General features: G+C 45.5%; 1 long non-coding RNA gene across 1 annotated transcript; it reads right to left on the minus strand.

The window, feature by feature from the left end:
* Positions 1–24,506: 24,506 nt before the first annotated feature.
* LOC135050080 (uncharacterized) lies at positions 24,507–218,918 on the minus strand. Its single transcript, XR_010241540.1, has 3 exons — positions 218,748–218,918; positions 216,182–216,364; positions 24,507–24,679 (listed from the first exon to the last, which is right to left on the minus strand). It is a non-coding gene; the product is annotated as an uncharacterized LOC135050080 (long non-coding RNA).
* Between the last annotated feature and the right edge of the window lie 69,440 nt (positions 218,919–288,358).

Consider the following 288,358-nt stretch of genomic DNA (forward strand, 5'->3'; position numbering starts at 1 on the left):
ACCACCACCTCTTCTCCCATCCTCATTGTCTGCTCTTGACTTTGCCACTTATTTTACATCCAAGATTGACTCCATACGTCAGGACATCACATCCCACCAGACCATCAGCAACCAGCCACCACCAATCCCTTACCACCCCTCCCCTTCCCTCTCACCAACTCTGACATCATTCTCCCATGTATCTGTGGAGGAAGTCATGGCCCTCATCCATTTCACCCCTCCCCCACTTGACCATACCCCCTCCCACCTCCTCCGTTACCTCTCTCCTTCTGCCTGTTCCCATCTTGCCCACCTTCTCAATCTCTCCCTCTCATCAGGCACTGTCCCCTCTGCCTTCAAGCATGCTCTTGTCCCCTCTATTCTTAAAAAACCTACCCTTGATCCAAACACCCTCTCCAACTACCGACCCATCTCTCTCCTCCCTTTTGCCTCAAAACTCTTTGAGCGTATTGTCTTTAACTGCCTCACTGCCTTTCTGTCCTCCCACTCACTGATTGACCCATTCCAGTCTGGTTTCTATTCTCTCCACTCCACTGAAACTGCCCTCACAAAAGCCTGCAATGACTTCCATGCAGCAAAATCTAAGGCCACTACTCTCTGTTTATTCTTTTTGACCTGTCTGCTGATTTTGACACTGTGGACCACTCTCCTTCTGCAAATCCTTCACTCTCTTGGTCTGCATGATACTGCCCTCTCCTGGCTGTCCTCCTACCTCTCTGATCATTTCTTCTCTGACTCCTCTCATGATGCTACCCCCTTCCCCACTTCCACTAACTGTTGGTGTCCTCCAAGGATGTGTTCTTGGTCCTCTCCTTTTCTCTCTCTATACATCCTCTTTAGGAGAGTTGATTACCTCTTTTGACTTCCATTATCATCTCTTTGCTGATGACACAGATCTACCTTTTCTCCCCTGACCTCATCACGGCTCTCCTCACTCGACTCACACTACCTCCATCTGTCTCTCTGCTATCTCTTCCTGGATGTCCCAGCACTTTATTAAACTCAACATGTCCAAGACTGAGCTGATCATCTTCCCACCCTCCCGCACATCCTCACCTCCCACAATCTCATTATCTATTGATGGCACAACTATCCCCTCTAGCCCCCAAGTATGCTGTATTGGTGTAATCCTTGACTTCTCCCTCTCCTTCAAACCACACATTCAGCACCTCTCACAAACCTGTCATTTTCATCTCAATAACATTTCCAAGATCAGACCCTTTCTCACCCTGGAGGCCACCAAGATCATTATCCACTCACTGATCATTTCCAGACTGGACTACTGCAATCTCCTCCTATCTGGCAATCCTGAAAATTACCTCTCTCTACTACAATCTATCCTCAATGCTGCTGCACGGCTCATCTTTCTCACCAAATGCACTATGTACACCTCCACTCTCCTACAAGCCCTTCACTGGCTTTCCTTCCCTTTCAGAATCCTATTCAAACTTCTCACACTCACAAAGCACTCACCCATTCCTCTCCCATTTACATTTCTGACCTTATCTCCCTTTACACTCCCACCCGTCCTCTTCACTCTGCTAATGCACGTCGACTCTCCTGTCTTCTGATTTCTTTCTCCCACTCCTGTCTCCAAGATTTTTCACGTGCTGCTCCCTTACTTTGGAATTCTCTACCTCTCCCCCTTAGACTCTCCACCTCTCTACAGAATTTCAAACAGGCTCTTAAGACCCACTTTTTTACCAAACCCAGCCAAATCTCATCCTAACCCTTTGTTCCATGCTCGGTCTACCCCATCTGTGTCACCCCTGTCTGTCTGCCCTACCCTTTGGAATGTAAACTCTCACCAGTAGTGCCCTCTTCCCTCATGTGCGGATCCTTTTTTTACTTTAATAATTCTCAACTGCCCCAAATCCTGCAGTTTTCGGCCACCCTGATACTTATCTCAGTGTCATCTGCTGATGTAGTTATGTTTAGTTACCATGTACTTGACCTATATTGTCTACAACTGTAAGTCATTGTTTTCCTGTTTTGATTATTTGCTTATGTACTCTGTAATTGGGCGCTGCGGAACCCTTGTGGTGTCATATAAAGGATAATAATAATAATAATAATAATAATAATAACAATAATAATAAATTCTGATGAAATTTTGAGAATGTCCTGAAACTATTTCACATGTACTATATTTGTAAATATTATTGGTACCGCTGTTTTCTACCCAGCTTATATTTATTGTGTGTAACAAACCTCTAAAGCTTGGGCCTACTACAAAATTGTTAAGCTTGTGCTGTAGATATGACCACATAACGTATTATAAAATCCTTCTATTAAAACTTATTGAAAAAACAAGATATTCTATTCTGTTATTTGGCCAAATATTTTGACTATAGAGTGCAGGTTCGGATTCACCAACAGAGATACAGGGTAAATTCCACTGCCTAAGAGCCCCACCCCTTCCCCTAATGTCAGGTTCTAGTGAGTGCACTGAAGTGATACATTGTTACTCCGTTAGAGGGTCAGTTACATGGTCTCGAATAGCTGTCCAAGCCACTGTGGGGGCTGGGCTAAACTAGGGTGACCATATTATCCAGTTTACCTGGGACGCTCGTGTATTACACAGGTTCTTTGGCTGGCAGATTTTCAAGCCTACATTTCAGCTGGTTTAATCAGCCACAGAACCTGTGTAATCCATGAGCTTCACAGGTAAAAGGGATAATATGGTCACCCTAGAAACCTGAGGTAACTGACCACACCCTTAAGTATGGGTCCCTACCACTGCATACCTAGGTGGGCCCTTCATGCCCCAGTCCGATACTGATAGAGTACATCATATAGTGTATGAATGATTCTTTGTTTATTTAAATCAAGTTTTTTAACTGAAGGTATCCATACACCTTCAGGTATTGGAACCAAATAATGGAGGTAACGAGACGCTATCTCTTAACATTTAAAAACACTTGTTTTTAGATTAAAATAAAGTTGCATGCGAGGAGGAATGGTAGAAAATAAGTCAGTGTTAAACTCTGCAACTCCTTGCCTATCCCTGCATGTTCTCACAGGAGCATTTGTATTGCTATGCATTCCAGTTCTGCATACAGGACTTTCATTCATGTGGCTAGTGTTCACCTGGCTTGATCATTAGACAAGATGTGGGTATGTGACTGTACTCCTTGAAAAGGTAAGTGGTTGTTCATTATTGTAAATTTAAAATGGTAACCAGCCTCTTGCGCTCCCAGGTCTGTTATATAATAAAAGGAAGTAAACTTACATCAAATTCCTTTCTCGAGTGCACATCAAGGTTTCTTTCACTCCCTCCAGGTATAGAAGTCTTCACAGTATTAAGTGAAAGAAACCTTGATGTGCATTTGAGAAAGGAATTTGATGTGTTTACTTCCTTTTATTGGCTGCAGTAGAAAAGTTTAAAGAAACTGTTACGTGCATGCGGGCCTGAACTGATATGTAAGTTCGTCTCTATAGTGTTCTCACGCGGGTCCATATTGGTGATTCAGGGTTATACTACATGCTGACCGGTGTGTGGAATTGATATAACGGACCTGGGAGCGCAAGAGGCTGGTTACCATTTTAAATTCAGTGTAAACTTTTGGAAGTGGGTTCTCCTTCTGTTTTACAGCCACCTGCCTGCATCCAGGTTGAGCGCGAAGGGAGATTATTCTGTGTTCTTGTTGGATGTTGTTCATTATTGTACCTGAAATCAAAATGGAGAAATCAACTTCATGTGTCAGATGAGTAACATCATCAGTAACTACTGTATACCACCATTCCATGTTGTGATTGCAAAAAAAAACAGAAAAAATCTCACTAGTTATAGCTAGTGTAGCTTGTGTATTGTACCATTTTCTATAGATAAATGTTATAAAATCCTTATGATTTTCTTTCAACTGTTCTGTTCCTAGCTATCCATATGTAAAGCAAAACCAAGCTGCTGACATCTTTTGATGTTATACTGGTACCTAAAAGGTTTGGTGGTGGTGATGATGATGATGATGATGATGATGATGATGATTCTGACCATCTGGCAAAGATGGTTGGGGGCATACTGGGCAAGCCATTGGGAGGTGTATATCCGTAAAAATGTTAAGGACCCATCATTTAAATTGATGCTAGAAACTAGAGGATGTTCCAGTTTAATAATCTGATTGCCTAAGAGGGACATTTGGTCTTTTTTCTATTGAAGTATTTTTCTATGGTGTATCTTTATTTACTATTATTTTGCTATTGATTCCTGCAAGCACTAGCTGCCAGGAAATGGTGATGCTTGTCAATATCAAGCCAGTCGCAAATATGGCTATACTGGCACGTGTAGTTCTAAAAGCATCTGATTACAATGCCTGCTAGGGTTTTCTTATAATATTACATGGCAAAGGTTTTTTTTGGTTATGTTGTTACTCCACCCCCCCAGTCTGGAGTGGGAAGTACCCAGTGCTGTCAAAAAGGGGCTGCTCTTCCCTGGGAGGGACCACCTTGTGTATACAGTATTTAACCTGTAGCTATATCAGGACAAGTGTAGCATGCTTCTTGACGCAGTCACCCTCTTACACAGTATTATGATTCACATATCTTATACCTGCTAGCTTTTCCCATTTGGGTGCCCCAAAGCCCCATGGTTCAAGATATTTTTTCAATTCAGGGTGGTTGGGAGTTAAGCCACTGACAGACGCTCAGGACACAAAGAGATGTCTGTAAATGAGGCCATTAATGAGAAAACATGCATAAGAAGTTCTAGTTACAGAGAAGAGTGAGTCAGAGAGAAGTAATAGAATGAGGAATAGACAGAGTGCCAGCCTGTCAGAAAAAGACATGACAGAGAGAAAGGAACAGAATTAAGGGAGAGAAAACAGCGAACGATAGTTAAAAAGTAATAACAAAAGTAACAAAGTGTGACAGAAAGAAATCTGTATGAAGTGAGAAACATTAGATTGGGACCAGATGTACTAAGCCATAAAAAGTGATAAAGTGAAGAGTGATAAAGTACCAACCAGTAGGCTCCTAACTGCCATGCCACATGCCCTGTTTGAAAAAATTACAGTTAGGATAGAGAGAGAGAGAGAGAGAGAGATACAGCTGTAATACTTTTTAATAAATGGAGACAGAGGGGGACATGTACTAAGCAGTGATAAAAGTGGAGAAGTGAGCCAGTGGAGAAGTTGCCCAAGGCAACCAATCAGCATTGATGTAACATTTCTAATTTGCATGCTTTAAAAGTATACAGAGCAGCTGATTGGTTGCCATGGGCAACATTCTCCACTGGCTCCCTTCTCCACTTGTATTACTGCTTACATGTCCCCCATATTCTCCTACTTATGTTCAGTCCCTAATAAATGGTAATCTTTGACTGTCCTGCTTTCCTGTGAGTCTTGTTTCGTCTTGTGTCTCACTTCTTCCATGTTGGTTTGCTAACATTGCTTCAGTAAATACTATAAGGGCCTATTAGAGCCGGAACCCATTCTATGGAACATATTTCTATGTCCTGTCTTTTACCCACATGATAAAATATCACTACTCTGTCACTTCAGGAGAACAAAACTTTAGGAAGTAAATTATTTTAGCTTTGTTTAGCATCACACACAAAAAAATCTTTCAATCAACTGGAATCTGCAGGAAAATATAATATCTTGAGCAAAAGGTTATTTTTTTTTTATTTTTATAAAGGGCCATCAGGTTTTTCCATTCTCATTCAATTATATTAGCCTATATTCTTTTTAGATACAACGCCAGCAATAAACGTAGCTCTTTCCACTCTTATTGAACACACATATGTGGCCTTTTGATATTCTTGTGAAATGTGCAATGTGTTCTGCAAAATAAATCAAAAGCCTACAACATCCAGAACATAGATGATGATTTTTGGCAAATCACTTCCTAGACCACCTATGCTGTAAAGTGCAATGGTGAGGGGTTTTAAACCAAACTAAGTTTGAAATATTATTAAAAGCAGCATATTTCACAAAAGTTATATCTCTTAATGGAAACAGTATGACCTATTTAAATCTCACACCATGATGTAATTAGAATATTCCAATAATAAAACCGTAATGGAAGGGAAAGACTCAAATCTCTGGCATGATATTTCTAAAATAAATGCTTATAATAAAAATGAAACTTCAATGAGGGTCATTTAAATAGCAAAAACATCTAGCTCAGCAAATAAATACCCTGACGCCCCAAAAGCAACGCCAGGGTCAAGAATAAAATTGTGGCCATTGTACATTTCTTACAGTGATTTAAATGCACATGGATAATAAAATGTTCAGCTAGAACACTGCCTGCTGCCACACTTATATCCTAACTCATTTTTCCTCATTGTATTCCAATGCACTGTTATTTGATCATTATTTAGCTATTTTGTAAACCATGAATATTAGGGGACATCACATCTACCCTAGTTATTTCATGTGATGTTTTATAGGTTGGCTAAATGATATCCCTTTAAAAGTAGTTAGTAGTGGATGAAATCATTTTTAAAAGTGTTGTAGGAATAGGAGCCTTCTGCATGGGTAAGAGGTACTCTGACTGTAAAATCTGGATGTCCCTTATATACTTTACAGTATGTAGTGTCTGCATCTCTTACCGATCATGTTAATATATCCTCTGCAAGAAACAAGAAATCTCATTTTAGCAGATCTGGCACTTAATTAAAATAATAGCAAATAACTCAATATGCAAGGCAAAATTTCCTTCCGTTTGATCCACTCATCACACAGAGCAAAACTCCTTCGTATAAAAGTGAAGTTACTGTGCAAACCTACAGTGTGTCATACTGTAGGTACACAATGGGAAATTTTGTTAGAATTTGTCATGAAGCTATCGATTAGTAAAGTACCCCACAAATGTCATATAATTATTAAAATAAATAATAGCTAATAATATACAAAAGAACATTATCATTGGGAAGTTTTGAGATATGGATTTACCAATTAGGATATTTCATTGCATGTTAACCCATTAAATTGTAGGATCTCACACGGTGGCCCCCTGGCAGCTCCTGTGCTGACCCCAGTGAAAAAAATTTTTTTCATTGATGGCAGAATCCATAATTTGTTCCCCTTGGTGTTGTAGGATAGTGAGAAGAGGAATAGACAGTGAAAACTTGTGCTAGAGGGAAGCCTCACAGCTGATGACAGAACATAGGGATGGCACTGGGTGTAGAGACTACACTTCTCTGGCAGGGCTTTTGACTGCGCAGTCAGACGAGTAGGTATCAGGTGGATCATTTCAGGAAGGGTGCATTTATTATAAATGAATAATACTGATTTAGGATTCAAAGGTCTTTAATATTGCTGTATGCTGTACCTGACTATGTCATTAGGCCTGGTCCTGCTGGAATCTTTCCATTCAGATCTTACTAAAGAAATATGCAAAGAAGACGTATCCATATTATATGAAGGGGAAAGGACAATAATAAAATCATTATTCCTCCTGTTACTGTAACAGGCCATAGACCTCATGCATACAATTGTTATACAGTTGCTCCAGATGGGGAGATACCTGTTTTAGAAAGTTGGTAGGTATTTGAGTTCACCTAGGCGTGGTGGATGGGCCAACATTTTTGGCCAAATTTGTGCTAGGGACGTCACTTATACTCCATGTTAACAGTAAAAGTGTATCAAAATAATTTTAACTATCAATATTCTTTATGCTGAGAATGTCCGGTGCATTTTTTTTTTCTCTGTATGGTACTAGAATCTTCAGCATGGTACCACCTCTTAATATGTTTAAAATTAGGGTGTGCAGTCCAAGTTCCCCATTTTTTTCCAGGTATTTGAGATAAGCCAGTGAAGGGAAATAGTCCATTTACATGGAATAGCAACATTCTAATATAATAAAAGGCTAACTGCTCCTCACCTCTGTTATGTGCGCCAGTGACCACTGGAGGCGGCCACACAAACCAAATGAAAATGAAAGTGATCATGCAGGGAGATGTTACAGACTACTGCTAATTATGTAAAAAACACTGCTCTGACTGTTTCACACTTGCTGAATGTGGAGAGAGGGAGCTGAATAGAGAGAGAGTGGGGGTAGGGGTAGGTTTTGGGTGTAGCAGTTGCCATTTATAACAACCTTTCATATTCAATATTGACTGGATTTTGTATCTTTTTGTTTGATTTCCACCTACTGTTATATTAATCTAACGCTGCTCCTGCTCCTCACCTCTGTGGTGCAGCCGGCAGCCACTGGAGGGACAAGGACAAACACATAAACCGTATGTACACTGCACCCACCCACCATATACTGCTCTATATACACACTGTACCCAAATACCCCTCCATATAGGGCCCCCTATATACAGGGCACATCTCTCCTCCATATACTGCTTCTGTCATATACAGCATACTCTGCATCTCCTCCTCTATATACTTTGCTGCAACCCCAGGTTACTTGCCATCTTGGGACTCGGAAACAAGAAGCAGCAGAAACCATGAAACTGACGTAAGAAGCACCAGATGGTCCTGCAGCACTCAGAGTGGAGGCGCCGGGGACACGTGTGGCCAGTCACCAGCAGGGCGAGAAGGTGAATCAGTCTGGCAGGAAGGGGTGAGACCCTGTGTGGGGAGAGTGGTGCGGTGACCGGGAGAAGGAGGCTTCGGTGATGGGGCTGCAGATGATGTGGGTGAAGAGGAAGATAAGCGCTCAACTGCCTTATATATACTGCGCACTGGTGGAGGGGCGGGGTCCTATGCTTGCCCCCTCCACACCCCACACAGGCCATACCCAGACTCCTCTGGCCAGCTGCTGGTGGCTACTGGTGTTCTCTACCCCCAGACTGGGCAAGAGCTATGCGGGGACCAGTTAGCTATGCGGGTGCCAGTACTGGTGTATATAGTGCAACATCATTATAGGCTGCCCCTTACAGATATACAGTGTGTGTGCATATATATATATATACAATCCATAGCAGCTGGCACTCTAATCCAATGAGACAACTGCGCTCCGTGCCTGAATCCAAAAACACATAACCATCCACAAATAACGGCACTGGAAGCTGATTTCAAATGTAGAAAGTGTATTACAAGGTAGATGTTTCGGGGCTCACGCCCCGTCCTAATACAAACAACATGTGTAGATACATACAGACATTTAAATACCTGACAGGGTCAGCGCCGTCCCCGCCGCCGCACACCGGGTCCTCACCTCCGGGAATCACCGCTCACTTCCCCCCTTCCTCTGACGCTGCGGTTGCCATAGTTACGCACAGCGTGCGTTTCACTGACTCCACAGCCCGGAAATCCAGGGGGTTGGAATAGAAGCCGTCAGGAGGAATCCTCTGTACCAGCTGACTGGGGCAGACAAGACCCTGTAAAATACCAATTAACAGACATTAAAAAACATAAAACAAATCACAAAACATAAATACAAAAATACATAAACCCATACATAAATACAGCAACAGGGAATATGGGTTGCAAAGGAGTGTCTGTGTACGGAATGACCACATCGCTAGGAAGTGTGTCGCCCCATACGTATGCAAATATTATCACATATTTAAATAAAGTCTATAAAGGCTAGATTGCCTTGAACTACATAGCAATGATAATCTGTTTAACTATCCAATATGGTATAGCTACAGACAGGAATTATAATGCATTCCAATTAATCTTATCATTGAGGCCCCCAGGTGCAAATGTATTGAGACTCATGATCCACCTGGATTCCCTCTCCAAAAGTGCCTTAGCTCTATCACCTCCTCTGAGGGTCAAGGGCACATGATCTATCCCAAAGTATCGAAGGTCCTCTAACATATGGTTTGCCAACTTAAAGTGGCGGGGCACCGGTTGGTCAATAGATTTGCCTTCCAGAGTCAACTTGATGGCAGATCAATGCGCTGCCATCCTTTCACTCAATTTACGCGTGGTTTGGCCAACGTAGAACAAGCCACATGGACAAACCACAACGTAAACAACAAACAAAGTACTACACGTGATCACATATCTAATGGTGTATCGTTTATCGATGTGTGGATGTTTAAATTCCTTACATACCACCATATATTTACATGTGGCACATTTAGGGCATCTATAACACCCCGGTGCTTTGTAATGTACATTCGGAATAGCGGTACCTCCCATTCCTGTGATATCAGTCTTCACCAGGAGGTCTCTCAAATTACTCCCACGCCTAAATGCTGCTATAGGCCTGGTTTCCTTAAACACTAGTAAATCGGAGTCAGATGCAACTATAGGCCAAAGAGCCTTTGAGGCACTACGGACTATCGGACTAGCCGTTGTATAGTCACAAGCCCAAGGCAGAATATTCTGATTCTTATTATGTCCTGAATGTAATAATTCCGATCTGGACATTTGGAGGACGCGCTGTTTTTGCTCCTCTAAAAACTGCCTATCATAACCCCGACACACAAACTTAGCAATCATGTTGTCAAGTAATTCTGGTACTCTAGTACTATCGCTAGTAATACGCGCCACCCGCATCATTTGTGATGCTGGTAGCCCCCTCTTTAAGGGCTCTGGATGATGACTTGAGGCTAATAAAAGCGTATTCCTGTCTGTGGGCTTGGAGTAAATCTCTGTGTGAAGTATACCATTCTTAAGACTAATCTTAACATCCAAGTAATCAATTTCAAGATTACTACATATGTATGTAAATTTGATGGGAGATGCCAGAGCATTAATCTCCGACACGAGAGCCTCAAAAGACTCTTGCCCCCCAGTCCACATCAGGAATACATCGTCGATGTACCTCGTGTACATTAAGATGTTATCCTGAACAACTGTATTGCTAAAAAACATCCTATTCTCCTGTTCAAACATATATACATTCGCATACGAGGGTGCGACGGATGACCCCATTGCGCACCCCCGCATCTGTAAAAAGAATTCACCGTCAAACAGGAAATAGTTTCTATACAGTGTTAATTCAAGCAATGTGAGAAACAGCCTATGATCAAACAATTCAGCCGGTAAATACAATTCAAGGAAGGTTTTCATCGCCCACAGACCCTCCTCATGTGGTATCGACGTGTACAAACTGCACACGTCTAGACAACAGAGGAGGGTATGCGTCGGTACCTCCCCATATTGCTGTAATTTCAACAGAAATGAGGTGGTGTCCTTGAGAAAAGTCCTTTGAGAGGTCAACAAAGGTTGTAATACACTATCAAGGAACTGGGCCACTGGTCGGTAGAGAGAATCTCTCGCGGAGATGATGGGTCTCCCTGGTGGACGCGTTTCATGCTTGTGAAGCTTAGGTAGCGTGTATAGAATTGGGGGTTTTGGGTTGCTCACACACAGAATCTTGGAAACTTTCTCAGGTATCAGATTCTTATCCGTTGCCTGTTTAAGAATGCCAAAAAGTTATATTGGGATACAATTGGGATCTAATTTCATCACGGTAATATTCAAGATCAAGTATAACGATGGCAGTGAACGGGAGGCTTTAGATCAACTTTCCACATATCAGAACATTGTATTCAGGCCCGCAAATAAAGGCGGTGCCATCATTATACTTGATCTTGAATATTACCGTGATGAAAATAGATCCCAATTGTCTGAGGTGGGGGTCTATAAGAAGTTAAGAACAAACCCTGTGTTGGAATACCAGAAGGAACTTTTTGGCATTCTTAAACAGGCAACGGATAAGAATCTGATACCTGAGAAAGTTTCCAAGATTCTGTGTGTGAGCAACCCAAAACCCCCAATTCTATACACGCTACCTAAGCTTCACAAGCATGAAACGCGTCCACCAGGGAGACCCATCATCTCCGCGAGAGATTCTCTCTACCAACCAGTGGCCCAGTTCCTTGATAGTGTATTACAACCTTTGTTGACCTCTCAAAGGACTTTTCTCAAGGACACCACCTCATTTCTGTTGAAATTACAGCAATATGGGGAGGTCCCGACGTATACCCTCCTCTGTTGTCTAGACGTGTGCAGTTTGTACACGTCGACACCACATGAGGAGGGTCTGCGGGCGATGAAAACCTTCCTTGAATTGTATTTACCGGCTGAATTGTTTGATCATAGGCTGTTTCTCACATTGCTTGAATTAACACTGTATAGAAACTATTTCCTGTTTGACGGTGAATTCTTTTTACAGCTTCGGGGGTGCGCAATGGGGTCGTCCGTCGCACCCTCGTATGCGAATGTATATATGTTTGAACAGGAGAATAGGATGTTTTTTAGCAATACAGTTGTTCAGGATAACATCTTAATGTACACGAGGTACATCGACGATGTATTCCTGATGTGGACTGGGGGGCAAGAGTCTTTTGAGGCTCTCATGTCGGAGATTAATGCTCTGGCATCTCCCATCAAATTTACATACAAATGTAGTAATCTTGAAATTGATTACTTGGATGTTAAGATTAGTCTTAAGAATGGTATACTTCACACAGAGATTTACTCCAAGCCCACAGACAGGAATACGCTTTTATTAGCCTCAAGTCATCATCCAGAGCCCTTAAAGAGGGGGCTACCAGCATAACAAATGATGCGGGTGGCGCGTATTACTAGCGATAGTACTAGAGTACCAGAATTACTTGACAACATGATTGCTAAGTTTGTGTGTCGGGGTTATGATGGGCAGTTTTTAGAGGAGCAAAAACAGCGCGTCCTCCAAATGTCCAGATCGGAATTATTACATTCCGGACATAATAAGAATCAGAATATTCTGCCTTGGGCTTGTGACTATACAACGGCTAGTCCGATAGTCCATAGAGCCTCAAAGGCTCTTTGGCCTATAGTTGCATCTGACCCCGATTTACCAGTGTTTAAGGAAACCAGGCCTATAGCAGCATTTAGCCGTGGGAGTAATTTGAGAGACTGCCTGGTGAAGACTGATATCACAGGAATGGGAGGTACCGCTATTCCGAATGTACATTACAAAGCACCGGGGTGTTATAGATGCCCTAAATGTGCCACATGTAAATATATGGTGGTATGTAAGGAATTTAAACATCCACACATCGATAAACGATACACCATTAGACATGTGATCACGTGTAGTACTTTGTTTGTTGTTTACGTTGTGGTTTGTCCGTGTGGCTTGTTCTACGTCGGCCAAACCACGCGTAAATTGAGTGAAAGGATGGCAGTGCATCGATCTGCCATCAAGTTGACTCTGGAAGGCAAATCTATTGACCAACCGGTGCCCCGCCACTTTAAGTTGGCAAACCATACGTTAGAGGACCTTCGGTACTTTGGGATAGATCATGTGCCCTTGACCCTCAGAGGAGGTGATAGAGCTAAGGCACTTTTGGAGAGGGAATCCAGGTGGATCATGAGGCTCAATACATTTGCACCTGGGGGCCTCAATGATAAGATTAATTGGAATGCATTATAATTCCTGTCTGTAGCTATACCGTATTGGATAGTTAAACAGATTATCATTGCTATGTAGTTCAAGGCAATCTAGCCTTTATAGACTTTATTTAAATATGTGATAATATTTGCATACGTATGGGGCGACACACTTCCTAGCGATGTGGTCATTCCGTACACAGACACTCCTTTGCAACCCATATTTCCTGTTGCTGTATTTATGTATGGGTTTATGTATTTTTGTATTTATGTTTTGTGATTTGTTTTATGTTTTTTAATGTCTGTTAATTGGTATTTTACAGGGTCTTGTCTGCCCCGGTCAGCTGGTACAGAGGATTCCTCCTGACGGCTTCTATTCCAACCCCCTGGATTTCCGGGCTGTGGAGTCAGTGACACGCACGCTGTGCGTAACTATGGCAACCGCAGCGTCAGAGGAAGGGGGGAAGTGAGCGGTGATTGCCGGAGGTGAGGACCCGGTGTGCGGCGGCGGGGACGGCGCTGACCCTGTCAGGTATTTAACTGTCTGTATGTAGCTACACATGTTGTTTGTATTTGGTACTGAGGACGGGGCGTGAGCCCCGAAACGTCTACCTTGTAATATACTTTCTACATTTGAAATCAGCTTCCAGTGCCGTTATTTGTGGATGGTTTTATATATATATATATATATATATATATATATAGGTTAATGCTACACCCTTAGCGTGACAGAGCCCCAGCTCCCAGCAGCAGGACTTTCAGAAACCCGGCAGCTCCTGTGTGAGTAGCGTCCTCCCCCCTATAATCCGGCCCTTATAAATATTTGTTTTGTTCTGTGTAGGGAAATGTCCTTTAGAGAACTCTAGAACCTGTGGAGTCCATGTACTAAAGGCTTTTTTACGGTAAGGACGATACGTGTTTGGAATTCCCTGCCTGAGGGAGTTGTAATGGCCGACTCAGTCAACACCTTTTAAGAATGGGTTAGATAAATTCCTAATGGATAATGATATCCACGGTTACGGGGCATAGTCACGCACTATAGTTATTATAAAAAAGAGGGGTAAAATGTAACGGCAGTCATCAACTTCAGTCAAAATTTTATACAAAATAATCGTGCATAGGAGACCACAAATAGGTTGAACTCGATGGACAATTGTCTTTTTTCAACCTTAGATACTATATTACTATGTTACTACAAATCTACTTATAGTGGAGAAAAAGCCACTCCTGCTTTGCCTGTTACCACTGCAAAGCAAGAGGCAGCTATCCCAATTTATACTAAAAATAGCCCAGCCAGGGAGAGTGAACATCATGTCAACCCTCAGCGGTGACAGCAGAGACACATTGTGCGTCCTGACTCTGTGGTCTCCATAGTCCTGTGCAGCTTCAGCGTTGAGAATTTTATTAATTCTTTTTTTACAAACTGCATTAAAAATGGACAAATGAGACAGATAGTTCACTCCTGCTTGTTCAATGAGGAGAGGAAGAGAATGGCAGATAGAGATGAGGAAGCCGGTGCTGGAGAAGACAGCTTGCGGTAAGTGACTTATCAGTTAGAAACACCTGGGTCCCTTAGCACTGCCATAGAAACCTATGGCAGCATTGATATTCTAGCCTGAAATTAGCACTAGTGGGCAGAAGGCAGAGAAATCTCTTTAGTACATAGACAGAAGCGTATGTTCTAAAGGGACTTTCTCTGCCTTTTTAATTTGGCCCCCTTATCTCCCCTTACTACATGGACCCCTGTATCACTACCAATCTGAAACTATTTTGCCTATAGCAGTCTTTCTTGTATACTTCTTAAATTGAAGATATACTTTAGTGTTGAACCAACTTCAGCAGTATATGATGAGGGATTTTGTGCAGAGGCCATAGTTACCTACAGATAGTGCTGCCCATGTGGGTGGGGGGGGGACACGTCTGGGGGACTAGCAGGTTTGGGGGCCCCACTCAGCCTGAAGACACCTGAACCATCTGCCTGGCATCTATTCATAGCACAGCCCTTGTGACTCAGACTGAACTGAGGCCTTGCAGAGTGAGGGGGTAGCTCAGTGGTTGCTTCCTGTGTGAGTCATGGCCTGGAAGGGTAATGTACACAAGTGCCCATCAATGTCTATGGTAAGGATATAACTACTTCTGTATTAGGCCATGTAGTGTTTAGAACTTCCTTCTGATTGATATTCATGTATACTGGAGTTATTGGGTGTATCTAAATCTGTTAAAGAGGTGGGACTCCGGGGATGGGGATGAAGTCCCATATTTCTAGTCCTCCTGGCATGTCTCATTTTCACAGCAGGGATCCCTTTTCGAATAAGCAGAGCAGAGGGAAATGGAGCAAAGTTTGCCTCAACTATTGATATCTTGCAACCAAAATATGGCTAACTTTGCAGTCACAATTACCAGGGATTCGCCAATGCCAAGCAAAGCATACTCATAATTTAAATTGTTGTGTGGGCATATAGCATATATGTCAAATAAAACTTTGTGTCTATTGTATAACTGAGAATGAGGAGACAGTTTAGAAAATACGTACATACTGTATTTACACTGGTCCATTAACCACTTACCTGGTATGGTCAGATCACATGTGACAGTGCCGACCCAATGTGTCCCCCAGTTTTTGACAAGGAAATCTGTTCTGGAAATGTGTATGATATAATATTTACATATTTAAAAAAAAAAAATTCAACTATATTAAATAAAATTTGAAAAAAAAAATGTTATGAAAGCTTTTGAAGTAAAAATCGTTAGTTAAGTGGTTAAAATTCACCTTCCATTTACAGTTACATTAATTAGGTCACTATTAAAACTACAGATGTGCGGGTTCAGATTTACCCGGATCTCAACACGGCATCTTATTGTTTCTTAGATGTCACGTGTTTTGGATAGCCAATAAGAAAAATTTGGATAAATCTGAACTCACGTTAATTGAGGCATTGAGAACTGAGTAAATGCAAACCCGTACTTCTCTAATTAAGACATATTTTATCTTGAAGTAAACTATCCTCCTATGTCTAACTTTTCCTCTCCTTTCTTTCTAAGTTCACCCTTGCCTTCAGTTCCAGACATGATCCAAACATTAATTTTAAAAAAGATCTGTTATGGAGAGAAATATAAAACTGATGTTTTGCACAGGTCAACAACAAAAAGAAGACAGTGAATAATGGCCTTTCTGCCTATGGAAATAGCCAATCATATACACACACAAGTTGAACTCACCTTTAAGTTATTTTGTCTAAGAGAAACATGAACAACATGTCTGCCAAGAAGGATTTTAAGCAAAATAGAAATAGCCGTTAGCAATTGTTAATGGCCATTTACTTGAGTGCCTGTTAACGACCGGTAACATCTCTAATAATTTCGTGAGCAACCCTGAAGTGTCAATTTTCTAGCAAAAGCCATTTGATACTCAACCCCCACAGAGAAAGCTACATTTGAAAAGCTTTTAAGAGTAATGAGCTTTCATAGCATAGTGGTCGACAGAAGTGTGGCGCAAAACAGTATCCTACTTGATTTGGTAATGCCCTTCAATTTATTAGGCACTTACATTCACTAATTCATCCAATTTAAAACTTCAAGTACTGACAAAGTCATTATCATTTTAAATAAGACATAACATGAGAAATCTGGATAACTACATTTTATGCTGTGTTTTGTATTAATTAGTTATGATCTCTTGAGGAAACAAATGTAAATGAGACAACATGTCTCAGTCATTGTATATTTCATTTGTATCGGATCCTCTGCTGCGCCTGCTGTTCGCGTTCTAATTCCCTTCTGGATTCTGATGAACCATGTAGCATTCCCTAATTTATTTGCATACTTTTGAAACATTTTATTTCTTTACTCTGGCATGTTAGCTACAAAAACAGACAATATGCCTTGTTAGAAAAAAAAAAAATAATTTGAATGTTTAAGCGTACTACGAGCCTTCTGAGATCCTGAGAACAGACATGAAAAATATATTTAAAAATGTATGTTCATTCAAAAAACACGCTATAATAAATAACTTTTGATTAATACAACAAATAAAGCAATATGCATGGATGTGAGAAATGAATCCCTACAGATAAGGACAGTACTAAATGGTAGAAATTAAATACCCAGTGGAAGTTGATTATGAGGAGCGTGAGTTTTGGTAGCACAAAAATACAGACACAAGTATATATTAATTCATGGGTCATCCGTTGTTGACAGTCATTACAATTTTAAATGTGAGACGCAAATGTACAGTAGTCATCTCATTCATTATTTTTTTTACAGCTTTCTCCCAATATATATTACTGCTCATCTGGCCTGCATTATATTCATACTAGCGGTTCTGCCAGTTCTTCCACGGGAGTTTGATTTTCACGGTTGGACATATAAATGAGTGTTAAAAATTTGGTAAATCTATAGAGCTGTCTATCTGAGACGTCATCATATAAGTAAATATTAATCCATGGTTCTTGGCATTACCCGAGGAGCACCTGTAGCAGATATGGAAAACCATGACAGGACCATTTTTGTAGATTTATTAATTCTACACACTGAAGGTGCAATCCAAATTTTGATCCAAATGTCCATTTGGACGTTATCGTTCTCGTAACGCAAGCCACGCATCCGTAATGACATCATTATGTCAACCCCCTTTTCATCTCCTTAGGGGAGGTTTATTAAAGTTCTAACTACGTACTTTTCCTATTTCTCGCCTGAAGAATACCTATGTTAAATTTCATCTTCCTAACATATTGGGAAGTACAGTAAGAGAATTAGTGATGAGTCAGTCAGTGAGTGAATGAGGGCTTTGGGTCGGGTCACCATACCGATGCTCAGATCCCGGCATAGAGATGCCCAGCGTGGGGGACCATAATGAAGACACCTTGCGAGCTCACTGCGCTCGCCATGCTGCGGGCTCGGGGGCCAGCTGCGCTAGCCACAGGTTCTACTCCTACTCTATAAGTGTCGTGGGGGAGGTTTATTAAAATTCTAATTATGTAACTTTCCTATTTCCCACCTGAAGAATACCTATGTTAAATTTCAGCTTCCTAACATATCAGGAAGTAAGGGAATTAGTGATAAGTCACTCAGTGAGTGAGGGCTTTCGCATATATATATATATATATATCGATGTATACATCCGGCACTCAGGATAAAACAAAAATATGCCTGGGTGCCTTCCTTAAATTAATGCAGGTAGCATGCCTTTCCCACCTGTGGCTCAGGTATATCAGGAAGGGACAAAGGCGGCACTCCAAGGACTTAAAAATATTTTATGTGCAAAACATGGCAAATACAGAAAAAAACTGTGCAAGCAATCAAACCATGGAAACCTTACGACGTTTCAAGGCAGAGCCTTTTCATCAGGTAAGTTGACCCATGTAGAAGCGTGTAGTGAGGAACAGCAAGAACCAAAAAGGTTCTTGCTGTTCCTCACTACACGCTTCTACATGGGTCAACTTACCTGATGAAAAGGCTCTGCCTTGAAACGTCGTAAGGTTTCCATGGTTTGATTGCTTGCACAGTTTTTTTCTGTATTTGCCATGTTTTGCACATAAAATATTTTTAAGTCCTTGGAGTGCCGCCTTTGTCCCTTCCTGATATACCTGAGCCACAGGTGGGAAAGGCATGCTACCTATATATATATATATATATATATATATATATATTCTCTGAAAGTAAGCCAATACTTGCAGTAGGACCACTTCTGGGGGGGTCGAGCTATTAGCTATGTGGCTCCAACTCTATGGAACTCGCTTACCAGCACAGTTCCAGGGGCCCCAACTCTAGAATCCTTCAAAGGCTGACTCCAGACTTTCCTGTTTACTCAAGCATTTCCTTAATGTTCCTTTAGAGTCTCCATGCTCTCTGTATTTTATGAAAAGCTTTTCTGTACTTCATTGTTTCTGTACTGTATTATGGTCATTCTGTCTGTTAAGCGCCTGCAGTCCTATGGGATAGAGTGCTATAAAAATAAAATAATTATTATTGTTGTTATAATTATTATTATATACTTTTTTAGATTCAATCGTTAACTGACTGTTTTTACAACTATAGATCTACACAAGGGCGAGAGAGGACCAACAAGCTATCACATTTAAAACATCAATATGCAACAAACTCAGCAAGAAAAATAGTGGACATAATCAAGCAAAAGGTCAGGACAAGCAGCAACAACAATTTACAGAAACAAAGTAAAGGTTAGCAACAAGAAATACAATATACAGTAGGCATTATCAAGCTTAGGAACAATAAACCTTCCTTGGATGCTTAAATGATACCAGGCCAGAAATTACATGAGTGCAGAATGCCCTGTTTAAAGTATAAGAACATGAGTCTTCCCATACTTCCACTTTGCATAGTTCAGTTAACAGGGTTGGGGGTGAAATGCCAGCGGGCAGGATGCTGGTAGTCAGAATACCGACCACATCATCTCGCTGTTTAGAATCCTGACAGGGGTCAGGAAGGAAGCTACCCATCACCCCCTTACCCTATCCCTCCCTTACTGCAACCTAATCCTAACCCCCCCCCCCCCTCACGATAGCCTAACCCTAACCCCTTCTCCCCTAAGCCTAAACCTAAACGGCCACACACACTCACACACACACAGCCTAACCCCAACCGTGTGTCTAACTCTAACCCCCCTTCTCGCAGCCTAAAACTAACCCACCCACCCTTTCCACAGCCTAACCCTCGCCCAGCAGCATAAACCTTACCTCGCCCCTAGCGACTTACCTCTCTTTTGTTTCGGCAGTCATTGATCGGGATCACGGCTGTTGGAATTCTGGTGTCGGCATTGTGATCCTATTTGGGATTCCGGCGTCTGTCTTTTGATAGGCGGGATCCCAACCGCCGGGATCCTGACTGGATCCCTGTTAACAAACTAGAAGAAGCTCTACACATTAAGAGCGGGATGTACTAACCTCTCCCGCTGCGGCATTAGGGTTATCTCTGCGGTCCCGGTGTTTACTCCTGGTTAGTTGTTTTCCTCCTGCTGCCCGGCACTCCCCAACGCTCCCTGTGGTTTCCGCATCACACTGGTCATCCCTGCGGTCTGCCATAATCACCGCCGCGGCCACTGATCCCTCCACAGCGGTTGTTCAGCGCTGCGCTCCCCTTGTCAATGAGTCGCGCAGTAGTCGCAGTAGTAGGAAGCAGAAACTACTGCGCATGCACGACTCACATACAGGGGGAGCGCAGAGCTGAACAACCACTGTGGAGGGATCAGTGGCCGCGGCGGTGATTAAGGCAGACCGCAGTGACGACCAGTGTGACGCGGAAACTACAGGGAGCATTGGGGAGCGCCGGACAGCAGGAGGAAAACAACATGGAGTAAACACCGGGAGCGCAGAGATAACCCTAATACCACAGCGGGAGAGGTTAGTACATTCCGCCTTAACATACTAGTATATAGCACGAAACAGGCTGAAGATTCTTTTTAAATCTTTCTTTAAATACTGATGCAACACCTGCATGTCATCTGATACATGTGATCTGCAAGTTCATTGTATGTGGTTCACAGGAGGCAGAGCCATCTTAATGTGGGCAGTTGCCAAGTTCCCCACAATTATAGGGGCCTTCGAGCAGGGGCAGTCTGGGCCCTGGGGGGCATTTTCTTGGGAGACAGGTAGAGAATTCTGCCCACTCGCCGTGATTGAGTCTCTACCTCCCTCCCAGCCTGCAGCCAGACAATTTACTGACTGGAGCTATCCACATACAGTAACAGAGTGCTGACAGCCATTCACTGTATGGAAGCATGTGGAGAGACAGCGAGGGACCACAGGAGGAAGAAGTTTTTTTGTTTTTACTTATTCCCAGGAATGGGTGGGTAGGTGTTACCTCAGTGCATTGCTTTGCCCTGGGCCTACAATTTTGGTAAAATTGCCCTGACACATACCTCCCAACATTGGGGGTGATTCCGAGTTGTTCGCTCGCTAGCTGCTTTTAGCAGCATTGCACACGCTAAGCCGCCGCCCTCTGGGAGTGTATCTTAGCTTAGCAGAATTGCGAACGAAAGATTAGCAGAATTGCGAATAGAAATTTCTTAGCAGTTTCTGAGTAGCTCCAGACTTACTCAGCCATTGCGACCAGCTCAGTCCTTTTCGTTCCTGGTTTGACGTCACAAACACACCCAGCGTTTGCCCAACCACTCCCCCGTTTCTTCAGCCACTCCTGCGTTTTGCAACTCGAACGCCTGCGTTTTTCCGCACACTCCCATAAAACGGCCAGTTTCCGCCCAGAAACACCCACTTCCTGTCAATCACACTACGATCAGCACAGCGATGAAAAAGCTTTGTTATGCCGTGAGTAAAATACCTAACTTTTGTGTAAAATAACTAAGCACATGCGCTCTGCGAACCTTGCGCATGCGCAGTAAGCGACTAATCGCAGTATAGCGAAAATCGGCAATGAGCGAACAACTCGGAATGACCCCCTTTGGGAGAAATAGAAGAGGGACACTCCGATGCAGCACAGCTGCACACGCCCAAAAATGGGTGTGGCCTACATAAAAGGGGGCATAGCTTCATGGGAGTGCTGCAAATGCGAGCCACGCCCCTGTTTCATCACTACGGGGACATATCCAGCGCTCTATGAGCTGCTGGCATGCCCCCTGTCCCTCCGTCTCTAGTGAATAGACGCTGTGCGCATGCACACAGTGTCTATTCCCCGCTACTCTGCTAGGCAGAGCAGTGACTGACAGGAGCCTCCCAATTGCGCCCCCCACCGCGGGACACTGCGGCCCGCGGGTGGGGCAGAGGGACAGTCCCAAATAAATGGGACTGTCCTGTGAAAATCGGGACAGTTGGGATGTATGCTGACAGGAGGCAGGATATATACAGGAAGACCCAGGACAGAAATACTGCTGTAGTATTTCAGAAATGGTTTCAGGGATCCCCTTGTATTGGCTAAGACATAGCCACACACTCCTTCAAGGCTAACAGGTGCAAATAGTGTCCTTTCAAATAAGTACAATTTGCTAAGATGTATCAATGTTGTACACCCCTGTAATAACAGAACATGTCATTAAAACACTGTTGCTCTCCTGGGGGTAAATTTACTAAGGTGGGAGATTTTTAGAACTGGTGATGTTGCCCATAGCAACCAATCAGATTATATCTATTATTTGCTAGAAGCAGCTAGATAAATGGTAAGTAGAATCTGATTGGTTGCCATGGGCAACATCACTAGTTCTAAAAATCTCCTACCTTAGTAAATTTACCCTCTGGTGTCTTCTGTTTCCTCCTCTAACCTAGGGCTTCCTTTTCTGTATGCTTTTTTTTTACCAATTAAATTTATCAACTGAGCATTTCAGCTACAGCGAATAGTTAAATGGGCACACTAGAAATGTCTGTGCACTAGTGCCCTAATCATATAATTGCATTTTAATTAATAACCTTGGAGTATTCTTAAACCACTAATTAGCCACTATGATTTGCAAACACTGCTAAAACATGTCAATTTAATGATTCTGATTAGCAACAAGTAAGTACATATATTTTTAAATAACTTTTTTTATCTTTAGGCTCTGAAGTTATTAAAGAATGAATATAATAAAGAAACATTGTTTATATTAGAGCACTGAGGAAAACAGCGCAGAAAATAAACTGCCACTGCTAGGCCAATCCAACATTATGCCGTACTGAATGCAGGGCTGCCATCGTAAATTGTGGGGTCCAGGACAAATGAAACAGCTTGAACCCCCTCTTTCCTTTTCTCACTCCACCTTTGAAGTTTTTTCCTAATATCTGGCCCTTCCTCTAACTCTGTCTCTCTAAACTACAGCTGTAAGTTGTCATTATAATACAGTGAAGCTTACTAAACACAAGTCAAACAATGAAAATACCAAAGAGATGTAATAATGTTCTATTACAGCAGAGTAAACATAAATGGAATTCTGTAGCGCACCATTAGGCAATGCATGGGTGTTGTTATGGGTACCGCCACAGTAGTCAAAACCAGCATGAAAAGAAAGGTCTGCTGCAAGCTCTGGTGACGACCCCAAAATCTAAAAGCAGCGCTCTTCGCCCTATTTCTTACCTTATAGTAAAATTATGCTAATTGGCTGTTACCAAGGGTGTAGCTACCATAGGTGCAGGGAGTGCAGCTGCTATGGGGCCCAGAGCTGAGAGAGGCCACCTTCCCTGTCCCATTTACATGTGTTATATACAGGGGAGTAGCTACCATAGGTGCAGAGAGTGCAGCTGCTATGGGGCCCAGAGCTGAGAGGAGCCCACCTTCCCTGTCACAGTTATATGTGTTATATACAAGGGAGTAGCTACCATAGGTGCAGGGAGTGCAGCTGCTATGGGGCCCAGAGCTGAGAGGGGCCCACCTTGCCTGTCACAGTTATATGTGTTATATACAAGGGAGTAGCTACCATAGGTGCAGGGAGTGCAGATGGGGTCCAGAGCTGAGAAGGACCACTTTGCCTGTCACAATTACATGTGTTATATACAAGGGAGTAGCTACCATAAGTGCAGGGAGTGCAGCTGCTATGGGGCCCAGAGCTGAGAGGGGCCACCTTCCCTGTCACAGTTACATGTGTTATATACAAGGGAGTAGCTACCATAGGTGCAGGGAGTGCAGCTGCTATGGGGCCCAGAGCTGATAGAGGCCACCTTCCCTGTCACAGTCATTTGGGTTATATACAAGGGAGTAGCTACCATAGGTGCAGGGAGTGCAGCTGATATGGGGCCCAGAGCTGAGAGGGGCCACCTTCCCTGTCACAGTTATACGTGTTATATACAAGGGAGTAGCTACCATAGGACTAGGGCACTATTATGGGGCATAATATTAACTAAAGCACTACTAGGGTTTAGAAAATGAACTAAGGCCCTATTATGAGTCAACTGCTGTGGAGAAATGTCTCTGTAAAAGCATTGGTACAGAGACACTTTCAAAATATTGCTATGGGACCCACAAAGTTCTGGCTACGACCCTGACTGTGATATCATAACCTAGTACAACACAGCAAAAATGGACATGAAGGAACAGCCAGCAGTTTTATATGTAAGAAGCTGCTTCTCCTTCATGTCAGGGTCACTTGGGGGTACCACATGGCCCTTCTAATTATTGGTACCCTAGTGACCCACCTAGACTCATAGCAATGTTGGCCCTATGCAAGGGGCATGGATCCTGCTTTATACAGAGCTAGGCCACCCCGAGCTCTATGCCATCATTCCCATCACCTTCAAATAACAGCACTGCTGAGCACACTATTGTTAGATGCACACAACTACCCCATCGCAAGCAAAGTGTGACGTGAGACATACCTCATAACTCTTCCTGTAGTCAGGACAAAGTCTTCACTGTGTGTTATAGTCCATCAAAACTGGAACTGCCCCACCGTAATCGTTGTCAGACTGTGTGGCTCTATCATACCTCTTCTTGCACCTTTAACTAATTGTTGTTGCTGGCTTCTTGTTCTCAGTTGCTGATTGTCTGAATTAAGGAATATTGTGGTCCTATTTAGATAGAGAGATGATAGATGTATGAAATATGAAAAACTGAGCAAAAAGTGAACTTTTAGAACTTACCTACGAGTACCATACCCAACATTTAATCAATAGCACCCATTTTAAACAAGTCAACCTCCTTCCATGCATTCAAACCCGACATCATATTGAAAGTATTAACATTCAATAAATACCCACCCAACCAGCCCCCACATGAAATGTAACATATTAGCAGTTAACAAATAAGATTATTTGCTTCCCAAAGGGCCCTGACATTATATAGATATAATTTACATGTAAAAAATAATCAATTCTCCCCATCTCAGTCTCATAGTCAATTATTAGCTCCCAAATCACCCCAGATTCAAATTAGTTTTACCCTAAACCTAATATAGAAAGTGTGGTATTACAAGATTTTTGTTTCATCTGATATTTTTGTTTGTGATGTAAAATAAACCAAATACCAAATCAGTAACAAATACACAAATAAAAACCAAGATAAAAACATCTCTTACGAGCATTGTAATCCAAGTTTCAAAGTCCAGCAGAAAAGTTTTGAGACCATTAAAGAGGTACACTCGATCCACTAAGTGCAACTGGAAAGTGTTCTATTAAAAGTATAGGACGAGGCACGAAAGATCCACTTATAAAATATGCAGCCGCGCTGCCTGGTGTCATTCCCAATGAATAAATTAAGTTAAATAATCAGTATTCTTTTCAGAAGACAAAAAGTTTTATTTACTGAAAGAAGTGGTATTACATTTTTTAAGAGGTTGAACTATGATGTGATGTTTGTTTACACATTTGTCCAGAATGTGATGCGTCACCGACACATTCTAGTACACTTCTAGTGTACTACAATCTATGTACACTTCTAGTTTATGAAGGTTTCTAACTTTATTAGAGAGTAGGCACACTTTATTATTGGCCATGCAGACTATCTAAGTGCACTGGTTTGAAACCAAGACATCAGTGCAGGAAATTTACAGTGATGTGAGTGCCTCTGATTATAGCTATTCTGCATGTTAATCACATAGCTAGACAGTTTGTGAGATTCTTTTGATATCATTTACATTAACTGATGGTTGTAAACTCTGTTAAACTGTATGAATCGAGGTTGGGAAACAGCAAAATGTGGGTGGGGGGATTTTATCATCTTCTTCCTTACATCTAAGGTTTTCCCTCTTCTCATGTGAATTTTGATCTCAAAGAAGACATGTCACATCCAGTAGCAGATCTTGCTACGGGCACGCAGGATTTTTGCCTGGGGCGCCGCCTTCTAGAGGGTGCCGCCGCCGTGGCAAGATCCGCTACTGGTGCAACCTGGTGCTCAGTAGATGTGATGCACAATGAAGTCACCGCGCACCGCATTGCATTGTGGGAGCGGCACATAGACACTAGGGGTCATAATTGACCTCTAGAGTCTATGCGGTGCTATGGGAGAGATGTCATGACATCTCTCCCATAGAACAGAGGAGTGGCACCAGCGGCCGGAGACGGAGGGCAGCAGGGATCAGGAAGCAGGAGCAGGGATTGTAAGTATTAATTTCTTTTTATTTTTTTATTTTTTAAGCGGCGCAACTAGGGGTCACAAGTCTACAGGGGGCACGGCGAAACTAAGGGGCACAACTCTACAGGGGGCACAGTACAACTAGGGGGCACAACTCTACAGTGGGCACAGTACAACTAGGGGGCACAACTCTACTGAGGGCACAACTCTACAGGGGGCATAACTGACCACGCCTTCTCTGTGAAGCCACGCCCCTATGTTTCACCCAGGGTGCCACAAAGTCTAGATCCGACCCTGGTCACATCTAGCCTTGCATATTTTGCTTTACTACATAGTTCTTTGTATACATTCAAAGAGAATGAAATGTACACTAGAGGACTTGAAGACAGGCCCACTTTAAAGTAATACCCCATTTTACATGTAGGACTTTCACCATTGGCATAATTGAGCAGGTTTTTGTTTCTTAACTAGTAATTAACAGAATTATCGCTGTGAACTATATTTCTAGAAAGGTTCTGCTAAATGTTTTCAACCCCGCCGCTGTCAAAATGGGACGTTTTCGACCATTAATTTTCGCCCATAAGAGAGGGCAGAAATGAATAGTCAGAATGGGAGGGGAAACGGCCCGCTATTGAATACTGACGTGTCAGATCCAGGGCTGTCTTTTCGTATGAGCTCATTGGGCACTTGCCCAAGGGCCCCAAGAGTATAAGGGCTGATAGATGTGCGTCCCCTTTTTCCAGGGGTACCAGTTTTTTTTAAATCAGCCTTGGGGAACCAGAGATATCCGACTTCAAAGCAGTGGTCCCCATCTGAGCCTGTTAATTGCTCTTTCCAGCCAGATATCTCAGGTCCTGTCTGACTTAGAGTTTTTTCTGAGGCTATACTGCAAAAGCTGGGACTCTCCCCTTTTGGTGGACACTGGCAGCTTGTAGAGACACCCAGAACCAGACATATTAGCCTTCCAGCAGCCAATCCCTGCTTCAGCTCCACACGCCTGGTATGCAGTTTTATATGTTCAGTGGTGGATTGCCCTGGCTCCTGAACTCTGATTACCAAGTCCCCAGTACCTCCTAAAAGGTGGGACTCTCTAGTGTTTTATCCACTTAAAAACTAATAAATCTATATCCATGAACTGGCGATATCTTCAGTCAAGCAAGATGCCCCCCAACCGGTAAATTATGAATATTAAACCCCCGTGGAAGTCATATACCGAGGCCCCTTCATTCCCAATGCCCCCTTTTACAGTTTAGAGTTCTCCCTCCCGCCCTATGTCCCACCATCTGTGCAGTAAAGGATTAATTAGCAGAAACTACTGCTCCAGGTCCTACATGTTGAGCGGAAGATAGAACTCCACCTACCGCCCACGGGACATTAAGGCTGCTGCTGATAGCACCCCCCGCCCGTACCTGGAGGATGGGTAGAGGCCCCAGTGCTTTGCTGTACCCAGGGGACTACACTGCTGTTGCGATGACCCTGCTCGGATTGAATATGCCCCAGATTCTTCTTTCTCTGTGCATGTTGTATAAGCTTTATCTTAAATTACAGATACAGTATGACTTGTTTGTGAAAAGCAGTTAATATTACAGAGCTCTTTACATCAGTGATTGCTGCTGTTCTTTATTTTCTTCCACACAAGATATGTCTTTATAGGCTGGTGTTGCTGATCTATCCACAGTGTCGGTGGGGAGTGTTATGTTATTTTGTCTGTCTTCCAAATCACTAACACTTACAGCATCTGCAATCAGCAATAAAGGAACTTAAATAATCTGCTGTCTTGCACGTTTACAAATTGCTGACTCTTAAAGAAAGTATGACTTTGTATATTAAGCACAATAGTCTATACTATAATAAAGGGGATAGTTCTTTTAAACACACATATATACATTCATGCTGTATATAGGTATATCTACTGTATATAGAGTACATACCTCCCAACTGTCCCGTTTTTTGGGGACTGTCCCGCTGTCCCACTCGCGGGCCGCAGTGTCCCGCAGTGGGGGAGGGGCAGTTGAGAGGCTCAGGCACTCGCTGCCCTGCTTAGCAGAGCAGCGGTGAATAGACAGCGTCTATTCAGTGCAGACAGAGGGAGAGGGGGCATGCCAGCGGCTCACAGAGCGCTGGGCATGCCCCCTCAGTGACGAAAACGGGGGTGTGGCCCGCGATTGCGGGTCCTCAGCGAAGCCACGCCCTTTTATGAGGCCACACCTCCTTTTCGGGAGCGCGCGCGGCTTCACCGCACGTGTGTCCCTCTTTCAACAAATCAAAAGTTGGGAGGAATGAGAGTATATACCTCTGCAATTGGCTTACTTGTGCATACAGCATATGCCATGCTGATGCAAGAAAACACAGTCGGCACTCCACAGACTTTCTCAAACGTTTATTAGTGAAGAAACAACATAGGGACCAACGTTTCAACACCACGCAGGGTGATTTTGTCAAGGACAAGTGCTGTAGAAGTACTATATATATATATATATATATATATATATATATATATATATATATATATATACATACACTGCTCAAAAAAATAAAGGGAACACTAAAATAACATATCCTAGATCTGAATGAATGAAATATTCTTATTAAATACTTTGTTCTTTACACAGTTGAATGTGCTGACAACAAAATCACACATAAATTATCAATGGAAATCAAATTTATTAACCCATGGAGGTCTGGATTTGGAGTCACACTCAAAATTAAAATGGAAAAACACACTACAGGCTAATCCAGCTTTGATGTAATGTCCTTAAAACAAGTCAAAATGAGGCTCAGTAGTGTGTGTGGCCTCCACGTGCCTGTATGACCTCCCTACAATGCCTGGGCATGCTCCTGATGAGGTGGCGGATGGTCTCCAGAGGGATCTCCTCCCAGACCTGGACTAAAGCATCCGCCAACTCCTGGACAGTCTGTGGTGCAACGTGGCATTGGTGGATGGAGCGAGACATGATGTCCCAGATGTGCTCAATTGGATTCAGGTCTGGGGAACGGGCGGGCCAGTCCATAGCATCAATGCCTTCGTCTTGCAGGAAGTCAGGAACTGCTGACACACTCCAGCCACATGAGGTCTAGCATTGTCTTGCATTAGGAGGAACCCAGGGCCAACCGCACCAGCATATGGTCTCACAAGGGGTCTGAGGATCTCATCTTGGTACCTAATGGCAGTCAGGCTACCTCTGGCGAGCACATGGAGGGCTGTGCGACCTTCCTCTCCCCCAAGAAATGCCACCCCACACCATTACTGACCCACTGCCAAACCGGTCATGCTGGAGGATTTTGCAGGCAGCAGAACGTTCTCCTTGGCATCTCCAGAATCTGTCACATGTGCTCAGTGAGAACCTGCTTTCATCTGTGAAGAGCACAGGGCCCCAGTGGCGAATTTGCCAATCTTGGTGTTCTCTGGCAAATGCCAAACATCCTGCATGGTGTTGGGCAGTAAGCACAACCCCCACCTGTGGACGTTGGGCCCTCATACCACCCTCATGGAGTCTGTTTCTGATTGTTTGAGTAGACACATGCACATTTGTGGCTTGCTGGAGGTCATTTTGCAGGGTTTTGGCAGTGTTCCTCCTGTTCCTCCTTGCACAAAGGCGGAGGTAGTGATCCTGCTCCTGGGTTGTTGCCCTCCTACGGCCTCCTCCACGTCTCCTGATGTATTGGCCTGTCTCCTGGTAGCGCCTCCATGCTCTGGACACTACGCTGACAGACACAGCAAACCTTCTTGCCACAGCTCGCATTGATGTGCCATCCTGGATGAGCTGCACTACCTGAGCCACTTGTGTGGGTTGTAGACTCCGTCTCATGCTACCACTAGAGTGAAAGCACTGCCAGCTTTCAAAAGTGACCACAACATCAGCCAGAAAGCATAGGAGCTGAGAAGTGGTCTGTGGTCACCACCTGCAGAACAACTCCTTTATTGGGGGTGACTTGCTACTTGCCTATAATTTCCACCTGTTGTCTATTCCATTTGCACAACAGCATGTGAAATTGATTGTCAATCAGTGTTGCTTCCTAAGTGGACAGTTTGATTTCACAGAAGTGTGATTGACTTGGAGTTACATTGTGTTGTTTAAGTGTTCACTTTATTTTTTTGAGCAGTGTTTAAATATATATATATATATATATATATAAAAGGGTTGGGTATGGGTGACCGCCGTTTGGGATCCCATCGGTCAACATACCGGGGTTTAGAAAGCCGGTGGGGGGGGGGCACAATGAAGCCCCTTGCGGGCTTGGTGGTGTGCTGCACTCACCACAGGTTCTAGTCCCACTGTATGGGTGTCGTGGACACCTGCGAGTGGGAATAGTCACTGTTAGTCGGCATGCTGACTGTCAGGATTTTGAGGGGTTGGGATGCAGGCATCGGTATTGTACTCCTGACCGCCGGTCACATAACTACATCCCACTATATATATATATATATATATATATATATAAGTATATATATGTGCAGTGTGTGAAGGGCAGCACTCATAGGACTTCAATCAAAAGAATAAAAGACTACCGAGTCTGTTTACGTCAGTTCAACATTTCGGTGTTGCCACCTTTATCAAGAACTCCATTACAACAATGTAAAGACACGTACCTTATATACACCCATACCACCGATTTCCCGTGTTCTCTCGCCCATGTAGTGACATCATCCGGACACGCCAGTTGCCATAGCAACCGGCGGCATCCTGCAACGAGCACTCGCATCTAACGTGATGACATCAATGGCGCTGGACCCAGTGTGCCCGATCACTCACACAGATTGGGAGCCGGAAGCATAGAGAATGTGCAAGGGCTGTGTTGCTGAGCAAGCAAATACAACAAAGATCGTCTATACTGCTATAATACTGCTGTGTATAATCAAAAAGCATTAGTGATTTATACATATTAAGTGATAATTCCATAAAACAATAAAAGAGGAAAAAGGAAAATAATCCCGCAACCAATGTTGTTACTAAATCAAATAAAGTGCATCAGATCCACATATATTAAAAGCTATAAGTGAAAAACAAAAATAGAGAAAAGAAAAAAAGACAAAAATATATAAAAGAAAAAAGAAAAATCAGATCAAAGAGAAAAAAACTGCAATTTTGCGGAATTAATATGCATCGTTAGTAAGAAGGTGCTGTTTCAACAGCCTTGACGTGTTCTTTTTTATATACAGTATATTAAAAAAATGCCAATATAATTGCTTGATGGTCATGGAAATAAACATGATGCTGTCACTAGTGAATATGAGATCAGAATAAGGATTAAATCGAATACACCCAACCAGATATATTCTTATCTAAATCAGACAAGCATCATTACTAGGATGAAATATCTACATCAACAAAATCGCTCTAAAAAAACACGATAGGGATAAAGTTTTATTAAGTCCCAAGGGAGACAGAGTTCAGTGTATGCATCCAAAAGGACTCAATCTGAAGTAATTTCTTCTCACGGCCACCGCATCGTCTACCCGCTGGGACATGATCGATGATCTTATAGGAAAGTGCTGCTACTGAGTATTTTTTCTCTCTGAAGTGGCGGGCAACCGGTTGATCAATGTCTTGTCCCTGCAGGGATTTCCTAATAGTGGAACGATGCTGGGTCATGCAGTCACTAAAAGTGCACACAGATTTTCCAACATAAAGGAGACTGCACGGGCATTTTATATAGTACACCACATATTTACTCATGCAGGACAATATATGACAAATAGGCATCTTCTTGGCCGAGTGTGGATGCATGACATAGCTCTCAGTCTCTAAATAGCTGCAAGTGGTGTAGCCTGTGCACCGATAGCAACCTGGCTTCCTTCGTATTAAGTGCTAAGTTGTTGAGGGACTGCCACTAATATCATTATAAACCAGCCAATCTTTTAAATTCTTGTCCCTCTTGTAGTACATCATCATCTTTGGCCCCAACAGGGGAGGAATTTGTTGATCCAATACAATGGGCCATAGTCTCCTAGCAGTGGTATTAACAAAATTACTGGAAGTGTTGAAATTAGTAATAAATTGAATGACCTTAGTATTTCTTTTGGTCTTTGTTACTGTAAGTTGCACACAAGGGCAATCCATTACTTTTTTCTTTGCACACTCCAGACATGTAAGGGAATATACCCTTTTTTCAAGAATTTCTCACACATGCTATCAATTTCGGCTGCGGCACATTGGTCATCATGGGTAATCCTGTGTATCCGAAGAAATTGGTAACATGGAAGTCCCTTTTTGAGGGAAATGGGGGGATGGCTATGGGCGTGTAATATGGTATTAGAGTCTGTAGGTTTATAATAGACTTGGGTATCAAAGTTACTGTCATTCCACTTGACTAAGACATCCAGGAAACCAATCTTTTCCATATTATGGGTGTATGTGAATTTGATTGTCTGATGCATCAGGTTAATTTCATTCATCGCTATTTCGAATTGTTCCACAGTCTGAGACCACACTACAAAAATGTTGTCTATGTAGCGACAGAAAAGGCGTGTGGGGGGGGGGGAGGGGGGAATCAGGATTGTCAAAAATACCTCCCTCTCTATTTGGAACATAAAAATATTTGCAAACAAAGGGGACACATGGGAACCCATAGCGTAGCCCCTCATCTGTACAAAAAAATTGTCATCAAATAGAAAGTAATTGCTAGCGTCTTCTCCAACAATTCAATAAAAAATTCAATGTTGGGACCCTTGTATTCCGCTGACATCTCAATAAAGGATGTAACACTGTTCATCCCCTCCCTTTGGGGTATACTTGTGTACAAAGACACAACATCTATCGTGTATCTATCTAACATTAAATCTTGAGGCAACTGCTCCAAACAGTAGATTTTGTTGAGAAACATATTAGAGTCCTGTAAAAATGATGGTTCCATTGCAATCAGTAATTGAAGGAAAAAATCCAAGTATTTCAAAATCGGGCTGTATAGTGAAGACCTCACAAAAATGATGGGGCAACCCGGGGGCATCGACAGGGACTTGTGTAATTTGGGAAGTGTGTACAGGACAGGCACAATGGGTTTACATAGTATATATTACAGGTCAGGTATCCGTTATCCGGACATCCGTTAACTGAAATATTCAGAAAACCGGAATATTTCAGTCCTGTAGTGACGTCATGACGTGGCCGGCGTCATGATGTCACTGGAGTCTGCGGCCAATCACAGACAGGTGGGGTAGTGGGTTTGCAGCCATTCCCTCTCCGCCGCTGACTCCCAGTACCCGCTGCTGACCCCTCGGACTCCCCCACTGATGCGCCAGATCCTCGGGACCCCTCACCATCGTGCTGGACCCATAGCGGTCCCCCCTGACGACTCGCTGAACACCCAGAACCCATCTAGATAACAGGTAATCGGTTATCCGGAAAAAATCCCATATCCGGAATGTTCCTGGTCCCGAGCATTCCGGATATGGGATACTCATCCTGTAGTATTATTATTATTATTATTACTATTTTATATTTTTCCTCATTATTCATGTCCAGGTTCCCGATTCCCAGTAATTCATATCTCATCTATTGCTTTTACCCAGCTATTGATCCCACCAGCTCCATGTAGATTATTTTACCTGTATTCCAGCCTGTGGTGTGACAGGTGAGAATGACTCTATAGTTTATTATTGACATTACAGAAACTGCAGTTCAACGTATACTCTATTTAAACGTGTTTATTATGACTGAAGACAGATTATGAATAAAGATGAGTCTGTGTATTAAAAGTAATTATACAGTAAATATAGATATCTAACACTATTGTCCTGCACATGAATATATGTATACGGTAAGAGCTTACTACTGTTGCTAACAACCTACAGGCACCTTTATCTTGTAATTGTTCATCTAATCTAATTGAAAAGCAGTTACGCATACAAGCAACAATATTTCTGTGTCTGCAGTGTCCCTCTGAGAACTGCTATCAATGCCTGAATTCAATCAGCATCAACTACATTGACTGTAATAAGTAATGTAATGGGTATCTGTAATTAATAAATGTGTAAGAAGGATGTTGTGGAACTAGCCAAGCCTTATTGGGGGTGATTTATAGACTGGCAAAATGTGAAACCACAACACATTTAGGCCCAGATTTATCAAGCATTGGAGAGTGATAAATCCCTCTTCCCTCATGTGCTTACCCTTTTCTTACTTTAATAATCTTCAGCTGCACCAAATCCAGCAGTCTTCTGCCACCTGATACTTATTCCAGTGTCATCTGCTGATGTAGCTATGTTTATTTACCCTGTACTTGTCCTATATTGTCGTCAACTGTAAGTTGCTGTTTTCCTGTTTGATTATTTGTTTATGTACTCTGTAATTGGGCGCTGCGGAACCCTTGTGGCGCCATATAAATAAAGGATAATAATAATAATAATAATAATAAATACCATGGTGATAAAGTACCAGCCAATCAGCTCTTAACTGTCATTTTCAAACACAGCCTGTGACATGGAAGTTAGAAGCTTATTAGCTATCACTGTGCTATTTACAGTATCACTCTCCAAGGCTTGATAAATGGGGGCCTTTGAGGTATATATATATATATATATATATATATATATATACATACAGCTATGGGGATTCCACAGTATGTTTTTGGGAATATATCAGCAGAGCCTTAGGCAGGATTCCTCATGGTGGAAAGCGTTAAGGCTGATGGAAATAAGCTTCTATATTGCCTCAGCACAAGTCTGTTGATTTAAAATTATTAAAAACTTATTATAAAGTCGTTTCTTCTTCAAGACTTCTCTCTTCATTAATTGTGACTTCTATCTGCTCTACAAGAACTGTACTTCTCTGTTAATCTTCATTTACTGTATGTATTAAATTATGACAGTGAGGGGCTATGCTATGTTATATGTTATTACTACATACTGTATTTGAATGTTTGTATAAAATGTTCCCTATAAATGTATTAGTGTATATTAAATCTGCCTCTAGCGCAAAAAACGCATCTCAGTGAAAGTGTAAAGTGAAAGTCTAATCCATATCTGTAAAAAAAACTATTTCAGTTGTTCAAAGAAAGACTTTAGGGTACCTGCTAACTAGGGACGTTTTAAGAGAGGGGGAACCCGCGTGCAGCCTCCGTCTCGGGCCCCCTCCTCTCCGGCAGCTTGTAGAACCTGGCTTAAAGCCAGAGCCTACTGTGCATGCGCAGGTCTCCGGAAACATGGCACCCGCGCTTTGTTCCCAGGGACAACTCCAGTGCACGTAGCGCAAATCACTCGGAAATAGCCATGGTGGCCATTTTCCAAGTGATTTGTGCCCACACTGCAGAGCCACCACCACGGGACTCAGAAGGGATAAGTATACTGTAAAGGTGCAGTGTGTGCGATGTGGGCCCCCCAGACCTAGGGGCCCATGTGCACCGCACACACTGCAGCCATTATAGAAACGCATGTGCTGCTATCCCAGGAAAGCCACTAGGAATATATTCGGGTAGATTCTCTTTACATGGACACATTGGCCCTCATTCCGAGTTGTTCGCTCGCTAGCTGCTTTTAGCAGCATTGCACACGGTAGGCCGCTGCCCTCTGGGAGTGTATCTTAGCTTAGCAGAATAGCGAATGAAAGATTAGCAGAACTGCTACTAAATAATTTGCTGCAGTTTCTGAGTAGCTCCAGACCTACTCCTAGATTGCGATCACCTCTGTCCGTTTAGTACCTGGTTTGACGTCACAAACACGCCCTGCGTTCAGCCAGCCACTCCCCCGTTTCTCCAGCCACTCCTGTGTTTTTACCTGGCACGCCTGTGTTTTTTAGCACACACCCTGAAAACGGTCAGTTTCTGCCCAGAAACACCTCTTTCCTGTCAATCACACTCCAATCACTCGAGCGAAGAAAAAACGTTGCTCGAGCTTGGGTAAATCTACAAAGTTTTGTGTGAAAGTACTTAGCGTACCATGCGCATGCGCAGAATTGCCGTTTTTTCACTTGATCGCTGCGCTGCAAAAATCGTCAACGAGCGATCAACTCGGAATGACCACCAATATGTACATAAATAATATACTTTAGCACATGTGCGGTAGTGATTAATGTATGTTGCGTATTTCCTTCATATTCTAAATCAATCGGATCTCACTTTGCGTGAAATTGGCATTTCAGAACGAGAACTTGGCATGGAACTCTTCTGTCTGTGGGTATCTCAAGGGAATGTCATGGGAGAGTCATGGGCATATAGCTATTCTGAGTGATACTTACAGGGAATGGAGTCCTGTTTCAGTTGGATATCTTGAACCTACCTGATGGTTGCGGCTGTGGAAGGAAAATGATTTGGTGGAGCGGCTTCCTTCTTGGAAGTCGCACACATCCTCATAATAGCCCTATGGAAACTCACACTAACATGGGGTAGTAAAACAAGCATGCGCGGCATCACGCAAACACAGACACTATGCCTCAACCCCATTATCTCTACCCATTGAAACTTATTTACATATCAGATATCTCATTCTTCAAAATTGAATACTGTTTTTGCTAGTGATGAGCGGGTTCGGTTTCTCGGAAACCGAACCCCCCCGAACTTCACGCTTTTTACACGGATCCGAGGCAGGTTCGAACCTTCCCGCCTTGCTCGGCTAACCCGAGCGCGCCCGAACGTCATCATCCCACTGTCGGATTCTCGCGAGATTCGGATTCTATATAAGCAGCCGCGCGTCGCCGCCATTTTCACTCGTGCATTGGAGATGATAGGGAGAGGACGTGGCTGGCGTCCTCTCCGTTTATTGTTGAAGTTGATTGGTTTATTGCTTAATTGTGGGGAGGACTGGGAAGCAGCTGTTAGGAGGAGTACAGTGCAGAGTTTTGCTGATAAGTGACCACGAGTTTTTATCCGTTCCCTGCCTGAAAAAAACGCTCCATACCATATCTGTGCTCAGTGTGCTGCATAATATATCTGTGCTGAGTGCTCACACTGCTTAATTGTGGGGACTGGGGAGCAGCTATAGCAGGAGTACAGTGCAGAGTTTTGCTGACAGTGACCACCAGTATACGTTGTCTGCCTGAAAAACACTCCATATCTGTGCTCAGTGTGCTGCTTTATTGTGGGGACTGGGGATTACCAGTATAATTAATATTATATAGGAGGAGTACAGTGCAGAGTGCACTGCTGTACCTACCTCTGTGTCGTCATCCATTAAGTACCTGTGGTGCATTTTAGTTTTGCAGTTTGCTGACAGTGTCCACCAGTATACTATATATAGCAGTACGGTAGGCCACTGCTGTACCTACCTCTGTGTCGTCATCCATTAAGTATACTATCCATCTACATTCTATACCTGTGGTGCATTTTAGTTTTGCAGTTTGCTGACAGTGTCCACCAGTATACTATATATAGCAGTACGGTAGGCCACTGCTGTACCTACCTCTGTGTCGTCATCCATTAAGTATACTATCCATCTACATTCTATACCTGTGGTGCATTTTAGTTTTGCAGTTTGCTGACAGTGTCCACCAGTATACTATATATAGCAGTACGGTAGGCCACAGCTGTACCTACCTCTGTGTCGTCATCCATTAAGTATACTATCCATCAACATTCTATACCTGTGGTGCATTTTAGTTTTGCAGTTTGCTGACACAGTGACCACCAGTATACTATATATAGCAGTACGGTAGGCCACTGCTGTACCTACCTCTGTGTCGTCATCCATTAAGTATACTATCCATCTACATTCTATACCTGTGGTGCATTTTAGTTTTGCAGTTTGCTGACAGTGTCCACCAGTATACTATATATAGCAGTACGTTAGGCCACTGCTGTACCTACCCTGTGTCGTCATCCATTAAGTATACTATCCATCTACATTCTATACATGTGGTGCATTTTTAGTTTTGCAGTTTGCTGACAGTGTCCACCAGTATACTATATATAGCAGTACGGTAGGCCACTGCTGTACCTACCTCTGTGTCGTCATCCATTAGGTATACTATCCATCTACATTCTATACCTGTGGTGCATTTTAGGTTTGCAGTTTGCTGACAGTGTCCACCAGTATACTATATATAGCAGTACGGTAGGCCACTGCTGTACCTACCTCTGTGTCGTCATCCATTAAGTATACTATCCAATATCCATCTACACTCTGACAATGCTAAATTCCTTTGTCGTATAACAACCCTTTATGAAGCTAAGAACACTGTACGCTGTTTGCTTAAGAAGTACCGTAATGGTACGCTATTGGCGTAGCGATCGCTCAGCCGTAGGCGAGACGCTCAAGCGTCACGTTCGCTCACGGCCCAGTGATCACAGGACACGTTATTGGCTATGACTAGAGTAATGATTCGCTATGGCGTAGCGGACGCTCGAGACCACGAGGAGATCACCAGCGGCGCAGACGCTCACAACGCTATACCTTAATGTTAAAACCTTATACCAATGAAATACACTGAATACCTTAATGTGAGTACAGGGTGTAAATGCAACCTTGTGTAACCTGACTAACTACAAAGCTGCTTGAGCGTCACCGACGCTCAAGTGAACACTTAACACTATAGAAAATACACAGATACTGGTTTAGGTTCCAAAGCCTATTAACTGTATTATATCTAATATACTTGTAAAAGGGGATAACAGTACAAATGATACACTACAATATAACAGAGACTTCCTAACCACAGAACTAAACAATAAATACAAAAAGACAATACTACACTGACCTAAATGCAATACAATACTATCTAATACAATACAATACTAGCCTAGTCTAGGGGAGATATGAGAGAACAGAACAGGGAGAGAGAGAGAGAGATAGAGATGAGAGAAATTGGCTCACAGAAAGACAATGATTACGGAGAGAAACTTACGCACAAAGGGTATGATCGCCTGCGCCTCGATATCCAGCTCCCGGCTATCAGCAGATAACCGTTGATGAGAGAGTGAGAGCTGGATGTGGTCGGCCTGCCTATTTATGCCCCACACACAATGCAATCTCATGGTCCTACAATCCCATTGTCCATTGGCCGAAGGAATTCGGCCCTGCATCATAACAAAAGGTCATAGGGTGATTCATACAGGTGGGCTGTGACGATTTCCAACAGCTCAGGTGGGTGGGAAACTGGGTTTCCCGCCGCATACCTGAGTATGAGTAAATAATAGAAATGGACATAAACTTCTTATGTCCATAACTATTCGCACGAGCGATTAATACGCTCCAAACCAACACCGGAATATTGCTAATTAAATACTCTTCCGATGGGTACCAAACACTGCTGTATGATTCCTGTTAGACCCTTCGTACGATATAAAGAGGGATTCCTCAGCTCTGGGACATTGTATTTTAACCAAACTTTCAGAATCTATCAAAGGGACCATGATCTATAAACTACATTAATTGTGAAAATATGTAACGAATGAGTCGCACGCTACGACCACATAAACTCTACCGTAAATACGCATACCGCGCCTGCGAGTGCACGCTATTGCGGGTATGCGTCTCCACGGGAGAGCCCACGCACGCGCAGCGCGGACCAGTGTGCGGTGCAAATATGGCAACGTGCATTGAGACATTTTTCTGACTTTGACAGTCCACCCTTTGGCAGTCAATAATAACTGCCACAAAACATTTAAGGAGAAAAATGTAAGTCAGGGGTTAATTGATTTCCATGGTTGGGTAGGGGAGAAGAGTGGAGTAGGTGTGAAGAGGGTATGACCTAGTGAGAAAGTAGAAGCATGTGTGTATGAGTCCATGTTTGGAGGGTCATGTATCATCGTGCCGTACGTGTGGTAAATCTAGCTTCGAGGTATTGCGAAGTATACATTTGAATTCCTTCTTATCCTGTGGTACAGGTCTGTGGATGGGCTGTCAAACTCTACCGAGCTCATTTCGGCTGTGGTTGTAACAAAATGGGGATGCACATTTTAGTTGATGATACATGAATGGGGGAGGTATGTGGTTGCTGATATCTGTGCCTGTATTCCCTATCGTCTATGTGTGTCGTTACCTGAGGGTTGTAGAGATGAAGATAAAGAACACTTACGAAAAATGCAATGATATTCTATGTCAGGGAAATGTACATCTGTTGTTGAAGTTGTGTTCGGTATCTGTTGAGAGTCGTCTTCTTTGCGCTGTTTTGCTCCTTAGGCATGAGCAACAAGCTTTGTCAGTGCCATCAGATTTACAAAAATGTTGGGCTAGCGTGAGTTTAAAGATACTAGGGAAACTGGGGATCCATGGCAAAGTTCATCAAGTGTCCATATTTAAAGTTGTCAAATCTTCTTCTTTGGTGCTTGTCTGTTGTCTGTATAGCGTCTCGTCAACTTCCTCGTCCAAGGGGGTCTTTGTATCTTGGAGAAAAGCAGAAAAACAGGTGAAAGAAACGGACCGTATAATCGCATTTTCATCACATTCTGGTTTCTATCATTGGGTCATAAATCAAATCCAGGTTAATTACAGTTTCCTCGCTCCTCAAGCTCATCACTTTTGTACTTTGTTTGCACCTCATTAAAGCCTGCCCGCATCTAAATATCAATCCAATCGATATAACAACACCCAAGATACATAGGAGAAACTTTCCAACATCCATTATGACTCCTTGAGCCCAGTCTCCCAAACCGGAGAACCAATTTCGCGGGTTCAACCATGACACCCAACCAGTCAGCTCATTACCTACAGCAGCAAGGGTGAGATTGTGTTTTCGACGAAATTCCCACTTCAATTGGAGAATATCGTCCATCTTTTGGTCTATGACCTCTACCGGGTCCTCGGTGCTATTTGTGATATACGTGCAACACTTTATGCCGTACTGTGTTGCCAATGTAACACAATATCCGCCTGTTACTGCTGTAAGATAATTAAGAACCATCCTATGCTGAACTAGTTCTGTTTTGTAAGCTTGAAGTTCTCTTCCAGTGTATCTAAACGTGTCATCATACATTTCAGTGATATTATCTAACAAATTGGCGAGTGCGGAAATGTATTTATAATTCATCACTCCCCGAGCGGTACGAGTGAAATCTAACGCTACCAGAACCTGAATCCCGGTGGATTCATGGATAAGATCAGAGGCCGGATGCTCTAACCTTTCTGACAGTTGTCTTTTAACTCGGTGCTCGTAATGAGTGTGAGTATAAGGAGCTTGGGCACCACGGTGTATGTCCTTCATTTTGTCATGTGTAACAGTCATCACTTCAGGCAATACTTTTCCAATATAACACAATCCTTCAGAGTTTGGGGCAAGCCACTTGTACGCCTTTCTCCCGCATATGAAATATGCATCATCGGGGAGAACATATGGGACGGAGAAGGACATGACCATGTTACAAACCTTCCAGGTGAAATCTCCTGACCCTAATTCTTCCATCTGCCTAATGCACGTATCGGTTTGTACGATATGTGCACAGTATCCTGGTGATACCTCTCCAACTCTAGTAATCCTATTTCCTAGGGTATATCGATATCGGAAAGATTTTCCTCTACTGGCTATGTGGCGTACGAGTTCTGTATCTGTAGGCATTCTATCTGCTCTGTGTGAAAAGGTCATGGTAAGGTTGGTCCATGACACTTCCCAATTTCCCGGTTTTCTGGGATTGGAGATGTTAAAACATAAGAGGGACCTATCCACATGGTATTGGTGGAGCTTCAAACTAGGAGGGCTGGAGATGTTAAACCTCCGGTCCACCGGTCTCCCACCACTTAGCTCAAGTACCTCCCCTAACGTTAAAGGAAATGGTACTAGTCCTGATTTACTGTGACCCTGAGGTACTTGAGAGCATACCCAACAATCGGTCTTGTTTAACACATTACCCACTAGAGAGTGATAGTCACTCAATGGATGCCGGTCCATATGGATATTAAAACTAGATTGGCATTTCTTTATGCATCCATCTTCAACCAGATTATCACAGAGCCTACAGATACAATTTTCTTCAGCTAACAATCCATCACAATTTCTTCTATCGGATCGTTTTCTGATACTCGCCTTTGCTTGTTGGTTTGGTTGATCTTGGAAAACTACGCCTCCATCATCATAATCGGAACCCATTCCAGAACCTCTCTCGACCTCTATGGTACTCTCGCCGGAACAGACTGCTCTGGTCAACATCATGGTTAACATCAAAATCCGGATCACAGTCTCTTGGGGCAAGTCCATCTTTGAGGAGGAAATAGAGAAGAATGAGAAGGGGGAAAAAGAAATCTTAAGGGAGAGGGGCTGGGAAGTGGAGAAAAACAATAAAAGGGAGAAGGGAGTCGACAACTGCTTTCGGTCTTCAAGGCTCAGGTGCCGCCTCAGTCCTCCTGGAACAGACACTCCAGTGATACAACCTCTACCGTCTGTTCCTTATCACGGGACTTCTCTGGATCGGCAACCTTTTTGCAGTGGGATGAATGGACCCAAGTCTCTCTCTCAGCAACCTTCAATGCTGTGGTGCTAGTCAATAAGACCTGGTATGGTCCTTCCCATCTATCAATAAGACAACCTGAGCGTAGAAAATTTCGTATCATTACATAATCCCCAGGTTCAATGTCATGACAATTACTACCTGGTAGATCAGGAATTACCAACTTCAGATTATCATTTTGACTCCTCAACTGTTTACTCATGTTAATCAAGTATTTTACAGTTACTTCATTGTTACATTTCAAATCATCCTGAGGGTTAATCATGACATGCGGTTGTCGACCAAACAAGATTTCAAAAGGAGACAGATTAAGGGGGGACCTGGGAGTGGTTCTGATGCTATACAAAACAATGGGTAAAGCTTCTGGCCACGTCAATCCTGTCTCTGCCATTACTTTACTCAATTTATTTTTAATAGTGCTGTTCACTCTTTCGACCTTCGCACTCGCCTGTGGACGGTACGGAGTGTGCAGCTTGCTATCAATACCCATCAACTTACACATTCCTTGAAAGACATCACCTGTAAAATGGGTACCCCTATCACTTTCAATGATTCTAGGGATACCATATCTACATACAAATTCCTGCACAATTTTCTTAGCTGTAAACATAGCGGTATTTGTAGCTGCTGGGAAAGCTTCGACCCAATTCGAGAAAACATCTATACAAACAAGTACATATTTCAAATTTCTACATGGGGGTAATTGAATGAAGTCAATTTGTATTACCTGGAAAGGGCCGCCGGCAGGTGGGATATGGGATGGTTCTGTAGGTATTGCTTTTCCAATATTCTTTCTCAGACAGGTAAGGCATGACATTGCTCTTTTACCCGCATGAGAGGAGAATCCTGGGGCGCATCAGTATGCTCTTACCAATTTGCACATCCCCTCCTTGCCTAGATGAGTCAGCCCGTGAGCTGCTTCAGCCAGACATGGAAGGTATGCCCTGGGGGCCACTGGTTTACCATGTCCATCCGTCCAGAGCCCTGAGGACTCCTGGCCTTATCCCTTTGCCTTCCAGACTGCTCTTTCCTGTGTGGAACACAAATTCTGCATCTCACACAACTTCTGTGTGTTGATGGTATTAAATACCATCAACTGTGTGGTGTCTGTCCGTGTGGGGGTAGCAGCTGCAAGCTTTGCGGCTTCGTCTGCTCGGCTGTTACCAAGGGATACTGGGTCTTGGCTATATGTATGTGCTTTACATTTGATAACAGCCACTCTGTCGGGTTCCTGTATCGCTGTTAGAAGCCTTTTTATGTGAGCTGCATGCGCTATCGGTGTACCAGCTGCCGTCATGAAATTTCTGAGACGCCATAGCGCTCCGAAATCATGTACTACCCCGAACGCGTATCTAGAATCGGTGTAGATATTGGCAGACTTACCCTTAGCCAATTCACATGCTCTGTTTAGGGCGACCAGTTCAGCAACCTGGGCTGAGTGAGGTGGGCCTAGCGGTTCCGCTTCTATGGTGTCTTGGTCATCTACGACTGCGTATCCAGTACACAAGTCTCCCGAGTCTGACTGTCTGTGACAACTACCGTCCGTGTAGAACGTGAGTTCTGCATCTTCCAGTGGATTGTCACTGATGTCAGGCCTTGCGGTAAAATTTTGGGTCAAATATTCCATACAATCATGTGTATCTTCCTTTGCATTAAATCCTCCTTCCCCATCACTCTCACCTTCCACCCTTTGTGTCTGACCAGGCACACCTGGGAGAAATGTTGCAGGGTTTAATGCACTGCATCTTCTTATGGTGATGTTTACTGGGGCCATTAATGCCAATTCCCATCTCGTAAACCTTGCTGATGAGACGTGTCTGGTTTGGGCAGAATTCAATAAGGCAGATACCGCATGCGGTGTATGGATTGTGAGGTTGTGGCCTAGCACAACATCTTCGCTTTTCGTCACTAGCAATGCTATCGCCGCAACACTACGCAAGCATGTGGGGAGGGATCGCGCTACCGTATCTAGCTGAGCGCTGTAGTATGCAATTGGCCTGCTGGCATCACCGTGTTTTTGTGTTAGTACACCTGCTGCGCACCCAGCACTTTCTGTTCCGTATAGTTCAAAGGGTTTCCCATAGTCTGGCATACCTAGTGCTGGTGCCTGCGTTAGGCACTGTTTGAGTCTCTCAAATGCTGTTTCAGATTCGTCTGTATGCGAAATCCGATCAGGTTTGTTTGAAGAGACCATTTCCTGCAAAGGTAGCGCCAATATGGAAAACCCTGGGATCCAATTACGGCAATACCCACACATTCCTAGAAACGTCCTGATCTGTTGTTGGGTTTGTGGCAGTGTCATGTCTCTAATGGCTTGGATTCTATCAGCGGTCAGGTGTCTCAGTCCTTGTGTTAGACAGTGTCCCAAATATTTTACCTTAGCTTGGCATAATTGCAACTTGTCTTTGGAAACCTTGTGACCTGTGTCTGAAAGATGAAACAGGAGCTGTTTCGTATCCTTCAGAGATGCTTCCAGTGAATCTGAACACAGTAATAAATCGTCCACATACTGTATCAATACTGATCCACTGTCTGGTTGGAAAGACTGTAAACAATCATGCAAAGCCTGAGAAAATATACTTGGACTGTCTATGAAACCTTGGGGTAACCGAGTCCACGTGTATTGGACTCCTCTGTATGTGAATGCAAACAAATATTGGCTGTCAGGGTGCAGAGGTACCGAAAAGAAAGCGGAGCAGAGGTCAATAACAGTGAAAAATTTGGCAGTGGGAGGAATTTGCATTAGGATGACAGCTGGATTAGGCACTACGGGGAACTGACTCTCAACTATTTTGTTAATCCCCCTTAGATCCTGCACTAGCCTGTAACCCCTCCCCCCACTCTTTTTAACAGGGAAGATGGGACTATTTGCTGTGCTGGACGTTCTTACTAGAATGCCCTGTTGTAGCAAGCGCTCTATTACTGGGAAAACTCCTAACTCCACCTCTGGCTTCAGAGGATACTGTGGGATTTTTGGAGCTATCCTACCATCTTTTACTTGTACTACTACTGGAGCTACGTTTGCCATTAATCCAGTGTCCTGTCCATCTTTTGTCCAAAGCGACTCTGGTATCTGAGATGTCATCTCTTCTACTTGGGATGGATTCCTATTTGTCATAATGGAATGTGACATTAATTTTGATGGGGAGTCTAGCATGTCTCGTACTTCCTGAGCGTGATTCTCAGGAATGTCCAAGAATACACCTTCAGGAGTACAATAAATGACGCAACCCATTTTACATAGTAAGTCTCTTCCCAGGAGATTAGTTGGTGCAGATGCAGCCAGCAAAAAGGAATGCTTGGTATGCAAAGGCCCTATTGTAATCTCGGCTGGTTTGCTAACAGGGTAGTGCTGGACTACTCCTGTTACTCCCATGGCTGGAATTGTCCTACCAGTGGTTCTCATGCCCACTGTCGAATTTATCACTGACTTGGCCGCCCCTGTGTCTACAAGAAAGTTTAAAGTTTTACCAGCCACATTGATTGCAATCTCTGGTTCGCTTCCAAGACTGGCAATCAACTTAACTGGCTGCAGATTACAGGTATGGCCACACCCCTATTGGGTATGCTGACCTCCCTGAATCCCATTGGCAGCAACTACTTGTGGGGGAGTTAGCTGGGAACTACCAGAGGCATGCCAATCTCTGTTCGGGGGATATCTTTTTGTTTCCCCTGTATGTGGCTCAAAACTCCGCCTCTGTGGACCCTGCTCCCAATGTCGTGTGTTGTGTTGTTGTCTAGGGGGTTGAAAAGATCTTTGTACATTCTTTGTTCTACATTCTCGTGCATAGTGTCCCGGTCTGTTACAAGAAAAACATGTTATTACACTTGCCTTACCCACAGGATTCGGTGGTACATACGCAGGCTGCCTTGTGGTCAGCGCCTGTATACTTACGGACATCAACTTATCACTTTGCGACTCTCTGTGCCTAGTGATGTTTCTGTCGTGATCAATAGCAGCCTCTCTCAAGCCGGACACTGACAGACCTCGCCAGCATGGTTGCGTGGTCTGAACCCTAGTCTTTAATGTTTCCTTTAAACCATCCATCAGTACAGATACTGCTACTTCTCGATGGTTTGGGTTGGTCTTAATGTCTTCTATACCAGTGTACTTTGCCATTTCTAATAGTGCCCGGTGAAAATATTCTATTGCCGTTTCGGACTCCTTTTGCTTAATGGAAAATATTTTATTCCATTTAACAACGGCTGGGAAATACTCTTTTAGCTGTAAATTTATCCTTTTTACATTATCCTTGTTGTACACGTCTGTAAGCGGTACATCTTTATCCAATGCACAATCAGCTAAAAACTGAGTTGCATCAACATTGGAAGGTAAACAAGCTCTTAGCAGTATCTGCCAATCCTTGTTGTTGGGTTCTACAGTGTTACCTAGATCCCTGATGTATTTTTGGCTAGCAACTAAATCCTTCCTGGGGTCAGGAAATTCGGACACTATTGTTCTTAATTCCATTCGGGAAAATGGAGTGTACATGGCAATGTTCCTTATGGGAGTGGCTCCAGACACATCTGTTTTTCCATTGGGAACTGCTATTACCCTTACAGGAGCAATTCTAACAGCCTCTTCCTGTGTAGATTCTACAACTTGTTGTGGTACAATTGTTTCAGTGTAGTGCATGGTGCCATACTTACCCGTTGACACGACCTCACCTATCCCTCCGCTAGGGGCTTTCACTAATCTCGTGGGTGTCGCTGTGCCTACTGTGGTCTCTGCTATGGTGGCTGCAAGAGAGAGAGCTGAAATTGTTGCTGAATCGTCTTCTTGATCACACTCCTGAGGAAGGTTCAAAACAGGGTACAACTTGCACGGGTTAATACTTGCATGAGTTATTTGGTTAACATCATTAACATTTACAGTGTTACTAAGAGTTTGTGTTTTACAACCCAGTGCGTTTCTCTCCGCAATCAACTTCTCTCCTGCAATGTATGGTGGAGGAGGAGCTGTGGCAATCAACTTCCTGACTGCCCCAGATCCCGCCGCCAGAGCCAACCCTCTCTGTATCTCACCTTCCTGGTGCCATAACTGTAAACAATCATGATGTTGAATTCGTCTCTTTGTTGATTTTACGAGACATATCCTCCTCCTTAAATTTTGTAACACTTCTGGACTGAAGCTACCTATTCTTGGGAATTTGTCCCTGTCTTGTACAGTCATTCTCTCCCATTCATCACATAAAACCTCTGTGTGACTACCGTATTTTTCACACATTACATATCGTGCCGACCCAACTGGTCGGTTCTCTGAATCAACCCGAACCGAGGTTGATCGCCCCCTACCTGAACAAATGGCCCCCATAATCTGCAGGCGTTGCTTATTCCTCCTTGGATCTTTATCTCAAGGTTTTCAGCGAACCCTTACAAACAAACCAAGATGTCCTTGGGCAGGCCGGCGGTGGTGGTTTATCAAGTACCCCACTTACTTCTCGCCCACGTTGGCCAGTACTGCAATCACTGTAACCAGAGCTGCTGTACCCAACCTAGGGCCCCTGTGAACCTTTATTTACTGGGGCGCGTTCCCCAGCAAGTATCGGTTGTTGGATAGTTCCTGAGTGACCAGCGAACTTCCCTTCCAAAAATAAAAAATTACACAAATCACGTCAGAATGTACAAATAGCGTTTGTGACCACTTTACTCTAATGGTATTAGGTCAGATTACTAACTACTGCACACAATTACGTGCGGTCCAATCGTTCAGTACACGAGCACTACTTGTCATGTACTGAAAGATCAATGGAATCGATGTTTCCGGCCGCGATTCCTTCAGCAAGAGCTTGTATGGCCTATATGGGTTCTGCACCAACACCCCAGGCGTTGTGCCACTGGACTTTTATAGCGGACCTCTTTGTCTATTTTACCTGTTACCTTATGACCTCCTGGTCTGTTACCTTATGACCTCCTGGTCTTGTTACCTTATGACCTCCTGGTCTTGTTACCTTACGGTCCGCTATACTCTAATGCTCAAATATTATTTAACCAGGGATGCCTCCCTAGCCACCGTATATGTCACTTACACGTATGTCCCTTGACGAGTACCCGGCTTTCCTTTTGGTTCCACCTTAAAGTTGTATAAACTTATGTATACAAAACACACTCACTCAACACATGTACACTTTTGTTTCTATATCTATTTCTGCGCAGAAATTGTCTTTAGGCCAAAAGTGTTACCAATTAGGAGCAGGATCTGTTAAACTAAATTTCAGATTTTTCCAAAAATAGATTTGCGTTATTTACCGCGTCGCGTTATCTACCGCTGTGCGTTATTTATCGCCTTTGCGTTACTTCACTTTGCGCTAATTCAACTTTTCGTGACGAGCTACGTGGGCGTAACCAGACGCTACGTTGCGTAATGAACGCTGCGTGCGTCTGCCTTTGGATTGCGTACGCTAGTCTTTGTTAGCGACACGTGTACGCAATATAAAGATCCACCGTAACACAATTTCTATTTTTATCAATGTAAATGATCCCTGATCATCTACCGCAATCCACACTGACTGCCTTGTATCTCAGACAAACCGTGTGTTTGTTCTATACTTTAACTATCACCTCTACTATGAAATAACAGCAAATCTCTTTTTAGCACTTTCTATCAACTATAAAATTTGGCAAACAGGAATAGTGATATACGAAAATGAAACAGAAAATGCAGATATATGTATGCGTGCGTACGCAAGACAAGAGAAAAATAAACAGTTTTAAAAGACACAAGCGTTTTGTTCTTACTTCCGGTTCCCGGATTCCTTCAGCACTCTTTATCTAAGCGAAGCAGACGCTTATCCCGCCAGCACTATGAGACAATCTCCCACCCTTTGCTGGGGGATAATGTCTGCTGATCTACCTAGTGCAGATGTGAGAAGTATAGGACGAGTCCCCAATTGACAATGCTAAATTCCTTTGTCGTATAACAACCCTTTATGAAGCTAAGAACACTGTACGCTGTTTGCTTAAGAAGTACCGTAATGGTACGCTATTGGCGTAGCGATCGCTCAGCCGTAGGCGAGACGCTCAAGCGTCACGTTCGCTCACGGCCCAGTGATCACAGGACACGTTATTGGCTATGACTAGAGTAATGATTCGCTATGGCGTAGCGGACGCTCGAGACCACGAGGAGATCACCAGCGGCGCAGACGCTCACAACGCTATACCTTAATGTTAAAACCTTATACCAATGAAATACACTGAATACCTTAATGTGAGTACAGGGTGTAAATGCAACCTTGTGTAACCTGACTAACTACAAAGCTGCTTGAGCGTCACCGACGCTCAAGTGAACACTTAACACTATAGAAAATACACAGATACTGGTTTAGGTTCCAAAGCCTATTAACTGTATTATATCTAATATACTTGTAAAAGGGGATAACAGTACAAATGATACACTACAATATAACAGAGACTTCCTAACCACAGAACTAAACAATAAATACAAAAAGACAATACTACACTGACCTAAATGCAATACAATACTATCTAATACAATACAATACTAGCCTAGTCTAGGGGAGATATGAGAGAACAGAACAGGGAGAGAGAGAGAGAGATAGAGATGAGAGAAATTGGCTCACAGAAAGACAATGATTACGGAGAGAAACTTACGCACAAAGGGTATGATCGCCTGCGCCTCGATATCCAGCTCCCGGCTATCAGCAGATAACCGTTGATGAGAGAGTGAGAGCTGGATGTGGTCGGCCTGCCTATTTATGCCCCACACACAATGCAATCTCATGGTCCTACAATCCCATTGTCCATTGGCCGAAGGAATTCGGCCCTGCATCATAACAAAAGGTCATAGGGTGATTCATACAGGTGGGCTGTGACGATTTCCAACAGCTCAGGTGGGTGGGAAACTGGGTTTCCCGCCGCATACCTGAGTATGAGTAAATAATAGAAATGGACATAAACTTCTTATGTCCATAACTATTCGCACGAGCGATTAATACGCTCCAAACCAACACCGGAATATTGCTAATTAAATACTCTTCCGATGGGTACCAAACACTGCTGTATGATTCCTGTTAGACCCTTCGTACGATATGAAGAGGGATTCCTCAGCTCTGGGACATTGTATTTTAACCAAACTTTCAGAATCTATCAAAGGGACCATGATCTATAAACTACATTAATTGTGAAAATATGTAACGAATGAGTCGCACGCTACGACCACATAAACTCTACCGTAAATACGCATACCGCGCCTGCGAGTGCACGCTATTGCGGGTATGCATCTCCACGGGAGAGCCCACGCACGCGCAGCGCGGACCAGTGTGCGGTGCAAATATGGCAACGTGCATTGAGACATTCCCAATTGACAATGCTAAATTCCTTTGTCGTATAACAACCCTTTATGAAGCTAAGAACACTGTACGCTGTTTGCTTAAGAAGTACCGTAATGGTACGCTATTGGCGTAGCGATCGCTCAGCCGTAGGCGAGACGCTCAAGCGTCACGTTCGCTCACGGCCCAGTGATCACAGGACACGTTATTGGCTATGACTAGAGTAATGATTCGCTATGGCGTAGCGGACGCTCGAGACCACGAGGAGATCACCAGCGGCGCAGACGCTCACAACGCTATACCTTAATGTTAAAACCTTATACCAATGAAATACACTGAATACCTTAATGTGAGTACAGGGTGTAAATGCAACCTTGTGTAACCTGACTAACTACAAAGCTGCTTGAGCGTCACCGACGCTCAAGTGAACACTTAACACTATAGAAAATACACAGATACTGGTTTAGGTTCCAAAGCCTATTAACTGTATTATATCTAATATACTTGTAAAAGGGGATAACAGTACAAATGATACACTACAATATAACAGAGACTTCCTAACCACAGAACTAAACAATAAATACAAAAAGACAATACTACACTGACCTAAATGCAATACAATACTATCTAATACAATACAATACTAGCCTAGTCTAGGGGAGATATGAGAGAACAGAACAGGGAGAGAGAGAGAGAGATAGAGATGAGAGAAATTGGCTCACAGAAAGACAATGATTACGGAGAGAAACTTACGCACAAAGGGTATGATCGCCTGCGCCTCGATATCCAGCTCCCGGCTATCAGCAGATAACCGTTGATGAGAGAGTGAGAGCTGGATGTGGTCGGCCTGCCTATTTATGCCCCACACACAATGAAATCTCATGGTCCTACAATCCCATTGTCCATTGGCCGAAGGAATTCGGCCCTGCATCATAACAAAAGGTCATAGGGTGATTCATACAGGTGGGCTGTGACGATTTCCAACAGCTCAGGTGGGTGGGAAACTGGGTTTCCCGCCGCATACCTGAGTATGAGTAAATAATAGAAATGGACATAAACTTCTTATGTCCATAACTATTCGCACGAGCGATTAATACGCTCCAAACCAACACCGGAATATTGCTAATTAAATACTCTTCCGATGGGTACCAAACACTGCTGTATGATTCCTGTTAGACCCTTCGTACGATATAAAGAGGGATTCCTCAGCTCTGGGACATTGTATTTTAACCAAACTTTCAGAATCTATCAAAGGGACCATGATCTATAAACTACATTAATTGTGAAAATATGTAACGAATGAGTCGCACGCTACGACCACATAAACTCTACCGTAAATACGCATACCGCGCCTGCGAGTGCACGCTATTGCGGGTATGCGTCTCCACGGGAGAGCCCACGCACGCGCAGCGCGGACCAGTGTGCGGTGCAAATATGGCAACGTGCATTGAGACATTTTTCTGACTTTGACAACTCTATTCCTGTGGTGCATTTTAGTTTTGCAGTTTGCTGACACAGTGTCCACCAGTATACTATATATAGCAGTACGGTAGGCCACTGCTGTACCTACCTCTGTGTCGTCATCCATTAAGTATACTATCCAATATCCATCTACATTCTATACCTGTGGTGCATTTTAGTTTTGCAGTTTGCTGACAGTGTCCACCAGTATACTATATATAGCAGTACGGTAGGCCACTGCTGTACCTACCTCTGTGTCGTCATCCATTAAGTATACTATCCATCTACATTCTATACCTGTGGTGCATTTTAGTTTTGCAGTTTGCTGACACAGTGACCACCAGTATACTATATATAGCAGTACGGTAGGCCACTGCTGTACCTACCTCTGTGTCGTCATCCATTAAGTATACTATCCATCTACATTCTATACCTGTGGTGCATTTTAGTTTTGCAGTTTGCTGACAGTGTCCACCAGTATACTATATATAGCAGTACGGTAGGCCACTGCTGTACCTACCTCTGTGTCGTCATCCATTAAGTATACTATCCAATATCCATCTACATTCTATACCTGTGGTGCATTTTAGTTTTGCAGTTTGCTGACAGGGTCCACCAGTATACTATATATAGCAGTACGGTAGGCCACTGCTGTACCTGCCTCTGTGTCGTCATCCATTAAGTATACTATCCATCTACATTCTATACCTGTGGTGCATTTCAGTTGTGCGCAGTAAATATAGTAGTAGGCCATTGCTATTGATACTGGCATATAATTCCACACATTAAAAAATGGAGAACAAAAATGTGGAGGTTAAAATAGGGAAAGATCAAGATACACTTCCACCTCGTGCTGAAGCTGCTGCCACTAGTCATGGCCGAGACGATGAAATGCCATCAACGTCGTCTGCCAAGGCCGATGCCCAATGTCATAGTAGAGAGCATGTAAAATCCAAAACACAAAAGTTCAGTAAAATGACCCAAAAAGCAAAATTAAAAGCGTCTGAGGAGAAGCGTAAACTTGCCAATATGCCATTTACGACACGGAGTGGCAAGGAACGGAGGCCCTGGCCTATGTTCATGGCTAGTGGTTCAGATTCACATGAGGATGGAAGCACTCATCCTCTCGCTAGAAAAAAGAAAAGACTTAAGCTGGCAAAAGCACAGCAAATAACTGTGCGTTCTTCTAAATCACAAATCCCCAAGGAGAGTCCAATTGTGTCGGTTGCGATGCCTGACCTTCCCAACACTGGACGGGAAGAGCTTGCGCCTTCCTCCATTTGCACGCCCCCTGCAAGTACTGGAAGGAGCACCCGCAGTCCAGTTCCTGATAGTCAAATTGAAGATGTCACTGTTGAAGTACACCAGGATGAGGAGGATATGGGTGTTGCTGGCGCTGGGGAGGAAATTGACAAGGAGGATTCTGATGGTGAGGTGGTTTGTTTAAGTCAGGCACCCGGGGAGACACCTGTTGTCCGTGGGAGGAATATGGCCATTGACATGCCTGGTCAAAATACAAAAAAAATCAGCTCTTCGGTGTGGAATTATTTCAACACAAATGCGGACAACAGGTGTCAAGCCGTGTGTTGCCTTTGTCAAGCTGTAATAAGTAGGGGTAAGGACGTTAACCACCTCGGAACATCCTCCCTTATACGTCACCTGCAGCGCATTCATCATAAGTCAGTGACAAGTTCAAAAACTTTGGGTGACAGCGGAAGCAGTCCACTGACCACTAAATCCCTTCCTCTTGTAACCAAGCTCCTGCAAACCACACCACCAACTCCCTCAGTGTCAATTTCCTCCTTACCCAGGAAAGCCAATAGTCCTGCAGGCCATGTCACTGTCAAGTCTGACGAGTCCTCTCCTGCCTGGGATTTCTCCGATGCATCCTTGAGTGTAACGCCTACTGCTGCTGGCGCTGCTGTTGTTGCTGCTGGGAGTCGATCGTCATCCAAGAGGGGAAGTCGGAAGACCACTTGTACTACTTCCGGTAAGCAAATGACTGTCCAACAGTCCTTTGCGAGGAAGATGAAATATCACAGCAGTCATCCTGCTGCAAAGCAGATAACTCAGGCCTTGGCAGCCTGGGCGGTGAGAAACGTGGTTCCGGTATCCATCGTTAATTCAGAGGCAACTATAGACTTGATTGAGGTACTGTGTCCCCGGTACCAAATACCATCTAGGTTCCATTTCTCTAGGCAGGCGATACCGAAAATGTACACAGACCTCAGAAAAAGACTCACCAGTGTCCTAAAAAATGCAGTTGTACCCAATGTCCACTTAACCACGGACATGTGGAGCAGGGCAGACTCAGGACTATATGACTGTGACAGCCCACTGGATAGATGTATTGCCTCCCGCAGCAAGAACAGCAGCGGCGGCACCAGTAGCAGCATCTCGTAAACGCCAACTCGTTCCTAGGCAGGCTACGCTTTGTATCACCGCTTTCCAGAATAGGCACACAGCTGACAACCTCTTACGGCAACTGAGGAACATCATCGCAGAATGGCTTACACCAATTGGACTCTCCTGGGGATTTGTGACATCGGACAACGCCAGCAATACTGTGCGTGCATTACATCTGGGCAAATTCCAGCACGTCCCATGTTTTGCACATACATTGAATTTGGTGGTGCAGAATTATTTAAAAAACGACAGGGGCGTGCAAGAGATGCTGTCGGTGGCCCGAAGAATTGCGGGCCACTTTCGACATTCAGGCACCGCGTACAGAAGACTGGAGCACCACCAAACATTCCTGAACCTGCCCTGCCATCATCTGAAGCAAGAGGTGGTAACGAGGTGGAATTCAACCCTCTATATGCTTCAGAGGATGGAGGAGCAGCAAAAGGCCATTCAAGCCTATACATCTGCCCACGATATAGGCAAAGGAGGGGGAATGCACCTGACTCAAGCGCAGTGGAGAATGATTTCAACGTTGTGCAAGGTTCTGCAACCCTTTGAACTTGCCACACGTGAAGTCAGTTCAGACACTGCCAGCCTGAGTCAGGTCATTCCCCTCATCAGGCTTTTGCAGAAAAAGCTGGAGAGATTGAAGGAGGAGCTAAAACAGATCGATTCCGCTAGGCATGTGGGACTTGTGGATGGAGCCCTTAATTCGCTTAACCAGGATTCACGGGTGGTCAATCTGTTGAAATCAGAGCACTACATTTTGGCCACCGTGCTCGATCCTAGATTTAAAACCCTACATTGTATCTCTCTTTCTGGCAGACACAAGTCTGCAGAGGTTCAAAGACCTGCTGGTGAGAAAATTGTCAAGTCAAGCGGAACGTGACCCGTCAACATCTCCTCCTTCACATTCTCCCGCAACTGGGGGTGCGAGGAAAAGGCTAAGAATTCCTAGCCAACCCGCTGGCGGTGATGCAGGGCAGTCTGGAGCGAGTGCTGACATCTGGTCCGGACTGAAGGACCTGCCAATGATTACTGACATGTCGTCTACTGTCACTGCATATGATTCTCTCACCATGGAAAGAATGGTGGAGGATTATATGAGTGACCGCATCCAAGTAGGCACGTCAGACAGTCCGTACGTATACTGGCAGGAAAAAGAGGCAATTTGGAGGCCCTTGCACAAACTGGCTTTATTCTACCTAAGTTGCCCTCCCTCCAGTGTGTACTCCGAAAGAGTGTTTAGTGCAGCCGCTCACCTTGTCAGCAATCGGCGTACGAGGTTACATCCAGAAAATGTGGAGAAGATGATGTTCATTAAAATGAATTATAATCAATTCCTCCGTGGAGACATTGACCAGCAGCAATTGCCTCCACAAAGTACACAGGGAGCTGAGATGGTGGATTCCAGTGGGGACGAATTGATAATCTGTGAGGAGGGGGATGTACACGGTGATATATCGGAGGATGATGATGAGGTGGACATCTTGCCTCTGTAGAGCCAGTTTGTGCAAGGAGAGATTAATTGCTTCTTTTTTGGTGGGGGTCCAAACCAACCCGTCATTTCAGTCACAGTCGTGTGGCAGACCCTGTTACTGAAATGATGGGTTGGTTAAAGTGTGCATGTCCTGTTTATACAACATAAGGGTGGGTGGGAGGGCCCAAGGACAATTCCATCTTGCACCTCTTTTTTCTTTCATTTTTCTTTGCGTCATGTGCTGTTTGGGGGGTGTTTTTTGGAAGGGCCATCCTGCGTGACACTGCAGTGCCACTCCTAGATGGGCCAGGTGTTTGTGTCGGCCACTAGGGTCGCTTAGCTTACTCACACAGCTACCTCATTGCGCCTCCTTTTTTCTTTGCGTCATGTGCTGTTTGGGGAGTGTTTTTTGGAAGGGCCATCCTGCGTGACACTGCAGTGCCACTCCTAGATGGGCCAGGTGTTTGTGTCGGCCACTAAGGTCGCTTAGCTTACTCACACAGCTACCTCATTGCGCCTCTTTTTTTCTTTGCGTCATGTGCTGTTTGGGGAGTGTTTTTTGGAAGGGCCATCCTGCGTGACACTGCAGTGCCACTCCTAGATGGGCCAGGTGTTTGTGTCGGCCACTAGGGTCGCTTAGCTTACTCACACAGCTACCTCATTGCGCCTCTTTTTTTCTTTGCGTCATGTGCTGTTTGGGGAGTGTTTTTTGGAAGGGCCATCCTGCGTGACACTGCAGTGCCACTCCTAGATGGGCCAGGTGTTTGTGTCGGCCACTTGGGTCGCTTAGCTTAGCCATCCAGCGACCTCGGTGCAAATTTTAGGACTAAAAATAATATTGTGAGGTGTGAGGTGTTCAGAATAGACTGAAAATGAGTGGAAATTATGGTTATTGAGGTTAATAATACTTTGGGATCAAAATGACCCCCAAATTCTATGATTTAAGCTGTTTTTTAGGGTTTTTTGAAAAAAAAACACCCGAATCCAAAACACACCCGAATCCGACAAAAAAAATTCGGTGAGGTTTTGCCAAAACGCGTTCGAACCCAAAACACGGCCACGGAACCGAACCCAAAACCAAAACACAAAACCCGAAAAATTTCCGGTGCTCATCACTAGCAAACACCTCTCTTAATTACAAAACCAAAACAATCTGTTTGTAGTCTAGCTCTCTAATTAGTTGTCTTACTGACAATTCGGAGTTACACAGAATATTAATTACCATATAAGTGTAGAGACACATTAACAGTCAGTCCTTTAAAATGACTACATTCTATTATAATCTGGATGAACAGGGTTGTCTTATAAGGGTTGTTCAAAAGGGTTAAGAAATATTACGTAATAGACTTATCCAGGATTTACATAGTGGCTGTATCTGCACCATATATTGAAGAGCTGTGCTGGAATGTGACGATTGCTCTCCTTTCTTTACAGGTAACTACACTCATCCCTTGCAGTTTGGGTCTGCTTAGAAAATACATACTGCAGTGATACTGCAGTGATATTTTATTATATTGGTAACCAGGGCCGACGTTTTGTATGGGCTCAATGGACACTTTCCCAAGGGCCCCAGGAGTATAAACGCCCTAGGCTGATTGCTGAGGGTCCCCTTTTTCCAGGGGTACCAAATTTTAAAATTGGCCCTGGGGAACCAGATATATTTGACTTCAAAGCAGTGGTCCCCGTCTGAGCCTGTTAATTGCTCTTCCCAGCCAGATATCCCGGGTTCTATCTGATTTAGAGTTTTTGTGAGAGTACACTCCAAAAGCTGTGACTCTCCCCTTTCGGTGGACACTGACTGCTTGTCTCTACTATGCCCAGAACCAGAGATATCAGCCTTCCAGCAACTGGTCCCTGCTCCAGCTCCACATGCCTGGTATGCAGTTTTATATATTCGTCGGTGGATTGCTCTGGCTCCTGGACTCTGATCCCCAGGTCCCCAGCACCTTCTGCAAGGTGGGACTCTCTAGTGTTTTTATCCCATTCACAGCTAGGAAATCTATTTCCTGGAACTGGAGATATCTGCAGTCAAACAAGCTGCCCTCCCACCGGAAAATGCTGAATATTAAGCCCACTCCACTATCCACACCTCCCCTGCGTATTAAATAGTGTTCACGCTAGGCAGTTTTAGCAGGGCGCTGCACCCTGCCCGATTTTTTAAGGGAAAAACCTGCCCTGCCCTTTCTGCGGCACCCTGCTAAAACTGCCGCCCGCTTCCTGCCCTCACAGCGTGTAAAGATGCCGCGTGCATGCGCGCGGCATCCTCTCACGCTGAGAGAACACTTGGGGGAAGCCCAGCACCTCTGTAAGTGCTGGGCACGCCCCCAACAGTGACGCCGCCGGCCACCCACGCCCCCTTTTTTTACGTCTGCGGGCTGAACCACCCACTTTTATTACCAGCAATGCATGGCCTCGCCCCCTTTTCGGCGCGTGTCCCTCTAGATCCGGCGCCCCTGCCCTGCCCGGATTCTAGAGTGAACACTATTAAACACTTCCTACCACCCTGGAAGTCATGTACCAGGGCACCTTCATTCAGCATAATGACCATTTCTACAGTTTAGTGTTCTCCTCCCCGCCCCATCTCCCACCATCTGTGCAGTAAAGGAGTAATTAGCAGAAATTACTGCTCCAGGTCCTACATGCTGGGTGGAAGATAGAAAACCCCCTACCACCCACAGTACATCAAAGCTGCTGCTGATAGCACACACACACACACACACACACACACACACACACACACACACACTCACCCCTACCGCTACAGGATAGGTAGAGGCCCCAGTACATTGTTTTGCACAGGGGGCTTCACTGCTGTTAAGACAGCCCAGTTGGTAACTACACTCATACCTTGCAGTTTGAGTCTGCTTAGAAAATACATGCTTCAGTGATATTTTATTATATTGGTAACTACACTCATCCCTTGCAGTTTGGGTCTGCTTAGGAAATACATGCTGTAGTGATATTTTATTATATTGGTAACTACACTCATCAGTTGCAGTTTATGTATGCTCAGAAAATACATGCTACAGTGATATTTTATTATATTGGTAACCACACTGTCAATATTTTTTTCATAAGTTATATTGTATTCTAGGATGATACTTTATTTCAACTTTTTAATAGTTGGTCAACTTTTAAATAGTTGGTAACCTCCTATATCAGTGTTTGTTTTAGTTGAGTTTTATTGCATGCTCTGTAACTGGCGGTGCGGTGTTCTTCTTCTTAAGGAAAGATGCTCGGCTGAACAGCCTGGCTGAACAGGGTTGTCTTAGATGGGTTGTTTAAAAGGGTTAAGAAATATTATGTAATAGACTTATCCAGGACTTAAACAGGATGAAAACAAATAGAAACATCCAACCAACTTTGAAACAACCACCCTTCCTTTCATCTTCAAACAAAATCATTTGTGCATTTAAACGTATGTGTATATCTTTCAAACTATAATCCTCATGACCTCTAAGAACAGAATGCAACCAATTTTGTATAAGAAACCGGTTGTATTATAATTTGCATGTGACTGTACATACCTGTGTTTGCCATTTTGCTCTGTCATACTTAGTTAACATACAACAGAACAACACCAGTAAACAGGCACCTGAACTTTAAACTTTAACAAGTGAAACCTTACACTATAAGCCTAGATAACTTTGCTCTAATCTCAAAAGAACCATGTACCACAAATTGATTTTCTGCATTGCACTTCATGGAATTTTCATAAAAGCCATTACATCATTCAATGTCCCAGCAACTCGCCCCTCTGTACAAGTTGCTCCCTCAATTATTCACTCCCCTCTTATGAGCTTTTTACCTCCCTATATTCATTGACAATAACGTCTACAACTTCTCACCATAATAAACTTTCACAAACCTCTGACACCCACACTTATCTCTCACTTCTAATAGCTAGTGACATTTCACCAAATCCAGGACCCAACCACTTGCATCGCTCACATTCACCTGATTAACAGCAACATAGAAATCCAGCTAACCTCATAAACATCACATGTTTTCCATGTAACCCCACCGCTACCCGCAAAGTTCCCACCATTGAAACTAATGGAGGGAGCTGTGCGATGCGCTGTCTGACAGCAAACGCGCATACAGCCAATCAGGTGAGTGCCACGAAGTAGCGCTTCCTGATTGGCTGAAGGGACCTTCTGTGACAGCAGTCACGTGGGGTCCCGGCATTCGTGGAAAGGGGTCCCATGTGTAAACATGGGACCCCTTTCAGTCCGTTTGGTCCGGGTTGCCGTTTTGTTGTTTTGCCAAGTACGTGGATATAACCTGGACACTGGATTGAGGTGAGTATAATTTTTTTCACAGGTACCCCGGATTCTTCAGTGATGAGGGGGGCGGGGCAGTTGGCGGGTCAACATAGGTAAGTATGTATGTGTCGGCATGTATGAAATAAAGTTTTACTTTCACAGTGTGTGTCTCCTGTTTTTATTTGGGTATTTTTGTTCCAGTAGAACTACAGGTACCAGCTGGCCCGTTTTTCTCCCGCATGCTGGTACTTGTGGTTCTCCAAGTACCAGCTTGCGGGGGAGGCTTGCTGGGACTTGTAGTACTACTGGAAAAAACAATATTCTTTCATTTTTCCAAAGGCTATCAGCCCCCCATCCGCAGCCCTTGGATGGGGGGGACAGCCTCGGGCTTCACCCCTGGCCTTGGGTGGCTGGGGGGGGACCCCTTGATTGAAGGGGTCCCCACTCCCCCAGGGTACCCTGGCCAGGGGTGACTAGTTGGATATTTAATGCCACGGCCACAGGGCGCTGTATAAAAGTGACCCCCGGCTGTGGCATTATCTGGCCAGCTAGTGGAGCCCGATGCTGGTGTAAAAAATACGGGGGACCCCTACTCTTTTTGTCCCCCGTATTTTTTGCACCAGCACCAGGCGCAGAGCCCGGTGCTGGTTTTAAAAATACGGGGGATCCCATTACATTTTTTCCCCCGGATTTTTAGAACCAGGACCGGCTCGAAGAGCCCAAGGCTGGTTATGCTTTGGAGGGGGGACCCCACGCATTGTTTTTTCAGGTTTTTTCCCGTTTTTTAAAAATCGGAACAAAATCCGTCAAATCGGCCGTTTTTCGTCAGCGGGACTGTCGAATCCGTTTTTTTATTGAATATGGTCAATTTCGGCACCCACTTGCCGAAATTAGACGGTCGAATTGTGTCGAATTAAAAAACGGCCGAAAAATTGCCGCGATTCGCCGCTAATTGCATATACCCCTAAGTGAGAGTACGTAATACTCGCAGGAGTTCACCCGTGGATTAAAATCCCTTTTGCATCTATGTGCCACATAGGTTTGGGAAATCCCCCCACCACCCTTTTTTTTTCCAGAAAAATGTTGCTAGCATACCAAAGATATCTGATTGATACAATTAATTTAAGGAATTATAGGTATTATCACATTGTTGTATAGAATTTAGCCAGTGCTACTGCATATGTATGTTGTTCATAAATATACCACTTCAGATACAGCAGATGTCATACTTCTTATTAGGCTCATTCAGCTATCCACAAAATGAAAGGGATAAAGTGAAGTACTGTTTAATAATTGTAAATTTCAGCCAAACCTGAGCCTGCACCAGTGGGAGAACCCAGGACTTGCACTGTTTCAGGTGCATTCTGAACTGCTTAAAAACAGTTCATGTCTAGCTGGTAATTGTCAAAATTTGGCCACTTGGAAATACCTGTAATCTGTGTGGAGTTTATATGTTTTTGTTTTTCTCTTATTAAATCTTACAATTATTAAACAGTATTTCACTATAAATTGCTTATCTCTTACATTTTGGGTATATCTGAATGAGCCTAATAAGAAGTATACTGTGAGATATGACATCTGCTGTATCTGAAGTGGTATATTTATGAATGACCTACATACTGTATGCAGTAGCGCTGGATAACTTCTATTCAACCTTTTTTGGCACATATTTGGTGAAGATGTGAGGATACCTTTAAGTAAAATATTGAGTTCACCGAGCTGCTTTTTTTCTGCTTGTGCGCACTGCTAGGATTGTCTATTTTATATCTCTATTATCAGATTGTTAATGTTTCTCATGTTAATATGAGGTGCTGATATAGAATAAGTCAATCATAATTAATCCAGGCATTCTGCTTTAATTTAATATATTTTTGCTATACCCCAATATTAGGGAATTACAACTTTGTATACTGTAGGTATCACAACTGTACATGACGTGTCATAAATTATGATGAACATATGGATGGTATAATAGAGGGCCATCAAAATATGGCATTTGTGGCAACAACAGTGACAAGACATTGGGCATAATTCAAACTTGATCTTAGCCATGCAAAATTTTGCACGGCTACGATCAGTTACTCAGACATGCGGGGGGGGGGGGACCCAGCACAGGGCTAGTCCGCCCCGCATGTCTGGCTCTGCCCCACTGTACAAGTTCAAAAGCATCGCACAGCGGCAATGCTTTTGTACTTGATGAGTAGTTCCATACCAGCGCAGCTCCTGCGCACAGGCAGGTAGCTACTAGTCACTGACCGGGTCATAGCGGCTGTGTGTGATGTCACGCAGCAGCCGCAGCCTGCCCCCCACACGGTCCGGGCACACCTGCGTTGCCCGGACCGCACCCCTAAAAAGGCGGCCAAATGCCACCGGCCCGCACCCTCCTGCCCAGCGACCGCCTCTGCCTGGCAGGGCTGAGATGGCCGTCGGCTGTCTGGCATGTGCCAGCGCATGCGCAGTTCAGACCTGATCGGCTGCTGTGCGAAAATGCACAGCAGTGATCAGGTCTGAATTAGGCCCCTTGTCTGTAATGACATCAGTTATAAGAGAGTGAGGCTCCCGAGGACACACCATATCAAGGAATTGAAATATTTTTAGGGATTTGGATAGATGTCATATTGGGGGACTTTGATTTGATGTGTTGTAGAAGTGATTATTATACCAAACACCCACTAACAAATCCTTTACTTGTTTATCTTGCAATATATCTCTACCAGCTATTAGGGTGCCATTTATAATCAACGGATCTCTCCCACTGATATATAAACTGTTTGATGCACATTATAGGACCAATGCTATACAGCAGGCCTGGCCAAACCGGTCCTCGAGATCTACCAACAGTTCACATTTTCCAGACCACCTAGCTGGTGCACAGGTGTGTCATTACTAATTAAGATGTGCTGCATTCATTCCTAACTGACAATTCTACAGATCTCTAGGAGGCCTGGAAAACATGAACTGTTGGTAGATCTCGAGGACCGATTTGGCCAGCCCTGCTATACAGGAACTTGAAGACAGTTGTAACTAATACTCATTTGTGAGGCTACTGTGAGGCCACCTTGTAGGTGAATTATACGGTGAGGACAATTCCAAGTTGATACCTCATAAAAGGAGTATGGTGTTATTTATGAGAAATTAACCAAATAGAGGACAGATTAGCATACACCATATTTTTTGTATAGCATTTTTATGCACACTTTCCTTCTGTAGTTTTACACGCATCTCTCTATAATTTTAGTATTTTTACTGACAGGACGTGATATGTAATGTTTAATATTATGAAATACAAGGAATGTTTTAAAACCTATACACTACTACAGACATCCTCTGTTCTACTGTGTTGCACATATGGGAGACTCAACCTGTAATACCCTGCCTAGGGAATATAGCACTAAGATCTCTTACTGGCTGGTTCCTCTGCAACAGGCTGGTAGGATGGTCCCTCTTCCACAGGCTGGTCAATGGTACAGGTTGGCAGGAAAGTCCCTCTGGCAGCTGGCTGGCCTCTGGGTGCAGGAATCCAGCATGCTCTCACTGTGCAGAAAAGTCAACACACTATACTGTTTCTATTAGCCCACTAGCCACTCATGTAATTGAAGCCACGCCCCCAACACACAGCCACTTCCTGGATCTGTTATCAGCACAGACTGAGAGCTGGGGAGATAAAGCAGTCTCAATCAACAAATTATGTTGATTGATTAACTGCTGTGCAGGCCAAAAGGGTGAGTGGGGAGGAAGGGGCACCCGCTGTGAGCTGCTGCGACTCACACCACTCACTATAGCTGACAGCCAGCTGAGATAGGAAGGGGTTAAGAAGCAGGACTTCACAGACAGTTTGTCCGTAGGCAGGAGTGTGCTAGGGGGGGCGACCGCCCCCACCACCCCCCTCTGTATCCGTGCCTGCTCACACAATCATACACGGCCTCCCCTGGAGCACCGTCACATGGTGGTCTCCACTTCATACACTCCTCCAAGCCTAGTAACCAAAAAGGAGGTGGTGTTGGATTATTACTTTACCAATCTTTCGCATACACTGTTCTACCACTGGTTCCATCACTAACATTTACATAATTTGAAGTACATTCCATCAGGGTTTACTCTCCTTTCTTTCTGCATGTTGCAGCTATCTATCGTCCACCTGGGCATCCCAAACAATTTCTGGAAGACTTTTCTTCCTGGCTCCCTTATTTCCTATCCTCTGACATTTCCATCATCATCATGGGTGATTTCAATATTGCTATTGATTGTCCAAAATCTGCTGCTCATGCCTCCAAACTACTCTCTCGACCTCTCCCAATGGACTGACTCCTTTACTCATCAGGAGGGCCACTGCCTTGATCTAGTATTCTCCAGACTATGCTCCATTTCTGAACTCAATAACACTCCTTTCCCTCACTCAGATCACAACCTTATCACCTGCATGCTCTCCTCCATTAATTCAAACTCCATGTTGCTGAAGTCCTCCAATACTCCACAAACCCGCAGAAATATTAATACAATTAATCTTCCAAGAACTTTCCACCTCATTCCAACAACTGCTTTCACCTATTTCTACATTTACCTCTCCTGAGATGGCTGTATCACACCTGAACCAGACTCTAGAAATGGCCCTTGATGAAGTGGCGCAAGCTACCCATCACATGCCATGTAGGCCTAGATGTCAACCATGGCACTCTAAATTAACAAGACAACTACAAAAACTTACACGTAAACTTGAACGTCAGTGGCGTAATTCTCGTATTTCAAGCAACTTCCTCACATATAAAACTGTCTACCACTCTTATCGAAATGCCATGGACACTGACAAACAAACATATTTCCATATTTCTCATCTCTGCTCAAACCTCTAATCCCAAATGACTTCTTAATACATTTAAATCACTTTAATACATTTAAATCACTTCTGCAACCTCGCTCACCTACCCCACCAGCCAGAGCCGGCCTTAGGCATAGGCAAACTAGGCAATTGCCTAGGGCATCTGGTATGCATAGGGGCACAAGCAGCTTCTGCTGATTAAAATGATATGCAGCATGCCTATATTCTGTGTGTAGCATTTTGTATGCATATACAGTCACAGTCGCACACAGTATATAGGCATGCCGCATATCATTTTAATCAGCGGAAGCTTCTTGTGCATGCTTGCCACATAGCAATACAAATAAGATGCATTTTCATAAAAAAATAGGCACCCGGCATTAGCAAAGCTGCCAGATGACTCACGCCAGGAACTATATGTGTCATTATGTGTAAAAGGGCATTAATAATGTGTAATATATGTGTGTGGGGCACTATGTGTGTCATTATGTGTATAAGGGCACTAATAATGTGCGGCATATGTGTAAGGGACATTATGTATGTCATTATGTGTATAAATGCATTACCGATGTGTGGCATTATGTGTATAAGGTGCTCTACTGTGTGGCGTAACGTATAGAAAGGGCACTACTGTGTGGTCTGATGTGAATATAGAGCAATATAGGGGGTAATTCTGAGTTGATCGCAGCAGGAACTTTGTTAGCAGTTGGTCAAAACCATGTGCACTGCAGGGGAGGCAGATATAACATGTGCAGAGAGAGTTAGATTTGGGTGTGGTGTGTTCAATCTGCAATCTAAATTGCAGAGTAAAAATAAAGCAGCCAGTATTTACCCTGCACAGAAACAAAATAACCCACCCAAATCTAACGCTCTCTGCACATGTTATATCTGCCTCCCCTGCAGTGCACATGGTTTTGCCCAACTTCTAACAAAGTTCCTGCTGTGATCAACTCAGAATTACCCCCATAGTGTGGTATAATGAGAATAAAGAGCAATATGGTGTGGTGTAATGTGAATAAGTAGCAATTCAGTATGATGTTATGTGAATGAGGGGCACTACTGTGAGGAGTAACGTATATAGGGGGTGATTCCGAGTTGTTCGCTCGCTAGCTGCTTTTAGCAGCATTGCACACGCTAAGCCGCCGCCCTCTGGGAGTGTATCTTAGCTTAGCAGAATTGCGAACGAAAGATTAGCAGAATTGCGAATAGAAATTTCTTAGCAGTTTCTGAGTGGCTCCAGACTTACTCAGCCATTGCGACCAGCTCAGTCCTTTTCGTTCCTGGGTTGACGTCGCAAACACACCCAGCGTTTGCCCAACCACTCCCCCGTTTCTCCAGCCACTCCTGCGTTTTGCAACTCGAACGCCTGCATTTTTCCACACACTCCCATAAAACGGCCAGTTTCCGCCCAGAAACACCCACTTCCTGTCAATCACACTACGATCAGCACAGCGATGAAAAAGCTTCGTTATGCCGTGAGTAAAATACCTAACTTTTGTGTAAAATAACAAAGCGCATGCGCTGTGCGAACCTTGCGCATGCGCAGTAAGCGACTAATCGCAGTATAGCGAAAATCGGCAACGAGCGAACAACTCGGAATGACCCCCATAAGGTAAAGTGGTACTACTGTGTGATGTAATGTGAATAAGGGACACTATCGTATGATAAATTGTGAATAAAGTTGCACTACTGTGAGGCACAAGTTGAATTGGGGGTACTATTGTGTGGCCATGGCCCTTGCCAGCAAAAACACATACCTTTTTGGCCTGGTGCTGGAAAAGGGGTGCAGGATCAGAGGCGGAACTATTGGTGGTGCTAGGGGGCACCAGCCAAAATCTTGCCTAGGGCATCATATTGGTTAGGGCCGGCTCTGCCACCAGCCACTATCAAGGCACAAGATCTTTCTTCATACTTCAAGGAGAAGATTGATAACATCCGAGATTAAATGGTATGCTCTTTGTCAGCCAGTGACCTGCTCAGTTCTTTACCTGAACCCTCTGGCACTCTCTCTTCCTTTGATCACACAAATGAAGATGAAGTATCATCACTCTTCTCATCCTGCTTCTCTACTACCTCTCCTCTTGATCCTTTACCCTCACAAATAAGTAAAGCTCTGTCTCTGGTGCTCATCCCTACCTTAACTAACATCTATAATCTCTCTCTCTCTCTCTCTCTCTACTGGTATTTTCACTGTTCAAGCATGCAGTGATTAATCCCATTTTGAGAAAACTAAATTATTACCCTAACTCTCTCTCAAACTAGCGCCCCATCTCTCAGCTCCCTTGTCTCTCTAAGCTACTTAAGAGACTTGCCTACAGTCGACTCACACACTTTCTTAACTCACAGAACTTATTGGACCCACTTCAGTCAGGCTTCTGTTCCCAACACTTCACAGAGACAGCACTGACAAAAGTGGTTAATGATTTGGTCACCGCGAAGTCTAAAGGCCATTACTCACTTCTTATTCTTCTAGATCTATCTGCTGCTTTTGAGACTGTAGACCACTCTCTTCTCATACAGACACTACAATCCCTAGGTCTTAAAGACACAGCCCTTTCTTGGTTCCTATCGTACCTATCTAATCGCTCCTTCAGTGTTCGCTTCTCGGAATCTACCTCCTCTTCGCTACCTCTTTCAGTTGGAGTACTGCAAGGCTCAGTCTTGGGTCCTCTGCTTTTCTCAATCTATACCTCATCTCTTGGTAAACTAATCAGCTCTTTTGGATTTCAGTATCATCTGTATGCAGATGATATTCAAATCTACCTATCCTGCCCTGATTTGTCCCTATCTGTACTGGACCGTGTCACTGAATGCCTTTCTGCCATTTCATCTTGGATGACATCTCGCTACCTCAAACTGAATATTTAAAAAACAGAGTTAACTATATTTCCATCGGCCAATAGTAGTTACCAACCTGATGTCTCTATCACTGTTGAAAACTCGACAATGTACCCTACCCCACAAGTTCGCTGCCTAGGTGTCATCCTTGACTCTGCTCTGTCCTTTGTGTCCCACATTCAATCTGTCTCAAAATCATGTTACATGCATCTAAAAAACATATCCAAAATACGACCATTCCTTACACAAGACACTGCTAAACCCTAATCCAGCTCTCATTATCTCCCGCATTGATTATTGCAATAGTCTCCTAACTGGTCTTCCCAAATCGAGACTCTCATCACTACAATCCATTCTGAATGCATCTGTGAGGCTAATCTTCCTCGCTTGATGTTCATCATCTGTAGATTCCACTCTGTCAGTCCCTCCATTGGTTACCTGTATTCTACCGTATTCAATATAAAATACTTTTACTCACACACAAGGCCATTAACCAAACAACACCACCGTACATCGCTTTGCTTATCTCAAAATATCTCTCATCCCATCCTCTTCGCTCTTCACAAGATCTGCGTCTCTCACCCATACTCGTTACTCGCTCCCACTCACTATTGCAGGACTTCTCTTCAGGTTGCACCCACTCTGTGGAACGCCCTACCACGCACAATAAGACTCTCCTCTAGTCTCCAAACCTTCAAGTGTACCCTGAAATCTCACCTCTTCAGGCAAGCGTACCGCCAATAAACTTTCCTATCAAATTGCACAGTCCACACATATCCTCACATGTCTTCTCATTCTTCACTTTCCCTTCCTCCCAACCCCAGTTCATCATTGCTGTGTGACCATATCATACAGCCCACCAAAACCCTTTGCAATCTGGTGGACAACTATGCAATAGATAGCACCTATCTTTGGGTATACATGCCTATTTCCCTATATATTGTAAACGAGCAGGGCCTTCCTACCTCTATGACTGTTGTTATTACCCAGTTTTGTTATATCATTGTTATTTCCAATTGTAAAGTGCAACGGAATTTGTTACGCTATATAAGAAACTGATAATAAGTAAATAAAATATAATATTGAATGTGCTGAATAAATCAATAATTGTAAAATGTGTGAGGATCAGCGTAAAAGGGGAAGAAGGAACCAGCAGAGGCACATACAAAGTAACCCCTAACCTCCTAACTTTCCTATTAAATAAATGAGTAAGTGATAGGCTCTGTGGCTGGGACATATTTAGAAACTCACTAAGGAGGATATTTAGTTAGTTCCGAGTTTTCAGACAGTCAGAAAATCGCCACTAATTTGACCGTTGGGTCTTCAATAGCGAATGTTTTCGACAGGTTTTTGCTCCATTTTCGACATGCCTTTTGGATTTATTTTTTTCAAATCTGCATGGGCGAAAACAAACCAAAAAACTGTCAATAACACCCACCAATTAGACAAAACACGTAGATCGGTGGCAAATTCGCTAATCCAAGTGGTTTTTGCCCAGGCAGATTTTTCGACAAGTCAAAAAATCGGAACGGGCTTTAAATAGGTTGAACGTGAATTCGACCTACAAACAGGCGTAAAGTGCCATTTTTTACTAGACGAAAAAACGGCACTAATTGAATACCCCCCTTAATATACAGTAGGTGAGTCCTTTATTCAGGTAAGGGAAATCTACAATAGAATGATCCATAACAGGAATGAAAGTGCAGAGCAGGAAAGTTGTATACTATTGATTCTGGCTATTGTTAGCTGTATAGTAACTAACACCAGAGCAAACCATGTTTTGGGGCCAAACAGTGCTGGATGTTGGGGCCAGAACATTGCTTCCACACATGCTCAGAAGATCAGTGCAGGGACCACAACAGTGGATAGTGCAAATCACCAGACCACCCCACAAATCTTGCTATGGGTCCTCACAGGGCTTAAAGTGGTCCTGGTGAGGTGGTGGAACTCATTTACCCCACCACCTACCCCCACCCCTCACATTAAGCGGAGCCAGGGCCAGTGCTAGTGTTTTCGGCACCCCCCTGCAAACTATAAATTAGTGCCCTACTTCCCATACTTTATTAAAGGACATTGATCTCACAAAGAAGCAGTGTGGTCACACTATTGTACTTCCAGTTCAAATTACACCACACAGTAGCACAATCTTTTACACATCACAATGTGTGTAGTGCCCCTGATTCATATTACACCGCATAGTAATGCCACTTATGGTTACATCACTCAGTAGTGCCCTTTATTCATGTTGGACTATTTATTCATGTTGGACTACACAATGGTACCCTTTATACACATTATGTCACACAGTAGAGTAGTGTCCCTTATATACAATGTCCACAGTAGTGCCCCTTATACACAATTCTCACAGTAGTTGTGTCCGTTACACATAGTGCTAACAGCAGTGCCGCTTATACACATAATGCCCAAAGAAGTGGTGCTTATACCCCGCCGACTCTCCTGCCTACGGATTACTTCCTCCCACTCCTACCTCCAAGATTTTTCACGTGCTGCACCACTTCTCTGGAATTCCCTACCTCTCCCCCTCATACTCTCCACTTCTCTACAAAACTTAAAACGGGCTCTCAAGACCCACTTCTTCACCAAACCCAGCCAAATCTCATCCTAACCCTCTGTTCTACGCTCTCTATGTACCCCATCTGTGTCACCCCTGTCTGTCTACCCCTCCCCTTTAGAATGTAAGCTCTCACGAGCAGGGCCCACTTCCCTCATGTGCTTATCCTTTCTTACTTTAATAATCTTCAACTGCACCAAATCCATCAGTCTTCTGCCACCTGATACTTTTTCCAGTGTCATCTGCTAATGTAGCTATGTTTATTTACCCTGTACTTGTCCTATACTGTCATCAACTGTAAGTTGCTGTTTTCATGTTTGATTATTTGTTTATGTACTCTGTAATTGGGCGCTGCGGAACACTTGTGGCGCCATATAAATAAAGGATAATAATAAATAATAATATACACATCTCTGCATCATGTGTCCCTCCAGCTGCTCAATGCCCCATATCCCTCCTGCAGCTTCCCCACCTCTCTTGTCCCTCCAGCCACCTTTCATTTTGTCTTCAAGATGCTCAGAGTCTGCTCCTTTTCATGGCTCTTCTTCACTTCAGCAGTGGTGACAGCATGACATCACATATGCCGTGCCAGAATATGAAGCTACTTTGACATGAGGAGGTGATGAATGTTGTCCAACAGACACAGTGTGTGTGAGTACCAGGAGGGGTGGGCTGTAAATTGTGGAGGACCATGGAGCGACCAAGACCTGAGGAAGGGGAAGGTGGCTGCAGCTCATCAGTAACACTGGCACCGCCTGCATCATTGATTGACGCAAGTGATGAGGCGGACTTTTCTGTTGGAATTACTGTGCAGGGCAATGGAGGTGGTGGAACTAGTTGCCATTACCATTACAGGTGGTGGAACTCAGTTCCATCTCGCCCCCCCCCCCCCCCACACACACACACACACACACACACACACTTTAACCCCTGGGTCCTCATGATTGCATCTTACAACTCTGACAGAATCCTATTTCTAGTTTATGTTCACGTTCCAGTGGATCATTTTCATTGCTTACACAGACTAGTAAAAGAGCCTAATTCGACAAGAACTTTATGTGACTAAAGGAGCTTGTTCCAAATTAAATGAACTTGGCAAACAATTCCTAGCTCTGACACAGGTATTAATATGGATAATTATGCACTCATAAGACAAATGGTGCTAATAAAATCAGCCTCATGATTCATTTTGAGGCCTTTGTGATTCAGTAACTCAGATATCTTCCCACATATAAGGTTCATTAATCACTTTGCATCACTGATTTAGTTCTTTTTGCTTATGTTACAGTTCCTGCTTCTGTACAGGAAAGAGTAGATGTAAGAGAGTATTACTTTAGTCAAATAGAAAGATTATATTAATGTAACATTGTTTAGGGCATTTCTCTCCTGTCATGGTCATTTACTCTGTAAAAAGAATATTTCTTTTGAACATTATTTATTAAGATTAGTGTTTTAGCCGATATCAGCCGAGATCAATCTCGGCTGATATCGGCCATTTGAGATTGCAACTTTTTGAGAGAAAAAAAACACAGTAATTCACTAAACTACCGTGTTTTTTTTAATTCGAGTTCACCGATGACAATGTAATTCGTGTTGCCGGCAGTGTTGGCCGGGGTTCCCAGGGGGAGTGGGGACCCCTCAAATCAAGGGGTCCCCCCCTCCAGGCACCCAAGAGCCAGGGGGGAAGCCCGAGGCTGTCCACAGCACCCCTGGGCGGTGGGTAATGGGGTGATAGCCAAAAATGTGTAAAAAAAGAATATTGTCTTTTGATGTGGAACTTCAAGTCCCAGCAAGCCTCCCCCGCATGCTGGTACATAGAGAATTACATGTACCAGCATGCGGGGAGTTAACGGGCCCGCTGGTACCTGTACTTCCACAACAAAGAAATATGGGGGGGAAAAAACACCCACACACCGTGATAGTAAAAGTTACGAATAACCCCAACACTGTCGAGATTTGTGTTTAGTAAATTACTCTGATGACACTTAGAAAAAAAAGACAAACTGGAATGGATTCGGGACCTTAGTAAATTTCCACCCTTGTGTTTACCTGTAAATCATATGCAAAAATGCGTAATGCTGAATTCTATAACACAAATGGCATATGCATACATTTAGATATATTGCCATAGGAAGAAGCATGTTTATTTGTCCTGAGATAGCTAGATACAGGTCCAATGACCAACATTCATATTTAAAATGTATAACACACATCGGGCCTAATTCAGCATGGATCGCTATTGTGAGAAATTGTAGTTGTCTGCGAGTAGAAAGGAGATACCCCGACAGAAAGAAAAAACGCCCCGTGCAAGTTTGCAAATTCATCGCAGATCGCTATCCATTCCCAGATGCATATGCAATTTCCGGAACATCGCAGATTTTTTGGCATCTCAGCAAATGTGAATAGGTCTGAGGCTGCCACTAATCTGCAACTGAGATGGGCTGGAAGTGGTCTGCGCTGATGTCAGAGACCCTCCCCAAAAATGCCTGGGAACACCTGCGTTTTTCTGATACATCCAGAAAATGTCAGGTTTCCGCCCAGAAACGCCGACTTACTGTCAGTCAAACAGCGGCTACATTGCGGTTATGATCTGTACACAATTTCTGTCGCTATTACCCCTCACACACACGTGTGCAATGCAAATGCTACACATGCGCAGTCGTTTCATAATCGCTCAATTTTTGATTTCTCTAAATAGCGATCCATGTTGAACCAGGCCCATTATTTTTTATACTTTTTATAAATTTTTGGAAATCATTGCATACAGGTCAATTGCACTTTCCCCCCCCCCCCCCCCAGAAATCAATTATGTTTTCATAGAATACGTTAATCCAGTGCACAATCAGGGGGGAGTCTGAGTACAGAGGAAACACGCCATTCCCACCTGAGTAAAGATGGAGACAGCTCTGTCTGAGTTACCATGGACAGACTGGGCCAGGTGGCAGCATGGAATATGGACCCCCCCCTCTCCCCCAGGCAAGACCACTTTGAGACTTTGGTTCACCTGTTTCTTTCCTGATGTCCAGCATGCTACTCTAATGCTGCTATTACCCCTAGCATTCACCTGTATCCCTTCTTCTAATACTACACATTAGCTGTCATCTGTGTCCCTGTTAATAATACTAACCTCAGTTATCATGTATGCTTGATAATACCCCCAGCTGTCATCTGTGCCCCTGTTACTACTACTACCTCAACCCCCACTGTCAATTGTATCGCTACTACAACCCAGCAGCTGTCATCTATGTCCCTGCTACTACACCCTAGCTAATTGGTTATGGATTATTGTTCCAGATCATAGCTTGTATCCAGGGACCCAGGAAGCAGGACATAGATGGGAAAGGAGAAGGAGCATGGAGGAAGAGGAAAAGCAGACAAGCAGCAACTTTATGAATGTAGAATAGACTGAAGTGGGGAGAAGCAAGGGAGAGGGAGGCTAGATCAGAGGAGGTTACAGTAATCTATGATGGATATAAAGAGTGTGAATAAAGGCCAAATGCAAGGAAGGGACAGATTCTGGTGATGTTCCAGAGATGACGCGGAAAGACAGAGATGGCCTGAATGTGGAGAGTGAATGAGAGCGCAAGTCAAGGATAACACCAAGGCAGCAGACTTGGAGGACAGAGGAAAGGTTTTTGTCAACAGAGAGAGGGGAGGGGGAAGGTGGAGGGACCATGAGACATCCAGGAGGAGATGGCTGGCTGACAGACAATTGGAAGAAGAGACGTCAAGGGAAGAGAGGTAGATTACAGTGCCAAATGAGTGTTGTTTGAGTGTTGTCCATTTAGCTAACGAGATTTCCAAGTTAGAAAGGGGGCCAAGAATGGACCTATTGGGTATGCCTAAAGGTAGAGCAATTTAGGGGGAGGTTGAGTCAGAACTAGGCACAGAAATGGAGTGTTTGGTGGGTTAGGAGGGGAACCAAGATAGGACAGAGTCCTGGAATCCAACAGAGTAGAGATTGAGGAGGAGGAGGAGGAGGAGGAGGAGGAGAGGAGGGTTGACAATGTCTAAGGTGGCAGACAAATCAAGTGACCTTTGGAGAAGTGACCTTTGTATTTGAAAAGATCATTGGTGAACTTTATGCAGGCAGTTTCAGTAGATGGGAAGGGGATGAAAACCATCTTGAAATGGGTGGAGTAGTGAGTGGGTGGAAAGGAATAAGGTGAGGGGAAGATAGACAATCCTCTCAAGGTACAGTACTTGGAGGCATAGCTGTAGAGAGGGTAGGCATTAGAGAGAGTGTCAGATTATTTTTTTATTTATTTTTTTTAAATTGCAGCAATAAAATATTTTTTGCCAATGTATGGCCAGAATCCTATCGATTCCTTTACAAATGTAGGTATCTGAATAGTAACTAACTAATTTGTTAATTAAATCTCTAAATCTCTAAAACTGAGTCTGAATAATGGCAAATGGAAAAAGATATTTAATCCCATTAAACTTAAGAATGAGGCTTTTTTTATAATACTTATTATACTTATAATACTTATTATATGACAACGGGAGCCATGCTGGAGAAATATGCAACATCATATCATAACCTACTACAAATAGAAACATAGAACTTTATGGCAGATAAGAACGTCTTGGCCAATCTACACACACAAACTTACACACTAGGGTTAATATTTGTCGGGAGTCAATTAACCTATCAGTATATTTTTAGATTGTGGAGAAAACCGAGGTACCGACAGGAAACCAACGCAAGTATGGGGAGTATATACAAACTCCACTCAGTTAGGGCTTTGGTTGGATTCAGCCCCATGACTTCAGTGCTGTGAAGCAGTAATGCTAACCATTACACCACACCCATACTGCCCCAAATATCATTGTATTTTATTTCCCATTCTACTGCTTTCACCCTTCTTCCAATTTTAAAGTTTAGGTAGACTGTCAACTTAACTTGTATTGTGATCATATTGATTTAAATATCATTGTATTTTATTTCCCATTCTACTGCTTTCACCCTTCTTCCAATTTTAAAGTTTAGGTAGACTGTCAACTTAACTTGTATTGTGATCATATTGATTTTATTATTTGTTAAGAGGTTATAGTTTAATGGAATCATTACAGTTTATAGTCTCCAGCCTTTACTTCATTCTTTCTGTACTGCTAACTTGATTTCAATTAAAAAAAAATGTTGGGTAAAAAAATAAAGATGCAAGTTAATGTTAATTTGTGGCCTATTCATAATCACTTAATGGCCCATTACAATGCGTGATTCATCAAAATCTCCCCTCACAGAATATTACTGTACCCACCTGTATATGTGGTAGTCTAACTCACATGGGACTCAGAATGGTGGCACATACATGCATCTCAGCTGTGCAGCAATATACAGTACATTTACTGTCCTTTGTAAGGTGCCCTGTGCTCGTCCCTCTCTTTGTTTTATGTGATTTCATGGGAATAAAAAATGCTGTAGTTATTATTATTTAAACTATTGGTTTAACTTTTCTCTAGATGTTAAGAACTTTCAACCCTGATCTAATGAAACTTTTCCTCTGATCTTCAATCAGTTACATATAAGACAACTAATTATTATTCCTTGCTTGACAGACCAATTTTCTTGTACAGAAGAGCACTCAATTTATGCATTTTAAAGTAAAGTTCACCTGTCCAAAACTGTAATTTGACTTAGAGCATTTTTCTCTGTCTCTTATAATGGACAGATCGATGTGTGACCCTAGTCGCAAACTTAATACAAACTTTAATATGTCTATACTTGCGTCAAAGCAGATGTGGTTAATTCCACATACTAAGATATGTGATGAATTGGCCAGCCTCCGTAAACTCATTCCTATTCCGGACATTCCTTAAACTTGTCAAAATTTTATCAGTATTCAGAATCTTTGTTCATAAGCTGAACTTTATAGATATATTTTTATGAATTCTCAAGCAATATTCCCTTTAACCTGAACATTGCAGAAAAAGAGTTAAAAAATTAAACCAATCAGGATTGCACCCAGAAGGGATGCATGACAATTTACAGCATTTTCCCTATCAATATTATTTTTTAACTCTAACATTTAACAATGTTGGTAAGCCTCACATATAGTAGGCATTATAGGACTCGTACAGTTTGTCTTTGTTGTGTGCAAAATACGCATTACCATATTAAAAAAGACTTCTGCTCCCGAACATATGCAGATCCAGTTGCATATTGCACTTACAACTCTGCACACTTAGGGGACAATGTATCAAACCTTGGAGAAAGATAAACTACTCTATCTCTCTCCTCTTTATCTCTCTCCAAAGTTTGATACATCTCACCCTTAGATATGGTGGAATTGGGGATGGAACAAGGGCATGATAGAGTCTGTCAAGTGAAGTGAACTCATGTTCACTTAACCATTTAACTGATGATTTTTTTTCCCTAAATGTTATAAAAATGTTAATTTGTACAGTAGGTTGTTTAAATAAGTCAAAAACATTTTTATTTTTTTACATTTTTTAGTACAAAAATATTACTAAAGGTGTCTAGCCAACACTTTCCTGGACTTGTGGGAAGGTGCATTATCGTGATGGAGAAGGACACCCTGAATGCGAGTTCTTGGACAGCACCTAGAAATGGCTTCCAGCACTTGCTGCAGGCAGTGGTTGGTGTACCAGTCCAGAGGGACAGTGTGCTGCTGCATGAGTGGTACTGTGGCTTCATGACCAGTCTTGTTCACAAAAACAGCTACCACCTGCTTGGCCACACTGCACTGTTGTTGGAACTTCTGTGGTGGCATACCTCCAACTAGGGATCACTGGGCAGACTGTTGTTTGGTCTCGGGGTTGAAACTTTAGATCTAGGATTCATTGCTACTGATGATCTCCCAGACAGAGTTTAAACAACCGCAATCAAACCTGGCCAGCATGTTGCAGCACCAAGTCACCCAAGCCTCCTTCTGCTCTCAAGTCAGCTGATGGGGCACTCAGCATGCAGAAACCTTGCTCAAGGCAAAGCTTTTCATGAATCCCAATAAGATGCCTATCTCCTTCTCTAACTGGGCCACGGTCACCTTGGCATCCAACTCAACTATGGCCGCTGTCAGGATCTTGACAGCCGGCATCCTGGCCGCCGGGAATACGTATGTAAACCACACACACACTTGTGGCTGTATATCCTCCTTATGGCTATAGATGCAACCCCCCAGTGGCGCCTCTGCTCCTCATGCAGATCAGAGCAAAGCAGCAATGTTGTCCTCAGTTATGGTGGCCGAAGCGCTCCTCGTCTTTCAGGGACCATATCACGCACTGTTCTACACCCCAATCAAACACAATGGTTCAGGACGTTGCTTCCTACCCAAAAGCAGTTGGTCAAGATTCTCCTACTATCGCAGACCACTCTTGTAGATGTAGAACAGTGATCTCCAACCCGTAGCTCGCGAGCTACCCGTAGCTTGCCGTAGTATTTTCGGTAGCTCACAGAGTGCACGGGCTTGAGCGGTCACTGGCACTCCTCCTCCCTTTATTTTTAATATGGTGCCAGCTGTCAGCCAATCAGAGTTCGTGGACCGGCAGTGGCGGCACCTGATTGGCTGCCGCACCATGAGTTTTGATTGGCTCACTTACTGGCATCATATTTGAAATGCCCACCACCGCCGGAGACTCTGTCACCCTCACCGCAGCCGCTCTCCGGACTTCACAGGAGAGGTGCGCGCTGCGCTCTCCTCCCCTTCCATCCCTCATACAGGAGGAGCAGCACCGGCGGCAGTAGAAGAAGCCAGCAAGGGTTAGCACTGTGTGGGGCTGCGGGGGGCATTTTAAATGGCACTGCAGGGGGAATTGTATCTGGCACTGCTGGGGGACATTATTTGTGTATCTGGCACTGCTGGGGGGGGGCATTATTTGTGTATCTGGCACTGTTGGGGGGCATTATTTGTGTATCTGGCACTGCTCGGGGCATTATTTGTGTATCTGGCACTGCTGGGGGCAGTGGCGGAACTAGCGAGCGGTGGGCCCAGGTGCGACAAAATGCTTTGCTCCCCCCCCATCCCATCCAAGTCCACCCCCTCACCCCTGGAGAGGATCTGGCGAGGGGGACCTGCTCAGGGCCAGAGAAATGGATACCTAGCAACAGTGCCGTAACTAGTCATTTTAACACTGTGTGCAAGAAACGGCATCGGAGCCCCACCCCTGCATCCAAAAAAGGGGCAGTGCGCGCCGCAGGCACGCGCAAAAATACATTGTGGCGTGGCTTCGTGGGGAAGGGGTGTGGCCACAAAATAATACCAATTCATAAAACGGTGCACAGTAGTCTCCATTATACAAATTACGCAGCACAGTAGCACCACTACACCAGGTAGAGACCCTTTTACACCCTACGGCGGACAAATTCCCATTTTTACACATTACGGCAGACAGCGTACCCCTTTTTACACATTACGGCAGACAGCGTGCACTTTTTACACATAACGGCAGACAGCGTCCCCTTTTTACACATAACGGCAGACAGCGTGCCCTTGTTACACATAGCGGCAGACAGCATACACTTTTTACACATAACGGCAGACAGCGTGCCCTTGTTAAACATAGCGGCAGACAGCGTACACTTTTTATACATAACGGCAGACAGCATGCCCTTTTTACACATAATGGCAGACAGCGCCCCCTTTTTACACATTACGGCAGACAGCATGCCCTTGTTACACATTACGGCAGACAGCGTCCCCCTTTTTACACATTACGGCAGGCAGATTCCCCCTTTTTACACCACGTCAGGCAGATTCCCCCTTTTTACACATTGCGCCAAAGATTCCCCCTTTTTACACATTACGGCAAAGATTCCCCCTTTTTACACATTGCGGCAGGCAGATTCCCCTTTTTACACATTGCGGCAGGCAGATTCCCACTTTTTACACATTGCGGCAGGCAGATTCCCACTTTTTACACATTGCGGCAGGCAGATTCCCCCTTTTTACACATTGCGGCAGGCAGATTCCCCATTTTTACACATTGCGGCAGGCAGATTCACCCTTTTTACACATTGCGGAAGGCAGATTCACCATTTTTACACATTGCGGCAGGCAGATTCCCCCTTTTTACACATTGCGGCAGGCAGATTCCCCCTTTTTACACATTGCGGCAGGCAGATTCACCCTTTTTACACATTGCGGTAGGCAGATTCCCATTTTTAACATTGCGGCAGGCAGATTCCCCCTTTTTACACATTGCGGCAGGCAGATTCCCCCTTTTTACACATTGCGGCAGGCAGATTCCCCCTTTTTACACATTGCGGCAGGCAGATTCACCATTTTTACACATTGCGGCAGGCAGATTCCCCCTTTTTACACATTGCGGCAGACAGTCACAAGAAAGAAAGAAAGAAAGAAAGAAAGAAAGAAAGAAAGAAAGAAAGAAAGAAAGAAAGAAAGAAAGAAAGAAGAATTATACTTACCCTCTCCGCTGGCTCAGGCTCCTCGGTGCAGCTTCTGACGATTCCCGGGCTGGAGAGAAGGAGTAGGAGGGAGCCGCAGCAGCGCTGTGTTATTGGTGGAGGCGCTGCTGCTGCTGCCCCTCTGGCTTCACTATAGGCTGTTCTCGGAAGACAGCCTATAGTGAAGCAGAGGGACAGCAGCAGCAGCGCCTCCACCAGTAACAAAGCGCTGCTGCTGCTCCCTCCTCCACCTCCCTCCTCCTCCTCCCCCGTGGCCGCTGCAGTGCGCTCCTCTCCGGGCGGCTGTGTGCCGTGGGCAGCGGTTGCCCGCAGCACACAGCGGCATGTAATGAGTCAGTTTTGGCTCATTACATGCTTTGGGCCCCTGGACAGAGGCGGGCCCCAGTGCAACGCACTGGTTGCACTGGCGGTAGTTCCGCATCTGGCTGGGGGGCATTATTTGTGTATCTGGCACTGCTACGGCATTATTTGTGTATCTGGCACTGCTGGGAGGCATTATTTGTGTATCTGGCACTGCTGAGGGGCATTATTTGTGTATCTGGCACTGCTGGGGGGCATTATTTGTGTATTTGGCACTGCTGGAGGCATTATTTGTGTATCTGGCACTGCTGGGGGGCATTATTTGTGTATCTGGCACTGCTGGGAGGCATTATTTGTGTATTTGGCACTGCTGGGGACATTATTTGTGTATCTGGCACAGCTGGGGGCATTATTTGTGTATCTGGCACTGCTGGGGCATTATTTGTGTATCTGGCACTGCTGGGGACATTATTTGTGTATCTGGCACTGCTGGGGACATTATTTGTGTATCTGGCACTGCTGGGGCATTATTTGTGTATCTGGCACTGCTGGGAGGCATTATTTGTGTATCTGGCACTGCTGAGGGACATTATTTGTGTACCTGGCACTGCTGAGGGGCATTATTTGTGTATCTGGCACTACGCGGGGTGGGCATTACTTGTAGTTGTGAGGCCACACCCACTTTTGTGAGGCCACACCCACTTTCACAGGAATGCACGCGCATTGTGGGAGGGGGTAGCTCCTTCAGAGGTTTTATTTTCCGAAAGTAGCTCACACCCCAATTAAGGTAGGAGATCACTGATGTAGGAGATCATGCCTCTTCAGTGACCTCTATTAAGCTTTATAATGAATTTGTGAAGGAAGTGAACATCCTGACTTCTTCGATGTGCAGTGCTGCTTATATACAGTTCTGTGCTTTCCCATTTCACAAGAACTTTAGTCGGATATTACAGTTTAAATCCAGACAGTCAGATTGCATCTTCTCTACCTATGCACTGCACATCTGGAATTTTTTTACACATATATCCCTCAGTAGTATTACCCTCCTTGTGGTTTTAGATCTCCCACAAACCCATGTCAATTGCAGAAAGTATTAAACTATTGTCTACAGATCCCCCTACCCTGTCACTAGCAGTAAATCCCCCACTTACCCACACACACTTGGGATGCAGTTAATTTGCTGGCTGACGGGATCCTGGCAATCAGGATCCTGGCGGTCAGGAAACCTATGCCAGAATCTCGACAGCCGACAATGCCGACAGCCGGAATCCCGGCGCACAGGGGCTATTCCCACTCGTGTGTATCCATGACACCCATAGACTGGGAATAGAACCTGTGGAAAGCGCAGCGAGCCACTGGGCCTGCAAAGGGACTCTTTGTGCTCGCCCTGCTGCCAGCTTTCTGGCAGGCGGGATGCCGCTGTCAGGATCTTGACAGCTGGCATCCTGCCCGTGGGGAATATGTATGTAAATCACACACACACTTGTGGCTGTATATCCTCCTTATGGCTACAGATGCAACCCCCCAGTGGCGCCTTTACCCCTCATGCAGATCAGAGCAGAGAGTGTAATAGTGCTCAGAGGGGAATCGAACTTACTTCCTTGCACTTTTGTTACTGGTGCACAGGGGCGGATCGGGATGGAAAACCAGCCTGGGAAATTTATGAAAGCAGCCTTAATGGGGGTACGGTCTGATGAGGGAGTGAGGTCTGTTAAGGGAGTCGGGATCCCTCCTCATAGGGCCTGATTGTAAGCAGTTGTCGCCTTCCTTGTGTCTCTTGCTGCAGACCAGGGGCAGATTGGGAACTAAAATTTGCCCTGTAAAATATTGTAGAAGTGGCCCGACATAGGCAGCACAAGAGGTATAACATGCCGTGTAGCCATGGCAGCATCACTGGATGGCAGAGTTGCTGTACTGCAGAGACAGAATGAATTGGGACAATGCAGCATAATAAGTGCCTGTCATGTGGGGGATGGGGCCACATGATAACTCATAAAACAGGCCCTGCAGGAACGTCGGCCTACCAGGAATCTTTCCAGTGAGCCCTATGGCCAATCCGCCCCTGCTGGTGCATGTGCTCAAGTGTGCATGGCATTCTGTGGCACAAAATGGCAATGATGCCACCAATCATAGATTGCTACTGTACATCAAGGCTGAACAAGGCGGAATGGGTTTCCTCCTTAAACCACTAGGAACACATTCGGGGCAACAGAGTCATATGTGATGCAATGATAGATAGATAGATAGATAGATAGATAGATAGATAGATAGATAGATAGATAGATAGATAGATAGATAGATACATAGATACTGAATATGAACAAATACAGCCTTAACTACATACATTTGATATCTATGTGACTTTATGTACAGTAATGTCAAGCAAAAGTATACAGAGTGTTATAATGAGTAGCGTCCAGGCTGAAAATTACAATTCTGGGAAACTCCAACCAACTGAAAATATTTCCTTTAAAAAAAAAAAAAATAGCCACCAGCATCTCTTGTCAAAGTGTATTATAGTAGATTAACATAAATGCTTTCTTTATGTAATTGTCACATCTAAAGCAGAAGTAACTGGGAAATGAATCATTTCTGTATTTGTCGGAGCTACAGTAGCTGTAGGCAACAAAAAATTATTCTGCAAATGTATCCACCAGAAAAACATTATAACAGTCTTGACAATAATAAACCATATCTGATTTTAGAGAACCTTTTATAATGACTGGAGAAAGAAACCCAGAACGCACAAGTTTTCATCTTGTTGGCGTTATTACGTTTAATAGTAAATTGTGGCATTTAAAAGGACATTTGCGGTGTTGCCAAGAATATTTAATACAGGGAAAGTATATATTATTATCTTGAGGATTGTATTGTTTGAGCAGTTATATAGCAATAGATCATTTATACTATGCTCACCAGTCCACTTGAGAATTTATTCCATTGGCAGATACCATATTAATGAAGTGTTGGTTCCTAGTGTGATCTAATTAAGATGCATAGTTAGTTAGACATAGGTCCATCAAGATGAGACTTTAATACATTTTAATTGCAATGATCCAGTGGAATGCAAAACAAAATTTGAATAAATACAATTACAAACTACAGAATGATATCTTACATATAGGAACCTGAAATTTGCAGTTCCTGTAGCAGTAAAGACGCAGTGTGGGTACTTTCAATGTATCTGGGAAGGAAATGACTACATGCTTGGTACTACATGTAAAATAAAAAAATAACCAGGCATATCCAAAGCCGTATGTTTTGTCCCACTAAAATGTGGATTCCTATAACTGTGCAAAAGCTTCAACCTATCTAAATTAATCACTTTATCCCGCTCTTTAAAATTTTATTTTGTTCCTGCATTTGTGACCATGATTAAAATTACTGAGAAAATACAGTGTTCCATTAATTTCTGGCCAGATCCATATGTAATATAGTGCAAATCATTTCTCTTATTATGAAAGACATCCTGCTGAGCTAATCAATGTGTGTTTTTCATAAAAACTGAGCATATCCACCAAGGTCGCCCCATTACAATGAGCAAGGTGCCTGATTAAGATGTGGTTGGAGTTGCTATCACTTCTGCTTTATTGGAAGCAGCAGTGATAGCACTGTGTGTGGTGATGCAGTGGGAGGTGTCTATTACAAGCAACAACAAAAAGAAAAGGCTCCCATAAACCTGATTTCTCAGGGAAAACCTTAATGCAGCTCTCCTTCAGGTTCGGGGGAATTGCCAACCCCCAATATTAGACAAAAAAAGGGGAAAAAAGTAAGGGGAGCGCAAGAGGACACCAATAAACATAAATTTATTCAATAGATAATCGATCTATCATCAGTGGATAGATGTATTAAATATGGATAAAAGAAATATCAAGATTTTAAAAAGATAACTATTCAATGAACAGAAATTGAAATGTATATTACATATACAACATATGGTATGGATAATAAACCCCTTTAATCCCTGAAAAACCTAATTTTAAGAAGCTTTGTCTGTGACCCCATTCTCCCTGCACACACTTCTCTGCCGCATTGCTGAGCCGATTCTTTGACACAATTATGAGAGGAATACTGTGTGTCAACCCACACCACCTAATCTCACTGTGAAGTTCCGTGGTACATAGTGAGCGGACATATCGGGAGAAACACCCAGTCAGCAGAAGGGAACATTGCGGCTGCACCGATACCTGACTGTAGAAACGGCTTTCAAAGTTAGTGAGCCACCGCACGAACGGACCTTTCAGGGAATCACCCGGACAACCTAAACACAGCCTCATGGCCATGCACGGATAAGGCTACAATATCCACCGGTGAGAAACATTAAAGATCCTAATAATCTCACGAAGGCTGGCCAGCTAGCAGAAGACTGCTTGTCACAGTAAGCCACAGACTGGTGTTCACAAAATATATTTGACACTATTTAACATCAATTCCGATCAAGGATAAGTCCATTTCAAACATTTACTCCATACTGCAGACGGATTAAAATTAGGTTTTTCAGGGATTAAAGGGGTTTATTATCCATACCATATATATGTAATATACATTTCGATTTCTGTTCATTGAATAGTTATCTTTTTAAAATCTTGATATTTCATTTATCCATTTTTAATACATCTATACACTGATTATAGATCGATTATCTATTGAATAAATTGATGTTTATTGGTAACCTCTTGCGCTCCCCTTACTTTTTCCCCCTTTTTTTCTATTACAAGCAGATGCCTCCTGCTGCTGTAGTGATCAGAGCTGCTTCCTGGAATGCATCATCGGATCACTGACTCACCATTGGGTGGCTTGCGGCACCCATGGGAAGGCACAAGCTGCCCGTCACAGAGGTCAGGAAATCTCTGTCCTACAGCAGAAATCCCTGGCCTCGTTCCTCCCCCTAAATGGTGGTCACATGCCTCCATTTTCACAGACTGTTACCACCCCCTCCCCACCCCCAAATGCCTTAAGACTGTCAATTACTGGTAGTCTGATGCCGGATTACGTCCAGTGTCACAGGACCCATTTGCACACGAACAGACTGGTTCCTGTGCATGCTGAAAGTGGCATTAATCAGTACTCTGCGCCTCCAACCACATCTGTATCAGGCCCCATAATTGCTCATCCCAGTATAGGCCCAATACAACTTTATCCCTGGGCTGCAATTATTATTTATTTTAGGAGTCTATGTACTGAGCCTTGGAGAGAGATAAAGTGGATGGAGATAAAGTACTAGCCAATCAGCTCCTAACTGTCATTTTTCAAACACAGCCTGGAACATGGCACTTAGAAGTTGAATGGCTGGTACTTCATCTCTCAAATACGAAAAACAAAGGAGTAGTCCACAAGCGCCTCTAGATGAGCAAACGAAAACACCCTCCAGAAGATTTCCTCCCAGATTTAAACACTATGTCCGGACATAGAGTCTCCAATATTCGGCAATATTTCTATCCCTCCACAATTGGGGTTCGCACCTCAAACTGACCTCCACTCAGTATGGGATACACATTAAAAGGTATCTTTGGTTCTTCCAGATTACTTCCCAATATGTCAACTGGACATCATCCCATCCCTTGTAATTCACACTCACCTCTGGTCTGTTCCCTATGTTCCTTGAACGGTTTCTTTATCACCACCCCGGTCTCATCCGGATTCCAATTAACGGTCTCGATAACAGCTATTACAGTGAGTGCAATGACTCAGAGGTGAGGGAAAGAATTTTGCAAAAAAATCTCTCACATCAAGGTGATGTTTTTATTCCATGAATTAAAAAATATACAAGACTAAAATTTGAAAGCACAATGATAAAAATCTCCACTATGTTAAGTTTGTTCTGCTCTATCCCCTCAGGAACCAAATTAATTCTAAATGTGAATTCACGGACCATACATAGGATTTAAGCAATCTTGGAACAACTTACATAAATGGAGTCATTAAGACAAGTTCCAACGCGTTTCAGATATGGCTATCCTTCCTCAGATGCCCTGCATATTTTTTAATTCACTGAATTCACTTAATTCCCTGTCACTGAGGCACTTATGCTAGTGCCGCTTATACTGCTTTTTTAATGGGCTTTTACAGCCCTCTCCTTGGCCCCGCCCCCCGCTTCCTGCACTTTATCATTAGCCGCGGGAGGCACCGCTCTCTGTGCCTCCAAAACACATTTAAACCTCTTGTATAATGTAAAAATTATTACAATAATATAAAGCATATACTTATGACACAGAATATATGTCATAAGTATCTTCTTTGTATTATTGTAATCATTAATGACAGGGGAGGCACTGCCTCCCCTGACTGCACGTCCCTGCCACATGCCCATGCACACACATTCATGCTAAAGTTAATTTTGTTGGGAGCCAATTAATTGACCAGTATATTTTTGGATTGTAGGAGGAACCCACGCAAGTATTGGGAGGATATACAAACTCCACACGGTTAGGGCCTTGGTGGGAATCCAACCCATGACCTCATTGCTGTGTGGTAGTAATATTAACCAATACAGCCTCCGTACTTAAGTTAACAGAAGAACTTAGTGGTTAACATTAAATAAGTTATATTGGTTGTCACATCTAGACATAAGGTAGCATTTTCTTTTTTCCATTGGGATTGAAAGTGGATGAAAATATAATTCTTAAATCCCATTTTTTTGGACCTGACACCCCCAATATTAAAACACATTTTAAAGATAGTATACGAACCTCTCATTACTTATAGCTTAAATTATCTCAATAAGATTCCCTGCAATACCAGTTAAAAAGCGCAATTTCCATCCTGAGTTAATGAGAAGAAATCATGTTGGCCAATTACAGGTGATAATAAAAATCCATAAAAAATAATAATAATCTTCACACATGCTACGGTCTCACATAGCAAATAAATGAAAACCTGACAGGCAGTGAATAGCAATGGTGAGCCTAAGAAAGGAAATAGGGAGAACTTTATAGCTATAATTATCATTTACTGCTGTAAATGTTTTACAGCTTAAAAAAATATAAATAAAATCATATATTTTTGGCAGCAGTTTATAAATCATCAAAACTGTAAAACTTTTTTATAAGCACATACAGTATTAGTTCAGAGTGTGCATTTCGTTCTGAAAAAGCTTTGTTTCCATTATTGTTTCAAGATTACACTTTTTAATTAGTAACAATGACCTCCAATGACACATAACACAGTTTGCTTTTGCAAAACCAAATTCTATTCTTTCTGCACAAGTTCAAACTTATTTCCTTGCCCAGTTTTCATCATTGTTCAGAACTGTTAACACATTTCTGTTTTAGTGTGTGAATGTTACTATACCAATAAGGATGTGTTAATGACTATCAGTTATTTAAATTAAGGAGAAACTATCATGATGTTTTACGCTTTAAGCTTTTAAATATAAGATGCTATTTGATATCAGTGATATACCATTACCATTTCCCATTAATACTATTAATTCAGAATGAATAAGTGTGCTTGTCTACTGTGTTTTCTATGGCTAAATTTATGACATCTCACTTAAAGGGCCAACAAATCTGCATACAATGGCTGTAAGTCACCGTTCTTCCACTGCCTCGGGAGATCAGGAAAATTCTCGATCTGCCAATTTCGACCCAAAAATGATCCAAATCGGTGAGTCTGAGTTTTTTAACATGTAGGATTTTTACGATCCCCCGACAAATAACTGATAGGGGAATTGCTGGGTAGATGTATGGCTTGCATAATGTAGTTGGAGTCAGGCTACATAGATTTTGCCAACACAATCAGCTACTTAGCAATAAGTACTTTTCCAGGGCAAAAATCAAATTAGTGGTCACCTGATTACTTTGGTAAAACATGGGAAAACTTGCAACTCTATCCCAAAAGTAGTATATAGCAAGCACAGCTCCTATTTTTTATAAGAGGAGGAGGCCCCTGTGCAAACTCCAAGTGGACCCCATCCTCTGTACGGCACAGTAGTCTCCGGCATCATGCAAGCGCAGGTCTCCGGAAATATGGCGCCCGCCATGTCCGGGGACCAAAATTACTACTGCGCATGTGTGGCGGCCACTTTGGCTGCGATTTTCATGCGGCTGCAACGCCCGACACTGGACTCTGGAGAGGTAAGTATTAAAATATGTGTGCAATGTGTACGGTGAGTGCCTCTCCTGGACCCAGTGGCCCATGTGCTCGGCACACATTGAACGCATTATAGAAACGCCAATGATTGCGAGATTGATATTTTCAATTGAGTATGGTCACACTCCCCTGTAACAGACAGAGATGCTCGCAGACCTAATAGACATACACAGAATTGAATCAATCACTTTATTGGCCCATCACGTATGTGCAAGGGAGGGCTTAATCTATCCAACAAAAAATAAAACAAATTCCCCCAGCACACTGCAAAGGGCCATCAAAAGAGACTTGCATCCTACATAATAATTAAATGCAGAGGACTCAGTTACATACATATGCAAATATATGGTAAGTCACCAGCCACAGCAAGGACTGAGATGGTCTTAGACTTTTTTAACATCCTATTGAAGCCTAATAGCAAATGTATATTTTGTTAGCAAAACAAATGGGTAAAAAAACATATCTGTATGTACTGTACATGTTGAATCTCCCATATCTGAAAATCCAATATCCAAAATATTTCAAAATCCACACATTTTTGAGCATGACTGAGATAGTGACACGTTTGCTTTCTGATGGTTTAATGTGCACAAACTTTGTTTCTTGCCCAAAATGATTTAAAATATTGTATAAAATTGCCTTCCGGCTATGTGTATAAGTATGCTTACCATACCAAACCGGGACGCTCTTGGATTACACAGGTTCTGTGGCTGACTAAAAGCAGGCATCTTCAATAATAATTTCCATTCACAAAAACAGGTGACCCTACAAACTGTAGAGACTACAGAGGTATAAGTTTAACAACATCCAGCAAAATATTAACATCAATTATACACTGAAGGCTACTGAAAACACAAGAAAGCAACCGCAGAGAACAACAAGCTGGATTTAAGTCCAGTAGAGGCAGTGCCAGATTAAGGTCCACATGGGCCTGGAGCTGAAATTTCTGAAGGGCCTATTGTGTTCTGCCGCAGGGGGTGTGACTAGTGATGTGGTCTGAAAAGGGACTGTGGTCTGAGTTATAGACTGTGGCTAGTACCTTTCTATAATCACCTCAATTGCCTTCCCCATAGAGATGTGCACCGGAAATTTTTCGGGTTTTGTGTTTTGGTTTTGATTTTGGATTCGGTTCCGCGGCCGTGTTTTGGATTCAGACACGTTTTGCCAAAACCTCCCTGAAATTTTTTTGTCGGATTCGGGTGTGTTTTGGATTCGGGTGTTTTTTTTACAAAAAACCCTCAAAAACAGCTTAAATCATAGAATTTGGGGGTCATTTTGATCCCATAGTATTATTAACCTCAATAACCATAATTTCCACTCATTTTCAGTCTATTCTGAACACCTCACAATATTATTTTTAGTCCTAAAATTTGCACCGAGGTCGCTGGATGGCTAAGCTAAGCGACACAAGTGGCCGACACAAACACCTGGCCAATTTAGGAGTGGCACTGCATTGTCAGGCAGGATGGCACTTCAAAAAAATAGTCCCCAAACAGCACATGATGCTAAGAAAAAAAGAGGCGCACCAAGGTCGCTGTGTGACTAAGCTAAGCGACACAAGTGGCCGACACAAACACCTGGCCCATCTAGGAGTGGCACTGCAGTGTCAGGCAGGATGGCACTTCAAAAAAATAGTCCCCAAACAGCACATGATGCAAAGAAAAAAAGAGGTGCATCAAGGTCGCTGTGTGACTAAGCTAAGCGACACAAGTGGCCGACACAAACACCTGGCCCATCTAGGAGTGGCACTGCAGTGTCAGACAGGATGGCACTTAAAAAAATAGTCCCCAAACCGCACATGATGCAAAGAAAAATGAAAGAAAAAAGAGGTGCAAGATAGAATTGTCCTTGGGCCCTCCCACCCACCCTTATGTTGTATAAACAGGACATGCACACTTTAAGGAACCCATCATTTCAGCGACAGGGTCTGCCACACGACTGTGACTGAAATGACTGGTTGGTTTGGGCCCCCACCAAAAAAGAAGCAATCAATCTCTCCTTGCACAAACTGGCTCTACAGAGGCAAGATGTCCACCTCATCATCATCCTCCGATTCCTCACCCCTTTCACTCCTCACAGATTATTAATTCGTCCCCACTGGAATCCACCATCTCAGATCCCTGTGTACTTTCTGGAGGCAATTGCTGCTGGTGAATATCTCCACGGAGGAATTGATTATAATTCATTTTGATGAACATCATCTTCTCCACATTTTCTGGAAGTAACCTCGTACGCCGATTGCTGACAAGGTGAGCGGCTGCACTAAACACTCTTTCGGAGTACACACTGGAGGGAGGGCAACTTAGGTAGAATAAAGCCAGTTTGTGCAAGGGGCTCCAAATTGCCTCTTTTTCCTGTCAGTATACGTACGGACTGTCTGACGTGCCTACTTGGATGCAGTCACTCATATAATCCTCCACCATTCTTTCAATGGTGACAGAATCATATGCAGTGACAGTAGACGACATGTCAGTAATCGTTGGCGGGTCCTTCAGTCCGGACCAGATGTCAGCACTCGCTCCAGACTGCTCTGCATCACCGCCAGCGGGTGGGCTCGGAATTCTTAGCCTTTTCCTCGCACCCCCAGTTGCGGGAGAATGTGAAGGAGGAGCTGTTGACGTGTCACGTTCCGCTTGACTTGACAATTTTCTCACCAGCAGGTCTTTGAACCTCTGCAGACTTGTGTCTGCTGGAAAGAGAGATACAACGTAGGTTTTAAATCTAGGATCGAGCACGGTGGCCAAAATGTAGTGCTCTGATTTCAACAGATTGACCACCCGTGAATCCTTGTTAAGCGAATTAAGGGCTCCATCCACAAGTCCCACATGCCTAGCGGAATCGCTCTGTTTTAGCTCCTCCTTCAATGTCTCCAGCTTCTTCTGCAAAATCCTGATGAGGGGAATGACCTGACTCAGGCTGGCAGTGTCTGAACTGACTTCACATGTGGCAAGTTCAAAGGGTTGCAGAACCTTGCACAACATTGAAATCATTCTTCACTGCGCTTGAGTCAGGTGCATTCCCCCTCCTTTGCCTATATCGTGGGCAGATGTATAGGCTTGAATGGCCTTTTGCTGCTCCTCCATCCTCTGAAGCATATAGAGGGTTGAATTCCACCTCGTTACCACCTCTTGCTTCAGATGATGGCAGGGCAGGTTCAGGACTGTTTGCTGGTGCTCCAGCCTTCGGCACGCGGTGGCTGAATGCAGAAAGTGGCCCGCAATTCTTCGGGCCACCGACAGCATCTCTTGCACGTCCCTGTCGTTTTTTAAATAATTCTGCACCACCAAATTCAATGTATGTGCAAAACATGGGACGTGCTGGAATTTGCCCAGATGTAATGCACGCACAATATTGCTGGCGTTGTCCGATGTCACAAATCCCCAGGAGAGTCCAATTGGGGTAAGCCATTATGCGATGATGTTCCTCAGTTTTCGTAAGAGGTTGTCAGCTGTGTGCCTCTTCTGGAAAGCTGTGATACAAAGCGTAGCCTGCCTAGGAACGAGTTGGCGTTTGCGAGATGCTGCTACTGGTGCCGCCGCTGCTGTTCTTGCTGCGGGAGGCAATACATCTACCCAGTGGGCTGTCACAGTCATATAGTCCTGAGTCTGCCCTGCTCCACTTGTCCACATGTCCGTGGTTAAGTGGACATTGGGTACAACTGCATTTTTTAGGACACTGGTGACTCTTTTTCTGACGTCTGTGTACATTTTCGGTATCGCCTGCCTAGAGAAATGGAACCTAGATGGTGTTTGGTACCGGGGACACAGTACCTCCAACAAGTCTCTAGTTGCCTGTGAATTAACGGTGGATACCGGACACACGTTTCTCACCACCCAGGCTGACAAGACCTGAGTTATCCGCTTTGCAGCAGGATGACTGCTGTGATATTTCATCTTCCTCGCAAAGGACTGTTGGACAGTCAATTGCTTACTGGAAGTAGTACAAGTGGTCTTCCGACTTCCCCTCTGGGATGACGATCGACTCACAGCAGCGCCAGCAGCAGTAGGCGTTACACTCAAGGATGCATCGGAGGAATCCCAGGCAGGAGAGGACTCGTCATACTTGCCAGTGACATGGCCTGCAGGACTATTGGCTTTCGTGTGTAAGGTGGAAATTGACACTGAGGGAGTTGGTGGTGTGGTTTGCAGGAGCTTGGTTACAAGAGGAAGGGATTTAGTGGTCAGTGGACTGCTTCCGCTGTCATCCAAAGTTTTTGAACTTGTCACTGACTTCTGATGAATGCGGACCAGGTGACGTATAAGGGAGGATGTTCCGAGGTGGTTAACGTCCTTACCCCTACTTATTACAGCTTGACAAAGGCAACACACGGAAAAAGTAAATAGCGGAAAAGGGATATTCTCTCAGGCGCTCATCATAATAAAAACCATATATTCAATAAGAATAAAAAGAATAATACATTCCTCGGTTCACAGATAGGATCCAGATGTCAAGTGAGGGCTGTCTTTCCTCATTAATTTCTCACAAATGCAAAGCGATATGGAAGAGAAAATCAATTCATGTGTAGTAAAGTCACAATTTAATGATTTACATTAACACATGTTACATAAATACATAAAATTCCCCCAAAGAACTGTTGAAAGTGGATAGCCAGAATAATTACCAGCATGTAAGAGAACTGGTATTAGACAGTTCTCAAAAACAGCAGTTGGTATATCAGTTACCAAATCTGTCCTTTGTATACCGACGCGTTTCTACCCGCGATGCTGCGGGTCTTTCTCAAGGTCGGTATACAAAGGACAGATTACGGATCCCAAAGTGCCTGTTGGAGAAACATCTGGATAGCTGAGATTGTTTGCCCATCACTTCAGTTCCAGTCAGTCTTTTCCGGAGAGACGTCTTTGGTAACTGATATACCAACTGCTGTTTTTGAGAACTGTCTAATACCAGTTCTCTTACATGCTGGTAATTATTCTGGCTATCCACTTTCAACAGTTCTTTGGGGGAATTTTATGTATTTATGTAACATGTGTTAATGTACATCATTAAATTGTGACTTTACTACACATGAATTGATTTTCTCTTCCATATCGCTTTGCATTTGTGAGAAATTAATGAGGAAAGACGGCCCTCACTTGACATCTGGATCCTATCTGTGAACCGAGGAATGTATTATTCTTTTTATTCTTATTGAATATATGGTTTTTATTATGATGAGCGCCTGAGAGAATATCCCTTTTCCGCTATTTATTTTTTCCTTGTTCTAAGTTTTGGGTACTTTTGGAGGGGTACCTCTGGAAATTGTGATTGTTTTCAGGCTGCCTTTTGTTAATTGCGCAATTTGAAGGTCCCACAAGAAATTCATTTTACAAAAGCAACACACGGTTTGACACCTGTTGTTTGCATTTGTGTTGAAATAATTCCACACCAAAGAGGTGATTTTTTTTGTATTTTGACCAGGCATGTCAATGGCCATATTCGTCCCACGGACAACAGGTGTCTCCCCGGGTGCCTGACTTAAACAAACCACCTCACCATCAGAATCCTCCTGGTCAATTTCCTCCCCAGCGCCAGCAACACCCATATCCTCATCCTGGTGAACTTCAACAGTGACATCTTCAATTTGACTATCAGGAACTGGACTGTGGGTGCTCCTTCCAGCACTTGCAGGGGGCGTGCAAATGGTGGAAGGTGCAAGCTCTTCCCGTCCAGTGTTGGGAAGGTCAGGCATCGCAACCGACACAATTGGACTCTCCCTGGGGATTTGTGATTTAGAAGAACGCACAGTTCTTTGCTGTGCTTTTGCCAGCTTAAGTCTTTTCATTTTTCTAGCGAGAGGATGAGTGCTTCCATCCTCATGTGAATCTGAACCACTAGCCATGAACATAGGCCAGGGCCTCAGCCGTTCCTTGCCACTCCGTGTCGTAAATGGCATATTGGCAAGTTTACGCTTCTCATCAGACGCTTTCAATTTTGATTTTTGGGTCATTTTACTGAACTTTTGTTTTTTTGGATTTTACATGCTCTCTACTATGACATTGGGCATCGGCCTTGGCAGACGACGTTGATGGCATTTCATCGTCTCGGCCATGACTAGTGGCAGCAGCTTCAGCACGAGGTGGAAGTGGATCTTGATCTTTCCCTATTTTAACCACCACATTTTTGTTCTCCATTTTTTAATGTGTGGAATTATATGCCAGTATCAATAGCAATGGCCTACTACTATATATACTGCGCACAACTGAAATGCACCACAGGTATGGATGGATAGTATACTTGATGACACAGAGGTAGGTAGAGCAGTGGCCTTCTGTACCGTACTGCTATATATACTGGTGGTCACTGTCAGCAAACTGCAAAACTAAAATGCACCACAGGTATAGAATCTAGATGGATAGTATACTTGACGACACAGAGGTAGGTAGAGCAGTGGCCTTCCGTACCGTACTGCTATGTATACTGGTGGTCACTGTCAGCAAACTGCAATACTAAAATGCACCACAGGTATAGAATCTAGATGGATAGTATACTTGATGACACAGAGGTAGGTCTAGCAGTGGCCTTCTGTACAGTACTGCTATATATACTGGTGGTCACTGTCAGCAAACTGCAAAACTAAAATGCACCACAGGTATAGAATCTAGATGGATAGTATACTTGACGACACAGAGGTAGGTAGAGCAGTGGCCTTCTGTACCGTACTGCTATATATACTGGTGGTCACTGTCAGCAAACTGCAAAACTAAAATGCATCACAGGTATAGAATCTAGATGGATAGTATACTTGACGACACAGAGGTAGGTAGAGCAGTGGCCTTCCGTACCATACTGCTATATATACTGGTGGTCACTGTCAGCAAACTGCAAAACTAAAATGCACCACAGGTATAGGCTCTAGATGGATAGTATACTTGACGACACAGAGGTAAGTAGAGCAGTGGCCTACCGTACCATACTGCTATATATACTGGTGGTCACTGTCAGCAAACTGCAAAACTAAAATGCACCACAGGTATAGAATCTAGATGGATAGTATACTTGACGACACAGAGGTAGGTAGAGCAGTGGCCTTCCGTACCGTACTGCTATATATACTGGTGGTCACTGTCAGCAAACTGCAAAACTAAAATGCACCACAGGTATAGAATCTAGATGGATAGTATACTTGACGACACAGAGGTAGGTAGAGCAGTGGCCTTCCGTACCGTACTGCTATATATACTGGTGGTCACTGTCAGCAAACTGCAAAACTAAAATGCACCACAGGTATAGAATCTAGATGGATAGTATACTTGACGACACAGAGGTAGGTAAAGCAGTGGCCTTCCGTACCGTACTGCTATATATACTGGTGGTCACTGGTCAGCAAAACTCTGCACTGTACTCCTCCTATATAATATACTGGTGGTCCCCAGTACCCACAATAAAGCAGTGTGAGCACAGATATATGCAGCACACTGAGCACAGATATGGAGCGTTTTTCAGGCAGACAACGTATACTGGTGGTCACTGGTCAGCAAAACTCTGCACTGTACTCCTCCTATATAATATACTGGTGGTCCCCAGTACCCACAATAAAGCAGTGTGAGCACAGATATATGCAGCACACTGAGCACAGATATGGAGCGTTTTTCAGGCAGACAACGTATACTGGTGGTCACTGGTCAGCAAAACTCTGCACTGTACTCCTCCTATATAATACCGCTGGTCCCCAGTCCCCACAATAAAGCAGTGTGAGCACAGATATATGCAGCACACTGAGCACAGATATGGAGCGTTTTTCAGGCAGAGAACGGATAAAACTGGTGGTCACTGATCAGCAAAACTCTGCACTGTACTCCTCCTATATAATACAGCTGCTCCCCAGTCCCCACAATTAAGCAATAAGCACAAATATTTGCAGTAACATTAATAAACGGAGAGGACGCCAGCCACGTCCTCTCCCTAACATTTCCAATGCACGAGTGAAAATGCGGCGACGCGCGGCTTCTTATATAGAATCCGAATCTCGCGAGAATCCCACAGCGGGATGATGACGTTCGGGCGCGCTCGAGTTAACCGAGCCATACGGGAGAATCCGAGTATGCCTCGGACCCGTGTAAAATGGGTGAAGCTCGGGGAGGGTTCGGATTCCGAGGAACCGAACCCGCTCAGCACTACTTCCCCACTATGCTTAAATTAACAGTCTACATGTGAAAGTCTACAAATGAACAAAAGGAAATGCCGCTTGTTAACGTGACAAAAAAATTAAAAATGTCTGATACAGTAATCTGAGTAGAACTCAAGATATGTATGTTTATAAAATTTTACAATTATGTAAACAGTAATAACAAATATATGACATCATAGTGCATTGAACAAATAAAATAAAATAAAATTTGGTCATAAAAGTGGTAATGAATTTATATTTTAACCTAAAAAAAGTCAGCAATCTTAAGCAATGAATATAGGGTCCTGGCATGTTTTATGGCATACAAAAGCACCTACAGTAATCTGCATTTATACTTTCTATCCAAAGGTGTTCAAATGGACTATTCTAGGGTTGAAACATTTACCCAAAATAGATCGCTGCAGTTTCCTGAAGCAAACTGCAGTAGTGCAGTAGTCAGGACAGCAGCTTTAACTCATCGGCAGCTGTAAGTGCTGCTCCTACAGGGTAACAAAGTAGAAAGCAGCGTGAACAAACCAGTCAAGTGTTCTATCTGCTCTATGGAGTCCCATTCGTGGCTGGTAGGAGAAACTCTCTTATTGCCATTGTTCCTAAACTACTGTATTGGCATTGCGGCAGTCATGTGTAGCTGGACGGGATCCGGTCTGAAGATCGGCACTGTCTAGGTCGACAATATTTAGGTCGACCACTATAGGTCGACAGGCACTAGGTCGACAGGGTTGGAAGGTCGACAGGGTTTCTAGGTCAACATGTGCAAGGTCAAAAGGTCGACATGAGTTGTTTTAAAAATATATTTTTTTGAACTTTTTCATACTTAACGATCCACGTGGACTACGATTGGAACGGTAATCTGTGATGGAACAGTAATCTGTGCTGAGCGAAGCGGTAGCGGAGCGAGGCACCTTGCCCGAAGCATGGCGAGCCATGCGAGGGGACACGGTGCACTAATTCGGCTTCCCGGTCACTGTTCGCAGAAAACGACACAAACCCCCCCTCCCCCCAAAAAAACCCTCATGTCGACCTTTTGACCTGTCGACCCAGCACATGTCGACCTAGTGAATGTCGACCTATAGTGGTCGACCTAAACATTCTCGACCTAGACACTGTCGATCTAATGATCCACACCCAGCTGTACTGCAGAGCATGTGGGCTGGGCATTGCAGTAGTCCCATTTAGTTGGCACACTATGGCGATCATTCCAACCTGATTGTACGCTAACTATCTGTTGCAGCGCTGCGATCAGGTCAAAACTCAGCAAAATTGCGCATGCATATGCACCACAATGCGCAGGTTCATCGTACGGGTACAAAACGGATCGGTGCTGGGCGATGGATTTAACGAAGATTCCATTTGCACAGCCAATCGCAAGAAGATTGACAGGAAGAAGCCGTTTATGGGTGTCTACTGACCGTTTTCAGGGAGTGGTTGGAAAAACGCAGGCGTGTCCAAGCGTTTGCCGGGCGGGTGTCTGACGTCAATTCCGGGACTGGACAGGCTGAAGTGATTACAGTGGCTGAGTAAGTTCAGACCTATTCAGCAACTGCACAAAACTTTTTGTACCACTCAGCTGCACAAGCGTTCACACACTTGCAAAGCGAAAATACACTCCCCCATAGGCGGCGACTACCTGATCGCAGCGCTGCAAAAAATAGCTAGCGAGTGTTCAACTCGGAATGACCCCCTATGTGCGCACTTACAAACAAATAACTAGCGGCAGCAACAGCTTGAGATGAGGTGGTTGCAGGAAGGGGGAAAGCCCAGTCCGCAGTGCTTAAGCCACTGGTGGAGTCTGGGCTGCGCCCCCGTTTCCCCGTAGATAGTGGTCACCTTTGGCTTTCTTGAATAAAGACAATTACATTATAATTATTCTAAGTGAGGGCAACACCCATTAAATTAAGGTGCCAGCATCTGATGCACTTAATCTGTGGTTCTGGGGTGACCACTACATAATACAGAGAGCTTCTGTGACGCCATATAATACAGAGAGCTTCAGTGACGCCATATAATACAGAGAGCTTCTGTGACGCCATATAATGCATAGAGGGTATGAGACGCCATATAATACAGAGAGCATCATTGACGCCATATAATACAGAGAGCATCAGTGACGCCATATAATACAAAGAGCATCAGTGACGCCATATAATACAGAGAGCTTCTGTGACGCCATATAATGCATAGAGGGTCTGAGACGCCATATAATACAGAGAGCATCATTGACGCCATATAATACAGAGAGCATCAGTGACGCCATATAATACAGAGAGCATCAGTGACGCCATATAATACAGAGGGCATCAGTGACGCCATATAATACAGAGAGCTTCAGTGACGCCATATAATGCATAAAGGGTCTGAGACGCCATATAATACAGAGAGCATCATTGACGCCATATAATACAGAGAGCATCAGTGACGCCATATAATACAGAGAGCATCAGTGATGCCATATAATACAGAGGGCATCAGTGACGCCATATAATACAGAGAGCATCAGTGACGCCATATAATACAGAGAGCATCAGTGACGCCATATAATACAGAGAGCTTCAGTGACGCCATATAATACAGAGAGCTTCAGTGACGCCATATAATACAGGGAGCTTCAGTGACGCCATATAATACAGAGAGCTTCAGTGACGCCATATAATGCATAGAGGGTCTGAGACGCCATATAATACAGAGAGCATCATTGACGCCATATAATACAGAGAGCATCATTGACGCCATATAATACAGAGAGCATCAGTGACGCCATATAATACAGAGAGCATCAGTGACGCCATATAATACAGAGAGCATCAGTGATGCCATATAATACAGAGAGCATCAGTGACGCCATATAATACAGAGGGCATCAGTGACGCCATATAATACAGAGAGCATCAGTGATGCCATATAATACAGAGAGCTTCAGTGACGCCATATAATGCATAGAGGGTCTGAGACGCCATATAATACAGAGGGTATCAGTGCCGCCATATCATACAGAGAGCATCAGTGTCGCCATATAATACAGAGGGTATCAGTGCCGCCATATCATACAGAGAGCATCAGTGACGCCATATAACACAAAGAACGTTTGTGCCACCATATAATACAGAGAGCATCAGTGACGCCATATAATAGAGAACGTCAGTGGTGCCATATAATGGAGAGGATATCAGTGCCGCCATATAATACAGAGAGCATCAGTGATGCCATATTATACAGAAAGCGTCTGTGAACCCCCACCCACCCCATATTACACAACAGCTCCCAAGTCACACAGTCACTCCCCTCCTCATGTTACACAGCAACCCCCAAGTTATACAATTACCCCTCTCCCCATGTTACATAGTTACTCCCTCTATATGGTACACATGTCAGTGTCCACCACTTTACTATAACAGGGCGCGGTGGACACAAACACTCTATCCACTGTTATTCGCGGGGATTGGCGCTGAAGCGATCAGAGCATGCGGCAGAGCAGGGAAAGCGTCTCTCGAGACCAGCGCTTCCCTGCAATGCTGACCCCGCTGAGAGCGGGTAGTGCCGGCTCTGCAGTCGCCAAACCTACCTGGCCATTTATGCTGTTCAAGCCGAGCATCCATCCACCCACCACGGCTCCGCCCCCGGGGTGGAACCTATGTGATGTCAATCAGTGCAGGAAGGGCTGGGGTGCTCCTCACTGCAACGGGACCTGGCTTCAAGAGAATGGAGGCATTCTCCCAGGCAGGTAGCGGAGATGGCGGCTCATCGTGGTTCGCATAGGGGCTTGGGAGGACGGCCGCTGGCAGCTGGATAGGAAAACATTTTTCCTGTCAATGCTGCCAGTCTCCTGTGGGCCTATTTTCATGGGGAGGCCTGGAGCTGCAGCTCCATCCGCCCCATTGTTAATCCGGCCCTGAGTAGAGGATGCAGTGACCATATTTTTACTATCAGGCAAATACTTGAATCATAAATCCTTTTTGCTTTGTCTAGTATAACACTGACTCAGGGTGCACCACCAATATAAACATTAAGAGGAATTTTGCCTTCATATCTGTTTACCGGTAATTTTGGTTTCTTTATGCTGATAAGTATAGTATCAGTGATCAGTGTGGTATCCCCCATATTTTCATGTAAATACTTGAATCATGCCTACAATCAAAGAAAAAACGTATTCTAGTTTTTGTTGACTTTAAATGAGCCTTTGACAGCATGGACCAAGAATCTGTTTGGTGTGCCCTCAAGGCGGACAACATCTCACATATACCCTTTAGATGCAATCAAGCTCTGTACAACAACAGATCAAACAAAGTTAAATATGCAGACCAAATGTCCCAACCATTCACAATCTCAACTGGCATCAAGCAGGGTTGTATAGTATTGCCCATGCTCTTAAACATGGCTTTAGACTGGATTCTCAGAAAAACATTTCTAAATGAAATGGGCACCGTTATTGGCAAACATAAAGCCCTCACAGATCTAGTCTATGCCAATGATACCGTTTTCTTAGCCAAAAACATACAGGGAGCTCAAAACATCCTATATAATCTCCGCACAAATGCAGCAAAGCTTGGCTTACAAATGAATGCGGGGAAAAACCAAGTACATTTTTCCTGCAACTACAATGTGCCTGTGCAGCTACACCTAGATGGAAACATCACTGAACAAGTGGATACCTTTAAATAGCTGGGTTCAACTATCAATGACTGCAAGCAATATCACAAGTCATATTGGTTATGCCACAGCTGCTTTTGCATCTCCGAAAAAAAGAACCAACAGGCCATTTCCAATGCCACAAAAATGATTAGAACAATATTACTTTATGGTTCAAAATCATGGCCAATCCTTAAAAACGACCTAACAATGCTGGAACCTTTCCAAATGAGGAGCTTACAAAACATACTACAAGTAAAGCTAACAGACCACTGGAGAAATGCTAACATCCGAAAACTGTACCAAGGCCAACCCACAATTTCTATATTAAAAGCAGGGCCTGATTAAGGGTTCCAGCCGCCCTAGGCTAATACAGAAGTGGGTGCCCCCCCCCCCCCTCTACGGCTGCAAGAAAGGGGTAACAAGGAAGGGACGTGGTCAGTGGTCACACAATAATACCCCCAATTCAAATTACACCACACAGTAGCACAAAATGATTGTCATTACTCCGCATGTAGTGCCCCTATTTCATATCACGTTACACAGTACTGCCCCATATTCACATTATGCTACACAGTAGTGCCCCTTATACACAATTCCCAAGATAGAAGTGCCACTTATACACACAATAATGCCCACAGTATCAGTGTCGCTTATAAACACAATAATGCCCACAGTATCAGTGTCGCTTATAAACACAATAATGCCCACAGTATCAGTGCCACTTATACACACAATAATGCCCACAGTATTAGTGCCACTTATACACACAATAATGCCCACAGTATCAGTGCCGCTTATAAACACAATAATGCCCACAGTATCAGTGCCGCTTATAAACACAATAATGCCCACAGTATCAGTGCCGCTTATAAGCACAATAATGCCCACAGTCAGTGCCGCTTATAAACACAATAATGCCCACAGTATCAGTGCCGCTTATAAACACAATAATGCCCACATTATCAGTGCCGCTTATAAGCACAATAATGCCCACAGTCAGTGCCGCTTATAAACACAATAATGCCCACAGTATCAGTGCCGCTTATAAGCACAATAATGCCCACAGTCAGTGCCGCTTATAAACACAATAATGCCCACAGTATCAGTGCTGCTTATAAACACAACATTGCTCACAGTATCAGTGCCTCTTATAAACACAATAATGCCCTCAGTATCAATGCCACTTATAAGCACAATACTGCCCACAGTATTAGTGTCACTTATACGTATAATAATAGCCACATACCCTGCATTCTCTGCTGGGAGGAAGAAGGAGGGGACAAGATCAGCGTGTGCACTGGAGCCTCTTGCTGCCGGCACCACTGCCTATACAGTCTGACAGGCACTGTGGAAGCCGGCAGCAGCAGCAGAGTCACAGAGCAGGGAATGGGAAATGAGGGTGGTTGGGCGCGTGGCTGATCCTTTCCTGCCAGGAAGCCAACGGCTACAGGCTGCAGCGGGCAGATGGTGGGGCGCTCTTGGAGCACTGGTGTGAAGTTCTGTGAATGGCGCAGGACGCCTGTGTATAGGCTCTGGGAGCGTGGGCGGGTATGGCGTCGGCGCGTGAAGTCATGATGCACGTGACGTCCACACCTGCCACGCCCCTCCAGGATCCTGCGCTCCAGGCTGCAGCCTGATCAGCCTATTGATTGATCAGGCCCTGATTAAAAGACAGCGTTTTTTAGTCACTTTTTTAAAGTGGTTCGGATATGTCTGCAAAATGGAGCCTAAAAGAATACCATAACAGTGCCTAAATAACACACACCCGGATGGATTGAAAAAAGCACGTAATGTGCCAAAGAAAACATGGCTAAAGCAGATAGCCCAAGACCTTCAACCATTGCACTTCTATATCGATGCTGCCAGGCAAGCCGTCCAAAACGATCCCAGTGGCATGTGGTTGTTAGAGATTCCCTGCCTTTGGCTGTCACAGAGCGGGCAAGCTTACCCTACCGGTGCTAATTACAATTAAGTCTAAGTGCTAGATGCATCATCTCTTGGATAGTGGTAAAATGGAGAGAGATAAAGTACCAACCAATCAGCTCCAAACTGTCATTTTTCAAACACAGCCTGTAACATGGCAGTAAGAGCTGATTGGCTGGCACTTTTTCTCTCCCCATTATATCACTCTCCAAACGATGGTGCATCTAGCTCACAGTCTAATAAAACCAGGTGAAATGCAGGCTTGAAGTCAGCCAGCCACAGAACCTGTGTAATTCATTAGTGTCCCAGTTTAAAAGGATAGATGGTAAGCCTATGTATAAGGTATATCTGAAACATAAATGCATTTTGAGTTTAGACTTGGGTCCTATTGACATGATACCTCATTAAGGCATGCAAATATTCCAAAATACAGAAGAATGGCCCTCATTCCGAGTTGTTCGCTCGCAAGCTGCTTTTAGCAGATTTACTCACGCTAAGCCGCCGCCTACTGGGAGTGAATCTTAGCATCTTAAAATTGCGAACGAAAGATTCTCAAAATTGCGATTACACACCTCTTAGCAGTTTCTGAGTAGCTTCAACCTTACTCGGCATCTGCGATCAGTTCAGTGCTTGTCGTTCCTGGTTTGACGTCATAAACACACCCAGCGTTCGCCCAGACACTCCTCCGTTTCTCCAGCCACTCCCGCGTTTTTCCCAGAAACGGTAGCGTTTTTCCGCACACACCCATAAAACGTCCAGTTTCCGCCCAGTAACACCCACTTCCTGTCAATCACACTACGATCACCAGAACGAAGAAAAAGCCGTGAGTAAAATTCCTAACTGCATAGCAAATTTACTTGGCGCAGTCGCACTGCGGACATTGCGCATGCGCACTAAGCGGAAAATCGCTGCGATGCGAAAAAAATTACAGAGCGAACAACTCGGAATGACCCCCATTGTGAAAAACCTTGGAAATGGGGCAGTCAACCTGTATATATGATGATATATGCCTATTGTAAACCTGGCACACATGCTACTGGTACAGACTTACCTATGTCTTTTGATATTTGATCACATATTTTATAGTCAATGCATTTTATACCTCAGAATTGCATCAAATTCTTATTAGGACCAAGCATAGGTCTAAGATTATAATTTTATGTAGATTCAGAATTAAGACTTGGGCTAATGTTCTGTAAATGCAACTATACGTTTTAATATAAGGCTTTTTAGTAATTTAACTTGAACTTTTCAACTTTATATTTTACTTGATGAGATTAACTGAAACAATTGGTTTATTGATTTAGCAGCACACGATGAGGCTGAGATAGAATGATTTCATATTCATGTGATTTGAGATAAACATATGGGTAAATTGTGTCAGATGACACAATACGTATTCTTTGGTCTTTGTAGAAAGTTATGCCACAGTACTGTATGTAGGATAATGTGTAACTTATAATGGTATTAAAAGTTACAGTACTATCAAATTCTCTGACCACATAAAAGATCCTGTACAGAGCTATGCATAGTGGTAGATGCAAATATAGGTAACAGGGGCATAACAGTGCATCGCCTGGCCCAGGGGCAAACGCAGGATTTCTGGAGGGGGGTTTCAAATGTTTTTAGAGCAACTGTCGCCGGCCCATGATAAGCATGTAACAATCTATAGTCTGCCCCAAACAAAGTGCAGTTTATGTAATGCAGTACTTCAGACATATGCAGGCCCAATGGTAAGCCACTTACCAGATTCTCACTCTAGTGCGATGATTGAGAACTCAGACTCACAGATATACACAATGACTTGGTAGGAAAATCTGCTACCAATGGGCCTGTGCAGCATTCCATTCCGCCCTCTATAGTTCAGGTAGTGGCTGCTGGCCAGGCTGTGGGGAAGGGGGGTTTCTGGGTCACTGGAATCTCCCCCAGAGTTTGCCTATGTGGTCCTTGGTCAAAATATGGGTAGGGGCTCAGTGATGGAGCTGGAGCTCGTGGCAACTACACATGAACTGGTTGAGCTTGTGGCCACTTCTCTCTTGGATCAGAGGGGGGACCTCAGGCAGGGATCTGGGGTATTAGGTGGGAAGCAGTGGTCTTGGACTAGGAGAGCAATCCTGCATTGCTGGGCCACCCTCTACTCTGGGCAGTAGCGGATCCTGCCACGGGCAAGCAGGACTTTTGCCCGGGGAGCCGCCTTCCGGAGGGCGCCGGCGCCATCCGGAGGGCGCCGCACCATGGCAAGATCCACTACTGCTGTGCCCCCGCTGGTCCGGCTGTGAAGGGAACTAGACGCTACTTCATGAAGAGGACCTTTGCTGTGCGGTGCGCGATGACGTCATCGCGCACCGCACAACATTTCAGCGGCGCTACTCTACTGTACAGGGGGCGTAACTGACCACACCCCCTGTATGAAGCCATGCCCCTATTTCCCGCCCGGGGCGCAAAAAGGGCTAGAACTGTCCCTGACTCTGGGCCCCATAAACGCAGCACCCTTAACAAAACCCAGCCACCTTCTCGTGTAGCAAATGGTGGTGGGCATTGTCTTCTCACATTGTTCCAGATGTACTAAGCCTTGAAAAGTGATACATTTCATGGAGATAAAGTACCAACCAACAAGCTCCTAACTGTCATTTTTCAAACCCAACCTGTGACGTTAGAAGCTGATTGGTTGGTACTTTATCATCGTGAAATTTATCACTTTTCAAGGCTTAGTACATCTCCTGAGGCAGATGTAGTAAGTCTTAAAGAGAGATAAAGTGTAAAGAAATAAATTACCAATGAATCAGCTTTGAACGGTCATATTTTAAGCACAGCCTGTAAATTGACAGAAGCTGATTGGTATGTACTTCTATCTCTCTCCACTTTATCTCTCTCAAAAGCTTGATACATCTCCCCCATTACCTGAGGCTGAAAGATACAATCCTCTGCAATAAACATTGCTGTCTTACGTTAAGAACTACATCCATAGGGCCACGTACCCAGGATTGATTAGTCCAGTGGAGCTTGTAAATTAATTTTAGAAACAATTAGGCTGTCTGTGGACAAAAGCCACTGACTTGAGGATACAACCACAGTCACCAGCGCATTTCACCATATTTGTAAGTTTATTCAACATACAAGTAAAAAAACATGGAAGCGGGGTAGTGTTTCCCAGGACAGTCACTGGAAAATGTTACTTTGGTTTATATACAGTAATAATACTAATTTGGCTCCATGCTATCCTGCATTATTTTATTTATTTATTTATTCGGGGGCGGGGGGTGGCAGCGCTCCTGTAACCATTTTAATACATTTTTTATCTGTATTTCAAAAGTGAAGAGAAGATTAGGTAGTTTACAGGATAAAAGCAAAAGACATATCCACATTAATGTGAGCCATAATTTGCATCAGGAATCTGATTGCTTATAAGAGCATAGAACCTAGAATCATGCATTTCCCTTTAGTGGAGTGCAATCAGTACTTTCAACAAATATTGTGCAAGTACTTTTTAAATCATCTAAAATATAATTTGTTGCAGAACTACAATGCCATTAACTATAAAACAGAGCATTGTTAATGCTGCTATTTTGACTGTTGGAGGCCTAAAAATCCAGCTTTTAAAAGCATTACATAATACTGTATTATAAAATTTTATAGAAACACATGTAAACGATTTACTTTATCTCTACATATGCAGATATTTGGCCAGCGTTCAGCAGACAGGGAAGGTAACTGCACTCGGATACATCTGCATGTTGCTCAGTAGGAAACAGCAGGAGTATTCTCTAGCAAAATGTGTCCATAGAGTCAAATGCACCAGACTGGAGCACGTCTGCCAGCACGAGTCACTGTGATCTCTATACCACAAGTAGAACTGTTGTGTAAGAACTAGTGCTGAGCGGGTTCGGTTCCTCGGAATCCGAACCCGCCCGAACTTCACCCTTTTTTGCACGGGTCCGAGCAGACTCGGATCCTCCCTCCTTGCTCGGTTAACCCGAGCGCGCCCGAACGTCATCATCCCGCTGTCGGATTCTCGCGAGACTCGGATTCTATATAAGGAGTCGCGCGTCGCCGCCATTTTCACACGTGCATTGAGATTGATAGGGAGAGGACGTGGCTGGCGTCCTCTCCGTTATAGTAGAACTTAGTTAGTTATAAATTGTGGGGAGGATTGGGGATGGGGAGCAGCTGTTAGGGAGTACAGTGCAGGGTTTTGAGTTTAATCCGTTGTTTCTCTGCCTGAAAAAAAACGCTCCACCAGTCCATATCTGTGCTCACTCAGTGTGCTACACTGCTGCATGATATATCTGTGCTGAGTGCACTGCTCACACTGCCTAATTGTGGGGACTGGGGAGCAGTTAAAGCTGGAGTACAGTCAGTGCACACTGCACAGTTTTGCTGACAGTGACCACCAGTCCAGTATACGTTTGTCTGCCTGAAAAACACTGTGGTGTTTTTTTTTTCTTTCTTCATACTAGTTTACCAGTCTGCTGACACTGTCCACCAGGTCCGTTATACAATATATTATATTTATATATAAGCACTAAGCAGCAGTACGGTAGGCCACGGCTGTACCTACCTCTGTGTCGACTCGTCACTCGTCGTCCATAAGTATAAGTAATACTATCCATCCATCTACATTGTATACCTGTGGTGTTTTTTTTTTCTTTCTTCATACTAGTTTAGCAGTCTGCTGCTGACACTATCCACCAGGTCCGTTATACAGTATATTATATTTATATATAAGCACTTAAGCAGCAGTACGGTAGGCCACGGCTGTACCTACCTCTGTGTCGACTCGTCACTCGTCGTCCATAAGTATAAGTAATACTATCCATCCATCTACATTGTATACCTGTGGTGTTTTTTTTTTCTTTCTTCATACTAGTTTAGCAGTCTGCTGCTGACACTGTCCACCAGGTCCGTTATACAGTATATTATATTTATATATAAGCACTTAAGCAGCAGTACGGTAGGCCACGGCTGTACCTACCTCTGTGTCGACTCGTCACTCGTCGTCCATAAGTATAAGTAATACTATCCATCCATCTACATTGTATACCTGTGGTGTTTTTTTTTTTCTTTCTTCATACTAGTTTAGCAGTCTGCTGCTGACACTGTCCACCAGGTCCGTTATACAGTATATTATATTTATATATAAGCACTAAGCAGCAGTACGGTAGGCCACGGCTGTACCTACCTCTGTGTTGACTCGTCACTCATCGTCCATAAGTATAAGTAATACTATCCATCCATCTACATTGTATACCTGTGGTGTTTTTTTTTTCTTTCTTCATACTAGTTTAGCAGTCTGCTGCTGACACTGTCCACCAGGTCCGTTATACAGTATATTATATTTATATATAAGCACTAAGAGGCAGTACGGTAGGCCACGGCTGTACCTACCTCTGTGTCGACTCGTCACTCGTCGTCCATAAGTATAAGTAATACTATCCATCCATCTACATTGTATACCTGTGGTGTTTTTTTTTTCTTTCTTCATACTAGTTTAGCAGTCTGCTGCTGACACTGTCCACCAGGTCCGTTATACAGTATATTATATTTATATATAAGCACTTAAGCAGCAGTACGGTAGGCCACGGCTGTACCTACCTCTGTGTCGACTCGTCACTCGTCGTCCATAAGTATAAGTAATACTATCCATCCATCTACATTGTATACCTGTGGTGTTTTTTTTTTTCTTTCTTCATATTAGTTTAGCAGTCTGCTGCTGACACTGTCCACCAGGTCCGTTATACAGTATATTATATTTATATATAAGCACTAAGCAGCAGTACGGTAGCCCACGGCTGTACCTACCTCTGTGTCGTCACTCGTCGTCCATAGGTATAAGTAATACTATACTATCCATCCATCTACATTGTATACCTGTGGTGGCTTTTAGTTGTGCGCAAAATATGGAGAACAAAAATGTGGAGGTTAAAAAAATAGGGAAAGATCAAGATCCACTTCCACCTTGTGCTGAAGCTGCTGCCACTAGTCTTGGCCGAGACGATGAAATGCCATCAACGTCGTCTGCCAAGGCCGATGCCCAATGTCATAGTACAGAGCATGTAAAATCCAAAACACAAAAGATCAGTAAAAAAATGACCCAAAAATCAAAATTAAAAGCGTCTGAGGAGAAGCGTAAACTTGCCAATATGCCATTTACGACACGGAGTGGCAAGGAACGGCTGAGGCCCTGGCCTATGTTCATGGCTAGTGGTTCAGCTTCATATGAGGATGGAAGCACTCATCCTCCCGCTAGAAAACTGAAAAGAGTTAAGATGGCAAAAGCACAGCAAAGAACTGTGCGTTCTTCTAAATCACAAATCCCCAAGGAGAGTCCAATTGTGTCGGTTGCGATGCCTGACCTTCCCAACACTGGACGGGAAGTGGTGGCCCCTTCCACCATATGCACGCCCCCTGGAAGTGCAGGAAGGAGCACCCACAGTCCAGTTCCTCATAGTCAAATTGAAGATGTCACTGTTGAAGTACACCAGGATGAGGATATGGGTGTTGCTGGCGCTGAGGAAATTGACAAGGAGGATTCTGATGAAGAGGTGGTTTGTTTAAGTCAGGCACCCGGGGATACACCTGTTGTCCGTGGGATGAATATGGCCATTGACATGCCTGGTCAAAATACCAAAAAAATCACCTCAAAAGTTGAGGTTCCAAAATTAGGGAAAGATCAAGATCCACTTCCACCTCGTGCTGAAGCTGCTGCCACTAGTCATGGCCGAGACGATGAAATGCCAGCAACGTCGTCTGCCAAGGCCGATGCCCAATGTCATAGTACAGAGCATGTCAAATCCAAAACACCAAATATCAGAAAAAAAAGGACTCCAAAACCTAAAATAAAATTGTCGGAGGAGAAGCGTAAACTTGCCAATATGCCATTTACCACACGGAGTGGCAAGGAACGGCTGAGGCCCTGGCCTATGTTCATGGCTAGTGGTTCAGCTTCACATGAGGATGGAAGCACTCATCATCTCGCTAGAAAAAAGAAAAGACTTGCGGCAAAAGCACAGCAAAGAACTGTGCGTTCTTCGAAATCACAAATCCCAAAGGAGAGTCCAATTGTGTCGGTTGCGATGCCTAACCTTCCCAACACTGGACGGGAAGAGCTTGCGCCTCCCACCATTTGCACACCCCCTGCAAGTGTTGAAAGGAGCACCCGCAGTCCAGTTCCTGATAGTGAAATTGAAGATGTCAGTGTTGAAGTCCACCAGGATGAGGATATGGGTGTTGCTTGGGCTGGGGAGGAAATTGACAAGGAGGATTCTGATGGTGAGGTGGTTTGTTTAAGTCAGGCACCCGGGGAGACACCTGTTGTCCGTGGGAGGAATATGGCCATTGACATGCCTGGTGAAAATACCAAAAAAATCAGCTCTTCAGTGTGGAAGTATTTCAACAGAAATGCGGACAACAGGTGTCAAGCCGTGTGTTGCCTTTGTCAAGCTGTAATAAGTAGGGGTAAGGACGTTAACCACCTCGGAACATCCTCCCTTATACGTCACCTGCAGCGCATTCATAATAAGTCAGTGACAAGTTCAAAAACTTTGGGCGACAGCGGAAGCAGTCCACTGACCAGTAAATCCCTTCCTCTTGTAACCAAGCTCGCGCAAACCACACCACCAACTCCCTCAGTGTCAATTTCCTCCTTACCCAGGAAAGCCAATAGTCCTGCAGGCCATGTCACTGGCAAGTCTGACGAGTCCTCTCCTGCCTGGGATTCCTCCGATGCATCCTTGAGTGTAACGCCTACTGCTGCTGGCGCTGCTGTTGTTGCTGCTGGGAGTCGATCGTCATCCCAGAGGGGAAGTCGGAAGACCACTTGTACTACTTCCAGTAAGCAATTGACTGTCCAACAGTCCTTTGCGAGGAAGATGAAATATCACAGCAGTCATCCTGCTGCAAAGCGGATAACTGAGGCCTTGACAACTATGTTGGTGTTAGACGTGCGTCCGGTATCCGCCGTTAGTTCACAGGGAACTAGACAATTTAGTGAGGCAGTGTGCCCCCGTTACCAAATACCATCTAGGTTCCACTTCTCTAGGCAGGCGATACCGAGAATGTACACGGACGTCAGAAAAAGACTCACCAGTGTCCTAAAAAATGCAGTTGTACCCAATGTCCACTTAACCACGGACATGTGGACAAGTGGAGCAGGGCAGACTCAGGACTACATGACTGTGACAGCCCACTGGGTAGATGTATTGCCTCCCGCTGCAAGAACAGCAGCGGCGGCACCAGTAGCAGGATCTCGCAAACGCCAACTCGTTCCTAGGCAGGCTACGCTTTGTATCACCGCTTTCCAGAATACGCACACAGCTGAAAACCTCTTACGCCAACTGAGGAAGATCATCGCAGAATGGCTTACCCCAATTGGACTCTCCTGGGGATTTGTGGCATCGGGCAACGCCAGCAATATTGTGCGCGCATTAAATCTGGGCAAATTCCAGCACGTCCCATGTTTTGCACATACCTTGAATTTGGTGGTGCAGAATTATTTAAAAAACGAAAGGGGCGTGCAAGAGATGCTGTCGGTGGCCAGAAGAATTGCGGGCCACTTTCGGCGTGCAGGCACCGCGTACAGAAGACTGGAGCACCACTAAAAAAACCTGAACCTGCCCTGCCATCATCTGAAGCAAGAGGTGGTAACGAGGTGGAATTCAACCCTCTATATGCTTCAGAGGATGGAGGAGCAGCAAAAGGCCATTCAAGCCTATACATCTGCCCACGATATAGGCAAAGGAGGGGGAATGCACCTGTCTCAAGCGCAGTGGAGAATGATTTCAACGTTGTGCAAGGTTCTGCTGCCCTTTGTACTTGCCACACGTGAAGTCAGTTCAGACACTGCCAGCCTGAGTCAGGTCATTCCCCTCATCAGGCTTTTGCAGAAGAAGCTGGAGGCATTGAAGGAGGAGCTAAAACAGAGCGATTCCGCTAGGCATGTGGGACTTGTGGATGGAGCCCTTCATTCGCTTAACCAGGATTCACGTGTGGTCAATCTGTTGAAATCAGAGCACTACATTTTGGCCACCATGCTCGATCCTAGATTTAAAACCTACGTTGGATCTCTCTTTCCGGCAGACACAAGTCTGCAGGGGTTCAAAGAACTGCTGGTGAGAAATTTGTCAAGTCAAGCGGAATGCGACCTGTCAACATCTCCTCCTTCACATTCTCCCGCAACTGGGGGTGCGAGGAAAAGGCTACGAATTCCGAGCCCACCCGCTGGCGGTGATGCAGGGCAGTCTGGAGCGACTGCTGATGCTGACATCTGGTCCGGACTGAAGGACCTGCCAACGATTACTGACATGTCGTCTACTGTCACTGCATATGATTCTCTCACCATTGAAAGAATGGTGGAGGATTATATGAGTGACCGCATCCAAGTAGGCACGTCAGACAGTCCATACGTATACTGGCAGGGAAAAGAGGCAATTTGGAGGCCCTTGCACAAACTGGCTTTATTCTACCTAAGTTGCCCTCCCTCCAGTGTGTACTCCGAAAGAGTGTTTAGTGCCGCCGCTCACCTTGTCAGCAATCGGCGTACGAGGTTACTTCCAGAAAATGTGGAGAAGATGATGTTCATTAAAATGAATTATAATCAATTACTCCATGGAGACATTCACCAGCAGCAATTGCCTCCAGAAAGTACACGGGGATCTGACATGGTGGATTCCAGTGGGGACGAATTAATAATCTGTGAGGAGGGGGATGTACACAGTGAAAGGGGTGATGAATCGGACGATGATGATGAGGTGGACATCTTGCCTCTGTAGAGCCAGTTTGTGCAAGGAGAGATTGCTTCTTTTTTGGTGGGGGCCCAAACCAACCAGTCATTTCAGTCACAGTCGTGTGGCAGACCCTGTCGCTGAAATGATGGGTTGGTTAAAGTGTGCATGTCCTGTTTATACAACATAAGGGTGGGTGGGAGGGCCCAAGGACAATTCCATCTTGCACCTCTTTTTTCTTTTTTTCTTCTTTGCGTCATGTGCTGTTTGGGGAGTATTTTTTGGAAGGGCCATCCTGCCTGACACTGCAGTGCCACTCCTAGATGGGCCAGGTGTTTGTGTCGGCCACTAGGGTCGCTTAGCTTACTCACACAGCTACCTCATTGCGCCTCTTTTTTTCTTTGCGTCATGTGCTGTTTGGGGAGTATTTTTTGGAAGGGCCATCCTGCCTGACAATGCAGTGCCACTCCTAGATGGGCCAGGTGTTTGTGTCGGCCACTAGGGTCGCTTAGCTTACTCACACAGCTACCTCATTGCGCCTCTTTTTTTCATTGCGTCATGTGCTGTTTGGGGAGTATTTTTTGGAAGGGCCATCCTGCCTGACACTGCAGTGCCACTCCTAGATGGGCCAGGTGTTTGTGTCGGCCACTAGGGTCGCTTAGCTTACTCACACAGCTACCTCATTGCGCCTCTTTTTTTATTTGCGTCATGTGCTGTTTGGGGAGTATTTTTTGGAAGGGCCATCCTGCCTGACACTGCAGTGCCACTCCTAGATGGGCCAGGTGTTTGTGTCGGCCACTAGGGTCGCTTAGCTTAGCCATACAGCGACCTCTGTGCAAATTTTAGGACTAAAAATAATATTGTGAGGTGTGAGGTGTTCAGAATAGACTGAAAATGAGTGGAAATTATGGTTATTGAGGTTAATAATACTATGGGATCAAAATGACCCCCAAATTCTATGATTTAAGCTGTTTTTTAGGGTTTTTTGACAAAAACACCCGAATCCAAAACACACCCGAATTCGACAAAAAAAATCCGGTGAGGTTTTGCCAAAACGCGTTCGAACCCAAAACACGGCCACGGAACCAAAACCAAAACACAAAACCCGAAAAATTTCAAGTGCACATCCCTAGTGAGAACATCTCCTTTGTGTGGGCATCTATGGTGCATTGAAAGCCGCTAATGACTGACTTAGGGGGTGATTAAGACCTTATCGCTGAGCTGCTAAATTTGTTGTCCTGCATTCAGATAGTCGCCGCCCAAGGGGAGTGTATATTCGCCGTTAAAGTGTGCAATCGCATGTGTACGCCGAGCTGCCAAAGACCCCTCAGTAAGCGGACAGCTGCAAATCCGTTCACACCGCACTCATCAGTGAATGGTGTCGAAGTCGAAAATATTACACACATACTACACGTGCAAACACCACACAGAGTGGTCTCTGTGCATGCACATGTTGTGCCGTGCTTGCGCATACCCGCACGCTGCGTACATTGGCTTGTGAAGCCCTGCGTATTAGCGCGTGGTATGAGTATAGAAGAGCCGCAAAGACATATTCTATATTAAATTCATATAGTACACAATTTACACATTGGGGGAAATTTACTAAGGTGGGAGATTTTTAGAACTAGTGATGTTGCCCATAGCAACCATCAGATTATATCTATTATCTGCTAGAAGCAGCTAGATAAATGGTAAGTAGAATCTGATTGGTTGCCATGGGCAACATCACCAGTTCTAAAAATCTCCCACCTTGGTAAATTTACCCCATAGTCTCCACACACCACACCAGCAAGTTACATTTACTTAGGAAATAGAACAACATGGATATCCAGCTTTACAGGATGTGAGGGGACAGAACTAGGTTAAGACATAGTGTTTGGTATCCAGATGTACAGTAATTCAAGGGCTACATTCCGATCGCAGTTTGCAGATTATAGCATGCTCTTGCACATAGATATGTGCAGAAATACAATATTCATATCTTACTGTAATTACTGTACTCGTGATATTCGGCGGGAACCCAGTGGAGGACATCTGCAAGTACACCTGGACCAAGCATCGCCCACCTATTCAAACCAACCTATGACCCCTCATATACTGTAAATGACCTATGGAAGAAGAGCTTACAGTTCCTTTTGTATTTTGTTTTGGACCATTGTATAAAAGAAAGGCCTCCTGGCCGGCCTCGGTCTATTCTCTGAAGGTCATCTTGCTAAGACTGACTGAGCACCGGACCCGGGAGGCGCTGGCGAACAAACGTATGTACTATTGGTTGTAGCTCTTCTCTGTGATATTGTTGTATTTTCTGTGTATATCTTTTTAAGTAAATATATTGTTGCTGCGTTGGATCACAACATAACATATACAACTGGTGTCGCATTCCATTCTTGTTTGGGTATAGAGGTGTATTTAGCCACATGTGTCGCTGTATCGTGCGCATAGCGCGTCGGCGTGAATACGCAACGTGCATACACATCGCAGGGGTTATTGTTAGCATTCAGCGGCCGCAGCGGCCCGAACCATAGTATTTATTATAAGGTATTGCATTTCCCTGAAAATCAAACGAACTTAACAATGATATTTACATGTTTGTGCAGTCTGGGCGCAGCCCAGGACTTACTCCTACAGTGCGATCAGAACGGGCTGATCGGGTCTGGAGCTGACATCACACACCCTCCCTGAAAATGCTTGGGAACGCCTGCGTTTTCCCTGAAACTCCATAAAAACGGTCAGTTACCACCTAAAGAATGGTCTCTTCTTGTCAATCAGATTGCGAATGCCCGTGCAAATGTAATTTTCGCACCATCCTGTTGCTGTTCGGCGATGCCCGTTGATGTTTGGCGACGCACGTGCGCATTGGAGTGCATATGTATGCGCAGTCTATCGATAATCACCCGCTGTGTGATAACACAGAGCAGCGATCAGGTCTGAATCGGGCCCATTATCTGCCATCACAATGAAGGTTTTTGGTTGAATAAGTTTGTTCCTGGCAGCACACAACGTGATAAACAGCTGCAGACCGGTGCACTCCGCGGAAGATCCCCAATTAGGAGCCCAATAGACAGCTTGCAAAGTCGGCGGCACTCGGATAAAGCAATGGAACCACACAGGTAAACTTCAATGTTTCACTGATTTATTTCTGCATTATCAGTATAAAAGTACATTAAGAAAACTCACCATATAACCCATCACCAACCCACGTGTAACATGGCTTCCGGAACCCCTACAATGACGTCACATTCAGATATCGTAACCACAGTAACCAATAATAAAAACAAAAAAATAGATAAAAATGCAATGCTGTGGCAGTATACAAAGTTTCAAAAGTTTAGAATTAGACAATAAGTAATCATTACAAAATTTAAAGTGTACAATTAAACACAAAGTATCAATATACAGACTGCAGCGCCGGCGCATGCGCAGTTCTGACCCGATCGCACCGCTGCGATAAACTACAGCGTGCGATCGGGTCAGAATGACCCCCAATGTCATATACTGGGCGGGATATGATTGATGATCCAGTATCTGAGAGTTGCAAGATTGTGACCCGCAGGGGAGCAACATCCGCGACTGGGTCGTGAAGACAGATATGACCAATATGCCTTCAACCCAACAACAACATTTTTAAGCAGAAAAAAATGGCTGCTTTTAAATGACTACATTGCACGACATGTCGCTCTTTAAATACGGGTGATAGTTTTTGGTGGTAAGAAATACGACATTGTGTTACCTCTACTACAAATTTTATGTGAAACTATTTTGTGTTGCTCACTTTGGGGCAGATGTATTAAGACTGGATAAGTGATAAATCAGTGATAAGTGGAAGGTGATAACGCACCAGCCAATCATTATGGGTTTAAAAAATGACAGTTAGGAGCTGATTGGCTGGTGCGTTATCACCTTCGACCTATCACTGCTTTATTACCACTTTATCACTTTTCCAGGCGTAATACATCTGCTCCTTTATTCCTAAGGCTTTATAACCTTATATTTTACCACTGAAGCAAAAATGGTTGTGTGATAGAAAAGATTGGTGCTACCCAGTTGCTACACAGAAGTAGGGATGCAGAATAAAACCAAAAAAAAAAAATTGGAATCAATAACATACAAACAAATAAAATGCATGTCATAAAATACCATACATTTACAAAACGGTATGGACAAGATAAAACATATGAAAATCTTATGAAAATTTTCCCAGCAAGGAAATGTATAGTCCAGTGACAATTGTACATGAAGGAGTCCTACCGGAAAGGTTCGTAGGGGAGCGGCAGGTCACAATAAGGTGCAGAGTAGTCCAGACTTACCCTGAACAAAGCTCCCAGATCTTAAGTCCTGTCTCAGGCAGCATTTGAGCCTCAGGCTGGTACAGTTTTTTAACATCATAAATGAATTTAATTACCATAAACCTCCTAATGATAATGTGTGGACCCTTATTCAAAAAGTAAAGCATTCAATACCTTTAATACCAAGAAATAATGACACGGAGACTTGAATTTGGCAGAAAATTGTTAGCTATTTATTGTACCCTAACCATTAGAAAAAACCTGTAAAGTAAAATTTAAGTTAACATGCCGATTCAGCCGGCATATGGTGGCAGAAAAAAGAACGGCTATATTCCACTGACGATAACCTCAAAAAACATTAAAACCCAAAGATCCTAATTTACCACAAACCATACACAGGTAATAGGTGCCCGACTCAGACCTCCACGCTGACTGCCCACCCTGATGGGTGATGACGCTGCCCCCTGATGGGTGATCTAGCGGCCTTAAAAGTCAATGGAGGTGAGTGCACCTAAACCACACCAATACTGTAAACAACTGCAACTAACAAGTCAAATTACAACCTGCCGTTCTTTTCCGCCGACAAATAGCCAACGATAAACCACAACTAACAATTTAGAGCCAAAACCGCTACCAAATGGGGTGGGAGGGCGGGAAGGCAAACCAGCAGCAAGAGAGACTTAGCTAGCCTATACATCCCTATATATACTGAACCCTCCCCTCTCTACCATTGGCTGTACTTTTCATAACAGTTAGGTCCACCCCTCACAGGAGGTTTAACTCTCTCCATTCCTATGCCTGTCATTTCACTCTCCTTACGTGATAATATATATGTTGTTTTGCCTTTTGCCTTCTGATGTTGCTTTTTTCAATAATCTCAATCAGATGTGATAATCTAAAGAATGGTGTCCATTATGCAATAGAGGAAACTGATAACATAGCATTGCATAGCTTACTGCAAAAAAATCAATGCATATACATTTTAATTGAATAAATCACTGCAGCATACACCCTACAAAAACCACAGAACAGAATCATAATCAAAGCCAGAACTAGACATTTTGGTGCCCTGTGCCAGAAAGATAATTGGTGCATCCCCCGTCCTATATTTAAAATAGGGATAGTGCGCTCCTAAAGCACGTGCCAAAAATGAAGTGGGGTGGTTTCATGGGGAAGGGGCATGGCCACAGAAAAGTATCAATTCACATTACACCACACAGTAGTGTCAGTTATTCAAATGACACCACACATTACGCCAGCTAGTGCTCCTTACTCCCATTACATCAGCTAGAGTCCCTTTTGTGTCTCTCAGCCTGCCCCCCTTCACTCTGGGTCTCTCAGCCTGCCCCCCTTCACTCTGGGTCTCTCAGCCTGCTCCCCTTCACTTTGTGTCTCATAGCCTCATACCCTTCACCAGTGGCGTCACAACCCTCAGAAGAGGTGACACCAAAGTGCCGGCTGTTCTGCATTGACAGGAGCCAGGTCTCGGCTCCTGTCACAGATAGTCAACACTACAGTACATGCTGCCCAGTCTCTAGGGGTGGCCAGCATCTCCAGAAAAGGAGAGGAGATCTGCAAGGCCATGCCCCTTTAAATTAGGCGGCGCCACCTTTTTGGGCTGCCGCGACTTCGGAGGGGTAGGGGTGGGGGTATAATAAAGCAGAATGCGAACCTGGTGTCACCACACCCGGTGACGCTTCTGCCCTTCATTGTCTCTCAGCCTGCCCACCCTCCCCTCCTCATTCTATGTCTTTCAACCTGCCCCCTTACTCTGTGTCTCAGCCTCCCCTCCTTCATTCTGTGTCTCAGCCTCATACCCTTCACTGTCTCTCAGCCTGCCCCATCACTCTGTGTCTCTCAGCCTGCCCCCCCTTCATTCTGTGTCTCTCAGACTGCCCCCCTTCATTCTGTGTCTCTCAGCCTGCCCTCTTTATGCTGTGTCTCTCAGCCTCATACCCTTCACTGTCTCTTAACCCACCTCCCTCACTCTGTGTCTCTCAGCAACCTTCCCCCACTATTTTTCTGTTGGCGGGATGTACTAAACGTAAAGTGCGGTAAACCCTAATTTATTGCGTTTTACGAATGCACTAACCCCCAGTCGCTGGGACAGCGCCAAGGAAAGGAATGCAAGTTTATTTCTGGCAATACCCCGTGCTTCTAGCATGCCCAGCGGACGCCCCCGTCAAAATGTGAGTAGAGCTATTGGAGTTAGTCTGCCCAGCATTCAGGATGTATATGAGTAAAGCATCCTGGGAGATTTATCGCATCCAAATCTAGGGATGTTTTCTATGTTGCCATCTAAATTATTATTATTATTATTAAAACCCAGAGTTCCAAATGTCCACTGCAGTTGCAGAATGTGCAGTTCTTGTTTTCTTCTCAGATCTTAGTCCCAGGGGAATCAGAAAGTTGCCCCCAGAATTAATGGGCTGGGGGGTCTGTGTGCGTGAAAGGGGCCTGCCACAGAAGTGTTGCATGTGCTGAAATGACTGGGACTCTGGCAGTGGGTATGCCAGTGTAGAGATGTGCCCTGTGTCCCAGGGCACATCACCACAACAGTGTGCAGGGGATCTGCGTCCCCTGCAGTTCCTTGCTGTGGACAGCGATGGGGCAGCTTGTCTGTCCCCAGCGCTGGGAGTGCGGCAGCAGCGGGTGTCCGGTGCAGGGATCAGATATTTCCCTGCACCAGACTGTCAGCGGAGTCGGGCGGCGCGGTGGCGTTTTAAACTTAGCGCCAATTTGGCCGCCAATGAAAAGCACCGCCCGCTGGATTTGAAATCCGGCGCCGTCCGCGAGCCAATTGCAGCTCGCGGGGCGCCGGCCAATCAGAGACAGGCATGGCGAGCCAATCGGCGCTCGCCGCTTCATAGGCCCCGCCCCCGGCGTCTGACGTCAGATGCCGGGCGGGAGCCGAAGACGCTGAGCGCGCGGAAGAGCGCTGAAGAGCTCCGGTGGCCGCGGAAGAGGCCAGAAGACTCCAGGCTCCGGAAAGAAGATGTCCAGCGGCGGCTGGATGCGGCGAGGCGACGGCGGCGCCGCTGGCCAGGACGGGCCAGTGGCCGAAGATTGAAAAGGAGCGCTGGAGAGGTCACCAGGGGTGGAAAGGAAGAGAGCTGACGAAGCTCCCCCCTGGTGCCTCTCCCCGCGGGTCAGGTAGGCCCTTCTCAGGTGCCCCTGTACCCGCTCCTCCCTAGACCACCGGGTGTTCGGGCATTAGGCCCGTGGGCACAGTCAGGCCCTTCCGGCCTGTGGGCACATAGTCGGGCCCTCCCGGCTCGTGGGCACTTTGTCGGGCTCGTGGCCCTGTTAGCCGGGCACTAGGCCCGTGGCCACGTTTAGTCGCCCCCCCCGGCCCGTGGAGCAAGATAGGCGGGCATTAGGCCCGAGGGCAAGCGCAGGCAATAGGCCTGGGGGACATTAGAGGGCATTAGGCCCTAGTTCAGTTGGCAGCCGCTAGGGATACAAGGTGACCCAGGGCATTAGGCCCAGGTCACCCAATTGGCGACCAGTTAGTTGGGCGCTAGGCCCGAGGGATAAAGTCAGGCCTCCGGCCTGTGTGCAGTTAGGGGGCGTTAGGCCCAGTAGATACCTGGTTCCCCCCCAGGGGTATAGGTAGGCAGGCTCACTGGCCTGAGCCCCACATAAGAGAGGGTATCGGAGGTGGGTAGGCTGTACAGCGTCCACCCCCCCCCACCCCCACCCCAGAGTGCAGGTAGGGATTTAAAGGAACAGCACCGTTTGATGTTGTACTCTGATATGTGTGTTGTTCCCGTGCAGGGCAAAGTGTTGTTTTAGAGTTTGTGCATAGTTTGTGTTGCACCACCCACACTTGAGCCAGTTTGAGGGCTTTGTTTATGTAGCTAGTGTAGCGGATGCACACTAGGTTAGAGCAGAGGCGTCACAAAGTGGGTGCGGGGGGTGCGGCCCGCACCCAGGTGTCACCTCCAAGGGGGTGACACCAAAAACAGCCACACTCCCATCCGCACCTGCCCTAATAATCACTTATGCCGGCACCCCCGCTGACACCATCTGCCGCAGTCGCGCAGCGCTATCAGGACAGTGCTGCCTGGTGCGCGGCAGCTGCTCCCTCTCACCTTTTTCCCAGAATGCCAGTGCGGGTGTGACAACATCGTGCATGGCATTCTGGAAGCGGCTGCAGGGGAGAGACGACGGAGGAGCACAGCGCAGCAGCGCACACAGCCACCAGCGCACAAGTACCCTGCGTGCAGCCTGGCTACATACAGCCTGCCTGCCTGAGCCCCCAGGACCTGAAGAGAAGTCCCATCACCCAGGAAGTCCCGGATACTGGCCCCAGAAGCAGCACCCCCCCCCCATACTTCCCCGTAAGTATGCTCCTGCTCTGTCTTCAGAAGGGCTGTAATAGCTGCAGATATTTTAGGCATGTATATTATACTATATATATATATATATATATATATATATAAAAAATCACACTGTGGGTATAATATATGAAAAATATCTAAGGATATACTGTAGGTGCATTCACTTGTATTGTGTCACCACCTTTCCTCCTCCTCCCTCCTCCCAGCGGTATCTCTCCTCTCAACCATTTTCTCTTCTTCCTGTCCCTTCCTTTCTTCCATCTAGTCTCTGCCTTTTATAGCCCTGTCAGCCTCCCCAGCATTTGCAGACTGAAACCTCCCTGCAGGATCAGTTTGATTTACTGGCGCATGGGATCCCGGTGGTCCAAATACGACGGCGGGATCCCAATGTGTACGAAGCCGATAGGGGTGAGTAAGGGGTGTTCTCCCCTCTCCCCAACTTCCTAACCCTCCCTCCCCTTAGCCTAACCCTAACCTCCCCCCTTGGTGCCTAAACGTAACCCCCTGTCCCCGCTGCCTAAACGTAACCCCCCCTCCCCGCAGCCTAACCCTCCCCCCCTCCTCGGGGACACAGCCTTACCCTCCCCCCCCCCCCCCCCCCGCAGCTTAAACCTACCCCTTCCCCCCCACCTCCCCTGGCTTACCTGCCTTGCTACGCAGTGTCTCCTCATTCGGTATTCCGCAGTCGGTATTCTGGAGCCGGGATGTTATACCCTTTCTGGATGCCGCCACCATATTTCCTTTTCTGTGATGTCACAACCGCTGCGATCACGTCCCCGATCACACCACACCGGCCCCCGCAACGCTCCATCTCCACCCTGGAAACGGAGCATTGCCACCCCCCCCCCCCCCCGCCTCGCAACCACCTCTGCCTGCATCTTTTTCTAATTTTTTGCGGTTGGATCACACACACTGAGATCCAACCTGAATGAGGCCCAATGATCAGAAGCAATTATTTTTAGTAAAACATTACTATGGATTCGATGTGGTGTGGTGCGAGACGGGAGGAAGTCCATGGGGGGTGACACCATGAGTTACCCCACCGGGTGACACCAACCCTAGTGACGCCTCTGGGTTAGAGTTAGGCCCTGCACGGCTGTTTCTCTCTTTTCCTCCTTACAGGGACCTGTAAGTGGAGAAGATCGGAGTACAAGACGTAGGACGGTGAGTAACATCTGTCTGTGTGTTCCTTCTGTGTTTGTCCCTATCTGTCTCCCTTCCTTCAGGGCGAACGGTGAGCCTTGCACACCGGTGCAAGGTAGAATTTCCACCTGGTGCGAGAGTCCCAATAGGTGAAATTCGGGCTCTGAGGCGTACGTCTGGGATGACCCTCACCTAGCCCGAAAGCGCTATTTTCCTCGGTTCCGGAGGGCGTTTTGGTCCACAGTCAGAAGGACGGCACTCAGCAATCTTCTTCCTCCTAGGTCATCGTGTCCGGGTCCGAATTAAGATTTTCCAGGTCCGTTGAAGGTTCCGGTACCTGAGGGTGAGAGAGTGCGGCGCCTGGTAAGTGGTGAACCTACACCTGCACGGCAGCAGGCACTACACGCACCGCCACCACCCTCTTACACCAGGGCAGCACATTTACAGCCGGGATGGAGCGCCGGGATACTCACTGGTAAGTGTACACAGCACAGTGCAAAGAGTAGATCTCCTTCCTTCTCCGGGCACCAGACAGTAGTAGCAGCAGAAGGATGGACTCCGGAGCCAAGCTGCAGGCAGCCTGGAGGGATGTGTGCTGTAGCCGTCAGCCTCTTTGCCTTTTGCTCTCCAGCTGCCACATCTACTGCTCAGGTGGAGGCGGGGACCGCGGAGTTGAACTGGAGTGCAGACAGCAAATGCTGTTCTGCCCTCCATAAATATACTATTTATGGGGACCCCGGGATGACCAACCCTGTCGCTCCCCCTATAATCCGGCTCTGATTACTTCAAACAGGTATTTCTTTCTTTTCTGGCACCTGCAGCAGAGCTAACCTAGGTGATCCCCGCGCTGTCTCAGACAACAGGGTCACTGATTACTCACAGCTCTCGCACAGGAACTACCTCATTACTTCCATACACCTTTATGTTAATACCATAGTTGCCTACACTCCCGCATTCTGCGGGAGCCTCCCGATTTTGCGTGGAGTCTCCCGCTGCCCCGCAAACCTGAATCCATCCCCCGCATTCTCTCATGCCCCTCGCGAATTCGGACTGCGCATACGCAAGTCCGTAAGGGACGGGGGCGGTACCTAGCGCCCACTAGCTGCCGGCAAAGAGAGGAAGGGGGAGAGCATGTACCATCGTCCAGGAAGTTGCTACTGCAAGGACAGGAGGGGCAGGTGTCTGTACTTGCCACTGCCAGACTTTCCCCAAAGTGTCATAGCACGGCCAACTTCAGTATTCCCCTGTGCAGTCCCGAGCCCCAGCAGGCCATCACCTCATAACTGTAGCTGCTGCTGGGCTGGCTGCTCTTCACTCGCAGTCTCACTTATCCATTGGCTGGTAGCCCCGCCCCCTTCCAGCACACTCTGGCTCCAACACAGAGTCAGAAGAACTGGAATGGATCCAGACACAGAGGGATCCTGCCCCACTGCTGCTATCTGCATACCTCCCAACATGACCCTCTCCAGGAGGGACAGAATGCTCTGCTCCTGGTCTTCCCAAATAATGTATGATTGCCAGCACCTGTGGTGAAACACCTTTCTTATCCATTTACCTGTTCAACACAGGTGCCGGCAATCATAGAGAAAGAGAAAGTCCAGAAGCAGAGCATTGTGTCCCTCCTGGAGAGGGTCATGTTGGGAGGTATGTATCTGAACACCTGCTGCTACCAGAACATAGAGGTGACTGGGACAGGGCTGGGGTGTATGTAAGGAGGGGGGGGGGGAGGGGGGTTGGTGGGTGCAGGGCTGGGCTTTATGTGTGTGATGGAGGTTACAGGGTGCAGGGCTAGGGTTCAAGTTTGTGTGGGAGGTTGCTGGGGCAGGGCTAGGGTATATGTGTGTGAGGGTAGTTGCTGGGTGCAGGGCTAAGGTATAAGTGTGTGTGGAAGGTTGCTGGGGCAGGACTAGGGTATAAGTGTGGGTGAGGGAGGTTACTGGATGCAGGGCTAGGGTATGTGTGTGTGGGGGTAGTTGCTGGAGCAGGGCTAGGGTATATGTGTGTGGGGGTAGTTGCTGGAGCAGGGCTAGGGTATATATGTGTGGGGGTAGTTGCTGGAGCAGGGCTAGGGTATATGTGTGTGGGGTTAGTTGCTGGAGCAGGGCTAGGGTATAAGTGTGTGTGTGGGGAGTTGCTGGGTGCAGGGCTAGGATATATGTGTGTGGGGGGAGTTGCTGGAGCAGGGCTATGGTATATGTGTGCGGGGGAGGTTTGGTGTACATGTGTGTAAGAGGTGGCTGTGGCATATGTTTCATTCTGAGGTGGCTTTGACATGTGTGTGCTGGGTGCAGGCTGGTGTACATGTCTGTGAGAGGTTGCTGCAGATTCGGATTACCCGCTAATTAACCAAAAGCACCCGCCTAGAGTATTTAGTACGTGTATTTCTGATTAATCTCAATAGTTTATATAGGGCCTAATTCAGACCTGATTGCTGTGCTGCAAATTACACTGTCCTGCGATCAGATAGTCACCGCCCAGGGTGAGTGAAAACGCAAGTGTGCAAATGCATGTGTACGCATCATCCTGTTGCTGCTGTCCGTCATGCATGCGCATTGCGGTGCATATGCATGTGCAGTAGTTCGATAATCGCCTGCTGTGCAAAAACGCACAGCAGCGATACGGTCTGAATCGGGCCCATAGTTGATATAGGTGTCCAGTTTATATGTGCTTGTAGTCTTACAGGTGATGCTTTTTTCACTGCTCTGCATTTCTGATTTATGTCTTGTTGTCAAACTTTATTTTAGGTGGTTTACAGTTCTATCATATATGTTTTATTTCCATAATTATTTATGTAGCTATTTTGCACATGTGGCTATATTGATACTTTATTAGGGCCCTACATGAGTGTTCCCTAAGGAAACAATTAAATTCAGAAACGTTGGAACGCATTTTTTGAATGTTGGCTCATCAATTTGAAGTTCCCTGAGTGCCAATGCCGATTGTGGGATTTTGTTTTAGTCTTTATTGTATAAGAGCAGCTGGGCAAGTACAATAAGTTGGTGGAGTGCCGCACGTTAGTGATATTGCAGTGAGCCGGCACGTCAGATACTTGTTTTTCAATGTGTGTCGGTACCCTTGTGACTTAACATGCCACGAAGACCCAAACCCCTCAGGGTAAGGCAGTAAGCTGCACTTAGGGGTCTATTCATGCAGCAGTGAAAAGAGTGGAGAAAAAGACCAGTGGAGAAGTTGCCCATGGCAACCAATCAGAATCTCCCTTACATTTTATAGAATGTACTTGATAAAGCCTTCCTTCAAAGCGGATTGGTTGCCATAGGCAACTTCTCCACTGGTCTTTTTCTCCACTCTTTTCACTGCTTCATGAATAGACCCCTTAGTACTTTAGTTTTCATTTGCCGCTGCAGGACACACCCCTGAGTGGCAATAGAAACGCCCATAGGTGGAGCTAGATGTGGCTAGTCACACCCCCTCAACGACGCACTGCACGCGCGTAGTATAACACCACCTGCAGTCTCCCTGAAACTAGTTTTCAAAAGTAGGCAAGTATGGTTAATACCTACAGCACCTTCATCCCTATTCACTGCGGTGCTCCGCAAACAGAGGGAAGCAGCAGCTTTTAGGAACTGCTTCAGGTATTAGTTTTTATAATCTTTTCACTGCATTCATGCTGCTATATATTTTTCCTATCTCAGACACTCTCATTGCACTGTACCACCTTTTCGCAGGTCTGCGCTACTGTATAACAGACCTGGGAAGGGGTGAGGTGCAACAGCAGATGTCCATTCTCTTAACTCTAAACTTCCTGAGAGACGGAGTTCCACTCATTTACCATCCACTGATTCAACTGGTAAATAGAAGCCAACTGCAGTCTCTAGAAGAGGGTTCTCTATAATGGACTTCTTGTACCTATATTATTTTTTTATACCTTTATAGGAGTGTAATGAATATAATTTTCTCCCATTATGTTATTATCATACAATACTGAGTTTCTTCTCATTTATTGCATTTCAATTACTGCATGACCAGGAAACACACATATATTGTTCATTTACAAATGAGTATTCCTGCTGACTATGGGGGTCATTCCGAGTTGATCGTAGCTGTGCTAAATTTACGGCCCTAAGGCTAAGGGCCTAATTCAGAGTTGATCGCAGCAACAAATTTGTTAGCAGTTGGGCAAAACCATCTGCATTGCAGGGGGCACAGATATAACATGTGCAGAGAGAGTTAGATTTGGGTGGGGTGTATTCAAACTGAAATCTAAATTGCAGTGTAAAAATAAAGCAGCCAGTATTTACCCTGCACAGAAACAAAATAACCCACCCAAATCTAACTCTCTCTGCAAATGTTATATCTGCCCCCCCCCCCCCCCCCCTCCACTGCAGTGCACATGATTTTGCCCAATTGCTAACAAACTTGCTGCTGCGATCAACTCAGAATTACCCCCTAAGTGTTCTTAGGGCATATCTAGGATACATAGATGTAACGGCCCCGGACCGTAGTACAGTGCCTGCTGCCGTGCAGGTGTCGTCACTCTGCCCACCTGTGGCAGCTCCCGTCACATACGATACCCAGAAGCGTCAGGGAACTCCGCCTTCCGGATCGATCGCCGACACGAACACCTCCCTGCAACGGTCGACGAAGAACCTAGAAGGAAGGAACGTACCGGTTGAGACGTGCGTGCCGACCTCCGTCGGAAGAGCAGGGGCGTGTCAGGGGTAGCTGCGACATTCACCGGCTGGGCGAAAGGGCATCACTGGCCAAAAGGCCTCAGCTACCCAATGCTCACACACTCGCACTCTCGCACGTTGTGTGGTGAGAGGGGTCCTCACGTCCGTGAGCACAACCCCTGACCGATATATGGGGACGATGACAAACAGACACAGAGTAATACTCACTCCCAACTCGCTGGTCACCTTGATGATCGCACCTCTCTGCTTCTGTTGGGGCAAGAAGAGCAGCCTCCCTAACTGCAGGCTACGCTAACGGCAAACAACAAATTACAGCCAACTACGCCTACCTGAGCAAACTAACTTCAGCAACTGAGGCTACTGGTTCTATTCCGAACTAGCAGAGACCGGACTAACTAAACACAATCGCTAACCAACAAGTAAGTAGATCAATCCCCCGGCACAACAGGTTAACCCCAAATAACCAATTCCACTTACTGAATGCTGGTCACTAGCTACTTCCTTCCGCTCCTAACTGAGGACGCGAGCGGAGGTCCAGAGAGGACAGCCGTCCACTCCAGATTACTGGGAAATAGAGGCGCGTGGTACGCGAGCGTTACTCCACACTCTCTAATCCCTTGTATTATACCCCGCGTGGGGCCAGTCGGCTCCTCACGCCCGACCGACCGCGAACCCCTCGGAAGCTGCCGCACGGCCCACTCCCAACCGATCCTGTCCGGGCCGGTCTGTACAATACCACCCAGAGTCCTGTAAAATGCAGTAGGTGACGCAGACCGGAGGCCTGGGTGAGGCGCAGGCCTGGAAGTCTGAGTGGGGGCGCAGGCCTGGAAGCCTGGGTGAGGGCGCAGGCCTGGAAGCCTGGGTGAGGGCGCAGGCCTGGAAGCCTGGGTGAAGGGCCTGGAGGGCCTGAAGTGTGGGCGCAGGCCTGGAGGGCCTGAGGTGTGGGCTCAGGCCTGGAGGGCCTGAAGTGTGGGCACAGGCCTGGAGGGCCTGAAGTGTGGGCACAGGCCGGAAGGCCTGAAGTGTGGGCACAGGCCGGAAGGCCTGAAGTGTGGGCACAGGCCGGAAAGGCCTGAAGTGTGGGCACAGGACAGGAGGCCTGAGCTGCGGGCGCAGGCCGGAGACCTGAAGTGAGGGCGCAGGCCGGAAGACCTGAACTGAGGGCACAGGCCGGAGGGCCTGAAGAGGGGCACAGGCCGGAGGCCTGAAGTGGGGGCACAGGCTGGAGGGCGAGGCAGGGAGGGCCTGACTTACTGGCCACAGGCCGGGAGGGCCTGGTTATGCCCGCAGGCCTAGCGCCTGTCCCTGGTGCTCTAGGGTGGATTATAATTAAGTGAATGTGGCCCAAGGCCGCCTACCCGTCACGGTGGGAGAGGCCGCAGCGGGGAGCTTCGTTAGCTCTTTTGCTTCCCACGCGCCGCGGCACTCTCCGCCGGACTCCCATCGCTGGACGTCTTCTCCCGTCGTCGTCTTCTTCTTCTCCTCCGCCGTCGTCGCTGTCTCCGCCGTCGCCGCTATCTCCGCCGTCGCCGCCTCTCGGTCTGCTTTCTTCTTCTTGAGCTCCTCTTCTTTCCGCGTCCGGTGCCCGACTGAGCTCTCCCGCTCCACAGCGTCTCGCCGCGGCGTCTTCCCATTGGCTGCCAAGGCGCGAGCTCCGATTGGCTCGCGCTTGGCGCACCATTCAAAATGCGGCAACGTGATTGGAGGGGCTTGAATCCCTACAGATGCAAGTCCCTCCAAGCTGGAACCTAACCGCCGCGCCCGCCGCCACGCCGAAGCCCGCCGCGCCGGAGGGAAACGGGGGACAACCCCCTTCACATTTCCCCCCCCCCCCTTTGTCCTTTGTGGTCCCCACAAAGCAAGAATCCAACCACACAAAGTTAGGGTCCGCGTAGCGGGGGCCCGGAACACCCCTATTAGAATGCTGGGAACGTCTTGGTAAGGGAGGAGCGACCACGTCAGTCGGGGGTTGAGCCCTTGATGACTAACTCGGCTGATTCTCCTCGGCAGGCAACCACCACTTCGTCTGGCAGAGGAACAGGAACTTCCCAGGCAGGAGCCCCACCTCCGTCTGCCCCTTCAGAGGACCCAGCATCAATAACCGGATCCGGGAAAGGACAAGGTCGCAGTTTACTCCGATGTAACGTACGTAGACGTCCAGTCCCATCGGTAGACTCCACTTGATACACTGGACCACCCGGAGACAAGCGACGGCGAACAATATACGGGGTAACCTCCCACCGTTCCGACAGTTTTCCCCCCGGACGGACCTCACACACCAAAACCCGCTGGCCCATGGCCAGCAACCCAGGTTCGTGGGACCTCGCAGGTGCATGTTGTTGATCCGCGATGAGTCTTCCAGCCAGCTCGTGGGCCGCCTTCAGCCGTAGTCGATGTTCCCCTACCCATTCGGCAGGGGCCAGGGGAATTTCCTCTTCGGTCCCGGACAGTTGTAAGTCGTGTGCCTCCCGTCCCGGTCGACCAAACAACAAAAAGAAAGGGGAAAACCCGGTGGTGTGATGAACTCGGTTGTTATAAGTCCAGACCAATTCTTGCACATGTTCGGGCCATCGTTGCTTCTTAGCTCTTTCCAGCACGCGGAGCATTTGCAGCAAAGTCCGGTTAAATCTCTCACAGGCTCCATTTCCCTGCGGGTGGTAAGGTGTCGTACGGAACTTTTGGACGCCATAAAGGTGGCAGAGACGTTCCATCAGCTGCCCCTGAAAACAGGCCCCTTGATCAGAATGAATCCGCTCGGGGCAACCATACTGCCGAATGAAATGTTCAATGATCGCCCGTGTTACTGATTCCGCAGTTTGATTTCGGGTAGGGACCACTACCATGAACTTGGTGAAATGGTCAGTCATCACCAGGGCATACTGGTGTCCACTAACCGACTCGCCAATCAACACATAGTCAATCATCAGCAATTCCAACGGCCGACTAGTCCGGATAGTTTGGATGGGCACGTGCTGTTCCTGTGGCTTAACTACCGCACACCTCCTGCACTCACAACACACCTGATCCACAACCGCTTGCAGTCGGGGGGTGAAGTACTGGCGTCTCAACCAATGGTATGTATTATGGGGCCCCAAATGGGCCCCCTGTTCGTGTGCCTCTTCCACCAATGCCCGCACCCAGACTTCCGGCACCACCACCTGTTCAACAGTACGCAGTTCCTGCTCCAAATAGCACTGTCTCCGCAAAGTACCAGCACAGACCCGCAATTGGTCCCAATGACGCATCACCTTCCTACAGAATACCGTCAGCCCATCCTGTTCTCGTCGAGATGGCATATGACCTTTCTGTATCCACTGCCGAATAAGGTTCAGACCCTCATCAGCCTGTTGCTCCTGCGCCCAGTCCATTTCCGTATACCTGAGTAAGGCAGTCCGGGCGTTCTGTTGACACAACTCTCTAGCAACAGGCTGCCGCACACAAGTTAGATCCGGCATTTCCTCCTCACCGTCGTCCTCTTCCTCACCAGGCTCTGGGATTTCCACTGGGAAGCGAGACAGGGCATCCGCGTTGGTATTACTCTTCCCCGACCGATAGTGAATCTTATGGGAAAACTTGGCCAACCTGGCCACCCACCGTTGCTCTAGGGCACCCAGCTTGGCAGTCTCAAGGTACGCCAAGGGGTTGTTGTCCGTAAAGATGTCCACGTGGGCTGCGGTCAAGTATTCCGCAAATTTCTCAGTTACTGCCCACACCACTGCCAACAATTCCAGCTTGAAGGAACTGTAGTTGTCTGGGTTCCTCTCGGTTTCTCGCAAGCTACGACTGCCGTAGGCAATCACCCGCTCCTGTCCATCCTGAACTTGAGCTAGACCGCACCCAACCCCTGCAGACTTCCATCCGTATGTAAAATGAAGGGCTTCTCAAAATCTGCATACCCTAACACCGGAGCCTCCGTGAGACTTTTCTTCAGTCGGTTGAAGGCCAGGTCCTGCGCTCCTCCCCACGTCTCCAGGGTTGCTTTCCTCGTAGTCGCGATCCCTCGAAGCAATGCATGTAGGGGTTCCGCGATCCGGGCAAAATCTCTGATGAATCATCGGTAATACCCGACCAAACCCAGGAACGCTCGCAGTTCCGTGACAGTGGTGGGCACCTTCCACCCCTGAACTGCCGCAATCTTGCTGGGGGTTGGGTACACTCCATCACGGGACTCCACATGCCCGAGATACTCCAAACTGGATTTCAACAGATGGCACTTCCGAGGTTTAAGCTTCAGACCATACTTCTCCAACCGCTGGAGAACCATGTCAAGTCAAGCAAATTGTTCCTCCAAGGTTGCCGCGAACACAATGATGTCGTCCAGGTAGATCAGTAAGGCCTCAAAATCAAATCTCCCAAGCATCTTTCCATCATCCGTTGGAACGTGGCGGGCGCATTGTTCAAACCAAACGGCATGCGACAAAATTTGAACAACCCCATGGGCGTAACAAATGCGGTTTTCTCCCTATCCTGTGGGGCCAAGTCCAAGGTCGAAAATAATTTTGCATTTCCCAACGCGGCTAGGGACTCCTCGATCCTGGGGAGAGGGTAAGCATCACGGACGGTGCAACTGTTCAACTTCCGATAGTCCACACAAAAACGGATGGTCCCATCCTTCTTTCGGACTAGGACTATGGGTGCAGCCCATGGACTCTTACTCTCCTGGATCACATGATTGTCCAGCATCTGACGCAGCATTGTCTTGACTTCCTGATACAGTCGGGGAGGTATCGGCCGATACCATTCTCGAACAGGTGGGGCATCCCCAGTGCGAATCTCATGTTGTAGGTCATCAGTGTATCCGAAATCCTCCTCATATCGCGAGAAAACTTTCTGCCGATTCCAGAGCATCTGATCCAACTTGGCCACATCCCCGGTCGCGCACTCTTCCAGCGACACGTTCATCTGTTTTCGGATAACCGTACCGTTCCACTCGGAGCTGGCCTCTTCTAGCTCCTCCACTCAAACAGACAATGCCCATGCTTCCGAAGCCTCTGGCTGTAGGGAGAGTTTTCGCATCCCCTGAACACTACCTTCATGAATCGCCACCACCTGAGCGATAACTGTTCCTGCCGGAATTCGCCAAAGCTGATCTGTGAGGTTACAGAAATGGACGGAGACCTTTCCCCCGGCCACCACCGACACGGTACGGGCCACCTTCACCCCAGATCCTACTCCTAGTACAGCCGTAGGCTCCACCATCACCTCCATGGCATTTAGGCTCTGATGAGTCCGTACCTCCAAGGGAATAAGGATCTCTTGATGAGGGGGCAATTCCAGGCGCTGGTGGTGACCGATCTTTAAAAGGCCCAGATCTTCATCGATAGCCCCTTGGCCCCTGGCTCCTTGGCATTGACCCATCTGTTGGAAAGCCTGCTGGACAGGACGCTGAACTCCCAAATTCTTCCAGTATCTTGGTCCATTTTCCTGGAACAATAGCTGATCGAGATGTCGTAGCACATTCATTCCGAGGATCACAGGGCCATGGCTTAGCCCGGGACTGCTGACTACTAGCAGCCCCTTTCTGCCCAGGTTCTGGCCACAAACTTCCATTTCCATCCACACCACCCCCACCACGGTGATGGGAAGGTTATTAGCCGCAATGAGGGTAATAAAGCTCTCGGACACCTCACCTTTGAGATGAGCCTAGTGTTCCAAAAAACATGCCTCAGACAAGGTGGATACCTGAGAGCCGGTATCCAACAGGCAGGACTGATCTTTTCCCCCAAGGCGGCTGACTACTACGGAACACTCTCCTACCAATTCAGCCTGTTTGTGAATGGCTGACTTCTCCTCGTCACTCTCCCTCACGGGTGGTCCCGTTACCGCGAGGGAGGTCAGTTTAACTGTGCCTCCGGGATCACTTCCGTACGGGTTCGGGCAATATGCCCATACCGTTGACAGCGGTAACAATGAGGGCCCCGGCCGTCTCCGGGGTGGCTATCTGGTCCAGTGCTCCGTCCACGGGGCCGTCTGGCGTCTCTCTCTTGGGATCTGGACTCCGTATTCTGGCAATCCCGCCGGTACACTTGGTGATCCCGCAGTTGGGTGACTTCATCCCTCATCTCTTTGGTCACCCGAAGGAAGGTCTCTTTTAAATCTTGGACAGAGGTCTCCAATGGGTTGGTTTCCCTGCTAGCCACTGGCGCGGACACCGGCTACACCCATTGAGGGAAGACCGCGTGAGGCCCGTAATTGGCATTCCGGTCCCTGGTTACTGCGTCAATTTCTACCTGATGGAAGGTCAGAGTATCATCCTGGGATATTTTATCCAGCATGACCTGCCTCAGGGGCACATTCCTGAGTCCCATGGCGAACTGGTCCCGTAATATCTGGCTGGTATATGTGAGTGCCCCAAACCCATCGGGATCCTTTCTACGCACTTCCCCCATCATTTCCTGGAGCGCATTAGTGTACTGAGGAATGGACTCGTCTTCCCTCTAAAACCGGCCAAACAGGCGCTGTCGGAGGGTTCCTGCGGAAGAGGTGTCCCCGTAGATATCTCCTAGTATATCATAGATCTCTTCCAGTTCCTCACGTTCATCCTCAGGTCACAAGAGGATTGTCTGACGAGCCCCGCATACCAGGGAATTCAGGGCGTGGGGTACTCGTAAATCGTGGGGCACCCGGTAGATAAGGAAAGTCCCCTCTAGTCGGGCTTTCCAATCCTCCAAGGTCATATTACGCCCATCATACCGAGGTAAGTAGGCGAGGGCTGTTCCGACGTTGAGTCGACGGGATGATCTACATTGCTCGTCGTCCATCCCCCGCCGGGCCACCTGCGTGGAACTGGCATTTGAGTCCCTCCGGGCGGGTCGGTCTTGCTCATCTCCCGACATCTTCTGGGCGGAATGGTGTGGCTGGTCTCCTTCCATCCTGCCGACTACGCCAAAAATTTAACGGCCCTGGACCGTAGTACAGTGCCTGCTGCCGTGCAGGTGTCGTCACTCTACCCACCTGTGACAGCTCCCGTCACATACGATACCCAGAAGCGTCAGGGATCTTCGCCTTCCGGATTGATCGCCGACACGAACACCTCCCTGCAACGGTCGACGAAGAACCTAGAAGGAAGGAACGTACCGGTTGAGACGTGTGTGCCGACCTCCGTCGGAAGAGCAGAGGCATGTCAGGGGTAGCTGCGACCTTCACCGGCTGGGTGGAAGGTCATCACTGGCCAAAAGGCCTCAGCTACCCAATTTTCATACTCTCGCATGTTGTGTGGTGAGAGGGGTCCTCACGTCCGTGAGCACAACCCCTGACCGGTATACGGGGACGATGACAAACAGACACAGAGTAATACTCACTCCCGACTCGCTGGTCACCTTGATGGTCGCACCTCTCTGCTTCTGTTGGGGCAAGAAGAGCAGCCTCCCTAACTGCAGGCTACGCTAACGGCAAACAACAAATTACAGCCAACTACGCCTACCTGAGCAAACTAACTTCAGCAACTGAGGCTACTGGTTCTATTCCGAACTAGCAGAGACCGGACTAACTAAACACAATCGCTAACCAACAAGTCAGTAGATCAATCCCCCGGCACAACAGGTTAACCCCGAATACCCAATTCCACTTACCGAATGCTGGTCACTAGCTACTTCCTTCCGCTCCTAACTGAGGACGCGAGCGGGGGTCCAGAGCGGACGGCTGTCCACTCTAGATTACCGGGAAATAGAGGCGCGTGGGACGGGAACGTTACTCCACACTCTCTAATCCCTTGTATTATACCCCGCGTGGGGCCAGCCGGCTCCTCACGCCCGACCGACCGCGAACCCTTGGAAGCTGCTGCACGGCCCACTCCCAACCGATCCTGTCCGGGCCGGTCTGTACAATACCACCCCGAGTCCTGTAAAATGCAGTAGGTGACGCAGACCGGAGGCCTGGGTGAGGCGCAGGCCTGGAAGTCTGAGTGGGGGCGCAGGCCTGGAAGCCTGGGTGAGGGCGCAGGCCTGGAAGCCTGGGTGAGGGCGCAGGCCTGGAAGCCTGGGTGAGGGCGCAGGCCTGGAGTGCCTGAAGTGTGGGCGCAGGCCTGGAGGGCCTGAGATGTGGGCACAGGCCTGGAGGGCCCAGGAGTGTGGGCACAGGCCTGGAGGGCCTGAAGTGTGGGCACAGGCCGGATGGCCTAAAGTGTGGGCATAGGCCGGAAAGGCCTGAAGTGTGGGCACAGGCCGGGAGGCCTGAACTGCGGGCACAGGCCGGAGGCCTGAACTGAGAGGACAGGCCGGAAGGCCTGAACTGAGGGCACAGGCCGGAGGGCCTGAAGAGGGGCACAGGCCGGAGGCCTGAAGTGGGGGCACAGGCCGGAGGGCCAGAAGTGGGGCACAGGCAGGAGGCCTGACTGACTGGCCACGGGCCGGGAGGGCCTGGTTATGCCCGCAGGCCTAGCGCCTGTCCCTGGTGCTCTAGGGTGGATTATAAGTAAGTGAATGTGGCCCAAGGCCGCCTACCCGTCACGGTGGGAGAGGCCGCAGCGGGGAGCTTCGTTAGCTCTTTTGCTTCCCACGTGCCACGGCACTCTCCACCGGACTCCCGTCGCTGGACGTCTTCTCCCGTCGTCGTCGTCGTCGTCTTCTTCTTCTTCTTCTTCTTCTTCTCCTCCGCCGTCGTCGCTGTCTCCGCCGTCGCCGCTATCTCCGCCGTCGCCGCCTCTAGGTCTTCTTTCTTCTTCTTGAGCTCCTCTTCTTTCCGCTTCCGGCGCCCGACTGAGCTCTCCCGCTCCGCAGCGTCTCTTATATGACGCCGGGAGCGGCGTCTTCCCATTGGCTGCCAAGGCGCGAGCTCCGATTGGCTCGCGCTTGGCGCGCCATTCAAAATGCGGCAACGTGATTGGAGGGGCCTGAATCCCTACGGATGCAAGTCCCTCCAAGCTGGAACCTAACCGCCGCGCCCGCCGTCACGCCGAAGCCCAGAAGGGGGCTAGCAGGAGAGACAGAAGGGGGCTGGCTGGAGAAACAGAAGGGGGGCAAGCTGGATAGACAGAAGTGGGATCTGGCTGGTATTTTGTCAATCCCGGGCCCCACAATTTCTGATGGGAGCCCTTGGCATAGGGATAGTGCAAGTTCACAGTGATAGTGAGTATGGCTTCTTTCACAAGCAGATGAAGAGGGGTGGTGCAGCACAAACTCTGCATACGGAGCACATCCACATTTATTTGCATTAATTGCATTAAAAAGCGCGATTGCGGATGATTTGCGTGAAAATCTGCATGAGCCCCATAGAGTGCATTTATTTCTGAAACAGGTGTATATTTGCATACAAAAGGCTTTACCAGCCAGCAATACACTAACAGACAATATAGTCACATACTTACATACATACATACTTGGAATGAGCATATACTGATTCATTCTTTGCTATCGTTTAGAAAGCTTTACATCACATATTTGGCAGACGCCCAAATTCTCTCCTACGCATGGATCTATTTTTCTTCTGGCTTACCAAAAATAGAGAATCACACCATTAAGTGTACATAGTGTGCTAAGCGTTACAGGGAGATGTGTTGTCACAAACTGCTTTGTGTTCAAGCAGGAGCTTTGTACATTGGCCACAGCAAATTTGTTTTTGCAGATTATACATTGAAAAGATAAAGCAATTATAATGTACAGCAGGATTTAGCGTTTATAACCTCTGTGCTTCTATTTAAGACAGTTTCCAGCTGAGAGCCTCCTATGTTTAGAACGCGGATATTCTTCTTTTCATCATCTATAACCATATCCAGACATAAGTATTCATTTCATAATTGCGCAGGTATAATTTATGTTATTTTTAAAATACAACTACAGCTCAGACAAGCAGTTCCGCATATCGGGAGCAGGATGTGTTTTTTGAGGCATTGTACAGCCATGTGTGTTGTTTTGACAAGAAGCTAAAGTAAATAAAGCGCAGGATGTGGGAATTAATTTTATGATTTCATCCCACCTAGAACCAGTGACCTCTTCCCAGGACATTTCTTTGTGACTGAGGGCAGGAAACAGCAGATTCACAGCTGTTGAAGGCAGCATTGCTTCTGTTCGGAGAGTGCTGAAAAGTGACAAGCAGGCATTGAGGGCAATAATACATTTATTTCAAGAATAAGAAACCTAGATGTCAATTCATCATAGAATAGGCTTTAATAATACAAAAAAAAGCATTTATAATAATAACAGGTGATAACATATGTGTTTTGTGCATTAAATAATACAGTACAGATATATCTCTTTGGTAATCATCAAAAAGTAATGTAGTAAAATATAGTAGATATTAATGTCTAGATGTGAGGATAAAGCATTGCAAAGTACAGTACAGTGTCTATCCTGCCAATACACAGATACTGTACGCACACATAAAATTGCTTTATCGTATGTAACTGGTTTATAATATCGGTTTTTGGTGGTCATTCCGAGTTGTTCGCTCGGTAAATTTCTTCGCATCGCAGCGATTTTCCGCTTAGTGCGCATGCGCAATGTCCGCACTGCGACTGCGCCAAGTAAATTTGCTATGCAGTTAGGAATTTTACTCACGGCATTACGAGGTTTTTTCTTCGTTCTGGTGATCGTAATGTGATTGACAGGAAGTGGGTGTTTCTGGGCGGAAACTGGCCGTTTTATGGGAGTGTGTGAAAAAACGCTACCGTTTCTGGGAAAAACGCGGGAGTGGCTGGAGAAACGGAGGAGTGTCTGGGCGAACGCTGGGTGTGTTTGTGACGTCAAACCAGGAATGACAAGCACTGAACTGATCGCAGATGCCGAGTAAGTTTGGAGCTACTCAGAAACTGCTAAGAAGTGTCTATTAGCAATTTTGAGAATCTTTCGTTCGCAATTTTTCTATGCTAAGATTCACTCCCAGTAGGCGGCGGCTTAGCGTGTGCAAAGCTGCTAAAAGCAGCTTGCGAGCTAACAACTCGGAATGACCCCCTTTGTTTGTATTTTATTTCCTAACTGTAGATAGATCATATGTTAAAATACATAATAAAATTCTGTTGGTGAAGAAACAATACACAATAAAGAAATACATTAAAGGCAGGGGCGTTTTAACAGAGGAGGGGGCCCCTATGCAGACTCCGGGTCGGACCATTCCTCTGTATGGCGCAGTACTCTCTGGCATTGTGCCAGAGTCTACTGTGTATGCGCAGGTCTGGAGACCAATTTCACTGCTGCATAAGGGTGAGACTTTCACCGCGGCTATAGTGCGCAACGCTGGACTCTGGCAAGGTAAGTATTTAAATATGGGTGTAATGTGTACCACGCACATTGCACCCATTATAGCAACGCCAATGATTAAATGTTATTAAGTTGTGTGAACTTTGTATAGGAGTTTTCAAAACCAAACTCCTCTTCTCGCGCCTGTTGAATTGACAGTGCCTTCCATCACTACTCTGTGTAGCTGGGGGAACCTGGGAGAGATGTATGAAGCAGTGAAAAGAGTGAAGAAGTGAGCCAGTAAAGAAGTTTCTGCTCCACTGGCTCACTTCTCCACTCTTCACTGATTTGTACATCTGTTTATCTAAGTTACGGTATACATTAGGTGATATATTGGATGATATATAATTTTAACGTAGATTGGAATTATATATATATATATATATACATATATATATTAGTGATGAGCGGGTTCGGTTCCTCGGAAACCGAACCCCCCCGAACTTCACCCTTTTTACACGGGTCCGATCCATACTCGGATTCTCCCGTATGGCTCGGTTAACCAGAGCGCGGCCGAACGTCATCATCCCGCTGTTGGATTCTCGCGAGATTCGGATTCTATATAAGCAGCCGCGCGTCGCCGCCATTTTCACTCGTGCATTGGAAATGTTAGGGAGACGACGTGGCTGGCGTCCTCTCCGTTATTGTTGAACTTGATTGTGCATTATTGCTTAATTGTGGGGAGGGCTGGGGAGCAGCTGTATAATATAGGAGGAGTACAGTGCAGAGTTTTGCTGATCAGTGACCACCAGTTATCCGTTCTCTGCCTGAAAAAAACGCTCCATATCTGTGCTCAGTGTGCTGCATATATCTGTGCTCACACTGCTTAATTGTGGGGACTGGGGAGCAGCTGTATTATATAGCAGGAGTACAGTGCAGAGTTTTGCTGACAGTGACCACCAGTATACGTTGTCTGCCTGAAAAACACTCCATACCTGTGCTCAGTGTGCTGCTTTATTGTGGGGATTGGGGACCAGAAGTATAATATTATATAGGAGGAGTACAGTGCAGAGTTTTGCTGACCAGTGACCACCAGTATATAATATATAGCATTACGGTCAGAGGCGTCACTCACCTCTGTGACACCCGGTGCGGCAGCGAGGATAAAAGAGGTGGGGCTTCGTGGGAATGGGTGGGGCTTAAATATAGGGGCGGGGCTTCGCGGGCGGAACTCGTTTTTAAACCATTGCAGGTACGCAAAGGGGGCGGGGCTTTGCGGAGGGGCGGGGCTTCGCGTCCCGACACCCGTTTTTTTTTTCACTGGGGGGTGTGGGAGGTGAGGGCTGACTCTCGGGAGGTGCTGTCCCTGCAGTGCTGGCTCCTAGAAAGTGACAGGAGCCGAGTGCTGCACATAATATAACAGTGCAGCACTCGGCTTCTGTCACTCTGCAGGAGCCGGCATTTTGGTGTCACCCCTCGGCGGGTGATACCCGGGAGCGGGCCGCACCCCCCGCACCCCCCTTGTGACGCCACTGATTATGGTACAGTAGGCCACTGCTGTACCTACCTCTGTGTCGTCATTAAGTATACTATCCATCTAGATTCTATACCTGTGGAGCATTTCAGTTGTGCAGTTTGCTGACACAGTGACCACCAGTATACTATATATAGCAGTACGGTACGGAAGGCAACTGCTGTACCTACCTCTGTGTCGTCATTAAGTATACTATCCATCTACATTCTATACCTGTGCTGCATTTTAGTTTTGCAGTTTGCTGACACAGTGACCACCAGTATACTATATATAGCAGTACGGTACGGAAGGCCACTGCTGTACCTACCTCTGTGTCGTCATTAAGTATACTATCCATCTACATTCTATACCTGTGGTGTATTTTAGTTTTGCAGTTTGCTGACACAGTGACCACCAGTATACTATATATAGCAGTACGGTACGGAAGGCCACTGCTGTACCTACCTCTGTGTCGTCATTAAGTATACTATCCATCTACATTCTATACCTGTGGTGCATTTTAGTTTTGCAGTTTGCTGACACAGTGACCACCAGTATACTATATATAGCAGTACAGTACGGAAGGCAACTGCTGTACCTACCTCTGTGTCGTCATTAAGTATACTATCCATCTACATTCTATACCTGTGGTGCATTTTAGTTTTGCAGTTTGCTGACACAGTGACCACCAGTATACTATATATAGCAGTACGGTACGGAAGGCCACTGCTGTACCTACCTCTGTGTCGTCATTAAGTATACTGTCCATCTACATTCTATACCTGTGGTGCGCCTCTTTTTTTCTTTGCATCATGTGCTGTTTGGGGACAATGTTTTTGAAGTGCCATCCTGTCTGACACTGCAGTGCCACTCCTAGATGGGCCAGGTGTTTGTGTCGGCCACTTGTGTCGCTTAGCTTAGTCACACAGCGACCTTGGTGCGCCTCTTTTTTTCTTTGCATCATGTGCTGTTTGGGGACAATTTTTTTGAAGTGCTTTCCTGTCTGACACTGCAGTGCCACTCCTAGATGGGCCAGGTGTTTGTGTCGGCCACTTGTGTCGCTTAGTTTAGTCACACAGCGACCTTGGTGCGCCTCTTTTTTTCTTTGCATCATGTGCTGTTTTGGTACAATTTTTTTGAAGTGCCATCCTGTCTGACACTGCAGTGCCACTCCTAGATGGGCCAGGTGTTTGTGTCGGCCACTTGTGTCGCTTAGCTTAGTCACACAGCGACCTTGGTGCGCCTCTTTTTTTCTTTGCATCATGTGCTGTTTGGGGACAATTTTTTGAAGTGCCATCCTGTCTGACACTGCAGTGCCACTCCTAGATGGGCCAGGTGTTTGTGTCGGCCACTTGTGTCGCTTAGCTTAGTCACACAGCGACCTTGGTGCTCCTCTTTTTTTCTTTGCATCATGTGCTGTTTGGGGACTATTTTTTTGAAGTGCCATCCTGTCTGACACTGCAGTGCCACTCCTAGATGGGCCAGGTGTTTGTGTCGGCCACTTGTGTCGCTTAGCTTAGTCACACAGCGACCTTGGTGCTCCTCTTTTTTTCTTTGCATCATGTGCTGTTTGGGGACTATTTTTTTGAAGTGCCATCCTGTCTGACACTGCAGTGCCACTCCTAGATGGGCCAGGTGTTTGTGTCGGCCACTTGTGTCGCTTAGCTTAGTCACACAGCGACCTTGATGCGCCTCTTTTTTTCTTTGCATCATGTGCTGTTTGGGGACTATTTTTTTGAAGTGCCATCCTGTCTGACACTGCAGTGCCACTCCTAGATCGGCCAGGTGTTTGTGTCGGCCACTTGTGTCGCTTAGCTTAGTCACACAGCGACCTTGGTGCGCCTCTTTTTTTCTTTGCATTATGTGCTGTTTGGGGACTATTTTTTTGAAGTGCCATCCTGCCTGACACTGCAGTGCCACTCCTAGATGGGCCAGGTGTTTGTGTCGGCCACTTGTGTCGCTTAGCTTAGCCATCCAGCGACCTCGGTGCAAATTTTAGGACTAAAAATAATATTGTGAGGTGTGAGGTGTTCAGAATAGACTGGAAATGAGTGGAAATTATGGTTATTGAGGTTAATAATACTATGGAATCAAAATGACCCCCAAATTCTATGATTTAAGCTGTTTTTTAGGGTTTTTTGAAAAAAAACACCCGAATCCAAAACACACCCGAATCCGACAAAAAATTTTCAGGGAGGTTTTGCCAAAACGCGTCCGAATCCAAAACACGGCCGCGGAACCGAATCCAAAACCAAAACACAAAACCCGAAAAATGTCCGGTGCACATCACTCATATATATATATATACATATATATATATATATATATATATATATATATATATCATCCATATAGCTCAGTGTGTACCAACAATTATGTGCTCCCATCCGATGTGCAGCATGTCAGATGGGCTGTCCCCACTGCTTTCTCTTCCTCCTACAAAACTGGACACATTGCAGTCAATGCGGACAAATACTGAAGACATAGCAGACAAATATAAACTGTGAAACACACCTCTCTGCCATATAAAACTCATATATCAATGTACATCACAACATATTTACAAACAAATTTGGGACACATATAAACTCCTCCCATGATATGGCCAAACATGCTCAGATTAATTAGAGGCTACAACCCTTTCTGTATCTCTAAATCAGGACTGTCCCACTGTAAATGGGCACTGTTGGGAGAGCCATATCAAACTTGCTGAAGTCGCTTTATCTTCTCGCTTCACTGCAATAGGAGCCTTCCATCGCTATGCTGTGCTATTGGGTGCCCTGCGGCTTCCTGCTTACAGGGTCAGACTGGCCCACAGGGGTACAGGGGCAGGGCCGTAACTAGGTGTGCGCGGAGTGTGCTCCGCACATAGCGCTGCAGGGTAGGGGGCGCTGTTGGCAGCACTTGTCAATTATGAGTTATCTAATTACTTTCACTTGCAGCTTCCCCCCTTTTTTAAGCCCAGCATCCCCTGACCTTCCCTGTCTCCTACCCTCACCCCTTTTGTTGCTAATACCTATACAGCATTCATGGACTCAAGTTGAGAGTTCTTTGTTGTTCTGTCGCACTATCCTTTATTACATTTCGGGATGCGGATATGCCCAGGTTTCTCTGGGATCAATCTTTTCATGCCCCTTCCCACGCCTTATGTCCCTATTAGAAAAATATGTGTGTGTGGGGGGGGGGGGGGGGCGCAAATTCTCTTTCTGGCACAGGGCACCAAAAAGCCTAGTTACGGCTCTGTACAGGAGAAACCACCGGTGGGCCCCACTGCCTGGGCCCCCCACCCCCTCCTCTAGGGATCAGATTTTACACTTGAATTACACATTATGCATATGTTACATTATACTGCACAGGACTTTGGTGTACTTTCTACAGTGTAATTAATCTGGTACATTATCTTGCATGCACTAGCGGTATTTGCTATGTATATATATATATATATATATATATATAGGAATAAAGCATAATGGAAAAGGCGCTCATAGTGCAGACTGTTTATTCAATTTAAAAACAGTAACAGGTCCACGTACAAATTGTATAGGACTCGTACCATATAGCACACGCTATATGGTATAGCCGTGACTCGTCTGAAAACCTCTCTGGATCAGACAGTGGGAGCAGCTGCACAGGTGGACACAGCGCGTCAGACAGGCCACGCTACACCATAGCCAGCGGCGCTGTGTGTGGTCCCGGGAGGCGGCCAGCGGGTATGCAGTTTGTGCCAGTGGAATCTTTTTGAACCGTGCGGTAACCAGCTCACAGCGTGTGCTATATGGTACGAGTCCTATACAATTTGTCCGTGGACCTGTTAATGTTTTTAAATTGAATAAACAGTCTGCACTATGAGCGCCTTTTCCATTATGCTTTATTCCTAGAAATCAATCCTGCTCCAGGAGTCCGGAGCCATTACCGGGAAAGTGCTGCGGTATTAATTCTATACCTGTGCTACAACTCAGAGGTTTCTGTTGTTTGGAATTTTCTCTACTGTTGAGAGAAAAAGGACTGCACACCATCTTATCGAACTGGTATATATATATGTTTTATATAGGTATATATATATATAGGCATATGTTTGGTGCGGCACTCCAGGCGACAAAAGAACTCAGAGTCAATGCATAGTTGAAGAACAACGTTTCAATGCCTTTATTTGGGCATTTTCATCAGGTCAACATGTAAAATAAACTGACTTACCTATATACCAAGTGCAATCACCCAGGTGTGGAGTAGCGTCCGGACGCCGGGACACCCGCCCGCTCCGTACGCGCATCTTGCTGACGTCAGCGTATACCGCGTCAACGACCAGTGCCCGTCACCATGACAACCTTAGTAACAATGAACCTGCTTAACACAGCGGCAGCTCCATAGTACATCAAACAAAGACATCACAGGGTATTATACCTAGCGCTTAATAATAAAACATGATTCGGTGCAAATTAACATCAATGCTTACACCATACAGTACAACATAATGAATCCTGGATCTATGCATGGGTCCATAAATATTCCAAAAGATATATATCCTAATATAGAACCATACAATAATACCGATCATATGCTGAGAATATAAAGGACCACTAAGGAAAAAATGTATAACTCAATATGAAGCATGGACAGGCAGAACTACATTAGAGGGTCAGATAATTAAATAAAGCAGTTGAGGCCCAATTGCTCGTTAAGGCCTCTTGGATACATAGTACCAAGTCGATGGATCCAGCGTGTCTCCAACTGCCGCAATTTCAGGCCACGGTCCCCACCTCTAAGCGGTGCCGGGACATGATCAATCATCCTGTATCGAACAGATACTAGTGGATGACGTGCCTGAGAAAAATGCCTGGCCACCGGTTGGTCACTAGACCCCTTAGCAATAGCCATTTTTATAGCTGACCTGTGGGCTGCCATACGTTCCTTGAACATACGTTCAGTTTTGCCCACGTATGACAGCCCACAGGGGCACATAAGTTGGTACACAACATACCTCGAATTGCATGTTAAAGTGTGATTAATATACATGGTGCGCCCTGATAAGGGATGCTGAAAAGTATTGCCACCGACAAGAAATTGACACGTGGTGCACGTACATCTAATGCATCCCCTGGGGATAGCACCAGAGGATACCACTGAATTGGAGGTAATGTCGGTTTTCACCAAGAAATCTCTAAGATTTTTACGTCGTGTGTAACAGGACATAAGTTTGGTTTGTTGCAAATTTAAATCGGGATCACTCTGTACAATATGCCACAGTTTTTTAGAGATGTGATTGATCCCAGCACTTACTGGGCTGTATTGACCTACCCATGGGATAATATTAGGTTGTGTTGATTTCTTAGATTTACCACATACCAGATGTGACCTTTCCGTCATAAGCGCTTTACTCTTAGCTTCCAGAAGGAGGTCTATGGGGTAACCCCGTGCCTGAAATTTGGCCACCATGTTGTTCATTTGTAATTCTGCTTGTTCTGGATCCAACGTAATTCTACGTATTCTCAATAATTGGGAATACGGAAGTCCAGATTCAAGGGGGGCAGGATGGAAACTTTGAAAATGGAGTAAATTGTTGCGGTCCGTCGGTTTACTGAATAATGATGTGTGCAAAGTACCATTAATGATAGATATACACACATCCAAATAGTTAATTGCTTGTTTACTCATGGTATAGGTCAATTTGATAGGATGGTCACATTTGTTATGATTGTCAATGATCCCTGCCAAGCTATCCTCTGATCCTTTCCACAATATCAAGAGATCGTCGATATACCGACAATACATAACTATGTTATCTGTAATGGCAGGATCCTCAAAAAAGATTTGTTGTTCAACCGAAAACATGTATATATTTGAGTACGATGGGGCCACAGAGGACCCCATCGCACACCCAGTTTGCTGGAGATAAATACGACCATCGTATAGAAAGAAATTTTTTGTAAGGATTAATCGTAACAATTCTACACACAGTGATACATCTGGTCCCTTATAGTCAGGGTGTCCACAAAGAAATTGATGCATCGCATCCAAACCAAGGTCATGGGGAATGACAGTGTACAAGCTTTGTACATCTACACTGCACAATACAACATCATGCTCAAATTTTGGCAAACTTGACAATTTACGCAACAAAGAGGTAGTATCTAGTAAAAATCTCAGATGCGACTGAATACAAGGCTGCAGCAGAGAATCAAGATATATAGCTAACGGTTGAAACAATGCATTGGTAGCCGAAATTATAGGGCGGCCTGGTGGATTAACCATACTTTTATGTATCTTGGGTGTAGTATACAACACTGGGGTAACCGGAAACTTCGGGACCAATGCATTGCGTAATTCACTAGAAATTAAGCCTGACGCTACTGCATCATCAAGCTTACACACTAACTCCTCTTTAAATCTGTTAGTAGGATCAGCAGGTAATCGACAGTAGGTATTCAAATCTGAGAGCTGCCTCTCAATTTCAAATTTGTAATCAATAACATTTTGTATAACCAGGGCACCGCCCTTATCGGCGGGCCTAAATATAAGATCCTTTTGTGATGATAATTTATCCAGCGCTTGCTTTTCCACTTTTGACAGATTATATCTGTGCACAGGCGCAGAAGCTATAAATGCATCAGTCTCATCTTTCAGTAGTCGCATAAATGTCCGTATGGACGCATTCTGCGTTTGTGGCTCAAACGTCGATTTTGGCAGAATTTTTTGTAATTTAGCTGGGATCTCAGTATCTTCCTTAGGTAGCCCCGTATGTTTAGCAAAGTGTTCTTTAAGCTTGAGTTGTCTATGCAAACGGAATTTGTCAGCTTTCCACTGTAGGGGGTCCTGTCGACAGGTGGGTATAAATGACAGACCTCGCGAGAGTACATCAATCTCAGTTTGACTTAAATCATAGCAAGATAGATTGATTATTAATGTCTCTGCGTTCTGGGGTTCTTGGGTGGACGGCCCACCCTTCCTCTTCCTCTGCCACTGGTGGCTACGTCTGGTGTACCTGCGATGTCGCTTCCGCCAGGGGTCTGCGTCCTGCTGCTGACCCCTAAAGGGTAACGACCCTGGGATTTAGAGGTGCTGGGATCCGAATCGCTGGTATTGGATGTATTGTCATTAGAAGATTCAAGGTCACGGATTCTATGTGCTCTCCGCCGAAAAAAAGGTTTTTTAAAATCACGCTTGGGTGCAGGATCTGTCCATCTATACACATTGTGCTGCTCATAATCCATATCCACTTTTTGGCGTTTTTGAGCCTTGAATTTGATGAGTTCACGCTTATGCAATTGCAATTGGTCATTTAGCTTGTTGAACCAATTGCCTGAAGTGTCTACCTCAATAATGGCTTTATGTGTGGTTTCAAAATCTGTTGCCTTGGCTTTATAGGCATTCATCTCCTTAGTGGACTGTTCAATGATTAGTAACATTAAGTCCATGGAGCAACGATTTAAAATGCCCACCCATTTTCTACAAAAGACAGGATCGTTGCGTCCAATCGTGGGAGAATTCCTAATTCGCAACCCACGTGGAATTTTTTTAGACCGATAATAATCTGATAAAGATAGGCAATGGTAGTAGTAATCAATTTCTTTGCGCCTAATCTTTAATAACTCATGGTACAGGTCCTCAGGAGCTACAGATTCATTCTGCTCACTCAATTTCTCTGTATATAGGATGGCTTCAGCCTCAGCTTCAGAGTAACTATGTGTGTCGCCAAGTGGGTAATTGGAAAACAGCAAATCCCCAGCTTCATGCTCAACACATCCGTCGGCCATAATAAATGGTACTAAAATCAATAGTCACCAGTAGGCAAAGGGTCATATAATTACAGCACAGCGAAGAGCCCAAAAAGTGCCAATGCAGGTACGTGGTTACAGATTGTATACAACACCACCATAAATAGTACGAATAAAGTGCTTAGTGCCAAAAAAGTGCAAAAAATGTGCAAAACATGAATCAGCACATGAGGTAGCTGCTAATTAAAAACAGGCTACCGAAACCACACATGGATAGACACTTGATAAAAAGCTTTGTAATTGCAGTAGAATTGTATGGGGAGCCTTGACATAGAGTACACACAGTGTTGCTTGTGGTTACTCACATACAGCCAACAGAAGGTCCGTCTCTCCCATTAGTAACAATGCTGCGCCGGGTGCCCTCACATGGATTCAAATAGGCATATGTTTGGTGCGGCACTCCAGGCGACAAAAGAACTCAGAGTCAATGCATAGTTGAAGAACAACGTTTCAATGCCTTTATTTGGGCATTTTCATCAGGTCAACATGTAAAATAAACTGACTTACCTATATACCAAGTGCAATCACCCAGGTGTGGAGTAGCGTCCGGACGCCGGGACACCCGCCCGCTCCGTACGCGCATCTTGCTGACGTCAGCGTATACCGCGTCAACGACCAGTGCCCGTCACCATGACAACCTTAGTAACAATGAACCTGCTTAACACAGCGGCAGCTCCATAGTACATCAAACAAAGACATCACAGGGTATTATACCTAGCGCTTAATAATAAAACATGATTCGGTGCAAATTAACATCAATGCTTACACCTGCCATACAGTACAACATATGTTGTACTGTATGGCAGGTGTAAGCATTGATGTTAATTTGCACCGAATCATGTTTTATTATTAAGCGCTAGGTATAATACCCTGTGATGTCTTTGTTTGATGTACTATGGAGCTGCCGCTGTGTTAAGCAGGTTCATTGTTACTAAGGTTGTCATGGTGACGGGCACTGGTCGTTGACGCGGTATACGCTGACGTCAGCAAGATGCGCGTACGGAGCGGGCGGGTGTCCCGGCGTCCGGACGCTACTCCACACCTGGGTGATTGCACTTGGTATATAGGTAAGTCAGTTTATTTTACATGTTGACCTGATGAAAATGCCCAAATAAAGGCATTGAAACGTTGTTCTTCAACTATGCATTGACTCTGAGTTCTTTTGTCGCCTGGAGTGCCGCACCAAACATATGCCTATTTGAATCCATGTGAGGGCACCCGGCGCAGCATTGTTACTAATGGGAGAGACGGACCTTCTGTTGGCTATATATATATATATATATATATATATATATCAAGGGGCCCAGGACATGCACTACTGGTTAGCCAAGCCTCTAAGCATGGGCCCCTACCACTGCATTTTCCCGGTGGGCCCTCCATGCCCCAGTCCGACACTGCCTGCTTATCTCTATTCCCCTCCTCAAAACATGACTCTGTCCCTGTCACACTGAGCCCTATCTTTCATAGCACAATTACAGGAGAGGACAAATCACTGCCACTCACACGATCACCACACTCATCTCCCACCGCTGTGATCTCATACACATAGATGAGCAGGATTTGAATGGAATAAACTGCTCTGCTAAAATGTTCCTCAGTGTATACTGTAGATTTCTCTACAATGCATCATATTTGCTGCTTTATTAGTATACATACCTATTTCCTAATCTCAGATTGTCCTCTGTATTGTAATATTATCAGCATTCTTATTTCTTTCTATTAATGCATAATGTTGTAGTGATTAGCTCATTTAGAATTACAGTCACAGACCACAAAAGCAAATCTGCACCTCGAGTGCCTTCATACTGGTCGCGGAATTCCTCATTTGACTCAAGTGTTCTTAATAAATGTGAAGTGGCAACATCCCTAAGCAGAGCACATAAGTGCTGACTAATCATTAAGCACTATTTATACTGTATGTGGCATAATAATGTGCCCCCAACTGAACATTACAAGGACACTAGTTACTGAGGAGTTTCATGCTGAGGTCTTGTACAGGTGACTTATAATATTAGTAACAGTTCTCTTAAGTTGGTACAGTATGTATTTTACTACAGATGGTTTACTAAGAAAACACACCAACAGCAAAGCCGCTCTGTATCATTTTATAGTATGTAAATTATAGATGTCACTTCAGTGCTGATTGGTTGCCATGGGCAACTTCTCCACTGGCTCACTTCTCCGCTCTTATCACTGCTTAGTAAATGTCCCCCTTAGGAACAAATTCAATAAAAGTGCACTTTGATAAAACCATGTTGCACTGCGGTTGGGGCAGAATTAAAATGATCAGTTATAGTTCTGCCGTAGCTAAACTATAATATCAGTGTAAAAATAAAGCTTCCCGTGATCTGTTCGCTATATGTGAAAGCAGTCAGCATTTTCCCTGCATGCACACAAAATAAATGAATGGCGACCCTTGCACCTAACTCTACGTAAGTCCCTATAAAGTCTTTGGGCTTAATTCAGACTGGAACACTGCTGCGGCTGAGGGGAGAGTGACCCTGTGCCGGGATCTCCACCCTTCTCACTCTTGTCTATGGCTGCACACCAGGTACAGTCGCTGAGCTGCAGGGCCAATGCTCTGCGTGTGCCTGTAAGGTCTATGATGTCTCCAGCTTTCGTCAGAATGCTCCTGGGCGGGAAGAGGCTGCTGCTGGACCGCTCAGGCACCGACATCCAGGAGGACTTGTACGGACTGCCGCATCGGCACTCTGACAATGCTCTCAGCTGACCGGAACATTATTAAGCGGGCAAGTTGAAGCCGGGGGAGTGGGGAGAAGCAGCGCAGCAGGTGTGAGGGGACCAGGAATTATCTCAGAGTGCAGTGCATCCAGCATGCACAGACAGGTGTACTGTTAATATTATTTATTATTTATTTATTACCAATATGCTGCCTATATACAGAGGAGGTGCCACTCATCCAACTGGTGCAGGTATTGTGCCGGGCACAGTGCTGTGCTATAACGTGTACATCAGCAGGACACCCGGGGAAGTGAGGTCCCTGTACACATATATATGTGTCACTGCGCCCTTCGTCCTTGTATACGTGTGTGTGTGTGTGTGTGTGTGTGTGTGTGTGTGTGTGTGTGTGTGTGTGTGCACCCCTGGTCCGTGTGTGTGTGTGTGTGTGTGTGTGTGTGTGTGTGTGTGTGTGTGTGTGTGTCAGTTTGCCCCTTGTCCATGTACACATGTGTTTGTGTCTGTCATTGTGCCCAAATACAATCTGTTTGTGTGTCAGTGTGTGCTTTTACTCCTGGTTCGTTTGTGTGTGTGTGTTCAGTATGCCTATACAATCTATGTATGTGTCTAACTGTTCTTGTCAATAGTTATGCCATTTATAAAAGAGTCTAGCTTATCTAGAGCCCTGTACGAATATTTATAACCAATCATTCTTATTAAATTCCAGTCAGTGGTGCTTCTAGAGGCAGGCAACGTGTAAAGTATATAAGGGGCTCTATCGTGGCATCATTTGTATAAGGGGCTCCACCGTGGCGTAACATGCACAAGTGGCTCATGTATGTGGTGCAATTTGTATAAAACGCTCTACTGGTGGTATAATGTGAGTGACGGACACTGCTGTGCGTGTAATGTGAATAATGTAATGTGAATAACAGACACTGCTGTGCGTTGTAATGTGAACTATAGTGATATTTAACTCATGAGTAGTCTGTTTTATTACTAAAGGATGAGGTCCATGGAACATTTATTTAATATTGCAATACATTTTTGCAAACGTTCACATTATAAGTCCTATGGTGAGGCAATTATGTATCTTAGGGGGAAATTTACTAAGCAGTGATAAAAGTGGAGAAGTGAGCCAGTGGAGAAGTTGCCCATTGCAACCAATCAGCATTGACGTAACATTTATCATTTGCATACTATAAAAGTATACATGGCAGCTGATTGGTTGCCATGGGCAAATTCTCCACTGGCTCACTTCTCCACTTTGATCACTGCTTAGTACATGTCCCCCTTAGTCATCATCCTGCTTCTACAAGCAGAGGTCTCCCATACTCTCAATTTATCAGAATATGTTGTATCGTAGTTGTATGGATGACACTTTACAACAGCTTCATATCATGTTCAATAAATTCTTAGAGGCTATAAAGACAAGGAATTAGAAATGGCGAGAGCTAAAGCATTAAATAATCATCGTGATGCTCTGTTTAAACCTCGCCTTCAGAATGCTGTCAATAATACTCTAGTATAGGTCAATCAATTTAATTCCAAGAGGACAATGTTAGGTAAAATTGATTCATTCTTTAACTACTGTCTCACCGAGAGCGTTAAATGAGAGCCTTGGAATTGATTGGTTTTTGTAAAGGTTTACTTATAACAAATTACTTTTTTCATTTTGTATTACCTTTTGCATTGTTACCTGTTTGAGCTATTTCAGCTACTGTCCTTTGTATTTGTTCAATTGTGCCTAATCAGGCAATCACGTCAGGGGTCGGATGTAATGACGCCCGAGTTCGGGGGAACTGGACGTCATTACATCCGGCCCCTGGTGTGTTACGTGTGTGTGGAGGCTTTTGTAACTATGTTTGTTCATTTGTATGCTATTTCCCAATCAAAGGGATCATGTCTCCTGAAACGTAAAGAAATAAAGTCTATTATTAAGAAGCAGTGCCGTAACTAGACATTTTAGCGCTGTGTGCAAGAAACGGCATCGGCGCGCCCCCCCCATATACAAAACAGGGCCAGTGCATGCACCAAAAATATAGGGGCGTGGCTTCATGGGGAAAGGGTGTGGCCATAGAGCCCCCATTTACACATTATGGCTACAGATCCCCCTTTTTTACACAGTACTGCAGGCAGAGTCCCCCTTTTTTACACATTAGGCATGCAGAGTCCCCCTTTTGTACACATTACAGCAGCAGAGTCCCCTTTTTACACATTAGGCAGCAGAGTCGCCCTTTTTTAAATATTAGGCAGGCAGAGTCCTCTTTTTTTACACATTAGGCAGGCAGACTCTCCCTTTTTTACACATTACAACAGACAGAATCCCCTTTTTACACATAAGGCAGTAGAGTCCCCATTTTTTACACATTACAGCAGCAGAGTCCCCTTTTTACACATTAAGCAGGCAGAGTCCCCATTTTTACACAAGAGAGAGAGAGAGTGTAAGTATTATACTTACCTGTGAAGCAGCTGGCAGGCATCTCCTTTTCTCCTTCCTGCCCGAGTCTTTCCCCAGCTAGCAGCTCCTCATGGCGCAGGGCAGTGCGGGAGACTGAGTAAGCTGGGAGAGATGTATGACATCAGCATGTCTCTCCCGAGTTGCAGGGGGGCATAAGTAGAAAGTAATGGGAAATGCTACAGTGAAGGTGTTGTGGAACTCCGCATGCCCAGCCCACAGCTCAAGCACAACTCAAGCAAAGTACAGCAGTGAGCACGGGACAGCAGCTGCCACACGTGGAGATCCCAGCACTAATGCCGCAGGACGAAGAGGCGGATCCATCTGACCGGCTGGCATCTCTCCGCCGTCTCATTGGCTGCTAAATTAAAGACTCCGCTATGAGTGGCTGCTGCTCTCCTCTCCTAGTCCTTGTCACATGACCCTGTGATACACATACATACACATACAAGTACAGTAAGGTTTATCTCAAACACATTTGTCAGTCTCTTGTGTTTGAGATACTGTACACATTACCTGTCTTCTTACATCTCCCTAAACACACACAAACACATGCTTTACCAGTAGTTGTGCCTCAGATGCAGCCAGTGTCGGACTGGGGCATGAAGGGCCCACCGGGGAAATGCAGTGGTAGGGGCCCATGTTTAGGAGTGTGGCCAGTCTCTAGTTGGGTTGCATGGTCTAGGCCTCATGATAAATATATATTGTAAACACTGCTAGTGCATGCAGGATAATGTAGCAGATTAATACTAGAAATCCACTGTAGAAAATATACCATAGTCCTGTGCAGTATAAGATAACATATGTATAATGTATAATTCAAGTGCAATTCAACTACACAGTCTGGAACCTGATCCCTAAAGGAGGAGGTGGGCCCCCAGGCATTAGGGCCCACTGGTAGTTTCCCCTGTACCCCTGTGGGCCAGTCCGACCCTGGATGCAGCAGCAGACCGAGTCATTGATGGGGATGGATGCTTGGGGTATTATATAATTAGGCCATGCCCCCTCATGACATGATTTGTGGGCCTCTAAAAGGGGTGTGTTCAAATGCAAATAAGGGCGTGGCTTACATTGCAGATCACATATGGCAGATTTGGTACAAAAAAATTGGTCTGTTGGGGGGTTTCTGAGTACTCGAGTCAGAACCCCTCCCTGTGTGCGGCACTGCATAAAATGGTAAACCAAGCCTAGATGATTGTATCATTGGAACTTCACACATCTGCAGTACCAGTCAGTTCTGTATCTTGATATTCAGCTTCTCTAGTTCTTAGATTTAGTGCTTACTTATGCCACATCTTTATATTTTTGTCTTAATGGAGTGGGGAAGAGCATAAAAGGAAACAAAAAAGTGTAACAAAACATGCTTAAATAAAAATGTTAATAAAAATACCAAAAACTGTTAAAAACAAGTAATGTATTTTGAAGATGAATACATAATATTTACTGCAGGTATACTACTTTACTGCAGGGAATCTTTTTGATATGTCTCATGAATGTCAAATAATTCTACTGCTGTGACTATACTAATTTGTTGTTTTTTGCTTAACACGGTTTATCTGCTTAGCATGTGCTAGATGCTACAGGAAATGTGTAATGTGTTACAAAATACATTGGTTGCAGATCATGTGTTGCTTGTAGCTAACCTGCTGCTTCACAAACAAGGAGAGGTTTCTATGGAAACTTCACATGATTGCTACCATGTTTTCAACAGCATTATACTATATGTTCTATACTGTAAATTTTAATTGTAAATAATATGAAACATACAGTACAACTAATACCGAAATATTTTAACCAGTATACTTACTATGAAGACACAGCTACAGGAATTCACATCATAAATTGACAAAATGAAATAATACTGTATCTCTGGAGAGAGTTTTACACTTTTGGCAATGTTTCTTTTCTACGCTTTCTTTATGGATTATCCATCCTACATCCTCTTTTATTCTTCATTGTAAGATGAAAATGCATCTACTAAATGGTCTTCCATCAGACAAACTGTAAAGGCCCATATACACGGGAGAGATGTGTGCGGAGAGAACCACTCAGCACACATCTCTCCCGCCGCTCAGCACAGCGCGATGTGTGCTGAGCAATGTGGGGGAGGACGGGGGGCCGCTCATTTCACCAAGCGGGTGAAACGAGCGACGTGCTAGATTGAGCCTGCATGCAGGCCAATCTAGCACCGGCGATAGCGATGTGCGGGGCCGCGCATCGCTATCGCTGAGGGGGGTACACACGAGTGATCTGTGCTTAAAATCTAAGCAAGCTAGTCAGATTGCTTATATTTTAAGCATGGATCTCTCCGTGAGTACCCCCCTTAAGGTAAAAGATCTCTCCTCCAGGCTCCATGCACCCCCTAAGAATACACAGTTCTACACAGACATCTAATTAATACCCCTTTTACACCGCCAGCATATAACACGGGTTATTGCACATAAGCGTGCATAACCCGTGTTGCTGGTTGGTGTAAAAGGGCAGAGTTGTTATAATACGGGTCGAGTGACCTGGTATTCCAACTCGGGTAGTTTGCACGGGTTCAACGCGGCAAACTGTGCAGTGTAAACGGGAGCCGTCTCACATCATCCCGGCTTCCCGTTCACAGTGATGTGCAGTCGGTGCTTGGAGATCATGTGATTTCCAAGCGCCGCACCGCCGCGTCACCGCTGACGTCACCAACCTGGCAATATGCCAGGTTGAAGACTACAGTGGGAAAGGGGGCTGACTTGGGTCGCAGCCGGGTAGCACCTGTGTCAGGCTCCTGGCTGCGACCCGCGATTTTGGTATAAATGCGGTATAACAGTGACTACTTAATTCACCTATTAAGAGAGACAGCAATCCATGGCATAATCAAGTGGAATAGTCAAGGATCATTGTTTTACCTGCCCCCTGTAGCAGGATTCAGTCCATTTTGTGTAGACTCTTAAAAGGTTTTAGTTCAGAGTTTCTGCTGCTGATTTCATGGCTGTTTTATTGACCAAGTCTACTCACCCATGGAAGCCATAGCCCTCAGGAACCCCGGGGTCTGCTATGCAGACCGAAGCAGTAAATTAACCACATATTGTCTGTCTACAGTAATTGACTTATCTTGGAACCTTGCTAGAGTTAACAGACAGTCAGACGCACAACTACACCAGGAGCCTGCAAAGGTACAGTCAACCCAGTTCTACATATACTATTCAGCACACTGATCCAAAACCTCTGCACTAATGGACATTCCCATCATACGCCAATATACATTAAACATGGCACAGAACCACATTTTGGGCAACGTTCTACAGATCTTATCACAAAATACATTAGTATAACAGCATGGGCCTATTAACATAGGAGGAGGCCAGTGTCCATCCTCCTCCATCTGGGTCCCCACCTCTGCAGCCGGTGCCCTTCAGTGAATAGAGTCTAAGCACTAGAGGGGCGTAGACTCTATTGTGCATGCGCAAATCTCCAGGGAAATTGAGCAACAGCCATTTTCCCATTGATTTCCTTACTGCTCATGCGCAAATCTCTGGTAAAAATGGCTGCCCCGCCACTTGTAGAGAGATGCTATGGCCGGTGGAGGACTTCGGAGAGGTGAGTATTTAGAAAATGGGTGCAGGGTGAGCGGTGTGGGCCACCCTGTGGCCCCATTATAGATACATTACTGTATATCAGGGGTGAGATATACCCTACAGTATGTAGTGCAATGGAATTCCAAATGAGGCCCTCCATTTGCTGTGTAACTACACATACCATCATGCCCTGCCACAGTTTTGCAATAAGGGCATGCTAAAACTGTGCATTACATGCTGGGATCTGTAGTTCCAAATCAGCTGGATGTCCACATGTTAAAGACCCCTGATGTAGTATACAGAGATGTACCTGCTGATATTTGGCACATATTATAGCCTCACATGTACATCCTAGGTTATAAGTCTATTCTCCAATAGGGTACCCAAATTATCTTCCTATCTGATCAGAGCATTGTTAGGATATCCATATTTCTTTTTATAGGAATATCCGACAAGACCTACATCACTTTACCAATCTGTACCCTTAAAGCTTACATGTGTTTATGCCCAAACAGTGCACTAGACAGACCAGCATAGATCTGAATGAGCCCTAAATGCTGGCCCAAACTGGATTTTTTAACATTCTTTTTTTTTAAACAACTTATTGAGGGGTTTTTCTAAGCACACTTTAAACACTATTGTATGGTTGAACTTTATCGTAATCAAATTAATTTTATTGTGTCTGGTCAGCTTTTCCAGAAACATTTTTAGCAGGAAAGAAATTTTCCATGAACTTAACTAATATAAATTCTCGAAACAAGTTCCATATTTGAATGTAAAATGATTACAGCATGCCATTCCCAGAAAATACATCTTGGTTACTTGCAGCTACAGGTCTTGATAGCATTACAGAACAGAAATAAGAATCAAGTGTAGTTACACATTAACATGATGAACCCAGATGGTATTAAGCCAAAGTACAATGAATCATTGGAATTTATGGAAAATGTGTATTCTTAGAATAATAAAGAAATATATATTTTGCTATAAATTATGTTTTCATACAGCGGATAACATCTTGGATAATAAGGGTGAAAGCCAGGTTGATCAAGTTATCATTGGTACAAATTGTCAAAAAATCTAATTTATTAACAAGTATACTGTACATATTCAAATAAATACTTAAAATACAAATGTATCCTAAAAAAATATTCAGGTATAGAAGTTAACAGTCTGAATCATGAAACAAAAAATACAAAGAAAAAATGTATAACATTTCACAGTAAAGCAGAAACCAGAATTTATCTGATAACTTAATACTGTATGTAGGCTTCCTCGTCTTTTATAAACTTATATATTTCTCTCAGGTGCGTATCTACCTATTGGCCAGAATGGCACTCGCCAGGGGCGCCAGCAGAGGAGGGGCGCCACCAGCGGTGCCACCCACGGTAGCAGCTGGATTCGTTCCTCTCCCCGCGCTGGGTAGTTCCTCACATGCTGCCAGCAATGAACACACCATGCAGCAGCGGGCGCCGGGGGCCGGCACTGCAACGCACTACAAACAAGAAACGCTACATAAACTACACCTCCTAGCAGCCCTTGCAACCAGGAGCTCCTGGCAGCAAGGGCTGCTGGGAGGTGTAGTTTATGTAGTTTCTTGTTAGTAGAGAGTGGTGCAGTGCCGGACCCCGCCCGTGCTCCCAGAGCCGATGCACAGCCTGTCCGGCTACACCGTTCCCACCCACAGTCCCAGAGCGGCCCGCCCGCTGCCCGCTCCGGCCTGTAGCCGGCTGGGTGTTGGCTGCCCAGGAGAGTCCTGAGGAGAAGATCGGCCGCGGGACTCCCCAACCATCGGCGATCCCACTGCAGCACAGGTGGGGATGGGAGCTGGGCATCCTGCATGGATGGAGGGGATTCTGCACAGCACAGGGGGTAGTGGATTCTGGCAGAAACATTCTGCACATGGGGGGGGGGTCTGCATAGGCTGCACAGGCTAGAATTCATTTACTGAATATAAGGATCTGTGTCTAATCTGAACAGTAGGACCATCACTCCTGAGCTGCTAGAAGATAAGATATTGTTATGCACTAGAAGCTACAAATTCCTCCCTTCCCGTAACCCGGGCCTGCTAGTAATTATCCTGATCACAATAACAGGACATCCCCAGCCTGTAATCCATACATAAATACAGATTATAAAGAAAATACATATTCATGTTTAATCGCATCTTGGCTGAGTAAACTGCTTGACCCCACCATGGGGGTCATTCCGAGTTGATCGCTAGCTGCCGTTGTTCGCAGCGCAGCGATCAGGCTAAAAAGCGGCATGCGTATGGGGTGCAGTGCGCACGCGCGACGTACTTTCACAAAAGCCGATGCAGTTTCACACAAGGTCTCGCGACGCTTTTCAATCACACTGCTGGCCGCAGAGTGATTGACAGGAAAGGGGTGTTTCTGGGTGGTAACAGACCGTTTTCAGGGAGTGTGCTGAAAAACGCAGGCGTGTCAGATAAAAACGCAGGCGTGCCTGAGGAAACGGGGGAGTGGCTGGCCGAACGCAGGGCGTGTTTGTGACGTCAAAGCAGGAACTAAATAGTCTAAAGTGATCGCAAGCTAGGAGTAGGTCAGCAGCGACTCAGAAAATGCACAATCTTTTTTTGTAGCCGCTCTGCAATCCTTTCGTTCGCACTTCTGCTAAGCTAAGATACACTGCCAGAGGGCGGCGGCTTAGCGTTTGCACGGCTGCTAAAAGCAGCTAGCGAGCGAACAACTCGGAATGAGGGCCTCTTGGGTGTAATGTACTTTTGACCAGAACTGTTTTGTGGATAATGTGAGGTTTAGCCAGATATACGATCTACAGAATGTATAGTGTGAGAGCTATGATATGCATATACAATGTATTTCTCATTAAATAAATGATAGACCCAGCTCAGGAGATAGTATTGAGACCAAAGGATAATACATTGCGGTCTCTGCATTCTTGTTAGTGCCTTAATACAACACTTTTTGATTACACAAGACCGGGAGTGCCGCTGTTTCTTTTCTTCTATTTACCTTAGCTGGCGGGGGGAAGGGGGGGGGGTGCACTCCTTTACTTTGCCAGGGGCGCTCGGACCCCTAGATACACCCCTGATTTCTCTATATACAAGGGCATAGCTACCATAGGTGCAGGCAGTGCAGCTGCTATGGGGCCCAGAGCTGAGAGGGTCCACCTTCCCTGTCACAGTCACATGTGTTATATAAATTTTTCGCTATTGGGTGGTACATAGGGGTCCTTTCAAACTTTTTCCTTGGGGCCTGGAATATATCTAGATATGCCCCTGGACCTGCACATTGTAGTGTGGTATAAAATGAACTGTAGGGCATTTTAATGTTAATATGAACCGGGGAGCACTATATATCATAATGTGAATTGGGGGTACTGTGCGGCATAACATGTACTGGCAGCTCTGAAATGTGACATAGGGGGAACTTAAGCACTACTACGATTCATAAAAGAAACTAGGGCACTACTATGGGGCATAACATTTACTAAGGCACTACTATGGTTCAGACAATGAATAAGAGCACTATTATAGGGCATAAAATTAACAACTGCTGCAGAGAAGTGTCTCTCTAGAAGCATTGGGATGGGGGCCCCTTCAAAATGTTGCTATGGGACCCACAAAGTTCTGGCTACGCCCCTGTCTATATGTACTGTATTATCCATTGTAAATGTTTCAGTTATCATTAGAGATGTGTTGCGGGCACTTTCGGGTTTTGGTTTTGGATCTGGATGATTTTTGAAAAAAACATAAAAACAGCTAAAATCACAGAATTTAAGAGTAATTTTGATCCTATGGTATTATTAACCTCAATAACATTAATTTCCACTCATTTCCAGTCTATTCTGAACACCTCACACCTCACAATATTGTTTTTAGGCCAAAAGGTTGCACTGAAGTGGCTGTATGACTAAGCTAAGTGACACAAGTGTGCGGCACAAACACCTGGCCCATCTAGGAGTGGCACAGCAGTGTCAGACAGGAGGGCAGATATAAAAAAAGGCCCCAAACGGCACACGATGCAAAGAAGAAAAAGAGGTGCAACGAGGTTGCTGTATGACTAAGCAAAGCGACACAAGTGTGCGGCACAAACACCTGGCCCATCTAGGAGTGGCACTGCAGTGTCAAACAGGATGGCAGATTTTAAAAAATAGGCCCCAAACAGCACATGATGCAAAGTAGAAAAAGAGGTGCAACAAGGTTGCTGTATGACTAAGCAAAGCGACACAAGTGTGCGGCACAAACACCTGGCCCATCTAGGAGTGGCACAGCAGTGTCAGACTGGATGGCAGATTTAAAAAATAGGCCCCAAACAGCACATGATGCAAAGAAGAAAAAGAGGTGCAACGAGGTTGCTGTATAACTAAGCTAAGCAACACAAGTGTGTGGCACAAACACCTGGCCCATCTAGGAGTGGCACTGCAGTATCAGACAGGATGGCACTTCAAAAAAATTGTCCCCAAACAGCACATGATGCAAAGAAAAAAAGAAGTGCACTGGGGCTGCTGTATGACTAAGCTAAGCGACGCAACCACCTGGCCCATCTAGTAGTGGCATACAGTTTCTGAATGTCGAAAGTGGTCCGCAATTTTTCAGTCCACTGACAGCATCTTCTGCACGCCCCTGTCATTTTTAAAAAATTCTGCAATTAGTGGACTTATACGGCAGTACCCCTGGACTAATACAGCAGTACCCCTGGACTTATACGGCAGTGTCAGACAGGATGGTAGATTTAAAAAATAGGCCCCAAACAGCACATGATGCAAAGAAGAAAAAGAGGGTCACCAAGGTTGCTGTATGACTAAGCTAAGCGACACAAGTGTGCAGCACAAACACCTGGTCCATCTAGGAGTGGCACTGCAGTGTCAGACAGGAGGGCAGATATAAAAAAAGGCCCCAAACAGCACATCATGCAAAGATGAAAAAGAGGTGCAATGAGGTAGCTGTATGACTAAGCTAAGCGACACAAACAATTGGCCAATCTAGGAGTGGCACTGCAGTGGCAGAAAGGATGGCAGATATAAAAAAAGGCCCCAAACAGCACATCATGCAAAGATGTAAAAGAGGTGCAATGAGGTAGCTGTATGACTAAGCTAAGCGACACAAACAATTGGCCCATCTATGAGTGGCATTGCAGTGGCAGACAGGAGGGCACTTAAAAAAAATAGTACCATAGTACCCAAACAGCACATCATGCCAAGAAGTAAAAGAGGGCAATGAGGTAGCTGTATGACTAAGCTAAGCAACACAAGTGTATGGCACAAAAGCCTGGCCCATCTAGGGTTGGCACTGCAGTCCCACTGCACTAATGGCGGATACCGGACGCACGTCTAACACCAGTATAGTTGTTATGGCCTCAGAAATCAACAGGGTATATATATATATGTATATATATAGCAAGTTCCAAGAGTAACCACCAGAGGGATCAAACTCAGATAAACCAGCACACTGCTTGAATGCAAAACTTTTTACTTATTTAAATAAGAAGGTGCAATTTAAAGTAGCAAGCATATGGCACACATAGTCGTAGCAGCATATGAAATTAAACAGTAGATACTTAACATCCCGACAGCTGTTTCGAATATCTTCTTCAGGGGAATGAATAAAGTGTCATAGTGCCGACCACTGCACACACCGCAGTGTCAGTTTCCAAAATGTCTTGTGCCTAATGAGCCTGCCATAAAAGTGCAATTTATACTGTGTAGCGTACTTACCTGGGAAGGTTCAGTTTAGCAATGAATTGCTGCAATTTTGTTTCAGCCACAGTCCACAGCATGAAAAGGTCATTAATGAATCGAACATAAAACTTAATAAATGATGAAAATTCTAAATCTGCCATAATATGATTCTTTTCATATTGAAACATAAACAAATTTGCATACGATAGGGCCACATTGGACCCCATCGCCGTGCCCTGTAGTTGCAAATAAAAAGAATTTTCAAACAAAAAATAATTTTTGTGTAAAATGAAATCCAACAAAAGTAACAAAAATTCACTCGGTGGACCCTCATACTGTGGACTGGAGGAAGTTGCAATCCTGGTGCCCTCTATACCCTCAAGGTGATTGATGCAGGTATACAAACTGGTGACATCTAGAGTCACCAGTATGCATCCTTTAGGAAGTGGGCCAACTGAGTTCAGTTTAGTCAAGAAATCTGAAGTATCTTTAATGAAGTACGATGTAGATTGTACTACCGGCTGTAAATAAAAATCTACAAACTGGGATAACGTCTGACATAGAGATCCCCTGGAAGATATGATTGGTCTTCCAGGGGGTTTGTTCAAACATTTGTGAACTTTGGGCAAAATATAGATCAAAGGAATTCGAGGAAATTCCTGTGTTAGAAAATTAGACGTTTGTTCATCTATCCAATCATTGGACACACCAATTCCAATAATCGAGTCTACCTCACGTTTGAAATTGTTGGTCGGGTCAAAGCGCAATTGTTTATAACATTGTGTGTCGGCTAGTTGTCGATTAATTTAATCGATGTAATCAGTGCGATTCAATAATACCACGCCCCCGCCTTTATCGGCGGGGCGTATAATGATACTGGTGTTATTTCTCAAAGTATTAATTGCTAACCTCTCTGGTTTCGTCATATTATAGTTCTTAATTTTAATATTTTTAATGCAGGGCAAAATGTCCTTCTTAACCAATCGCATAAATACCTCAATGGCCGGATTTGTAGAAGGTGGATCAAAATTACTGGGAGCTCTCAAATGACCTCTTATAGCAGAAGTATTGTCCTTTTTGGAAAAATAATCCTTAAGTTTAAGTTGACGAAAAAACTTATATAATTCAAGCTCACAGTCAAATTCATTCTGTTTATAAGTTTGAACAAAGGTAAGTCCCTTTGATAATACAGACATTTCTGCCGCAGTCGGAGTATACTCAGACAAGTTAAAAATAGTTACCCCCTTGTAGTTCTTGCCTCCGGTGTTTTTTATGTTTGATCCCCCCTCTCCTGCAGGGTCTCTTAAATCTTTGACCTCTTTTGTCTTGCTCCTGGTGAAGGTTTTTTCCCCTAAAAAAGAGCCCCTCTGATTACCTGAATAATCTGAGTCGCTTTGAGAAGTGTGTGATTCTATGTTTGTAAATTGAACTTCCGATTTACTACGCAAACTCTGACCCTTTCTCCACGGACGTCTGGTGGATTGTGTGAAAAGCCAGGGATACACTCTTAGATCTCTATAATCGTCCTTGACCTTACGATATTTGGATTTCTTAAAAACCAATAACTCGTCTTTAAATGTTAGGACAGAGTCGTCCAACTTTGTTAACCAATCATTTGTGGAATCTGCTTTCAGAATTTCCAAGCCCGCACGTTCACAAACTAAAATCTCTTTTTTGACATTATCTATGTCCGAATTAACTTGTTGTACCACCAATACCATCAAATCAAAACTACACTGATTAAGTATCTGGCACCACTGACGACAAAAGTCTTTATTGTTGCGACCCAGTGTAGGTTTTAATTCTAAATCAACGAGGGATTAAATTCTCTTTATGGTATTGAGATATAGTTAAACCATGTAACTCCAGTTCTATCAGTCTCTTACGTAGTCGCAACAAATCAGAGTATATCTCAGTGGGAGTATCTACATCAAAGGCCAATTGATCAGTTGAAGAAAACAGAATCTTAGAAACCTCTTTATCTAAAAATCATTTAGTACCAGTGATATCTTTAGCATCAAGATCCATTACCTGAGAGACACACAACACACACAAAAAAACAAAAAAAGAGGAAATATGAATCAAAAATGATGTAACAAAAAAATACCAATGTTGACTTGTGGTGCAGCTCCCAGTCCACAATAACAGTCCGTTACTTGGAAAAATAGAAAATCCACAAAAAGAAGCCGCTTCACACTTACAAATATAATTGATGCTGGTGCTCGGTCAGTGAAATAATGCAGCAAGTTCCAAGAGTAACCACCAGAGGGATCAAACTCAGATAAACCAGCACACTGCTTGAATGCAAAACTTTTTACTTATTTCAATAAGAAGGTGCAATTTAAAGTAGCAAGCATATGGCACACATAGTCGTTGCAGCATATGAAATTAAACAGTAGATACTTAACATCCCGACAGCTGTTTCGAATATCTTCTTCAGGGGAATGAATACAGTGTCATAGTGCCGACCACTGCACACACCGCAGTGTCAGTTTCCAAAATGTCTTGTGCCTAATGAGCCTGCCATAAAAGTGCAATTTATACTGTGTAGCGTACTTACCTGGGAACCATCTCTCCCGTCCGGTCACACGTGGACGCAACAGACGTCATTCACAAGTAAAACTACTCTGGACTGATTGAGCGCCCCCCACGGGTTGTCACCTACTGCGCGTTTACTATGACGCGCGGGACCTGGCGACTTGTGTCACGTGTCCGCACTCTCGGAGGAATTTTCCTCCGTGGGGGGAGTGGCTGTCCGGCTCCTTCATGTGTTACAAACGGGAGGTGTTACGGACATATCCTTCCCCTGACGTCATTTCCTGGTAGCGTCCGAAGGTGGCGCTTGTGAATGACGTCTGTTGCGTCCACGTGTGACCGGACGGGAATGATGGTTCCCAGGTAAGTACGCTACACACTATAAATTGCACTTTTATGGCAGGCTCATTAGGCACAAGACATTTTGGAAACTGACACTGCGGTGTGTGCAGTGGTCGGCACTATGACACTTTATTCATTCCCCTGAAGAAGATATTCGAAACAGCTGTTGGGATGTTAAGTATCTACTGTTTAATTTCATATGCTGCTACGACTATGTGTGCCATATGCTTGCTTCTTTAAATTGCACCTTCTTATTGAAATAAGTAAAAAGTTTTGCATTCAAGCAGTGTGCTGGTTTATCTGAGTTTGATCGCTCTGGTGGTTACTCTTGGAACTTGCTGCATTATTTCACTGACCGAGCACCAGCATCAATTATATTTGAAAGTGTGAAGCGGCTTCTTTTTGTGGATTTTCTATGTATATATATATATATATATACGGCAGTATCACTGGACTGGATTTATAAGCCAGTACCACTGTAATTATACGGCAGGATCACTGGATTTATACGGCAGGATCACTGGATTTATACAGCAGGATCACTGTAATTATATGGCAGGATCCCTGGAATTATACGGCAGTACCGCTGTACATATACGGCAGTATCAATGGACACATACGGCAGTATCACTGGACATATACGGCAGTATCACTGACTGGACTTATACGCCAGTACCACTGTAATTATATGGCAGGATCACTGGAATTATACGGCAGTATCTGTTATGCACACCAGTGCCTGCAGGAATGTACTGGGGTTTGAACTGTTATACACACCAGTGCCTGCAGGAATGTACTGGTGTCTGAACAGAGAGGGATGCAAAACAAATGAACTCACAGACAGACTGGGAAATATGACATAACGTACACAGAAGGTGATAGGGTAACAAAACCAACACAGAGTGAACAGAGAAGCCCAGAGGCTAAGAAACTGGGTGTCTCCCTAGTATTAGAAATGCTCAGATGGAAAAAGCAAGATGTTGTATTTTAATACGTAGAGAACCCGAAATGCTGTTGCTAAGGGCAACAGCAAAACCCTAAAGGGTTACCAACGGGTGTGGCAGTAAACTCCTTGGTCAGAGATGGAATAATAGACACAAGGAGAGTCTCCACAATCCTAATTCTCACTTGCAGGGCCCAGGTTCAGCTTACTGCCACTAAACTGACACATGGACGCCCTGCACAGTGAGAGGATTATGCAGGCAGGTCTGAAAGTACAGCCACAAACCTGCTGGGTTCACAGAATAGCAAAAGAACCTCAGCAGGCTAAACGACTGACTCCAGTCTTACTGCTAGGTCTGGATTGGCAGAGTGTAGTACCAAATGCCCAGGCCTATTTGCAGTAAGCAATAACAAAATACAAAGCTACACAGTACTGGCTAACTTTCAGGAACTGACTAACCAACAAAGATTCAGCAGCATCTGCTTAATCTGAGAAGAGGCCTTATAAAGCAGGTGCTGTCCACGCCCCCCTCAGACCTCACAGACTGTGAGCACAAAAACCAGCACCGGATCCCATGCCTGTAACCACTGCACAGCAAAAGACCCGAACCGGAGTATCAGCTGCGCTCAGGTTACTCCGCTAGCACTTGTCTCCCGGTTGCCATGACGACGTGGCAGCACAGGGCAGGAGACCCTAACAGTACCCCCCCTCTGACGAGGGGTCAAAGAACCCCTACCACCGGGTTTATCGGGGAACTGCGAGAAGAAAGAGCGTATCAGTCTGGGGGCATGAAGATCACAACTGCGCACCCACGACCGCTCCTCCGGGCCATACCCCTTTCAGTGCACCAAAAATGACAGCCGACCCCGAACCATCTTGGAGTCAAGAATCCTTTCAACAACAAACTCCCTCTGGCAACGTATCAGAAGAGGGGAAGGTCTTCCTCTGGAAGAAGGATTACTAATCGCCCGTTTTAAAAGGGAACAATGAAATGTTTTATTGATACCCAAAGAACGGGGCAGATCTAACTGAAATGCCACCGGATTGATAAGCCTGGTGATCTTATAAGGGCCGATGAACCGGGGGCCTAACTTATGAGATGGCTGTTTCAACTTCAAATTCTTGGTAGACAACCAGAGGAAGTCTCCTAATTTGAAGCTGCAGGGTCTTTTCCGCTTATCAAAAACCCTTTTGGTCACTAATGACACAGACACAAGGGCTTTCTTCACTTTCCTCCAAATACCTCTAAGGACCGAAACGACAGAGGAACCACCAGGCGTGGAGTCCAGGGGGTCAAAAGAATTGGCCTTATGATGATGCCCATACACACAAAGGAAGGGAGAGATCCCTGTAGCAGAGTGAGCCGCGTTGTTATAGGCAAACTCCGCCATTGACAGATGAGCAACCCAGTCAGTCTGACACTTGGAGACATAACACCTGAGGAACTGCTCCAAGGTCTGGTTCACCCTTTCAGTCTGCCCATTAGACTGCGGATGGTAGCCTGACGACAAGCTGACAGAAATCTGGAGATCGGAACAAAATGCCCTCCAGAATTTGGCCACAAACTGGGATCCGCGGTCAGAGACCACATCAAGTGGCAACCCGTGGAGACGCACAACATGCAGCATAAATAATTCAGACAGGCGTCTGGCCGATGGCAGCCCAACCAGTGGAACGAAGTGCACCATCTTCGAAAACCTGTCAACGACAACCCAGATGGCTGTCATCCCAGAGGATTTGGGCAAGTCCACAACAAAATCCATTGAAATGTGGGTCCATGGCTTAGATGGAATAGAGAGTGGATGTAATGGGCCAACAGGAACCCCTCTAGGAGTCTTATTTCGGGCACAGATGTCACATGCCCGAACCCACTGATCCACATCCTTAGCCACCGAGGGCCACCACACCACCCTAGATAGCAACTCCCGAGTTCTGGCAATACCCGGGTGACCTGCCGACTTCTTGGCATGGAATTCCAGGAACACTCGCTGTCTTAACCTAGGAGGCACAAACAAAAGACCTACCGGAAGGTCTGGAGGAGCCTGCTCCTGTGCTCTAAGGACTAATGACAAGAGGTCCTGGGTAATGCCCACTTTAATACATGATGGGGACACAATGGGCAACGGCTCCTCGGTGGTCTCCTGGATTGGAGCAAAACTCCGCGAGAGCGCATCAGCCTTGATGTTTTTTGACCCAGGGCGATATGTTATCAAAAAATTAAAGCGAGCAAAAAACAAAGCCCATCGTGCCTGCCTGGCATTGAGACGCTTCGCTGACTCTAAATATGCCAAATTCTTATGGTCGGTGAGAATTGAGACCACAAACTTAGCCCCCTCAAGCCAGTGTCTCCACTCCTCGAGTGCATCCTTAATAGCCAACAATTCCCGGTTACCCACGTCATAATTCATCTCGGCAGGCGAAAATTTACGGGAAAAGTAAGCACAGGGATGAAGGCGATTATCAGACACTCCCATCTGAGAGAGCACTGCCCCAATACCCATCTCAGAGGCATCCACCTCCACCACAAAAGGACGCTCTGGATCTGGGTGTCGCAGCACCTTGGCCGAGACAAATGCCTTTTTGAGACGGGCAAAAGCCGCTTTGGCCTCACGAGACCAGTGAGCAACATCCGCCCCTTTCTTAGTGAGTGCCACCAAGGACGCCACTATAGACGAAAATCCAGCGATAAATCGTCTATAAAAATTTGCAAAGCCCAGGAAACGCTGAAGCGCCTTCAAACTAGTGGGCTGCACCCAATCCAGGACTGCCTGTACCTTGGAACCCTCCATTTGGAAACCTTCTGGGGAGATAATATATCCTAGAAATGCGATTTGCTGAACTTCAAATTCGCACTTCTCCAGCTTCGCCCCAAGCCGGTGGTCTCTGAGTTTCTGGAGGACTAAGCGTACATGCTTCCGATGTTCCTCCAGGGAATGGGAGAAGATTAGGATGTCATCTAAGTATACAACTAAGAATCTATCCAAATATTCCCTGAGCACGTCGTTCATGAAATCCTGGAAGACTGCCGGGGCATTGCAGAGCCCAAAAGGCATCACCAAATATTCATAATGCCCTGAGTGGGTATTAAAGGCAGTCTTCCATTCATCCCCCTCTCTTATTCGGATTAGATTGTACGCACCGCGTAGGTCAATCTTAGAAAAAATGGTGGCAGTACGAAGCTGGTCAAACAAGACCGAAATGAGAGGCAGTGGGTATGAGTTTTTAATCGTGATACGGTTCAATTCCCTGAAGTCGATGCAGGGTCGCAATGAACCGTCCTTTTTACCCACGAAGAAGAATCCCGACCCAACTGGAGACTGTGAAGGTCTGATAAATCCTTTAGCCAAGTTCTCCTGAATGTACTCTGCCATAGCCTGAGTCTCAGGACGTGACAGGGAGTACAACCTGCTCTTGGGAAGCTTAGCATTCGGCAACAAATCAATGGCACAGTCATAGGGGCGATGGGGAGGTAGTACCTCTGCAACTTTTTTGGAGAACACGTCCGCAAAATCTGCATAACACCCTGGCAATCCTGGCAAACTTAGCTGCGAGAGCCTGACTGGAAGGCTCAAGCAACTCCTGAAACAATCAGTACCCCAACTAAGAATCTCCCCAGAGACCCAGTCAAATTGAGGATTGTGGGCCCTTAACCAGGGTAACCCCAACACCAATGGGGCAAAAGTACAGACAGTCACATAAAAGGACAATTTTTCAGAGTGTGTGGCTCCAATAAACAAAGAAATCTGGCTAGTGCAAGAGGTAATTTTACCCTGGGATAATGGTTCCCCGTTTAACCCACAAATCTCAATTTCCGACGCCAAGGGTTCTAAGGAAACAGAGTGTTTCAGGGCGAATTGGCGATCCATAAAAACCCCGTCGGCCCCACTGTCCACAAAGGCCTCAGTCTTGACAGTTTGACCGAGGATCTTCAAGGTCACCGGAATGATAAAAGTCTTCTTGGGAAATTCTGACTTCTGGCCTGACAGGATATTTCCCATCACCCTCAGGCCCTGAAGTTTTCCGGCTTTTCTGGGCATGATACTACCACATGACCCTTATTCCCACAGTACAAACACAACCCCTGCTGTCTCCTCCGCGTCTTCTCACGCGAGGAGAGGCGGGTAGCCCCAATCTGCATAGGCTCCTCGGAAAATTCCTCAGAGTCTGAGGTTCCCTTGGGAAAGAAGGAAACCTCGGTCTCCCTTTCAAGCCTACGCTCTCTCAGCCGTCTATCCACCCGGATGGATAACTGCATGAGCTGATCCAAGCTATCAGGCAAGGGATATTGTACCAGTTGGTCTTTTATCTGGTTAGAAAGACCTCTTCAGTACTGGTGTCTCAGGGCTGGGTCATTCCACTGGGTATCATGGGCCAACCTCCGAAACTCCGTACAGTAAACCTCAACTGGCCTTCGCCCTTGCTTAAGGATCGAAATCTGAGCCTCGGCTGAGGCCGTCTTGTCAGGGTCATCATACAACATGCCCAGTGCCGTAAAAAAAGCATCAACACTTTTAAGCGACGGACAGTCAGGCTGCAACCCATATGCCCAGACCTGTGGGTCTCCTTGTAGCAAGGAAATCACTATGCCCACCCGCTGAATCTCTGACCCAGAAGACTGAGGCCTAAGCTGGAAATATAACTTGCAGCTCTCCTTGAAACAAAAGAACTGCGAGCGATCTCCAGAAAAACGATCCGGAAGATTTACTTTCGGCTCCTTAACCCCTGAAGGTGCTGCTGCTGCGGGAGCTCCGCCAGCGGCCTGGGAGGTGTGCATTTTAATGGACAAATCATTAAATTGACGAGTCAGGACCTGCACCTGATCGACCACCTGTTGCAACGTATTTTGAGGGGTATGCTCCATATTCCCACAAAATTTCAACAGGAGTATTGGGCTGCTGAATATGTTATGCACACCAGTGCCTGCAGGAATGTACTGGGGTTTGAACTGTTATACACACCAGTGCCTGCAGGAATGTACTGGTGTCTGAACAGAGAGGGATGCAAAACAAATGAACTCACAGACAGACTGGGAAATATGACATAACGTACACAGAAGGTGATAGGGTAACAAAACCAACACAGAGTGAACAGAGAAGCCCAGAGGCTAAGAAACTGGGTGTCTCCCTAGTATTAGAAATGCTCAGATGGAAAAAGCAAGATGTTGTGTTTTAATACGTAGAGAACCCGAAATGCTGTTGCTAAGGGCAACAGCAAAACCCTAAAGGGTTACCAACGGGTGTGGCAGTAAACTCCTTGGTCAGAGATGGAATAATAGACACAAGGAGAGTCTCCACAATCCTAATTCTCACTTGCAGGGCCCAGGTTCAGTTTACTGCCACTAAACTGACACATGGACGCCCTGCACAGTGAGAGAGGATTATGCAGGCAGGTCTGAAAGTACAGCCACAAACCTGCTGGGTTCACAGAATAGCAAAAGAACCTCAGCAGGCTAAACGACTGACTCCAGTCTTACTGCTAGGTCTGGATTGGCAGAGTGTAGTACCAAATGCCCAGGCCTATTTGCAGTAAGCAATAACAAAATACAAAGCTACACAGTACTGGCTAACTTTCAGGAACTGACTAACCAACAAAGATTCAGCAGCATCTGCTTAATCTGAGAAGAGGCCTTATAAAGCAGGTGCTGTCCACGCCCCCCTCAGACCTCACAGACTGTGAGCACAAAACCAGCACCGGATCCCATGCCTGTAACCACTGCACAGCAAAAGACCCGAACCGGAGTATCAGCTGCGCTCAGGTTACTCCGCTAGCACTTGTCTCCCGGTTGCCATGACGACGTGGCAGCACAGGGCAGGAGACCCTAACAGTATCACTGGAATTATGCACCAGTATCACAGGAATTATACGCCAGTATCACGGAATTATACACTAGTATCACAAGAATTATACGCCAGTATCGCAGGAATTATACGGCAATATCACTGGAATTATACGCCAGTATCGCAGGAATTATACGGCAGTATCATGGGAATTATACGCCAGTATCACGGGAATTATACTCCAGTATCACGGGAATTATACACCAGGATCACTGGATTTATACGGCAGAATCACTGGATTTATACAGCAGGATCACTGTAATTATACACCAGGATCCCTGGAATTATACGGCAGTGCCGCTGTACATATACGGCAGTATCAATGGACATATACGGCAGTATCACTGGACATATACGGAAGTATCACTGACTGGATTTATACGCCAGTACCACTGTAATTATATGGCAGGATCACTGGAATTAGATAAGCTGAAGGCTGCATAAGCCTGAGGCCATATAAGCGATCAACTTTTTGTGATTGGTTGTTTAAATGACTAAGCAGTTGCTAGGCAGATCAGTTTTCCCGGTTGGTTTTTTCCTATTGGATTAGAGGGTTGTGCATCAAGATGAAGAGGAGGGTCTTAGGTTAGTATATAGGTGGTGGCCATTTTGCTAGACTTCCTCTTGCCATTTCAGTTTATGCCCGCCCGCCCTCCCAGAATGCGGCTACGTTTTTTGTTCTTGCTGTGGGCTATTGAAAGCCAGATTGGCGGGAAATCGCTGCCAACCAGCTGTCACACAGGCATAAGTGGTCATTGTGGGGCTCCCTCTTTAGAAGGACGGCAGGTGTGTCCTTTTCTTGCGGTTGGACATTTAGACGTTCCCCTGCGGGAACCGAACGTTTGCCAGAGAGAGAGGGGTAAGGCCAGCACAATGCGGTTTATGCGGGAAGGAGGGGGGTAGGTGTACTCCCCTCCTTGGTTGGTGGTTTTCATCTAGGTGACTGGTGCTGGTGTTTGGCAGCGGTTTTCTGTTTGCCATCCTCCAAACTAAAGTTAAATATATATTCAAATCAATTCTAATTCGGCCTCAATTATTAGTTTAAAGAGTTGGTCAGTGATTAATAAACATCGTCTGACCTTTAACTCCAGCTACTGTGTCCGTGTCTTTATTTCAGTGTGTGGTGTGGTTTTATTTAGTGATAAGCTAGCTTAAAGAAAAGGTTTAGGTAATCACAATAAAGTTATGAGCGGCTTATACGACAATATCACTGGAATTATACACCAGTATCACAGGTATTATACGCCAGTATCACTGGAATTATATTGCAGTATCACGGGAATTATACGCCAGTATCGCAGGAATTATACGGCAATATCATTGGAATTATACGCCAGTATCACAGGAATTATACAGCAATATCACTGGAATTATACGGCAGTATCATGAGAATTATACGCCAGTATCACGGGAATTATACACCAGTATCACGGGAATTATACGCCAGTATCGCAGGAATTATACAGCAATATCACTGGAATTATTTATACGCCAGTATCACAGGAATTATACAGCAATATCACTGGAATTATACGGCAGTATCATGGGAATTATACGCCAGTATCACGGGAATTATACACCAGTATCACGGGAATTATACGGCAGTAACACTGGATATATGGCAGCAGAGGACACCACCACTGTGACTGGTCACTGGACTGATGCTGCACAAGATACTATCCCTAGTCTGATGCAGGACAACACAGCACCACCGAAAGGGACTTATACAGCTACACCGGATATATGGCAGCAGAGTACACCACCATTGTGACTGGTCACTGGACTGATGCTGCACAAGACACTACCCCTGGTCTGATGCAAGACAACACAGCAAAACTGCAAGGGACTTATACAGCAGCACTGGGGACATATAGCAGCAGGGGACACCACCACTGTGACTGGCTGGACTGATGCAGCACAAGACACTACACTGGACTGAGCAGCACAAGACTGGAATCGCCCCGCCACTTTCCCGCCCACACAGAGACTGAGGACGGAGACATGTCCTCTCACTACACTCTCCGAGACTGGAGTGAAAATGGCGGCGACGCGCGGGTCCTTATATGGAATCCAAACCCAGCGAGAATCCAACAGCGGGATGATGACGTTTTGCCTCGTTCTGGTTTCCGAGTCAGGCAGGAAAACCCGAGCCTGACTCGGATCCGGACTCGGGTAGGGAGGTTCGGTTCTCAGGGAACCGAACCCGCTCATCTCTTATCCATAGGTATGAATTGAAAGATGATATATCCAAGAAAAATATATATTCAAAGTGTAAAATGTAATGCTCTCACAGGCATGAGATCTACAGTACACTGATATTTGAAAAGATGCCGGTTTGATGGTCATGAATGAAATGTAGCTGGCATCCCGATGTACGGTTAGGGGGAGGGTTAGCTTCCATTCTCACCCCTGTCAGGATTTTAACAGCCGAGATGGAGGGGTCGGTATTTTGACCGCTGGCATCCTGACTGCCAGCCTCCCGAACCCAACACTCCTGAACATGTTCACCGTACATTATTATTAATAAACTATGATTTAAAGCAGGGGTGGGGAACGTCCAGCCCGCGGGCCGTATACGGCCCGCAGAGACACTTTACCCGGCCCGCCCAGCCCGCTCATAGTACCGCAGCCGCAGGAGAGGAGTGAGGAGGGAGACATGGCATTTTAGCAATGCTGGGTAACTAGGCAGGTAACATGCGTTCGCGCGGGGGGTGGGGGTGGGGGCATTCGGCAGCGAGAGAACGCATGGAGGAGGGACAATGAGAGGACGTCACCCTGCCTACTCATCTCTTCCCGCTCTTCCTGCGCAGGAGAATTGGGGGGGAGCGCGGCTGAGACAACACGCTGTGGCCGCGGTGAGGAGGGAGGTGGAGAGCAGAGAGCGGAGGGGGAGAACTACGGGGAGCTGGAGCGCAGAGACACTGCCACTACCACTGTGACTGAAAGATAAAAGGTGAATAAATTAAATATGGGGGAACTAACCTGATGTTGTGTGGGGGGTGGGGGGGGGGAGCCTGTTGGTGTGTAAGGGGGATCATATTGCTGTGCAGAGGGGACCTTTTAATGTGCAGCAAGATAATGTTGATGTACAGGGGAGATGATGGTGTGCAGGGGATAATACTATGTTTGGTACTGTGTGGCGCAATGTGAATTTCGGCTCATACTGTTTGGCGCAATGTGGATTTCGGCTCATACTGTGTGGCGCAATGTGGATTTCGGCTCATACTGTTTGGCGCAATGTGAATTTCGGCTCATACTGTGTGGCGCAATGTGGATTTCGGCTCATACTGTGTGGCGCAATGTGAATTTTGGCTCATACTGTTTGGCGCAATGTGGATTTCGGCTCATACTGTTTGGCGCAATGTGGATTTCGGCTCATACTGTGTGGCGCAATGTGGATTTCGGCTCATGCTGTGTGGCGCAATGTGGATTTCGGCTCATACTGTGTGGCGCAATGTGGATTTCGGCTCATACTGTGTGGCGCAATGTGGATTTCGGCTCATACTGTGTGGCGCAATGTGAATTTCGGCTCATACTGTGTGGCGCAATGTGAATTTCTGCTCATACTGTGTGGCGCAATGTGAATTTCGGCTCATACTGTGTGGCACAATGTGAATTTCGGCTCATATTGTGTAGCGCAATGTAAATTTCGGCTCATACTGTTTGGCGCAATGTGGATTTTGGCTCATACTGTTTGGCGCAATGTGAATTTCAGCTCATACTGTGTGGCGCAATGTGGATTTCGACTCATACTGTGTGGCGCAATGTGAATTTTGGCTCATACTGTTTGGCGCAATGTGGATTTCGGCTCATACTGTTTGGCGCAATGTGGATTTCGGCTCATACTGTTTGGCGCAATGTGGATTTCGGCTCATACTGTGTGGCGCAATGTGGATTTCGGCTCATACTGTTTGGCGCAATGTGAATTTCGGCTCATACTGTGTGGCGCAATGTGGATTTCGGCTCATACTGTGTGGCGCAATGTGAATTTCGGCTCATACTGTGTGGCGCAATGTGAATTTCTGCTCATACTGTGTGGCGCAATGTGAATTTCGGTTCATACTGTGTGGCGCAATGTGAATTTCGGCTCATATTGTGTAGCGCAATGTGAATTTCGGCTCATACTGTTTGGCGCAATGTGGATTTCGGCTCATACTGTGTGGCGCAATGTGGATTTCGGCTCATACTGTTTGGCGCAATGTGAATTTCGGCTCATACTGTGTGGCGCAATGTGGATTTCGGCTCATACTGTGTGGCGCAATGTGAATTTCGGCTCATACTGTGTGGCGCAATGTGAATTTCTGCTCATACTGTGTGGCGCAATGTGAATTTCGGCTCATACTGTGTGGCGCAATGTGAATTTCGGCTCATACTGTGTAGCGCAATGTGAATTTCGGCTCATACTGTTTGGCGCAATGTGGATTTCGGCTCATACTGTGTGGCGCAATGTGGATTTCGGCTCATACTGTGTGGCGCAATGTGGATTTCGGCTCATACTGTGTGGCGCAATGTGGATTTTGGCTCATACTGTGTGGCGCAATGTGAATTTCGGCTCATACTGTGTGGCGCAATGTGAATTTCGGCTCATACTGTGTAGCGCAATGTGAATTTCGACTCATACTGTGTGGCGCAATGTGGATTCCGGGATTTCGGCTCATACTGTGTGGCGCAATATGGATTTCGGCTCATACTGTGTGGCGCAATGTGAATTTCGGCTCATACTGTGTGGCGCAATGTGGATTTCGGCTCATACTGTGTGGCGCAATGTGAATTTCGGCTCATACTGTGTGGCACAATGTGAATTTCGGCTCATACTGTGTGGCGCAATGTGAATTTCGGCTCATACTGTGTGGCACAATGTGAATTTCGGCTCATACTGTGTGGCGCAATGTGGATTTGGCTCATACTGTGTGGCGTACCGGCCACGTATTATATTATCCCTTTATTATTTTGCTGCAACATAAAAAGACTGAGACACGCTGCCAGCACAGAGTGAGCCACACTGCCAGCACACAGACTGACGTGAAGTGGACCCATCCAGGCCCAAAAAGTGACCATCGGAAGCAATTCATCCCCTGTCCTGCTGCCTGAAGACTGGGAAGGAGCTTGTGGGGTCTGAGGTAATGTGAATTCGGCTTATACTGTGTGCGCAATGTGAATTTGGCTCATACTGTGTGGCGCAATGTGAATTTGGCTAATCCTGTGTGGGGTAATGTACATTTCGGCTCATACTATGTGGCATAATGTGAATTTGGCTCGTATTCTGTGGCGCAATGTGAATTTGGCTCATACTGTGTGGCGCAATGTGAATTTGGCTCATGTGGTGTGGAGTAATGTACATTTTGGCTCATACTGTGTGGCGTAATATGAATTTGGCTCATACTGGGGGTCATTCCGAGTTGTTCGCTCGCAAGCGGATTTTAGCAGATTTGCTCATGCTAAGCCGCCGCCTACTGAGAGTGAATCTTAGCATCTTAAAATTGCGAACGATGTATTCGCAATATTGCGATTACACACCTCGTAGCAGTTTCTGAGTAGCTCCAGACTTACTCGGCATCTGCGATCATTTCAGTGCTTGTCGTTCCTGGTTTGACGTCACAAACACACCCAGCGTTCGCCCAGACACTCCCCCGTTTCTCCGGCCACTCCTGCGTTTTTTCCGGAAACGGTAGCGTTTTTTCCCACACGCCCATAAAACGGCCTGTTTCCGCCCAGTAACACCCATTTCCTGTCAATCACATTACGATCGCCAGAACGATGAAAAAGCCGTGAGTAAAATTCCTAACTGCATAGCAAATTTACTTGGCGCAGTCGCAGTGTGGACATTGCACATGCGCATTCAGCGGAAAATCGCTGCGATGCGAAGATTTTTTCCGAGCGAACAACTCAAAATTACCCCCACTGTGTGGCGTACCGGCCACTTATTATATTATCCCTTTATTATTTTGCTGCAACATAAAAAGACTGAGACATGCTGCCAGCACAGAGTGAGCCACACTGCCAGCACACAGACTGACGTGAAGTGGACCCATCCAGGCCCAAAAAGTGACCATCGGAAGCTATTCATCTCCTGTCCTGCTGCCTGAAGACTGAGAAGGAGCTTGTGGGGTCTGAGGTAATGTGAATTCGGCTTATACTGTGCGCGCAATGTGAATTTGGCTCATACTGTGTGGCGCAATGTGAATTTGGCTAATACTGTGTGGGGTAATGTACATTTCGGCTCATACTATGTGGCATAATGTGAATTTGGCTCATATTCTGTGGCGCAATGTGAATTTGGCTCATACTGTGTGGCACAATGTGAATGTGGCTCATATGGTGTGGGGTAATGTACATTTTGGCTCATACTATGTGGCGTAATATGAATTTGGCTCATACTGTGTGGTGTACCGGCCACTTATTATATTATCCCTTTATTATTTTGCTGCAACATAAAAAGACTGAGACACGCTGCCAGCACAGAGTGAGCCACACTGCCAGCACACAGACTGACGTGAAGTGGACCCATCCAGGCCCAAAAAGTGACCATCGGAAGCTATTCATCCCCTGTCCTGCTGCCTGAAGACTGAGAAGGAGCTTGTGGGGTCTGAGGTAATGTGAATTCGGCTTATACTGTGTGCGCAATGTGAATTTGGCTCATACTGTGTGGCGCAATGTGAATTCGGCTAATACTGTGTGGGGTAATGTACATTTCGGCTCATACTATGTGGCATAATGTGAATTTGGCTCGTATTCTGTGGCGCAATGTGAATTTGGCTCATACTGTGTGGCGCAATGTGAATTTGGCTAATACTGTGTGGGGTAATGTACATTTCGGCTCTTAATGTGTGGGGTAATGTGAATTTGGCTCATACTGTGTGGGGTAATGTACATTTCGGCTCTTAATGTGTGGGGTAATGTGAATTTGGCTCATACTGTGTGGCATAATGTGAATTTGGCTCATACTGTGTGGCGCAATGTGAATGTCAGCTCATACTCAGTACCGGCCACTTATTATATTATCCCTCTGTCTACTTTGTAGCAACATAAATGGCGACTACACAGAAAAGAAAAGTTGATGCAGAGTGTCGATCTTTCCAAGAGAAATGGACAAATCAATATTTTTTTCTTGAAGTCAAAGGCAAACCTGTGTGCCTGGTTTGTGGCGATGCATTAGCAGTAATGAAAAAAGCCAATCTGGAGCGTCATTATAGCTCAAAACATGCTACACTCAGTAAATTGAGTGGCCAAATGCGTCTGGATAAAATCAATGCTCTTCAGTGGAGTTTGGAATCACAACCAGCCACTTTCACTAGGCCTCGTTGTGACAGAGACAACGTCATTCAGACAAGTTATGTAGTGAGCGAGCTAATCGCAAAGAGGCTGAGGCCTCATGTAGAGGGAGATTTTGTGAAAGAGTGCATGGTGGCTGCAGCAGAGTTGTTAGCACCAGACAAAGTAAAATTGTTTCAGACTGTTAGTTTGTCCCGGAGAACCGTCTCCGATCGGATTACTGATTTAGCACAAGATATTGAAAAAACACTGAAACATTCTGCGGGAGATTTCCAATTTTTCTCTCTGGCTTGTGATGAGACAACGGACATAACAAATACTGCCCAACTGGCCATTTTCGTTCGTGGGATCACTGCAGAGTTTGATACGTGAGAGGAACTGCTGTCACTGGAAGCCATGCATGGCACTACAAGAGGTGAGGACTTATTTGAGAGACTTGTTTCATCAATGAAAAAACTTGAGCTAACATTTGAAAAGTTAAGTGGCCTTACTACAGATGGAGCTCCAGCCATGGTTGGCTCACAAAAAGGATTAATTGCATTTGTCAAGAAAGAACTGATTCGTCTCAGTCTTGATCCAAGTGATTTAATTATATGCCACTGCATCATACACCAAGAAAGTTTCTGCGCACAGTCGCTGCGGATCAACAATGTGATGTCAACAGTAGTGTCATGCATAAATTTTGTCAAAAGCAGAGGGCTTAACAGCCGCCAGTTTAAGGAGTTACTGAATGACCTTGACTCTGAGTACGGGGATCTTGTTTATCACTATGAAGTGTGGTGGCTGAGTCGCGGGAACATGCTTATGAGGTTTTACGAACTGCGGGATGAAGTCCAACAGTTCATGGAGATGAAGGGAAAACCTGTCAGGGAACTTGATGATAGCAAATGGCTGTGTGATCTAGCGTTCATGGTGGACATTACCAAGTACCTTTCTGAGCTGAATGCCAAGCTGCAGGGCCCCAACCAGCTTTTCAGCTCCCTGCTTTCAAACATGAAATCATTTGAAGCTAAATAGGCTGTGGAAAGTCCAACTCGAAAGGGATAACACAGTGCATTTCCCCACTCTGGAAGGACAAAAGCCTTGTACGACACTTGAATATGCTGGAGAATGTGCAAATTTAATTGAGGCATTTAATAAAAGATTCAAGGATGTGAAAAGTAAACAAATGGAATTGAACATCTTTGCTACACCATTCAATGTGGAACCAGCTGATGTGCCTGATAACCTACAACACGAAATTATTCAGCTACAAAGCGATGATGAGCTGAAAGCTAGGTACAACAACTTCCCACTGCTTGAGTTCTATAAACGTTACATAAGCAATGATGAATTTCCCACTTTGAGGAGACATGCATTGAAATATGCATCTCTGTTTGGAACAACTTACTGCTGTGAGCAGTTCTTTTCAAAACTTACCATTGCAAAGAGTCGACTGCGCTCCAGACTGACCGACGCAAACCTGGAAAACCAGTTGCGAGTAGCAACATCATCAGTACCAGCTAACATCAAAAGCCTGACCAAAGAGAAGCAGTTCCAACCATCACGTTAAGGGTGAGTTAATTACATTTTTTACCAAATATAGCAGGCTAATTTTTAAGTTGATCATTTTTGTATGGCCCTCGAAGGATTTTATAAATATCCAAATGGCCCTTGGTAGAAAAAAGGTTCCCCACCCCTGATTTAAAGTGTGGGTTCTTAATTTGCAATTTACTTTTGCCATTCACAGTCAAAGGGACTGTTAGCAAACCAAAAAGGCACACTAATGGCAACATCATGTTGCACTGCAGGGAGGGCAAATGTAACATGAGCAGAGAGAGTTAGATTTGGGTGGGGTGTATTCAAACTGAAATCTAAATTGCAGTGTAAACATAAAGCAGCCAGTATTTACCCTGCACAGAAACAATATAACTCACCCAACCTCTAAAGTTTGTAGTTCAATGTTTTGCATTCAAATTTGTTTAAGGTTCATTATAGCATTTAAGATTTTTTGGTCACTGAAGTTAAATTTATATTTATTTTTTTACTTTTCTTTCTAATGCAAAGGTTGCAGCCACTGTATTTTGTATTGAAATGCCCAGTGGAGTCACCACAGATCTGCCACTTGAGTACAAATAAGCAACCATCGGACACACATCGGTCAATAACTGACCTTCTGAGTTAAGACCCGCATACGTCAGTGTCACAATTTATTGTTTCTCAGATTCTGTGTTTTTTTTTCCATGCTTTATTGTTTCTCCAGTACATCTAACTTTGCCCATACATTATAGATTTGATCAGTGATCTGCAGAATTATTCAGGATTTTTTGTCAGTTCCTCCTTCGCCGTTGGACTACCTGCCCCTGCCTCATGCTGGCTAATATTAGTCAGCCCAAGGAAGTGGGGAGACGACGCAGTGAGTAGCAATTAGCTATTCATGGCCATCTTGAATTTTAAAAATGGCACCGTATGTGAGCCGATCACGGCTCATGGTGCCATTTTTTAAATGGGCAACGCTGCTATTGTGCTTGTAGGGCAGTGGTGGAAATCCACCATTGCTGCCATAAACCTGTTGTTGAACTCTACAGTAATGGATCCTCAGGATCCATCCCCACAGCCTCCACCACATCAGCAAACGATGCCGGGATCCAGCCCCACTGCCGCAGGAGGCGCACAGTAGGCCCTGCCTACAACAACTGAGAAACAGCAGTCTCTCAATTGTTCTATCAGCAAAATGGCTGATTAATGCCATACATTAGTACCCCTGCCCCCGATATACTCCCTGTGCCTGCTCTGTGATTAATACGCATGTGGAGTAGCAAAAAAACACTCCACAGTGTACAAAATTGACACTTCGTCTATCTCAAGTTCCGAGTACTGACCACTGGAGATATAGGGGGTCATTCCGAGTTGATAGCTCGTTAGCAGTTTTTAGCAGCCATGCAAACGCATAGTCGTCGCCCACGGGGGACTGTATTTCGGCTTTGCAGGAGTGCGAACGCCTGTGCAGCAGAGCGCCTGCAAACACATTTTGTGCAAAACAAGACCAGCCCTGTAGTTACTAATCCTGTGCGATGATTGCTGCGACGACTGACACGGTAATGATGTCAGATACTCGCCCAGCAAACGCCACCGGCCAAGCCTGCGTTTCCAAACACTCCCAGAAAATGGTCAGTAGACACCCATAAATGCCCTCTTTCTGTCAACTTCCTTGCGTTTGGCTGTGCGATTGGAATCGTCGCTAGAACCAGTGCAAAACCACAATAGACTTCGTACCCGTACGACGCACGTGCGCATTGCACTGATCGCTACACAGCGAACAACGGCAGCTAGCGATCAACTCGGAGTGAACCCCATAGTCTCTTCTGGTGCATTTTGCTCATTCAAACTTCTACCCAGATGTACAGTGCGTTGATTGCTGCCAGCAACCACATCTACATCAACTGTAGGATTAAACAATCTTGTATTGCATTGCAATTCTTATTAAATGAGAATTCAAATGTCAATGTATTTTAGTCAATATTATATGTTTACTCTTAGTAAATGTTATTGATGTTTCTTTCAGCTCCAGGAGGTCAATGATTCTGACAATTGTCTACTTTCTATTTACAGTTTTGGTTTAATATACTTTTCAAGTGCTAATGAAAACCTTGCTTGATGTAATTTATACAAAACACTGATCACAGAATAATAAGATATCCCATCGTCACCATGTTGCTTTACTTCAGAAGATAACTTTAGTACTAATAAATCAGAATTGTCCGTCAAAATTAAACCTGCCTGTAGAGCAGGGGTGGGGAACCTTTTTTCTACCGAGGGCCATTTGGATATTTATAAAATCCTTCGGGGGCCATACAAAAATTCTCAACTTAAAAAATTACCCTGACCCCCAGTAGGTCTGCCCCTTAGAGGTACTGTGTGTGCGCGCCGGAGGCGCGCATGCGCCAAAAAAATAGGTGTGGCCAGTTAAAATGGGACGTGATACACATATGCCCCCAATAGTGCGGTGCCAGATCCACAATTGCCCCCACAGTGCCAGGTATACAAATGCCCCCACAGTGCCAGGTATACAAATGCCCCTCACAGTGCCAGGTATACAAATGCCCCTAACAGTGCCAGGTATACAGATGCCCCCACAGTGCCAGGTATACAGATGCCCCCACAGTGCCAGGTATACAGATGTCCCCACAGTGCCAGGTATACAGATGCCCCCACAGTGCCAGGTATACAAATGCCCCTCACAGTGCCAGTTATACAGATGCCCCCACAGTGCCAGGTATACAAATGCCCCCCACAGTGCCAGGTATACAAATGCCCCCCACAGTGCCAGGTATACAGATGCCCCCACAGTGCCAGGTATACAAATGCCCCTCACAGTGCCAGGTATACAGATGTCCCCACAGTGCCAGGTATACAGATGCCCCCACAGTGCCAGGTATACAAATGCCCCCACAGTGCCAGGTATACAAATGCCCCTCACAGTGCCAGGTATACAAATGCCCCTAACAGTGCCAGGTATACAGATGTCCCCACAGTGCCAGGTATACAGATGCCCCCACACTGCCAGGTATACAAATGCCCCTCACAGTGCCAGGTATACAGATGTCCCCACAGTGCCTGGTATACAGATGCCCCCACAGTGCCAGGTATACAGATGCCCCAACAGTGCCAGGTATACAGATGTCCCCACAGTGCCAGGTATACAGATGCCCCCACAGTGCCAGGTACACAGATGCCCCTCACAGTGCCAGTTATACAGATGCCCCAACAGTGCCAGGTATACAAATGCCCCCCACAGTGCCAGGTATACAAATGCCCCCCACAGTGCCAGGTATACAGATGCCCCCACAGTGCCAGGTATACAAATGCCCCTCACAGTGCCAGGTATGCAGATGTCCCCACAGTGCCAGGTATACAGATGCCCCCACAGTGCCAGGTATACAGATGCCCCCACAGTGCCAGGTATACAAATGCCCCTCACAGTGCCAGTTATACAGATGCCCCCACAGTGCCAGGTATACAAATGCCCCCACAGTGCCAGGTATACAGATGCCCACCCCCCTCCCCTCTCCCCTCCGTGCTGCTTACCGTGCTCCTTTCGGCGGGACATGGAAGAGAGCGCGGCTGTCGGGTGGAAGCGGCGGCGTATAGTACTTCAAACCAGCCGCCAGTTCGAGAGCCAATCAAAGCTCGCGGACCGGCAGCCGCGGCTCCTGATTGGCTGCCGGTCCGCAAGCTCTGATTGGCTCATGGACCGGTGGTTGGTTTGAAGTACTACACGCCGCCGCTCCCACCCGACAGCCGCGCTCTCCTCCCTGTTCTGACAGCTGAGACACGCTGCCGCCGGACTGAGCGGCAGCGTGTCTCACTGACACAAGCTGGTGGGCTGGACCAAACGGCTTCACGGGCCGTATACGGCCCGCGGGCCAGAGGTTCCCCACCCCTGCTGTAGAGGAATGGCTCAATGTATACTGATTTTAGAGGTGATTCAGAAATGGGCGCGTCCATCTGGTCTGCGTAAGCGCACTGGCAATAGTGCGCAACCATCACCATGTGAAGGATGCAATCGCATAGCGATTGACAGCCGTGGGCGTTGGGGGGCGGCATTGCAGCGTTTACTGGGCGCGGTCCGGACAACCCAGGCGTGTGACGTCACACACAGCCACTCTGATTTTAAAAAATGGCGCTAAACCTCCTGCCTTGCTCAGGCAGTGGTCTAGCTCAAATTGATGCATTCGCAATTAAATTGCAAACGCATCGCAGGGGGCGCCACACACATGCTGAGCGGCCTTGATCTGTGCTGAGCGATCCCCAGCTTGTGAGTAGATAGATGCAGATTTTGCTGCGGGAAGCAAGATCTGCCTCCACCTCTGAATAACCCCCTTTGTGCTTATTTATTTTTACAAATCTCCCATTGATCCAATCAAACCACAAAGCAATATCGAAATACAGAATAACTTGGGCAAGTGGACACAAATACCATAGAATTTTCCTTTTATGAAGCTCTAATTGAAAATATTTTCAACGACAACTTAAAAGCAGATTTAGGTGGAAATGTGTTTTGCCTCATTGAAGTGGATTATTTCACTGCAAGACAGCACTGTATTATTTAAATTAAAGTAATAATATTTTGTTACAATTACAGTGTGCTAGTTCATTATTTACATTGTTTTAGGTCAATGGTATCTGACTTTAAAGTTCTCTTTCACTAACTCTATTAGTGAGCTACTTTCTGCTTTATGTGATTGATATTTTTCATGGTTGTGTGTTTTCTGCATAAAGCCTTTGCTTAATAGGTGACACTTCAGGCACTTCCTGCTGGCACTGTTGAATTCTCTGAAGGGGACATTGTTAATTGACTTTCCTCTACTTCTATTATATGTCATGGCACTATTAGGGTATATATAAGGGACTTTCTGATAACATTATTATTGCCTGTCATTCCTACTTCTTTCTATTCTTTACAACTGATGGATTTACTGGATGGCTAAATTATAACCTTTCAAACTGGAAAAAGTAATGATCCACATCTCCTTGAATATACAGATTCAGGTGACAGATAACTATTTTTGGATCAGGATACAGAGTTTGGGCAAATTTAAATATTGCCTGTTTGGATAAACCCGTATTCCTTCTTTAATTTGCTTTGTACTATCTACTAACACTCAGAATTCACATACAGTATTGTCTGAATTGTGTAATGAAACACAGAGATACAGTCCGGATTTCCTAACGTCACATGACTCATAATCATGACACAGATATATCTGTATTTACAGTATACTGTATACACATGTATGTAGATTTTATATATATATATATGTGTGTGTGTGTGTGTGTGTGTGTGTGTGTGTGTGTGTGTGTGTGTGTGTGTGTGTGTGTGTGTGTGTGTGTGTGTGTGTGTGTGTGTGTGATACAGTTGCCAGGTTTTAATTTTTAAGATAGTGTAGGACCTGCATGAAGGTGGGGTACCTTGTACCTTGGCGAGCGGTTTGCAGGCTTCCGTGCACTGGCCAATTCACTAACTAAGACCCCATCATTTATTTATTGATGTTGTGAAGATAAGTGAGCTTGCTTTGGTGAGTGCTGAATTTTCTGTTTGTATATATATATATATATATATATATATACAGTATATATATATATATTTGTATAAAATCTGACATTGATAAATGCTGCATATGCAGTAATTATTGTCTGTGATATATATTACACTGACAGTTGTACACAGATAACGAGTGGCCGAGATTTCTCATGGATTCTCAAGTGCAATAAGGGGGCACTGGGCTGACATATAAAGGGTAACGAAGGGCTCTGCAGCATATAAAGGGGCATGAGAGGTCTGAGGCATATAAGGGGCATAAATGAGTCTGCAGCATATAAAGGGGCATGAGAGGTCTGAGGCATATAAGGGGCATAAATGAGTCTGCAGCATATAAAGGGGCATGAGAGGTCTGAGGCACATAAGGGGCATGAATGGGTCTGCAGCATATAAAGGGGCATGAGAGGTCTGAGGCACATAAGGGGCATGAATGAGTCTGCAGCATATAAAGGGGCATGAAAGGTCTGAGGCATATAAGGGGCATGAATGAGTCTGCAGCATATAAAGGGGCATGAGAGGTCTGAGGCATATAAAGAGGCATGAATGAGTCTGAGATATAAAGTGCGGTTTTGGTCATGTCCACTATCTGGGAATATGAAAATGGAAAGGTGGTAATCTTACTCCTCACCCTTACTGGCCAGCACTGAGGTTTGATTCCCACATTTGTAGCACCCAAGTTCAACTAGTACTCCTCTTGTCAGTATACCTCAATGAGCAGCAAAGTAGGACAAAGTATTAAGGGTCAGTAAGATACAGGTTATAAGGTTAGAAATACATATGTTTTTCTAGCATTACTGTAACATTGTAGAGAAGGTTTGGGGCTGTAATGCCAGCAGTAGGGATCCCGGAGGTCAGCATACCGACTCCGGGATCCCAGCCGCTAGAATGCCGGCGGGGGGCGAGCACAACGGAGTAATGTACAGCAATTAAAGCAGTAGCAGGGCAATAATGGGGACCCAGGACATCACCGAGACTAGGAAGCTGAACTCCAAGCACATCCTAAGGACACGAAGGCTACAGATCCCTGAGGAAAGATCATTATATCTGAAACGTCAGACACAACCTTGTGGTGACTAGCAGTTATTTCATGGTTTGAAAGACTCAAAAGTGCCGCCTTCGGGATGTAGTTATGTCACAATACCGGCACCTACACAACACCAACTCCCGCCTTCATCTGTGTGCTATTTGCCTAGTTTTGTGGAGGCCACCCGGGCTTGTCTTCTGACACTTAGCCCCGGATACCCTACATCCTCATATATATATACAGTAAATCTGTTTATTTCAATATTTAAGACTTCACGTACCGTGGTTTATTTATGTGCAGTCAGGTGTAATTTCTTGAATTCATTGGTAGAAAAGTAACTTAAACAATACCACAAAGAATAAATAATAACTTTGTGGGGGAGATTTACCGAAGTGTGATTTGGCATATCTGCAAGCTTTTGGGTACAGTTTGTAAACCATGAGATTTAATAGAGGCAAAACTGGACAAAAATACATGTTTCAAAGAATCAGGGGCAGATTTATTAAGCTCGGTGAAGTGATAAAGTGGAAGGTGATAAAGTACCAACAATCAGATCTTAACTGACATGTCACAGGCTGGGTTTGAAAAATGACAGTTAGGAGCTGACTGGCTGGTCCTTTATCACCTTCCAATTTATCACTTCACCAGGCTTAATAAATCTGCCCCTCAGTTCTGAAACCTCCATTCTGACAAAGGGCTGTTTCTGACAAAGTTTAACTTCTGCAGTAAGTTTACTTTTCCATTCAATCAAACCGCATTACCTTGGGAGCTGAAACAGACCACATTTATAGTTGATATTTAAATGTTTCATATATGAATATATAAAATTGTGGAATTTCATATTTACTCATATTTTCACAAATGATTACTGTTTTGATAAGTGACAATATATATGAAATTAATTTTATTTAATGAAGGTAGGTGACATAATTCACAAGTCACTACACTAATGCAGATCTGATGTGATAATTGCACCCCAACTCGCAATGTGATAATGAATATTTCCACATGCATTTACCAAAGTTGGGATGCTGGGACAGAGCTTCATAGAAAATAGCAATGGTCCGGTGGAGTAGCACTATCCGTTCCAACACCTGCAGCTATTGATTTCGAAAGCTGCAGGTGTCATTACCCATATACCACAGCCAGGGACAGCGCTGTCCCTAGCTGTTGTGGCTGCCGTCTCAGAGCTGCATGTGAGATCTCATGATATTAGTGAAGGGAGACTCAGCACTAGGCTGATGCACTGTGTGCTCAGGCGGGGATTGCCAGAGGGGGGAGCTTCAGCAGACAAGATGTTAATATAGCTTGTGGATGTTCCTTACACCTCCTCCACTGTGTGAGAATGTCCCATGAACAATCTGTTTCCTAATATCAAGGCCTTCTAAAATAAAATACCTTCCTATAAGTGTATAGTGCATGCATTTAAACATGCGTTCCCATAATTCTACAACTGCGCACAACTCATTAAATAAATAAATAAAACAGTATTACATATACTCTTACTGTACATGGTGCCTAGCGCAGATTGGTCCATTTAAAAATGGTGCCATGCACAAGGGTTAACCCCTTCAGCGTAGCGTTAGCCATTTTAGATATGTGGGCCAGGACCCCAGAGATTTCATTACTGCACATGTGTGAAACGCTGGAAAAATGTCTTCTGCACCAATTTCCTGGTGATTCCTGCAACACTGTTGCTGCCAACGTGGGACTCCAGAGGGTAAGTATTGAAAAAAACTGGGTGCAGGGTGTGCAGTGTGAGCCCCCATGGACCATATGCATCAGACACACTGCACCCATTCTAAATACACCATCAAAAATACAATACAGAAAATACAATACAGATGGTGAATGCTCCCTCACCCCCGCTGCATACCTATGGGAAGCAGGTCCGGCGTGCGATCATGTATCCCTCCACCGCTGTCCTTTTGCTGGATGCCAGGGTCAGGCAGGTGCACTAGTGCTAGCACTGACAATTTTTTTCACTGCTACAAAAGTAGCAGTGATAAAATTCATGGAGACAAATGATTTGCGCATCAGCTGCCTCCGCGCCGGAGCAATGATGAATTGCTCCAACGCTCTCTGCGAGTCCTAATGTTAATTATCAGTGACCGCCCGGCCCCCAGTTATTAACATGATGAATATGCCCCTAAGAGAGAAGGTTGTAAGTGTAACAAGAAGGGTGAACTGTTATCTGCTGCAGATCCTATTCATAGCAATTGGGATATTAAAGCTATGTAATAACACCTCTGAAACCTGCATTTTTTCTGTTTTACTGCAAATGTTTTTTAATACATCTCGCCCTTAGTAACATAAATGTGCAGCTTTTGGGTGGAGGAAATTGTGATTTATTAGGTCACATCTGTCTCAGTAAAATACAATGTTTTCAATTACTGTTCCAGAAAGAAAGGCCTGCTTTATGATACTGTACCTACAACTATGTATCATTCACTGGGGATTCTGTATGAGAATATTGGGGGTAATTCCAAGTTGATCGCAGCAGGAATTCTGTTAGCAGTTGGGCAAAACCATGTGCACTGCAGGGGAGGCAGATATAACATGTGCAGAGAGAGTTAGATTTGGGTGTGGTGTGTTCAATCTGAAATCTAAATTGCAGTGTAAAAATAAAGCAGCCAGTATTTACCCTGCACAGAAACAAAATAACCCACCCAAATCTAACTCTCTCTGCAAATGTTATATCTGCCCCACCCTGCAGTGCACATGGTTTTGCCCAACTGCTAAAAAATTTCCTTCTGCGATCAACTTGGAATTACCCCCATTATCTATACTAATATTATAAGAACGCTAATGAACTGATAAAAGTGCATCACTGTGTAGTGGAAACTGGGTGGTCTTCAGTATGCCGACTGTCGGGATCCCGGCGCACAGTATACCTTCGCCGGAATCCCGACAGCCGACATACCAACGCTTTTTCTCCGTCGTGGGGGTCCATGACCCCCCTGGAGGGAGAATAAAATAGCGTGGCGTGCTTAGCGCGCCACCGTGCCCGCAGCATGGCGAGCGCAGCGAGCCCGCAAGGGGCTCATTTGATCTCGCCACGCTGTCGGTATGCCGGCGGTCGGGCTCCCGGCGCCGGTATGCTGGTCGCCGGGAGCCCGGCCACCAGCATACCATACTACACTCGTGGAAACTCCTAGCTACCCAAGTGCACCTGCACTTTGTTTCATTTCAATCCATAAAGTTAAAGCTGAGCAACAACAAAAACATTTATTGGCATCATTAACGTTTGATCCTTGCACCCAAGAACGGAACAAGTGCAATAGGGATGCGGTCAAGATGCCGCCGGCCGGAATCCCGGCGGTCGAAATACCGACGCCGGAATCCCGACCGCCACAATCCCGACATATTCTCCCTCCGTGGGTGTCCACGACACCCATAGAGGGAGAATATAATAGTGTGCCGAGCGTAGCGAGGCACCGTGCCCGCAGCGTGGCGAGCGAAGCGAGCCCGCAAGGGGCTGCGTTCCGCTCACCACCCCTGTCGGGATTGTGTGGTCGGGATTCCGGCGTCGGTATTTCGACCGCCGGGATTCCGACCGGCGGCATTTAGTACTGATCCCGTGCAATATATTAACAATGATATATTGGAGAGGTTTCCAGGGAAGATGAGAGTTTATAATTCTATAAACACTGTCAGGAATGTAGAAGATCCAGTGAATTCCTAAATGATCTATCAGCGTCAGGATTACCCCAGGAGCGGTTCTTGGTGCGGGCAAGAAAGATACTACATCCCTTCTGCTGGCTTTAAAGAGTTTACCGGTTTTGCATACTGAATATTTGTTGATATCAGTGGACATAATAAGATTTTACTCACCGGTAAATCTATTTCTCGTAGTCCGTAGTGGATGCTGGGAACTCCGAAAGGACCATGGGGAATAGCGGCTCCGCAGGAGACTGGGCACAACTAAAGAAAGCTTTTAGGTCACCTGGTGTGCACTGGCTCCTCCCACTATGACCCTCCTCCAAGCCTCAGTTAGGACACTGTGCCCGGACGAGCTGACATAATAAGGAAGGATTTTGAATCCCGGGTAAGACTCCTACCAGCCACACCAATCACACCGTATAACTCGTGATATTATTCCCAGTTTAACAGTATGAAAACAACTGAGCCTCTCAACAGATGGCTAAACAATAACCCTTTAGTTAACAATAACTATGTACAAGTATTGCAAACAATCCGCACTTGGGATGGGCGCCCAGCATCCACTACGGACTACGAGAAATAGATTTACCGGTGAGTAAAATCTTATTTTCTCTGACGTCCTAGTGGATGCTGGGAACTCCGAAAGGACCATGGGGATTATACCAAAGCTCCCAAACGGGCGGGAGAGTGCGGATGACTGCAGCACCGAATGAGAGAACTCAAGGTCCTCCTCAGCCAGGGTATCAAATTTGTAGAATTTTGCAAACGTGTTTGCCCCTGACCAAGTAGCAGCTCGGCAAAGTTGTAAAGCCGAGACCCCTCGGGCAGCCGCCCAAGATGAGCCAACCTTCCTTGTGGAATGGGCTTTTACTGATTTAGGATGCGGCAGTCCAGCCGCAGAATGCGCCAGCTGAATTGTGCTACAAATCCAGCGAGCAATAGTCTGCTTAGAAGCAGGAGCACCCAGTTTGTTGGGTGCATACAGGATAAATAGCGAGTCAGTTTTCCTGACTCTAGCCGTCCTGGAAACATAAATTTTCAAGGCCCTGACTACGTCCAGTAACTTGGAATCCTCCAAGTCCCTAGTAGCCGCAGGCACCACAATAGGTTGGTTCAAGTGAAAAGCTGATACCACCTTAGGGAGAAACTGGGGACGAGTCCTCAATTCCGCCCTATCCATATGGAAAATCAGATAAGGGCTTTTACATGACAAAGCTGCCAATTCTGACACACGCCTGGCTGAAGCCAAGGCCAATAACATGACCACTTTCCACGTGAGATATTTTAGATCCACGGTTTCAAGTGGCTCAAACCAATGTGATTTTAAGAAACTCAACACCACGTTGAGATCCCAAGGTGCCACTGGAGGCACAAACGGGGGCTGAATATGCAGCACTCCTTTCACAAACGTCTGAACTTCAGGTAGTGAAGCTAGTTCTTTCTGGAAGAAAATCGACAGAGCCGAGATCTGTACCTTAATGGAGCCTAATTTCAGGCCCATAGTCACTCCTGCTTGTAGGAAATGCAAAAATCGACCTAGTTGAAATTCCTCTGTTGGGGCCTTTTTGGCCTCACACCAAGCAACATATTTCCGCCATATGCGGTGATAATGCTTTGCAGTTACATCTTTCCTGGCTTTAATCAGCGTAGGAATGACTTCCTCCGGAATGCCCTTTTCCTTCAGGATCCGGCGTTCAACCGCCATGCCGTCAAACGAGGCCACAGTAAGTCTTGGAACAGACAGGGCCCCTGCTGCAGCAGGTCCTGTCTGAGCGGCAGAGGCCATGGGTCCTCTGAGATCATCTCTTGAAGTTCCGGGTACCACGCTCGTCTTGGCCAATCCGGAACCACGAGTATTGTTCTTACTCCTCGTTTTCTTATTATTCTCAGTACCCTTGGTATGAGAGGCAAAGGAGGGAACACATAAACTGACTGGTACACCCACGGTGTCACTAGAGCGTCCACAGCTATCGCCTGAGGGTCCCTTGACCTGGCGCAATATCTCTCTAGTTTTTTGTTTAGGCGGGACGCCATCATGTCCACCTGTGGCCGTTCCCATCGATTTACAATCAGCGTGAAGACTTCTGGATGAAGTCCCCACTCTCCCGGGTGGAGGTCGTGCCTGCTGAGAAAGTCTGCTTCCCAGTTGTCCACTCCCGCAATGAACACTGCTGACAGTGCTAGTACGTGATTTTCCGCCCATCGGAGAATCCTTGTGGCTTCTGCCATTGCCATCCTGCTTCTTGTGCCGCCCTGTCGATTTACATGGGCGACTGCCGTGATGTTGTCTGACTGGATCAGTACCGGCTGGTGTAGAAGCAGGGATTTTGCCTGACTTAGGGCATTGTAAATGGCCCTTAGTTCCAGAATATGTATGTGTAGGGAAGTCTCCTGACTCGACCATAGTCCTTGGAAGTTTCTTCCCTGTGTGACTGCCCCCCAGCCTCGAAGGCTGGCATCCGTGGTCACCAGGACACAGTCCTGTATGCCGAATCTGCGGCCCTCTAGAAGATGAGCACTCTGCAGCCACCACAGCAGAGACACCCTGGTTCTTGGAGACAGGGTTATTAGGCGATGCATCTGAAGATGCGATCCGGACCATTGGTCCAACAGGTCCCACTGAAAGATTCTGGCATGGAACCTGCCGAAAGGAATTGCTTCGTAAGAAGCCACCATCTTTCCCAGGACCCGCGTGCAGTGATGCACCGATACCTGTTTTGGTTTCAGGAGGTCTCTGACTAGAGATGACAGCTCCTTGGCTTTCTCCTCCGGGAGAAACACTTTTTTCTGGACTGTATCCAGAATCATACCCAGGAACAGTAGACGTGTCGTAGGAACCAGCTGTGATTTTGGAATATTCAGAATCCAACCGTGCTGGTGTAGCACCTCCTGAGATAGTGCTACTCCCACCAACAACTGCTCCTTGGACCTCGCCTTTATTAGGAGATCGTCCAAGTACGGGATAATTAAAACTCCCTTTCTTCGAAGGAGTATCATCATTTCCGCCATTACCTTGGTAAACACCCTCGGTGCCGTGGAGAGTCCAAACGGCAGCGTCTGGAATTGGTAATGGCAATCCTGTACCACAAATCTGAGGTACTCCTGGTGAGGATAGTAAATGGAGACATGCAGGTAAGCATCCTTGATGTCCAGGGATACCATGTAATCCCCCTCGTCCAGGCTTGCAATAACCGCCCTGAGCGATTCCATCTTGAACTTGAATTTTTTTATGTATGTGTTCAAGGATTTCAAATTTAAAATGGGTCTCACCGAACCGTCCGGTTTCGGTACCACAAACAGTGTGGAATAGTAACCCCGTCCTTGTTGAAGTAGGGGCACCTTGATTATCACCTGCTGGGAATACAGCTTGTGAATTGCCGCTAGCACAGCCTCCCTGTCTGAAGGAGTAATCGGCAAGGCAGATTTTAGGAACCGGTGGGGTGGAGACGCCTCGAATTCCAGTTTGTACCCTCGAGATACTATTTGCAGGATCCAGGGATCCACCTGTGAGCGAGCCCACTGATCGCTGAAATTTTTGAGGCGGCCCCCCACCGTACCTGGCTCCGCCTGTGGAGCCCCACCGTCATGCGGCGGACTTGGAAGAAGCGGGGGAGGACTTTTGCTCCTGGGAACCTGCTGTTTGTTGCAGCCTTTTTCCCCTACCTCTGCCTCTGGACAGAAAGGACCCGCCTTTTCCACGCCTGTTTTTCTAAGTCCGAAAGGACTGTACCTGATAAAACGGCGCCTTTTTAGGCTGTGAAAGAACATGGGGTAAAAATGCTGACTTCCCAGCAGTTGCTGTGGAAACTAGGTCCAAGAGACCATCCCCAAATAACTCCTCACCCTTATAAGGCAAAACTTCCATGTGCCTTTTTGAATCTACATCCCCTGTCCACTGGCGAGTCCATAAGCCTCTCCTAGCAGAAATGGACAATGCACTTATTTTAGATGCCAGCCGGCAGATCTCCCTCTGTGCATCTCTCATGTATAAGACTGAGTCTTTTATATGCTCTATGGTTAGCAGAATAGTGTCCCTGTCTAGGGTGTCAATATTTTCTGACAGGGAATCTGACCACGCAGCGGCAGCACTGCACATCCATGCTGACGCAATAGCTGGTCTAAGTATAATGCCTGAGTGTGTATATACAGACTTCAGGATCGCCTCCTGCTTTCTATCAGCAGGTTCCGTGAGGGCGGCCGTATCCGGAGACGGTAGTGCCACCTTTTTAGACAAACGTGTGAGCGCTTTATCCACCCTAGGGGGTGTCTCCCAACGTGACCTATCCTCTGGCGGGAAAGGGAACGCCATTAGTAACTTCTTAGAGATTACCAATCTTTTATCAGGGAAAGCCCACGCTTCTTCACACACTTCATTTAATTCTTCTGATGGGGGAAAAACTACGGGTAGTTTTTTCTCCCCAAACATAATACCCTTTTTAGTGGTACCTGGGTTTATATCAGAAATTTGTAACACCTCTTTCATTGCTTCAATCATGCAACGAATGGCCTTAGTGGACATTAGACCAGACTCATCGTCGTCGACACTGGTGTCAGTATCCGTGTCGACATCCGCGTCTGCCATCTGAGGTAGCGGGCGTTTTAGAGCCCCCGATGGCCTTTGAGACGCCTGGACAGGCACGAGCTGAGAAGCCGGCTGTCCCGCATTTGGCATGTCGTCAAATTTTTTGTGTAAGGAGTCGACACGTGCACGCAATTCCTTCCATAAGTCCATCCACTCAGGTGTCTGCCCCGCAGGGGGTGACATCCCTTCTATAGGCATCTGCTCCGCCTCCACATCATTATCCTCATCAAACATGTCGACACAGCCGTACCGACACACCGCACACACACAGGGAATGCTCTAACAGAGGACAGGACCCACAAAAGCCCTTTGGGGAGACAGAGTGAGAGTATGCCAGCACACACCAGAGCGCTATATAATGCAGGGACTAACTGAATTATGTCCCCTATAGCTGCTGTTATATATACTGCGCCTAAATTTAGTGCCCCCCCTCTCTTTTTTACCCTTTTCTGTAGTGTAGACTGCAGGGGAGAGCCAGGGAGCTTCCTTCCAGCGGAGCTGTGAGGGAGAAATGGCGCCAGTGTGCTGAAGGAGATAGCTCCGCCCCTTTTTCGTGGACTATTCTCCCGCTTTTTTATGGGTCCTGGCAGGGGTAATTATCACATATATAGCCTCTGGGGCTATATATTGTGGTATTTTTGCCAGCCAAGGTGTTTTTATTGCTGCTCAGGGCACCCCCCCCTAGCGCCCTGCACCCTCAGTGACCGGAGTGTGAAGTGTGTATGAGGAGCAATGGCGCACAGCTGCAGTGCTGTGCGCTACCTTGGTGAAGACTGATGTCTTCTGCCGCCGATTTTCCGGACCTCTTCTTGCTTCTGGCTCTGTAAGGGGGACGGCGGCGCGGCTACGGGACCGAACACCAAGGCCAGTTCCATGCGGTCGATCCCTCTGGAGCTAATGGTGTCCAGTAGCCTAAGAAGCCCAAGCTAGCTGCAAGCAGGTAGGTTCGCTTCTTCTCCCCTTAGTCCCTCGCTGCAGTGAGCCTGTTGCCAGCAGGTCTCACTGTAAAATAAAAAACCTAATTATATACTTTCTTTTTAGAAGCTCAGGAGAGCCCCTAGTGTGCATCCAACCTCGGCCGGGCACAAAATCTAACTGAGGCTTGGAGGAGGGTCATAGTGGGAGGAGCCAGTGCACACCAGGTGACCTAAAAGCTTTCTTTAGTTGTGCCCAGTCTCCTGCGGAGCCGCTATTCCCCATGGTCCTTTCGGAGTTCCCAGCATCCACTAGGACGTCAGAGAAATTTAATTTATTTACGTGCATAGCACACAACCTTGGGCTATTGTCTGTTAAAATGCTACTGACCAACAATGTCAAATGTACTGGACCTGATACTGGTTTTGTTTAAGGCTTTTTGAATTAACTTTGACAAGAAATAATTTTTTCTTTGATGGTAAATTTTATTTACAGACGGCCGGGGTGGCGATGGGTTCCTCTGTGGCCCCATCGCTGGCTAACTCTTTCATGTTTATGGTGGAGCAGGATATATATTTTTTTCTGATGCAGTAATTGCCAAAAAGATATTAGCATATTATCGCTATATAGATTATGTGCTTATTTTTTGGCAGGGTTCTGAAGATGATTTTAGGTCTTTAATTGACACATAATTCATCAACCAGCCAAGTCAAGTTTACTTATCAGATCAGTAATGACACTGTCAGTTATTTAGATGTAACCATCACTAAGACAGCTGGGGGGTTACAGACCTCATTATTTACTAAAACTAATGACGGGAATAATTTACTCCTGGCATCCAGTGCCCACCCTAAGTCTTTAAAAGATGCGCTACCTTATAGTCAGTTTTTACGGGCCTTACGCATTACTAGTAGTAGGGAAGAAGCATTATTTCAAGTTGATGTTATGTATAAGAAATTCTTGGAAAGGGGATATTGTCCCAAAACTCTTGAAGTTATGAAATGTAAAGCATTGTCAATACCAGTTGATCAATTACTGCTTAAATCTAAAAAAAGGTAAAAATACAGGTAATGCTCTTATATGGTCTAATTCTTATACTCATTTAAGCCCACAGATATCTAAAACAGCTAAGAGATTTTGGCCTCTGATACAAACAGATAAGGACCTTAATTTGACTAATTCCAAATTAATGCCGTGTTATCGGAGGGAAAAAAATGTAAAGAATTATGTGGTACGAACTGATATAACTGGTATGGGTACTTGTAAGGCTGCTACGTTCTTGGGGACTCCAAGGAACGGTTGTTTTTTTCGTTGCCCGAATTGTACAACGTGCGGTTTTATGCAGACTGGAGCTGTGTTTAATCATTCTTTTTCAGGCAGGGAAGTTTTACATAAGACATCATCTGACATGTTCAAGTCAGTATGTCATTTATGTAATTACATGTCCCTGTTCACTTCTATATGTGGGAAAAACGGAGCGTCAGTTCAAGGAAAGAATGGCGCTCCATAGATCCGCTATTAAAGCTGACATTCTTAATGGTACAAGTGATCAGACCCTGGCTCGCCACTTTGCGCAGTCAAAGCATAATATTACGGCGATTAAATACAGGGTGATTGATCACATTCCTGTCTTACGCAGAGGTGGCAAATGGAAAAAGCTTTTGTTACAGAGAGAGACCAAGTGGATTGAAAGGTTGGGCACACTTGCCCCTAGAGGGTTAAATGAGTCATTGGGCTTATACTTTTACCTTTAATAGCTATAGTATCCATGCTGTGTAGTTAGATGCCAATATTAGATTATGCGTGATGCTGCTACATCATATTGTATCGGTTTTGTGCTCTGTGATGCCTCTTGGTTATTTATTACATGTGGTGTGTTATTTGTATTGTTTTTAGTGTTATTTTTTGTTATGGGCTAATTGTATGTACAGCTGCGGCTCCACGTCACTGCCTTGAGCTCTGCTGATTGACAGGGAGGCATGGCCTGACGTTGTACCCGCGGCTACACTGAAGCTATTTATGTGGTAAGTTTGTATTGTGTTCACTATGTATGCTAACAATCTTGATAAAAGTGCTTTCAGGCACTGAAACGTTGATGACATGATGTTGCCAGTGTAATTTTGTTCCTGAGTCCGGAGTGCCGCTGACACGTGGTTCTATGTTCTTGACTGTTGGCTGGACAGTCACCACGGAGGGCACCCGGCAAGCTTTCATTCGGGGTATATGAAGGAGTGTCGGATTTCTGTTGTAGATAGATAGATAGATAGATAGATAGATAGATAGATAGATAGATAGATAGATAGATAGATAGATAGATAGATAGATAGATAGAAAATTGGATTTGCGGACCGGCATACAGTATTGCTCTGGTGCCCTCTGAATGGATTTTAGATAAAAGCACAGTATAACAAAACAGCGGCTCTCAGAGAGTGTATAGATCCAAAAAGTATATTTCATGAATAAAATTCCAACGTTTCGGGGCTACATGTCCCCTTTGTCAAGGAGAATAACAGTGTAAACTAACTAAAGATGTACCTTATATGTGTAAGAATCCCACCAAGTGCTTTGTGCTGGTCCGGCCGTATGTGTCCCGGCTTCTCTTCCGGCTCACTCTAGATGACGTAGTTGCGCTGGCGCCGGGTAGTCGTGGTTACCCTGACGCTGGCCGGCCGGACAAAAGCGCTATAGGAGACAATAAAAACAATAGTGTGCTCACTTTCAGTACTACAGTCCCCAGCCACCATAAGAGAGAGACACTTTTGTCAAAGCAGTACTACTCACTGGGATGTAAAACCCGATATTAGTTGGTCCGGGGGTGTAAGAAACGGCATTGGTCATAGGAAAGTCGTCATAATTTGGATGGTACTCCCCATATATATTTAATATGCTGCTATAGAGAAACTTAAGAAGGAACAATAAACCGTAGGTTGCAAGCTCATCTATCTAACATAGGTATGCTAGACAATCTATAAAACATAACATATCCCTTAGGCATATATGTATAGACACAATTTAATGAGGGTTAGGAGCCTTTTTGTGGTATAGACCACCAACTAGTTTACACTTAAAGAACGATTGATGTTTTCAATGTCCGGGACCTAGACACTGTATGGACCATGTGATAATAAACTATTAAAATAAGTGAAAATAAAGCAACTGTGAATGTTAAGGTTCAAGCTCACCATACCCTGCTCACTCTCAGGTCAGGTTCTCCTGAAGTAAATTATGTGTCGAGATACTGGTCAATTAAATATCTATATTTAATTGATCAGTATCTATACACATACAGGAATCCACTGCACTCACCATTCCCAGAAATGGGGTGCACACATGCACTCTCCACCCACAGGTTGGGGTGCAGTGGGCTGTGTCCACCTGCTCACATATACATGTACAGAGAACCCAGCACTCTCCTCTGTAACCTCATTTACTTCAAAATGTTAATACATAATTAGATAAATAATGGAGTTTTAGCTCATGAATTGTACAATGCATTTAAGCTTGCAGCCCACATTACCCTATTTCACTGCAATTCCTGGGAATGGTGAGTGCGGTGGATTCCTGTATGTGTAGAATAGGGTTAATTTTTCATTAGCCCTTTTGTGATCATAGCTCTCCCATGCACCTCTCTCTAATCTCATTTACTATAAACCTGTGTCAGCTGTTTAATTAGTGTGCTGGTGACTGTCTCACCTTTAAAAGTCAGTAGTCAGTTGGCAGGTGTACTTTAAACCAGGTAAGCACATGAGAGGAGTTGTGTTGGTGATTGTCTTACCTTTAAAAGCCAAAAGTTTATTGGCAGGCGAGCTTTAAACCAGTAAGCACATTTTCTCCTATTGGATAGCAGTTGCCAGGTTTCCAATAAATCTATATGAAAAGTCTATGTCAGTGGTGGGGAACCTTTTTTCTACCAAGGGCCATTTGGATATTTATAAAATCCTTCGAGGGCCATACAAAAATGATCAACTTAAAAATTAGCCTGCTATATTTGGTAAAAAATTTAATTAACTCACCCTTAATGTGATGGTTGGAACTGCTTCTCTTTGGTCAGGCTTTTGATGTTAGCTGGTACTGATGATGTTGCTACTCGCAACTGGTTTTCCAGGTTTGCGTCGGTCAGTCTGGAGCGCAGTCGCCTCTTTGCAATGGTAAGTTTTGAAAAGAACTGCTCACAGCAGTAAGTTGTTCCAAACAGAGATGCATATTTCAATGCATGTCTCCTCAAAGTGGGAAATTCATCATTGCTTATGTAACGTTTATAGAACTCAAGCAGTGGGAAGTTGTTGTACCTAGCTTTCAGCTCATCATCGCTTTGTAGCTGAATGATTTCGTGTTGTAGGTTATCAGGCACAACAGCTGGTTCCACATTGAATGGTGTAGCAAAGATGTTCAATTCCATTTGTTTACTTTTCACATCCTTGAATCTTTTATTAAATGCCTCAATTAAATTTGCACATTCTCCAGCATATTCAAGTGTCGTACAAGGCTTTTGTCCTTCCAGAGTGGGGAAATGCACTGTGTTATCCCTTTCAAGTTGGACTTTCCACAGCCTATTTAGCTTCAAATGATTTCATGTTTGAAAGCAGGGAGTTGAGAAGCTGGTTGGGGCCCTGCAGCTTGGCATTCAGCTCAGAAAGGTACTTGGTAATGTCCACCATGAACGCTAGATCACACAGCCATTTGCTATCATCAAGTTCCCTGACAGGTTTTCCCTTCATCTCCATGAACTGTTGGACTTCATCCCGCAGTTCGTAAAACCTCATAAGCATGTTCCTGCGACTCAGCCACCACACTTCATAGTGATAAACAAGATCCCCGTACTCAGAATCAAGGTCATTCAGTAACTCCTTAAACTGGCGGCTGTTAAGCCCTCTGCTTTTGACAAAATGTATGCATGACACTACTGTTGACATCACATTGTTGAGCCGCAGCGACTGTGCACAGAGACTTTCTCTGTGTATGATGCAGTGGCATATAATTAAATCACTTGGATCAAGACTGAGACGAATCAGTTCTTTCTTGACAAATGCAATTAATCCTTTTTGTGAGCCAACCATGGCTGGAGCTCCATCTGTAGTAAGGCCACTTAACTTTTCAAATGTTAGCTCAAGTTTTTTCATTGATGAAACAAGTCTCTCAAATAAGTCCTCACCTCTTGTAGTAGAGATGAGCGGGTTCGGTTCCTCGGAATCCGAACCCGCCCGAACTTCATGTTTTTTTACACGGGTCCGAGCGACTCGGATCTTCCCGCCTTGCTCGGTTAACCCGAGCGTGCCCGAACGTCATCATCACGCTGTCGGATTCTCGCGAGGCTCGGATTCTATCGCGAGACTCGGATTCTATATAAGGAGCCGCGCGTCGCCGCCATTTTTCACACGTGCATTGAGATTCATAGGGAGAGGACGTGTCTGGCGTCCTCTCCGTTTATAGAGATTCGAGAAGAGAGTGAGACAGAGAGAGACACAGTAGTAATTTGGGGAGCATTAGGAGGAGTACTACTACTACTAGTACTTGCTGAAGTGATAGAGAGAGATAGTGTGACTGTATTATCTGACTTGTGGGGGAGACACTGACAGTGGGGAGCAGTTAGAGTCTGAGAGCAGGACTCAGGAGTACATATAACGTACAGTGCACACTTTTGCTGCCAGAGTGCCAGCCACACTGCCATTGTTTGTGACCACACTGACCACCAGTATAATATATATTGTGATTGTCTGCTTAGGACTCAGGAGTACTACTTGCAAGTTGCTGATAGTGTGACCAGTGACCTGACCCCACCAGTTTAATAAATCACCACCAGTTTATGAGTTTAATATATATTATATATATATATATATATATATATATAATTGTATATAATATATATATAATATTGTATACCACCTAGCACCTACCCGTGTTTTTTTTTTTTCTTTCTTCTTTATACATACTACTATAGTAGCTTACTGTAGCAGTCTGCGGTGCTGCTGAGCTGACAGTGTCCAGCAGGTCCGTCATCAGTCATTACATAATAAATATATAATATATACCTGTCCGGCTGCAGTACTAGTGATATTATAAATACATATATATTGATTTCATCTCATTATCATCCAGTCTATATTAGCAGCAGACACAGTACGTTAGTCCACGGCTGTAGCTACCTCTGTGTCGGCACTCGGCAGTCCATCCATAATTGTATACCACCTACCCGTGGTTGTTGTTTTTTTCTTTCTTCTTTATACATACTACTATAGTAGCTTACTGTAGCAGTCTGCGGTGCTGCTGAGCTGACAGTGTCCAGCAGATCCGTCATCAGTCATTACATAATAAATATATAATATATACCTGTCCGGCTGCAGTACTAGTGATATTATATATACATATATATTGATTTCATCTCATTATCATCCAGTCTATATTATCAGCAGACACAGTACGTTAGTCCACGGCTGTAGCTACCTCTGTGTCGGCACTCGGCAGTCCATCCATAATTGTATACCACCTACCCGTGGTTGTTGTTTTTTTCTTTCTTCTTTATACATACTACTATAGTAGCTTACTGTAGCAGTCTGCGGTGCTGCTGAGCTGACAGTGTCCAGCAGGTCCGTCATCACTCATTACATAATAAATATATAATATATACCTGTCCGGCTGCAGTACTAGTGATATTATATATACATATATATTGATTTCATCTCATTATCATCCAGTCTATATTATCAGCAGACACAGTACGTTAGTCCACGGCTGTAGCTACCTCTGTGTCGGCACTCGGCAGTCCATCCATAATTGTATACCACCTACCCGTGGTTGTTGTTTTTTTCTTTCTTCTTTATACATACTACTATAGTAGCTTACTGTAGCAGTCTGCGGTGCTGCTGAGCTGACAGTGTCCAGCAGGTCCGTCATCAGTCATTACATAATAAATATATAATATATACCTGTCCGGCTGCAGTACTAGTGATATTATATATACATATATATTGATTTCATCTCATTATCATCCAGTCTATATTAGCAGCAGACACAGTACGGTAGTCCACGGCTGTAGCTACCTCTGTGTCGGCACTCGGCAGTCCATCCATAAGTATACTAGTATCCATCCATCTCCATTGTTTACCTGAGGTGCCTTACCTTTTAGTTGTCCCTATTAAAATATGGAGAACAAAAATGTTGAGGTTCCAAAATTAGGGAAAGATCAAGATCCACTTCCACCTCGTGCTGAAGCTGCTGCCACTAGTCATGGCCGAGACGATGAAATGGCAGCAACGTCGTCTGCCAAGGCCGATGCCCAATGTCATAGTACAGAGCATGTAAAATCCAAAACACCAAATATCAGTAAAAAAAGGACTCCAAAACCTAAAATAAAATTGTCGGAGGAGAAGCGTAAACTTGCCAATATGCCATTTACCACACGGAGTGGCAAGGAATGGCTGAGGCCCTGGCCTATGTTCATGGCTAGTGGTTCAGCTTCACATGAGGATGGAAGCACTCAGCCTCTCGCTAGAAAAATGAAAAGACTCAAGCTGGCAAAAGCACCGCAAAGAACTGTGCGTTCTTCGAAATCCCAAATCCACAAGGAGAGTACAATTGTGTCGGTTGCGATGCCTGACCTTCCCAACACTGGACGTGAAGAGCATGCGCCTTCCACCATTTGCACGCCCCCTGCAAGTGCTGGAAGGAGCACCCGCAGTCCAGTTCCTGATAGTCAGATTGAAGATGTCAGTGTTGAAGTACACCAGGATGAGGAGGATATGGGTGTTGCTGGCGCTGGGGAGGAAATTGACCAGGAGGATTCTGATGGTGAGGTGGTTTGTTTAAGTCAGGCACCCGGGGAGACACCTGTTGTCCGTGGGAGGAATATGGCCATTGACATGCCTGGTGAAAATACCAAAAAAATCAGCTCTTCGGTGTGGAAGTATTTCAACAGAAATGCGGACAACAGGTGTCAAGCCGTGTGTTGCCTTTGTCAAGCTGTAATAAGTAGGGGTAAGGACGTTAACCACCTCAGAACATCCTCCATTATACGTCACCTGCAGCGCATTCATAATAAGTCAGTGACAAGTTCAAAAACTTTGGGTGACAGCGGAAGCAGTCCACTGACCAGTAAATCCCTTCCTCTTGTAACCAAGCTCACGCAAACCACCCCACCAACTCCCTCAGTGTCAATTTCCTCCTTACCCAGGAATGCCAATAGTCCTGCAGGCCATGTCACTGGCAATTCTGACGAGTCCTCTCCTGCCTGGGATTCCTCCGATGCATCCTTGAGTGTAATGCCTACTGCTGCTGGCGCTGCTGTTGTTGCTGCTGGGAGTCGATCGTCATCCCAGAGGGGAAGTCGGAAGACCACTTGTACTACTTCCAGTAAGCAATTGACTGTCCAACAGTCCTTTGCGAGGAAGATGAAATATCACAGCAGTCATCCTGCTGCAAAGCGGATAACTGAGGCCTTGACAACTATGTTGGTGTTAGACGTGCGTCCGGTATCCGCCGTTAGTTCACAGGGAACTAGACAATTTATTGAGGCAGTGTGCCCCCGTTACCAAATACCATCTAGGTTCCACTTCTCTAGGCAGGCGATACCGAGAATGTACACGGACGTCAGAAAAAGACTCACCAGTGTCCTAAAAAATGCAGTTGTACCCAATGTCCACTTAACCACGGACATGTGGACAAGTGGAGCAGGGCAGGGTCAGGACTATATGACTGTGACATCCCACTGGGTAGATGTATGGACTCCCGCCGCAAGAACAGCAGCGGCGGCACCAGTAGCAGCATCTCGCAAACGCCAACTCTTTCCTAGGCAGGCTACGCTTTGTATCACCGCTTTCCAGAATACGCACACAGCTGAAAACCTCTTACGGCAACTGAGGAAGATCATCGCGGAATGGCTTACCCCAATTGGACTCTCCTGTGGATTTGTGGCATCGGACAACGCCAGCAATATTGTGTGTGCATTAAATATGGGCAAATTCCAGCACGTCCCATGTTTTGCACATACCTTGAATTTGGTGGTGCAGAATTTTTAAAAAAACGACAGGGGTGTGCAAGAGATGCTGTCGGTGGCCAGAAGAATTGCGGGACACTTTCGGCGTACAGGCACCACGTACAGAAGACTGGAGCACCACCAAAAACAACTGAACCTGCCCTGCCATCATCTGAAGCAAGAAGTGGTAACGAGGTGGAATTCAACCCTCTATATGCTTCAGAGGTTGGAGGAGCAGCAAAAGGCCATTCAAGCCTATACAATTCAGCACGATATAGGAGGTGGAATGCACCTGTCTCAAGCGCAGTGGAGAATGATTTCAACGTTGTGCAAGGTTCTGATGCCCTTTGAACTTGCCACACGTGAAGTCAGTTCAGACACTGCCAGCCTGAGTCAGGTCATTCCCCTCATCAGGCTTTTGCAGAAGAAGCTGGAGACATTGAAGGAGGAGCTAACACAGAGCGATTCCGCTAGGCATGTGGGACTTGTGGATGGAGCCCTTAATTCGCTTAACAAGGATTCACGGGTGGTCAATCTGTTGAAATCAGAGCACTACATTTTGGCCACCATGCTCGATCCTAGATTTAAAGCCTACCTTGGATCTCTCTTTCCGGCAGACACAAGTCTGCTGGGGTTCAAAGACCTGCTGGTGAGAAAATTGTCAAGTCAAGCGGAACGCGACCTGTCAACATCTCCTCCTTCACATTCTCCCGCAACTGGGGGTGCGAGGAAAAGGCTCAGAATTCCGAGCCCACCCGCTGGCGGTGATGCAGGGCAGTCTGGAGCGACTGCTGATGCTGACATCTGGTCCGGACTGAAGGACCTGACAACGATTACGGACATGTCGTCTACTGTCACTGCATATGATTCTCTCACCATTGAAAGAATGGTGGAGGATTATATGAGTGACCGCATCCAAGTAGGCACGTCACACAGTCCGTACTTATACTGGCAGGAAAAAGAGGCAATTTGGAGGCCCTTGCACAAACTGGCTTTATTCTACCTAAGTTGCCCTCCCACAAGTGTGTACTCCGAAAGAGTGTTTAGTGCCGCCGCTCACCTTGTCAGCAATCGGCGTACGAGGTTACATCCAGAAAATGTGGAGAAGATGATGTTCATTAAAATGAATTATAATCAATTCCTCCGTGGAGACATTGACCAGCAGCAATTGCCTCCACAAAGTACACAGGGAGCTGAGATGGTGGATTCCAGTGGGGACGAATTGATAATCTGTGAGGAGGGGGATGTACACGGTGATATATCGGAGGATGATGATGAGGTGGACATCTTGCCTCTGTAGAGCCAGTTTGTGCAAGGAGAGATTAATTGCTTCTTTTTAGGTGGGGGTCCAAACCAACCCGTCATTTCAGTCACAGTCGTGTGGCAGACCCTGTCACTGAAATGATGGGTTGGTTAAAGTGTGCATGTCCTGTTTATACAACATAAGGGTGGGTGGGAGGGCCCAAGGACAATTCCATCTTGCACCTCTTTTTTCTTTCATTTTTATTTGCGTCATGTGCTGTTTGGGGAGTGTTTTTTGGAAGGGCCATCCTGCGTGACACTGCAGTGCCACTCCTAGATGGGCCCGGTGTTTGTGTCGGCCACTAGGGTCGCTAAGCTTAGTCACACAGCTACCTCATTGCGCCTCTTTTTTTCTTTGCGTCATGTGCTGTTTGGGGAGGGTTTTTTGGAAGGGACATCCTGCGTGAGACACTGCAGTGCCACTCCTAGATGGGCCCGGTGTTTGTGTCGGCCACTAGAGTCGCTAAGCTTAGTCACACAGCTACCTCATTGCGCCTCTTTTTTTCTTTGCGTCATGTGCTGTTTGGGGAGGGTTTTTTGGAAGGGACATCCTGCGTGACACTGCAGTGCCACTCCTAGATGGGCCCGGTGTTTGTGTCGGCCACTAGGGTCGCTTATCTTACTCACACAGCTACCTTATTGCGCCTCTTTTTTTCTTTGCGTCATGTGCTGTTTGGGGAGGGTTTTTTGGAAGGGACATCCTGCGTGACACTGCAGTGCCACTCCTAGATGGGCCAGGTGTTTGTGTCGGCCACTAGGGTCGCTTAGCTTACTCACACAGCTACCTCATTGCGCCTCTTTTTTTCTTCTTTGCGTCATGTGCTGTTTGGGGAGTGTTTTTTGGAAGGGCCATCCTGCGTGACACTGCAGTGCCACTCCTAGATGGGCCAGGTGTTTGTGTCGGCCACTAGGGTCGCTTATCTTACTCACACAGCTACCTCATTGCGCCTCTTTTTTTCTTTGCGTCATGTGCTGTTTGGGGAGTGTTTTTTGGAAGGGACATCCTGCGTGACACTGTAGTGCCACTCCTAGATGGGCCAGGTGTTTGTGTCGGCCACTAGGGTCGCTTAGCTTAGTCATCCAGCGACCTCGGTGCAAATTTTAGGACTAAAAATAATATTGTGAGGTGTGAGGTATTCAGAATAGACTGAAAATGAGTGGATATTATGGTTTTTGAGGTTAATAATACTTTGGGATCAAAATGACCCCCAAATTCTATGATTTAAGCTGTTTTTTAGTGTTTTTTGAAAAAAACACCCGAATCCAAAACACACCCGAATCCGACAAAAAAAATTCGGTGAGGTTTTGCCAAAACGCGGTCGAACCCAAAACACGGCCGCGGAACCGAACACAAAACCAAAACACAAAACCCGAAAAATTTCAAGTGCACATCTCTATCTTGTAGTGCCATGCATGGCTTCCAGTGACACTAGTTCCTCTCTCGTATCAAACTCTGCAGTGATCCCACGAACGAAAATGGCCAGTTGGGCAGTATTTGTTATGTCCATTGTCTCGTCACAAGCCAGAGAGAAAAATTGGACATCTCCTGCAGAATGTTTCAGTGTTTTTTCAATATCTTGTGCTAAATCAGTAATCCGATCGGAGACGGTTCTCCGGGACAAACTAACAGTCTGAAACAATTTTACTTTGTCTGGTGCTAACAACTCTGCTGCAGCCACCATGCACTCTTTCACAAAATCTCCCTCTACATGAGGCCTCAGCCTCTTTGCAATTAGCTCGCTCACTACATAACTTGTCTGAATGACGTTGTCTCTGTCACAACGAGGCCTAGTGAAAGTGGCTTGTTGTGATTCCAAACTCCGCTGAAGAGCATTTATTTTATCCAGACGCATTTGGCCACTCAATTTACTGAGTGTAGCATGTTTTGAGCTGTAATGACGCTCCAGATTGGCTTTTTTCATTACTGCTAATGCATCGCCACAAGCCAGGCACACAGGTTTGCCTTTGACTTCAAGAAAAAAATATTCATTTGTCCATTTCTCTTGGAAAGATCGACACTCTGCATCAACTTTTCTTTTCTGTGTAGTCGCCATTTATGTTGCTACAAAGTAGACAGAGGGATAATATAATAAGTGGCCGGTACTGAGTCTGAGCTGACATTCACATTGCGCCACACAGTATGAGCCAAATTCACATTATGCCACACAGTATGAGCCAAATTCACATTACCCCACACATTAAGAGCCGAAATGTACATTACCCCACACAGTATGAGCCAAATTCACATTACCCCACACATTAAGAGCCGAAATGTACATTACCCCACACAGTATTAGCCAAATTCACATTGCGCCACACAGTATGAGCCAAATTCACATTGTGCCACAGAATACGAGCCAAATTCACATTATGCCACATAGTATGAGCCGAAATGTACATTACCCCACACAGTATGAGCCAAATTCACATTGCGCAAACAGTATAAGCCGTGTTCACATTACCTCAGACCCCACAAGCTCCTTCCCAGTCTTCAGGCAGCAGGACAGGGGATGAATAGCTTCCGATGGTCACTTTTTGGGCCTGGATGGGTCCACTTCACGTCAGTCTGTGTGCTGGCAGTGTGGCTCACTCTGTGCTGGCAGCGTGTCTCAGTCTTTTTATGTTGCAGCAAAATAATAAAGGGATAATATAATAAGTGGCCGGTACGCCACACAGTATGAGCCAAATTCATATTACGCCACATAGTATGAGCCAAAATGTACATTACCCCACACCATATGAGCCAAATTCACATTGTGCCACACAGTATGAGCCAAATTCACATTGCGCCACAGAATATGAGCCAAATTCACATTATGCCACATAGTATGAGCCAAAATGTACATTACCCCACACAGTATTAGCCAAATTCACATTGCGCCACACAGTATGAGTCAAATTCACATTGCGCACACAGTATAAGCCGAATTCACATTACCTCAGACCCCACAAGCTCCTTCCCAGTCTTCAGGCAGCAGGACAGGGGATGAATAGCTTCCGTTGGTCACTTTTTGGGCCTGGATGGGTCCACTTCACGTCAGTCTGTGTGCTGGCAGTGTGGCTCACTCTGTGCTAGCAGCGTGTCTCAGTCTTTTTATGTTGCAGCAAAATAATAAAGGGATAATATAATAAGTGGCCGGTACGCCACACAGTATGAGCCAAATTCATATTACGCCACATAGTATGAGCCAAAATGTACATTACCCCACACCATATGAGCCAAATTCACATTGTGCCACACAGTATGAGCCAAATTCACATTGCGCCACAGAATACGAGCCAAATTCACATTATGCCACATAGTATGAGCCGAAATGTACATTACCCCACACAGTATTAGCCAAATTCACATTGCGCCACACAGTATGAGCCAAATTCACATTGCGCACACAGTATAAGCCGAATTCACATTACCTCAGACCCCACAAGCTCCTTCCCAGTCTTCAGGCAGCATGACAGGGGATGTATAGCTTCCGATGGTCACTTTTTGGGCCTGGATGGGTCCACTTCACGTCAGTCTGTGTGCTGGCAGTGTGGCTCACTCTGTGCTGGCAGCGTGTCTCAGTCTTTTTATGTTGCAGCAAAATAATAAAGGGATAATATAATAAGTGGCTGGTACGCCACACAGTATGAGCCAAATTCATATTACGCCACATAGTATGAGCCAAAATGTACATTACCCCACACCATATGAGCCAAATTCACATTGTGCCACACAGTATGAGCCAAATTCACATTGCGCCACAGAATACGAGCCAAATTCACATTATGCCACATAGTATGAGCCGAAATGTACATTACCCCACACAGTATTAGCCAAATTCACATTGCGCCACACAGTATGAGCCAAATTCACATTGCACACACAGTATAAGCCGAAATCACATTACCTCAGACCCCACAAGCTCCTTCCCAGTCTTCAGGCAGCAGGACAGGGGATGAATAGCTTCCGATGGTCACTTTTTGGGCCTGGATGGGTCCACTTCACGTCAGTCTGTGTGCTGGCAGTGTGGCTCACTCTGTGCTGGCAGCGTGTCTCAGTCTTTTTATGTTGCAGCAAAATAATAAAGGGATAATATAATAAGTGGCCGGTACGCCACACAGTATGAGCCAAATTCACATTACGCCACACAGTATGAGCCGAAATTCACATTGCGCTACACAGTATGAGCAGAAATTCACATTGAGCCACACAGTATGAGCCGAAATTCACATTGCGCCACACAGTATGAGCCGAAATCCACATTGCGCCACACAGTATGAGCCGAAATCCACATTGCGCCACACAGTATGAGCCGAAATCCACATTGCGCCACACAGTATGAGCCGAAATTCACATTGCGCCACACAGTATGAGACGAAATCCACATTGCGCCACACAGTATGAGACGAAATCCACATTGCGCCACACAGTATGAGCCGAAATCCACATTGCGCCACACAGTATGAGCCGAAATTCACATTGCGCCACACAGTATGAGCCGAAATTCACATTGCGCCACACAGTATGAGCCGAAATTCACATTGCGCCACACAGTATGAGCCGAAATCCACATTGCGCCACACAGTATGAGACGAAATTCACATTGCGCCAAACAGTATGAGCCGAAATTCACATTGCGCCACACAGTACCAATCATAGTATTATCCCCTGCACACCATCATCCCCCCTGTACATCAACATTATCTTGCTGCACATTAAAAGGTCCCCTCTGCACAGCAATATGACCCCACACAACATCAGGTTAGTTCCCCCATATTTAATTTATTCACCTTTTATCTTTCAGTCACAGTGGTAGTGGCAGTGTCTCTGCGCTCCAGCTCCCCGCAGTTCTCCCCCTCCGCTCTCTGCTCTCCACCTCCCTCCTCTCCGCGACCACAGCGCGTTGTCTCAGCCGCGCTCCCCCCCAATTCTCCTGGCAAGGAAGATCGGGAAGAGATGAGTAGGCCGGGTGACGGCCTCTCATTGTCCCTCCTCCATGCGTCCTCTCGCCGCCGAATGCCCGCCCCCCCACCCCCGCGCGAACGCATGCTGTGCGGTTGCCTAGTTACCCAGCGTTGCTAAAATGCCATGTCTCCCTCCTCACTCCTCTCCTGCGGCTGCGGTACTATGAGCAGGCTGGGCGGGCCGGGTAAAGTGTCTTTGCGGGCCGCATACGTTCCCCACCCCTGTTCTAGTGTGTGGCTTTTACAGCTATGTTTCTAATGATACACACTAAGCCAGCTGTCACAGGCAGTAGATATAGCGCTGTAGCAAAATATAAGGACTCATTTACTCTGGCAGGTACTGGAGTGCAGCTGGAGTCTGTGCGAGTGCAACATTTTTCTGTTTTAATATACAATGTAGTCCAGAACCTATGTATATGGCTATTTACTGTACTGCAGAGACAGGCACACAAATACATATATGTGAGTGTGTGCATGTGCATTCCTTCATATGTTACTATTAATTATTTACAGTATTTGTTAGTTTATTATTAGATTATTATTATTATTATTATTATTATTATTATTATTATTATTATCATCATAATCAAATGTATCATTCTTCTGAGAAGCTAAAAAAAATGTTATTTTTTAATCAGCAAACTCAGTAGAGCACATACAATACATTTATTTGAACAAACCTTTAATTCCTTTTTTTTTTGTAACCAGATTGCATTTTCCATACTTAAAATGGGAAATGCGATCTGGCCAAATTTACAAAAAAAAAGTTTTGCAAAAACAGCTCACTTTAAAGCACTGGGGGCAGTGCTGCAAGTATGGCAGTGCTGCATATCGGTAAGAAATTGGCAGCTGGTACGCAGTTCCGCCGTCCGAACCACGTGCCTGCAGTCACTGCTGTGTGAGGGGAGGGGAGCGCAGCGAGCGCCTCTCCTGCCCCTCAGTACTTAGTCCGGCAGCGGTGGGTATCTCGAATGAGGCGCCTGTCCGTTAGCCAATCAGAGCGCGCAGACCGGCAGCCGCAGCTCCTGATTGGCTGCCTGTCCGCGAGCTCTTATTGGCTAACAGACCAGCGCCTCATTTGAGATACCCATCGCTGAACTCTGGAAACCGGCCTGAGCACTGAGGGGCAGGAGAGGCGCCTGCTGCGCTCTCCTCCCCTCAGATAGCAGCAACAACAACGGCGCGGTGAGCAAGGGATATGCACTGTGGGGACATGTGTGGCACTGTGGGGGCATTTGTGTATCTGGCACTGTGAGTGGGGGCATATCTGGCACTGTGAGAGGGGGCATTTGTGTATCTGGTACTGTGGGGTATTTGTGTTTCTGACACTGTGGGGGCATATGTGTATCTGGCACTGTGGGGGCATTTGTGTATCTGGCACTGTAGGAGCATTTCTGACACTGTGGGGGTATATCTGGCACTGTGGGGGCATTTGTGTATCTGACACTGCAGGAGAATATCTGGCACTGTGGAGGCATATCTGGCACTGTGGAGGCATTTGTGTATCTGGCACTGTGGGGATATATCTGGCACTGAGGGGGCATTTGTGTATCTGCCACTGTAGGAGAATATCTGGCACTGTGGGTGTATATCTGGCACTGTGTGCGCATTTGCATATCTAGCACTGTGGTTGGGGGCATTTGTGTATCTAGCACTGTTGGGGCATATATGTATCTGGCACTATTGGGGTCATATGTGTATCTGGCCCCCCATATGTGTATCACGCCCTCTTTTTCATTGGCCACACCCACTTTTTGTCAAGCGTCTAACTTAGGCCCGTGCACACAGTACCACTAAGAAATTTTTTCGACTTGCACCACTGACTGGGGATCACAGCAGGAAGGGCACAGATCACTGATCTCTGGGTGCAGGTGGGTATGAGCAGTGGTAGGGGTGTCTCAGTGTGTGTGTGTGTGTGGGGGGAATCGTAACGTGGGGGCAGTGGCTGCGCATGCGTAGCACATACTCGAAAAATACCCCGATAAGGCTGCAGAGTGCATTCGCAGGGACAGAGCATATACTGTATATATAGATTTATCCAGCCATATCTTACCCACGATTATTCGCAATTGCTGGTCGTTTACCATGACTAGTGTGCCTGCGGAAGTGAGCAGCTAATTTGCAGATAAGATGAGACTGGAAACACCTGTAAGTACTTGTACATTTTATTGAATTAGCATTATTATCTATAAAAGGTCGGATATGTAATGTATAAGTATTTCTCTGACAACAGTGAGTCTCAGGAAATGACTGCAGCTAGCAGGCAAAAGTAGAATTTAGCATTGCAAACATGTACTCGGGTGCAGGAATTTATCAGTGCAGAAATTACTGCTATTTCTCTCATATCATGCTAATTGCAATATATTGTCCCCAAGGTATCCTTGAGTGTTTTATTAGCACTAATTTGAGAGATGCAAATGTATGTTTAAATGCTAACACTAAGAATAAAAAGATTTAGATACACTTTGACTGTGCTTGTTAAAATGAAAGCTTAGCCCTGTTCAATATAAAGTATAATGAATGACATGTTAATGATTGATACAAATTTTGGTTTCCTAAAATAACATCTGCCTCATTTGAGTGACACCTGATAAAAAGTAATCAAGTTTTTTTTTTTAATATGAGCCAATAATTTTACAAAGCTGTCATTTCACAGAAAAATCATTTAGAATACAAGACAATTTCTTCTCTTTCAAAGAACTGAATATATAAATGTAGTCTGTATTCATGTGGCCCACAGTATAATTACCTACAAAATAATTATGATTATGATAATGAATAAGTTATAATCTCTAAGTAAATTAATTCACAGTATCCTATAGATACAAATGATACCGTTGGTGAGAGGGTGCAATTATAAGAAAGAAATATTCCAATTTTACAAGCCTTCTAATATATTAAAGTGTTTTTTGATAACTATTATTTTGCCTATATTTGCGACGGGTGGTGAAGGTGAATACAGGGCTTAATTCATCTTGAGTTGTAATTTTGCGAAAAATGTGAAAACTACTACTCGCTTCTCTAACATGCGGGGGGCCGCCCAGCACAGGGCACGGCTGCCCCGCACGCCGGGTCCTGTCCCCTCCCCCACCCCCCCACCGCTAACATGCGAGGGCATCGCTGTGCAGCGATGCGCTCGCATGATTAAGGTTGCCCCCTGCCTATGCAGCCTAGCTGTGAATGCAGTCGGCGGCCAGCCATCTTTTGGGTCACTGACGCAGCTGCCGCGGCCCATCCCACAAACAGTCTGGACACACCTGCGTTGCACGGACCGCGCCGCCCAAACAGTGCATCGACGCCCCATCACCGCCCCCAGACAGGACTTAGACTGCAATCGCAGTCTAAGACCTTGCACATGCGCGCATCAGAGTGCGTGCATGTGCGGAAATGGCAAATTAGCAATTTTTACACTTTTGCATTTGAAGCTGTATCAGGCCCATAGTGTACCATTTGCTTCAGTATAGAAAAAGCTATACTCTGGACCCAATTTTAGATGTACCCTTTTTTATTTACTTTTTGCCTTTCTTTTTTTTGTTATTTTGGGATCAATATTTGACATAATTTATAACTCTTATCATAAAGAAAGGCATATATACAGTGTATTAAGATGATACTTACCTGTGATCTCAGTAGGATTTAAATAGTGTAAATCAGTGGTCTCCAACCTTAATTGGGGTGTGAGCTACTTTCGGAAAATAAAACCTCTGAAGGAGCTACCCCCTCCCCCCAATGTGCGTGCGTTCCTGCGAAAGTGGGTGTGGCCTCACAAAAGTGGGTGTGGCCTCGCAACTACAAGTAATGCCCCCCCCAGCGTAGTGCCAGATACACAAATAATGTCCCTCAGCAGTGCCAGATACACAAATAATGTCCCTCAGCAGTGCCAGATACACAAATAATACCCCCAGCAGTGCCAGATACACAAATAATGCCCCCAGCAGTGCCAGGGAACACAAATAATGCTGTCCAGAAGTGCCAGATACACAAATAATGTCCCTCAGCAGTGCCAGATACACAAATAATACCCCCAGCAGTGCCAGATACAATTCGCCCCGCAGTGCCATTTAAATGCCCACCGCAGCGCCAGATAAAATGCCCCCCCCCCTCGCAGTGTCCGATACAGTGCCCCACACAGTGCTAACCCTTGCTTGCGGCTTCTACTGCTGCCAGCGCTGCTCCTCCTGTATGAGAGACGGAAGGGGAGGAGAGCGCAGCGCGCACCTCTCCTATGAAGTCCAGAGAGCGGCTGCGGTGAGGGTGACAGAGTCTCCGGCGGCGACTGGCATTTAAAATATGGTGCCGGTAAGTGAGCCAATCAAAACTTGCGGTTCGGCAGCCAATCAGGTGCCGCCACTGCCGGTCCACGAGCTCTGATTGGCTGACGGCCGACATCATATTAAAAATGAAGGGAGGAGGAGTGCCAGTGACTGCCCAAGCCCCTGCGCTCTGTTCGCTACCGAAAATACTACGGTGAGCTACGGGTTGGAGATCACTTGTGTAGATACTGGATTATTGGATTATTAGTATAGTACATATTAGTATAATATATATATTAATATATAGTATATATTAGCATTATATGTTAGAGTGCAACTACAATTCCTTATTGGAAAATCAATTACTAGATAAAGATGGGCTATAAAGGCAAAACACAACAGACAGTGAAGCATGTAAAAATGACTGTATTCCCATACAGTAATACAGTAATATACTCGTAGAACACTTAGAAAGTCTATAACAGATGAATATTTAGAAAGTCTACAACAGATGAACATTTATTTGAATTCCCACATGGTGATTGCTGAGAAGAGGCACCTGGTTTCTGCTGCTGTCAGCTGATGAGGAGGTGTTGCAAGCAGGAGAAGCTGGCTGTGCAGTAGCAAATCCACTGGTGGAGCTCACAGCACGGTACTAAGGCAAAAGTACACAACACTTGCCTTCACAGCGTGGTGGCGGAAAACCAGGGAATACTAAAAACCCTCAGAAAACCACAGAATACTAAAAAAAAAAAAAAATGTGAATAATTTATTTAGCATTTTCTGTCTACTTATGTTTTACTATGAACAATTATGTATTTATCTTAGTGAGATGAATCAAGGTTCTGCATGTCATTTTCACATCATAACAACGCAAAGCCACAACTCGTATTATTATTATTATTATTATTATTATTATTATTATTATTATTATTATATTTGATTTATAAGGCTTGACGGTGCTACAAAGAGCTGTTCAGTGAGACGAATGGGGCTTACATAATATATGGAAATAAAATGTAAATAAAATGCAGATGTGAAAAAAGAATAGGAATCTTCTTACTCGGATGTGGTGTGGAAGGTAGATAGTAACTAGGTCGACAGGGTCTCTAGGTCGATAGGGTCTTTAGGTCGACATGGTCTAGGTCGACAGGTCAAAAGGTCGACATGAGTTTTTATGGGTTTTTGGTGTCGTTTTCTTCGGAGAGTGACCGGGAACCCCAATTAGTGCACCGTGTCCCCTCGCATGGCTTCGCTCTCCATGCTTCGGGCAAGGTGCCTCGCTTCGCTTGGCACAGATTACCGTTCCAAACGTAGTCCACGTGGATCGTTAAGTATGAAAAGGTTCAAAAAAAGAAAAAAAATCATGAAAAACTCATGTCGACCTTTTGACCAGTTGACCTAGAACATGACGACCTAGTAGAAACCCTGTCGACCTAGTTACTGTCGACCTAGATAGTGTCAACCTAGTTGTGAAAGTGTAGAGGGGGAGATGTACTAAGCCTGAAAAGTGATAAATATCACAGTGATAAAGCACCAGCCAATCGGCTCCTAACTGCCATGTCACAGGCTGTGTTTGAAAAATGACAGTTAGGAGCCGATTGGCTGGTGCTTTATCACAGTGATATTTATCACTTTTCAAGCTTAGTACATCTGGCCCAGAATGAGAAATCAGGACAGAGTGGTTCTAGGAAAGAGTAGTAGTTTTAATTTAAATGAAAACTGGATTGGGTTGAGTGCATTTAAGTATTGATGTATCATTGTGGATTTTGATGCATTTGGAAACATGTTGTCAATGTTTAAGGTTGTTGACGTCAGAGAGCTGACGTTGGGTAAGCTAGAAATGAAGTAGAAGTGACGAAGTGACAGAAAACTGAGACAAGGGAGAACAAATGAGGAAATAACCAGGGAAGTTATACAGGCAGTGGGGTAGTCAGTGGGGGTGTTGAAATCATCTGTGAGAGAACAGTGGGGCAGATGTATTAACCTATAGAAGGCATAAGGAAGTGATAAACCAGTGATAGGTGCAAGGTGAGAAACACACCAGCCAATCAGCTCCAATATGTAAATTAACAGTTAGGAGCTGATTGGCTGGTGCGTTTATCACCTTGCACTTATCACTGGTTTATCACTTCCTTATGCCTTCTCCAGCTTAATACATCTGTCCCATTATGTACTGTAGTAACAAAGGATAGAAAATAAAAGAAAAAAATGGTCCAGCATACTTTTGTTAGCCAGAAGAAAAGACTAAGGCTGTTTATCAATACTCTTTCTTCTAAAATAATGTGAAAACAGACGTATTCACACCCTTTTCACAGTATTTTAATATCACCTAAATGTATCAAAGAGCTTTTGGAGAAGTTTTCATAAAAATCTCCTCCATGCCCTGAAATTCTCGTTTTTATAATGCACAATGCATTTCCTATACGTATAATGGAAAATGCAATGTTTTCAAATTTACTAAAGGTAAATTGTAAAGTAATAATGGGGGGAGCATCATGAAATCAATACCTTCATAGAGGCTTGCCTCCAGTCAGCAGGAGCAAGTTGGAGATACTGTGTCTTAGCAATTTCTTCCACAGTTCTCTCTGTCTCTCCTGCCGTGAGTGCACTGTCTTAACCCTGCAGGCACTGTTCCCTCACCCTGTGGTCACAGTCCCCTAACCCAACAAGCACTGTCCCTTCACCCTTTGGTCACGGTCCCCTAACCCAACCAGCACTGTCTAACCCTATGGGCACTATCCCCTTACTCTGTGATCACAGTCTCTTAACCCAGCTAGCACTGTCTTAGCCTACAGGCACTGTCACCTTTAGGGTTGGACTGGCCCACAGGAAACCCACGGTGGGGCCCAGTGCCTGGGGGTCTGCCTCTTCCTCTAGGGATCAGGTTCTAGACTGTGCACTTGAATTACACATTATACATATGTCACCTTATACTGCACAGGTCTATGGTGTATTTTCCGTTTCCAAGCCTTGGGAAAAACACTGTTGGGAATGATGTGTCTGCAGGTGTTATTTGCAGCGTTATATAGGCACATACCAGCGGATGACTCAACTATGAACAGTCCAGTTACTTAGCCACTGGTGTTGGTTTATGGAAGTGTAACAATTATATCCTTACTCACTGTTTTATACAAATTGGTTCTTATTGATCAAAGCTTTCAGTGGAGTGGAGTTCTATACAGCTCACCGGCTGGTGAGTGTATACTGCTTGCAGGTAGTGGAACAGCTTCATGCAAGTAATCACTGAGGTCTCTCTGGAGCTAAGGGGGAGACTTATGCCTTCACCATGTCAGTTCTTCTCACACAGTACTACTATACTAAGAAGGAACTACAATTTGTCTGCAGTCACATGGTGCAGCTGTACATCAGATTGGAGGACAGACCTCCCTGGGTCCTAGTGCCCAGCATGTATGGACTGTTAGGAGACAGTGCAGGAGTGCACTGTTTTCTAACACACACACATATACACTACTTGAGATCTCTGTTATTACTGAGTTATATCAAAAACAAGTCAACAAAACAGATGACGATAACTGTTCTGTAGTTCTGTTCTGTGGAGGAGTTTTGCAGGTATAGGTATAGTCTAAACAGCAGAAACTGAGATGAGCATTTTCCCTATCCTGTTTAACAAATATATTTTTGGCACAAACATTTCAATCAATACTGTCTGAGCTGAAGAGAAGAAATAGACATTTAGTCTTCCAAACAAATGAGATGATTAACTTTGAAACATGAAGGGAAAATGAAGGCATTTTTATTTATAGTAGTTCTAAAAATCAATTTACTGCTTTCTCTTAGATAAAGAAACGAGCTGTATATGGTGTTATTTATAGGGTCTAATTGTTCCTTATAGTTGTGTCTTGTGAATGGATCTGCAGTTAGTTTGCTAGTTAGTGTATTTAACAGACGTTAACAATAATTTATCATCTTAATGTTTAGGCAAAGTGTCTCTTTCTTCTACAAAAATGCTTCCTTAGAGGGAAATTATTTTGTAGTTTAAAATATGACAGCTTTAAATATGTTTCAAATTATCACTTTGTGCTATAGTTTTTGGTTTTAAATAGCTTTCAAATGTGCTCTATATCTGCATACGTTTAGGTTTCTACACGTCTTAGGGGGTAATTCAGACCCGATCGCTGCTGTGCGTCTTCGCGTCAGGTCCAAACTGCGCATGCGTATGCACCGCAATTTGCAGGCACGTCGCATGGGTACAAAGCGGATCGCCGATCAGCAATGGGTTTGCGCAACGGATCCGTTCGCACGGGCGATCGCAAGGAGATTGACAGGAAGAAGGCGTTTGTGGGTGTCAACTGACCATTTTCAGGGAGTGTCTGGAAAAACGCAGGCGTGTCCACGCGTTTGCAGGAAGGGTTCCTGACGTCAATTCCGGTCCCGGACAGGCTAATGTGATCGCAGCGGTTGAGTAAGTCCTGGGCTGCACAGAGACTGCACAAAATCAGTTTGCGCAGCTCTGCTACACATGCGTTCGCACACTTGCACAGCTAATATATGCTCCCCCTGTAGGCGACGACTATCTGATCGCAGCAGTGCAAAAATCGCTTGCTAGTGATCAAGTCTGAATTAGGCCCTTAGAGAAGAAGAAAATACTAAAAGGTAGTATGTAAAAGACAAAAGGTATTACTTTACAGTGATATAATTTACTATGCTTTATATAGTGCCTACATATTAAGTAGAACTTTACAAAGAGTGTTTAATCATTCACATTAATCTCTGCCCCCTTTGGAGTTTGGACTAAACTCTGTGTTACACAAATATTATAGTTAATTTTTGTCTAAGTCAATTGACCTAACATGGATTGTGCGGGAAACTCACATTAATAGAGTGTATTAAATAAAGAAGCCAAAGGTTAAATACTTAATTATTAGTGAAAGAAAACTAATATTATAGGAAGTAGTTCATATAAATGATTATCGAATGTCTTCATATTAAAGCTTCTTCTGTGTGTTCCCATTAGAGGAAGATTTTGCTTTTGCAATCAACCTTGGATTAGGCTCTATATATAGATATATGCACCGGACCATTGTTGCTGGTTTTGGTTCTAATTCATCGTCCGATTTTGGTTTTGCCTAAACACATTTTCAAAAAATTTCAAAAAAAGCTAAAATCACATAAGTAACCTTTTTTTTTTTTGTTCCTACAGTATCATTAACCTTAATAACACTAATTTTCAGTAATTTCTAGTCAATTTTGACTACCTCACAGCTCACAATATTGTTTTCATCCAGTTTAGGTCAAAGGCTACAGTGACCTGGCTGCTCACTAAGTGACAAAGCAGTGACACAAACACATGGCAGTTTATAGCATATCTATAAAACATTGCCACACAGCAGTGGCAGAAATGAAGTGTTGCAAGATGGCATTGTCCTTGGTAAATATCCCCCTCATCCTGTTCCACTTCCACACAAGCATCCTCAGTTTCTATCATGTCCTCATCACCATCTTTTTTTGCACTGCTCCCCACATGTGTAGAAATGGTGGAAGTAGGCACACATAGCTAATGGGGACACCCCTAGACTCTCCTCAGGGATGTGTGATAGAAGGTCTCACATCATCAGGAAGGGCAGAAGAAGATGCCTCACCGACAGTTGCAGAACCACCCCTCATAAATAAAGGCCAAGGCCTGAGTCTTTCCTTGCCAATGCATTTGGTGTATGGCATGTTGCCAGTTTTATGTTTTTCTGCACCAAACTTTCCCTTTATTAGAGGTGTTTTTTTCTTTACCACTGTATATTGTTTTTATTTTATTTTAGATGCCCTGACTTAAACCCTCTATGCCCTTGAGCATTGGCTTTACTAGATGACATTGAAGGACTAGTATCATTATCATGACTGGGGGCAGCAGCTGTAGTGATAGCATTTGGTTGCTCTTCTCTAAAGTGATCATTAATTCTTTAATTTACAGATGATTGCAGCAATTCAAAGGGTTTACTTTTATATGTACATGAATATTTAATGCACAGGGGTAAAGTGTGCCAGAACAGTACAAACAATATATTTATTTTTCACTTTGCAGTTCAACTGAAACTGCCGCAATTCATATGTACGTGAATAATAGACACACAGGAGTACAGCACATACAGGTTGTAATAACTTAAAATAATCACTTTTTTATATTGACAAAGGTCCAGATGTAGGACCGAAACGTTGATGCCTCTCATTGTTCTATCTTTATGGATTAAATAAAAGCCCCATTATGAAGACTGGTGATTGCACTTCTGATTCTGTTTATATATATATATATATATATATATATAGATAGATAGATAGATAGATAGATATTAGACATAGCCTGCACTCCTTTGTATAATGGTGAATTCTTGCCCTGGTGCCCTCCGGGGTATTTGCATACCAAAAGTATACCATCCAAGTCAGCGGTACTCATAGAACTTTTGCCAACCATGATCCATGACCTATAGTATAGTGGTACACAGGAGGTGGTGCCACTGGGACCAATGGCATCACAAAGGGAGAATGGTGCTGCAGGGTGCTGTTCTAATCTCCCTTTTAGCCAAATCCAGGGACTATGGGGCAGTAATGGTGCTGCCCACAGAACCCTGAGATCTGTGTGGTGGCACCGCTCACACACCCCTAGTTACGGCTCTGGACAATGGTGTTTATGGTTTTTGGAAGTTTTTTGTTAGCACAAAACTGTAGAGCAGCATTTTAACAATGGGTGCAAGGTGTGCAGGGCATCCAGATCCCCAAACCATGGGTTGCCAGTGCCCAGCAATGCAGAGAGGGAGATGTGTACTAATTATTTGGGCCAAGCATTGTCTAAGGAAAGAAGATCTCTGATTGCCTGCTAAGACATGTGACACATGGGGGAGAAGGAATTGGAGTTCTACAATGAGTCTGGTAAACACAAAAACACAAAACATATGGGTGGGGCACAATATGTGAAATAGTCACCTAAGGGAGTGGGCGCTATGGGGCATTGCACACAGTCCCATTGATTTATTAAATCTCCCCTAAGAGTAATGTTAATGATTATTAGTTAGAGCCATTATTATTAAAACAGTTTAAACTAGAACAAAGATTAAGCTAAATAAAGCATATAAAACATTTACCAATGGATTAAAGTTAAATGCCCTCTGTATCACCTTTGTCTGCAAAATCTAGAAATAAGATTTCATAATATTGTACAGTTCTAATTATTGAAACAAAAATAACTAAATGCTGAATATTTAATTGTTAAACTTTTAATTTTGGAATTTGCTGTCATTGTATTCTTGTAAGTAATGTTTTTAATTACTGTAGCACTGTTCAAAATAGATCGGACTAAGTGTTACAATTTTTCTAGTGTAGAACATCATTACATAACATATTAGTAATAGTAAAAGACTTAATATGATTGGGTATCTTCTCAGCGAACAAAAGGGCATGTATAATTAAATGTACTAGTGACAGCTTTATCCAAAGAAATAAAACAAATTAATGTAACTAGTATGAGAACCAAACTCCTTCACGGAAGTTCCAGTAATTCAAGAAGCAAGTACTCTGATGTAATTTCTAGATAATCACAAAACAATATGTTGTAACCTAAAAAGTACATGAAATAGTTTGAGAGTAAAAGACTTACAGTACACTGCACAACACACACAAAATGCAAATGTATGGAACACTCATATAAATATTGGGCCATTTCTAGTCAATTTGGATATCAGTAAAAAAATGACAACCTAAAATGTAAATATATGCGTGTGCCCCAAAATGGGTGGGGGGGGGGGAGTGTCCTCACTACAGTGAGCATAGCCTCACTACAATGGGCGTAGCCTTGCAGGAAAAGACTACCTTACACCCCAGTTTTACACCCTGTGCCTCAAGACCTCGGCCACCACAGGAAATAAATAATTCTACCATATTATGCTGCACATAGTAATGCCCCACGCACCATATTATGTATCACACTGTAATGCACATTGCACTATATTATGCCCCACACTGTAATGCGCCTTCCATCATATTATGCCCCAGTTGTAATGCCCCTTGCACCAAATTATGCCCCACATAGTAATGCCCCTTCCACCATATACCCCGGGCCCACACAGTAAAAATACCCCTTGCACCATATGCCCCACACAGTAATTCCCCTTGCAACATATTCCCCACACAGTAATGCTCCTTGCAACATAATATGCCCCACAGTTATGCCTTGAAAACTTCCTCTCTGCCATTGAATTCTATGCTAACCAAACCAAATAAAAAAAAATCACAGTTTGTTATTGCATTAAGTTAATTTGCTGATCTGCAAACCATATGTCTGTTACCTGCCGCTTATGAGAGTGCAAGTCAGCCAATCAGATCTATAATATACTTCAGACACTATGGGCTTCATATAGATTTAGTCTCAATGCAAAATTTGACATTTGATTTAAGAATTCAAAGTGAAATTGCACCCTACAGCTTGGGGTTTCCCAGTTATAATGTTAATCATGGAGCTGAATTCCCTAGTGGAATCAGGCCAACAAGAAAAATATAGGGCACCCCCCAAAGGGAAAATAATCCACATACTGAGTACCACAGGGTTTCTTCCCAACCACCTTGGGCAGAGAATGTGATAATCAATAGGTAAGAATGTGGATCTATAAGAATCAGCAAACCATGGCATAGACTCGCAAGAACCCAACAAAACATGTACAGTAGTTGCAAACACATAAATATTAGTAAGAATAGTTGAGAGGTAATGATGGTACATGTAGTGACTGTAGTTGTAAATTTAAAAACAAAAAATATATGAAGAAATTTGAAAGCTCTGTTTAACATTCTATAATATTAGTAGATATTTCCTATTTTTAATTAAAATAATGTGAAAATGCTTTCACACCATTTCCACGTTATTTCACATTTCACTAAAATGTATCACATGACTTTTGGAGTAAATTTAAATTTAAGTTCAAAAATATCACCCATGCCCTTAAAGTTACATCAATTTAGAATGCTGATCACATTTCCCATACCTCTTATGGGAAGAGATGGGTAAAATTATCACATGCTATTTTTTTCATTATTATTTTTATTTTATTAATAATAATAATAATAATAATAATAAGTGGGAAGAGGTAATCAGCAAGGGGACAAGATGACACTCAGAGGTAGCATGGAGAGGGCATGAGAGAATGTAGATGAAGATGAAGTTGGAGATTGAATTTTATGTGTGTGAAGAGCTTACACTGGATACTGTAGGGGAAGTAGAGCCAGAAAAGGAGTTGAAGGAGAGGAGAGGTGGAATCAGGAAAATGAAATAGGAAGATAGTGGCATCAATGCTAGATTTAAAAGAGGAGAGGCGGGAGAGAGGAAGGTTTGAGGGCAGTAATCGAGGTGGGAGATAACAATGGCATGAATAAGAGACTTTTATTTTAGGTTTACTGGTACTTTAAATACATACATGCACACCCTTATAAATGACAACTACATTCAGGGCCGGATTAACAATGGGGCGGATGGAGCTGCAGCTCCAGGCCCCCCATTGAAAATAGGCCCACAGCCACAGTGAAGGGACTCATAGTTGCCGGCATTACAATGAGTCACACTGACTCATTATATGCCGTTGCCAGCGCTGCACCCGCCGCGCCTCCACCACCACTGCCTACAGTGTATCAGTCACTCACTCAAGACTCCTGGCTGGAGCGGGAGGAGGAGCCGATCGCGTCTCTCCTCCTGAGCGCCTCCGCCCCCAGCCTATTAGTTGTGCTGCTGTGCTGAGTGACGCAAGGGAGGGGGGAGGAGCAGCTCTACCATCTACTCCGAGCTCCTCCCCCCAGACAGTGCTGCTAAGTGATGAGGATGGGCTGGCCGGAGGGGGAGGAGGAGGAGCCGCTCTCTCAGCTCCTCCCCTTTCCTGCTGTGACCCAAGCACCGCATGGGCAACCAGAATGGCCGCACAATGTAGCCCTGGGACTCGCAGGAGCTATTCTTGGCTGCATGGAGAGTGAAGAGTGCTACATTCTACATTCCTGGATGCCAAAGGGTGAGACCGGAGGTGCCTGTTTCAGTAAGTTTATTAATTTATATGTGTTGTATCATGTACAGTATTTGTGAGTCAGTAATTGGTTTATGAAAGTTAGTGGTGTCTGTGTCAGTAAATGTGTGTGTGTGTGTGTGTGTGTGTGTGTGTGTGTGTGTGTGTGTGTGTGTGTGTGTGTGTGTGTGTGTGTGTGTGTGTCAGTAATGGGGGTCTGTCAGTAAGCATGTATGTGCTAATAAATCGTGTGTGTGTCAGTAAGTGTAATCTAGGTCAGTAAGGGGTGTCTGTGATATTAACTGGTATCTGACAGTAATGGGTATCCACAGAGCCGTTTATTGCGGCGGGCGAGGCGTGCGTTCGCACAGGACGCCCACCGCGGCTCTAAGTCGCTCTTTTTGGCTCCCCCTCCTCCCCGTCATTACTATTCCGCTTAGGAGGCAGGGTTTCGTGCAATGATGCGTTTGCGTCATGACATCACAACGCAAAAGTGTCATTGCACGAACTCTGCCCCTGAGCGCAGTACTGATGACGGGGAGGAGGGAGAGCCGGGACATGGTGGGAGATTGGAGACTGGAGAGGCGGGCCGGCGCGGGACAAACAAAGAGTATAGAGGTTTGTTTTTTTTTCGTTTTTTTCTTTGTCTCTCTCTTTGTTGAAGGGGTCTCTGCCTGCCGTAATGTGTAAAATGGGGACACCTGCCTGCCGTAATGTGTAAAATGGGGACAAGTGCCTGTCGTAATGTGTAAAATGGGTACACGTTAGAGATGAGCGGGTTCGGTTTCTCTGAAACCGAACCCGCACGAACTTCATGTTTTTTTCACGGGTCCGAGCAGACTCGGATCCTCCCGCCTTGCTCGGTTAACCTGAGCGCGCCCGAACGTCATCATGACGCTGTCGGATTCTCGCGAGACTCGGATTCTATATAAGGAGCCGCGCGTCGCCGCCATTTTCACACGTGCATTGAGATTGATAGGGAGAGGACGTGGCTGGCGTCCTCTCCATTAGAAATTAGATTAGAAGAGAGAGAGAGATTGTGCAGAGTCAGACAGAGTTTACCACAGTGACCAGTGCAGTTGTTGTTAGTTAACTTTTATTTATTTTAATATAATATATCCGTTCTCTGCTATATCCGTTCTCTGCCTGAAAAAAAACGATACACAGCAGCAGCCAGTCACACAGTGTGACTCAGTCTGTGTGCACTCAGCTCAGCCCAGTGTGCTGCACATCAATGTATAAAAGGCAAAGCTTATAATAATTGTGGGGGAGACTGGGGAGCACTGCAGGTTGTTATAGCAGGAGCCCCCAGGAGTACATAATATTATATTAATTTAAAATTAAACAGTGCACACTTTTGCTGCAGGAGTGCCACTGCCAGTGTGACTAGTGGTGACCAGTGCCTGACCACCAGTATAGTAGTATATTGTTGTATGTATTGTATACTATCTCTTTATCAACCAGTCTATATTAGCAGCAGACACAGTACAGTGCGGTAGTTCACGGCTGTGGCTACCTCTGTGTCGGCAGTCGGAACTCGGCAGGCAGTCCGTCCATCCATAATTGTATTACAATATATACCACCTAACCGTGGTATTTTTTTTTCTTTCTTTATACCGTCGTCATAGTGTCATACTAGTTGTTACGAGTATACTACTATCTCTTTATCAACCAGTGTACAGTGCGGTAGTTCACGGCTGTGGCTACCTCTGTGTCGGCAGTCGGCAGGCAGTCCGTCCATCCATAATTGTATTATTATTATAATATATACCACCTAACCGTGGTTTTTTTTTTCATTCTTTATACCGTCATAGTGTCATACTAGTTGTTACGAGTATACTACTATCTCTTTATCAACCAGTGTACAGTGCGGTAGTTCACGGCTGTGGCTACCTCTGTGTCGGCAGTCGGCAGGCAGTCCGTCCATCCATAATTGTATTATTATTATAATATATACCACCTAACCGTGGTTTTTTTTTCATTCTTTATACCGTCGTCATAGTGTCATACTAGTTGTTACGAGTATACTACTATCTCTTTATCAACCAGTGTACAGTGCGGTAGTTCACGGCTGTGGCTACCTCTGTGTCGGCAGTCGGCAGGCAGTCCGTCCATCCATAATTGTATTATTATTATAATATATACCACCTAACCGTGGTTTTTTTTTCATTCTTTATACCGTCGTCATAGTGTCATACTAGTTGTTACGAGTATACTACTATCTCTTTATCAACCAGTGTACAGTGCGGTAGTTCACGGCTGTGGCTACCTCTGTGTCGGCAGTCGGCAGGCAGTCCGTCCATCCATAATTGTATTATTATTATAATATATACCACCTAACCGTGGTTTTTTTTTCATTCTTTATACCGTCGTCATAGTGTCATACTAGTTGTTACGAGTATACTACTATCTCTTTATCAACCAGTGTACAGTGCGGTAGTTCACGGCTGTGGCTACCTCTGTGTCGGCAGTCGGCAGGCAGTCCGTCCATCCATAATTGTATTATTATTATAATATATACCACCTAACTGTGGTATTTTTTTTTCTTTCTTTATACCGTCGTCATAGTGTCATACTAGTTGTTACGAGTATACTACTATCTCTTTATCAACCAGTGTACAGTGCGGTAGTTCACGGCTGTGGCTACCTCTGTGTCGGCAGTCGGCAGGCAGTCCGTCCATCCATAATTGTATTATTATTATAATATATACCACCTAACCGTGGTTTTTTTTTCATTCTTTATACCGTCGTCATAGTGTCATACTAGTTGTTACGAGTATACTACTATCTCTTTATCAACCAGTGTACAGTGCGGTAGTTCACGGCTGTGGCTACCTCTGTGTCGGCAGTCGGCAGGCAGTCCGTCCATCCATAATTGTATTATTATTATAATATATACCACCTAACCGTGGTATTTTTTTCATTCTTTATACCGTCGTCATAGTGTCATACTAGTTGTTACGAGTATACTACTATCTCTTTATCAACCAGTGTACAGTGCGGTAGTTCACGGCTGTGGCTACCTCTGTGTCGGCAGTCGGCAGGCAGTCCGTCCATCCATAATTATATTATTATTATAATATATACCACCTAACCGTGGTTTTTTTTTTCATTCTTTATACCGTCGTCATAGTGTCATACTAGTTGTTACGAGTATACTACTATCTCTTTATCAACCAGTGTACAGTGCGGTAGTTCACGGCTGTGGCTACCTCTGTGTCGGCAGTCGGCAGGCAGTCCGTCCATCCATAATTGTATTATTATTATAATATATACCACCTAACCGTGGTTTTTTTATACCACCTAACCGTGGCAGTCCGTCCATAATTGTATACTAGTATCCAATCCATCCATTGTTTACCTGAGGTGCCTTTTAGTTCTGCCTATAAAATATGGAGAACAAAAAAGTTGAGGTTCCAAAATTAGGGAAAGATCAAGATCCACTTCCACCTCGTGCTGTAGCTGCTGCCACTAGTCATGGCCGAGACGATGAAATGCCAGCAACGTCGTCTGCCAAGGCCGATGCCCAATGTCATAGTACAGAGCATGTCAAATCCAAAACACCAAATATCAGAAAAAAAAGGACTCCAAAACCTAAAATAAAATTGTCGGAGGAGAAGCGTAAACTTGCCAATATGCCATTTACCACACGGAGTGGCAAGGAACGGCTGAGGCCCTGGCCTATGTTCATGGCTAGTGGTTCAGCTTCACATGAGGATGGAAGCACTCAGCCTCTCGCTAGAAAACTGAAAAGACTCAAGCTGGCAAAAGCACCGCAAAGAACTGTGCGTTCTTTGAAATCCCAAATCCACAAGGAGAGTCCAATTGTGTCGTTTGCGATGCCTGACCTTCCCAACACTGGACGTGAAGAGCATGCGCCTTCCACTATTTGCATGCCCCCTGCAAGTGCTGGAAGGAGCACCCGCAGTCCAGTTCCTGATAGTCAGATTGAAGATGTCAGTGTTGAAGTACACCAGGATGAGGAGGATATGGGTGTTGCTGGCGCTGGGGAGGAAATTGACCAGGAGGATTCTGATGGTGAGGTGGTTTGTTTAAGTCAGGCACCCGGGGAGACACCTGTTGTCCGTGGGAGGAATATGGCCGTTGACATGCCAGGTGAAAATACCAAAAAAATCAGCTCTTCGGTGTGGAGGTATTTCACCAGAAATGCGGACAACAGGTGTCAAGCCGTGTGTTCCCTTTGTCAAGCTGTAATAAGTAGGGGTAAGGACGTTAACCACCTCGGAACATCCTCCCTTATACGTCACCTGCAGCGCATTCATAATAAGTCAGTGACAAGTTCAAAAACTTTGGGTGACAGCGGAAGCAGTCCACTGACCAGTAAATCCCTTCCTCTTGTAACCAAGCTCACGCAAACCACCCCACCAACTCCCTCAGTGTCAATTTCCTCCTTCCCCAGGAATGCCAATAGTCCTGCAGGCCATGTCACTGGCAAGCCTGACGAGTCCTCTCCTGCCTGGGATTCCTCCGATGCATCCTTGCGTGTAACGCCTACTGCTGCTGGCGCTGCTGTTGTTGCCGCTGGGAGTCGATGGTCATCCCAGAGGGGAAGTCGTAAGCCCACTTGTACTACTTCCAGTAAGCAATTGACTGTTCAACAGTCCTTTGCGAGGAAGATGAAATATCACAGCAGTCATCCTACTGCAAAGCGGATAACTGAGTCCTTGACAACTATGTTGGTGTTAGACGTGCGTCCGGTATCCGCCGTTAGTTCACAGGGAACTAGACAATTTATTGAGGCAGTGTGCCCCCGTTACCAAATACCATCTAGGTTCCACTTCTCTAGGCAGGCGATACCGAGAATGTACACGGACGTCAGAAAAAGACTCACCAGTGTCCTAAAAAATGCAGTTGTACCCAATGTCCACTTAACCACGGACATGTGGACAAGTGGAGCAGGGCAGGGTCAGGACTATATGACTGTGACAGCCCACTGGGTAGATGTATGGACTCCCGCCGCAAGAACAGCAGCGGCGGCACCAGTAGCAGCATCTCGCAAACGCCAACTCTTTCCTAGGCAGGCTACGCTTTGTATCACCGCTTTCCAGAATACGCACACAGCTGAAAACCTCTTACGGCAACTGAGGAAGATCATCGCGGAATGGCTTACCCCAATTGGACTCTCCTGTGGATTTGTGGCATCGGACAACGCCAGCAATATTGTGTGTGCATTAAATATGGGCAAATTCCAGCACGTCCCATGTTTTGCACATACCTTGAATTTGGTGGTGCAGAATTTTTTAAAAAACGACAGGGGCGTGCAAGAGATGCTGTCGGTGGCCAGAAAAATTGCGGGACACTTTCGGCGTACAGGCACCACGTACAGAAGACTGGAGCACCACCAAAAACTACTGAACCTGCCCTGCCATCATCTGAAGCAAGAAGTGGTAACGAGGTGGAATTCAACCCTCTATATGCTTCAGAGGTTGGAGGAGCAGCAAAAGGCCATTCAAGCCTATACAATTGAGCACGATATAGGAGATGGAATGCACCTGTCTCAAGTGCAGTGGAGAATGATTTCAACGTTGTGCAAGGTTCTGATGCCCTTTGAACTTGCCACACGTGAAGTCAGTTCAGACACTGCCAGCCTGAGTCAGGTCATTCCCCTCATCAGGCTTTTGCAGAAGAAGCTGGAGGCATTGAAGAAGGAGCTAACACGGAGCGATTCCGCTAGGCATGTGGGACTTGTGGATGCAGCCCTTAATTCGCTTAACAAGGATTCACGGGTGGTCAATCTGTTGAAATCAGAGCACTACATTTTGGCCACCGTGCTCGATCCTAGATTTAAAGCCTACCTTGGATCTCTCTTTCCGGCAGACACAGGTCTGCTGGGGTTGAAAGACCTGCTGGTGACAAAATTGTCAAGTCAAGCGGAACGCGACCTGTCAACATCTCCTCCTTCACATTCTCCCGCAACTGGGGGTGCGAGGAAAAGGCTCAGAATTCCGAGCCCACCCGCTGGCGGTGATGCAGGGCAGTCTGGAGCGACTGCTGATGCTGACATCTGGTCCGGACTGAAGGACCTGACAACGATTACGGACATGTCGTCTACTGTCACTGCATATGATTCTCTCAACATTGATAGAATGGTGGAGGATTATATGAGTGACCGCATCCAAGTAGGCACGTCACACAGTCCGTACTTATACTGGCAGGAAAAAGAGGCAATTTGGAGGCCCTTGCACAAACTGGCTTTATTCTACCTAAGTTGCCCTCCCACAAGTGTGTACTCCGAAAGAGTGTTTAGTGCCGCCGCTCACCTTGTCAGCAATCGGCGTACGAGGTTACATCCAGAAAATGTGGAGAAGATGATGTTCATTAAAATGAATTATAATCAATTCCTCCGCGGAGACATTGACCAGCAGCAATTGCCTCCACAAAGTACACAGGGAGCTGAGATGGTGGATTCCAGTGGGGACGAATTGATAATCTGTGAGGAGGGGGATGTACACGGTGATATATCGGAGGGTGAAGATGAGGTGGACATCTTGCCTCTGTAGAGCCAGTTTGTGCAAGGAGAGATTAATTGCTTCTTTTTTGGGGGGGGTCCAAACCAACCCGTCATATCAGTCACAGTCGTGTGGCAGACCCTGTCACTGAAATGATGGGTTGGTTAAAGTGTGCATGTCCTGTTTTGTTTATACAACATAAGGGTGGGTGGGAGGGCCCAAGGATAATTCCATCTTGCACCTCTTTTTTCTTTTCTTTTTCTTTGCATCATGTGCTGATTGGGGAGGGTTTTTTGGAAGGGACATCCTGCGTGACACTGCAGTGCCACTCCTAGATGGGCCCGGTGTTTGTGTCGGCCACTAGGGTCGCTAATCTTACTCACACAGCTACCTCATTGCGCCTCTTTTTTTCTTTGCGTCATGTGCTGTTTGGGGAGGGTTTTTTGGAAGGGACATCCTGCGTGACACTGCAGTGCCACTCCTAGATGTGCCCGGTGTTTGTGTCGGCCACTAGGGTCGCTAATCTTACTCACACAGTCAGCTACCTCATTGCGCCTCTTTTTTTCTTTGCGTCATGTGCTGTTTGGGGAGGGTTTTTTGGAAGGGCCATCCTGCGTGACACTGCAGTGCCACTCCTAGATGGGCCCGGTGTTTGTGTCGGCCACTAGGGTCGCTAATCTTACTCACACAGCTACCTCATTGCGCCTCTTTTTTTCTTTGCGTCATGTGCTGTTTGGGGAGGGTTTTTTGGAAGGGACATCCTGCGTGACACTGCAGTGCCACTCCTAGATGGGCCCGGTGTTTGTGTCGGCCACTAGGGTCGCTTATCTTTCTCACACAGCTACCTCATTGCGCCTCTTTTTTTCTTTGCGTCATGTGCTGTTTGGGGAGGGTTTTTTGGAAGGGACATCCTGCGTGACACTGCAGTGCCACTCCTAGATGGGCCCGGTGTTTGTGTCGGCCACTAGGGTCGCTTATCTTTCTCACACAGTCAGCTACCTCATTGCGCCTCTTTTTTTCTTTGCGTCATGTGCTGTTTGGGGAGGGTTTTTTGGAAGGGACATCCTGCGTGACACTGCAGTGCCACTCCTAGATGGGCCCGGTGTTTGTGTCGGCCACTAGGGTCGCTTATCTTTCTCACACAGTCAGCTACCTCATTGCGCCTCTTTTTTTCTTTGCGTCATGTGCTGTTTGGGGAGGGTTTTTTGGAAGGGACATCCTGCGTGACACTGCAGTGCCACTCCTAGATGGGCCCGGTGTTTGTGTCGGCCACTAGGGTCGCTAATCTTACTCACACAGCTACCTCATTGCGCCTCTTTTTTTCTTTGCGTCATGTGCTGTTTGGGGAGGGTTTTTTGGAAGGGACATCCTGCGTGACACTGCAGTGCCACTCCTAGATGGGCCCGGTGTTTGTGTCGGCCACTAGGGTCGCTTATCTTACTCACACAGCGACCTCGGTGCAAATTTTAGGACTAAAAATAATATTGTGAGGTGTGATGTGTTCAGAATAGGCTGAAAATGAGTGTAAATTATGTTTTTTGAGGTTAATAATACTTTGGGATCAAAATTACCCCCAAATTCTATGATTTAAGCTGTTTTTTAGGGTTTTTTGAAAAAAACACCCGAATCCAAAACACACCCGAATCCGACAAAAAAAATTCGGTGAGGTTTTGCCAAAACGCGGTCGAACCCAAAACACGGCCGCGGAACCGAACCCAAAACCAAAACACAAAACCCGAAAAATTTCCGGCGCTCATCTCTAGTACACGTGCCTGCCGTTCTGTGTAAAATGGGGACTCTTGCCTGGCGTAATGTGTAAAATGGGGACACGTGCCTGCCGTAATGTGTAAAATGTGTACACGTGCCTGCCGTACTGTGTAAAATGGGGACTCTTGCCTGCCGTAATGTGTAATATGGGGACACCTGCCTGCCGTAATGTGTAAAATGGGGACACGTGCCTGCCAAAATGTGTAAAATGGGGACACCTGCATGCCGTAATGTGTAAAACGGGGAGTCTTGCCTGCCGTATTGTGTAAAATGGGGACACGTGCCTGCCGTAATGTGTAAAATAGGGACTCTTGCCTGCCGTAATGTGTAAAATGGGGATACCTGCCTGCCGTAATGTGTAAAACGGGGAGTCTTGCCTGCTGTAATGTGTAAAATGGGGACTCTTGCCTGCCGTAATGTGTAAAATGAAGACACTTGCCTGCCGTAATGAGTAAAATGGGGACACTTGCCTGCTGTAATGTGTAAAATGGGTACACCTGCCTGCCATAATGTGTAAAATGGGACACCTGCCTGCCGTAATGTGTAAAATGGGGACACCTGCCTGCCGTACTGTGTAAAATGGGGACTCTTGCCTGCCGTAATGTGTAAAATGGGGACACCTGCCTGCTGTAATGTGTAAAAATGGGGACACGTGCCTGCCGTACTGTGTAAAATGGGGACACCTGCCTGCCAAAATGTGTAAAATGGGGACACCTGCCTGCCGTAATGTGTAAAATGGGGACACGTGCCTGCCGTAATGTGTAAAATGGGGACTCTTGCCTGCCGTAATATGTAAAATGGGGACTCTTGCCTGCCGTAATGTGTAAAATGGGGACGCCTGCCGTAATGTGTAAAATGGGTACACCTGCCTGCCGTAATGTGTAAAATGGGGACGCTGTCTGCCGTAATGTGTAAAAATGGGACGCTGTCTGCCGTAATGTGTAAAAAGGGGGACGCTGTCTGCCGTAATGTGTAAAAAGGGTGACGCTGTCTGCCGTAATGTGTAAAAAGGGGACGCTGCCCGCCGTAATGTGTAAAAAGGAGGACGCTGTCCGCCGTAATGTGTAAAAAGGGGACGCTGTCCGCCGTAATGTGTAAAAAGGGGACGCTGTCCGCCGTAATGTGTAAAAAGGGGACGCTGTCTGCCGTAACGTGTAAAAGGGGGGCGCTGTCTGCCGTAATGTGTAAAAGGTGGACGCTGTCTGCTGTAATGTGTAAAAAGGGGACGCTGTCTGCCGTAATGTGTAAAAGGTGGACGCTGTCTGCAGTAATGTGTAAAAAGGGGAATCTGTCCGCCGTAAGGTGTAAAAGGGGCTCTTCCTGGTGTAGTGGTGTTACCGTGCGGCGTAATTTGAATAATGGAAACTACTGTGCAATGTTATATGAATTGGTATTATTTTGTGGCCACACCCCTTCCCCACGAAGCCACGCCCCTATTTTTGCGCGCGCCTACTGCGCGCACTGCCCCTGTTTTACATAGAGGGGTGGGGCTCCAATGCCGTTTCTTGCACACAGCACTAAAATGACTAATTACGGCACTGTTGCTAGGTATCCATTTCCCTGGCCCTGATCAGGTCCCCCTCACCAGATCCTCTCCAGGGGTGAGGGGGTGGTCTTGGATGGGGGGGGGGCCCAAAGCATTTTGTCGCACATGGGCCCACCACTCGCTAGTTCCACCACTGTAGCCACACCTATGGTATAGACTACACTCCCTATTTAGACCACCCCAACTGCAGCGCTTGTCACGCCTCCTACCGAGGCACACAATAGGCCATTCATGAATTTCAGCTCCAGGCCCATGTGGACCTTAATCTGGCACTGACTACATTAACTACAAATTCACACACATAGAACCTATGTTTTAAAACATGGTATTAAAAGAAAATTTGGGCATGATATGATGGCGCTATTAGCACCAAGTTGACAAGGTAAGGGGTGTGATGGTGCAAAAGGCATCACTATGCCCTTTCATGATGCCATTCATGCAATCAAGTGGACGGAGCAAGACTTGCGATTATGATATTTGTTTAATCACGGTCAGGGCTACAGAGATCAGGCACGGGTACTGAAGGGGGCTTGACCAAATCGGAGGAGGCGTAGCCATGCTTCCTCATTAAAAAATGTGTAGCTTTCCTGGTGCCAACGGCGGGACAAGGGAGCACCGTCATCGAGCTTCCCATTAGCAGCTGATCCGGGCCCCTCCAGCAAGCCCAGGTAATTGGTACCTGCTCCTCCCTTCTTGGTGCCATTAATCAATGTTGATCCCTGCCCACTTTGAAGGCCAGAAAGCGGCTTTCTGGGAGCTTCGGATGCTTTCTCTAGAGTTCAGAAGCACAATGAAAAATATAGGCATCCAGGGGCGGATTGGCCATAGGGCTCACCAGGAAGATTCCTGATAGGCTGACTTGTCTGTGGGGCCTGTTTTGTGTGTTGTCATGTGGCCCCACCCTCCACATAACAGGCAGCTCCCCGCACTCAGTACACTGCATTGCCCCAATTAATTCTGTTATACCATCTGTGCAGTACATTAACGCTGCCATTCAGTGATGCTGCCATGGCTACATGGCACGTTATGTTCCTTGTGCTGCCCATGTTGGGCCACTTCTACAAAATTGTACAGGGCCACTTTTAGTTCTCATTCCGCCCCTAGTCTCAGATACAACTGCAGCAAAAGACACAAGGAAGGATGCAATTGTATACTATCAGGCCCTATGAGGAGGGATTCTGTCCCCCTCAACAGACCCCACCCCCTCATCAGACCACACCCCCAATAAGGCTGCTTCCATAAATTTCTCAGGCTGGTTTTCCATCCCAACCCGCCCCTGGGTGTGTCTAAACTCAGATTTAATTTGCAATTGTGAATGGGAGCAAGTAATCCATGCAGATGAGAGATGCAGATGTCGTGCAGAGCAGAGAGGTCGAGTTGGGAGATATTTTGAGATAAGTGTGATACCCCAGACCCTGGGTGTCCCTACCCATGCTAACACCCAAAAATCTGTAAACTTATCGAATTATATAGTAATGTGTCTGCCTGTATGTTAATTTTAAATGTATTATCTAGTTTACATTTATTTGAACCCCACTCCCCCAGAAGAGAGGAGTGAGTGATAGAGTGGTGAGAAAGCAGCAGGTCACTTGACTTAGAGGCTGCTGAAGCCAGCAGCAGGGGCTGATGGGATACTGATTAGTGGCTGTTACCCATACGGGTGTCCCCTTTGACCCCCCTTGTCGTTGGGCCTGCATGTACCCCAAGTCACACCGTGCATTCACCCCAATTCACACTGTACTTGTGCCCTGAGTCACACCACGCATGCGCCCTGAGTCACACCATGCATGCGCCCCAATTGTTTCTTGCACAGAGCCACAGTACGAATGTAGATGCACAGTAGCAGAAATGTGTGGGGCACTCCTGGTGGTGACTTGGAGGTAACATGGAAGTGGCTAAATAAAGGCACGGAGTTGTTGTGTTTTATGGGAGTATCACAGGCACTGACACGTTGATAGTGGCTGCATTCATAGACGCAGATTCGCCACATAAGAGGCTGTATGCAGATGGATATCAGTATCTGCCGTAGCTCTACTACAAGTTATAAGTTTCAGTTGTGCGAAGATGGTGCATTTAAAGAGCATCTATGAACACTGTAAGTGAGCGTCTCAGTCCCTGCACATTCGGACACATGTATGTACACCAGGGAAGGGCTTTACAAAAGACACAGGGTGGGATGCATCAAGGTGTAAAATGCATTCAAACCAATGCTGTTCTCAGATGTTTGGCCGCTTACTTTGTACGCACCAAGGGGGTAATTCCAAGTTGATCGCAGCAGGAATATTTTTAGCAGTTGGGCAAAACCATGTGCACCGCAGGGGAGGCAGATATAACATGTGCAGAAAGAGTTAGATTTGGGTGGGTTATTTTGTTTCTGTGCAGGGTAAATACTGGTTGCTTTATTTTTACACTGCAATTTAGATTGCAGATTGAACACACCCCACCCAAATCTAACTCCCTCTGCACATGTTACATCTGCCTCCCTTGCAGTGCACATGGTTTTGCCCAACTGCTAAAAAATTTCCTACTGCGATCAACTTGGAATTACCCCCCAAGACGGAATGCAATAGAATCCTGGGCTTGGATGCGATTGCCCTATAGAAGCCTTTGGGCTTCCATTCACATTTCCCCTTCCAATCGGAACCCTCCCAGTACCCACCATGACGCATGTGTCACTAGATGCATGGCAGAAGGACTCCTATCATCGCAAAGGATAGTTCTTACCGCAAGGGGCATAGTGGGGCCTGTGATCTATACATATAAATGGAAAAGCCCTCACTCACTCACTTACTCACTCACTCACTCACTCACTCATCACTAATTATCTTACTTCCCGATATGTTAGGAAGCTAAAACTTAACATAGGTATTCTTCAGGTGGGAAATAGAAAAACTACGTAATTAGAACTTTAAAAAACCTCTACTAAGGGGATGAAAGGGGGTTGACATAATGATGTCATTACCGATGTGTTGCTTGCGTTGCGGGAAATGATAACACCCAAACGGACAATCAGATCAAACTTTGGACTGCATTTCCAGGGTGTAGAATTTAATAAACTACAAAAATGTTTCTGTCACTTTTCTCCATATCGCTCACTCACTGACTGATTGACTCATCACTAATTCTCTTACTTCCTGATATGTTAGGAAGATTAAATTTAACATAGGTATTCTTCAGGCGGCAAAAAGGAAAACTACGTAATATAGAATTGTAATAAACCTCCCCTAAGGTGCTGAAAAGTGGGTTAATATAATTACGTCATTAGCGATATGTGGCTTGCGTTGCGTGAACAATAATTAATGCCTAAACGGACTATCGGATCAAAATTTGAATTGCACCTCCAGTGTGCAGAATTTTATAAACTACAAAAATGATCCTGTCACTTTTCACCATATCTCTCACCAGGGGCTGGCTGGCAACTTTCAGCCTGGGGGTCAAACTCAAGCAAGTTGCCCTGCTTTTCACTGGGAATCTGCAATCAGGTGGCCCTGGAACACTTAAATTGCACTGCCTGGAGGAGAGATGGCACCCTGCCCTTCTGCCCAGCCAGCCCCTGTCTCTCACTCACTCATTCACTGACTGACCGACACATCACTAATTCTCCTACCTCCCGATATGTTAGGAAGCTGAAATTTAACACACTGTAGGTATTCTTCATGTGGGAAATAGGAAAACTACGTAATTAGAATTGTAATAAACCTTCCCTAAGGGGATGAAAAGGGGGTTGACATAATGACGTCATTACCGATGCGTGGCTTGCATTGTGTGAATGATAACGCTCAAATGGACAATCGGATCAAAATTTGGATTGCACCTCCAGTGTGTATAACTGAATTAACTACAAAAATTGTCCTGTCGCTTTTTACCGTATCTGCTATGGGTGCTCCTCGGGTAACGCCAACAACCATGGATTAATATTTAATTATAGTAAGATGTCCCAAATTTACATCTCTATAGATTTACCAAATTATTAACACTCATATCTACAACCATGAAAATCAGAAACTCCCGTGGGAAGAACGTGTAGAACAGCTAGTGCCATATCGAGATGAATTACGGGGCAATGGTACGTGTACAGCAATTAGGGGGGCTGATGCATATAAAAAGGATCTGCCACATATATAGTGACATAATGGGGCCTGTGATGCCAGATAAAGATGGATTATGGACTTTACGAGGCATGTACAGCCATGAGGGGGTCTGATGCACATAAAGAGTCTGTGTCTAGCATATATACGGGTACAATGGGCCTGTGATGCCAGATAAATATGTATTGTGGGGAACTGGCACATGTACAGCCATGAGGGGGTCTGATGTATATAAAGAGACATGAGGAGGGTTCTGTCCGACAAATTAAATGGTTGTACTCTTACTGCGGTATTGGTCATGCCTCCCCCATACACCCTGCCTTTGAAAATAAAAAGGTGGCAACCCTAACCCATGTGTATATGTTTTTTGCGTAATGCAATGCTATAAATACAATCCCCTGAGTAAGCGGCATGTGCAGGCAGTAATGGACAAACAATATGGCTTCCAGAATGGCTTTGTGTTGTACCATGAATCTTATGACAGGTAGGCAACCTGGGAGCTTGCTGCTATTATTGCCTAGTAAGCAGGAGAATATGTCTCCGGTCCCTAGGAAGTCACTAGTGAGGTCACAGGTAGCATTCAGGTGCTTAGTGACCAGTAACTGCCATCCATCACTGGTAGTGGCAGTTGGAGCTTGGAGTTGGCAATATGGATTCTGGTGAAGAACCAATTGACAGTAGCCTGGCTGCAAAAAAACTTAACCTGGAAGACCCAGACAAATGTGCCATTATGGTAGCATTGGGCCTTGTACCCAAAGAGTGTGCGCAGGAGATATGAAATAAGGGCCTAATTCAGACCTGATCATAGCCCTGCCCCACATGTCAGGCCTCCCCTTCCCCGCAGAAGTACAAAAGCATCGCACAGCTCAGGAGTATCTCCCGGCCAGCACAGCTTTTGCGCGCTGGCCGGGAGCTACTCGTCGCTGCCCAGGTCGCAGTAGCTCAACTGCTGCGGCCCGCCCCCTGCACGGTCCAGCCACGCCTGCGTTGGCTGGATCCCGCCCACAAAATGGCAGCCAAACACCACTGTGCCGCTACCCCTCCCGCCCAGCGACTGCATCTGCCTGTCAATCAGGCGGAGGCGATTGCTAGGCAACGACAGCCGTCGGCTGTCAGCCATGCGCTGGCGCACTTCTGACCTGATCGCTGCGATGAACGGCAGTGTGTGATCAGGTCAGAATAACCCCCTAAGTGCCTTCTGAGGAAGAAGAGGAGCCGAAGGCCTAATCCTAAATATATTAACAACAGCAGTATATATGTCTCTGGGAAAGGCTATATCCCAGAATGAAGATGGAGAGAGGAGGAGACAGAGAGGAGGAGTTTGTATCGATGAATCTATAGATTTACTATAGATGAGATTATTTTTATAGACTTTTTTTTATTGTTTTATTTAATATTTTAGATAGATACAGTGCATCCGGAAAATATTCACAGTGCTTCACTTTTTTCACTGGAATAAATTAATTTTTTCCCCTCAAAATTCTACACACAATGGGGGTCATTCCGAGTTGTTCGCTCGTTGCCGATTTTCGCTATGCTCGATTTGTTGCTAAATGAGCATGCGCATGGTACGCAGAGCGCATGCGCTAAGTTATTTAACACAAATCTTAGTAGATTTGCTGGTGTTCGTGCGGCGCTTTTCAGTCGCACTGCTGATCGGTGAATGATTGACAGGAAAGGGGCGTTTCTGGGTGGTAACTGAGCGTTTTCCGGGAGTGTGCTAAAAAACGCAGGTGTGTCAGGGAAAAACGCGGGAGTGTCTGGAGAAACGGGGGAGTGGCTGGCCGAACGCAGGGTGTGTTTGTGACGTCAAACCAGGAACTAAACGGACTGAGCTGATCGCAATCTAGGAGTAGGTCTGGAGCTACTCAGAAACTGCTTGAAAATTTTTAGTAGCAATTCTGCTAATCTTTCGTTCGCTATTCTGCTATGCTAAGATACACTCCCAGAGGGCGACGGCCTAGCGTTTGCAATGCTGCTAAAAGCAGCTAGCGAGCAAACAACTCGGAATGACCACCAATACCCCATAATGACAATGTGAAAAAAGTGTTTTTGAGATTTCTGCAAATTTATTAAAAATAAAAAACGAAGAAATCACATGTACATAAGTATTCATAGCCTTTGCTCAATACTTTGTTGATGCACCTTTGGCAACAATTACAGCCTCAAGTCTTTTTGAATATGATGCCGCAAGCTTTTCACACCTATCTTTAGGGAGTTTCGCCCATTTCTCTTTGCAGCACCTCTCAAGCTCCATCAGGTTGGATGGGAAGCGATGGTGAACAGCCATTTACAGATATCGCCAGAGATGTTCAATCGGATTCAAGTCTGGGGTCTGGCTGGGCCACTCAAGGACATTCACAGAGTTAACCTGAAGCCACTCCTTTGATGTCTTGACTTAGGGTCATTGTCCTGCTGAAAGATGAACCGTCGCTCCAATCTGAGGTCAAGAGCGCACTGGAACAGGTTTTCATCCGGGATGTCTCTGTACATTGCTGCATTCATCTTTCTCTCTATCCTGACTAGTCTGCCAGTTCCTGCCACTGAAAAACATCCCGACAGCATGATGCTGCCACCACCACGCTTCACTGTAGGGATGATATTGGCCTGGTGATGAGCAGTGCATGGTTTCCTCCAAACATGACACCTTGCATTCACTCCAAAGAGTTTAATCTTTGTCTCATCAGACCAGAGAATTTTGTTTCTCATGGTCTGAGAGTCCTTCAGGTGCATTTTGGCAAACTCCAGGCGGGCTGCCATGTGCTTTTTACTAAGGTGTGGTTTCCGTCTGGCCACTCTACCATACAGGCCTGATTGGTGAATTGCTGCAGAGATGGTTGTCCTTCTGGAAGCTTCTCCTCTCTCCACAGAGGAATGCTGTAGCTCTAAAAGAGTGACCATCAGGTTTTTGGTCACCTCCTTGACTAGGGCCCTTCTCCCACAATTATTCAGTTTAGATGGCCGGCCAGCTCTAGGAAGAGTCCTGGTTGTTCCGAACTTCTTCCGAGACTTACTCCTACACTGCGATCAGCTAAGGCCATTTCGTTCCTGGTTTGACGTCACAAACACGCCCTGCGTTCGGCCAGCCACTCCCCCGTTTCTCCAGACACTCCCGCGTTTTATCCTGGCACGCCTGCGTTTTTCCGCACACTCCCAGAAAACGGCCAGTTTCCGCCCAGAAATACCCACTTCCTGTCAATCACACTCCGATAACTTCAACGATGAAAATTCTTCATTCGGACGTGAGTAAATCTACTAAGTTTTGTGCTAAAATACTTAGCGCATGCGCACTGTGTACCATGTGCATTTTTGCCTTAATCGCTCCGTTGCGAAAATCGGTAACGAGCGATCAACTCGGAATGACCCCTATAGATAGGTGTGTGCCTTTCCAAATCATGTCCAATCAACTGAATTTACCAGTTCCTCAAATTTACCAGGTGGACTCCAATTAAGTTGTAGGAACATCTCAAGGATAATCAGTGGAAACAGGATACACCTGAGTTAAATTTTGAGCTTCATGGCAAAGGCTGTCAATACTTATGTATATGTGATTTCCTAGTTTTTATTTTTAATACATTTGCAAAAATCACATCAAAACTTTTTTCACATTGGCCCTCATTCCGAGTTGATCGCTCGCTAGCTGCTTTTAGCAGCAGTGCAAACGCTAAGCCGCCGCCCTCTGGGAGTGTATCTTAGCTTAGCAGAAGTGCGACCAAAAGGTTAGCAGAATAGTGCTGACATTTTTTCAAGCAGTTTCCGAGTAGCTTCAAACCTACTCCTTCCTTGCGATCATTTCAGTCTGTTTAGTTCCTGCTTTGACGTCACAAACACGCCCTGCGTTCGGCCAGACACTCCCCCGTTTCCCCAGGCACGCCTGCGTTTTTACCTGACACGCCTGCGTTTTTTAGCACACTCCCGGAAAACGGCCAGTTACCACCCAGAAACACCCACTTCCTGTCAATCACTCTACGATCAGCAGAGCAACTGAAAAGCGTCGCTCGGCCTTGTGTGAAACTGCATAGTTTTGTGTGAAAGTACGTTGTGCGTGCGCACTGCGGCCCATACGCATGTGCAGAAATGCTGATTTTTAGCATGATCGCTGTGCTGCAAACAACGGCAGCTAGCGAACAACTCGGAATGAGGGCCATTGTCATTATGAGGTATTGTGTGTAGAATTTTGAGAATAAGGCTGTAACATAACAAAAAAATGTGGAAAAAGTGAAGCGCTGTCAATACTTTCTGGATGCACTGTCTATGCCACATAGGCCTAAGCACTGTTTATGCCACATAGGCCTACAACTAGAGATGAGCGGTTTCGGTTCCTCGGAATCCGAACCCCCCCGAACTTCAGCCTTTTTACACGGGTCCGAGGCAGACTCGGATCTTCCCACCTTGCTCGGTTAACCCGAGCGCGCCCGAACGTCATCATTCCGCTGTCGGATTCTCACGAGGCTCGGATTCTATCGCGAGACTCGGATTCTATATAAGGAGCCGCACGTCGCCGCCATTTTCACATGTGCATTGAGATTGATAGGGAGAGGACGTGGCTGGCGTCCTCTCTGTTAGAATAGATAGAGACACTTGAGTTGATTTACTACTAACTTAGTAATTTTGAGGAGCATTAGGAGTACTCAGAGTGCAGAGTTTTGCTGATAGTTACTAGTGACCACCACCAGTTTTATTTATTATTTAATATAATCCGTTCTCTGCCTGAAAAAAAAAACGATACACAGTCACATACCATATCTGTGCTCAGCCTCAGTGTGCTGCATGATAATATAATCTATGTATATCTGACTGTGCTGAGTGCTCACTGCTCACACAGCTGAATTGTGGGGGAGACTGGGGTGCAGTTATAGCAGGAGTACAGTGCACACTTTTGCTGCCAGTGTGACTGACCAGTGACCACCAGTATATTGTCTGCCTGAAAAAGTTAAACACTCCTGTGGTGTTTTTTTTTTTTATTCTATAAACGCATTCTGCTGACAGTGTCCAGCAGGTCCGTCATTCATTATATTATATAAATATTTACCTGCAGTAGTGTTATATTTTTTTTGTTCATCTCTATCATCTTTATCATCTCTATATTAGCAGACGCAGTACGGTAGTCCACGGCTGTGGCTACCTCTGTGTCATCAGTGCTCGTCCATAATTGTATACCTACCTGTGGTGGGGTTTTTTTTTCTATCTTCTTCATACTAGTAGTTTAGGAGTCTGCTGACAGTGTCCAGCAGGTCCGTCATTATATTATATATACCTGCAGTAGTGATATATATATATTTTTTTATATCATTATCATCTCTATACTAGCAGACGCAGTACGGTAGTCCACGGCTGTAGCTACCTCTGTGTCGTCAGTGCTCGTCCATAATTGTATACCTACCTGTGGTGGGGGTTTTTTTTCTATCTTCTTCATACTAGTAGTTTAGGAGTCTGCTGACAGTGTCCAGCAGGTCCGTCATTATATTATATATACCTGCAGTAGTGATATATATATATTTTTTATATCATTATCATCTCTATACTAGCAGACACAGTACGGTAGTCCACGGCTGTAGCTACCTCTGTGTCGTCAGTGCTCGTCCATAATTGTATACCTACCTGTGGTGGGGTTTTTTTTTCTATCTTCTTCATACTAGTAGTAGGAGTCTGCTGACAGTGTCCAGCAGGTCCGTCATTATATTATATATACCTGCAGTAGTGATATATATATATTTTTTATATCATTATCATCTCTATACTAGCAGACGCAGTACGGTAGTCCACGGCTGTAGCTACCTCTGTGTCGTCAGTGCTCGTCCATAATTGTATACCTACCTGTGGTGGGGTTTTTTTTCTATCTTCTTCATACTAGTAGTTTAGGAGTCTGCTGACAGTGTCCAGCAGGTCCGTCATTATATTATATATACCTGCAGTAGTGATGTATATATATTTTTTATATCATTATCATCTCTATACTAGCAGACGCAGTACGGTAGTCCACGGCTGTAGCTACCTCTGTGTCGTCAGTGCTCGTCCATAATTGTATACCTACCTGTGGTGGGTTTTTTTTTTCTATCTTCTTCATACTAGTAGTAGGAGTCTGCTGACAGTGTCCAGCAGGTCCGTCATTATATTATATATACCTGCAGTAGTGATATATATATATATTTTATATCATTATCATCTCTATACTAGCAGACACAGTACGGTAGTCCACGGCTGTAGCTACCTCTGTGTCATCAGTGCTCGTCCATAATTGTATACCTACCTGTGGTGGGGGTTTTTTTTCTATCTTCTTCATACTAGTAGTAGGAGTCTGCTGACAGTGTCCAGCAGGTCCGTCATTATATTATATATACCTGCAGTAGTGATATATATATATATTTTATATCATTATCATCTCTATACTAGCAGACACAGTACGGTAGTCCACGGCTGTAGCTACCTCTGTGTCATCAGTGCTCGTCCATAATTGTATACCTACCTGTGGTGGGGTTTTTTTTTCTATCTTCTTCATACTAGTAGTAGGAGTCTGCTGACAGTGTCCAGCAGGTCCGTCATTATATTATATATACCTGCAGTAGTGATATATATATATTTTTTATATCATTATCATCTCTATACTAGCAGACGCAGTACGGTAGTCCACGGCTGTAGCTACCTCTGTGTCGTCAGTGCTCGTCCATAATTGTATACCTACCTGTGGTGGGGGTTTTTTTCTATCTTCTTCATACTAGTAGTTTAGGAGTCTGCTGACAGTGTCCAGCAGGTCCGTCATTATATTATATATACCTGCAGTAGTGATATATATATATTTTTTATATCATTATCATCTCTATACTAGCAGACGCAGTACGGTAGTCCACGGCTGTAGCTACCTCTGTGTCGTCAGTGCTCGTCCATAATTGTATACCTACCTGTGGTGGGGGTTTTTTTCTATCTTCTTCATACTAGTAGTTTAGGAGTCTGCTGACAGTGTCCAGCAGGTCCGTCATTATATTATATATACCTGCAGTAGTGATATATATATATTTTTTATATCATTATCATCTCTATACTAGCAGACGCAGTACGGTAGTCCACGGCTGTAGCTACCTCTGTGTCGTCAGTCACTCGTCATCCATAAGTATACTAGTATCCATCCATCTCCATTGTTTACCTGAGGTGCCTTTTAGTTGTGCCTATTAAAATATGGAGAACAAAGATGTTGAGGTTCCAAAAATAGGGAAAGATCAATATCCACTTCCACCTCGTGCTGAAGCTGCTGCCACTAGTCATGGCCGAGACGATGAAATTCCATCAACGTCGTCTGCCAAGGCCAATGCCCAATGTCATAGTACAGAGCATGTAAAATCCAAAACACAAAATAACAGTAAAAAAAGGACTCAAAAATCTAAAATAAAATCGTCGGAGGAGAAGCGTAAACTTGCCAATATGCCATTTACCACACGGAGTGGCAAGGAACGGCTGAGGCCCTGGCCTATGTTCATGGCTAGTGGTTCAGCTTCACATGAGGATGGAAGCACTCAGCCTCTCGCTAGAAAAATGAAAAGACTTAAGCTGGCAAAAGCACAGCAAAGAACTGTGCGTTCTTCGAAATCACAAATCCACAAGGAGAGTCCAATTGTGTCGGTTGCGATGCCTGACCTTCCCAACACTGGACGTGAAGAGCATGCGCCTTCCACCATTTGCACGCCCCCTGCAAGTGCTGGAAGGAGCACCCGCAGTCCAGTTCCTGATAGTCAGATTGAAGATGTCAGTGTTGAAGTACACCAGGATGAGGAGGATATGGGTGTTGCTGGCGCTGGGGAGGAAATTGACAAGGAGGATTCTGATGGTGAGGTGGTTTGTTTAAGTCAGGCACCCGGGGAGACACCTGTTGTCCGTGGGAGGAATATGGCCATTGACATGCCTGGTGAAAATACCAAAAAAATCAGCTCTTCGGTGTGGAAGTATTTCAACAGAAATGCGGACAACAGGTGTCAAGCCGTGTGTTGCCTTTGTCAAGCTGTAATAAGTAGGGGTAAGGACGTTAACCACCTCGGAACATCCTCCCTTATACGTCACCTGCAGCGCATTCATCATAAGTCAGTGACAAGTTCAAAAACTTTGGGCGACAGCGGAAGCAGTCCACTGACCAGTAAATCCCTTCCTCTTGTAACCAAGCTCACGCAAACCACCCCACCAACTCCCTCAGTGTCAATTTCCTCCTTCCCCAGGAATGCCAATAGTCCTGAAGGCCATGTCACTGGCAATTCTGACGAGTCCTCTCCTGCCTGGGATTCCTCCGATGCATCCTTGAGTGTAACGCCTACTGCTGCTGGCGCTGCTGTTGTTGCTGCTGGGAGTCGATGGTCATCCCAGAGGGGAAGTCGTAAGACCACTTTTACTACTTCCACCAAGCAATTGACTGTCCAACAGTCCTTTGCGAGGAAGATGAAATATCACAGCAGTCATCCTGCTGCAAAGCGGATAACTGAGGCCTTGGCATCCTGGGCGGTGAGAAACGTGGTTCCGGTATCCATCATTACTGCAGAGCCAACTATAGACTTGTTTGAGGTACTGTGTCCCCAGTACCAAATACCATCTAGGTTCCATTTCTCTAGGCAGGCGATACCGAAAATGTACACAGACCTCAGAAAAAGACTCACCAGTGTCCTAAAAAATGCAGTTGTACCCAATGTCCACTTTACCACGGACATGTGGACAAGTGGAGCAGGGCAGACTCAGGACTATATGACTGTGACAGCCCACTGGGTAGATGTATTGACTCCCGCCGCAAGAACAGCAGCGGCGGCACCAGTAGCAGCATCTCGCAAACGCCAACTCTTTCCTAGGCAGGCTACGCTTTGTATCACCGCTTTCCAGAATACGCACACAGCTGAAAACCTCTTACGGCAACTGAGGAAGATCATCGCAGAATGGCTTACCCCAATTGGACTCTCCTGTGGATTTGTGGCATCGGACAACGCCAGCAATATTGTGTGTGCATTAAATCTGGGCAAATTCCAGCACGTCCCATGTTTTGCACATACCTTGAATTTGGTGGTGCAGAATTATTTAAAAAACGACAGGGGCGTGCAAGAGATGCTGTCGGTGGCCAGAAGAATTGCGGGACACTTTCGGCGTACAGGCACCACGTACAGAAGACTGGAGCAACACCAAAAACGCCTGAACCTGCCCTGCCATCATCTGAAGCAAGAAATGGTAACGAGGTGGAATTCAACCCTCTATATGCTTCAGAGGTTGGAGGAGCAGCAAAAGGCCATTCAAGCCTATACAACTGACCACAATATAGGAGGTGGAATGCACCTGTCTCAAGCGCAGTGGAGAATGATTTCAACGTTGTGCAAGGTTCTGCAACCTTTTGAACTTGCCACACGTGAAGTCAGTTCAGACACTGCCAGCCTGAGTCAGGTCATTCCCCTCATCAGGCTTTTGCAGAAGAAGCTGGAGACATTGAAGGAGGAGCTAACACAGAGCGATTCCGCTAGGCATGTGGGACTTGTGGATGGAGCCCTTAATTCGCTTAACAAGGATTCACGGGTGGTCAATCTGTTGAAATCAGAGCACTACATTTTGGCCACCGTGCTCGATCCTAGATTTAAAACCTACGTTGTATCTCTCTTTCCGGCAGACACAAGTCTGCAGGGGTTCAAAGAACTGCTGGTGAGAAAATTGTCAAGTCAAGCGGAACGCGACCTGTCAACATCTCCTCCTTCACATTCTCCCGCAACTGGGGGTGCGAGGAAAAGGCTCAGAATTCTGAGCCCACCCGCTGACGGTGATGCAGGGCAGTCTGGAGCGACTGCTGATGCTGACATCTGGTCCGGACTGAAGGACCTGCCAACGATTACGGACATGTCGTCTACTGTCACTGCATATGATTCTCTCACCATTGAAAGAATGGTGGAGGATTATATGAGTGACCGCATCCAAGTAGGCACGTCAGACAGTCCGTACGTATACTGGCAGGAAAAAGAGGCAATTTGGAGGCCCTTGCACAAACTGGCTTTATTCTACCTAAGTTGCCCTCCCACAAGTGTGTACTCTGAAAGAGTGTTTAGTGCTGCCGCTCACCTTGTCAGCAATCGGCGTACGAGGTTACTTCCAGAAAATGTGGAGAAGATGATGTTCATTAAAATGAATTATAATCAATTCCTCCGTGGAGACATTCACCAGCAGCAATTGCCTCCACAAAGTACACAGGGAGCTGTGATGGTGGATTCCAGTGGGGACGAATTGATAATCTGTGAGGAGGGGGATGTACACGGTGATGAATCGGAGGATGATGATGAGGTGGACATCTTGCCTCTGTAGAGCCAGTTTGTGCAAGGAGAGATTAATTGCTTCTTTTTTGGTGGGGGTCCAAACCAACCCGTCATTTCAGTCACAGTCGTGTGGCAGACCCTGTCACTGAAATGATGGGTTGGTTAAAGTGTGCATGTCCTGTTTATACAACATAAGGGTGGGTGGGAGGGCCCAAGGACAATTCCATCTTGCACCTCTTTTTCTTTCATTTTTCTTTGCGTCATGTGCTGTTTGGGGAGTGTTTTTTAGAAGGGCCATCCTGCGTGACACTGCAGTGCCACTCCTAGGTGGGCCAGGTGTTTGTGTCGGCCACTAGGGTCGCTTATCTTAGTCACACAGCTACCTCATTGCGCCTCTTTTTTTTCTTCTTTGCGTCATGTGCTGTTTGGGGAGTATTTTTTGGAAGGGCCATCCTGCGTGACACTGCAGTGCCACTCCTAGATGGGCCAGGTGTTTGTGTCGGCCACTAGGGTCACTTATCTTAGTCACACAGCTACCTCACTGCGCCTCTTTTTTTTCTTCTTTGCGTCATGTGCTGTTTGGGGAATATTTTTTGGAAGGGCCATCCGGCCTGACACTGCAGTGCCACTCCTAGATGGGCCTGGTGTTTGTGTCGGCCACTAGGGTCGCTTAGCTTACTCACACAGCTACCTCATTGCGCCTTTTTTTCTTTGCGTCATGTGCTGTTTGGGGGGTGTTTTTTGGAAGGGCCATCCTGCGTGACACTGCAGTGCCACTCCTAGATGGGCCAGGTGTTTGTGTCGGCCACTTGGGTCGCTGAGCTTAGTCATCCAGCGACCTCGGTGCAAATTTTAGGACTAAAAATAATATTGTGAGGTGTGAGGTGTTCAGAATAGACTGAAAATGAGTGGAAATTATGGTTATTGAGGTTAACAATACTTTGGGATCAAAATGACCCCCAAATTCTATGATTTAAGCAGTTTTTTAGGGTTTTTAGAAAAAAAACACCCGAATCCAAAACACACCCGAATCCGACAAAAAAAATTCGGTGAGGTTTTGCCAAAACGCGTTCGAACCCAAAACACGGCCACGGAACGAACCCAAAACCAAAACACAAAACCCGAAAAATTTCCGGTGCACATCTCTACCTACAACCAGGCTATTTTCTGTGGATCAGACCTGTGCTCTGTATAATGGACCCACACATATGAAAGAAGACTTAAGACATGTCTTATGTTACATGACCATCATACTGAGTCTTCATGTGCGTGCTACATGTGTTACATAGAAATGCAGCTTCTGTCACCATCCATCTCACATTCTTAAAGCACTTACTTAGTCACATAGGAGAAAGAACAGAATACAGCACAGCTGATCCACCTGTCGAAAGGGCAAATGACAAGGTGGGATGCAGCTACGGATGGGACTGTGTTGCTGGAATAATGCCTAGGTGCTTCCATGTGTCAGACCAATGGGCAAAAAGAGGAGAGCATTAAAAAAATACAAATCAGACGGGAATGTGCAGTCATTCAAGTACTATAAGGATTGTAACAAAATATGAAAAAAGAAATCAGAGCAGCTACAGTAGAAACGGAAAAGCTAACAGCGAGGGAAAATAAATCAAACCGCAAAAAGTTTTTTTAAATACATTAACAGCAAAAGATTAAATAAGGAGAGTATAGGCCCTTTAAGGACAAGCTGGGCATCTTAATCAAATACGATAATGACATAGTGGAAAAATTAAATGAGTTTTTCTCATTTGTATTCACAAAAGAGGACCAAATGCCGGGATTAACACATAACCTCAGCAACGATAATGTCCCACTGCTAAGTGCTTATTTAAGTGAGGAAGTAGTCTGTGACCGATGAAAAAAAATTAAGATTAATAAGTCACCTGGTCTCAATGGAATTCACCCAAGGGTTCTCAGGGAGCTACACTTCGAACTAGCAAGACCGCTATTTTTGATCTTCAATGACTCACTCACATCAGGCATGGTTCCCAAAGACTGGCGTATAGCAGAAGTTGTGCCGATATTCAAAAAGGGAAGTATATCAGATCTGGGTAATGATAGACCAGTAAGTCTTACATCTACTGTATAGTGGGGAAAGTACTGGAAGGTATTTTAAGGGATAGTATACAGAAGTTCCTTGAAGCCAATAAGGTTATTAATAGGAACCAACATGGATTTGTGAAGGACAGATCATGTCAAACTAACTTATTAGGCTTCTATGAAACAGTTAGCACGAACCTAGGTCAGGGTAAGGAGGTGGATGTCATCTTTTAAGACTTTGCTAAAGTTTCGACACAGTACCGCACATGAGACTTATCTATAAGTTACAAGAACGGGGGATAGGAAGCACAATATGCACTTGGGTTAGAAATTGGTTAGATTATAGGGAGCAGCGAGTTGTGGTAAATGGAACTTTTTTGAATTGGACTAAGTTACTAAGTGGCGTGCCACAAGGGTCTGTACTTGGACCACTATTGTTCAATATTTTCATAAATGATCTAGCAGTAGGTCTAGAGAGCATGGTGTCAATTTTTGCAGACGATACCAAACTGTGTAAAATTATAGATTCGGAGGGGGATGCTGAGTCATTTCAGTATGACTTATTTAAACTGGAAGCATGGGCAACAAAATGGAGAATGAGGTTCAATACAGACAAGTGTAAGGTAATGCACTTCGGTAGCAAGAACAAAAATACCACCTACATACTAAATGGGGTTTAACTAGGTGATTCTGTCCTGGAAAAAGACTTAGGTGTTCACATAGATAACAAACTTAGCAGTAGTACCCAAAGTAGGATTGCAGCAAAAAAGGCAAACAAGTTATTAGCATGCATAAAGCAGGGAATTGATGCAGGGGATGAGTGTGTTATACTCCAATTATATAAATCCAGAGTGAGGCCACATCTCGAATACCGTGCACAATTTTGGGCACTATACTACAAAAAGGATATCCTGGAATTAGAAAAGGTTTAGAGGCGGGCGACCAAATTGATTAAGGGGATGGAGACGCTACAATACGAGGAAAGTTTTGCTAATCTAGGCATGCTCACACTGGAAAAGAGGAGATTAAGAGGGGACATGATTAATATTTTCAAGTATATAAGGGGACAATACACAGAGCTTGCGGGGGATCTGTTTTTTGTAAGATCAACACAGAGGGCACGTGAACATCCGCTTAGGTTGGAGGATAGGAGATTTCGCAGGTTTATTCGCAGTAAGGACAATACGAGTTCGGAATTCCCTGCCTGAGAGAGTGGTAATGGCGGACTCTGACATTCCGAGTTGTTCGCTCGCTAGCTGCTTTTAGCAGCCGTGCAAACGCTAAGCCGACGCCCTCTGGGAGTGTATCTTAGTTTAGCAGAAGTGCGAAGGAAAGGGTCGCAGCACGGCTACAAAAAAAGATTGTGTAGTTTCAGAGTAGCTCCAGACCTACTCCTACCTTGCGATCACTTCAGACTATTTAATTCCTGTTCTGACGTCACAAACACGCCATGCGTTCGGCCAGCCATGCCCGCGTTTCCCCAGGCACGCCTGCGTTTGTATCTGTCACACCTGCGTTTTTACACACACTCCCCGAAAACGGTCAGTTACCTCCCAGAAACACCCACTTCATGTCAATCAATCTGCGGCCAGCAGTGCGATTGAAAAGCGTCACTAGACCTTATGTGAAACTGCATCGGCTTTTGTGAAAGTACGTTGCGCGTGCGCATTGAGCCGCATACGCATGCGCAGAAGTGCCCTATAGATTGTAAGCTTGCGAGCAGGGCCTTCCTACCTCTATGTCTGTTTGTTTTTACCCAGTTTTGTTCTATTACTGTTGTTCTAATTGTAAAGCGCAACGGAATATGCTGCGCTATATAAGAAACTGTTAATAAATAAATAAAAAATAAGTGCCAATTTTTAGCCTGATCGCTGCGCTGCGAACAACGGCAGCTAGCGATCAACTTGGAATGACCACCATTACTTTTAAGAATGGGCTAGATAAATTCTTAATGGATAAGGATATACAGGGTTATGGTGGGTAGAGCAAGCACTTTATTTAAAAAAAATAGGAATAAACATAACGTCCATCAGTCTCAACATATAAAATTAGTCCTATAAATAATACAGTGTAGGAGACCACAGATAGGTTGAACTCGATGGACAAATTGTCTTTTTTCAACCTCAGAAATTATGTTACTATGTTACTATGACACTGATGCAGAGGAGAAAGAAAATTGATTACAGAAGACTCTTGTGTGGGTGCACTCTTTTTTTAAATTTGTTAGTATGATAAGATTAAAACATAACTTTTATTAATTCATTAATTTAAGAAAAAATCCACACTTAAGTTGTCCACCACAATTAATTCAACTAAATATATTGGTACACATATATACAGTTCAGCCCGTCAGCATCTCTGAGAAATGCCATATCTAATTATTGTGGCTGATCAAACTCGAAAAGTTGGGGTGAGTATAATCCACAGCCAACCATTAAAATTTAGAGAGCGAGTATTATTGAAAGAAATTAATCAGCAAAAAAATATAGGAAATGTTCTGGTTAGTCTATGTTATTAGACTTCAGGAGGGATGTAGACACTCTGGCTCTACACCCTGATCCTATCCCACCAGCACAAGCTCTGCTTGTATTAATAGGACCTCCAAGGGTCATTGAACCGAAAGGTTATCAGGAGTATAGATCCTTATTAGCATTGACCAATGTCAAATCTGTGACATGTCAGGGAAGACGGTACTTAGGAAAGGTAGCGCAGATTAGTGAAATAGGCGAAATAAATGATTGGAGGAAAATGTGGTGATCCTGCTGTTGGCTTGGAGTCGAGAAGGTCATGAATTACAACACCGGGTATTCTCTGGGGGTCACCCTCACAGATACTGACCAAGCCCACCACCGTTTTGCTTCCAAGATCGGACGAGATCGGGGCCCTGTCGGTGGGGTATGGTAGTAATTACTTGGGCCTACTATGGCCGACTCACCAATGAGAGTGCACCTAAACAAGAATGGGGAGAGAGAAAGAGGAACGGGGCGGATCTGCTGTCTATGTTAGGCACAGGATATACCTGTGGATCATGGATGAGAGTCCGCAGATATATAGAGAAATGGAAAATTGAAGAGATTGAAGGAGAAAGCCAGAAAAAGAAACAGAGAAAACGGGAGAGAAGAAAAAAAGGGGGAGAGAAGAAGGAGAGCTGAATGGAGATTGTGACGAATGTCAGCTTGGTATCACACCAAATTGCTGTCAAAAACAAATATTAATTAGGTATACACCCAAGTAACTGGCAATGTTGGATATATTCGGTAGTTCCTCTATTTCAATAGAGAGAGTGAGTGTTGGCGCACAGGCCCTGATAGGTGCCAGTTGTCACACTTATTCACACATATGCTGCAAAAACACAAATGTGCAAATGCTATGTATACCTTGCAGCATGACAGATGAACATAGTGATATTCCTGCCTAGATCCCTAGATAGGCCTAAATATGACACCTTATACAAAGCTGCAGCACTATAACATCAGACATGGTGCACAGGCATTAGGGTAATCCACATTCTCAGATATGTTTGGGAGTACCCCTATAAACAGTATAACAGGTAATGGGGGTAGGCAGGCCCCTGCAACAAAGGTTGACTGGATACTTATACACTTGTCACTGCTCTATTCAAGGCTATCCAGAGAGGGTGACAAAAAAAACCTAAAAGTGACAGTAAACCCTAGTGGTTAAAAAGGGGTAATTATGATAATATGGTTGAAAAGGGCAACAGTGATGGCAATTTGAGAGAGAAAATGAGAAAATACAAATATTTGAAAAAAGAGAAATGATGAGAAGAATATAATATAATGGTCACTGCCCCGATCCCTGGGCTGTCCTGATTCTGGCAAAAAAAAAAAAAAAATATTATATTGTGCCGATTTACTACATTGGTAAATGGAGTCAAATGGAGATAGACAAAAAGAAGGGGGGGGTGTTTGCACCGGTCCCTGCCCAGGTCCCTGGGTCAGTCACTGAATGTCAGGATGCAAAATTTACTCCTCAGGTCCTTTTGAACTTTTAGAACTGGTGCGGAATCATGTCTACTTTGTGAGATACTGATGCAAAGGAACAAGATTCTGCCATGTCACCTAATCAAAGAAAACCTCAAGTAGAAAGCAGGGCCGGCTCCAGGCCTACTAGCACCCTGAGCGAGAAATTATAAAAGTGCACCCCCCCCCCCCAAAAAAAAAAAAAAAACAACACACACACCCTATGCCGCGCTCCTGGGAAAGCGGGCGTGGCCTCGTAACTTCATATTATCAGACTATAAATAAATATATTTTCACACCCCTCTACGCACACAATTAACAGCCTTACACATAACAGCCACAGTAGTGTTCCTTACACACAATGTCTCCAGTATAGTGTCAGATACACATAATGTCTCCAGTATAGTGCCAGATACACATAATGTGCAGTGCCAGATAGACATGATATGCCCCGCAGCAGTGCCAGCCACACATGACATGCCCCGCAGCAGTGCCAGCTATACATGACATGCCCCGCAGCAGTGCCAGCTACACATGACATGCCCCCCAGCAGTGCCAGCAACACACAATATACCCCCCAGCAGTGCCAGCTACACATGATAGTGTTCACTTTTTAGGGCAGGGTGCTGATCACAGGGAGGGCACATTTTTAAGTTAGGAGGGCAAAATGATGTACATACTGTAATGCTTGGTGCTCCCCTACCTACATGCTAAAGCATGGAAGGCGCGCAGCATAAATTTAGGGGCGTTGCTTCGTGGGGAAGGTGCGTGGCCACATAATTGTGGCAATTCGCATTACACCACACAGTAGTGCAGCTAATACACATTGCACCAGGTAGAACATCCTAGACACTTTGCGCCAGGCAGAGCACTTTAGACACTTTGTGCCAGGCAGAGCACGTTAGACACTTTGCGCCAGTCAAAGCACGTTAGACACTTTGCGCCAGGCAGAGCACGTTAGACACTTTGCGCCAGGCAGAGCACGTTAGACACTTTGCGCCAGGCAGAGCACGTTAGACACTTTGCGCCAGGTAGAGCACTGAGACACTTTGCGCCAGGTAGAGCACTGAGACAGTTTGCGCCAGGTAGAGCACAGAGACACTTTGCGCCAGGTAGAGAACAAAGACACTTTGCGCCAGGTAGAGCACTGAGATACATGTTACTTGTATTACAATGTATATGTTCACATCTGATTAAAATTAGGGGCTGACACTGCCTCCTGCTAGATCCAGGGCCGGCGCTACCACTAGGCAGCTTTAGGCAGCTGCCTATGGGCAGCTCCCACTGTAGGGCGGCACCACACTGTTCCTTCCTCTTGTTTCTGCAATCCTGCCCCCCCCCCACCTCCACGATAGCACAACACCCGACATAGATACCGCTGCCCCGCATAGTGGAATGTTCAGACTTCCGCATGTGCCCCCAACCATGATTAGGCTCCCAAGTCCTGCGTATTACCAGCTGGCAGCTCCCACCGCGATTGGCTCCCGCATCATGTTGCCCGCTCCCGCCCCCCCTGTGATTGGCTCCCGAATGTTACCCGCGCCCCTCCCGCATCTTGTTACCTGCACCCTCCCGCACGCGATTGTGTTCCCAAATGTTACCTGCCCCCCCCCCCCCCCCCCCCACCTGCATCTTGTTACCTGCTCCCACCTCCCACGATCGGCTCCACGTCATCTTGTTATCCACTCCCCCCCCCCCCTTCGTGCAATCCCATGATTGGCTACCGCATGTTGTCACCACCAGCTTGATCTCCCCCCCCCCCCCCCCGGCCCGCAATTGGGCTCCCCCCATCCTGCATCTTGTTACCAGCTCCTTCTTGTCCCCGCCACAATAGTAGGACCAACACTAGCAGGAAAGGGCATGGAGGAGGAGGAGGCTGCACTGAGAAGATGACAGCCGGCTCCGTGGATGGCATAGCGGGCTGACACCTGCGAGAAGCAGTGGACACCGGGGGTTACCCTCTCAACTTATTTCAGTAAGTGGTATCTGTTTAGTGTGATTGTGTCAGTAAGTGGTGTCTGTTTGCTTTTGTGTCAGTAAGTAGTGTTTGTGTAAGTAAGTGGTGTCTGTGTGTCAGTAAGTGGTGTCTATGTAGGGTGTGTGTGTGTCAGTAAGTGGTGTCTATGTGCATTTGTGTTAGTAAGTGGTGTGTGTGAGTGTCAGTAAATGGTGTCTGTGCATTCGTGTCAGAAAGTGGTGCCTGTGTAGTATGTGCATTTGTGTCAGTAAGTGGTGTCTGTGTGTGTTTGTTTCAGTAAGTGGTGTGTGTGTGTGTCAGTAAGTAGTGTGTGAGTAGGTAGTGTGTATGTGTGTGTCAGTAAGCATGTGTCGGCAGGTGGTGTCTGTGTAGTGTGTGTCAGTAAGTTGTATCTTTGTCAGCAAGGTGTATCTATTTACATGACAGTAAGTGGTGTCAGTAAGGGGTATACTGTATATCAGAAAGTAGTGTGTCTGTCAGTAAAGGGTATATGTCAGTAAGTATCTGTGTCAGTAAATTTTTGTGTCAGTAAGGTATGTCTGGGTATGTATGTGCCAATAACTGGTGTCTATGCCAGGGGTATTTGTCAGTAAGGGGCATCTGTGTCAGTAAGAGATATCTGTCAGTAACTAGTGTCTATGTCAGTTAGGGGGTGTCTGTCAGTAAGTATGTATGTGCCAACAAGTGATGTCTGTGTCATTAAGTGGTGGTAGTGTATCTGTGTCAGTAAGTGTGTATGTGTCAGCGGAATCTGTGTCAGTAAGCATGCTTTTTTTACATATTTTTCATACGTCCTAGAGGATGCTGGGGATGCTTCAAGAACCATGGGGTATAGTCGGGATCCGCAGGAGACATGGGCACTTTAAGACTTTAAAAGGGGTGTGAACTGGCTCCTCCCTCTATGCCCCTCCTCCAGACTCCAGTTAGATTCTGTGCCCAGTGAGACAGGATGCACACTGAGAGGCTCTCCAGAGTTTCTCAGAAAAAAACTTATGTTAGGTTTATTATTTTCAGAGAGACCTGCTGGCAACAGGCTCCTTGCATCGTGGGACTGAGGGGAGAGAAGCAGACCTACTTCTGTGAGTTCAAAGGCTCTGCTTCTTAGGGTACTGGACATCATTAGCTCCAGAGGGTCCGATCACTTGGTACGCTTAGCTGCTCGTTCCAGGAGCCGCACCGTCACCCCCCTTGCAGAGCCAGAAGAAAGAAGCCGGGTGAGTAAAAGAAGATCTGAAGACTTCAGTGATGGCAGAAGACGGCTTTTGAGGTACCGTGCAGCGGCTGCGCTGCGCACCATGCTCCCACATACAGAAGGCACTGCAGGGTGCAGGGCGCAGGGGGGGTGCCCTGGGCAGCATAAATCCTCAAATAGCAGACTGGCAAGAGTGTATACAGTGCCTTCGCACTAATTACAGACCCCCGCCAGTATAAATATGTGAAATTACGTGGGACTGAAGCGCGCCATTAAGGGGGTGTGGCTTAGCCCTCACAGCTCTGACCAGCGCCATTTTCTCTTCACAGAAGCTGCAGAGATGCTGAGCCTGGCCTCCCACACTACTGTACAAGTAACAGGGTGCAAAACGGGGGCACAAGAGATTTGGTGCTAAATTGTTGAAATTAAAAGCGCTAACAGGTCTGGGCAGTATAGTACTCGCTTCAGAACCGGGATAGGCGCTGGGTTGTGAGCTGGTAGAACTCCCTCTGTGTTTCTCTAACAGGCTCTGCTGTGGGTCTGTCCCCTATAGCCCAGTGTGGTTGTGGGTGTCGGTACGCGTGTGTCGACATGTCTGAAGCTGAGTGCTCTTCCCAGGAGGAGCCTGGAGCGGGGACAGAAAAGACTGTGGGAGTGACTGTGTCGGCACTGCCGACGGCTGATTGGGTAAATATGTTGAGTGTTTTGAATGCAAATGGGACTCGGTTGACTAAGAGATTAGATAAATCTTAGTCTAGGAACCAGACTTGGAGAAAATACATTGAGGATGCATTGTCACAAACTCAGACCCCTTCGGGGTCACAGAAACGTGCATTTACCCAGATAGTAGATACAGATACCGACACGGACTCTGATTCCAGTGTCGACTATAGTGATGCCAGATTGAATCCTAAACTGGCTAAGAGCATTCGGTACATGATTGTGGCGATAAAAGACATATTGCATATCACGGAGGACCCTGCTGTTCCTGATACAAGGGTCTGTATGTTTAAAGGAAAGAAACCTGAGGTAACGTTTCCTTCCTCTCATGAACTGAACCATCTTTTTGAAAAGGCTTGGGAAATTCCTGACAAGAAGGTACAGGTTCCCAAAAGAATTCCGGTGGCATATCCGTTCCCCTCTGGGGACAGGGAAAAGTGAGAGTCAACCCCCACGGTGGACAAAGCTCTCTAGCGTCTGTCCAAAAAGGTAGCGCTTCCGTCCCCTGACACGGCAGCCCTAAAGGATCCTGCGGATCGTAAGCAGGAAAATACACTAAAATCCATTTATGTCACTACAGGTACGCTGCTCAGGCCTGCCGTTGCTTCGGCATGGGTGAGTAGCGCTATTGAAAAGTGGGCAGATAACTTGTTATCTGAAATAGATACCCTGGACAGGGATAGCGTGCTTTTGACTCTGTGTCATATCAGGGACGCTGCAGCATATTTAAAAGAAGCTGCAAGTGATATTGGCCTTTTGGGATCAAGGGCCAATGCCATGGCAGTCTCGGCTAGGAGGACATTGTGGATTCATCAATGGAATGCTGATGCTGACTGTAAGAAGACTATGGAGTCTCTACCGTTTAACAGTAGTGTCTTGTTTGGTGACGGCCTCACTGACCTGGTATCTACGGCTACCCCGGGTAAGTCATAATTTTTACCTTATGTTTCTGCACAACAAAAGAAAAGGCTTCACTATCAGATGCAGTCCTTTCGGCCCAATAAATACAATAAAGGACGAGGGTCCTCCTTCCTTGCTACGAGGGGAAGAGGAAAGGGAAAAAGGTTGTGGCAAGTTCCCAAGAGCAGAAGTCCTCTCCCGCTTTTACCAAATCCACTGCATGACGCTGGGGCTCCTCTGAGGGAGTCCGCACCGGTGGGGGCACGTCTCAAACTCTTCAGTCAGGTCTGGGCTCACTCAGCCCTGGATCCTTGTATATTAGAAATAGTAACCCAAGGGTACAAGTTAGAGTTTCAAGACGTGCCCCCTCACCGATTTTTCAAATCGGCCTTGCCAGTTTCTCTTCCAGCAAGGGAGGTAGTATGCGCGGCAATACTAAAGCTGTGTCAACATCAAGCCATTGTCACGGTACCCTTGTCACAACAGGGGGAAGGCTTTTATTTGAGCCTGTTCGTGGTCCCGAAGCCGGATGGCTCAGTAAGACCGATTCTGAACCTAAAATCCCTCAATTTCTATCTAAAAAAATTCAAATTCAAGATGGAATCTCTCCGAGCAGTGATCTCCAGTCTGGAGGAGGGGGATTTTATGGTGTCGGTCGACATAAAGGATGCCTACTTACACGTCCCCATATATCCTCCACATCAGGCTTACCTGAGGTTTGCGGTTCAGGATTGTCATTATCAATTTCAGACGTTGCCGTTTGGTCTGTCCACGGCTCCGAGAATTTTCACCAAGGTTATGGCGGAAATGATGGTTCTCCTGCGCAAGCAGGGTGTCACAATTATCCCGTACTTGGACGATCTCCTCATAAAGGCGAGATCCAAGGAGCAATTGCTGAAAAACGTTGCGCTATCACTGACGATTCTGCAACAACATGGTTGGCTCCTAAACTTGCCAAAATCACAGCTGGTTCCGACAACACGGCTGTCGTTCCTGGGTATGATTCTGGATACAGAATTGCAAAGATTTTTTCTTCCAGAGGAAAAAGCTCTGGAAATACAGAACATGGTAAAACAGATTCTGAAACAGGCAATAGTGTCGATTCTTCAATGCACTCGCTTGCTATGGAAGAGGGTGGCGGCCTACGAGGCCATACAGTTCGGCAGGTTCCATGCCAGAGTGTTTCAGTGGGACCTGTTTGACAAGTTGTCCAGGTCTCATCTGGACATGCACCGGAAAATAATCCTATCTTCCAGGACCAGAATCTCCCTTCTGTGGTGGCTGCACAGGTCTCAGCTCCTGGAGGGACGCAGGTTCGTATTCAGGATTGGATCCTGGTGACCACAGATGCAAGTCTCCGAGGCTGGGGAGCAGTCACACAAGGGAGACATTTTCAGGGAAAATGGTCAAGCCAGGAAGCTTGTCTGCACACAAACATTCTGGAATTAAGGGCCATTTACAACGGCATTCTGCAAGCGGAACATCTTCTTCGCGGTCTACCCGTCTTGATTCAGTCAGACAAAATGACAGCAGTGGCGTACATAAACCGCCAGGGTGGAACAAAGAGCAGAGCGGCGATGGCGGAGGCCACAAAAGTTCTTCGCTGGGCGGAGAGACATGCAAGCGCTCTGTCAGCAGTCTTCATTCCAGGAGTGTACAACTGGGAAGCAGATTTCCTCAGCAGACACGATTTCCATCCAGGAGAGTGGGGTCTTCATCAAGAGGTCTTTGCAGAAGTGACAAGTCATTGGGGAATTCCTCAAATAGACATGATGGCGTCTCGCCTCAACAAGAAGCTTCCGAGATATTGTTCCAGGTCGAGTGACCCTCAAGCAAAAGCGGTGGACGCCCTAGTGACACCGTGGGTGTTTCTGTTGGTCTATGTGTTCCCTCCACTTCCACTCATTCCAAAGGTGATAAAGATCATAAGAAGAACAAGGGTTCAGGCGATACTCATTGTTCCAGACTGGCCAAAGAGGGCTTGGTATCCAGATCTTCAGGAGTTGCTCATAGAAGATCCCTGGCCTCTTCCTCAACGGGAGGACATGTTACGACAAGGACCGTGCGTGTTTCAAGACTTACCGTGGCTACGTTTGACGTTTGTTGGATGGCAGTTGAACGCCAAATCCTAGCCCAAAAGGGTATTCCCAGTGAAGTCATTCCCACACTTCTTCAGGCTAGAAAAGAAGTAACGGCAAAGCAGTACCACCGTATTTGGAGGAAATATGTATCTTGGTGTGAATCCAAGAAGGCTCCTATGGAGGATTTTTAGCTGGGGCGTTTGCTCCATTTTTTGCAAGCAGGTGTGGATGCGGGCCTAAAGTTGGGCTCAATTAAAGTACAAATTTCGGCCTTATCAATCTTCTTTCAGAAAGAATTGGCCTCCCTTCCTGAAGTTCAGACCTTCGTGAAAGGCGTGCTGAACATCCAACCTCCATTTGTGCCTCCTGTGGCACCGTGGGATCTTAATGTGGTGTTGCAGTTTCTGCAATCTCATTGGTTTGAACCTTTACGTAAGGTTGAGTTAAAATTCCTTACTTGGAAAGTAGTCATGTTGTTGGTCTTGGCATCCGCGAGGCGGGTATCTGAATTGGCGGCTTTGTCTCACAAAAGCCCCTATTTAATCTTCCATGCTGATAGAGCGGTGTTGAGAACTAGTCAGCAATTTCTGCCAAAAGTGGTTTAATCCTTTCACGTGAACCAGCCTATTGTGGTGCCAGTGGCTACTGACGCCTTGGCGGAATCGAAATCTCTCGATGTGGTTAGAGCTTTGAAAATCTATGTCGCCAGAACGGCTCAGATTAGGAAAACAGAGGCTCTGTTAGTCCTGTGGGCTCCCAACAAGATTGGGGCTCCTGCTTCCAAGCAGACTATTGCGCGCTGGATCTGTAATACGATTCAGCAGGCTCATTCTACGGCAGGATTGCCGTTACCGAAATTGAAAAAAGCCCATTCTACCAGAAAGGTGGGCTCATCCTGGACGGCTGCCCGAGGGGTCTCGGCCTTACAGATTTGTCGAGCTGCTACTTGGTCGGAATCAAACACCTTTGCCAAGTTTTACAAGTTTGATACCCTGGCTGAGGAGGACCTTTTGTTTGGTCAATCGGTGCTGCAGAGTCATCCGCACTCTCCCGCCCGTTCTAGAGCTTTAGTATAAACCCCATGGTTGCTAGACTCTGGGTATTCATTGGTATTATCAGTTTATGGTAATGTATAAATAATTGACGGCATTACTATATTTATTTGCATTGCCTGTATTGTAACTGGTGCTCGGACTGTGCCCGCAGGATGTGGCTGGTAAGCCCTGTTCATGGGGGAGCATGAGGATCGGGGACCGCGAGAGGGATGGAGCGCGGGGAGAGCGACGGTTGGTGGCGCAGATGTGGGGGGAGTGAGAGAGCGGCTAACGGTGGGGGAGATGGGAAGCGTGGTCAGGCAGGAGGAGAGTAGCAGCTGGCGGTGGAGAGATGGGACGGAGACAAGGCAGGTGGCTGGACGGGGCAGCCCTGATAGAGGCAGGAGCATTACCGCAGAGCGAGGGGAGACTGTGTCTGGAGTCCCCTCGGTATAGGAGTGCCAGCAGAGACGCGTCCGGTAAAGGTACCGCTGCAGGAGACACAGGTGTGGGGCGGTAGCGCTGTACTGCTGAAGGCGGGACCAATGACACTAATAGCCGCCCTGCTCATTGAATACTAAGCTGCACTCCGTCCTGTAGCCAAGGAAGGATTCAGGCTGCGGAAGATTAGGTTGACCTGCGCATCATTATACTGCTAACACTAATAGCCGTCCGGTCTATTAATTCTTAAGCATTCCATAGGCCGGTATCAAGGGAAATATCCAGGCGGAAAAAAAACCTGATTTGCTCAGCTCTGCCTGATTCCCAAGTTAATTAAGGAACATTTTATAATGTCTATGGCTACTTGGTTCATCCGGTCTATACGGTTATTATACAGAAGCGCAGCAGCCAGGGAGTTAGATATGGAAGGGGTGCACTGCGACTGACCGGCTCAGTAGGAAGCGTATCAGTAAGGGCTATTGTCTGCTCCAATCGCAACCGCTGGCACCGTCCTAGCTAACGACAAAAGCTGTATGTGTATGTGTATAGTGCTTATTTGTGACGCTCACAAAGACTGTTCCAAGGGATAGGCATAGGAGCCTGCTGCGTTATCATTGGGATACGCTGGCTTATCCCTGTAGCTCCAGCTGCGGCCATAGTGTCATTGAACTCTGTGGAAGAGGACTGCAGAGATTCGGTAGTTGGAACAAAGTACGGTACCGCCATCAGAACCATTATAAGACACTACGGCAAAGTATACATAATAAAACCTAACTTGAGGTTCACCAAAGAGACAAATAATAACAGTGATCAGAGTGAATAGATCTCCTGAGGAATCGTCTTTTCTTCGTCCTCCTGTTGTGTTGGGGACTACTACTTGTAACTCCTGCCTACTAGATTAGCGAGTACAGTCTTCAGGATTATGGCTCTAGATCTGAGCCGGATTTAAGAGTTTGCCAGGAATATCATCCCCCATGTCCTACACCCTACACTTGAGAGAGTGTAAGGCCCCACAGTACTCGCAGCCACTCCCTTAAGTTGCAGAGGAACTAGCCAGTATTGGCGATACCGCACTGGTTGCCACTACTGAACTATAGATTATTTAAGTGTAATGCAATACCCGGGTATTTACAATCCTGACGTCTGAGCTCAATCATTTTTTCTATGGTACCAAGGTATATTTTTTTGTACATGCATGCAATTGGATCTGTATAGGTTATTATTAGGGGGCATATAAGATAAGGGATAGAGTGACAGCATTACTATTGATCAACTATTATCCTATAGTACTGTTTAAGTTAACCCAGTGGAATATAAATAGACAAAAAATAAATAGTTGTACTTACCTTTATTGTGATCCATGGATGACTGAAGACCTGGTAAATCCTGCAACATCCAAACAAGTTATGTCATATAAGGGGTTTTCACTCCTTTTGTATAATTAGCTCTAGGTACACATATATATTTTACGTGGGTTCTCCCAAGCTAGCCCACTCCCAGACCTTATCCATTCACATATTTAGCTTGGGTGGAGGCACTAGCGCTAAAGAGCAGTTAGCCGTCCTGGTTATCAATAGTGGAAGAGACCCCTCCTTATAACCAGGGTTACATTTGGAGGCACTGCTGAGATCCCGACCTTTAACCTCTAGTGTTCCTGTTTACCGGACAGGTTATAATTAGCGATGGATACAGTTACTGGTAGAGATATCTATAGCTGGTGCTTAGAAAAAGGGATAGATATCCCATGCAGTTTTGGATTGGGGGTAATTTTAACGGGGTAGATGATGAGTCTGTACTAAAGGAAATGGTCAAACTATATGGAGTAAAACAACCCCAGGTGGTTGATAGGTAGAAGGGGCCTTTGGGAGACACATTCGTACTGCTACTTAGTAACAATAACCCATTGGATCCCGTATTGCTCCCTGGTATGGTCATGCTAGAAAGCGTTCCAGGGAGACGACTGCAACTCCTGTGGTAGGGGTAATGAGGAAGAAGGTACGCTGGGGGAAGGAGATAGTATTCGGGCCCCTAATGTTGGAGAGTCTTTGGGTTGTGAGAGACCAGAGAAGACGGCTAATGCGGATGTGAATACTGGGGCTGTACATAGCTAGTCTGCTGAAGTGGTAGTGGATAAAATGGTGAGGCAATTGGAAAAGTGGCCTTTTGAAGGGGGGTATCATCATCTGAGAATATTCTCGGGAATCACTCCTGTGCCCGCTGGTGAAGAAAATTATGAGTTGTGGAGAGAGGCTGCCACCCAGTATTCTGAAGAATGGCAATGCCCCGAGCACGTGAAATGTCAACGAGTAGTGGAAAGTCTGAGGGGGCCCGCTATGGTGGTTATTCAGGCTACCAGAAGGAGCAATCCTCAAGCCACCCTACAAGACTATATAGAGGCGTTAGACTTTACATATGGGACTTTGGAAGACATTGGAGACTTGCTGGCACGGTTAAATAGTACCTATCAGAAATATGGAGAAACTCTGACCCACTACATCTACAGAGTGGATAGGCTGATATACAAAATTATTGATAGGGGGGAATTGACAAAGACAAGGCCGACGATCGGCGGCTTAAACAAGTGCTGAAAGGGGTGCTGACTAACAGTCCGGTGGCACAAAAACTACGATGTACCTTGTGCAAGGATAGCCCACCTACTTTAACTGAGTTGGTTAGGGAGGTAAAGCTCGAGGAAGTTCAGATCGAAAATCGAGAGACGACTATCAAGAAGGTGAAGGTAGTGTTGCCTGCTGCTGATAAACCCCCCTGGATGAGAGACTAGTAACATTACTAGAAGAACAAAACAAGAAAATTGAACAACTAATTGCACTACATACCAGTAATAGCTCTAGACAGTATATGCCATCTGGTTTTGACCTGAGGAATGAATCGGAGAGGAGATAATCGGCCCCCATGGGTGTTTTATACTTGTGGACAAGTGGGACATCGGGCATTTGAATGCCCTTTTACGGAGCATGACCGAAGGGAGAGTCGAGGTTATAATCGTCGGAGGGCAGACCCAGCGGAAAACTCCAACGGTATAACTGTAATAACTGTACACGCCATGGGGAGTGCTCAATGGTCAGATCAAATCCCTGACAGTTTGATGGGGCCAGCGCCAGTGGTTAAAGTTATGGTGAATGGACAGGAATGTGTGGTATTGTTGGACAGTGGATCGCAGGTCTCGATTGTGTTCGAGTCTTGGTATCGGACCCATCTGTCGGATATTTTGATTCAACCTCTCAGTGATCTTACTATTTTGGGACTTAGCGAACAAAAGTATCCTTACCTTGGGTATATCGTCACTAGGATAACCTTTGAACCAGGTTTGAGCACCCTAAATGAAACCGTCCCCCTAGTGGCCTTAGTTTGTCCCAGTTCCCCAGGAGATAACGGGAAATTACCGGTGATAGTGGGTACCAATACCAATCTTTTCAAAACCCTCCGAGAATGGAGTGACAAGCAGGTACAAGGGTGGAGTCTGGAGAATTCTCTGGAATGTTATTGTATGATCAACCGGAAGGAGGACGGACTGATGACCTCTAAAAGGGAAGATACTTCTGAATTGAAAGGAGCTATAATGCTTCCCTTATTGGAACCATGCTTCCAAGGCAGTGACATAGATTCTGAAGGTAAAATTAAATTGATGGAACAACTTCTGCAACGGGAGTCAGTATTCTCCCGGGGAGAATGGGATATAGGTACGGCCCATGGCGTGGAACATTCTATTAAGTTGAGTAATGACGCCCCTTTTAGAGAACGATCGAGACGACTTGCACCGGCAGATTTCGAAGATGTGCGAAAACACTTACGAGGGTTACTGGAAAACCAAGTTATAGTCGACTCAGAGAGTCCGTATGCATTCCCTATAGTGGTGGCCCGGAAGAAAAACGGAGACATTCGACTGTGTAATGACTATCGCACTTTAAATAATAGAACGATACCTGATCAATATACCATGCCTAAAATTGAGGAAGCGCTGGATTGCTTGCAAGGGAGCCAATGGTTCTCGGTATTGGACCTTCGCAGTGGATATTATCAGATTCCCATGACAGCGGAAGATAGATGCAAGACTGCGTTCATATGCCCAATAGGTTTTTTTTAATTTCTTAAAATGCCTCAAGGTATCAAAGGCGCCCCAGCTACGTTTCAACGAATGATGGAAAAAAACGTTGGGAATATGTGTTATAGCGAAGTGTTGGTGTATCTGGATGAAGTCATCGTATTCGGACGGACATTGGAGGAGCATAATGACCGGCTGCTCAAAGTACTTGATCGACTACAAGCCAGGGGATTGAAGCTATCAGTTGAGAAATGCAAGTTTTGTCAGTCAGCGGTTAAATATTTAGGACATATCGTCAGTCGAAATGGTATATCTACCGACCCGGATAAAGTGGTCGCAGTACAGAATTGGCCCAGGCCAGATAATCTACAAGAGCTACGGTCGTTCCTTGGATTCTGTGGATACTACAGAAAATTCGTACCACATATTCCGACATTGCTCGACCATTGACAGCACTGACTAAAGGAAATCCTCCAAGAAGAAGGTAGTGTCGCGAGAGAAGGAAGGAGGTGCCGTCAAACCTAGTGAGCCCTTTGGGGAGAGATGGGATTCTTCATGTGACGACGCATTTAATCGATTAAAACAGAGTTTGTTAAAGTCGCCAGTATTGGCATATGCCAACCCCATGTTGCCGTATGAAGTGCATATCGATTCCTCTTATGCGGGAATAGGGGGAGTCTTATAAGTACAAGACAGTCAACTAAAGCCCATTACTTATATTAGTAGGGGATTGTCAGTTGGTGAAAAAAACTACCCCGTCCACAAATTAGAGTTCTTGGCACTAAAATGGGCTATAGTGGACAAATTTCATGACTATCTTTATGGGGTTCCCTTCACCGTGCATACCGACAACAATCCTCTAACATATATTCAGTCAACTGCGAAACTGGATGCCACGGGTCATCGGTGGCTGGCTGCCCTGTCTAATTATGATTTCATTGTCAAATATCGGCCTGGAGTCTCCAACATAGAGGCGGATGCTTTATCTCGACGGCCGCATTCAACGACGGATCGTCACACTTACGAATGGATAGAAGTACCTGCGGCCACCGTGAAAGGGCTGTGTCACCAAGTTACGCTACTGTGCCAGTCAAAGAGTCCAGCCATAGCATCAATGGGAGTATCTGACCTGGTCCTACCACCATTGTATTGCCAGCTAAGCAAAGCAGATATGAAGGGACTGGAGGTGGTAGACTCAGAGCAAATGGCTAGAGAGCAAACATCTGACCCTGAACTGTTGCCTATTCTGCAGAGACTAGGATGCTCGGCAGTACAGGAACGACCTAACGTAAATATGTCCCTCAAGTCAAGGGTGTTAGCTCGGCAGCTGAAGAACTTAACGGTAATACAAGGAGTAGCATACCGCCGTACGCGGAGGGGTGGTGGCACTTATAAGCTACAACTAGTATTGCCTGAGAAGTATAGGATGCGAGTAATGCATTCCTTGCATGATGACCACGGACACCTGGGTTATGAAAAGATGCAAGCCCTGATCAATTATAGATTTTATTGGCCCTTTATGAACCGAGATATAGAGAAGTATTGCATGACTTGCGGGAATTGTGTCATGCGGAAGAAGTTACCCGAGAAGGCGGCACCCTTGGTGAATATTGTTAGTTCGGGTCCCATGGATTTGGTGTGCATTGATTTTCTTGCTCTAGAAGGGCCTGTGGGAAAGGAGAGTAACATCCTCGTCATCACTGACCATTTTACCCGTTATGCACAGGCCTATGGTACGCCTAATCAGCGAGCTATCACAGTTGCCAAAACCCTCTGGGAAATATTCTTTATACATTATGGATTGCCGGCTCGGATACATTCTGATCAGGGCCGAGATTTCGAGAGCAAATTAATTTGTGAGCTATGCAACTATTGTGGGATCCGGAAATCACGAACAACCCCGTACCATCCTCAAGGAGACCCTCAACCCGAGCGATTTAATCGGACCTTATTGAACATGTTGGGCACCTTGAGATCCAAATGGAAACAACATTGGAAGCAGTATTTATCGCACCTGGTACATGCGTACAACTGTACCAGAAATGATGCCACCGGGTATTCCCTTTATTTATTACTGTTTGGCCGAGAGGCTCGGTTACCAATCGATATCAGTTTGGGGACGAAGCAACAACCTACGTCAGCTATAACCTCTCATAGTCAGTACATTAAGCAACTGAGACATCTGAAAGAGGCCCATCAGCTAGCACAGCAGGAAGCTAAGAAACTGGGGGGAGAAAAATAAACTTAGATTCGATAAGCAAGTGAAAGAGCATTGCTTGTTACCAGGAGATCGAGTATTAATAAAATGGTTAGGATTCGGTCGACGACAGAAACTTAAAAACCAGTGGAAATCAGATCCTTATGTAGTAATGAAGCAATTATCTAATCTTCCGGTTTATCAATTGAGGCCCGAAGGTAAGATGGGTCCAATAGTAACTTACCACCGCCAACATTTATTACCAATTGCGCAGGATATGAGGTGGGAAATTGAAGGGTTTGAGTCACCACCAATCCGGGTGGATGATCTTCCTAGTATGTCCTCGGCAGTGGAAACAAAAGGAGAAGAGGAAGATGAGTTTGGTGCAACTGGAGGTTATGATGAAACTTTGTAACCGGGATATTATTATAAGGACTCTCTCCCAGTTCCTAATGGTAGAGAACAGGAGAGTGTTCAAAGTGATGACAATGAGCAATCTATTGCTTCTGCGAAAGATTGGATACTGAACCAGGATAATAAAGATTGGGATGAGGTCAATGTGTGCCCTGAACAACTCGCCGACCAGGTTTCCGGAGATGAAGGTGGAATGGGAGAGAAATATAGTAGTAGGGCATCCCGACCACAACGAGAGCGTAGGCCTCCTAACATACTGACCTATGATCAGTTAGGTGTTCCCAAAGAAGTTCCCTTGGTGTTTCATTCCGGAATTGTGTTATCTTGGCCTTATTTTGGACATGATATGGGAAATTATATTGGTGATACTCACCTCTAGCGATGGTGGAATCACCAGGGGGAGAGTGTAAGAGGCTTTATGGGTTTAGATTAAGATGCTAGACTCTGGGTATTCATTGGTATTATCAGTTTATGGTAATGTATAAGTAATTGACGGCATTACTATATTTATTTGCATTGCCTGTATTGAACTGGTGCTCGGACTGTGCCCGCAGGATGTGGCTGGTAAGCCCTGTTCATGGGGGAGCATGAGGATCGGGGACCGCGAGCGGGATGGAGCGCGGGGAGAGCGGCGGTTGGTGGCGCAGGTGTGGGGGGAGTGAGAGAGCGGCTGGCGGCGGGGGAGACGGGAAGCGCGGACAGGCAGGAGGAGAGTAGCGGCTGACGGCGGAGAGATGGGACGGAGACAAGGCAGGTGGCTGCACGGGGCAGCCCTGACAGAGGCAGGAGCATTACCGCAGAGCGAGGGGAGACTGTGTCTGGAGTTCCCTCGGGATAGGAGTGCCAGCGGAGATGCGTCCAGTAAAGGTACTGCTGCAGGAGACACAGGTGTGGGGCGGTAGCGCTGTACTGCTGAAGGCGGAACCAATGACACTAATAGCCGCCCTGCTCATTGAATACTAAGCTGCACTCCGTCCTGTAGCCAAGGAAGGATTCAGGCTGCGGAAGCTTAGGTTGACCTGCGCATCATTATACTGCTGACACTAATAGCCGCCCGGTCTATTAATTCTTAAGCATTCCATAGGCCGGTATCAAGGGAAATATCCAGGCGGAAAAAAACCCTGATTTGCTCAGCTCTGCCTGATTCCCAAGTTAATTAAGGAACATTATATAACGTCTATGGCTACTTGGTTCATCCGGTCTATACGGTTATTATACAGAAGCGCAGAAGCCAGGGAGTTAGATATGGAAGGGGTGCACTGCGACTCTCCGGCTCAGTAGGAAGCGTATCAGTAAGGGCTATTGTCTGCTCCAATCGCAACCGCTGGCACCGTCCTAGCTACCGACAAAAGCTGTATGTGTTGGCAGGTATAGTGCTTATTTGTGACGCTCACAAAGACTGTTCCAAGGGATAGGCATAGGAGCCTGCTGCGTTGTCATTGGGATACGCTGGCTTATCCCTGTAGCTCCAGCTGCGGCCATAGTGTCATTGAACTCTGAGGAAGAGGACTGCAGAGATTCGGTAGTTGGAACAAAGTACGGTACCGCCATCAGAACCATTATAAGACACTACGGCAAAGTATACATAATAAAACCTAACTTGAGGTTCACCAAAGAGACAAATAATAACAGTGATCAGAGTGAATAGATCTCCTGAGGAATCGTCTATTCTTCGTCCTCCTGTTGTGTTGGGGACTACTACGTGTAACTCCTGCCTTCTAGATTAGCGAGTACAGTCTTCAGGATTATGGCTCTAGATCTGAGCCGGATTTAAGAGTTTGCCAGGAATATCATCCCCCATGTCCTACACCCTACACTTGAGAGAGTGTAAGGCCCCACAGTACTCGCAGCCACTCCCTTAAGTTGCACAGGAACTAGCCAGTATTGGCGATACCGCACCGGTTGCCACTACTGAACTATAGATTATTTAAGTGTAATGCAATACCCGGGTATTTACAATCCTGACGTCTGAGCTCAATCATTTTTTCTATGGTACCAAGGTATATTTTTTTGTACATGTATGCAATTGGATCTGTATAGGTTATTATTAGGGGGCATATAAGATAAGGGATAGAGTGACAGCATTACTATTGATCAACTATTATCCTATAGTACTGTTTAAGTTAACCCGGTGGAATACAAATAGACAAAAAATAAATAGTTGTACTTACCTTTATTGTGATCCATGGATGACTGAAGACCTGGTAAATCCTGCAACATCCAAACAAGTTATGTCATATAAGGGGTTTTCACTCCTTTAGTATAATTAGCTCGAGGTACACACATATATTTTATGTGGGTTCTCCCAAGCTAGCCCACTCCCAGACCTTATCCATTCACTTCTTTAGCTTGGGTGGAGGCACTAGCGCTAAAGAGCAGTTAGCCGTCCTGGTTATCAATAGTGGAAGAGACCCCTCCTTATAACCAGGGTTACATATATATATACTGTATATGGATTTAATAAATAATTGTATTTTTATACAACTTCATGCCCTAGTTAATTGATTAGAGACATTACATAACAAGTGCTGTTTCTAATAAATGTTATGTTCTTTTGATGGTTGTGCGATTGTTTTTCTGAAAAACTGGGGATAAATATGACCTGTAGAAGGAATAAGTAACCAATGTACGCAGGGACCATGCTGGAGAGATTACAGAATGCATGCTGCTGATAATAATAATGAAAATAAGCATGAATTTACTTTTACTCGCCTGTCTGTAATTACTGAGATGCCAGCAAAAGTGATCTCACGCGTTTCATTCTCATTTACACCTATGTGGCTCACATACACTAACATTATTGCGTTAGTAAGCTGGATGTAGTGCATTGGCTTAGACTCTGGGTGGATTATTCTTGCCTCTCGTTTATTCACTGTTATGAGGAAGTAAGTTCCAAACTGGGTCATGGTCGTGGGAAAACGTCACAGGTCAGTCACATGAGTCATATAAATGGCAGAATAAGTTCATAGTAAAAACCAGATTGAGTGTTGTCACCTTTGCAAAATAAAACAGGGAAAAGAGGGTAAGAAATATTTAAAGTAACAATACACATGACATTTCTAGTCTAGGTGATAGTGAGGTCATACCCCTCTTTCACACCCATCCTTGCTTGCAAATGGATTAATTTAACCTCCTTGGAATAGTGGCAGAGAGTAGGGATATGAGATTGGGCCCAATCACAAGCCTTGATTTCTTCCAGGGCTGTTGGAGCAATTATTATTATTATTATTATTATTATTATCCTTTTTCTCTAACGTCCTAGTGGATGCTGGGGACTCCGTAAGGACCATGGGATAGACGGGCTCCGCAGGAGACATGGGCACTTTAAGAAAGAATTTAGGTTCTGGTGTGCACTGGCTCCTCCCTCTATGCCCCTCCTCCAGACCTCAGTTTGATACTGTGCACAGACGAGCTGGGTGCTTTTCAGTGAGCTCTCCTGAGTTCGCTGAGAGAAAGTATTTTGTTAGGTTTTTTAATTTCAGGGAGCTCTGCTGGCAACAGACTCCCTGCATCGTGGGACAGAGGGGAGAGAAGCAGCCCTACTCTCTGAAGCTAGGTCCTGCTTCTTAGGCTACTGGACACCATTAGTCCAGAGGGATCGTACGCAGGATCTCACCCTCGCCGTCCGATCCCAGTGCCGCGCCGCCGTCCCCTTCGCAGAGCCGGAAGACAGAAGCCGGGTGAGTATGAGAAGCAAGAAGACTTCAAATCGGCGGCAGAAGACTCCGTTCTTCACTGAGGTAACGCACAGCACTGCAGCTGTGCGCCATTGCTCCCACACACCTCACATACTCCGGTCACTGTAAGGGTGCAGGGCGCAGGGGGGGGGGGGCGCCCTGGGCAGCATTTGGAACCTCTTTTTGGCAAAAGTAAACATATATACAGTTGGGCACTGTATATATGTATGAGACCCCGCCAAGAAAATGCATATTTAAGCGGGACAGAAGCCCGCCGTCGAGGGGGCGGAAATCCTTCCTCAGCACTCACCAGCGCCATTTTTTCTCCACAGCTCCGCTGAGAGGAAGCTCCCCAGGCTCTCCCCTGCAGATTCACGGTAGAAGAGGGTAAAAAGAGAGGGGGGGGCACATAAATTAGGTGCAAAAACACAATATAAACAGCAGCTACTGGGTTAACATTAAGTTACTGTGTTATTCCTGGGTTATAGCGCTGGGGTGTGTGCTGGCATACTCTCTCTCTGTCTCTCAAAAGGGCCTTGTGGGGGAACTGTCTTCAAAAAGGGCATTCCCTGTGTGTGTGGTGTGTCGGTACACTTGTGTCGACATGTCTGATGAGGAAGGCTATGTGGAAGCAGAGCAGGAGCAAATGAATGTGGTGTCTCCGCCGACGGCGCCTACACCTGATTGGATGGATATGTGGAAGGTTTTAAATGATAATGTTAATTCCTTACATAAAAGGTTAGAAAAAGCTGAAGCCTCAGGACAGTCAGGGTCCCAACCCATGCCTGATCCTATGTCGCAGAGGCCGACAGGGTCTCAGAAGTGCCCACTATCCCAAATTGTTGACACGGATACCGACATGGATTCTGACTCCAGTATCGATTACGATGATGCAAAATTACAGCCAAAATTGGCTAAATCCATCCGTTATATGATTATAGCAATTAAGGATGTGTTGCACATCACAGAGGAAACCCCAGTCCCTGACAGGAGGGTTCATATGTATGGGGAAAAGAAGCCACAGGTAACCTTTCCCCCCTCACACGAGCTAAATGAGTTGTGTGAAAAGGCTAGGGAATCTCCAGATAAAAAACTGCAGATTTCCAAAGGGATTCTTATGGCGTATCCTTTCCCGCCAACGGACAGGTTACGCTGGGAATCCTCCCCTAGGGTGGACAAAGCTTTAACACGCTTATCCAAGAAGGTAGCCCTGCCGTCACAGGATACGGCTACCCTCAAAGATGCTGCGGATAGAAAACAGGAGGGCACCCTGAAGTCCATTTATACACATTCAGGTACCTTACTGAGGCCGGCGATTGCGTCGGCCTGGGTGTGTAGTGCTGTAGCAGCATGGACGAACACCCTGTCTGAGGAACTTGATACCTTAGACAAGGATACTATATTATTGACCCTGGGGCATATTAAAGACGCTGTCCTATATATGAGAGATGCTCAAAGAGACATTAGTCTACTGGGTTCTAGAATAAATGCTATGTCGATTTCTGCCAGAAGGGTCCTGTGGACTCGGCAATGGACAGGTGATGCCGACTCAAAAACGCATATGGAGGTTTTACCTTACAAGGGTGAGGAATTGTTTGGGGAGGGTCTCTCGGACCTGGTCTCCACAGCTACTGCTGGAAAGTCAAATTTTTTGCCATATGCCTAAGAGAGCACCGTATTATCAAATGCAGTCCTTTCGATCACAGAAAAACAAGAAAGTCCGAGGTGCGTCCTTTCTTACCAGAGGCAGGGGCAGAGGAAAGAAGCTGCACAACACAGCTAGTTCCCAGGAACAGAAGTCCTCCCCGGCCTCTACAAAATCCACCGCATGACGCTGGGGCTCCACAAGCGGAGCTAGGCCCGGTGGGGGCACGTCTTCGAAATTTCAGCCACAAGTGGGTTCACTCCCAGTTGGATCCCTGGGCAATAGATATTGTGTCTCAAGGATACAAGCTGGAATTCGAGGAGATGCCCCCGCACCGATACCTCAAATCGGCCCTGCCAGCTTCCCCCCACGAGAGGGAAATAGTGTTAACTGCAATTCACAAATTGTATCTTCAACAGGTGGTGGTCAATGTTCTCCTCCTTCAACAAGGAAGGGGTTATTATTCGACCATGTTTGTAGTCCCGAAACCGGACGGTTCGGTCAGACCCATATTGAATTTAAAATCCCTGAACCCATACCTGAAAAGGTTCAAGTTCAAGATGGAATCGCTGAGAGCGGTCATCGCAAGCCTGGAAGGGGGGATTTTATGGTGTCTCTGGACATAAAGGATGCATACCTTCATGTCCCCATTTATCCACCTCATCAGGCGTACCTCAGATTTGTGGTACAGGATTGTCATTACCAATTTCAGACGTTGCCGTTTGGTCTCTCCACGGCACCGAGAATATTTACCAAGGTAATGGCGGAAATGATAGTACTCCTGCGGAAACAAGGAGTCACAATTATCCCATACTTGGACGATCTCCTCATAAAAGCGAGATCAAGAGAGCAGTTGCTGATCAGCGTAGCACTTTCTCTGGAAGTGTTACGGCAACATGGCTGGATTCTAAATATTCCAAAGTCGCAGTTGGTTCCTACGACTCGTCTGCCTTTCCTGGGCATGATTCTAGACACAGACCAGAAAAGGGTTTATCTCCCGATGGAGAAAGCTCAGGAACTCATGACACTGGTCAGGGACCTATTAAAACCAAAACAGGTGTCAGTGCATCACTGCACTCGTGTCCTGGGAAAGATGGTGGCATCATACGAGGCCATTCCCTTTGGCAGGTTCCATGCGAGGACTTTTCAATGGGACTTACTGGACAAATGGTCCGGATCAGATCTTCAGATGCATTGGTTAATCACCCTATCCCCCAGGGCCAGGGTATCACTCCTGTGGTGGCTGCAGAGCGCTCACCTTCTCGAGGGCCGCAGATTCGGCATTCAGGACTGGGTCCTGGTGACCACGGATGCAAGTCTCCGAGGTTGGGGTGCAGTCACACAGGGAAGAAATTTCCAAGGTCTGTGGTCAAGTCAAGAGACTTGCCTTCACATCAACATCCTGGAACTAAGGGCCATATACAACGCCCTACGTCAAGCGGAGACCCTGCTTCGCGACCAACCGGTTCTGATTCAGTCAGACAACATCACCGCAGTGGCTCATGTAAACCGCCAAGGCGGCACAAGGAGCAGAGTGGCGATGGCGGAAGCCACCAGAATTCTTTGCTGGGCGGAGAATCACGTAAGCGCACTGTCAGCAGTGTTCATCCCGGGAGTGGACAACTGGGAAGCAGACTTCCTCAGCAGACACGACCTCCACCCGGGAGAGTGGGGACTTCACCAGGAAGTCTTCGCACAGATTACAAGTCGGTGGGAACTGCCACAGGTGGACATGATGGCATCCCGCCTCAACAAAAAGCTACAGAGGTATTGCGCCAGGTCAAGAGACCCTCAGGCGATAGCTGTAGATGCCCTGGTGACACCGTGGGTGTTCCAGTCGGTCTATGTATTTCCTCCTCTTCCTCTCATACCCAAGGTGCTGAGGATAATAAGAAAAAGAGGAGTGAGAACAATACTCATTGTTCCAGATTGGCCAAGAAGGACTTGGTATCCAGATCTGCAAGAAATGCTCACAGAGGACCCGTGGCCTCTTCCTCTAAGACAGGACTTGTTGCAACAGGGGCCCTGTCTGTTCCAAGACTTACCGCGGCTGCGTTTGACAGCATGGCGGTTGAACGCCGGATCCTAGCAGAGAAAGGCATTCCGGATGAGGTCATTCCTACGCTGATAAAGGCTAGGAAGGACGTGACAGCTCAACATTATCACCGTATATGGCGAAAATATGTTGCTTGGTGTGAGGCCAGGAATGCTCCTACGGAGGAATTCCAGCTGGGCCGTTTCCTTCACTTCCTACAGTCCGGAGTGAATTTGGGCCTAAAATTGGGTTCCATTAAGGTCCAGATTTCGGCCCTATCCATTTTCTTTCAAAAAGAGTTGGCTTCTCTACCTGAAGTTCAGACGTTTATAAAGGGAGTGCTGCATATTCAGCCCCCTTTTGTGCCTCCAGTGGCACCTTGGGATCTTAACCTGGTGTTGAGTTTCCTGAAATCCCACTGGTTTGAACCACTCAAAACGGTGGAGTTGAAATATCTCACGTGGAAGGTGGTCATGCTATTAGCCTTGGCTTCGGCTAGGCGTGTGTCAGAGTTGGCGGCTTTGTCACATAAAAGCCCCTATCTGGTTTTCCATGCGGATAGAGCAGAATTGTGGACCCGTCCACAATTTCTGCTGAAAGTGGTTTCATCCTTTCATATAAACCAACCTATTGTGGTGCCTGTGGCTACTACTGACTTGGAGGATTCCGAGTTACTTGATGTGGTCAGGGCTTTGATGTTTTATGTAGCCAGAACGGCTAGGGTCAGGAAAACAGAGTCTTTGTTTATCCTGTATGCTTCCAACAAGCTTGGTGCTCCTGCTTCAAAGCAAACTATTGCTCGCTGGATCTGTAACACGATTCAGCAGGCTCATTCTGCGGCTGGATTGCCGCTGCCAAAATCAGTTAAGGCCCATTCCACTAGGAAGGTGGGCTCTTATTGGGTGGCTGCCCGAGGGGTCTCGGCATTACAGCTTTGCCGAGCGGCTACTTGGTCAGGTTCAAACACTTTTGCAAAGTTCTACAAGTTTGATACCCTGGCTGAGGAGGACCTTGTGTTTGCTCAATCGGTGCTGCAGAGTCATCCGCACTCTCCCGCCCGTTTGGGAGCTTTGGTATAATCCCCATGGTTCTTACGGAGTCCCCCGCATCCACTAGGACGTTAGAGAAAATAAGATTTTACTTACCGGTAAATCTATTTCTCGTAGTCCGTAGTGGATGCTGGGCACCCGTCCCAAGTGCGGAATTCTTCTGCAATACTTGTATATAGTTATTGCTTCAATAAGGGTTGACCTGATGCTCTGTTGTTTATCATACTGTTAACTGGTTGTTTTCACTTGTTATACGGTGTGATTGGTGTGGCTGGTATGAATCTTGCCATGGATTACCAAAATCCTTTCCTTGTACTGTCAGCTCTTCTGGGCACAGTTTCTCTAACTGAGGTCTGGAGGAGGGGCATAGAGGGAGGAGCCAGTGCACACCAGAACCTAAATTCTTTCTTAAAGTGCCCATGTCTCCTGCGGAGCCCGTCTATCCCATGGTCCCTACGGAGTCCCCAGCATCCACTACGGACTACGAGAAATAGATTTACCGGTAAGTAAAATCTTATTATTTATATGGTGCCACAAAGGTTCCGCAGCGCCCAATTACAGAGTACATAAACAAATAATCAATCAGGAAAACAGCAACTTACAGTTGATGACAGTATAGGACAAGTACAGGCTAAATGAACATAGTTACATCAGCAGATGACACTGGAATAAGTATCAGGTGGCAGAAGACTGCTAGATTTGGTGCAGTTGAAGATTATTAAAGTAAGAAAGGATAAGCACATGAGGGAAGAGGGCCCTGCTCGTGAGAGCTTACATTCTAAAGGGGAGGGGTAGACAGACAGGGTTGACACATATGGGGTAGATAGAGAGCGTAGAACAGAGGGTTAGGATGAGATTTGGCTGGGTTTGGTGAAGAAGTGGGTCTTGAGAGCCCGTTTGAAGTTTTGTAGAGAGGTGGAGAGTCTGAGGGGGAGAGGTAGGGAATTCCAGAGAAGTGGTGCAGCACGTGAAAAATCTTGGAGGTAGGAGTGGGAGGAAGTAATCCGTAGGCAGGAGAGTCGGAGTGCATTAGCAGAGCGAAGAGGATGGGTGGGAGTGTAAAGGGAGATAAGGTCAGAGATGTAGATGGGAGAGGAGTGGGTGAGGCTTTGTAAGCGAGTGTGAGAAGCTTGAAATGGATTCTGAAAGGGAAGGGGAGCCAGTGAACATCTAGTAAGAGAGGAGAGGTGGACGTAGTGCGTTTGGTGAGGAAGATGAGCCGGGCAGCAGCATTGAGGATAGATTGGAGTGGAGAGAGGTATTTGTCAGGAATGCCAGTCAGCAATGGAAAAGTCCTGGGCAATGTGGCTGCACTGAGTAAGCCCTGTGGTCTAGCTGTTGGAGGGACCTGCATTATCAATCATTAATAGGTTCATCTTAATATTATTCCAGTACTTAGCATCCTTCATATTTGTCCTATGTATTGTCATTTGTAATTTTATTTTAATTAATATATATCTCATGTCAGGGGCAAACTCAGAGGGACTGTAGTTACTCTCCCTACCAGCCCTACCCCCTCACTTCCTGCCCTCCCCCTCCCCACCCTCCTGGCCGGTCAATGTCTTGAATTATAACCACAACTGCAGCAGTATGTCATATGATTTTACTAGAGCCATGGCAACAACATGCAATATAAGGGATGGAACAGAGCTGCTGCACATTCCCAACAGCAGCAACGTCTCTTACAAAGTCTGCTGTGTGTGTGGCTCTTCGCTCTCAATCAGCACAATAGAACAGAGAGCAGCTGACAACAATAAGAGACCGACTTCTTTCCATGAAAAGGCAAAATGTGTGCTTAGAAAGCTCCATTCTGTCTGCTACTAGTTATATTCAGGGGCGCCGACAGCTTTGCCATGCCCCAGTGATGAGAGGGGGTGTGGCCAAAGAGGGGAGGCATAGCTAGACCATTCTATTCAAAATCTTATAAAATGTAATACATGTGCAGCCACAAAGCTGCACGGGATGGAGGGGGGTTGGGTGTCAGAAACGGTGGGTGGCAGCAGCGGCGGGCATAAGCGCTCATCATGCAGGGAGAGAGAACTGCCCATTGCTGCAGCTGCCTCTCTCCCCAGTACACACAAGTGTATGCTGTGTGATGGGCTGGGAGACAGGCTGCTGCTGCTGCAAAAAGCAGTCAGGTCTCTCTCCCCACTTGACATGTGGCTGTCAGCAATGGGGAAGAGGGATGGCAATGGGAGCTGGACCCCTCTAGGCCCCTCCAATGGGCCCGGGTAAAAAGTACCCGCTCCCCCCTTTCTCATCGCCACTGGTTATATTATGTATGTAAATCATGGATTTGATTAACTTGTCTGAACGTCTATTTTCATCCGTTTTCCAGTATTTTGGAGCAAAGGGATTACTGTCATTTGCTCTCTTTCATTAACAGATTTGTTTGTTCCAATCAGCCAACTGGTTGGGTGGTTGGAATCATAGGACCAGATTCAAGTTGGTAGAGAAGCAAAAACAAGCAAATAACTGTGCACCTTGTCAAAACTAAGTTGCACTGCAGGTGGGGCAGATTTAAAATTTGCATAGAAATTTATATTTGAGAGGGGTGTGTCCAGGGCTCACCAGGAAGATTCCTGGTAGGCTGACATGTCTGTGGGGCCTGTTTTATGAGTTATCATGTGGCCCCACTCCCCACATGACAGGCAGCCCACCGCACTCAGTACACTGCACTGTTATTCCATCTCTGCAGTACACCAACTCTGTCATCCAGTGATGCTGCCATGGCTACACGATATGTTGAGCTGCCCATGGGCTTAATTCAGACTGGAATGCTGCATCGGCAGCGTTCGCAGTCTGATGCCCAGTCTTGTATGCGCATGCGCAGAAGTCGTATTGCGCGTGAGAACACAGTGAAATGCAACAGCATCTCACTTGTGCAATCGCCTCTGCCTGATTGACAGGCAGAGGTGATCGCGGTGCGATAAGGGGCGTGTCGGTGGCATTGAGGAGGGGGCGTGGTTTGGATAACGTAGGCATGTCCGGACCGTTTGCAGGGCGGGCTGCGGCAACTGCATGATGTCACATGCAGCCGCTGCGACCCTAAACATGGCAGGGTAGCAGTCTGCCTTTCGCAGCTAGGCTGCGTAGGCAGGGAGTTACTCAGCAGGTGCGAAAGCATTGCTGCTATACAATGCTTTCGTATGTCTGTGGGGGGGGCCAGCATGCAGGGCGGACTAGCCCCGTGCTGGGCGTCTCACCGCACATCAGAGATTCTGATCGTAGATGTGCCTTTTTTCGCACATATACGATCAGCTCTGAATCACCCTCCATGTCAGGCCATTTCTACAAAATTTTACAGGGCCACTATAAGTTTCCAATTCGCCCTGGTCTCAGATACAACTGCAGCAAAAGACACAAGGAAGGATGCAATCATGCCCTATGAGGACCCCACCTCCTCATCAAACCACCCCCCATTAGGGCTGTTTCCATAAATTTCCTGGGCTGGTTTTCCATCCCAATCCACCCCTGTAGGCATCTCTGAGACATTCCAGACATAGCAAATGTAGAATAAACATACTGTATAGTCTATCTGTAGCCATACTGTATGTCCTATTACTGAAGTGCCTGCAAACAAAATAGTATACTGTAGTATAGTAAGTAGGATTAATGTAGGAATTCTGCATAACTTGCTGAACTAATTGTTTAGATAACTTTAGATACATCTATTACTACTTAAACTGATTTAGTTTCAATCAATGATTGTGCAATAAGCTGAAAACCCTATTCCATCACCAGTCAGAATTGCATAATGCTGTATTCACCAGTTTTATGATAAAATATCCCCTGTAACTTCAGATATATCAGTCACTAAAATAAATCATTGCTCTGTATAGGAATATGAATTAAATACTTCAAAATGCATTAGCGATCATACTGTGAGTGGGACAGAATCACAGTGCCTTCCTTTTGCATTATTGATTACCATTTACTTACAGCATCCTGTTTTGTTCTGCAAAATGTAATTGCAATACAACACACAATGTTTGTCCACATTTCATATACACACTGCTTCAATCTCCGTTAATAAGCTCAGAAAACTGGGACCATTATCCATCCCACTGATACCCAATCACGGTAAATACATTATTAGTTTATGTATTATTTCTTTGCATTGTATAATTATAATTTGTTCAAATTATTTAAATATTCTGTAAAGTTGTTCCTAACTTTAGGCAAATTAAACTCTTTATCATGGTTCCCCAGGTCCTCCTGCCAAGATTATAGACCAGTGATATTCCTTTTACAGCCTTTATGGTAGGAAGTAGGAAAGAGTCAGACATCATACAAAAGAGTAACATAAAAATTATGCTTAGCATTCCCATATTCCTAGACATATAGAGGCATATTCATCATCACAAAATTTCTACAAAAATAGGTGAAAATAACATTTTCACCTAGTTTTGTAAAAATTAAGTTTTGCGGCCATTCATCATGAAGGTAATGCTGGAGATATCACAGATATCTCCTGGTTACCTTTCATTTTCGAACTGGCCCGCCATCCCCATACACTAGTATGGTGACCTCATTCATCAAGAGCCAAAAATACAATATTTTCAGACCATGACTGTGGGAGCTTTCACCATCTACAGATGGTGAAGACTCCCGCACCCCTGCTGCTTAACTATTAGAAGCAGTCCTGACTTGCGAAGAGGGATCCTTCTGGATCCCTCCGCCCAGTCCGGCTTCTTACACCAGACACCGGGGGCCTTGTGTGCTTTCGTGAAACCTAGTACATGCAGACGCACTAGTGCTAGCCCTTACAATTTTTCTCTTTCGTCCTAGAGGATACTGGGGTCCATTTAGTACCATGGGGTATAGACGGATCCACTAGGAGCCATGGGCACTTTATAGTTTGGGCTGGCTCCTCCCTCTATGCCCCTCCTACCAGACTTAGTTTAGAAAATGTGCCCGAAGGAGCCGGTCACGCTGAAGGAAGCTCCTGAAGAGTTTTCTCCATTTATTTTCTATGTTTGTTATTTTCAGGGAGGGCTGGTTGGCACCAGCCTGCCTGCTTCGTGGGACTTATGGGGGAGGACAGCCCAACCTCTTGAAGGGTTAATGGTATCATTCCCCGCTGACAGGACACTGAGCTCCTGAGGGAACGATTCACAAGCCCCACCACGGTGAGCGTACACTCCCGCAGCACGACGCCACCCCTAACGGAGCCAGAAGAATGAAGAGTGGTGAGTACTGAGCCAGCATCCCAGATAGCAGGGCGCCGGCCATTATGGTGGCATGAGAGTACGGAGACGAACGGCTTCTAAACGGGGCGGAATGCGTCTCCAGACACAGTACACAACTGCATCTCAGTACACTGTACACAGTGCCCAAACTGGCAAACACAGCCTTAAAATGGTTCTGCTCCATTTTAAGCACAAAAATTACCTTAGCCAGTAGAAAAAAAGCGGGAAGACCCCACGCCATTGAAGTGGCGGGGCTTCACTATGAGAGGAAATCTGTGAATTTTTTTTGGTGCCAAATAGCGTACACAAAAGGCACCCATACTTTGCATACCCTCTCACATTGTTGCCATAAAACTCAGATTGCTAATTTCATTAGATCTGTGTGAAACCGGAGATATTTGTTGCTATATAGTTAAAAAAAAATAAGTGTTTAAGGAAGTAAGTGCAAAGACACAAACTCAGTCTGGCCTGGTTGTAAAGGTTTATACTGAAAAAAGTGGATCTTGTATTAAGTGAGCGATTATAGTTAGCATTGCTCACATTTATAGAAGTTGTGGGATTTGTTTTACTGCAGACGCACGGTTTTGTACACGTGTCTCGGACAAAGTACAGGACTGCGCAAGCAGTGTAAAAAGATACACACGGTCACGTGTTTATGCAAAGTGCGTAAGAAGTGCGGGCGATAAGTACAAATTACACAATAGTGTCATTTAGTTCAAAGGTGGGACAGTAGCCATGCTACAATAGCACAAAACTACTCGGTTTCTAAAGCAGATTAGTATAAAACTCTTGTTTAAACTGTATTGCCTCTGGGGTAAAGCTGCCTATCTGAATGAATTAAAATTTTCTGTACAGAAAAAAAACAAAGTGTATTTGAGTGAGCGAACGTAGGTGAGAGTGGATTTGAACCCCGGAAATCGGGTCCTGTGGTACACCAAGTAAGTGGTGGCGTGAGGCGGCTGACTCACGTTAATATAGATTGAAATACGCAAATCGTGAGGAGATTTGCAGAGGAGCGTAATAGGGAATTGTGCATTGTGTAGTATTGAAGTAAAAAGGTTTTTTGTTACACTCCGAGCTGAGGGTCGCAGTTTGTACATCGACCCGTGGTTGTACGGTAGATAGGTAACAAGTACCTATACGCTGTGCGATTGGACCGCGCGTTTGTGGGTGTAATATATAGCTCAACTTGATACCCCTTTTACGAGCTTTTTGCATAAAATCGCGGTATTATTAGAGCTGTCTAGAACATACGCAAGCGTGATTTGTGTATAAGAGTATAGGAAGTTTTCGCTGGTCTCTCTCAGGAAAATCTCCAGCAGCAGATATTTACTGGAAAACGTAAGTCACTCCTAACAACTTCCAGTAAATAGAAACTAGATAGGGCCTCACTGGGTACACAGTGGTCACTATTGGAGTGAGTCGTGGTACTCAGCGGAGAAGGAGCGAGTGAAAGCGCTAGGTGTCTTTCACCGTCTATCTGCGGTGTGCATTGGGGATTGCGTTTATTGGAAAAAAGTCCGCGATGGGATCCAATTGCACAAGCAGTGGGCGTTTAGTAGCTAGGGTTCAGGCTGAAGAAGTGGGACCGAAAAGGTCAGTATTGCGACCGAAAGGGTCAGCAAGGTTTATTATGTGTGAAAAGTATGGTTCACACACGGAGGCTTTTTGCAATGAATGGTTATGTATGACTGACAAAGATAGGGTACCATTCCCTAAGGTGGGCAGCTTTGAACCGGAGGTATTGCAGAACTTAAGGATAAGGATATGTCTGATAAAATCCAGAAAACAAAGGATTAGACATACAGATTGTTTAAACTTATGGAAGCAAGAGGGGGATGTGCAAAGGGAATTAGCTCGCGCAGCAGGTTCCAAACCTAGCGGGAAAACAATGGCGACCGCACCACCACCACCATATATTGTTGGGGAGAAAGTGGCTACAAGCAATGGTGCATTGGTACAGGATAGGAATGTGATTGATAAATGTACTAACGCTAACCCTTGCCAGCTGTATCCCATTTAAAATTTTCCTCAGGATTGTGAGCAGGAAGATGATCCCAGCACGATATCGGCACTCTCTCTAGCAGCCACCATACAAGATACTCAAGTGGGCACGGCCCAACCATCAAGAGTTGTAGCAAGGCCCACTAGTGGAGGGATAAGTGAGGTCGTGTCCACAGGTAAGTATGGTACCATACATTATGCAGAAACTATAGCTCCCCACATTGTAGAATCAAACCAGAAGGATGTAATTGAATTAAATCCTGTCAGGGTAATTGCAGTCCCCAACGGGAAAACTGACAATCAGGGAGTAACTCCCATCAGGAACATTGCCATGCATTGTCCCTGGTCCCGGGCATAGTTAAGGTCAATTATGTCTGAATTTCCCGATCCCAGGAAAGATCTAGTCAGATGCCAGAGATTCATCAAAGAGTTAGGTAACGCCCATGAGCCTACAAATAAAGATTGGCGAACAGTGCTACGAGTGTGTTTACCTTCAAATATTGACATCACGAAATTTATAGCAGACAGTAAGTTAGATGCAGAAGTACCTCTCACTGATGAATACAATCAGGAGAATGTACGGCAAATCAATCTGCAATAAGGAGTATATTTCCCTACTGTTGTCAAATGGAATAAAATTTTCTCCATAAGACAAAAGGAAGGTGAAACGGCATCCGAATATTTCCATCGGGCACTGCCGGAAATATCTAGATACACTGGGATCGAGGACATTAAAGATAATGCACATCACGGGGAGGTAGCTGTTACTGTATTAATGGACGGGTTAAAGGAGGCATTAAAAACAAGAGTACAAATCTCTCTACCTAACTGGAGAGGTATCTCGGTGGCTGCATTGAGAGAATCTGCTATCGAGCACGACCGGAACATCAATAAACACAGGGAGTCTCAGGGGGATAAGCTGATGACAGTAAGTATAAATGCTCTTACAACAAAATCATATCGCCAAAACTCCAGACCCCTGATGGTAAGTCACGGTCAATAATATGCTTCTATTGTAAAAAGGAAGGACATTTTGCAAGGGACTGTATGAATAAAGGTACACATAACATATACCGACCCCCTAGACCAAAATACGAACCACACTACAACTCACATAATTGGGATCATGGACCATATAGAAGAGATTATGAGCCACATAGAGGGGAAACAGGGAGGTACCCACCAAGGAGAGATTGGCAGACCTCCGAAAATTCTCAGCTACCCCCCTCACATATTGTAGCTGCCAATACACAATAGGGGTTGGGCCACACCTGTAGTCTGCAGCCAGTGAAATTGATTGCTAGCCTTGGAAGCGAACCTGAGGTCACGGTTGATGTAGCTGGTGTACCATTACCATTTCTTGTAGAGACAGGGGTGGCCAGATCAGTGTTGAATTCCACATCAGGTATAAAGACCACGGGAAAAATGATTTGAGCAATGGGAGTAACAGGAACGGTGCAACAATACCCTTTGAGTAGACCTGCAGAGATTACGATAGGGCCCTTGCAAACCAAACATTCTTTTCTGCTGGCTGCATCGGCTCCGACTAATCTCGGCAGAGATTTATTGTGTAAAATGTGGTGTGTCATATACTGTACTCCTGAGGGTGTCTTCTTGGATATACCTGAGAACCACGCTCAAGAAGTGCAAGATATATTAGACACCCCTCAAAGGCTAATGTTGCATTCTACTGTTATAGACAAGTGTCCATCAAAGGTAGAGGAAATGATCTCACAAATACCGGGTTCCCTTTGGACCAAAGATGGACAAGACACTGGATTGATATCGAATGTAGCTCCAGTAGTAGTACAAGTAAAAGATGGTAGGATAGCTCCAAAAATCCCTCAGCATCCTCTGAAGCCAGAGGTAGAATTAGGAGTGTACCCCGTCATAGAGCGGCTGCTACAGCAGGGCATCCTAGTCAGGACATCCAGCACCGCCAATAGCCCCATCTTCCCTGTAAAAAAGAGTGGGG

Source organism: Pseudophryne corroboree, chromosome 1 (genome assembly GCF_028390025.1).
Source record: "Pseudophryne corroboree isolate aPseCor3 chromosome 1, aPseCor3.hap2, whole genome shotgun sequence".
Lineage (NCBI taxonomy): Eukaryota > Metazoa > Chordata > Amphibia > Anura > Myobatrachidae > Pseudophryne > Pseudophryne corroboree.